The sequence below is a fragment of the Pangasianodon hypophthalmus genome, chromosome 13 (assembly GCF_027358585.1).
Source record: "Pangasianodon hypophthalmus isolate fPanHyp1 chromosome 13, fPanHyp1.pri, whole genome shotgun sequence".
Classification (NCBI taxonomy): Eukaryota; Metazoa; Chordata; class Actinopteri; order Siluriformes; family Pangasiidae; genus Pangasianodon; species Pangasianodon hypophthalmus.
Window position 1 is genome coordinate 12,839,640 of NC_069722.1, and position 253,624 is coordinate 13,093,263.

General features: G+C 39.2%; 9 protein-coding genes, 2 long non-coding RNA genes and 1 other non-coding gene across 28 annotated transcripts in view; 8 read left to right on the forward strand and 4 right to left on the reverse strand.

Moving 5' to 3' along the window:
- Positions 1-9,450: 9,450 nt before the first annotated feature.
- On the reverse strand, positions 9,451-9,532 carry trnas-aga (transfer RNA serine (anticodon AGA)). The gene has a single exon. It is a non-coding gene; the product is annotated as a tRNA-Ser (tRNA).
- A 3,654-nt stretch (positions 9,533-13,186) lies between these two features.
- Positions 13,187-44,965, forward strand: bptf (bromodomain PHD finger transcription factor). Of its 5 annotated transcripts, none has more exons than XM_026916506.3 (32): positions 13,187-13,895; positions 15,457-16,282; positions 18,034-18,263; positions 22,980-23,180; positions 23,340-23,480; positions 24,563-24,748; positions 25,664-25,812; positions 26,039-26,376; positions 27,312-27,443; positions 27,828-27,957; positions 28,268-28,403; positions 29,510-29,755; positions 29,937-31,782; positions 32,094-32,218; positions 32,304-32,432; positions 32,607-32,757; positions 32,871-32,991; positions 33,723-33,963; positions 34,480-34,650; positions 35,109-35,245; positions 35,494-35,605; positions 35,744-35,958; positions 37,123-37,405; positions 37,614-39,178; positions 39,398-39,480; positions 39,575-39,800; positions 40,047-40,333; positions 40,567-40,740; positions 41,027-41,219; positions 41,344-41,428; positions 42,192-42,378; positions 43,185-44,965. In XM_026916506.3, exons 1-32 carry the CDS (start codon positions 13,433-13,435, stop codon positions 43,195-43,197), a joined length of 9,522 nt encoding a protein of 3,173 aa, XP_026772307.3. In that variant the 5' UTR covers positions 13,187-13,432; the 3' UTR covers positions 43,198-44,965. The 5 variants fall into 5 exon arrangements, with proteins under 5 accessions (XP_026772307.3, XP_026772305.3, XP_026772306.3 ...); XM_026916504.3 differs by having other exon boundaries at positions 44,233-44,965; XM_026916505.3 differs by having other exon boundaries at positions 29,513-29,755; positions 44,233-44,965.
- Positions 44,966-50,496: 5,531 nt separating this feature from the next.
- On the forward strand, positions 50,497-55,812 carry kpna2 (karyopherin alpha 2 (RAG cohort 1, importin alpha 1)). Of its 2 annotated transcripts, none has more exons than XM_053239120.1 (11): positions 50,497-50,521; positions 50,777-50,885; positions 51,014-51,154; positions 52,124-52,209; positions 52,296-52,564; positions 52,670-52,764; positions 52,991-53,254; positions 53,823-54,056; positions 54,206-54,388; positions 54,521-54,670; positions 55,583-55,812. In XM_053239120.1, the coding sequence occupies exons 2-11, from the start codon at positions 50,820-50,822 to the stop codon at positions 55,670-55,672; spliced, it is 1,578 nt and encodes a 525-aa protein (XP_053095095.1). In that variant the 5' UTR covers positions 50,497-50,521; positions 50,777-50,819; the 3' UTR covers positions 55,673-55,812. The 2 variants fall into 2 exon arrangements, with proteins under 2 accessions (XP_053095095.1, XP_026772310.1); XM_026916509.3 differs by having other exon boundaries at positions 50,500-50,567.
- A 676-nt stretch (positions 55,813-56,488) lies between these two features.
- Positions 56,489-103,966, forward strand: smurf2 (SMAD specific E3 ubiquitin protein ligase 2). Its single transcript, XM_026916421.3, has 20 exons — positions 56,489-56,986; positions 76,996-77,034; positions 78,300-78,408; positions 81,872-82,005; positions 83,846-83,911; positions 85,228-85,312; positions 85,459-85,542; positions 86,820-87,022; positions 88,654-88,738; positions 89,510-89,668; positions 90,187-90,231; positions 93,588-93,786; positions 95,080-95,183; positions 95,592-95,706; positions 96,514-96,692; positions 97,345-97,482; positions 98,543-98,663; positions 98,813-99,014; positions 100,934-101,009; positions 101,128-103,966. Exons 1-20 carry the CDS (start codon positions 56,935-56,937, stop codon positions 101,225-101,227), a joined length of 2,295 nt encoding a protein of 764 aa, XP_026772222.1. The 5' UTR covers positions 56,489-56,934; the 3' UTR covers positions 101,228-103,966.
- A 1,401-nt stretch (positions 103,967-105,367) lies between these two features.
- Positions 105,368-111,862, forward strand: ddx5 (DEAD (Asp-Glu-Ala-Asp) box helicase 5). 2 transcript variants are annotated; one of them, XM_026916466.3, is made up of 13 exons: positions 105,368-105,558; positions 106,240-106,426; positions 107,810-107,906; positions 108,001-108,134; positions 108,213-108,278; positions 108,361-108,502; positions 108,582-108,742; positions 109,010-109,182; positions 109,380-109,490; positions 109,573-109,634; positions 109,736-109,795; positions 110,740-110,974; positions 111,156-111,417. In XM_026916466.3, exons 1-13 carry the CDS (start codon positions 105,518-105,520, stop codon positions 111,187-111,189), a joined length of 1,503 nt encoding a protein of 500 aa, XP_026772267.1. In that variant the 5' UTR covers positions 105,368-105,517; the 3' UTR covers positions 111,190-111,417. The 2 variants fall into 2 exon arrangements, with proteins under 2 accessions (XP_026772267.1, XP_026772266.1); XM_026916465.3 differs by having other exon boundaries at positions 105,369-105,558; positions 110,740-110,961; positions 111,156-111,862.
- A 137-nt stretch (positions 111,863-111,999) lies between these two features.
- pglyrp6 (peptidoglycan recognition protein 6) lies at positions 112,000-118,150 on the forward strand. Its single transcript, XM_026916467.3, has 5 exons — positions 112,000-113,458; positions 115,203-116,027; positions 116,649-116,859; positions 117,684-117,978; positions 118,076-118,150. Exons 1-5 carry the CDS (start codon positions 113,395-113,397, stop codon positions 118,088-118,090), a joined length of 1,410 nt encoding a protein of 469 aa, XP_026772268.3. The 5' UTR covers positions 112,000-113,394; the 3' UTR covers positions 118,091-118,150.
- A 4,732-nt stretch (positions 118,151-122,882) lies between these two features.
- Positions 122,883-147,150, forward strand: wizb (WIZ zinc finger b). Of its 6 annotated transcripts, none has more exons than XM_034309990.2 (17): positions 122,883-123,425; positions 123,993-124,147; positions 124,690-124,849; positions 126,725-126,809; positions 126,932-127,071; positions 127,173-128,690; positions 131,848-132,342; positions 133,797-134,162; positions 136,056-136,157; positions 136,435-137,031; positions 137,649-138,128; positions 138,495-138,986; positions 139,189-139,725; positions 139,919-140,130; positions 140,513-140,741; positions 143,087-143,252; positions 144,356-147,150. In XM_034309990.2, the coding sequence occupies exons 2-17, from the start codon at positions 124,046-124,048 to the stop codon at positions 144,729-144,731; spliced, it is 6,057 nt and encodes a 2,018-aa protein (XP_034165881.2). In that variant the 5' UTR covers positions 122,883-123,425; positions 123,993-124,045; the 3' UTR covers positions 144,732-147,150. The 6 variants fall into 6 exon arrangements, with proteins under 6 accessions (XP_034165881.2, XP_034165882.2, XP_053095265.1 ...); XM_034309991.2 differs by having other exon boundaries at positions 122,884-123,425; positions 133,815-134,162; positions 140,510-140,741; XM_053239290.1 differs by having other exon boundaries at positions 122,884-123,425; positions 127,176-128,690; positions 140,510-140,741.
- Positions 147,151-163,679: 16,529 nt separating this feature from the next.
- LOC113527982 (uncharacterized) lies at positions 163,680-174,400 on the reverse strand. The gene is made up of 2 exons (XR_003402901.3): positions 173,762-174,400; positions 163,680-163,984 (listed from the first exon to the last, which is right to left on the reverse strand). It is a non-coding gene; the product is annotated as an uncharacterized LOC113527982 (long non-coding RNA).
- Positions 174,401-214,258: 39,858 nt separating this feature from the next.
- On the forward strand, positions 214,259-228,456 carry ptger1b (prostaglandin E receptor 1b (subtype EP1)). 4 transcript variants are annotated; one of them, XM_026917212.3, is made up of 4 exons: positions 219,407-219,643; positions 220,055-220,148; positions 222,024-222,916; positions 226,314-228,449. In XM_026917212.3, exons 3-4 carry the CDS (start codon positions 222,068-222,070, stop codon positions 226,578-226,580), a joined length of 1,116 nt encoding a protein of 371 aa, XP_026773013.1. In that variant the 5' UTR covers positions 219,407-219,643; positions 220,055-220,148; positions 222,024-222,067; the 3' UTR covers positions 226,581-228,449. The 4 variants fall into 4 exon arrangements, with proteins under 4 accessions (XP_034166172.1, XP_026773014.1, XP_026773013.1 ...); XM_034310281.2 differs by lacking the exons at positions 219,407-219,643; positions 220,055-220,148 and adding an exon at positions 214,259-214,556 and having other exon boundaries at positions 226,314-228,456; XM_026917213.3 differs by lacking the exon at positions 220,055-220,148 and having other exon boundaries at positions 219,405-219,643; positions 226,314-228,451.
- Positions 217,874-218,987, reverse strand: LOC128319974 (uncharacterized). The gene is made up of 3 exons (XR_008303428.1): positions 218,637-218,987; positions 218,230-218,308; positions 217,874-218,042 (listed from the first exon to the last, which is right to left on the reverse strand). It is a non-coding gene; the product is annotated as an uncharacterized LOC128319974 (long non-coding RNA).
- A 4,237-nt stretch (positions 228,457-232,693) lies between the features above and the next one.
- Positions 232,694-249,311, reverse strand: ilf3b (interleukin enhancer binding factor 3b). Of its 3 annotated transcripts, none has more exons than XM_034309972.2 (19): positions 249,200-249,311; positions 244,553-244,633; positions 244,111-244,340; positions 243,493-243,673; positions 243,245-243,392; positions 241,736-241,827; positions 240,616-240,711; positions 240,065-240,176; positions 239,881-239,978; positions 239,677-239,788; positions 239,456-239,569; positions 239,139-239,344; positions 237,913-238,086; positions 237,535-237,672; positions 237,086-237,223; positions 236,343-236,469; positions 235,969-236,016; positions 233,862-234,275; positions 232,694-233,537 (listed from the first exon to the last, which is right to left on the reverse strand). In XM_034309972.2, exons 2-19 carry the CDS (start codon positions 244,553-244,555, stop codon positions 233,407-233,409), a joined length of 2,562 nt encoding a protein of 853 aa, XP_034165863.2. In that variant the 5' UTR covers positions 244,556-244,633; positions 249,200-249,311; the 3' UTR covers positions 232,694-233,406. The 3 variants fall into 3 exon arrangements, with proteins under 3 accessions (XP_034165863.2, XP_026772275.3, XP_026772276.1); XM_026916474.3 differs by lacking the exon at positions 249,200-249,311 and adding an exon at positions 247,943-248,090; XM_026916475.3 differs by lacking the exons at positions 232,694-233,537; positions 233,862-234,275; positions 249,200-249,311 and adding exons at positions 234,941-235,764; positions 247,943-248,090.
- A 1,775-nt stretch (positions 249,312-251,086) lies between these two features.
- farsa (phenylalanyl-tRNA synthetase subunit alpha) overlaps positions 251,087-253,624 on the forward strand; it is a 12,846-nt gene continuing 10,308 nt past the window's right edge. Inside the window, exons 1-4 of the mRNA XM_026916004.3 lie at positions 251,087-251,296; positions 251,781-251,918; positions 253,273-253,371; positions 253,498-253,616. Of these exons, the coding sequence (XP_026771805.3) occupies positions 251,150-251,296; positions 251,781-251,918; positions 253,273-253,371; positions 253,498-253,616 (503 nt within the window). The 5' untranslated portion in view covers positions 251,087-251,149. The remainder of the gene's footprint in view (positions 251,297-251,780; positions 251,919-253,272; positions 253,372-253,497; positions 253,617-253,624) is intronic.

The following is a 253,624-nucleotide window of genomic DNA, read 5'->3' on the forward strand; positions in this document are numbered from 1 at the left end:
AGCCGTTTTATCCTGCAGGAGTTTGTCTAATGTGAAATTGTCGCAAGGCCAGCCACCATTCGAAGCCAAGGTATTTACTGCAGCCACTTTTTTTTTTTTTTTTTTTTTTTTCCTCCCTCGGGCCGTGAATGTAGCTGACTTTAGACCTTAGAAATGAGCATGAGGGAAGTAAGGTCACTGTCCTGAACCACACACCCGCTCGAGATTTCAGAGGCGCATCTATTTACAGTGTCAAACCCATATATGACCATGTATGCATACACATGAAACAATATGCACAGGAGTGTATACACATTTTAAGCAGATGATTGAAAGTCGTGCAAGTTTGATCTTTCATTATGATGTATTTCGCCAGTTCCCAGACTGGCACCAATAATACCAGTATGCGAAACCATAAAGAGTCTTTGTATGTGAATAGTAGAGATATCAGCTTTACTGATGTAACTGTTATTTTTTTTTCCCCTTCTCTCCATTCATATTGTGTGTTTTGAGCACTTTCTATGTCAGCCATTTTGATTCCTTTTGTTTTATATGTTTTTTTTTTTCCCCCAACTTTTTTTTTTGTTGTTGTTGTTGTAGTTGTTTTGTTGTTCTCTCTGGATTAGTGCCTTTTTCTCTGGTGTGTCAGTGTTTCCGGCCTGCAGCTTTGGCCCGTGTCTTGGGTTCCATCAGTCCCACTACGTTTCCCTGTACACACTTCCCCATTCGACACTTTGCACGAGTGTCTACATGGAACCAATCCTTCCTATTGAAATCTGTCACCTTCTCTTACTTAAAGAACATGTTTTGACAGTTCCTTTTTTTGTTATTGTTTTTTGGGGCTCTTTTTTAATTTGCTTTTTTTTTTTTTTTTTTCAATTAATAAAAATGAAATTCTAAAAATCTTGTGATGTATTGTTATCTGTTTTTGCCTTTTAAGGGGTCTACAGTACTTGGCCTTTAAGTCTTTAACTTGTCTAGTGTGTCAGAGGGATGTACAGCAATTTAAGGATATCTATGTTGATAAAACTGGGCACACAAAATGCAGAAAGCTGTTTGTATTTCAGCAAAGTTAACAACCACTTCACTCTAGACCAGTTCCATTTTTTTAATTCCTGCCTTTGTTTTTTTTCCTGAGACATGAGGCTAATGACTGTCTGTCTGTCTGTCTACATGATTTTGTGCACCATAAACACATATGCACAATCACTGCTTTACTTCCTTCTGTCTGTCTGTCTGTCTGTCTGTCTGTGGCTTTACATCACTGGCCTTTAGCATGGCAGCTTGTCCCCTTTTGAAGCCATTAAAACATCCATATTTTTATTCAGTGTCAGAGTTTCAGTCTTTGGATCATAAAATAAAAGGCACTTCCACTTCTCTATTCAACCTTAATGTCAAGTAAGGCAGATAAATACTGTAAAGAATATTTATTCTGTTATCATCAGTAACTGGTCAGGGTCATAATTGATCTGGAGATTATCCCAGGAACACACCCAGGATAGGAAACACCAAACGGACAGTAACCAGAGCTCAAGATCAGACCTCAGTCACCAGCACTACCTGCAGCGCCACCAGTTTGCGAAAGAAATTCTAACTAAAGAAGGCAGTTATTTACTTTGAGCTAAGGATTATTAAAAGTATTGCTACATCACAGCTCCAGGGTCCCGGGTTTGATCCTGAGTTCTGGTTACTGTCTGTGTGGAGTTTTGCATGTTTTCCCCATCGGGGTGGGCTTAGGGTGGTGAAGGCGCCTGGACTTAAATCATTGTTGGGGTCCTACATACACCATCACATGAATCTACAGCTGCTCTTAACATGGAAAAAAAAAATCAAGGCTGCTATAGCACAAAACAGTATATTATAATATCATAATAAATTGGTATAAGGAGACAAGTTGTGGTAGTTGTTCTCTCACTGTCATACATTAATTATACAATGATATAATTTTTCTATTTCTCTATCATTATCAATTATTATTTATAATTATTTAAAAATCCATTGCATGTTCATTATAAAGATAAGGTTAAATATGCTCAACTAGTGGGTGTTGCATGCTGCTTGCTGTTGTACAGCTACTGTTCTAATGAAATGGTCTAATTCTTCCCAGCTAGAACATTTACACAGGCGTTGTCATGCCGGAACATGTTTGAGTCTCTTAGTTCCAGTGAAAGGAAATTGTAATGCTGCAGCATCCAGAGAAATTCCATAAAATTGTGTACAACAGTTTGGGGAAGGGACACGTGAGTGTGATGGTCAGGTGTCCACAGACATTTGGCCATTAATTCTATTTGTAGCAAAGTCCTTCAAAAATCCACCTCAGTAAAATCCATTCTCTGAAGTTATTTTTTCCTTTTTGTCCTACAATATATTTTCTTTATGCAACATTATGACAGTTAGTTAGCTAATATCCAAAGGCCACACGACTGCAGCAGCCAAATATGACTGGCGTGCAAATTAATAAATTAAAGCTCCTAATTCAACGAACTTGAACGAGTCAGCGGCAATATTTCTTTGATAATCTTCCAATCGCTGAACTGAAAACCTAAATATTTATTTATAGCTTTTGATTAATTTGGGGGCCACCTTTTGCCAGAGCCCTGGGTTACAGCTCAGGTTAGACCGTGCATGTCCAGCCCTGCTTCCGGTGTTCATATAAGTTTACTCCAGGTTCTCCAGTTTCTTATCACTGTCCAAAAAAAAAAAACATGCAGAAAGGTGGATTGGCTATGTCAAATTGCCTCTACGTGTGAATGAGTGCATGAATGGGGTCCTACAATGGAGTGACATCCCATCCAGGGTAAATTTTCCTGCCTTGCGCCTAGTGTTAGCGGGATCAGCTCTAGAGCCACCGTGACCCTGATATACAGATGGAAATTTGTTGGCGTTTTTCTGATTTGAGGAAGTTTTCACATCCTCATTTCCTTCCTTTTCAGATGCTCATTAAATTATATCTAAAAATTGTGTGAGTAATTTGTTTGTGTTTAGAAAAGCAATAAAACCTTTATATATTTCAAGTCTCATTTTGTAACATATATAAATACAACTACTGACATCTTGTCACGCAGGAGTTTTCCTGATTTTGCAAATGAGATTATGGTTACTGCTATGTTTCTACTTTAAACTCAAATGCAAAATGAGAAGTATAAATAGAATAGGTGGCTTTCTACTTCCCCTGATTTCACTACTGTGACCGAAAGAGAAGACATTTCTACTGTGTGTATCCTGTAATTTAGAATTAACACTTAAACTCAATTTGAGATGACATTTTTTTTCTACTCTGGCTGCTTTATCCTGACCTTCATGGCTGTAATTAAATCAAATAAGTCTAATTATGTGAAGTATTTTATGTTACATCATAACTCAGAGCAGTGCTCCATGTTTTTCTATTCAATTACATTAAATGTGGTGAAATATCAGATGAGTGCTGTGTCTTAAAATAGTTGAGTTTTACCAGTGCGGCCTGCTCTGCTGGCTGATGTGGTGGTTATAAAATATGCAAAAGCAGTAAGAACTCCAGTTCTCTTGTCACGTGCGCTGCTGCTGCTGCTGCTGCTGATGATGATAAGAGCTCAGGCTGTTGAAACCACACCACCTGCAAGCTTCTAGCGGTTTTATGGTCGAACGTAGCTTATATTTTATGTTATTTCCAGTTTCCTTGTAAAACTGAGTTTAGCTTTAACTAGTCACAGTACTGCAGTGATATAGAGGACACATGCTGCCTATACCCACGCTTGATATTCCTTGCTCTTTAAGAGTAGTTGTGTATTAATAGTAAATAAGCATTAGAGCTATTGTTCTCTCGCTACATGGATCATTGCTTATATATGGTGCTTTTTTTTGTTTCTCAGCAATTAAAAAAAAATATATCTGTTGTTCATTTATGATGCAAACTCTTAACCTGAAGAAAATATATATAAAATGTTATAAAAATAATATAATTATTATATTATATTAAGAGTTTATCTGAGTCATATTAAGAGTTTTGCTGAATAGTAAACAGTAAAACAGGCAGTTACACTATAAAATGAAATTCTTACTCTGCATTCCTTCTGATTAACCATCAATTCTGGACAGGAAGTGTTGTAAAATGGTTGTTATAAATTGCACTGTGGAGTGAAGTGTACAGGTGGAGTGTGATGTACAGTATATTACAAGTATGATGTGAAATATACTACAACTCCAAATGTGGTAGTGTGAATACTAAACCTAATAGGGACACAATGCATAAAATTTTGCAGATACAGGTCAAGAGTATAACTCTGAGGTAGACGGGCTACAACAACAGAAGAGCAGATGAGGATCCACTCCTGTCAGCCAAGAGGCTACAGTGAGCTACAGGTTTACCAAAACTGTACTGAAGAATAGAAAAACATTACCTGCTATTTTGTCAATATTCAACTGTCCACTTTCAGTGAACTGTAGCTTCAGATTCCTGTTCTCAGGTGACAGGAGTGGATCCCGTTGTGGTATTCTGCTGTTGTAACACATCCACCTCAAATTTCAGTGTGTTGTGCGATCTGAGATGCTTTTCTGTTCAATATGGTTGTAAAGAGTGGTTATTTGAGTTGTCATAGCCTTCCTGTCAGCTAGAATCAGTCTGGTCATTGTCTTCTGAGCTTTCTCATCAACAAGTCGTTTCCACCTGCAGAACGGCTTTTCACCGGATGTGTTTTGTTTTTTCGCACCATTCTGTGTGAACGTGTGAGATTGTTGTGTGTGAAAATCCCAGGAGATCAGCAGTTTCTAAAATAGTCAAACCTGCCCGTCTGGTACCAAGAACCATTCCACAGTCAAAGTCACTGAGTTCACATTTTTCTCCGATTCTGATGTTTGATATCTCTTTGATATCTCTTTGATATGAACATTAACTGAAGCTCCTGACCTGCATCAGCATGATTTTATACACTGTACTGCGGCCACATTATTGGCTGATTTCATAATTGCATGAATAAGCAGGGGCACGGGTGTTCCTAATAAAGTGGCCAGTGAATGTATATTTTCTATACTTTAAAATAAATGAATAATATGAAAAGAGCATGTTCTGTACATGTTAGGTTAATATTGCACCCTGTTAAAAAGCACAAGTTCTAACAGGGTGGAACTTAACAGAGTGGAAATACAGAAGCAGGATTAGATCCAGTTTGCATAAATTTACTCAGTGGTAGATTAATATTTGACCTTGGTCATGCTTTGTAAATAGACATGTATTTACATACTCTGAAGTTTTGAAATGTAATTCTTTTCCAGTGTGATTTTATCTAACAGAGTGGAATGTGTACGAGTAGAGCACGCACACTGTCATAATAACATGAAGAGAACTGTTAGGAGTTAACCCGCTTGGCAAATTAAAACACCCAACAAAATGTGATGTCCATTCATAAAAATAATAACATAGAAGTCTGGGTTGATTTTTTATAGTCATAGTACTGCGTAATAACAGTGTGAAAAGTCATACTGGGGACAGACAAAAATGAAATTAAAGATTCATGGGAGAAAAAAGTCTTAAGCAGGTGATTGGGCTGTATGTATTTAAATAAATGAAATAAATGTTTTGTTTTGTTTTTAATTGTATAGTGTCATGACAGAGTCTCGATCAAGAAAATGTCAAGTATCAACTGGGCATAGGAGAAAACATATATACAGTTTTATATTAATATATTTGTTTTAATACATAAACAAATAACTAAACTGAGATAGAATATTTAAAAGCCGTCTAAAACTATGCTTTATATTTAATATCGGGGGAAAGAAAACTGTCTGAAGTTCATTACAGAGTCCTGGCTGGTCACCCTGTAATTCACGGTCCAATAGGTCATTTGGCGATGCAGTTAATACGGCAAACTCACGTCTGGAATCCTGACCATCAACACCAGTGCAGAACTACTTCCTTCTGTTAAACTCCTGACGTTTGCAGGTGACACATGATGAGTCATCAGTCTGATCCGAGATGGTGACGTGTCTGCGCAGCTCGTTTTCTGGTGCAGTCACAACAATCTGAAGCTGAACACGTGCAACCGGTAGACTTTAGGAGTTGCCCCCTCGCCACTGCTTTCTCTTACCCTTGCACCCAGGCCTCCATGTTATACCACTGTGCTGTTGAATTCTCTATTCTGATTGGTTAAAATATGTTGATTAATTTTCTATATTAAGAGCAGCTCTGACAGTAGTGCTGGCTACAAGGTAAATCACAGGTTTACACTCCTGGGGAGGAAAAAAAACAGCCCATGCCCAAAATTGCAAAATATTAAGCTTTTAGTGGTCTTAACAACAAATCCTTGACCAGGAAATTAGCAAGAATTAAACAAATAGATGAAGGAACTCAGTTTGGGATAGCTTTTCCCTTTAAATGTTAAGCTTTGTGGCCCTGGATGGGCTGCATCAGGTGTGGCAGATAACCAAATAATGACTAATCTTTAAAAATAAAAAAATAAAAAATCCCAGAAGATATTTTGGAAAATTTTGTACACCCAGACATGTGTTAGTTTGAATTTTACATCAAACATTTGAATCATTATCATGATTTTGCCTTTGTGTACAAGAAGACTATATAAGTGAATTTCCCTGTTTCTAGCTTTTCCCCAAACAAACTGTTCACTGCAGCTAAAGTAAATGAGCAAATGGTGGAACAGGAGGTCTGAGGAGTAAATTTGTTTAATTCTTGCTCATTTTCTGACCAATGATTTGTTGTTAAGACCACTAAAAGGTTAATATTTGCCATTGTGGGCTTAGCCCTTTTTTTGCCAAGGAGTTTATATTAATGTGCTCATTTGAATACATTATTATAATTTCTACAGTAACAATTTACACAGACTTTTATGGTGGAAGCCACATATAAACTGATACAAACAAAAAACGTGTAATCATTGATATGGGGAAGATTGTGTTTCTATGAGGAGATTTATTTAGCATTTTTGGAAGGAGTCTCCACTGTCAGTGCTTTGTAACAGTCAGAGATAAAGCTGTATCTTTTCTGACATGGGAAAGTTTTCAGGACAGAGGACTTTGGCAGACAGTCTCCACATGTGTGTTATGTTAACAGTGTTATCTTCTTATCATTATTATTATTATAATGTAAAGTCTGCAAGCAGAGTGAGCACTCAACACCCAAATTCCTAGTACACACTAGCATACCACGCCAGTAAAACACAATTCTGAGAGAAAAACACCCAAATACAAAGAATAACCCACATGTGTGCCATTTTTTGAAGTATTCAATAGATTTCCTTCTTGGTAGGACTATATTTAATGTTCATTTCCTACAACAACTCTGCCAGTGTGTGCACATAACACATCCGGGGTCACACCAGGTCATTACAAATGGTACTAGAAATTTCCATGCAAACCTGTGTGCTGCCATTGGATTAAAAAAAACGATAAACCTGGCAGATGTAACAGTTCAGCCGCACCCCATGTAAATGTGTCCCAAAATGCAAAAACGCAGAGCTCTTTGTATTCCAGCTTCATTTATCTTTATCTTCACACAGACACACTGATCAGTGTTGGCCTTTTCATCTTCTCCTGCTTGTTTACTACCCTGGCAAAAATAGAGTTTTAATCTTGGTTGCACTTATACATAAATAAACACACAACTCTGGGGGTTTTTGGTGTTTTTTTTTTTGTGAGCTACATACTCTCCCTCCTTCTTAGGAGCAAATAAACGTGTGAATCTGAGCAGATGAATATGGAGTATAAAGCTTGAAACTTTTTTTAAATGTTATCTATGCTAGAATAGGATAAAGACAATTATTTCAGAGTCAATGATACAGATATATTGTCACATCCCTACTTAAAATATTACACTAATTACTTTCTGTACTTACTTTTTCATACAGAGTCCATTTATAGTCACTAAACTTAAAACTCTCTTTCAGATCACACAAAAAATGCACACAGAATTTGTGGCCTACCAGTGTGTGTAGACTTTTCTTAACATGCTGGAAAGTAGTATAATGGTGTAACACTGTCACCTGCTGGATACTTTTATTTATTATTTTCTCATCAGTGATTTTATGAATTCCCCATTATGCACTTAATTAATTAATGTATGTATTCATTCTAAATGTGCAACATTTTACTTGAATCCTGTGTTAAAAGACTGATATGTTACGGCTATCAGGTGTCATAAGCTGAAATAATGTTTCAAACCACAGCACTGTTGAATTCTCCATTCTGACTGGTCGGAAAATGTTGATTGATTTTCTATAACAGCAGCTGTACAGCTGAAAGGAGTGCCGGCTGTCATTCAAATCACAGCTTTATATTAATGCACTCACTCTAATATATTATTGTTTCTATAGTAACAGCTCATTCGCAGGGACTTGTGTAGCAGACACTCGACGTAATATAAGGGCTAATAATAATATGGATTAAATGTGGTGTTATTAACAAAGAACAATGTGCAATACTTTTTTATTTGACATTTATGGAAGGAGTCTCTAGTGTCAGTGCTTTGTAACAGTAAGTTTTCTGACACGGTCTGAAGCTCTGCTTTCAGGACAGAGGACTTTGCACTTTCCTATCTCTCGGTATCATGACAAGCTGCAGGTTTTTATTCATGTTTATTAATGTATTTTTAAAATTGATTGATTTATTTATTTTCTTATTAACTTCTGGAGAAAGAGAGACTAAAAGAGAAGCTGGTGAGGGAATGACTGTTTATAACTGCTGTAATGTAAGTACTAACAGGAACTAACTTATCTCATGGATGTTCTGAAACATTAAATGTAACTATAAATGGTTAAAAGCACCACTTGTCACTTGTGAATTCATTCAAAATTGTAATCTGTAAACTGGCAAGTTGCTGTGGTATAAGAGAAATAAAACACTTTGGGATGTGCTGTTATAAGAAAAGGATCAACGCTACAATTTTTTATTGAGTAAAGTGCAACATATGCTTTTTTATTTAATTATAGTTCCATTTAATCCATGAAACAAGCTAGTTCCTCTTATCACTCGCATCATAGCAGCTGTAAACAGACGTTCCCTCACCAGCCTCTCTTTTATTCTCTCTCTTGTATTAATAAGACAAACAAAAAAAAAGTTTCCAGACCAACTTTCCAGTCAGTTAGTAATGAAAACATTATAATAAACAATTCCCTGTTACTCCTTATTGTACTTATAATGCTTTTAATATTTTTGTTTATAGTCAAAGGCTACTGTGTGTGTGTGTGTGTGTGTGTGTGGTCTGAGGCCACTTGTGAAAATGCTTCTATTTTGCATTCTTTTCTAATTTAATACAACGATTTTCATCACAGATTATGTTACTGAAATAGTGCAGAATCTTCAATATTCATATTACTCTACATATTCATGATATTGAACATTTACTTTTTTTTTAAATATTTAAAAATTCTAAAATCCTTCTGTTTATTTCCAATTTTAAATGACAAAAGCCTTGTGATCTCCTATTTCTGGACCCCACGGATGTCATTCTAGGTTAGCAACATTAGGGGTCATGTGGAAAAGTGTTTTCGTAGTCGGCAGGATTCGAACCTGCGCGGGGAGACCCCAATGGATTTCTAGTCCATCGCCTTAACCACTCGGCCACGACTACTCACAGACTCCCCGCCTTCTCACAGCACATTGAAAATGGATAACTTACTCACTGTACGCTGTTTGTACACGTAAACTGTAGTAGCGGGTAGCGTTATGAAATGCGGTTTATTGTACTGAACATGACTGAACTAACAGGCAGTGTTGTACAACAGAGTGGCGCTTGTAGTTTAGTAGTTTACAACAACAACAAACTAGCTAGTTAGCTCTAGCGTGGCTTTAGCAACTAGCTACAGGAGGTGATTAAAGACGGAGGTGTCTGTCTACTACTGACTGTCGCTGAGAACGAGTCGCATTTTGAATTTTCCAAATTTCGAAAGTAAAACCACGTGTTTGTCGAATAGTACATTTCGAGGCCTGTTTTTTTTTTCTTCTTTGGCTTACAGCCAACTCAAGCTGCCGTGGCCATGTGGTCCAAACAAAAGATTATGGAGCAAACAACAAAAGCCAACTGTAAGAACAGGGAATCGACCATAATTTTAAAATAATCCACTTTGTTAAACAGAGAAATCGATGTTCACAAATATCTCACATTCATTTGTGAAAAAATTTACTTATCACTGAACCCAAAACTTGAGCATCTTAAAAAGCTCTGATTCACAAAATCCCAAACTCAAATCAACAACTCTGATCATACTAGTCTAACTATGTATTTTTCATTGTGAAGTCATTTTGACTAAGAAGTTCATTATGTTAATGACCATGTATAACATTTTAGTAGTTTTTATTTGAAACTACTAAAGTTTGGGAACTTTAGGGCTTCTGGGTGACACTCCGTCATGAAGCTGGTTGAGAAGAGTGTGTAAAGCTTCATCAGGAATACTGTCAGGAATTTAATAGTAGAAGATGAATAAAAATGAATATATATATATATTGTGGCCAGACATGTAAAGACACCCTGTATCGCAAAGATACCTATAAATTCCCTCTTTTGACTGCTCCTGTTCACTACAGCAGATCACCCATCTGCATATTTTGATTCTGGCACAGGTTTTACACCAGATGCCCATCCTGATGCAGCCCTCTCCATGTTCCAGGCTTGGGACCAGCACTGAGAGCACACTGGCTCATGCAACCCTCCAGTGGCTGGGGTTGGTGCCCTAACTGGGAATTGAACCCAGGCCTGGGGGTGAGAACACCACGTCCCAGCCACTAGTGCACCAGGGAACCAAAGATGCCTTCATAAACAGTGAAATGAAACATTTCTACATATAAAAATTCTCATCTCGGTCTTGCACCCGTCATACTTGGTCTTGACTCGCACTCCATTGGCTATGGTCTTGGTCTTGAACCCAACACTAGCAACATTAGAAGGTGGTCTTGAATCCAACACTAGCAACATTAGAAGGTGATCTTGAACCCAACACTAGTACCACCCTGCTTTTTAAAATGTCCTAGTTCTCTTGGATACACTGCTGTGCAGTTTTATAATGAAATGGTTTTTTCTTGCATATTGAAGAACCTGCCATAGATCTTCTGAAGATTATTGCTGTCTCAGACAGCCACCATTATGTTTTTTATCTGTTTTATGTTGCTTTTTATGCCAGGAAACATTTTGCACCAGTCCATTGCACTATGGGCACTACGATCACACATTCTCATCTAGGCATGTTTTTGGGAGGTGGCAGGAAGCTGGGGGAAACTCACTCAGACACAGGGAGAACATGTGAAATTCCATAGATACAGTAACCTAAACTGAGGATCGAACTGCGATCAAACTGTGAACTTTAAGGGGGAACAAGTGCCAAGAGATTTAAAGGAATAAAAACTGTATACGTTAACATTGCTATTGGATGACACTTATGCTGTCATTCTCCTCTCTCTCTCTCTGGCATTTTAAGTTGATGATTGATCAAACAGTAACTCTGTGAAGCCTACAAAATGTCCATACAACAACACTTCATTAAAGTGTTAAACATGATTTGCCTGATGTTTGTAGTAATTTAAAGACACTACTTCAAATCTCTTTCCACAAATACACTCTAATAAACATACCAAATATACTTGTTTGTTGTTGCTGGGGTGGTACTATCAAGGGTACATTTTTTTGTACCTTATATTTTGTCTGAGAAAGTGTATGTGGTGTAACTTTTTTTTTTTTTTTTAGCAATTTTGCATATATTAGTACACATAGCATATTTCATGTGTGTGTGTATATATATATATATATATATATATATATATATATATATATATATATATACACAAGGGCCAAATTGTGACGGCTAGATAACTGGGTCACTGCTGCTGCAAAGCACGTCTTGTGGGGTGTTCCTGGTATGCAGTGGTTAGTACCTACCAAAAGTGGTCCAAGGAAGGACAACCGATGAACTGGTGACAGGGTCATGGGCACCCAAGGCTCACTGATCCACACGGGGAGTGAAGGCTAGCCTGTCTGGTCCGATCCCACAGAAGAGCTACTGTAGCACAAATTGCTGAAAAAGTTAATGCTGTTATGATAGAAAGGTGTCAGAACACACAGTGCATCGCAGCTTGCTGCATATAGGGCTGCGTAGCCACAGACCTGTCAGAGTGCCCGTGCTGACTCCTGTCCATCACTGAAAGCACCTACAATGGGCAAGTAAGCATCAGAAATTGACCACAGAACAATGGAAGAAGGCGGCCTGGTCTGATGAATCACATTTTCTTTTACATCATGTGGAAGGCCGGGTACATGTGCATCACTTACCTGGGGAAGAGATGGCACCAGGATGCATTATGGGAAGAAGGCAAGCTGGCGGAGACAGTGTGATGCTCTGGGCAATGTTCTGCAGGGAACTTTGGGTCCTGGCATTCATGTGGATGCTATTTTGACACATACCACCTACCTAAACATTGTTGCAGACCAGGTACACCCCTTCATGGCAACAGTATTCCCTAATGGAAGTGACCTCTTTCAGCAGGATAACGTGGGAATGGTTCGAGGAACATGACAAAGAGTTCAAGGTGTTGACTTGGCCTCCAAATTCCCCAGATCTCAATCTGATCGAGTGTCTGTGGGATGTGCTGGACAAACAAGTCCAACCTCCAACTTAAAGGATCTGCTGCTAACGTCCTGGTGCCAGATGCCACACAGCACACCTTCAGAGGTCTTGTGAAGTCCATGCCCCAATGGAACAGAGCTGTTTTGGTGGCAGAAGGGGACAAGGCTGCCCACTGCTCCGTGTGTGTGTTCACTACTGTGTGTGTGCACTTGGATGGGTTAAATGCTGCACAAATTCGGGGTATGGGTCACCATACTTGGCTACATGTCACTTCACCTACACAATATTAGGAAGGTGATTTTAATGTTACGGATGATCAGTGTATATATATATATATATATGTATATATATGGAAATGCAAGTTTTACAGCATGTCTGTCAAAAAGTAGAACATTACACTGAATACACTGAGTTTATACAGGAGTTTATACAGGAAGAACAGTAAAATATATCTAGATAACAATACGTGTAACTAAAGATTAAGTAACTTGAGACTGAAATTGCACATTGCATTGCACAAACAGCACTGCACCAAAACACCACAAAAGGTATGAATTGATCAGTAGAGTGATGTTATCTATCACTGTAAAGTTGCAGGGAAAGACAGAGCAGTGACTGTAGTGAGCGTTCAGGCAGTTGTGTAGCGCGGGGAGGTCACGTGACCCGGGCTCGCGGCCCGCTGTGTTTGGAGTACACGGAGAGAGAGGAAGCAACATGGCGACTGCGAGCGACCCGAAGCGGGACGCCGGCCATTCGCTTTGAGCTTTCTCGCGGTAACCGAGTCCGTGGCTTCACTGGACTACTGCATCCGTATCTCTGCGAGTTTAGCTTTCCGTCGGTGCCTGAAAATTGGAGTTTTCTGCACTTCCGGTGCGCGCTAGGACTGAAAAAGAAAAGAATAGGTTTTTCTATGTGTAATGAGGGGGAGAAGAGGCAGGCCGCCCAAAACCCTGCTGATGCAGGAGCCTTCTCCAGGGCCGGTGCGCGGTCTCAGACCCCGGAAAGGATTAAAGGGGAAGGGGAGAGGAGGCAGCGACGACGATTTTGTGACACCCAAGCGGGGAAACCCTCATTCATCGCGGGGGAAGAGGAAAGCTGGATCCGCGACATCGCGGGGTAGAGGCAGGGGCAGAGGAGCTGGAAGAGGCAGGGGGAGACGGAGCGCTGCTAGCGCCGTGGTGTACGATGACCACGAGAGCGAGGAAGAGGAGGATGCGGTGAGTTTAGCCTCGGAGGAGGATGACTATATGGAAGAAGAGCCTCTCACGGAGGAAGAAGATGAGGTCATCGACAACGAGTCGGACTACCTCGAAGAGCTGCCCGAGGATGATGATGATGATGCCAGCTACTGCACGGAGAGCAGCCACGGCAGCACTCCAGGTATCACTGTAGCTAATGAGCTAACTAGCTAACTAACTAACTAAGTTCACCACTCTCTCATGTTCTGCACCTGCTCCTGCAAAACTCCCATGGCCTCTCTTATTAACGTCTTTGATTTCTGTTAAATCTTACCCAAGTGCTGGCTGGATCTCTCAAAATGGAGTAGCTAGGTGCTAAGTAAAGGCAGGCCTAACTTTCAGCACACAGTGTAGGCTAGCTGTCTGAGTTGAATAGGTGTTTATTGTGTTGAATAGTGGCTAAGAGAACAATCAGGTGGTCGGTTACTACAGTCTTATTGATTCACTGTTCATTCACAACATCGTCTTTGATCGCTAAATACACAGAAAGGCGAAGAGTGCTAGCTGGCTGGTTAGCTGAGTAAACTTAGCATGTTTCATTCAGCCATGAGCTTCACTTTAGCAGGCTTGCTAACAAGCAACTTAAGCTCAAATAAAGTAGAACTGATTTTCTTAACTAGATTAATTAGTATATTATTAAAGCTTTGTACCTTAAACCTACCGGTTCTGTCATCTTTTTGAGCTCTGAATTAGTAGAATTGTGTTCATTAGTGTTTGAGCTGAAGTTAGACACGGTATTATGTGAATATTAAAAATCGGCTTGCTGTTAGCAGACCGGTGTGCTAGCTATCACTGTGTTCCAGTAGAGTTTAAAACACCTAATGGACTCTGTTTGACCCTTTGTTTACACGAGCTTGACTTTTTCAAAGAAGGAAACATTGTCATATTGTTTGTGAGTCTTGTAGCGAGCAGGCACCCGTGTAGCTAACCCTGGCTCTTCTTCATTAGCTAAGCAGCTAACAAGCTAGTCAGGCTAATGACAGGATCCCATGCGTTGGATTGTTTTGAAAACGAGCGCCAGTAGCGCTTCACCTCACACACGGAGGGAGTTTCATACTGAACGACTGCCAATATCCTACTGACATTGCCAAAATTATTGATGAAACTCAATAAAAGTGGAGATATTTGTCTTTTAAAATGTTTACATATATATTTCCATTTTTTCTTACGTCACTCATATGATGTGTTTTTCTAACTCCCCGTAGTTTTCTAACTATCCTGAGCACTTCCTGAGTCTTGAGGATCAGTATTCTATCTGAATAAGGATGATTCTCATGTAAATGCACAGGAGATTCACAGGTTTAACTTATTCACAGGTTTAACTTTGTTTCTCAAGCACTTCAGGAGATCTGAAACATCAGAAATAAGCAAGTATAAATGCATCAGTCTCTCCAAGCCATGTGTGACAGCTTGCTAATACACTGTTATGACACACATGAATCACGACTGCAGAAGAAAGTTTAAAAAAGACACACAAAACTGTCATTTTTTTTTCTTTTCATTGAATATCTTTCGCTTGTGACAGGATGTTAGTGATCAGCTAGGGACACATTTGGCTATGAGTGTAAACGCATAATGTTATTAGGATCTAATCCAGACACATCTTATATGACTAGGTTTACTGTAACATGGTTACATTGGTTACATGCTGCATAATCTGGAGGACTGTCTCTTACTATGTGTGTATGCTTGCTCTTTTCTAGGCCGGAGGAGACGGCGAGCCCGTCGACCGCCCTCTCCCGTACTGGAGCAGAAAGAGATCCCTCCCCTGGAGCTGCCAAAGTCCTCAGAGGACCTGCTCATCCCCCCCGAGCAGCTCCTGAACGCTTCAGCCGTGTACGAGGTGCTGCGCACTTTCAGCACAGTGTTACGTCTCTCGCCCTTCCGCTTTGAGGACTTCTGTGCAGCGCTGGCGGGCCAGGAGCAGTGCGCACTGCTGGCCGAGACACACATAGCGTTACTCAAGGCCATTCTGCGTGAGGAGGACTCCTCCAATACCACATTTGGGCCAGCTGACCTTAAGGACAGCGTCAACTCTACTCTGTACTTTGTGGACGGCATGACGTGGCCCGAGGTGGTGCGAGCGTACTGCGAGAGTGAACCCGAGTACAGCGGCGCTGCACTCGAGCACCTGGAGGCTGACGAGTACCCGTACGGGCCGCTGGAGAGCAAGGTGAAGGTGCTGCAGTTCCTTGTCGACCGCTTTCTCACCACTAACATGGCTCGTGAAGAGCTGATGAGCGAAGGAGCCGTGCAGTACGACGATCACTGCCGCTCGTGCCACCGCCTCGGTGACCTGCTCTGCTGCGAAACATGCTCGGCTGTCTACCATCTAGAGTGCGTGCGGCCGCCTCTGGAGGCCGTGCCCGAGGATGAGTGGCAGTGTGAGATATGTGTAGCACATCGTGTGCCCGGTGTCAGCGACTGCGTCACAGAGGCCCAGAGGAGCCGCCCGTACCTGCGGCAGGAGCCCATCGGCTACGACCGGCACCAGCGGAAGTACTGGTTCCTCAATCGCAGGGTTATTGTGTGAGTTTTACACCTCTTATAATTTGAATAAGTTGTTGCAGGACGTTAATCGTAATATGAGAACACAACACAATTTGCAGTATTCCACAACCACACAGAACATGAATAAAAATCTCTAGCAATTCACATGCACCTCCAGTCATGTTGGATTATGTTAAAGCTGCAGTCAGTGATTTTAGTCAGTGAAGCTAGCTGTTTTGAAATGCAACATTTAAACATATGCAGCCAATCCCTTCACACAGATCTACGCTAGAACCCCAGGAAGTTTTCTGAACTGACAGGCTGCCTCCTGGTTCTGATTGGTTGGAAGTCCTTTTTATATATATAAATGTGTGTGTGTGTGTGTGTGTGTGTGTATTGTTATAAATTATTTTCACACTTAAAATTCTAGTTTTAACTACCTCAGTTTATAACATTTATAACAGTTTCAGTCTGCAACCTCCTGTTGTCAATCTACAAACTCAAATAAGACTTTGAGGTTTAATTGGGTTTGAGAAATCAATCTCTCAGTTAGAAAGATTGTTCTGTTTGCCAACTTTTCCAAACTTGGATCCAAGTTGAATTAACACAAAACTCTCGTCTAGTGATTTAGTGAGTTCTGGGATTTCCTTCAAAAAGAACACATGCAATGCTACCTTTAGGCTTTGCAAAGATAACAGGGGAACCTTAGACAGCTGTTCTTAGACTGCCTTCTCAATGGAATAGTGTTCATCAGCACATGCCTAGGGGTCTCTTAGGTAAGAAACTTTAGGTCCTGAGGGAGCACAGCATGTTTTTTTTTTAGTTTTAACACACCTGATTCAGCTCATGATTCAGTGCTGTATCCAGATTAATCTATTATTTAATGTATTTTTGTTTAGTTTAGCCAGGGAGAGGTCTAGTATGAAAGGAGAAGCATCAGATGCTGTAGTATTTGCCATCAGTGAGCCAACTGCTAGTGCATCTCACATGTGGGTGGATTTTTTTTTTTTTTTTTTTTTTTTTTTGAGCAAGCAGTCTCTTGTAGTACCGCTTTACATCAAATGATATTTAAACTGAGATCACCGGTCTCCTGTTGAGTCTAAATGAAGAATAATTCTCACGTACCCGTATCATTTTGAACAGGCAAAACATTGTTATTGCTAAATAGCTTGATGGTTTTAATCTAGAATGGCAGCAGGATAACAGTGTATTGTTTAGGTCATGTTTTTCCCAAAAGCACTGACTTGTTCATTTAAAATGCATTGTTTGGTTTCGAATAGTGTACCAGCATCTGTTCATCTGCTTTTTGGGTTAACAGTGAAATTATCCCTGACACTTTGGCTGTTTATATTTTTTTACAGTGACATGATAAACTCTGTTCACTGTCTGTTATGAAAATGCATAACAAATTTCCTCTCAAGTTGTGCAAGATATGTGCAGACATTTTAATTACAGTGCTGCTTTAATGGCAGTGTATCTTTGTTACAAAATTCAAAAGCCTTCTAATGGAAGTAGGCATGAAAAAGAAGCTTCTTGTGATTTTTTTTTTTTTTCTTTTTTCCTTCAAAAGTCTGCATTTATCTGTGCAAAACACTTTTGCTCATCTTTGTGTTCGATACAAAAACATGCAAAAATATAGAGTCATTATATTTAAGGACTTCTATCTTCTGTTGGATCCGAATGGCATGTCGAAAGCATTTTTAGAACCACAATTTCTGTTCATGTATAATGTCCTGATGTAATCTAAATTGTATGGATTAACTGAAGCTCCGTCTGTCTTTCTGTACCAGGGAGGAAGATGGTGATGAGGAGGAGGAGAAAGGGAAGAAGATCTGGTACTACAGCACTAAAGTGCAGCTGGGGGAGCTGATCGAGGTCCTGGATAAGGAATTCTGGGAGAATGACCTCTGTGCTATGCTGGAGGAGCTGAGGGAGGAGATCCATGCGCACATGGACATCACGGAGGACCTCACCAACAAGGCTCGCGGCAGCAACAAGGCCTACCTCACTGTCGCCAACGGTAAGCAGCAAGAAAATCAGCAATGCACAGAATAAAGTGCTCTTTAGTTATTCCTGCTTTCAAGAACATCTGCAAGATGTTTAATCCTGCTTACCTTTTATTTTATAGTATTATTGGATGTTAACCAATTTTCTCTATGGCCATTGAGCGATTTCATTCTGTTCATTTAGTGAGTCATTTAAGTAAGGAATAAAACACGACTGGACATGCTGTTATAGGAAAATAATCAATGCATCAGCATGTCCTGAAGTGTTTTATTTCTGTTATACTATGACAATTTGCCAAGGATTATACATTTTTATTCATTTAAAAAAAAAAGAACATGCTGTACTTTCTATCCATTTGTAGTTGCATTTGATGTGGAGTATTTATGAAATAATTTTATTCCTGTTGTCACTTACACTACAGCAGCTGTAAACAGTCATTATAAGAAGGGTTGTATCTCTATTTCCTATGCTTTCATCTTTCTATTTTGTGGAAACAAAACTTTTTTGATTTGCGCTCTGATATTTTTGAAAACAATTTCTGAAATTACCCTCAGAGAAATTTTAAAACACTGTTGTTACATTCCACATGTGGAAAAATGTGTTTATGAGAACTGTGACATCACAGCACCAACCTACGCATGTCTTCTGCAGTATTGAGTGTGTTATGAATGTGCTAGGACTGATGACAGGTTGTTACTTTGTGGTCTGTAATTTCTTATTTGATAATGTTAATTTTGGCTTGTTTTATTATTACACCCTCAAGTGGCAGAATATGAAATGTGCTGCACTGCACCTGAATCCAACATTCCACCAATATAGAGTGTTGGATATATACTGCGAACAGAGCTTTTGGATAAGACCCAAATGTAACATTAAGCAGTAGTTTCACCTCATCGTCAGACCACGCATAGAAATCCTCGTGTTGGTTGTTTTTTATTTTAGAACCTTTGGCCAACCCTTACCAGGATAATGCAGTTACCAAAGATGAATGAATGAATGAATGCTTTTGACTATGCTGGTGTTTTTTCCGCATTTCTCCTTCTCTCCCATTCAGTACTCATGCTCTTAACGTTATCCTTGAGTCTTTTGACATATATTTATGAGTCAGGTCAAGTCACTTTATTGTCATGTCGAATTTCTTACTTGCATGTTGTTCCTCAAAACTACACAACACAGACATATTCACAGTTACAGCTAGAACAGAATAATTTGGATGGTGTGCTCGCGTGAGCGGTTTCAAAAATGTTTTTGCGTTTTCATGTGGAACGAGAGATTTTCAAAAATGCAGTTTGTATTGACAGGAATTTTTCAAAACAAAGAGGAAAAACTATCCGTACAGGTGTGAACGGCACCTCAGTAAGGCACTGGTGCACCTCGTTGGGAGCTGCGCTAAAGTTTCCACCCGTTAGATGAAGTATGTAAACCTAAATTTACTCATGCTCAGGGGATTTGTTTTGTTGTGCATTTGATGTCATAAACAAGTGTTTCATTACAAACCCTCAGAAGCACTGTCTCACTCCAGAGGCACCGAAGAGGCAGGCAGAGAGGTGGAAGTGTTTGAGGTTAGAAATACACCGGAGATGTCTTTGACAACATACATGCATTTGTGAGCGAGTGTGTGTCTGTGATAAGCCGACACTGAAGTGCTTTTTTAAGGACGTGTCAGCAGCTAACAGCTCTGCATTTTCTTTTAGTCGCTGCTGGGAGTGAGTGATTTAAAGTGACAAGAGCACACCAGTGCATGTGAGCTCTGTCTTATTTCACTATCTTTTATCTGTTGAGGCCCAACTGGTAACGCAAACCCAAAATCTTTCACCCTGTTTGCAGACAGTGAGAGAAATTCTCAGAGAACTCGTTTGACAATAGCTTGTGTGGTGTCTTTGCTCTTGGCATGAACAGAAACTGCTAGCGAAAATAAGAAACGACTTTTGAAAGGCTACTTAGGAAGCTAGAGCATATGCAGGCAGGCATTACTGATTTTATCTTTCTCATAATGTCTTAAAGTTGACAAGTTGACATGAGTAAAATCATTTAGCCATTATTTCAGAAAAATAAATGTTAAAAAAAAAAAAAAAACTCTTTTGAAAACAAACCTGAACTCCTCAGCATAGAGTTAATAATGGAAAAAAAAATTAAGCTCAACTCCAAGATTGGGTAAAAAGATCTCTAGATTAAACCACAGACACCATTTAGATGACGTGAGAATCATGTTGTCTTAGCAAAGGCGTTCATTAAATATTTTTAATTGCATGCAAGACAGCTATATCTAGAAATAATAAAAAAAGGTCTTCTGTGTCAGTTATTAGGCCAAACAATGAGTCTTTTTAGTGTTCCACAATACTGTGAAGCAGCTTGGATTTCTGTATTAGGTTAATGCTTTAGATGGAACATTATGTTCTCTATGTTGCTCTAGTTTGCTCTTGAGTGATCCAATCCTTTGGTGTCTTGTGTCAGGCAGTCGCATAAGAAACCCAAAGTTTCAGTTCCCTGCATACCTGCTAGTTTTGTCTTTATATTCTGTATGAGTTGACTTTCCTCCTGACAGTGTTTTGAATAATAAGAGTCCGGCAGTGCAGAGGTTTTGATACTTTCAGTGCTCAGATAATGTGTCAAGGCAGGGCTTGCACTTTCTGTCTTCCGCTGCTTTTTAAAGGGTGTTGAGACATTTAGACATTTTGCCAGTTCAGTATGTTGGCATACCGTGTGTAGGCATGCATGAAACACCAGGAGAAATCTGTAGAGAAATACAGTTTCTGTTGTAGTGGAGCGAATTTAAAATAGGCAACTGTTGCAAAGTGCCGAACCATGGAGCCATGGGGTTGCAGAGATCAGGAGAACTGTTTATGCTTTTGGCTCTGAATGTCGTGTAATGACAACAGGGCTGTGTGGCTGATCAGAAAGTAACCATAAAATGTAGTTTTGCAGTGGCAGAGCACTATGGGAAATTTGGCTATGCTCACATTCAGCTACTATGCAGAATAGAAAGGCTGTGGGTCTCTCAAATTCACAAGGAGAACAAAATAAGAAGACTAATAATTTGCTTGAGGTCATTTATGTACTTTTTAATAAGATATTAAGAACAGCAACTTTTGGGCCACATCACTGTCAAGTTTATTTTGTACATTTTTGTTCTCTGGTTTGTTTTATAAGTTTATATGACTGTGAAACCTTTATAAATCCACCAGATATAATGAAAATTGCAAATTGATGATACCATGTGTACCAGTGTACCATTGGGGAATATTTTCCCACAGCTATTTATAGCCATGGAGGCTTGAAAGCAGCCTTGTTGTGTGTAGGAGGGAAAAATCATCCTGTAGAGGTCGGCTGAGAGATACTACATCAAAAGACGGATAGTATCGGTCATAATTTTGTACGCATCTCCAGCTTACGTGGTATCTGGGACCAAAATAATAGAGTACTCCTTTTTGCTTACTATAGCAGTGCAGTAGGTTTTACTAACACAGATGGATAGGTTATGCAGTGCAGTTATTTTAGTTTTGTCAAGGATTGGTGTTCAGTATGGAAGAAAGGAGAAGCATCTGGTACTGTAGTAAAGGATTGTTGATTGATCAGAGATTGATCTCTAATAGTGCTTCAAAATCCAGTAGTGCTTAAAAATCCATTTATCAGCTGGTGTCTAAGGCTAAATTGAGTCCGCCATCCATTACACACAGCTTGATTTACTTCCTGCAGCTGGGTCGATTCAGTGTTGAATCGCGTTCTCACTGCAATCAGACCGTTTATGCTGAATGCCCACTACATGATTTTAGCCCTGGTTTCCCTGTTGCAGACTAATTTTGGGCTCAGATGCTCCAGTATTTTCACGGAAATGATTGTAAGCACAGTAATAATGCTTCTGTAAGAAATTATTTGGCAAGTCAAATCCAAAAGGTTGTTAGAAATAGCAAAAATAAAAACAAACACAGCATGATTCCTGGCAGTACACAGTATAAAGTAGCTGTGCATCTTCGCTCTATAACTCCAGTTCTCTTTGCAGGACAGACAGTCCTTGCTACTTGTGTCTCTCCAACGAGTCCTTCCTCCATATATTTTTATTTTTGTTTCCATACAAAATAGTGCAGAAACAACCACCACAGCCAGTAGCTTAGACTCCAGCTTGACAAAGTCACTTGATTTTGGCGATCAGGTGTGTTTTGTCTGGGATCTCCATTTGAAAGATTGTGTAGTCTGTAGATCTCCAGGTGAATGATTACTTGTATAGCGCGCACACTGCTATGTCCACAGAACAGATCATAAAGTTGTGTCGTGTGATCACTGTAGCAGTTCTAAGACTTTGTAGTGTCCATTAGGCATTAAGGATCACCTGGATTTAGTTGTTTTGTTCTGCACCCGAGTGCAGTTGCTGTGTTCGTGCCTGCCTAAATGAACTGCACCAATGGGTAAAGCATCATTTTGCAGAGCATTTCAATCTCCCTTTAGATCAGGGGTAGAAAGTGTGATAAAAAGAAACAAAGCCTGTAGTCTCTTATTTGTGCACGGCACAAAAATCTGTTGACACGTACATTCAGAAAGTCAGTACTGTGGCCTGTTTAGACAGGCACCTGTCTCATCCATGCACAAGTGAAACAAAGATCTTTTTAGCCTTGTTCATTGAGTAGAGGTGCAACAAAAAACTTAGGTTATTTTTAGCAAAGCTGCAATATAGCATGCTTTGTCCAGAGCAATGGGCATCTCAACTAAAACTTTGTGGGTTTTTTCCCTCCAGATGAGATCCTCGAAAGGCAGAAGTCTCGTCAGGAGGAGCTCGATGAGGTGAAGCAGAAAGCTGCAGAGAAGGACGGCCTTGGGTCAAAGGTCAATGAGGGATCTGAGGGTGATAACCCAGCCTCATCTATTGCTGACCTGTCTTCTCCACGACCGGACTCCGAAGACGGGACTTCGGCCAGTGACAAGCTTGCGGCTGACGGTAAGGCCAAGCGTTGTGTTTGTCAGTGCTTTTCAGTGTGATACGCATGGTCCAGAACCTCACTTGTTGCTTAACGGTGAGATAAAAAAATGGAACCTGGCTGATTTGGTCTGTGAGGTGCGCTGGAATGGATGTTTGTGTGTTGTGCCTGTTCTATAGCCCCAGCTCCTCCTGCTGGTGAAGAGAGTAAGAGTGTGTGTGGGCGCCCTCAGGCCGACTCATCTGGCCCATCTAAAGCCGACCCTCCATCCTCATCTGCGGCAGAGAACCCTGGGGAAGGGGCGCAGAGGGAATGGGCAGGTAGAGAGGCGTGATCCTGGAAGTCATTTTGATTCATCGTTTTGCCACGTAGCAAATTAATTGTGCTTTTTTTGAGCTTGGATCACCCTTTGCTTCCTTCTCTGAGACAGTGCTACGTGGTGTTTCCAGCTTCTCATCTGGCTTAAGCATTTGGGCTGCTGTTGTGTTTATTCTGCCTTTATTTAATCCATCCTCATACTTGCTGATACTCTCTGAAGGACATCCATATTGCTTGGTTTCATTTTCTCATAGCCTTGCTCCTCATGTTTTTATGAAGCGCTTTGTGGGCACTCCTGTCTTATTAAGTCCACGAGACAGTAAGAAGCTTCGGTTTGGCCTGCTTCTTGATCTGCTTCTTGCTTGCATAATTCTCCAAATCTCTTCTCCATTTATTTGGTACAGTGCAGTCTGGCTGCATGCATTGCTTAAGCCTCATGGCATGGGACTTGGCACTCATAGAGCACTTTTAGGCCAAGGCTAGCATCACTGTTGCACTAACCCTATTCCAGCCAGGCTGAGAGCTGAGCTCCACTGGTCCTGTGGGGGGGAAAAAGCCCTTTCTGGTGCAGTAGTCAGCTTCTCCCGGGCTACCTCTGCTCGACAATAGTGCCATAGAGAAGCACTGGCCTGGTGCCATCTTTGCTGTGAGCTTTAACAGAGATTTGCTGGCATGCTTTTCTCCCTGCAAGTGCATAGCTTGGTCTGTGCTCATCTATTTGGTGTAGATTGTGTTCCTTTTGTTTAATGCGTCACTTGAAACAGACTGCTATGTGTGCTTACATTCTCTTTCATGCATGGCTAAGTCTTAAAATAGCACATATACTCGTCCTATGAAAATAATGATTCAAGAAAACTTATTTAAAAAGCTTGTAATGATCATATATATGTATAAAAGCGTATTTTCCCATCTCTATACTACTAACCTGTATTGATTTTGAGTATTGTCAGCAATGCAAATTGTTTTTTTTTTTTTTTTAATTTTTTAAAATATTCCTTTAACGGAAATGTTTGATGTGATCTTCCAAAGCAAAGATCCAGTAATACATGAGAAACAGCAGTGTGTTCTGTTTTGTGTGCTCTAGAAAAAAGCTCAGAGTCGGGTTGTGGAGGCAGTGGAGAGCCCGTCCTGGAGAGCGAGCCACCGCAGATTGCTGATGAGAACAGCTGCAGCAGTCACTTCTCAATTTCTGACTGCTTGAGGGCTCCTGAGGAGCCTGACCTCGCAGACCGCTCTTCTCAGTCCTCCCTTAACAGCCAGGACGATGCCGGTACATGCAGTGAGACACACACAGACATCCAAATAAGCACTGAGATTTCCTAACCACTAGTCACACTAAATTATGGACCAGAAATCCTGAGTTTATTAAGCTGTTTATTTTGATAAATTTATCAGTTATCAAAAACTAAGCAAAATGTTTTATTCAATTATTTTAAGAATACATTAGTTACATTAATCTCATTTTGTCATATATCTTTTTTGACAATTTATTATTATTTTATTTTTGTTGCAGTTTAAGAATTTTTCAAAATTATCTAAATATCCAGTAATTTGCCAGTATTAACTAAACTGTAATGGCCCAGTTCCCCAAACCAAATAATTTAATCCTTGAAATGTTGCGACATTTAAAAAAAAAAAAAAAAAAAAAAAGGCTTAGCAGACCAATTGGATTACTTTGATTACTAATGTCTACTTTCATTTAAAAAGCAATGAAGGATTTCCACTCAGTCCAATGGTCTTCATCCTCTTCATTTACTTGAGAAGAGTTTTCATGTCACCAATAGGGCAAGGATCATTCTGAATTGTTGACACTGGGAGAAGATGAATTAGCCAATAAAGCATTCTCACACTGGATGTAGTTGAGGTGACCAAAAAAAAAATGCCAGCTTATATTTGCTTTTGCATTATAATCAGTGGGTTCTTGCTCTGGTCCAGTGTTTTGTATTCAGTGGAGGGCAGCTACATTATGAGCAGTCTAGGTGTCCTGTGTTTGACCCACATTTCCTCCAGTGATTTTCTTCCTTAGTAATCAAGTGACGTGTATGTTTTTTTAACATTTGAATTAGTATTCCTCCACCTCTGCTTTTTAAACTTGTGATAACTGGAAGTATGGTTTGTCAAATCTGACATCATTTAAAATAAAATTAGTTGTTTCCACAATACTTGACTAGTGTGTATGTGGCAGGTGAGGGTAAAGGAAATGGCGATGGTGGAAAGACAGGGTCGGCAACACGCATGGTGACACGTCTCCGAAACCCGGAAAGCAAATTAAGCCAGCGCAAGGTCATGCAGGACAAGGACGCCAGCTCACAGGACAGCAAAGCACTTAAAGAGGTAAAATCTTCAAATTTTTCTTCTGGGACAGAAAGTGCACATTACATACAGCAGGCAGTAGAACTAACAAGATTTAGAGACAACTATGTCTAAAATTTTGAAACAGTGTTTCAATACTTTATTATTTACTCACAGCATTTCCTATACAGTAAAGTATATTTCAGGAAATTTCACCTCATTAATCTGTCTACATATAAATGATCGGATACTGTGATTCTTTCCTTAGACTCCTCTGCTGTCCAGCTTGGTCAGGAAAGACCTAGGCCTGAAGACCAGCTCCAGCAGCGGCTTCTTCAAGCTTGGCCAAGAAGGCAAATTCCGCGTCTACCACAACCAGTACAGCACAAACCCTCTGGCACTTAACAAACACCAGCACCGCGAGGACCACGACAAGCGACGGCACCTCTCACACAAGTTCTGCATGACGCCTGCCGGAGAGTTCAAGTGGAACGGCTCAGTGCACGGCTCGAAAATGCTGACCGTGTCCACGCTGAGGCTTACCATCATCCAGCTGGAGAACAATATCCCTGCACCTTTCCTGCATCCCAACTGGGCCTCACACAGGTAGCACAGCTAAACGTGTCCTCTCAGAAATAAGTGGTGAGAAAAAAAGAGTCATGGTATTGGTATTGACCAGAGCATGTGAGCGAAGTGACACTCAATATTCTGCTCTATGTGTGGTGCCACTCAATCACTTAAGACCCAAGCAAACTCTCCAATCATGTTCCGCTCACGCTCACCGGTAAAACAAAGTTCGCTCAAATCCTGCTCCGACACGAAATTTCTCTGTAGTATACTTGTTTCTGTTTGTAATATATTGCTGGAATAAATGCTTCAAGTTACAATAGTAGAGATAATAATTATGATATTTGTGCGCGCCATTCTGTTGCAGGCTATGCCTTTTATTAATTTTCTTAATTTATTTACATTTAATTTATGTTTGCATAGCATATCCTTGTGCTTTCTGGCAATGTGCCGCTTAAAATTCCAAAAGGAATCTTTGCTAACTCTCACAGTCTCTCCACACTCTCTTTCAATTTCTTCTCCTTCCTCGTTTTAACTTTGTTTTTTTTTTGGCTCTGTATTTATGTATAAGGTTTGCAACTTCATTAAGACAATGTTTGAACTCCATAACCTTAGACTTACTGCTTATTTTGTAGTTTCTCAAACCCACATATCACAAAGTGCAGTTCTGAGCGGTCTGAGCGAGCAGAGCGGAATCTTAAGAAAGTCACAAAAAAAATCTGGCCACATATATTTCATTCTGTCTAAATGCAGCCTATGTAGTATATAGACACTGGGTTTGATGTTCAATTTATAAAGGTTGATGTTTTTCATTATTGTTGTTACTGTAATCATAATTATTATTAATTTAATACAGTCACACACAGGTGACTCTGACAATCACATGTAATGCATGTAATAGGAGCATGGTTCTAGACAGAATCTCTGCAGCTTAGGACTCAGAGCTTCTCTTATTCTGCAATGCACTTTTGCAGGTCCAACTGGATAAAAGCTGTCCAGATGTGCAGCAAAGCGAGAGAATTTGCCTTGGCGTTGGCCATTCTGGAGTGTGCAATTAAACCAGTGGTCATGCTCCCAGTGTGGAAGGATTCTCTCGGTCACACAAGGTCAGCAGACAGATGCATGTTACTTCTGAAACACAAATTAATTCAAAATTAGCTTATGAACTTATTTTTGCACCCTGCCTAAATCTTCAATCCAACATGCTTTTTTTTTTTTAATTTAAACTTGGTTACATTTAAAGTTGTACTGAAATAATTTTGTAGTGAATGTTCATAATTTCCTGAAACATTTCTTTAATGAGGAACTCATTAGGCTTTGTAGTCCTATGCTAATAATTTTTTTTTCAGCATTTGTCTTTGCCCCAAGCTACGTACTGATGTAACATTTAAGGTCAGACAATGCTGATTAAGCAAGTTGCAGAGACACCTTTCTCTTTTTTTTAAATTCCCAATTCATTTTGGTCTTTTCTCTTTTTCATCCTCTCTTAGGCTCCATCGAATGACCGCTATGGAGCGGGAGGAGAAGGAAAAGGTGAAAAAGAGAGAGAAAAAGCTGGAGGATGAAGAGACGATGCAGCAGGCAACATGGGTGAAATACACGTTCCCCATTAAGCATCAGGTAATTTTCTCTGTGGTATTATGGTTGTCAAATATTGTGCATGTCCTGTAGGAAAGAAATGAAATTGGGAGCACCAGTTGAATCTAATGTAATAAAACATATTGGCATGCTCCAATAAAGAACCCCATGCTCTCCACTTGTGTATTAAGTCTGTGCAAGCAATTTAGTTATTCATTTATTAATTCACTTAGATTCATTTATTTGTTTGTTGGTTTATTTGAAATATACCATTGAATTCAAGCCTCCTCCTGTTACTGTAAGATGAAAAACCTTGCCAGTTTTCTAAAAGTTCTGTTTTATTTTGCACTAGGTGTGGAAACAGAAGGGCGAGGAGTACAGAGTGACTGGTTATGGTGGCTGGAGCTGGGTCAGTAAGACCCATGTCCCACGCTTTGTCCCTAGATTACCTGGAAACACAAATGTAAACTATCGAAAAGCACTTGAAGGTATGCATTTTTGTGTCCATGTCCATTGCACATCTATTTACACTTTACTGTCACATATTCACTTTAGGACAGTGCTGTTTATCTTTTTCACTAGGGCCATATTACTACAAATCCTCACACACTTTACATTTTACTGCACACCCCCTACCCCCTACATTTTACTGCACACCCCCCCTACCCCTACCCTCACTATCCACTTTATTAGGAACATCTGTACACCTGCTCATTCATGCATTATCTAATCAGCAGCAGGCCAATGCATAAAATCATGTGGCTACAGGTCAAGAGCTTCAGTGAATGTTCATATCAAACAACAGAATGTGTGAAATCATTTAGCTTGACAGTAGCTTGGTTGTTGGTGCCAGACAATCTGCTTTGAGTATTTCCTGATTCCTGTTCTTGGCTGACAGGAGTTGAACCTGATTTGGTCTTCTACTGCTGTACCACTTCTGCCTCAGCGTTTGATATTTTGTGTGCTGTGAGATGCTTTTCCGCTTGCCATGTTTGTACAGTGTGGTTATTTGAGTTACAGTGTGGTTACCTTCCTGTCAGCTTAAACCAGTCTGGCCATTCTCCTCTAAGCTCTCAGATCAACAAGGTGTTTCTGCCCACAAAACTGCTTCTCACTGGATGTTTTTTTCCCCCCACCATTTTGTTTAAACACTAGAGACTGTTGTGCATGAAAATTCCAGGAGATCAGCAGTTTATGAAATACTCAGATCAGCCCGTCTGGCACCAACAACCATGCCATCGGTTAAAGTTACTAAGATCACATTTTTTCCCCAATTCTGATGTTTGATGTGAACATTAACTGAAGCAATAACTTTATGCATTTTGCTGCTGTCACATGATTGGCCGACTGGATAATTGCATGAATGCTCTAATTAAGTGGACAGTCAGTGTATTTGTGATTTTTTTTGTCTGCAAATGATAAATAAAAGACTTTGACTATACAGTTTTAACTCACATACATTTACTATAAAATCTGTGAAAGTTGGAGAGACATTTTCGTAAAGGCCCAAATTGCTTAGGCTAAGGTTAATGTGTATTATACTGTGTTATAGGAAAGTCTTTCCCCTCTGTTTTCATTTCTTTCTTTTTTTTAGCAGCTAATACTGGCAAGGAAAGTCAGACATCCTGCCCAGAGAAATGCCAAAACCCAATCCCTGAAACCCCAAAGGAACACTCATCTAGAGAGGAGCAAACACTCAAAGAGGAGGATGAAAAAAAGGGAGAAAAGATGGAGGTGGACGAGAAGGCTGTGGCTAAGAGTGATGAGCTTAACAAAAATGAAGCCTCTGAAAAGATGGACATGAGCACCCCTGACTTCTCTAGCCCCAGTGAAGAAAAAGGTATTGATATGGAAACAAGTGGGCTCTTGTGGCTTCTTGTTTGGTTTCCAAAGTGTCAGTGAAAATGGAGAATTTCAGTCTTTTGTATTGTGGGTATGCTATAGAAGAATATAGAGAAGTACTATATTTTGAACCATATAACTCTAGCTAATATTTCCCTTCATTTGTTTCACATTTGCAGTTAACAATAAAAGCACACCCTCACCTTTGAAGAATGATCAGTGTGTGAAAGGGGAAAGTATTGATTGTGAAGAGTCCAAAGTCAGTGCAGCAGGTCAGCCTCAGGCGTCAATTGAAGATGATGTTGTTAATGTCAGTCAGGGCTTTCAGCTACGCACAGCTTACAAGAAGAAGGGCAAAGGATCAAAGCTGGATGGTCTTCTGGAGCGGCGGGTCAAGCAGTTTGCATTGGAGGAGAGACAGAGGCTGGAGAAGCTCAAGCAAGTTGCTGCCTCAAAACCCAACACTGAAAATGGGACAAAGGATCAGGAGAAGACTTGTCCATCTCTGAACCAAGAGCTTAAAACTGAAGGACCTTCTTTTGAAGCTACAAAAACTGTTCTGCCTGATAAGGCAGCAATCCCAATGGTGAAGGAAAAAGATCCTGTAGTACAAAAGCTTGAGTTTGACCAAGATGAGCAGGTGACACATGGTTCTTCAGAACGGACTGAAAATCTTGATGTCAGACAGGGATCCAATGTAAAGACTGAAGCAGCTGCATCTCTTGCAGAAAAAGAGCAGAAAGTAGCACCAGAACCAGAGCACAAAACAGGGAATGGCACATTAATAACAGACGCTGAGCTTAATGGAGGTTCTCAGAAAGATCTGGAAGGCAGCCTTAACTTAAACAGCAAAATGGCATGTCCGAAATTTGAGGGTACAGAGACGAAGGATACAACTGAAAACAGTTCTTCCATGGGAGAGAATGGCTTAAGTATAGAAACAAACTTGCCAGTTCATGTCAATGGCAGAGATGGTTCAATGGATTCTCTGCCCACAAATATGACCAATAATATCAACTCGAAAGAAATGAAGCAGGGTGAAGAGGAGGAGACAGAAATGCTTCCTTCCAAGGATCCCATAAAATCACTAATGAATGGTGACCTGACTCAAGACAGCCAGAACGAGAAAGCTCAGCCTAATGAGGAGACCCGGATGGACAAGTCAAACTTGGAGTATCTGCCCTCTCAGAAGGTTGCCAGACTGGACGGCAACTCTGAGGGCATAGCTGATTCTGCTATTAGTTCTTCTCCCTCCCAGCTTTCCCCAGCAGAAACTGTAAAGTCAGATGGGCTTAGTAACAGTACCAAGGTATCACCAATGGAGACTGAAGAGTCCAGGTTGAAAACTTTCAGCCCCTCGCCCATTCTGGACTCAACGGAGGAGTCCAGCCTAAGCAGTGATGTTGCTGAGAATAGCACTAACAGTGGTAGCGGAGTCCAGACCATAATTACGCAAGTCACCACTACTACCACTACAACCACTACAGTGTCTGAGTCACACACTGTTGAAGCATCCAGCTTGCTCGATGGTACCACTAACAGTAAAGCTTGTTCAGCATTGACATCAGCTGAATCAAAAGTGGAATCCACCATGTCAGTCTCTACTCTTTCCACTACAACTACCACCACAGTTACCAAGGTTACAAACCCATCCCATGGAGCCAAAATTACAGAACAGTGCAAGACTGTTGTCACAGCAACATTTACTGATGCTAAATCAGCACCCTCAAGTACCTCTGTGACCTCCATCACCCTGAGTAAGGAGTACTCCACCAGAGACAGAGTGCGGTTATTGAAGTTCTCCCGTTGCAAGAAGACCCGGTCTGGTACGGCTCTGCCTTCATATCGCAAGTTTGTAACAAAGAGCAGCAAGAAGAGCATTTTCGTTCTCCCGAACGATGACCTAAAGAAGCTTGCAAGGCGAGCAGGTATCCGTGAGGTGCCTGTCTTTAATTACAATGCCAAGCCAGCTTTAGACATCTGGCCCTATCCATCCCCAAGGCCCACATTTGGAATCACATGGAGGTCTGTAACTATTAGTATGAGATATTTTGAAATTCAGATAAGATTTACTGAACAATTTTTGTACTATTAGATCCTCGCCCTTCTGTTTCCACACCTAGTGCAAAAGTTCCAAACCCTGCTCTTGGAGAACCCCCTGTCCTGTGAAATGGGTAAGTTGGGAGCAGAGAAAACACTAAAATGTGCAGGACATGGGGTACTCCTGGAGCAGGATTGGGAACGTGTGTACTAGCCTATTAATCTAGTTGTTCCTGTTCTTTCTTTTAACTGCCATGAATCCTTTTCTTAAAATAGTCCCATTTCTCTTTTCATAGGTACCGGCTTCAGACAGTAAAGTCTTTGGCTGGAGTGAGTCTGATGTTACGCCTGCTTTGGGCATGCCTCAGGTGGGATGATATGTCAGTGAAGCCCTCTCCTGCTGTTGGAACCACGCGCACAGGTTAGTAAACATTATCTATTATCAGTATTTATTATAACTGCAGTAGAACTAAAAAGTGCTTAATTATTTTTATCTTCATCAACAGAAACATCTGACACTGAGATAACGACAACAGAGATTATTAAGCGAAGAGATGTGGGACCTTATGGTATTCGCTCAGAGTATTGCATCAGGAAAATTATTTGCCCCCTGGGTGTGCCTGAGACTCCCAAAGGTAATGCAGACTCAAAGTAAGATATAAGAAGCAGCTTGCTGTCAAGTTTTTGTTCCTTTCTCAACCTGTCACCACTGAAATGCCCTTTTAACTATAAGTTGTTAATGATGATTTTATCCATTTAAGTTGTAGTGAACACTTCATATACATAGCTTCTTATCTGCCTCTATTCAGAGACCCCCACACCCCAAAGAAAGGGTCTGCGCTCAAGTGCTCTGCGGCCAAAGAAACCAGAGCCCTCTAAGCAGACGGGGCCCGTTGTGATGGAGAACTGGGTGCCAGAGGAGGAGCTGGAACTGTGGGAGATACGAGCCTTTACTGAAAGGTGATGCTGTCGATTTTTCAAAAAATTTATTTATTTATTTTTAAATAACAGTCTGACCACTCTGATGTCTTTCATTTTAATGATGGTTACTTATTCCTCTGATTTTTCTACAGGGTTGAGAGGGAAAAGGCACAAGCAGCAGACCCAACTAAGGTTAGTGTGCAGAAGACAGCAGAGGAGGTCAAGGCCCAGTTGGAAGCTCAACTAAAGCAACAGAGATTGGCAGCCCAACAGGTGGGAAATTAGACATGTGCCCACCTCAGGGTGATCTGTTAAGAATTTTTTTTTTAAAAAAGATTTTCATGAATTTTTTAAATTAAATTTTTTTTAGGGCCCTCAGTTAAAATAAACTTTGGTGTCACATGCTTTGATATTGTACTATTTTACTGTAATTAAGGGTCCAAGAATAATTCTTCTACCACTACTACTTCTTCCTCCACAAAACACAATTGGTAGCAAAAATCGTAATGTATAAATACACTCCCTTACTAATCAGTCAAGAGAAATACCCCCATTAGCCATTATAAAATTTTTACATATGTGTCTTAAACAATGTAAATATCATGTGCAAACCATGATGGTGAAAATATATTAAAAGAATTTTGACTGGCCATACTGTATGGATACAAAAGACCAGTGAAGTTTTAAGGTGTTGACCATGTGGAATAAGATGAGTTATAGCTTTTATTTACAATTAGTGATTATCAGCATTTTGAGTATTCTTGAAGTTCAGTGCATGCTTTGGTTTCACTTTTCTCTAAGGTTCTGTTCATAGGTCATTTATCTGAAACTCGTAAAGACTGGTATTCAAAATTCAGTCCAATCAAAACCATGACAGACCAGATTTGGTATGTTATGTATATTACTGATGAGAAGTTGTTCAAATTGAGTGGCCAAATGACAGTAACCTGGTTGTGATGTTTTGTTGGGGTTTCTCACCAAGCTTCTCTATAATTACGTTGTAGAAACGTTTGGAGCAGCAGAAAACTGGAGTAACCACAGTCCAATCCAGCTTGAGCAGTACACCTACCAGCACTGCATCTTCCACCCAGAAGGTGGTGGTAGGTTCTCTGACCAGTCCTGTCACCCCTGGGACAAAAGTGGTACTTGCCACCAAGTTAGGTACTCCGGTGCAATTTCAGCAGGGCAAGAACTTCCAGCAGTCCTTTGCCTCCTGGGTCAAGCAGGGCCAAACAAGCAATACAGGTCAGTGATTTTGGTATTAAAAGGGAAATGTGGTGATGTGTCCATTATTAAGCTTCTCCACTGATAGTCTACCTCAGACACTGATGTTGTCTTGTTTGCCAGGTCACACATTGATTGAACATTTTCGTTTTGTTGCACTTTGATTTTTGGTGTTTTTTGTTCAGCATTCAGCGAGTTTATATGTGCTTTGGCTTTATATTTTGCCTCTCCAGTTTGTTTTGTAGTCAAATGCATGGATGCTATCAAAGCAGTTTGAAATGGTAGAATGCACATGTTCTAAATCAGTGGTGCCCACTTATCCAGTATCCATACACATGGTGAATAAGCTAAATTAATTACATAATTAAATAGCAAAAAATATCCTTGTACCTGGCTGAAATAAACATCAAACTTTCTAACCAGTTATGTTAGATGTTGTGTTAAATTTAATGAGTGGATGGTTGTGGGCACCACTGCCCCACACCAATTTTGCTGTGGCTGTTTTATGGAGGTGACCATTGGTCATGTGTCTTGCAGCCTCCACTACTTCCGTTACCACAGTGGCAGCGAGTAGCGTCAGCACGTCTGGGCAAACGTTCCAGATTGCCGCTGCCTCAGGCTTGATGACTGGCAATGTCATCACCGCCAAACTGCCTCTGCCGGCCAACAGCAAGATAGTCACAGTGAACGTGCCAACCACGCAAGGAGGTAGGGCAGGCCTCTGCCCATACTGGCATGCTTTCTTTAATTAGGCCTGCCCGCACACAAGCACAGCCACATTAGCAGCTCCTGTCAACCAAGTTATGATGCGGCAGGGGGTTTGGCCATTGTTTTTAGGCATCAGTTTATCCAAGAATCTGTTTTGCAAAAGTACTGCACGGTATTATGATAAATTGAAAAAATTAGTAAGACTTTCTGTAGTAGATTTGAATTCGGTAGCACCTTGCAGAACCTGTTCATGTTTCTTTGAATCTGCCTGTAGGAATGTAATTAAACTCAAGATTGTAGCTGTTTGCGTACTATTATGAAGATAGAAACTATTGGCTAAAAATTGTTGATTGCCAAGTTCTTATTGTCATTTTTGAAGAGGGGAAGATGATGTCAAAGTGCCAGCCAATTATGTCCACTGAGTTTTGTTTGACCTGTGGGCACATTCTTTTTTGCAGGTGTTGTCCAGGTGCAGCAGAAGGTTGTGGGCATCATTCCATCAAGTACAGCACCCACGGCTCAGTCATTCTCCTCATTCCAGCCCCGTTCGGGCAGTGTCAACATCCGACCCAACACCAGCACCTCTACACAGCAAGTATGCTTTACTTTATGTATTCCTTTTGATATGTTGCTAAAACCTCACTGTATTTTCCACAATGATCATTTATTAAGTATGTAATTAACAAAATAATCACTGTTGTGGTTTGTAAAAGGGCTTCATCTATGAAACACAATGTTGCCCTATTTTACTTCTGATAACAGTATATTACTGCAGATGAAATACTGATTACTAAGTACAATTACTGAGTACTAAGTACTGTGAATTTGTTTTTCTTTGTGTAGGCCACTACTGGAACCCCTGTCCGGCCTGGGATGACAGTAGTTCGTTCACCCCTCCAACAGGCCACAACATTGGGCAAGACCATCATACGCACACCTCTAATGGTTCAACAAGGTATTCTTCTTTGTCCACTTTCCCTGCCTAATTGTTGCATTCTACACCCAAAAAGTTGCATGTCATATTGGCATTGTAAGTCCAGTTTATTACTGTTGTCCTGTTTTTTTTGCTAGTTTTTGTTTAATTGTCTCTCAGGTCAGGGTCAGCAGGTGGTAACTCAGATCATCCGAGGAACACCTGTATCAAAGGCTGTAAGCAGCAGTACCCCAACGCAGGTGGTTGGTTCTCCCCCTCGACCCTCCACCCCCGGGCAGCCCCAGACTCCACAGACACCCAGCAGCACCCGACCACAGCAAGGCCAAGTTAAACTCACCCTTGCTCAGCTAACGCAGCTCACTCAAGGAGCTCAGGTTTGTACATATTTGTGTGCTTGTACTTGTTTTTCTTCATTTATTTCACTTGGTGGCATATCTTAGCTTTTAGCCATGTCACTTTCCAGTTCTTCCAGTGAGAATTTTACAGTTAAACTAAGACAAGTACCTACTAGGGACATATTCCATCACTGTGGTTTTTTTTTTTTGTCTGTCTACTTAAAGAGAGGGAAATTCATGAAATGTAACAAAAATATGATTGTTTCCTATGATGGTTTCCTATTTCGATCACTTCTGGCTCAAGCTCCATTATTTTACAAAAATCAGAGTGATGTCAAAGGTTGACCTTAGACATGTGTCAGGGACCACTGCATACTGGGAGCAGGGCTGTTGAAACACATATCTGAATGCTTCTGTGTAAAACAAATGCACTCGTCAGTCCCACACTAGAGAGACAACACTGAGAATCAGACCTTACAAGATGGGCAGTTTACCAGTAGGCTATAAATGAGAAACCAAAGAAATCCTGTTTTTACTTCAGTAGTGAAAAACGATGTAGCTTAAAAAAAAAAAAAAGGCAACTGATATATTTGTGTTAATACGTAACTTAATACAAAACTGTGGTTTTGTTGCTTTTTTTTTTATTATTCATATTCACATTTCTATAATTGTTTTGCTTTTGTAGATGTCCCTAGTAATGCACTTGAAATAGCATGCCTCGGCATTGAATGTCAAGTAAAACTCCTTCAAACATATTAAACATCAACCAATGTTCATCACTGAATCACAAAAATTAAGAAACATATGCTGTTAACTTTATTGTTCAGGTCAAGCTGTCCATTTGACACTAAAGGTGGCTCCTTTATTTCACATTTCCCATGACTCATCCATTCAGTTCGAAAGATGTTTGAACACAGGGGAATGACAACAGGAAAAATATATATATATAACTGGAGTTTTTGCTGTGCTTTATATATTTGCCATGAGGATTCATTTTTTTCTGTTCAAATTTTCCATTTAAAACTACACCCATTGTATCAGAAGTATTCAGTTTATGCTATGGATAAAGTACCATCCTGGGTAAGACCTGCTAAATAGCCATTAGAGTGCCCAATGTCCCGTTTTTGTTTCTTTGTGAACTAACAGAGCAAACATATTTAATGATCACTTCGTTGAACCACCTTTTTCTACTTCTTTATGAAGGGTGGAAATCCAGGTTTGACTGTGGTGATCCAGGGTCAGGGGCAGACCACAGGGCAGCTGCAGGTCATCCCACAGGGTGTGACTGTGATCCCAGGTCCTGGTCAGCAGCTCATGCAGGCAGCTATGCCAAATGGCCAGGTCCAGCGCTTCCTCTTCACTCCTATGCCACCAGCACCAGCTACTCCAGCTCCCACTGTATCCACACCCAGCACCTCAGCCACTCCCGCTAGCAGCAGCACAGCTACAACCACCACTGCCGGACCTACAACGCCAACGCGGCCAGGTAAGATATATGATATGTCTATGATGGTGGTTATTCTTTATATTGAAGGATTTGGAGTGAGATAGAGTACTTTATTGATCCCTGAGGGAAATTGTTTTAAGTCCAGGTCAAGAAGAAGCTAGACCTAGCTTCAAGATAATTAAAGAATAACAGCTTTGGTTGTATAAAAGACCAATAGTGTGTGTGTTTGGGTCTGATTCTTCTCCAGCAATACAACCTGCAGCCCAGGTCTCACCCATCATCCAACCCTCCAGCCTTCCTTCATCTCCACCTTCTCTTTCTAAATCTCAACCTACGTTACAGCCAACCACCACATCCCAAACACCAACATCATCTGCTCCAGTTCCTGCTCTGCAAACTCAGTTTTCTTCACCGCAGGCCCCGCTGCAAACACAATCCCAAATCCAACCCCAAACTCAGTCACAACCACAAAGCCAGTCCCAAGCCCAACTACATCAAATCCAGCCACAAGCCAAAACCCAACCACAAATTCAAAGCCAGCTACAGCAACAACCCCAAATCCAGCCCCAACCCCAACCTCAATCCCAGTTGCAGCACCAAGTTCCATCACAACCCCAATCACAGCTCCAAATCCAGTCTCAACAGCAACCCAAACTCCAACCTCAGCAGCAGACTCAAGCCCAGCCACAACTTCCTCCCCAACAGCAACTCCAACCCCAACTCCAACTTCAGCCTCAACAGCAGCCCCAACACCAGGCACAACTTCCTCCCCAACAGCAACTCCAACTCCAGCCGCTACTTCAGCCTCAACAGCAAATCCAACCCCAGCCGCTACTTCAGCCTCAACAGCAAATCCAACCCCAGCCACAACTTCAGCCTCAACAGCAGTCCCAGCTCCACCCACAGCCTCAACAGCAGTCCCAGCTCCACCCACAGCCTCAACAGCAGTCCCAGCTCCAACCACAGCCTCAACAGCAATCCCAGCTCCAACCACAGTCACAACAGCAATCCCAACTCCAACCACAGCTTCAACAGCAATCCCAACTCCAGCCACAGCCTCAACAGCAACTCCAATCACAGCCACAGCTTCAGTCCCATCAGAAACTCCAACCACAGCCACAGCTTCAGTCCCAACAGAAACCCCATCCCCAGCCACAGCTTCAAACCCAGCAGCAACCTCAACTCCATCCTCAGCTGCAACTTCAGCCTCAGCAGCAACCCCAACTCCATCCCCAGCTGCAACATCAGACTCAACAGCCACAACTCCTGCCTCAACAGCCTTCCCATGTCCAACCGCAGCCACAACTACAGCCCCAACCTCAGTCTCATTTGCCTGCTCAAACCCCAGTCCAGCCCACTTCCCCCTTACCTGTTTCTCATGTAGCCCAAGTGACTTCGCCCCCAACACAGGTAGCCTCCATTGCTGTAGCACCACAGGTAACCCAGACCACGGTAACTCAGGTTCGGCCTCAGATCCAGCTCCCTGCCCAGCTTCTTAGTGTTCCAGGGATCCAGCAACAAGTCCTGTCCCACATCCAGAACCAAGTGGCAGCACAGCTCCAGGCCCAGCATGGTACCCTTCCCCAGCAGATCAAACTACAGCTGCCTATCCAGATCCAGCAGCAGGGTGGAGGTCAGGTGCAGACACATCAGATCCAGAATGTGGTGACAATTCAGACAACCAGCGTCCAGGAGCAACTCCAGCGCATCCAGCAGCTGCGAGATCAGCAGCAGCAGAAGAAGAAGCAGCAAGAGGCTAAGAGGGAGCAGGCTCAACAAGCTGCCAGCCAGAGCGAGCTGCTGCAGAAGCAGGTACAGAATGGGTAGATGCTCTTAACCATAGTGACTAAAAAGTCTGCACCTGGAAAACTGGAAGATTTAAAAACCTATTAGATAATCAAGTGCAAGTAAATGTAGGGCAAAGAAACATTTTATGGTGCCTTAAAATGTAAGGTATTTTGCAAGGAAATTTTATGCTAATTTAGAAGACTATTGGTGATGATTTCACTCTGGTTTCTGGTGCTGTTTCAGGTGGTCATGAAGCAGAATGCAGTCATAGAGCACTTAAAGCAGAAAAAAGCCATGACTCCTGCAGAGAGGGAGGAAAATCAGAGGTAAAGACGGTATTACACTCTTTGCATCCATATTCTGACCCAACCTTTTTGATCTGTTACTTACCTTCATGTCGGGTGTACACTCTTCGTGCAGGATGATTGTTTGTAACCAGGTGATGAAGTTCATACTGGATAAGATTGACAAAGATGAAAAGCAGGCAGCCAAAAAGCGAAAGCGGGAGGAGTCAGTGGAGCAGAAGCGCAGCAAACAGAATGCCAGCAAACTCTCGGCTCTGCTCTTTAAACACAAAGAGCAGCTGAAAGCTGAGATCCTGAAGAAGAGAGCACTGCTGGATAAGGAGCTACAGGTGGAGGTGCAGGTGAGAACATTGCAGTTTTCCTAACATTAGTAAACCCTCCATATGCACTATTCATGTAAAGGGTTATAATGTTATTGTGAAATGTAAGAGAAATGTAGTACAAAAATGAAAAATGAAGTAATTATCCTTAGTTAACTGATGGAGTAGAAAGTGAACACTTGGAAGCCATTTTAATCAGTCATTGCCCCAGTATTTAGGACTTTTTTCTTTTCCACTCTTACATTCCTGTTTCCCCATTGCTCTCAGGAGGAGCTGAGGAAAGATCTGAGCAAGCTGAGGAGGGAGAAGGAGAAAGCCCAGGCTGCAGCATCTCAAGCAGCTGCCACAGCCATTAGTGCCCAGACGGCCTCACTCTCGACACACCCCTCCACGGTTACTTCACCCCCCTCCAGCCATAAACGCAAACGAGATGAGGAGCGCGATGCAGCCCTGTCTAAGAGCAAGAAGAAGAAGATGATCTCCACCTCGTCGAAGGACAGCAAGAGAGACACAAAACTGTACTGTGTATGCAAAACACCCTACGACGAATCCAAGTAAGGACTTATCAAAGTTGTTCTAAAATTGACAAATTTTGCGTGTGCGTGAGGTGATGTTTTCTTGAAAATTGAAATTGTTGCTCATAATCAAATAAAGTAGATAGAACCTGGTTAGAAATAAGGCAATTATGCTAAATGGTCCTAAAAAATTAGTATCAGTATTTTCCAGATTATGTCAGTTATCATAAGTATATGGTAAAAATGTTATGGTTTTGTTACTTGGTTTACAGGTTTTATATTGGCTGTGATCTCTGTTCAAACTGGTACCATGGTGAGTGTGTGGGCATCACAGAGAAGGAGGCCAAGAAGATGGACGATTACATCTGTATGGAATGTAAAAGAGCACAGGAAGGCAGCACAGAGGAGCTCTATTGCATCTGCAGAACACCATACGATGAGTCGCAGTATGTGATAAATCTATTTTTTTTGGTCTATTCTCTATTTCTTATACAATTAACATGGCTAATGATGAAGTAAATTGTGAAACAAATCAGCTTTCTTTGTTCAAATTGTACATTTTGAATATTGTTTATATATATATATATAACACACACACACACACACACACACACACACGCACACACACCCATACAGACATATATAGATATATACAGGCCAAGCTGAAGATTGGACCTGGACTAGTTTTGGATTAGTTTTAGAGGCTGATAGAAGCATCTGATTTTGTTTTAGGTTCTACATTGGCTGTGACCGCTGTCAGAACTGGTACCATGGACGCTGCGTAGGCATTCTGCAGAGTGAGGCGACTCACATTGATGAATATGTGTGCCCTCAATGCCAGTCTACAGAAGAGGCCATGACCGTCCTGTCCCCGCTCACAGATAAGGATTATGAGGGTTTGAAGCGAATCCTCCGCTCCTTACAGGTGATTATGGCCAGTCGGAATAAATTACGCCTCTTTTTTTTTTTTTTTGACACTGTAACTACTGTGGTGGTTTTGTGATTTTGAAATGTTAAGTCAGTGTGTAATTGTCCTATCTGACAATCAGGCCCACAAAATGGCATGGCCATTTCTGGAACCAGTGGACCCTAATGATGCTCCAGATTACTATGGAGTCATAAAGGAACCAATGGGTAAGAGCATTTCTGATTATTATTTTAATAATTTGTCTTGAACTTGAAACTTACCAGGGGTTTGTATCTTGTGGCAAACCCTGTGAGGTTACGCTGCTGTATTTCTCTCTTTAAAGCCGCTTGCAACATGGTTTCAAATGTTTAAAAGAAGTAAACTAAAACTTAAAAAAAAAACCTGTGAACTGTGCTGGAAAAGCATGTATGCATACTGGAGCATCACTTACAGCAACATGGCACTGCAACATGCAGAAGCAGTGTGCATATTGCCTCAGTGTTAATAAATGTGCTTAAAATGAGCTTTGCTGTCTTCACATTTAACTGCCAGTGAAGCTTGGCGAGATCAGATTACAGTCATTAACAGCAGTATTTTCCCCAGTTATAATGCTGTGAAATAATATTATACAAACAAGAACAGCATTGGACAAAACCATATTTTTGGCTTTTCAGTGTCTCCATAAGTATGATAAAAATGTATTAATTAGAGAAAATACAGTCTTTTTTTTTTTTTTTTTTTTTTTAAAAACATAGATACACACTAAAACAGTGTATGTAAAATTTTAAGTAGCTGCTCTCATTTGCAGAGTAGGAAAGAAATCATTTCAGTTACTGTGGTTGGGGTAAAAGAGGAGCTGACATAAGCAGATAGCTCATCCTAATTTTCTAATTGTACATGGACTAATGATGCAAGTTATGTACCAACTGCGCTGTATGCACTGCACTTATTAAAGATGTAAAATCCTTCATTTCCTGTTCTCGCCTGTAGATCTATCCACAATGGAACAGAGGATACAGAAACGGTTTTACAGCAAGCTAACGGAATTTGTAGCGGACATGACCAAAATTTTCGACAACTGCCGCTATTACAACCCCAGTGACTCACCTTTTTACCAGTGTGCCGAGTTCTTGGAATCCTTCTTTGTACAGAAGCTCAAAGCTTTCAAAGCAAGCAGGTAAGAATGGCTTTTGGGGAAACACAAATTTTTATTTATGCTTTTATTTTCACTTAAAAGTTTTTCTTCCTCTATGTTAGATCTCATATATATATATGTGTGTGTGTGTGTGTGTGTGTGTGTGTGTGTGTGTGTGTGTGTGTGTGTGTGTGTGTGTGTGACTTTTGAGTGGTGGTATGGTTTTAAAATCCCCATGAAATCAAAATTGGTGTTTTAGAGCATGGCGTGCAAGTCTCTTGGCACTATAGACACAAATAAGCCAATACATATTTTTAATGAGTGACAAAAATGTGTTCTGTAGATGTTAATAGATTTTAATTTTACATATTATTTCTGTGAAGACAACGAAACGTTTTTATTCATCCTGTACTTGTCTAATTTGCTTCCAATCAAATGCTCCCTAAAACATATTTGTCCTGCCCCTGTAAACAAACTGGGCGGGACATGTTGCTCTACATGTTGCTCATGTTGCTCTAATGGTTTGTTGATGTAGTTGTATTTGTGTAGCCAAAATTGTATTGTACACATTTAAATAATGAGCCTTATATTTGAATCTTCCTGTTTCAAAAGGAAATGAGTCAACATATGAAGTCAAATCACAGCTCTCATATCAGTTTAATGGGCACTTTAAAACCAAGCTTATTTCTCATAAATGGTCTGACGTTAACATGTGATTGTGGCTAACATGTGAATCCATCTGCTTACTTCATGTGTTAGTTGAGTGTCTTTAGTAGAATTGTCCCATTCGCTTTTCCTCCATCTCAGTGTTGTGCATGTCATTCACACCACTCATTCTTCTCTTGCAGATTGATGTCTTGAGTCTGACGTATAGCTGGAATCTATGCTGAAGGGGTGGAGTTTCTCTTTTATAGATACATGGAACTTGCTGTTTTACGAGCAGCTGAAACTCCACATGATTTTTATATTTAAGTTAATTCAGTAATTTTTTTCTTCCGAAGGGGGGGAAAAAAAAAACCTCATTCAAAGCCAAAAGTGTCTCAAGCATGGCTTCATTGACAATCACAGAATGGCAGCCATGTTGTTAAATGATGAATACAAGAGAGATGTCTTAAGTGCATACAAGGTTATGTGGATTTTTTTAAAACCCTCTTGTTAATAATGTTCACGTATTAGTAATTATGATATTTTATTTGTATATGCCTAACAATAATGCCTTTTTTTCCCTCAAATGTGTTTACTTTGGCACTGGTAAAATATTTTGTATATTTTATTGTAAGATGGATTGGATTAGTCTCTTATGCAGCCTTTTTCGGTTCATCCGCTTGTCCTGGACTAATGCGTTGGTTTATCATGTGTTCTCATAGGTGAATAAATCTTTGCTCATCATTCATCTGCAATATTTTGTCAGTCGAACAATAATAAAAAGCTTGTATTTAAAATGTGTCTTTTGGCAGATTCTGCTTTTAAATCCTTTTGTGAAGGATTTTATGTTATAAAAATGGTGATACAGAATTGGAGAATTGAATATTTTGTGTAGAGTTGTTATACAGACCTTACCGTGACATTTCGCTTTGAATTCTTTTGTTAACAAAATGCCAGTGACCCATATCATAATTAGCTACAAAATTACTTACAGAAATGCAGAAAAGATTAAATTCTAGAAATGCAGCAAAATGGCAGGAGGCCTTTCCTTGCAGATTTATGCCAACATGGCTGCCATGTCCACTCCCGTCCCATATCATCACCCTCCGGGCATTGCATACGTGTCCTTTTGCTATCTGTCTCATTTCCTTTCATTTGTCTCGTGTTTTTTTTTTTCCTCGTGTCATATCCGCTGTTCAATAAAAACCTCAAACAGCTTCACTTCAGTTTGCTCTCTTTTGTATTCTGTAGGTCTCATAACAACAAACTACAGTCTTCAGCTTCATAGAATACAACCACACGTGGTGCTAACGCACATCTCTAAAGGATATGTTTGGGGGGAGGGGGGAACTCTGAACAGTCGATCCAAGGGAACCAGGCATCTTCTATGTCAAGGATGCCCTACACATTCTCCATTGTCTTTCTCTCTCGACCCAAACTGACGGTTCTTCCCAGTCGACCAGCAACGCACATGACTGCAGTGTTTAAAGCAGCGTCTCTTTGACATGCCCTGCTCTCTGACTGGAGTGAACAGGCAGCCGAGGGATTACATGAAGCATTTTGTAACATTTGTTACCTCAAAGCAATGACTTTTGGATGGAACTCCGTGTTTTTTTAAAAATCATGTTTGCATAATCCAGGGTCCAGGTCTACATATACCTTTCATGACAATAGACAATGACATGTTTTCATGTGATGTGCAAGAATTAGGTGGATCCTGGACACAACTGACTGTGTTTCAAAAGCAGTTGGTTTTGTGGTGGATTAGAGTTCAGGATGCCTGAAAGAGTAAACTTTATTCAGATGCAGGTTTTTAGCTGTTTCATGTCGAGTGACTGAAGCAGCTGAAAACCAAGATCAGTCGGGAGGCATTCTGTTTGTATGTCTATTCTTCCTTTTTCTTTCTTTTTTTGTAATACAGCTGAAGAAATATTGATGTATATGAATCGTAAATAAATGGAAAGAGTTCTCTTTCCCACACTGATGAACATGTCTTCATTTTTTTTTTTTTTTTTTAATCTGAATTGTGTATTTCTGTTATGACTCGCCTGAGTAGGACGTATGGTTGGTTCGATTGTGTTGTTTAAATGGTGTGAATATTCAACTTGTAATTTACCAACTGTGCCAAAAGCCTCTTAATAAGTTGCCATATATTCTCATTGCCTTACAAATTATATGTAAATTACGTCCATACACTGTTAATTGAACAGACATAACTAGGTTATAACCCATTAAAATTAGTTAAGAAAGAGATAAGATAATATACATAAAGTATTTTGGTAATTATATACAAATCAGCAAACATTCCATAATAGAATTTTGCAGCGCTCATACCATTTTTGGGCATTGTAATAAAATGTTATACATTTAAAACTGACAGGAGAATGTTGGCTAATTAGCTAGTATTGTTTGCCATCCATACTTAGGACATTTTTATGCTGAAAGTTGGAATCGAATCGGACAACGCGTCACAGTGTTGATTAACATCACAGCTCTGACTGGAGCACTGGCTGTAACACAAGTCTCAGGTTTTTATTAATGCGCTTGTTCTAATATCTCATCGTTTCTACAGTAACAACTCGTTCACAGGGAATTATATATAATCTAGCCCTAACCTGCTGTTATTTAACAATTAAAATAGTGATGCTTTCCGTAAGGAGATGTTTATTCAACATTTGTGAGAGGAGGCCCCAGTGTCAGTTTTCCTGCACGGTAGAGTTTAACCAGTTTAACCAGTTTATTGTGGCTATTACGTAAGTCATAACAGGAACTATATTGTTTTGCTGACGTCAGCAACGTTAACTATAAATGAGTAAAAGTATGATGTGTCATTCATTAATAAATTGTTAATATTTTATATTGTCATATTGATCATTGGCAGTTACTATAAGAGAGGAAAAATGTCGGGACATGCTGTTATAGGAAAATAATCAACTTTGCTTCACATCTTACCACCCCATCGTTAATTATTTTCCTCTACCAGCACACAGGGATCTATTCTTTACTTAGGGCCTTCTAGAAAAGTACAGTCCTGAGCAAAAAAAAAAAAAAAAAAGGGCCAAGCCCAAAATGGCAAAATATTAAGCTTTTAATGGTTTTAACAAATCATTGGTCAGGAAATTAGCAAGAGCTAAACACATAGATAAAGTAACTTAGTGTAGCATAGCCTTGTGGGTAAATTTGCAGACAGCTTTATACAGAAAGAAGAGTCAAGTGTTGTTCCATTCAGTGCTGACGGCTTCAAACAGTTGAGTAGTTGTTTGAAAATGTTTCCCGGTTAGTTTGTGTTTAATGTAAGACCAAATATTCTCTATAAGGTTCAAATCTGGACTCTGACCAGACCAAAACATGAGCCTGATGGACTTGTCCTCAAGCCACTTTTTGGTGGTCTTTGCAGCGTGGGCAGAAGCGTTGTCTTATTGAAAAATAACGTCAGATCTTTCCTCTTTAGAAAAAATAACTTTTCAGTTGTGGGAAGCAAGCCTTTCTGCGATATTCTCCTGTACTCCAAAGCATTAACTGACTTTTCACAGTGAAGCAGCTCACCAGTACCAGCAGCTGAAGAGGGTCCTCACATCATGACACCTCTTCCCCATGCTTAACTGTGGTAGAGATGCATTCACTATTGTATTTCTCACCAGAGAAATCATGATTCATCACTCTACACAACTCTGATGAACCAAACTTTCCATATTCTGCTGAAAACTTCATTCTGTCTTTAATGTTTTTCTGAGACAGCAATGGCTTTTTAGCACATCTTCTAAACACAAAACTTGCATTAGATAACCATCAGATAGCCAATTTGGCCCTTTTTTTTTTTTTGCCCAGGAGTGTAATTATCACCTTTTTCTCCAACTCTTATATCCAAGGGAAAGTCATATTCACATATACTAGAAAAGATTTTATTACTTACTTTGAAAGTGCTGCAAAATGTCTTTATTTTCATTTTACAAAAAACTTTTTTTTCTAATTTTTAAATTCAAACCCCCACACCTATGGTAGTGCCAAAGCAATTTTAAAGAGTAAAAAGTAAATATAGTATGTAACTGATCTAAATTAAGATAGTGATAATATCAAGTAGCATTGCTTCCTCACAGCTCCAGGGTCCTGGGTTCAATCCTGAGCTCAGGTTACTGTCTGTGGTTTAGTTTGGTATGGTGTCCCTGTGTTTGTGTGGGTCTCCTCTGGGTGTCCAGTTTCCCATCACTGTCCAAAACATGCAGGTAGGCGGATTGGCTTTGCTAAAATTGCCCCTAGATGTGAATGAGTGTATGAATGAGTGTATGTGTGCATGGTGTCTTGTGATGGACTGGTGTCTGATCTGGGGTGAATTCTCCCACCTTGCACCCAGGGTTACTGGGATAGGCTCCGGATTCAGCACAATGAGGACGAAGCGGTTGATGAAATCAAAACATGAGGACTGAAGATGAATGATGTAACATCCCTTCAAACTTTCCCCATTCTCATATGATGAAATGGACATGAAACCAATTAATAATACTCTAAAATTGCAGTTTGAGGACTCTGGGTTCTCTGTACTACCTGCTGATCTAGGGTATGTTCTAGCACTGTGATAAAAAAAAATAGTAATAATAATTTCATAAACATAGGATTCGCCAAATCATCAGCATCTTCTTCCACTCTTGCTTTTGGTACAAGAATACCAGCCATTATTAACTTGTACAGTGGATACAAAAAAGTCTACACACTACTTTTAAAACTGCAGATTTTTGTGACATAAAAAAATGATACCAAGACGAATCACATCAGATCTTTTTCACCTTTACTGTGATATAGCAACCAACAAAATTTTTAAAAAAGTGAAATACAAATAGAAATGTTTTAGGGAGAAAAAGAATAAACTTATAATAATGGGGCATGTGACTGTTCTTAGTGTGGACAAATCATATTCAAACTCATGTTCAAAGTAATTATCGTACAGCTGTCTTTAATGAAGTGATTCTGATTAACTCCAAATAAAGTTCAGCTGTTTCTCTAGGACTTTCTTGACAACATGGTTTCATCCGACTGCTGAAGCCATGGTCCAAAAAGAGCTTACAAAGCCTGTACAGGGTCTCACTGTCAAAAAGTATCAATCAGGAGAGGGGTACAAACGAATTTCTAAAACATTAGACACATCATGAAAACACCATGAAAGCCATCATCAAGAAGTGGAAAAAATGGGGCACCACAGTGACATTAACAAGAACAGGATGTTCCTCTAAAACTGTTGAAAGGACAAGAAGAAATCTTATAAGGGAGGCTGCCAAGAGATCTACTGCAACATTAAAAGAGCTGCAGGAACATCTGGCAAGTACCGGTGACTCCCTGCATGTGACAACAATCTCCTGTGTTCTTCACATATCCGGGCTATAGGATAGGGTGGATAGATGGAAGCCCTTTCTCATGAAAAAAAAATCCAAGCCTGTCTTAATCACTCCAAACCATGGTAAAATGTGTAATGGTCTGATGAGACCAAGGTAGAACATTTTGGGCATAATTCTTAAAGATATGTTTGGTGCAAAAACAAAACAGCTTAATAACCTGAAGAGCACCATACCCATGGTGAAGCATGGTGTTGGCAGCATCATGCTATGGGGCACTTCTCTTCAACTGAGACTGGGGCTCTAGTCAAGATAGAGGGAATCATGGATAGTTCCAAATACCAATCTATTTTGGCACAAAACCTGCAGGCTTCTGTTAGACAGCTGGGAAGGATTTTACTTTCCAGTATGACAACGACCCAAAGCACAAATCCAAGTCAACCAAGGAGAGGCTTCAGAAGAAGAAGATCATTGTTTTGGAATGCTCCAGTCAGAGTCCAGATTTAAATCCTATTGAAAACCTGTGGAATGACTTCTAGAGAGCTATGTACAGGAAATCTTCTCGTAATTCGATACCTCTAGAGCATTTTTGCAAGAAAAAAAAAAACCTGAGTGCTGTATTACAAGCAAAATGTGCTTTAACAAAGTATTAGTTAAAGAGTGTACACACTTATGAAACCAGGTTATTAAGTTTTTTCTTTGTCTTTTTTTCCCCTAAAATGTTTCTATTTGATCTTCACTTGAGATTTGTTGGTTGCTGTTTTACATTACAGGTGGAAAAAAATAATATCTGATATGATTTATCTTGGTTTCATTTTTCATACATCACAAAAACCTGCAGTTTGAACAGGGATGTGTAGACTTTTTATATCCACTGTATATTTGGGTTAGGCAAATATTTTGTATATTTGTGTAGCTGTGTCACGTGATAAAAAATAACAACTTATTTTACAAAAGGCCAGTGTTACTCATATATTATAATCCAGTTAAATATTAATACTAATAAACAGCTTTTTATTTATTTATTTTTCATGGCGTGCACTAAAACAGTAAATGTGTTACTTTTTCACAAAATTGTTTTACAGAATAAAATATAGATTTTAATTGTTCATATTTGTTTCACCACACAAAGTCTAGAAAACAAATACTGAGTGTGAACACAGTCGACCTGGAAGTACAGTAAGTACTGAGAGTACTCTGGGTTAGATGCGATGTGTACTCTGGAGTATATATATATATATATAATATACACAGTACTGAGCAAAAGTCTTAGGCACGTGCGAAGAAATGCTGTAGAGCAAAGATGCCTTCAAAAATAATGAAACTAAATGTTTCTACATTAAAAAAATACTAGAAAGAGCAGTAAACAGTAAAAGTCAATATTTAGTGTGACGATCCTTCACTTTAAAAAAAAAAAATAGTAGTCTCAGGTATAATTTGTGCAGTTTTATAAGGAAATGTAAGTTTTACTGAGCATCTTGCAGAAGCAGCCACAGTTCTTCTGGAGACTTTGACTGTCACACTTCTTATTTCTGCAGCAAAATCCAGCAGCTTTCATTATGATTTTGAAATTGGTCTCTTATGAAATATGCTGCTTTCTTTACTGACATACAAACATTTTTCTGTAACATTTAATTTTGTGCTGGAAAACTGTTTGGAAATCTAAAATATTTTTGTACTGAATCAGTAATGTAGAAGTCATAAAATAAAAATCTATAACAAAGTTAGGGTGCCTAAGACTTTTGCACAATACTATATATATATATATATATATATATATATATATATATATATATATATGTGTGTGTGTGTGTGTGTGTGTGTGTGTGTGTGTGTATGGGATCATATGTGCAGAAATCAAACTGGAGTGATTAAACAGTTCTTAAATAAAAGCACCTGGAAAATCCTGCTTATTTTTCTCTATCTATTTACAATAAAACACGCAGTCACCCAAATTAGCCCCAAAATAAATGTGACATGATGAAAATAAGCAAAAGGAGAAATACAATGTGCGTGTACAGAAGTTTAACTGTAACGTGAATCTCCTTTAATAACATTAGTCTTTTCAAAGTCAAACTCGGGAAATCTCGCGATAATAAGCGTGATTTGCTCTAACGCCCCGCCCCTGTGCGGCCTGTGATTTTTCAAACCAGTCCAATCGCGCGCTGCTTTTGCTCAAACAGACCAATAGGAGCGTCCTGCCCGGCAATTTAAAGGTCTGTACTGCTTTTCTCTACTGCACATTTCCTCTGGAGGGAGACGGTAAGGAGCGTACATGTTTTAAATATCGGTTACATATTTTAAAAAAAGTAATAATGTTTTAGCTTTGAATATAAAACTGAATAATTTTTCTCTGTAAATGACGAGCCGGAAGTTTTATAACTGAAGCGTGGTTTTCTTTGACAATAGCTAGCGAGAGCATGTTGTCTGTTTTTTTGCTAATGTTGCTCAATTTCATTCTTTCTTTTCAGGTTTATATCTTTGCTCGGTTATCTCACGAGATTAAAGCTGAAAATGTCTGCTGCTAACGAGAACAGCGCCCGTCTGAATCAGTTTAAACATAAAGGAAAAGATGTAGCAGTGAGTAGAAGCTGAATGTCCGCATACACAGCTCTCAGTGTCAAGCTTTAAAATGGCGCAGTGTCGCTCGTGTGCTACTTAATGGTGGTTATTATTTATTAATATTATTGTTATTATTGTAAATGTAGGAGTTGAGACGAAGGAGGATTGAAGTAAACGTCGAGCTCCGTAAAGCTAAGAAGGATGAGCAGATTTTGAAAAGGAGGAATGTGAGCACTCTGCCGGATGAAGCCACCTCACCTCTACAGGAGAAAAGTCAGAACTGCCAGGTGAGAAAACCAACAAAACTCCACTACTGCTTATTTACAGGTTTTATTACCACATTAAAGCTGTTTTAAATAAAAGCACACGCTTCATTTAGTATGAATTTGATAAAAATCTCCCATGATGCATTGCGCTAGTAAGAATTTGTATAATCAGGGTTTTAAAACTTTCTTTTGAATTATTTATTTTGGGTTTTCAATTTTTTTTAGCATTATTAATTATATTTCCCCATTTCCCCTATCTATCTGTATGTAGTGTGAGTGATTTTTTTATATTGTACACACACACAAAAAATGTATAAATTTAAACTAAAAATGTATAAATTTAAACTAAAAATGTATTTTTCATATTTTATATATAAATGCTTTTTAAGTTTCCATGGGGGGAAAAAATGAATATAAAATATGCATAAACCAGGTATTCATGTGGGACATGGTTATTTGTATTTGCAATTTATATATATATAGTGACTTTTTTTTATATATATATATATATATATATATATATATATATATATATATATATATATATATATATATATATATATATATATATATATATATATATATATATATATATATATATATATATTGCAAATACAAATAACCATGTCCCACATGAATACCTGGTTTATGCATATTTTATATTCATTTTTTCCCCCCACGGAAACTAAAAAAACATTTATAATAGTGAATTATTGTATTTTTTTTTTTTAATAAACATCTTTCATTAACTGTTTAAAATTCATGCTACTGACCCAAGCACTATAATAAATCAGTAAGTATAGTAACTTTGATAATTGTAGATTGAAATTTCCATCAGTGTAATTAAATGCTTCACAGACCCCCATGCTTTTTAATCAGTGTTTGTCAGTAAGGTAACCATTTCATTGTACACCATGACTAACCGTGACACTGTAAAAACTCCAGTTAACAGCTGGAGTTATCTATAATCTCATGTGTATCTCATGACAGACTCAGCACTGGACAGTGGAGGAGATTGTCAATGGGGTTAACAGCAACAACCTCGAAACTCAAGTGCAGGCAACCCAAGCTGCAAGGTGAGCTAGCTCATAATTGGTGGAAAATGCACCCCCCACCGTTCTGTCTTTTTGGCTTTTATAATTGTGTCCTTTTGTACATTTAGGAAGCTGCTGTCTAGGGAGAGGCATCCACCCATTGATCGAATCATCAGTGCAGGCCTGATTCCCAAGTTTGTAGGCTTCCTGGGCATGTCTCAGTCTCCGCCTATTCAGTTTGAAGCAGCCTGGGCTCTGACTAACATTGCGTCTGGGACGTCTGATCAGACTACAGCTGTGGTGGAAGGAGGGGCCATTCCAGCTTTCATCGGTCTGATCACATCACCTCATTCTCATATTAGTGAACAGGCTGTCTGGGCCCTGGGGAATATTGCTGGTGAGTGAGGAATCGCAGATGTGTAAAACATCTCCAGACTGTACCATTTATTTATTTATTTATTTTTTGACTTGTTGTAAATCTTTTTTTGTCTTCTCCTTTAAGGTGACGGCTCTGTGTATAGAGATAAGGTCATCAAGCATGGTGCTATCGCCCCACTTTTGAGTCTACTTGCTGTGCCTGATCTTTCTGTGTTTGCTGTAAGTGAAATAATAAATGACAATCTTGCAGGCCTTTTCTTTTTTTTTTTTTTTTTTTTTTTTTTTTGTAAGAATATTACTTCAGTAATTTTCCGCTTCTGGTATTGGTGTTGTGCAACCTCTGGCATGGTATCCATTGCAACTGTAGTGATGGCTTCCAACCACTAGGTGGTGTGAAAACTCCAGTAATGCCTAAATTTTTCCTTTCTCTTTTCTCATTTACCAGTCTGGCTACCTGAGGAACGTCACCTGGACTTTGTCGAACCTGTGTCGCAACAAGAATCCTGCACCGCCCCTCGAGGCTGTGAAGCAGATCCTGCCCACCCTCATCCGCCTGCTGCACCATAACGATAAGGAGGTGCTGGCAGACACTTGCTGGGCCGTTTCATACCTGACCGACGGTCCTAATGACAGGATTGAAGTGGTGGTCCAGACTGGTGTGGTTCCCCGACTGGTACAGCTGCTTGGCTCTGGAGAGCTTTCTATTGTGGTAGGGGAACTGTTGGTTGGTTGTTGCATCACATTAGCTGCACTGTACACCAGCGAGAAATGTTCTGATATTGATTATACAATATACAGTTAAAATACATTATCTCTACACCTGTAGTTTAGAGGTTTTAGACTGTGGAAATTTAATTTTTGAAATCTGCTTATACTACAGCACTGTTGAATTGAAGTCTAACTGGTCACAAAGTGGTGTTTAATTTTCTATAACAGGATAGTTCAGATAATGGTGCTGGCTATAATTAAATTCATGATAGAATGAATGTGTTAATATTAAATGAATGTTTCTGTAGTAACAATCTATAGTAAAGTTTATAAGGACTTCATGCTCCATTTAATATAAGGCTAATAATAGACTTTAAAATCAGTTTATCTGCTTCATGTCTGCCCACATCACACCATTCTGTTGTTTTTCTGTATAATGACATCCTCCTGATATATTGCACATCAAATAAATGAGTTATAGTATAATTGATTATGCAGACTATTGTAGTGTATCCTTCACATCCCAATCCCAATTTCAAAAAGTTAATCCCAGACTTCTCTATCCTCAGACTCCAGCCTTGCGCTCCATTGGTAACATTGTCACTGGCACAGACGAGCAGACCCAGGCGGTGCTGGATGCCGGGGCCCTCCCCATGTTTGGAGACCTTCTGCGGCACCCCAAGAGCAATATTCAGAAGGAAACTGCCTGGACCCTGTCCAACATCACCGCCGGCAAGGACACGCAGATCCAGGAGGTCATCAACGCTGGCCTGGTCCCGTACCTGGTGGACGTGCTCAGAAGGGTATGTGGAAGGACGTGATCAAACTTTGAACAACTGTGTGCAAAAGTTTACATATATATATATTTTTCCCCACTTTCAAAGATGATTTAAAGTGGTGTGTGCGTATTATTTAATGGAAGTGAAATGTACTTTTTTGTTAATGTTCATAGGGAGACTACAAGACTCAGAAGGAGGCAGTTTGGGCTGTGACCAACTTCACCAGTGGAGGCACCATAGAGCAAGTTGTCTATCTTGTTCAGGCCAATATCCTGGAGCCACTGCTCAATTTACTGTCTGCCAAGGACAGCAAGACTATTCTGGTCATTTTGGATGCACTCAGTAACATCTTCCTGGTATGTCGCTTGTGTGCAATAGTTTTTGAGTGTAGCCTATGTTGAGGCTTTTTCATACTGTGGCTTAGGGTTTTTTTTTTGTTTGTTTGTTTTTTGTGTGCATGCACTAACTCCTTACTCTTTAACCACTAGGCTGGGGAGAAGATTGGCGAGACTGATAAGCTGTGTCTGATGATTGAAGAATGTGGTGGTTTGGATAAAATTGAAGCTCTGCAGACACATGAGAATGAAATGGTGTACAAGGCCTCACTAAATATTATTGAGAAATACTTCTCTGGTGAGGTGAGTCCATTAAAGTGGGTCGAGCCTTGGAGTGCCTTTTTGACCCTTATCCTTCCAATTTTCATAAAAAGGAAAAGTCCACCCTGAAACCCATTGAATGTTTATATAGAAATGTTTGTGTTTTGTGATTCTGGTGCAGTATTTTTGTAATTCCTGAGGAAGTGGGTGGGTTGTGTCCTGCGCTGTCATCGGTGGCAGTTACAGTGGCATTTAACAGGAGAAAATATTTCAATAATCTCAAACATAAGGGATAATGGTCAGCATTCACCGTTATCTCCTAAAAAAAAAAAAGTGGGTTATTTTATTATTTTTTTCCCCTTTCTCACCATTTCCCTGCAATGTTCAAAGTAATTAATTAAAAATGCAATGTAGAAGTAGTGAACATGGCAAACGTTGGCCTTAAAGTACCAGAATACGATGCAGCTGTACAATGCAGATACAGCGGAGACCCTCAATCTGTGAGATGAGTAGCATGTTGATGTTGGCGGTGGTAATAGCATGGAAGTTGAAGCTTTGGAACCTGGTCTATTTGAGCAGAGTGTAGAGATGAGGTGAGGGAGCTGGACAGACTTCAGCACTGCTGCACTGCTCTCTTCAGGTACAGATGAAGTGCGAGAGATTTTGTTAACTGGCGCCATGATCGGGAGGTAGTTGAACAGCACTGTGTGTTGTATTTTTGTAGGAAACAGTTAGCCAAAGTGAAAATAGACCAGCATTTCGACTAAGTTTCAACTAAGAAAATAAATCTTGGACACTATGGAGGATCCCATGTTAATTATAAAGACTAATATACAAGTCATTCAGGATGGATTTTTCCTTTAATGGGGGCACAAAAATATTGCAGCATGTCTAATTTTATAAATTAGACTTCATACCATTGTAGTAATGTTCTGATCTTTTTTTTTCACCTAGGAGGAAGAAGATGAATGTGTGGCCCCTGAAGCCACCGCTGATGGCTATGCATTCCAGATAAATGAAAACCAAGGCACTTTCAACTTCTAGATTTTTTTTTTCTTTCTTTCTTCCTGCACTACTGTTCTGTATGTTCTGTCCTTTTCCAGTCCATTCTGATTTGTTCTATGAAACTGTACATATGGAACTGTCTGAATTTTATTACTTTGTAAATAAAGAAAGTGAAACCATTGGAGTTTGATGAATTCTTGGGGAGTTTGTGTTGAATTCTTGAGGTTTGTGGGAGTGTGTGTTGGGGGGTGTTGTGCTGAATTCTTGGGGATTAGGAGTGTGTGTTGGGGGGGGGGGGTGCTGAATTCTTGGGGATTAGGAGTGTGTGTTGGGGGGGGGGGTGCTGAATTCTTGGGGATTAGGAGTGTGTGTTGGGGGGGGGGGGGGTGCTGAATTCTTGGGGATTAGGAGAGTGTGTTGGGGGGGGGGGGGTGCTGAATTCTTGGGGATTAGGAGTGTGTGTTGGGGGGGGGGGTGCTGAATTCTTGGGGATTAGGAGTGTGTGTTGGGGGGGGGGGTGCTGAATTCTTGGGGATTAGGAGTGTGTGTTGGGGGGGGGGGGGGTGCTGAATTCTTGGGGATTAGGAGTGTGTGTTGGGGGGGGGGGGTGCTGAATTCTTGGGGATTAGGAGAGTGTGTGTTTGGGGGGGGGGGGGGGGGTGCTGAATTCTTGGATTAAGGCAGTGGGGGGTTTGTGCTAGATTATTGAGGAGTTTATGCTGAATTCTTTGGGATTTAAGGGAGTATGGAGTTTTTGCTGAATTCTTGAGATTTGGGGGAGTGAGTGCTGAATTCCTGAGATAGAGGGGATTTGGGAGTGTGAAGAAGTTGGGGAAAGACTACACACAGCAGAAAGGAGGGGCCTGGTGACGTCACGGCGGAGCTGAACATCTGCCAGCTAAGAGGACGAGCTCCATCAGAGCAGCGCAACTTTCCACACGCTCACTCTCCTGCACTGCGGAAAAGAAAGAGCGCGGCGGAAACCCGAATTTACAGACTTTACAGCACAAGCGCGTTCTTTTTCCTTCCTGTATACGCTGCAGCTTGGTTTCAAGAAAACAAAATGCACGCTGGAGACGAAAGGCGTTGAGGGATTATCGTTAGGGGAGCTCGCAACTGTGGACATGGCAGATCTGCGCACATCCGGGCCACTGCGTCGGGACTCCATTATTCTCAATTAACTGTGAAAGTAACTGGCTAGCTGACTAGCATAGCATAGCATAGATAGCAAGAGGGACGGGGAAAAACTGACATTGCTTTTTACACGAAAATTCTGCGCTCAAGCTGGAAAGTTAGAGGAGATGTCTAATCAAGGGGGAAGGAGAAATGGACCCGTGAAGTTGCGTTTAACAGGTAAGAGTGTACTTCAGCCAGTACAAACAGCGCAGCTAAACAGGTTAGCTTGCTACCAAACACTAACAAGTGTTAACTACTCCTGTGGCGTTTTTTGACCATACGACTCATTATACAGTGAAATTTGTTTCTGTATTAAGTTTTACAATTTCTTGTTGAAGTGTTTTGGTTTAGTTCAGCTGATAAAGTGCGGGTTGTGTGCAGTAATGAGCTAGCTCGCTCATGTTAGCTAGCCTACAATAGCTAGGGGTTGAAGGAGAAACCAGTTGTAGTAAACATTAGCTTTTCTTCACGAATTCGAGCGCAATATTTAGTTTCTCTTATTTGCGTCTTTTTAAATTAATTAGAAATTTCACTCCAATATGCTTTTAGTAGTGTGCTAGCGTTGTTTGGTTTAACTGTGCGCGTTTGGTTAGCCTGCTAGCTAACATGAAGTAGGGCTTTTTTTAAAATACAGTCGACTGCTTGGTTAATTTGTTAACTTGGTTACAGCGTGAAAACGGTTTATAACTCGATAATGTGAACGTGTTTCCGCTGTATCTTTAGCTGTAATGGTTCACAGCTTGAGTGTAGATGTGAGATGGCTTGCTCTTGCTGTATAAAAAGCTTGTAATGTTAGTAGCTCCTACATTTTCTCTCTCTCAACCCTTTCCAGTAACAGTCCAAGCGTTTGGCTGATTATGTGTTTAAAATGGATCTGATATCTATAATAATAATTAAAAAGATCTGGTAATATATTTATGGGAAACTAGTTGCAACTGTTTTCAGGGGTCAGTATCGTATTGAGTGTTTCACATTGTTTGTATGTTTTTTTTAATTTCTTCTGTATCTTGGATCAGATCAGATCTTGGTCTCTCTGCTCTCATCTCTCTCTCCCAGTCAAAACAGCACTCTCTCAGAGGACACAACCTGAGGCTTGGGTTGGTTTGGTTTCCTTGTGTCCTCTGAGAACTTGGTGTTTTGACTAGGAAAGGGAGACCAGAGCCGGCTGTGTTTGATATATCTCCAGCATCAAGTTTTTCCCAACTCAACCCCAAGCAGCCAAATGAAATATTTAAGCTTGTAATGTTAGTGATGGAATAAAGTAGAGGACAGGGGTGGCCTGTTCTGAAGATCCGTATCCCCGAGCCTGAATTAGGATAAATTCATTCACAGGGCTGGGCGATATATCGATATAATATCAATATCGTGATGAATGATAATGATAAACTTTTCTGTGATATCGTTGGTATAGTGATGTATTTTTTTAACTTGTAATGGTACTGAATGGTCGCTGTTGATTTGATGTAGTTTTTTTCTTTTTTTTCATAAAAAGAACTTATTCTTCTTTGTCTTTGTAGGCATTGGGGAAAAGTATCGTCAAACTCAGTTTAATGGTTATTTGGTTATTTTACCACAGTTTTACAGACAGCTTGTTAGCTAACTTGTATATCTTGATATACATCGTGTATTGTAGAAAGGTTCTCAGGTATCGTGATATGATATTTTAGTCATAATTGCCCAGCCCTATTCATTCATTCTTCTTAAGTAAGCTCTTAAACCTGGTTGGGGTCGTGGTGGAATCGGAGCCTATCCCGGGAACACTGGGTGTGAGGCAGGGATACACCCCGGATGGGACAACACTCTGTTACAGCACAACAGGCACACACACACACACACACACACACATTCATGCACTCATGAACAATATAGCCAATCCACCTACATGCCTGCTTTTGGAAGAAACCTACACGGACACAGGGAGAAAATATGAAACTCTGTGCAGACAGTAACCCGAGCTCAGGATCAAACCGGAATCCTGGAGCCATAAGGCGGCAAAGTCATCGCTGCCCTGAATTAACATAAATAATCAACCAAACTATATTAGTGCATGCTTTTTTAAAATTATTTATTTTTGTAAAATGGACATAAGACATTTTGGTGTGCTGATCAGAAGCAGTATGTACAAACCTGCAAGTAGTGAAGATGTCATGATTACATTGGTACTTTCGGATCTTGTTCATGGTTCACAGTGCTGCTCGAAGTCATGAGATTTAGACTCTATTCAGCATAGACATTACCTCAAAAGTAATAAATGTTTTCTCCTTAAGTATGTACATTTTCCTCCTTTATTTCCCCTCCTTTACATTGTACGTGTATATATTTGTATCACAGTTGATGTGCACAGACATCAGTGATATGCACGAAGCATACGCGTTAAAAAAATACTGCCTACTAAATATATCACACGCACGTTCATTCATCCAAGTTGTGTTGCAAATCTCAGCTCTTGCACAGTGTGACTCATTTCTAACCATGTTTTGAATGGGGACATGACCTTTTTTTCCTTTTTCCCATGCAAAAATTAGAGATACGTAGAATAATGATGTTGAAACAAGTTTTTTTTTTTTTTTGGCTAGTCGCTTATTCTTGATTTTTTTTCTTTCTCCCTGATTGGAAGGTTGGCTGACATGCCAGGTTTCGTCATTTACTCCTGTGAGCAGTTATCCTCTGTATGTTCAAACCAGTTCATAGATTATTGATCTCATATTTAATGCACATATAGACATAATTCTAACAAGTTATCACTGAGGTGTTTAGCCTGCCTAGTTTCTCATATGGCGCGTCAGTGAAGTTTGAGTTGGCCTTTTTTTAAAAGGAATATCGGATCACGGTTTTGCTAATGGCGTTCAAGTATGGAAGTGATTTTGGCCATGTCTGTGTTGACACAGTATGTGTAGTAAAAACACCCATTAGCAGTGTTGAGCTGACTCGGCTGCCAAATTTCACAAGTGCATTTGACCAAACAGTTCCACGTTCTGTTTAAACAGCAGCGAAAGCAAAACCCAAAGCATGCAGAGGGAGGAAAAAGCGCCATAATTGCACATCATTTGTAAACGTTTTTCTTTTCCAGCCGAGGGCTCTTAAATGATTGAAATGGTTCCACAAATTAATGTAGTGAGACTGGATTTCCTGTTGGTTCAGCTGCTCTGTGGGGAGGACAAAGGGCGAGACGGTTGCTTTCGCGCCGCCGCAGTGCTGCGAGGGCCAGATGTAGAGAGGGGAAACGGTGACAGAAGTCTTCACACGCAGGCTTTCTGGACAAGAATCTTGAGCAAAGGTCAGCACTGGCAGGTGAACAGCAGGTTGAGCTGGACTGGAGGCCTGGTAGTGGCTTTGATGCACAGATTTGCACCGTTTTGGATGAATAGCGGGTTATATCTAAATCCAATAGCAATCGCATTGATAACCGAACGTGTGTGAGGGTAAAGACTTGCTCACCATTAAGAATAAGCCATTTAATACTTGACTGTAAGATAACTTTGTTTTTCCTTACTGTGTTAGTGGCTGAGTGGGATAAGGAATACTCAGCAGTTTGATCATGTAAAGCTGCAGCTGGTCAAATAGCAGTCTAAATTGTTTTTTTTGTACGTATTTCTCACGTGACGGACATATGCTCTGTATATTTGAAAGCGTAATGTAATTGCTATGTTTAGACCACATTTGATGAAAGGATTTTATTGGTCACAGATCTTCCTAGTTTATCATAGAGATGGCACCAGTCACTACCGGGCTAGGATTAGAGGGAACACGTCGGATTCTGTACCTGGCTGGAATTACAGTCCAGCTCCACACATGTCTACACTGTGATAGTGACTTTTTTTTTTTTTTTTTTAAATTCAGTTGTTTTCAAAATTTACTTGAGTCGTGTTGATGGCCATGTATTTCTTACTGTAAGGTAGCAGAGTGTTACAGAACATTTGGCATGTGATATGTTTAACTGGCCATCTTAGATGATGTGTTTATTTGCATTCGGTCATTTTAAAGCTGAGTGTTTAAAAATTATCAAAGCAGTATCATGATGAGCCAATATTCATGGTTAATTTATCTTCGTCATTATACTTATTAGATGCCGGGTAACTGCCTATTAAAGGCTCAACACACACGCACATACAACCAAAATAGCTGACTCTTAATGAAAACACACGAACTAGAACAGTGTTCTACCTTTTGATAAATATTCCATAAGTGTTAAATATGGAACGTGTTTTTCACATGATTCGGGCTGTAGCTCTTCGCCTGAGCACAGCTGTAAATAGTTATTGCATGAAAAATATTTGTTTAGGCGGAATATGGAGGCTTTTGTTTCCCTAACCTTTTCCATGCTCATTACTAATGTTGCTCCCTGATGTCCCTGATTCGCTGGCTAAGTGAATCCTTTCCCTCCTCTTCTCCTCCTGTGCTGTATGGAAATGTGCGTCACTTTGCATGCCCTTATTTTGCAAAGCTCTGTGAATAAGAGGCGCTGTGCATTTTTGCTGTTGCAGTGGTACCATCACAAAGAGCCCTTTTCTCATTCATCTCTTCGTGGTCCAGTATAAAGCAGCCTTGTTCCTGAAGCCGTGTTGCATTGAAGCAGACAGCATGTCCTGGAATACGACGGGGGAATGCAGTCCCACATCAGCACTTTGGAGCCCCTTCATGAATGCAGCCTCATAACTGCACCGCAGTCCAGTACCAGCTGTGTCAAGTCTGTCTGCCTTTTCCACCACAAGTCTAGCCGAAAGCTATAACGTTTGTAGACGTTTGCCGAGCACAGACTAATTCTCTCATTTCAGGAGCGAGGCCTTGAAGGCCTCGTTCTGTTTGAGTCCCGTCTCTGTAATGTTCTGCAGATGCTGAGGTGGAGTTCCTGCCGCCAGCATCTGTGCTCATAAACCCAAGGTGTTCAAAGTGCTGGAAATGCACAAGAAAATCACTGGCCTGATATTCCCTTTGTCCTGGTCTTTCGGTCGTTCTTTCTTTCTTTCTTAGGTTACTTTTAGAACCTAATGTATTCAAATGTGCAGGCTTATTGCCAGCCACTTGTCAGCTTATCACCAGTTCTTTGCTTGATGTTCCTTAGTTTATTTCCTCTCCCGGCTTAGAAAGAGACTGTTTACTGTTTAGACTATTTAAATCGTTATATTTCAGTGGACTATACCACTAGTGCTTGTAAACTATCCTCTGTTTTTATACCTAATAAGGAGCACATATTCATTTAATGAATATAATGAATACACCACATTTACGAGGAGTGTAAACCTCAGACATTCACGTGATACAATATGATTTAGTGATTCATAAGGTTAATTTGAGAATGATGATGATGTAGAGAAGTAGACTTTTAAAAGTATCTTAAGAGTTATGGATAAATCACCTTGCTAGGCTTTTAAATTATTTACAGACCAGTTAAAAATATGTGTTGTTTTTGCACAGTAGTTGTTTATCCTATATCAATAATTATATACAATATATAATATACTAATTGTTTGTTACTTCGATTAATTTCAATCGTTGCCTTTTAAATTGAAATCCAAATCATCAGATAGTTACACCATTAACATGTACAATGACATTTCTGAAAACGGTGCAGAATATTTCCATTTTTATTGTTTTACTTTTTTTTATTTTAGTTACTATGTATCTATAGACCAAACAGAGACTTTACATGTGCTGGAACTGAAGCACACACACTCGTGTGTTTCCTGCAGCAGGTACAGAAGTACCCAGGTAGTCATCCCTGCTTCCTCAGGCCTGTATTGTTTAGTCTAATGCTAGCCGAGCAGAGCTCTTTCACTCAGAGTCAAGCAGCTGATACTACAGACCTCCACTGTTCTTCTCTCACAGTGTGAAAGGCTCTGTCTCAGCCTAGACTCATCTCACACAGACTTATTCTGACACACATTCAACATTGCTTGTAAGGCTTTTTTACTTTTTGTGATTAATGCAAAACACTATTAAGCTGAAGAAACATAATAAGACAAAGTAAGACAACCACAGATTGTTTACTGAGAAACCGCAAATGCAAAGCCTTCCATTGTGAAGACTTTCATGTGTCAGAGAACTTAGTTACAGCTTTACCTGACTGTTACAAAACGCTGACACTGGAGACTCCTTCCAAAAATGCTAAATAACCTCTCCTTGCAGAAAACTTGACCGTATCAATAATTACGTAATTTTAATCTGTTTTTTTTTTTAGCATCTGGCATAAGAGTCCTTGTGTAAGTTGTCACTATAGAAACTGTAACATAGTCAAACAAACTCATTAATATAAACATGTGATTTGAATTACGGACGGTGCTATTTTCAGAGCTGCTGCTATAGAAAATCAATCAACACCTGACCAATCAGGTTTGAGAATTCAACCATGAAGTGGTATAAAATATAAAAGAAAAATAAATGTGTTCCTGTAGACATTATATAAAGTATCAAATGGGATTTTTTTTTTGCAAACGTATATATTGTGATACATGTCATGTATTATAGAAGTAAGTGCCTTTGAGAATCACAAGTGGATTTTTTGTCATATTGCCAACCCCTATAAGGAAGCATGTAAGCCAGCACAATATGCACACAAACGTAAAAGCGTATAAATGATATCTAATCTTAGCCAATTAGCTGCCATTCAAAAATCGTCAGTATCACAGTTTTTGGAGGAAGCCAAAAGTCAGGATTGTGTTAGGTTAGCTCTTGCACCATGCACCCAGATGAGGGTTTGCATTCGTTCTCCTGTGACCTCCCGTGGGATGAGAATTTGGTAGAGACATATTATGAAATCATGTCAGTCATCCAGCAATGAAACAACACATCTCGTCCTTCACCTGATGCAATACACATAATCCCCTAATCTCCAAAAACAAGTGATTGCATAGGTGCAGCTCTGTGGTAAATGATGCAGACTGTTTCCATTGCCATGTGGTTTGTGTAGCTGCCATCTGTGCAATCACAGAGATGTTAGATGACTTAGGAAGTATTAAATGTTTCAAAAGAGGAGGGAAAGAAGCTCGGGCTGAGGCGATTATATGAAATATGTGTTTGAAATGAAGCTCCCTTTACCTGGTCACTTCAGTGCAGTACAGTAATGACGCTGTGTGCACACTGTCGCCTCGATCAGTCGTTTATTAAGTTGCTGTGATCGTTTAACTTGTTCATTACGTTGTAACAGTGCAGTCTATATAATACTGATGATTGACAGCAGTATACATCAGTACATTTCTAACTCAGAGCCACCTCTATGTCAGCGGTTAGTAGCTAGTAACCAGCTGCCAGGATGTTTCGCTGTAATGATGCAACGTGTACACTACATATACTCTCACTGATTCCTATTAATTCTGTTTTTACTTAACCCTTAACGAATTTCTTTTTGAATTAGAACATGGCCTCCTCGCCTCTCCTCTCCTCTCCTCTGATCTCATTTGCTCTCCTCTGCTCTCCTCTCATCTGCTCTTTTCTGCTGTCCTTTCATCTCCTCTGCTGTCCTCTCATCTCATCTCCTCTCCTCTGCTCTCCTTTCCTCTGCTGTCCTCTCCTCTTCTCTCCTTTCCTCACCTCTCCTCTTCCTGTTCTCTGCTGTTCTCCTGTCCTCTTGTCTGGTGTCCTCTGCTTTCCTCTCACCTCCATTCCTTTGCCCTCCTCTCCTTGTCTCTATTCTCCTCTCCTCCGCTCTCCACTACTCTCTTCTGAGAGGGAAAATCTGTGAATGATGGTATGAAATGTAAACTGTAAAAATCGTTCGCTTTCAGGGGAGGAATGTCTCTTGCCATTAACATAACTAGCCTCCCCAAAGACTGGGACTCTGGTAAAGACATTAGTGACCTCGTGTTTCTCTGCAGCTCTACTCCATTACGTCATATTAGACTGACGAGCCAGACTGGGCTTAGAACCACCCCGCCTTCAGTAGCATGTTGTAAAGTTCTGCTCAGAGACCAGCAGCTTATTAAAAAAAAAGTAAAAAAAAAAAAAAAGTATGATTGTACAGATAATAGAAGAGGACAGAAAGTAAAAGTGGTCTCAGATGAAATCCTCAATGTTGTAGAGCTAATAATTAATCAAAATGTTCATAGATCCAGACATTAAATTTGATTTACTAATACTGTTTTTAAAAATTCAGTCTTGTTGCCAGTTTCACTGATGGTCTATCTCTTTCTGTTCTGATTGATTGGCAGTGGAAATAATGAAACATACTGCACCTACAGTTAAATCATTAGCCAGAGGCGGCGTTCAAAATGGCATACTGTGCCATATACCCATGCCAACTGTCTTCTCAGAAAAATGTGGTGAAGTAGGAAACAGAGATAGCCTGCATACTCAAAAGACTGTGTACAATCATATCCTTGTTTGTATTAACATGTACAGCAGACAAATGTCAGGAGGCAATAACCTGCATTCAACTATAAATTAATAAATTAAAACTACTGTATTGTCATAGCACCTAATAAATAGTAAAACAATATTACTAACAAAAATAATGTGAATTTTCTGGTAAATATCTGGCATAGAGAGCACATTTAGTTGGCTATTAGTGAGTGGACGGTTTTGTTTTACATTTCCTGTTTACTGAAACTTCGATCCTAGGTTACCGTCTGTGCAGGTTTTCTCGTGTTCTGCCTGTGTGCACGTGGGTTTCCTCCGGGTTCTCCGGTTTCCTCCTACCTCCCAAAAACATGCTAGCAACTGGATCGGTTACTGTAAATTGCCTCAGCGTGTGAATCTGTGTGCATTCTGTTCTGTGATGGACTGGTGTCCCATCCAGGGTGTGTTCCTGCCTCACACTCGCCGTGTCCTGTAGGTGCTTGTATCGAGCGGCTAAAGTCTAGTCCTCTCTGACCAACATCCAGATAGTGCTCAGCTCCAGTAATGTGTGCAAATGTATGCAATGCTGCTTTTTTGAGCTGACAGTTCAGTGAAGCTGGCAGTTAGTAAAGCTTCTGTTGTGGGTTTAATATTTCCATTCAGTATTTCTGTATATTATATGTTAGATACATGAACACGTGTAGCCACTGACAGGAGGAAAGTGTAATTACAGTAGGAAAATGATGCTTGAATACACCTTTACATTAAAGATATTTTTCCCTCTCCTAGTGGTTAACCAAATATCCATTCAGATATTGCAGTATTAAAATTAGGCAGAAGGCAAACCCCTGTTTCTGGAAATTATTGAGTAATACATTTAAATATAGAAGTATTTTGTTCAAATTTTTTCTTTAAAACCTCTTTGATGCTTAACTGGCTTAATACTGCATGTACAAAGAACCACAGTACTTCAGCGTTTAGCATTCTCTCCTTCAACTCATCAGCTGAATAATTAAGGCCTTTCATGGGGTTTGTGAGGTCTGAAAGGAGAGGGCGGAATCATTTAACTTTGTGCTGGCTTTTGGCTAACTAACCAAAATTACATAGTGCTGCTTTAACTGAGCAGCATTCTCTGTAACTTATGTATTTACTTTCTTCCTGAGACTTGAAAACACCTGCCAGAAACACAAATCAACAGAGGAGTGGAAGATGTCATGCACTGACATCCAAGTCGTCTGCACACACTTCCCCTTGTGTAACCGATACAGCTGTGAGATTAATAACGGCGATTAAGAAAGTAGTATAGCGCTGAGGCTGTGTTTTCACCTTGCAAGAAAACACACAGTCTGAGACATGCCTAATTGAAACCCCACACCTCTGACAGAGTGGCACTTTCATTTTCAACAAAACTAATTTAAGTAAAATAAAATAAAAGGAATTTAAGCCAAGCATGCACATTCTTTACTAGGTTTCAGTCTGGCATATCTTTTTCTCTACCTCTGGATTAGATAAAATGGTTTTGGCAGTTTCCCTGAAACTCTTCTTTGAAACCATGACCTCATGTTGGTTTTGACCGTCCTCACAGACTTTGTGAACCACTTCCTCTAGTTAATCTTTTTCTCTGTGGAGGTGTATCGTGGGAATCTTGTTCAGCTGTGTGTTGTAGCTGGCCATCTCTTCGACTACTTGTGCTTTCTGTCCATTGGCCAGTGTCGAGGGGCTTCCCTTCAGGGATGCTGGGAAGGGAAGAGCAGGGGGAAGAGAAGATTCCTTCAGTCCATATTTTCCTCAAGCTGTAGCTGAAAGGAAATGCTTCATAACGCCAAAGTTTTTTTTTTTTAACGGAGCTTTAGCCGGTGTTTCCTCATAAGCTTATAGCCCACACAATGCCGACGGTGACTCACACTCTTTCACCATGAGTTTTAAAAAAAAAATAAAAATTTTCTTACTTATTTAAAGCCTACCAGCATTCATTATAATAATCCCTCAGCAGGTAACAGATAAGCTTGCCCACATTGTGAAGTGAAAAAAGTTTCCTGTGAGTCATGATTGTGGAGGTAGGCCATATTTGAAAGTTGAAAAGAAATTTATGAATGTTGATCAGGTGTATGAACCTCAAACACCCCTTCCACTCGTGATCTGTGCTTTGCTTTCATATATATGCGTATAAGAGATACGGAGTAAACATGGCAGCCACATGCCAGAGATTGTCCTCACGTTAATCTTTGGCTTTCTGGGCAGCATTTAGGTACTTCCCTGAGAATGTACTTCCACTTAGCCCTCGTGCCTTTCTGACGCAGCGGCAATCCGGTGCAGATAAGCGTCTGTCCTGAGTCACACGTGACCGCAAACATTCCGGATATTCACCCCAAGCTAATGAATGACAGAGGGTGGGACCGAAGCGCTTTTAACAAGCAGGGTGATCAGAAAGAACTGGAAGGGGAAGCAGATTTGAGATTAGGTACAGTGTTCCAATAACATTCGAACACTTTCTTTCTCTCGCTCAGGGGCGTTTTGTTTATAGAAGAACAATGCTGCCAGTGAGTGTAACATATAAGAATTGGAGTTAAAACACGGCTAGAAGCACAAGCTATGCCAAACTGCGGATGGGGGGAGTAGGAAAGAGAGAGAGGGAAGGAGGCACGCATTCCAGTGAGATACCTCAGTCTGTTTGAAGTTCCTGGAATGGACAATACGAGAGCAGTGGCTAATCAAAATGTAAACAGTCCATTTCAGCAAGGTCACATATCCTTTTGCCTTAGACAGATTGGAATAGTATTGGGGCAAATTTTAAATCCTACTTTAATGGTGGTACATTTGCCAGAGAGACATTTTCTGGGTAAAGGAAAAATATCTGTGCTCGTTAGACATGCTGTGGCTTGAATAGGCTACCAGAAGTCACCCGCAGAGGACAGACCTCTCACGGAGGGAAAAGCACAGACCTAGTTTCCTTTAGAAGCTCGGTTATGATCGAATCAACAGTTTTAATGAGCTGGGAAAGTTTTGGCTTTCCTGGCCCTACTCTCTCACACCCCCACATTCTTGCTTTATGTTGCACAGCCTGAAGTGGACAGCAAAACCACTAACCCCACAGCCTGTACCCCACAAAACCGTGAGAACCCTTTTCCTTGCCATTGTACGTGTGAGAGAGATAGAGAAAGACAACGAGCACACAGAGGCACTTTTTCTTCTTACGACTATATATTTATTCTTTCATAGTCCTCTGTGATTTTGGGTCCCAGTGAACAGATATATAGGATGAGGGATAAATAGTAATGCACAATCACTGCAAATAATGTCTGTAAATAGCAGTAATAAGGTACAAGAAATTAAACAGGTAAATTAGTAGCCTCTTTAGAGAAGGCTATAGAAAAAGATATAGCATCAACCAGTGTCAGTGTAAACTAATTTATTTTTCCTCTCTGGCAGTATATTATTTTTGCCTCCTGTAATACCAGGTGTCATCTCTGTTGTGTCCTCTATACTTCACTAGTAAAATACTGCCTCTCTCTTCCTCTCAGCATCAGCCCTTGACTGAAAGTGTCTGGATGTATGTCACTGCTTCAGTGGCAGTGCAGAGCGTTACATGATTCAGTTGGCATGGATAAATTACTTTGCAGTGCTAAATCCATCACTCCAGATCAGTATTCATGGCAGCAAGTTGCTAAGGAACTCTATTCACACATCCTGGCCAGAGTCAGTCTATATCGCATAGTGGTTAAATGAGCGGGTGTGTTAATGAGCTGATTATTTATTTAAGAGTTAACAAAAAGTTAACACAAATCCTTATATTATGAAATCATACCACTGTCACTTCATTTCCCCTCTGCTGAAGTGGAAAAAACACAAATATGGCGTGTTTGGGTATTGGCCTAATGGTTTTCAGTAAACATTTACCCCATCTAAATGTGATGGTTTTAATGGTTATAATAAAGAATGATTGACTTGTATGTGTAATTGTACATAAAATCACCTCACCATCACCCTCAGAGACCACTTTAGTCCTGTAGGACCTTATACACTGTGATATGAACTAGTATAGAAAACACAAAGTATTATATAAACCATTACAAAATGACCAGTAGAAACTTGTACTTTTTCCTTTCAGCAGTGACATCCTTATTTCATATGGCACTCCTTTCTTATGAGAAATACAGATGCCTGAGAAGTAAAGGGGGAAAAAAAAACGACAGAAAGTGTCTTAGTCAGGAGTTGGGCTACCACAAGCTGCCAGAAGAGCTTCAGTGTGCCCTAGCATTGATATTTCACATTTTTGGAACAGCACTGGAGGGATGAAGACCATTCTTCCAAAGGACATTCCTACAGTTGCTGTTGATGATGATGATGATGGTGGTGGTGGTGAGAATGAAGGACATAACATATTTATATCATTTCATTTATATCATTTTCATCCTCATCAAACTGCTTTTGCTCTGTAGATGGGACATTGTCATCCTGGAAGAGACCACTATCTTCAGGATAGAAATGTTTCATCATAGGATAAAGTCAGAATAACTGTTCCATATAAGACACAGATGTCAAACTCTGCCTCGTTACATCTGGCCCATGTGAACTTACAAAAAAATAATACTGACTGTAGTACCTACTGCTCAACAGTTTCCCACCATCCAGAATTCACAGCAGACCTGTAGCATAGTGACTGCCCGTGTTTCACACACGCCACTGCACCTCATGAGTGGGCTAACAACTCTGAAACATGGGTTGAAATATCTGGAAGCCTATCTGCTGCTTTAAGAAGTCAGACCCACATCTACAAATAATTCAGAAACATGTCAGGTGTCAGACTGCTGTGTGATTCAGTTATTCGACTATCGCCCAGTGTTGACATCTACGAATATGTTGAAAAAAAGAAAAGCTGATGGAGCGTAAAGACAAGTTCTTCTTAAATCTCTTTCAAACCGTTAAATTACCTCAATATTTGGAAAAAAGATATAAGACCTATGTAAGGGGTTGCACAACTATTAGTTTTTGTTAGTTTAGCCGTAGGCCAGTGGATTAGTCAGCTAGTCTTTTCTATAGTTAAGGTAAAAACTCACACATGCACTACACTTCATACAAAGTGATATCAAAGTGAAAACATTCCATTAAAGCAAAAGAAAATAACTATAATTTTCCAGCCTAGCCTTACACAGTATGCAGCTGACTGTACAATATGTTTTCATCTAGTTTGAAATATTACATAGATGCCTGTTTTTCCACCTCCCTGACAGTAGACAGCGTCCCCACAGCAGCCACTAGTAAATGTATTTGTCTAATCAACTAGTCTGTGCTACCATTAATATGTTTAAAAAACTATAATCAGTATGATAAACATTATCACCTTATAATGCGTACAGCTGTGTAGTTTCTGTTAGCCCTGTTCTTTTTCGTGCAGTCATCGTACTTTCAGAGCTGAAGTTACCGGTGTTGATCAGTGTAGATTATATGTTTTAAAAAATAGCTTTAGTATATTGGTCACAAAAATCCTGTTGAGGCTTGGGCAGAGTTTGAGTTTGATTCCTGCTCAAAGGAGACAAATGGACCCAAAAAACACCATCAACGTTTTCCTGTAATTTGTCCCATCAAGAGTACTAAAATGATGAAGGCCAAATGGCTAAAATGTGAAGCGATGTAAAATACAATGTGTATACAATTTAAAGCTCAAAATGTCTCAAATAACGTTTTTGTAACTTCATTCATACATACAGGTGTGAATAAAAGAAGTTGATACAAATGCGTGCTTGGCATCCCCTTGATTTGTGCAAATGCTATATTTTTCACCTTCCCATTCTATTCAGTATAAGATTAAATAACTCAGTATCCTTTCATCACACAAACAAAAGTCGTTAGACTATCAGAAATATTAAACATAGTTTCTTGACTTACTTTGCCTCACTTTTGTTGATCAGCCTTTCTTCTTTTCTAATCCCTCAATCCTAATGACTTTGCTGTTATATTCACTTTCTCTGTGCTCACTTGGAGAAAGTCTCCTGTTTGTCAATTCATGCAGTTTTGGCATGGCACACGGATCATGCTCTCAGTGAGGAACACGGAAACACACACAGAGGCTTCTGTCTTCTCCCCCAGACACCACTCAAGTCTGCCGTTGCTATGACAACAATGCACTTGGGACTGGCTGAGGTCCAATAACAACAAACATTTTTTTGAAAATATGAAATTGTCATGTTGTTATTGTAGTTGGGTGGAAGACATTGGTCAGGGCGTTTTAAATCAGGCCGTCCATGTCTCTGACCCTTGAGCTAACCCACACCTCAGTACATGCTAGAATCAGATTTATGATGCTTTCTCCACTCCGCTCCATCCTGATTTACCAAATGAGTGTTACCACGGTCCTCCCAGCACTGATCCAGTAAGAGTGCGTGGTTGTGTGCCTGCTGTGTGTGGGCAAGCATGTGCTTGTAGCAAGTATGTAGGCCGTTGTGCTCTGCAGAGCAACGTGAGAATGCACTCCCCTCATGGCCAATAAAATCAGATTTACGGCACAGCCCAGCAGGTTCAAGCCATCGTATTTCCTTTTCTCTGGGAAGGGTTTTGTCCTCGCCAGCCCCTTCTTATAAGCCCACGGTCATTCATAATCCATTGTATCCAGCAATAGAGAACCGTGATTGAAGAGCTTTGATGCCATCTTTTCAATATTATTTGCACGGAAAAAGACTTGCAAATACACAGAGATTTATTCGGCACAGCTTACAACCAATGCCGTATGCAGTCCAAGCAAAGTAGCTGAGTTAAGAGTCACTGGGTTTTGCTTAAAGGTCCAACGGTGGCTTGTGATTCTCAGATTTGGTCAAACAGCCTTCCTAATAATATAGTATACTGACAGCTCAAGGATCCCCAGTTGGATCCTGAGCTCGGGGTCTTTGTTCTCCTCATGTTCGTGTGGGTTTCCTCTGGGTCCTCTGGTTTCCTACCCACTTCGCAAAAACATGCCAGTAAGTGTGATTGGGTGTTTCTGTGGTACCCTGTAACGGACTGCCGTACTTACGGATTAGGCTCGAGGTCCACCCTGACTAGGATAAAGCAGAAGATGAATGCATGAATCAATAATAAGTATGATGGACATTTATAGGATGAGTTTTAATTTGATCTTTACAAGGCGATTCATATTCATACTATTGCACCAACAGCTTTTGTTAAGGTTTTTGATTTCCAAACAAGGTGTAACTGACTGGGTGTTAAACGCTTGAGCTGTTAAGCTCAGCTGTGTTATACACTTTAGTTTTGGACTGGAGAGCCATTTACCAAATGCACCTAAATTCCTGTGATTGTTGAGTGTGTATTTTAGTTATGCTTTATGTGATTATAATTTACTAGAAGAATTTGAAGGTGATTGTACATAGCAGTGCTTCTGTGGTATAGGTAACTAATTGAAGGCTGGCCTCTGATAAATAGGTTCTCCCTTTTCTCTGTCTTGACAGAAGGGTTTAAAGGACATTAAACTATCAGTGGAAATATTTTTGTGTGTGTGTGAATATATTCATGTGTTGGGAAGGTTAGTTGCGCATTTAAGAAGAGGAAAGAGTAATGGCTAATTTATCATTCTGCAAGGATGCACTTGCAGAGAAGGGGTTTGTGGGTAAGTGGAGCTTGCAAAGGAGCCATTATGCATAGTGCGAATCTGCAGTTCCTTGCGTTAAACCGACGCGGACTGGCCAAGATGGCTCAGTGATGACCAGCATTGTGAAAATGTATTTGGATGTATGTACTATTGCAAGCAGATTGCTCATCTGGAGTGGAGGTGTAGCACAGAATGAAATCACTCAGTCTGATCCACTGGGGCTATATGATACGAAGTTTTCACCAGTTTCTTTCTGGACGTCGTGCTTTCGTTCTGTCTCCTGCTGGTCTCGCCACACTTCCACATCAACACTTCCTCTTCCCCTCCGCCTGACAGTCTCCCTCCCTGTGACTTCACTCCTCCTTTATTCATCACATACGTCTTTCGTCTCTCTGTGATGAGACAGTGTGAGGAAGCTCATGGGGGAGCGGCACAGTGTGAGACAGGCAGGGACTCCCTAATCCTAGAGTCAACCACAATTTCTGTGTGAAATCAGGCAGGGTGGACTCTCGCTTGGTACCAACACCACAATAACGACGCTGTTCTCTCGTCAGATTTTAAGGTGTGCCTGTGTGCGTGTGTGTGCGTGTGTGTGTGATTCATTGGAAGGAAGTAACAAACTTCCTTTTGAAATTAGCTTTTTCCTCTCTTAATGCAATCTCTTGTGCCAGTTTGGTGGGCTTGGTACTTCCCATAAAAGTGTCTGGGATTTAACAGCTCATGCAGATAAATAAAATGTCCTAGTAGTGTTTGGATCATAGGCGGTTTTTACTCTCTTAAATGCACACACATGCGCGCACGTACATACCAAACTTTGTCCAGCTCAAGGTCCCCGTCATGACTGTGGCTTGTGGTTGTCTGCGACTGGCGTTCGCCTCTGTCCGCTTCCCTTCACAGCGTTAAATTGCTCACTTACACCCGCATACATTCATACAGTCTGTCTGAGTCGCCTGCTTTCAGACTCCATGTCTTAATTTAGCCCTTAGAGGTAAAGAAAAAAAATCCAATTTTTGGACTAAACAGGGTATAGACATACCCACAAAAACCAAAGTATGCATTTCTGAACTGCTTTTTTTGGTATTCTTTGAAACTAAAGTACTAGCCTTGGGGCCACCTTAGACAGAACTAGTTATGCTGGCACTGAATCAGGCATTGGATGGGCTTTTCCCTGTTTTGACCAATCAAAAGACACATCCCAAGGAAACCAGCCAATGAGTGAGCCCACCCACAATCTCAGTACATATGGAATCATCAGATGGTGCGAGTGCATTGCCAGACTGGCTAGTGAGAGTATAGTGCCCAGTCTCACACCGAGAGGAGTGACAGACTGCGAGCCGAGTGTTTTGGGATTTGAGCATGTGAGAAATGGCACAACAGACGGCGCTCATTCAGAACTGACTTGAATGCTTAGAAATCACACTTAATCTAGTTACAGTGCTTAGTCTGCCATTTTTTGCTAAGCAGAGGAAAAGTGACTATGCTTGTGTCTGATTTATGCATCATTGTATTGAGTGTTCTGTTGATTGGTTCAGTCGAAAATGCTAATGAATGAAGGGAAGAAGTACATCCTGTTTGATTCAGACAGGTAACTTGTATTCACTTGTTAATTTCTCTCTGTTTTTGATACTGTGCTGGTAAAGTTTCCCCTGCAAAGTAAAAATGAAGTTTAATGTTGCTTTTTTTCTGATGTCATCTTGCTTCAATATTACAAAATCCTTCCCCCTTTCCAGATCCTGTCCCCAACCGTTAAACCATGAAAATGATCTTGGCTAAGTGTTGAAGTTTCAAAAAGCACTCATCCTGTATGCCAGCACTCTGATTTACTACCGACCCCCAGGGTTCTTTTCCATTCTGCCTTTGGGTGGAGAGGTGTTTTCTTTTAGGAAAGAGGGTAAAAATGGCATTGCATCTTTCTTACCTGTTCCTGCTCTCCCCCAACACACACACACACACGCAGCCTGTGAATAATTAATGGAAGAAACAAACTAAAGAGCAGTGCTGTTAAAGCCCCTCTCAGGGGCCATGTGTGTGGTTAAACTGGCATTTGCAGAGAGAGAGAAAGAGAGAGAGATGCCTTCCAGATGTTTAAGCGATGAGGTGGCTTTCACTGGAACATTACACATTCCCAGGGATGTTTGTGGAGAAAAATTCTTCATAATCTGTGAGGCAAGTATGTACGTCCCTACATACAGCCTCCCCTTCTTCTTTTACTTCTCCTCCAGAGGATCCTAATATTCTTTCCTGCCAAATGTCTTAAAATGTATATCATTGGCGTTGTGCTGCAGCTACTGGAAAGCCACAGAGGGATGTGTAGGTGGGTAGTTGGATAGTTCGTGTGCTGATAGCATGATTGCATTTACAGCTTCTGTTCTGAATCTGAGTTCAGGCTAAGCTTTATCTTTCCCATTCGTTTCCTCAGCTCGTTCAGTGTGTTGTTACCTGGCATGGTGAAGGATAACAGTCAACCGACAGAATCAATGAGGGAGGACGCGGTTTCTTTGAATGGGTGTGGCTCAAATGCACATTTTAGTTTCAATTTGCCACTAAGCAACTGATTTTGGGGCTTGGTGACTACGCCCCACAGCTCGGTAACTACTGAGATGAGTGTTTTTTTTCCAGAGTTGAATCATGTAGTATGAAACCCTCTGCACTAGTAGCAAGAACAGTGCTGAGAAACAGCCAGAGAATGGAAGTTGGAGAGGAAATCATATACATCTGCTGTCATGTGCAGCAGATCCCTGAACCCAGTTTATCATCCATTTATTTGTGTGAGAGTGTAAGGGCAAAATGTAAGCACTATAATAATGCTTCTATAAGAAATTATTTGACATGTCAGCAAAAAAAGATTCTTGGTGGAGCACAGTATAAAAATATCTGCTTTTTTGACACTATACCTCCAGTTCTCTATGCAGAACAGACAGTTCTCAGAGCTCACATCTCCCCAACCTCCATGTTCTTCTTTTATTTCTCTTTGTTTCTGCAAGAAATACTCACAAAATAAACTCACAAAACACACTGGACAGCTCTTGCATTTATTTTTGTGAGATTCTGGGTTCCTAACTACCTCTCTACATTGAAGTCCTTCTCAAATGCTCCTGGGTGAATAGTAGGAAAAGTGGTGGGGACTCATTAAGGGTACTTCACTGAAGGGCTCTTAACCTCATATCACATTTAGCACATAGCCTAGTCCCAGACAAAGTAAATCTACGAACCCTTTAAAGTTTCTTACACAAGTGCATTAAAGGAGCTCTGAAGTGTTTCTCAGCACACTAATACTCAACAAGCAGGGTCCTCTCAAGCAGCTGATGCACTACTTTGTACCAGCCTTCTGGTCCTATTGGTGCTGGGCGATAAAACAGTCCCATTTGTATAACAATTAAACTTTCCTGGATGGGATATTCAAATAAGCATGGATGGCAGATGAACGGATGAAGCAGGAACAATTAAGGATATGGGGGGAAAAAAAGTGATCGAAATGAGTAACTCCTCACTGTCAAACATGTTGAGAAATAAAAAATATTTAAAACGCCCTGCTTCAACATCGAGTTTGTTCATCAGTAATCTTTTGCAGCTGGTATGTGTAATAACTGAATGGCAGTTACAACATTGATCTGAGCACTTGTTCCATGATGCACTTCACAACAGTGTCAGTGAAACAGATGATGGAGTCACTTTTTACTGTTCTAATGCTGACTGTTCCTGTTATTCCTGTTAGATTAAGTTTGTATGAAATAAAGCTTTGTTGAATCCTCTGGACCAGTCCCCCTTTTCAGCCTTTATACACTCTGTATTGTTTTTTTGTTTTTTTTCCCCGTGATATTATGTTTGCTTCTACCAGGCCTAAAATAACTGCCTAAAAGACTGAACAAAATGGTGGTACATTTTAGCTTGATTCTGTATGATGGTCAGTTTTTCACTCCTTAGTGCTTCTTCTTTCATTGAGCTTCTTAGTTGTCAAAAGGATTGTATCAGGACTGAAAGCTTTTCTAAGACAGTGGCGTGCGGTAGATGTGCTTTAGGAGTTTGGCTGAATGGAGACCAGCTGCAGCCCTCTACATCTGCTGACTCCCAGGATGCGTTTTTAAAACTTTTCTTCTTGATCTGAGTGCTTTTGAGCTCAGTGTGAGTCTAGGCATAAATCTGAGTGTCTCCTGACCCATTTCAGCACACACTGATCCTGTAACTACACCCCACTGACAGCCAGACTAAAGAATACTTATTGATCCTCTGTGTTGAGTTTTATTGTGATTGTTAATAATGTTGTGATGGTCTGCTGTCTTAAAAATGTACAAAATAAAGTTTAAATGAAGCACTCTTTTTCTGTTTTGTTTTGCAGTGCTCTGTGCAAAGAATCTAGCGAAGAAAGACTTCTTTCGTAAGTAACCCATCAAAGAGTATGTGCTCTATTTCTGTAGCTTTATATAAATCTACTCAGTGCTTGAGTCATTCTGTCTGTTTGAAGTGCGGTGAGCGAGATAAGTATTCTTCCCTCACGAGACGACAGAAATGTGGGTCGGTTTATAGATAAAGCACCCCTGACTGCAGGGCACCACATACAAAAACATAATGTGTCTGTCTTTCTTGTGTCTCTGTCGTGCTCCAACAAACAACATGGTGCACTACGGACGATAACAAAAAGAATGATTCGATAATTCCAGAGAGACAAAGGGGAAAAGCCAGGAAGAATGAGGGGAAAAAGATGAAAAACAGTAGTGTGAGGGCTGTGAGTCTACAGATTGCATGTATGTGCAATGTTAAAATAACACACAGATGAACAAAGTAGAGGTGTGCCCCAATCCTGCTACCTGGCACAGCCGTACACTGGACAGGAGGGAAATTAAAGAGTGTGTGTGTGTCTGTGGGTGTGTGTTTGGAGTTGTTTGGGTTCTGGGTGTCACAGTAACAGGTTGTCAGGGTCAGCCACCCAGGTGCCAGTAACTGCATACTGTCTCATATAGCGCTGTCTACAGCTCTGTGTCTGTGTTTTAGGGTCGTCATATTTCAATTACTTAAAATATCTTGTATTCAGATATTTATATATATATATATATATATATATTATTCCACCGCAGACATTAAACAGTAAAACTACATTTTCATTTTGAATCCTGTTGTGTTGCTTTAAGCGAAGAAAAATAAAGAGCCAATATCATTCATTTTTCGTAAGCTTTATTCTTTCAGATTTGTTTTTTATACTTTGAGGCACATTTTATCTCAGATCTGATATTTCGATTTTGTATTCCTTAGAGATCCACTTAAAACCCCAAACAAATAGCCAAAATTTGGATTTTCTACCTTTTAACCTGTGGGGAAAAAACTCGAGATGGTCTCCATGTTCTCGTGGTTGAGGAGACCATCTTGAGTTATACATATAAAGTGTGTTGTACATGGCATGCATTATTTAGACACATTTTAAAGTGACAGTGCCAAAATGTTTTGAAAACAAAACATTCATATTTCAAACATTTTGTGATTTGGATTAAGTTGGATGAATAAAAGTGGAACATGTGATATTAAGCATTGAAATTATGGATATTCTGGCATCTGAATAAAAAGTAGACTGGAAATTTCAAGAGCATTCCAGTAATGAAATTCTGTGTAAATGAATGTATTTATTTGTATGTGTAATCTCCATGGCAGGCCTGCCTGACCCCTTTGCCAAGGTGGTGGTGGACGGTTCAGGGCAGTGTCACTCCACAGACACTGTGAGAAACACTCTGGACCCCAAATGGAACCAACACTATGACCTGTAAGTAACACACACAGGCTTACTTCTATCCGTCTCACGCACTGTCTCACTTGCGCGCACACACACACACACACACACACACACACACACACACTTTTACCATCTGGCTGAGCACACACCATCCCTGTCACATTACTTCACACTCTCTCACTCATGGATACTATATCACGCACGATATCTTGTTGTCTCACACACACACTGATCCAGTTGCTGTTGCTTACACATGTTTGCTGGAAATCTGTGAGGGGTGCAGTAGTGGCAGTGTGTAAGATTAAAGTAACCCTGAATATTCAGCCCTTAAAAATAATCTCTGTGTAATAATGATCATGGCCACACCACAAAATCAGATACAGTGTTAATAGAATTAATACTAATATTAAGTATTAACAAACTTTCTGTAATCAATGGAAAAAATGTGCATTTATTGCTGTGTTAAAAATTTGACAAAAAAAATTTTTGGGGTTCTTTTTTTTATTTACTCATCTTAGATATGTTCTACTGTCATATTATTCCCACGTTGTGGTGTGCATTTCATTTATTCCAGATTTTAGTTTGATTATTTCTTGCATTGTTTGGGTTATTGCTCCACAGCCTTGTCTGTCTGTCTCCAAGTATGAGTGGATGACTCAGCTGTAATTACCTGGTGACATTTATTGCCACACTACATATACACGCCGTGAGCACTTTATTAGGAACACTATAATACTGGGTAGGGCCTCCTTCAACATGTGTTCCACAAGATATTGGAAACATTCCTTTGAGATTCTGATCCACGTTGGCATAATTGCATCATGCATGCTGGAAGTAGCCATTAGAAGATGGGTAAACTGTGGCCATGAAGGGATGCACATGGTCAGCAACAATATTCTAATAGGCTGTGGCATTCGAGCAATGATTGATTGGTATTAACGGTCTCAAAGTGTGCCAAGAAAACTTTCCCCACACCATTACACCGCCTCCACCAGCCTGGACTGTTGACACAAGACAGGTTGGGTACATGGATTCATGCTGTTAGCACCAAATTCTGACTCTACCATCCGTGAGCCTGTGCCCACTGCACTCAGCTTTCTGTTCTTGGCTGACATAAGCGGATCCTGACATGGTCTGCTGTTGTAGCCCATCTGCCTCAAAGTTCAATGTATTGTGCATTTTGAGATGTACTAACAATTGTACAGAGTGGTTGTCTGAGTTACTGTAGTCTTTCTGTCAGCCTGAACTGGCCGTTCTCCGTTGACCTCGCTCATCAACAAGGCTTTTCCATCTGGAAAACTGGATGTTTTTTCTTTATTGCACCGTTCTGAGGAAACTCTAGAGACTGTTGTGCGTGAAAATCCCAGGAGATCAGCAGTTATAGAAATACTCAAACCAGCCTATCTGGCACCAACAATCATGCCACAGTCAAAATCACTGAGATCATATTTTTACCCCCATTCTGATGGTTGGTGTAAACATTCCCCAAAGCTGCTGGCCCTTATCTGCATGATTTTATGCACTGCACTGCTGCCACGTGATTGGCTGATTAGATAATTGCTTGAATGAATATGTGTACAGGTGTTCCTAATAAAGTGCTCTTTGAGTATAGGTAGGTTATATGGTAGTTTAGGTTACCTCTGACTCGTGTAGACCAAGTTAACAGCAGTGGGCAGAAGTCATGCTACTTTAAATATTTCCTAGGCTTTTAAAAGTTACTAACTGTGTCACCATAAGCACATTTAGCACACACACACACACCTCTCTCTGTCTGCTGATGGTAAGCTGAGGTTTCAAATAAAAATAGTAACTTTCCGCCACTCAGTGTCACTTTTCCCAGAGTCCTAATTGAGAGTGTATATGCAAGGGAAAGAACGAAGGAAAAAGTTTCCAGCGATTCTTCAAAGTGGGCCAACAGCAGGAGGAAGCTCATGTCTCCGTTTGTTTGGTTGCCGGGGTAACCGGACGCTTCCCCCCCTTAGCTGGGTTACAGAGGAACGTGTCACTGCCGAGAGCGTAAAATATGGCTGACACTAACGGCTCAAGGAATCTAGTGTGAGTAAGTGTGTCTGCTCAAGCTTAACCTCAAGCATTTGAAACATTCAGTTAAGTACAAACCAGATGAAAGTGAGGTGGAGAAATGTGGATTTCGTATAGATACAGGAGTACAATTTGCAATGAGTGTGCATTCTAATGAGTCATATCGGTGTGGTTCGTGTGCACGAGTAGGTACTGGAAGGAAAGGAATGCCAGCTCAATTCTGCTGGTCAACTCTTCTACATTTTCTCTCCAGTGTGAGATACTGTTGAAAAGAATATAACATCTGATCCGAGGTGAAGCTGGACATAGGTAGAAGGGTGTTCATATGCTCTTCTGGGACTAGCTGAGTTTCTTCATTAATGTCAGTGTTCTTTCTTCCTCAGTGTCTTTTTGCTCTGTAACTGGGGGAAGCAGGTGGACTCTGTGTTCCCGGGGTGCAGCTGGCCCTCTCATTGAGGATCTTTGGCTCAGTGAAAGTCATGCCGTTCATGCCAAACACTCGTGGGCTTCTCTCTAGCCTCAGTACACCAACCGATGCTCAGCTCGGCTCTCACTGCCCAACACCTGCTCACTGCAGCTGAACTCAGATCAGCATGTAAAGAACTGCACTCATGCTGGCTGTCTGCTTACTGTAAACACCTGCTTGTGATCACCTATTCGTTTCAGGGCCTTTCTTTAGCTTGCCGATTCATTTCGTAAACAGTAAGACCATTAAAAATTTGTGTTGGTGGAGGAAAAACACTACTTAGGATTTATCTGGAAAAATGGCTTTGCAAACTGGTAATAATTCTCCAGGTTTCTCATGACTCATGCGCAGTAAAATGACCATTCAGGCAGGTTATCAGTTCTTTTTACATGTCGGTCAGGTTTTGGCATGGATTCTGTTCATGGTTCTTTTACAAGCTGTTGTAATGTCTGGAAATAAGCATAGTTTGGCATGCACAAGCATTCCACATAATTTGGATCACTCCTGAGCTCAGACCTTTATTAAATCCTCTGGTGCTGGAAAAGTGATAAATGTTTGTTTCTAGAGAAGCAGCGTTTTGTTTGGGCTTCCTTGGCCCCTTGTATGGCCTGCCTGACTTCGTCTAAATGTCTAGCCGTGCTATCTATCTCCCCTTAGTTTAGTCTCATTTCATCCTCCTGTTGTTCTCCCTCCTCTTTCTTTCTCTCTCCCTTGCCTAACAGAGGATTCTTTCACTTTGGCAGCCTCTTACAAACCTATGACATTTCAGACATGCTTGGAAGACTTGCAGACAAGGGCTTGTGAGCTTCGAGTGTCTGGTTAAACAGAATATCTAGGGTTTATTAACTGAGCGAGTGTAATACAAAAAGAGATCTATTCTTATGGTTCATAAATCCTGCAGGGTAAATCAAACATTTAATACTCCAGTACTAAGAATGTAAATTGCTTAGCAAGTTTAATTTAGTGCCATGTTGTGTCTCTGTACAGATACATCGGGAAGTTGGACTCCATCACTATTAGCGTGTGGAACCATAAGAAAATCCACAAAAAGCAGGGCGCTGGCTTTCTGGGCTGTGTACGACTCCTCTCCAACTCCATCAACCGCCTCAAAGACACAGGCTGTAAGTATGTGTGCGTGCGTGTGTATGTGTTCCTATGTGAAATTTTTTTTAGAGGACTAGAACTAGTTGCTGTGTGTGTATGAGTGCGTGTCTAGATGACCTCAGCTCTCAGAAAGTGTTTACTGAGAATAATATGCATGTTGGAGCCCAGAAGACTATTATCAATGTCTGGATGTAAATGGCACTGTCTGTGCCTGGGTCCGCTTCTGTTCCTCCTGATTTTGAAATTGGAGGTCACATTCCTGTTGCGTCGCAATCCAGACTGCAACAAAAACAGGGCTGTTTTCTGTCGTCTAGCCTAATGCCCAGCATCACGGCCGTGGTCGCGGTGACTCCATGGATTGCTGTGTGCAGGAGCAGGCTGTTTAGGGTGCCAGAGTCACACAGTTCAGTCTGGAGAGAATTTTAAAACAACCCGTTTCCTAGAAAACCCTCAGGCTCATTTCCTGAAGAACTACAGGAAACCACAGGCCTCTCCCGCAGCTGGGAGGGATTCCTCTCTCTGCCCTGCATTTCCTGCTGTCTGTCTGCTTTTCTTTCTTTTGTCTGTTTCTCTTTGTTTCTCTCAGTGCTTCTTCTGTCTTTTTTTTCTTCTTTACACCTCTCTTTGTTGTTCATCTATTTATTTCTCTCTGAGCTTTCTTATAGCTTCGTTATTTCTTAGTTTATGATATATTATTATGTAAGGGATAAAACGCAGTAGGACATGCAGTTATAATCTGCATAAATAATCAATGACAAAGCTGTGTGATATGATCTGCTGTGAAGTAGAGTTGATTTTCCTATAACAGCACTCCCAGTCATGTTTTATTCCTTGCATTCTATCTTAAGAAATAATGAAGCTAAAGCAGTGATTGGAATTTCTTATATATTAAAGAAGGTGGGGCACGTTTTATCCACTTACGGTTACATTTAATGTCCCCGAAGAAAGTTAGATCCTGTTATCACTTACATTATAACAGCTATAAACAGTCGGTCTTTCACCAGACTCTTTTTCTCTATGTCTTAAGGTTACTAAGACAAAAAAAATTGCACCTTGTCACGATAGCGATAAAGCACAAAGTGCAAAAGGTCCTCTGTCCTGAAGACTTTCCCACGACAGACAACTTCAAGGAGCAGTTTCACCTAACTGATACGGATTTTTTCCCATTAATGTTAAACAAACCGTCTCCTAACAGAACTCGACATTTCTATTTTTCTTTTTTTATTTGGTTATTGTTAGACTTGTATAATGTACTGTATATTGCAATGTTTTATATGTCTCGTCCTGTCTTTCAATTAGTATTAATTAGGATGTTCTTTGTTGTGGTTTTGTTGATTGTTCTTCTATTTGCAGCCATACGCCTAATTTGAACCACCCGTTTAGTCTAGTCATACATCTTGACTGTGTGTGTGTGTGTGTGTGTGTGTCCTACTTGTTATTCCTGTCCTTCTCTTCCCGTCCTGCAGCACAGAAACAGAGAGATCTAGCATCTCTCCTTCTAGAGACTACAAAGAATAAAGCAGGCTTTGTGTACAAGCGTGCACACACACACACACACACACATGCGCGCACACACGCACACACAGCTCTCCAGGCTGTCAGACTGGATGAGAGTCAAGGGAAATACCACACAGGTAGAAGTGAGGCACACACTCTAGTTGATTCATGTTTTACTGTGATAAAGCTTCAGTCTTATTATTTTACTTGATTCATTTTAGTTTTCTAGCATCTGCTAAAAGCTGGGCCACAACTGAATGTTTAATAGGTGAGCTGCGTTTATGTTGTTGCTGCTTCAGTCAAAATAAATCACCATGATTTTTGTTTCTCTCTCTCTCTCTCTCCCTCCTTGACTCTCAGATCAGAGATTGGATCTAAACAAGCTGGGACCCAATGACAGTGACACAGTGAGGGGTCAGATAGTAGGTATGTATCTTTTATGTTTCTTTAATCTCTTTCTTACTATGACTGGTCCACTTCTTAGATTTTTATTATTTAAAGTGTAGCAAATATAACTGCTGGCACACGCTACATATGATGCATGATTAGCTTTGAGAAAATGGGTGAATAGTTTTATCCTCGCATCTTTTTGCTCCTTTTTGGAAGAAACCAATTTTGCACAGCATTCCTGTCTTCCCACTCAAATATGTCTTCCTGTGACTCAGCTCAAAGCCTCAGAGCCTCTCTGTAATGACAGTTCACCCAGCACATTCACTTGAATCATGATGAGGCACACACCTGACTAGCAGGCTAGTGCAGTCATATATATGATAGTCGTGTATATATATATATATATATATATATATGAATTATAGAGCTATAGATGGATTTTATTTAACAATAGTTTCCAGATTTTGGACGATAACACATTTACATGGAAACCTGATTTAGATACAAGTACTCTATTTATTTTTTTTAACAAATATTTCAGTTAAACATGTTCAGTGGACCTAAACAGCTAATGTTCTTATGTATTTAGCTATCACTATGTCATGCGCATCTAAATATTTGTAACTATATCATCATTAATGCAACACTCAATGCTGAAGGCATACACCAAAAGCCTAGTAGTATGTATGTATTTTTTTTTTTTTTTTTTTTTGAGACTTAAACATGAGTATGGATAAACAGACCCAAGGCTGCAATGTTTTTTGAAGATGTCTAATATTCAATATTCTGTCTCATTTATACCTGTTAACCCCCAAAGGTATGAATAATTTTTTTTGGAAATGTGTCAATATTGAAATAAATTTTGAACTGTAAGAGACACAGCAACAAGTTCTGTTTCTTTAGTTTAAGTGAGAAATCGGTCTCTGTCTAATAAACTGTTTACATGACCCAGAGTGCAGTCATGAGTTTGACACCCAGCTTTATGAGCAAGCCTTTCGTCAGCGCACACACTCTTTTCTGTAGCATGTGGCGCTGCAAATCCTCCCCATTATGTCAACTTTGCTAGTGCTCTTTAATTAGAGGAGTAAAGCCTATCTGTAAAGTAGACTTTAAGTGTTAGCCTCACGTTCTTGATATGTCGGCCTCATCCGTGTCCCTCAGCTGACAGTCCCAGTTCATATAAAAAAAGCCCTCATAAAAGACCTCTCCCAAGGCAGAATGGGCCACCCAGGCTTTCATGTGGTGTGTCTTATATACCCTTAACCTAAAATGTAAAGCCCTTATTCATGTAAAATGCCAAAATGAGTATTTTGGATTCTGTATGTGACATTTTCCTGTCTGTATGCGTGCAGTGAGTCTTCAATCCAGAGACAGGATTGGCACCGGTGGGCCTGTGGTGGACTGTAGCCGTCTATTTGACAATGATCTACCTGATGGGTAAGTTACTGTATCTGAGTGCATTTATGCCTAGCCTTAGCCCATTGCTGTGTTTTCACTGCACATAGATATTCTGTTTGTAATACCAGGCTCCTAATAACTTGTGTGTTTGTGTGTGTGTGTGTGTTTGCGTGTGTATGGTGCAGCTGGGAGGAGAGGAGAACCGCGTCTGGTCGGATTCAGTACCTGAACCACATCACACGCAGCACGCAGTGGGAGAGACCAACCAGGTGAGTGACTGGACATGGGCCTGTGAGGTGAAGTGGTTTAATGAGACCCCACCTCCTTCTTTAATAACTCAATTAATAACTTAATAATAATGCTTAGTTAATTAATAACATTACTTTTAATTTGCAGGGTTAGAAAAGACATAAGAATTCTGTCCAACTATCATATAATTTACAATCTTAAAACTAGGTTTAATATAGTATTTGCCAGTGCTAGGTTATATTCTGTAGCAGCATCCTGGATCTCTCACCCGCAGATATCTGGACGTCGCTGTGCAACAGTAAATATTAAACGCATCTGACAGTCAGCTCTGTCACTGTAGTAGTTCTTTCTGCCACACTAATCATATCACAGGTTATCACTTTTCTAAATTTATATCTTTTAATCAGATATTCTGCTGTTGCTTTCCATCCAATTAATTTCTAGCTAGTGTATTAGCTAGCTAGCTATTAAAAATATTAAGCAGCCTGCCTACTCACTCACACAAACTATACCTTGTTACACGCATAGTGTGTGAGTCAGGTGTCATTGAAGCATCAGACACAATATTGTCAAGGAAATTGGGCAAAACTGCAACAGCATGTTTTCAATTTCAAAAAACAAGTGCAGCCTTTTTGACTTTTCCCTGTAGTGCTTTTCAGGACACAGATCAGGCCTAGTCTTTAAGTGAAATCCTATGCCTTTACTTGAAAAGTTAAACCAGTCCTAGGAGAAAGAATTTGCTTTATGAAAGCCTGAAAGCTAAAATGAGATGTTATTTAGCAATAGTGGAGACTCTAGATTAAAGCAGAGGAAGGCAGATTTGATTCAGATTGCCTGTTTTTAAAATGCACTCCTACCCAGCTGGATCACTTCTAAGACCACTGCAGCATTTTGAATATGGCAGTGATGAAAGACTCTTCAGTGATCCTTTGTATACACCAAATATGTCTGGTCTACAGTACAGTCTGAGCATTTAAACCTTTGAATATAGGGCCAAGTTGAAGGTGTTTTTAAGTGGGGCGATGCATTTTGTGGTATTTTATGTGATGTGTGATTTTATGCTTGTTTCTTCCAGCATTATTTAATATAATTTCCTTGCCCTTTTCATATTTTTTTTCTTCTTCTTCTTCTTTTTTTTTTTTTTTTTTTTTTACTGACCACAATTCTGAAAGTATTTCGGACCACTGAACACTTTGACTTACCAGTTTGTCTGTGTCTTTCTCTTTCTCTATCTGTGTCTCTCATTGTCTGTCTGTCTGTCTGTCTGTCTCTCTCTCTCTCTCTCTCTCTCTCTCAGGCCGGCGTCGGAGTACTCTAGTCCTGGTCGTCCCCTTAGTTGTTTGGTCGATGAGAACACACCCATCATGACGCCCAATGGGGCAGCGGGTGCTCAGGCAGGCGAGCTGCGAGTGCAGGAGCGGCGTGTGCGCTCACAGAGACACAGAAATTACATGAGCCGAACTCACCTGCACACACCGCCGGACCTCCCTGAGGGCTATGGTCAGCTCACAAGACATGCACATGCACTCAGACAAATGTGATGTATCAGAGGGTTAGTGAGGATAGTTTGTTGTTCACGTAGACTTAGGAGAATGTTGGTTATAGCTTCTGCTTGCCAGAGGAATGAAATGGCAGATGTAGTGTACATACAGGTGCCATATGGTGCAGTATGCTTTGAGCTGCTCGGGAAGTCAGCATTACTGAGGGAGTTAGAGATGTAGAGAGAACCATGTGACAAAAAGAGGACATTCTGTGCGCGCTTGAGTTTGTGCGTGCGCGCTTAAATCCTGTGGATATGTCCACAGAGACAGAACAGGGTGTGGATTAAGTACATGCAGTTGTGTGTGTGTGTGTGTGTGTGTGTGTGTAAGAGAGTAATAAGGGTGCTGCGTCACAAAAGGAGGATCTCCGACCCACGAAAATCTGTCACTAATTATGAACGTATTCACTAATGTCGAACACATACAAGGAAAAAAGAGGGCTTTTTTTTATCTCCATTCACATACACGCAAACTCTACTCTTTTATCAAAGCAATCAAAAGCAAATGGTTTGCTATCCCATATACTTGTGTGCTCCAGCCTAACCATAATGCAAGCATGCTTAACATAACTGATGTATTTATATTTTCCCATTTATATTTTATTTTTTGAAGTCCAAAACACCAGATTATTTAGGGACTCTTAAATGTCTATCCATTAAGTAGAAGGAAGTCTTTTCTTTCTTCTAACCAAAAACAAAAGTGCCTGGAGTCCACTAGATACTATTGGAACTTTAACTGGACCTTTTTGCAAAGAAGGTTGGTTATACAGAAAAGAACTGCTGTTAAGTATGAAGTGGGTTACATGGCATTATGGACTCCATAAAGTATCAGGAGATTTTAAATGACAGTCTGGATGCCTCTGCCAAGAAATTACAACTGGGTTGTATGGTTGGATTTACTAGCAGCACAGTGATCCAAAACATACCTCTGAATCTACACACAAATGGTTCAATGACCACATAATCAAGCGTTTGATATGGCCATGCTAGTACCCTGACTGAAACCCCACTGAAAACCTGTGGGGTGAGATCAAAACGGGAGCTAGGATCCTGGAAGACCTGGAGAAATTGTGAGGAGTGGTCTCTGTATTCTCCAATCTCATCAAGCATTAGAAGAGAAGACTTTTTATGTAGGAAAAAGGAGGTTGCACACTGCAGAGGTGCCAATAATTGTGTTAAACATGGTTTTTGATAAGGATTTTTATTTCCTAAGAATGAATATCATTAATTAAAGGTTAGATTTTTATCATATTTTCAGTGTGAGATAATTAACCACAGTGGCATGTTTTCATAATCTTTTTTAGCCATCTTTATCAAGGGTGGCAATAATTTTAGAGCTGACGTCATGATCCTTAAAAACAGATTCTGCATGTATTAATAATGTTATGGAAATAAAAGTAGAACATGAAAATAAAAAGTTATGAACATTTGAATATTTTTCAGGTAGTGAGATATATCCTGTCAGACAGTGATGTCTATCAGGATACATCTAGCTAGTGATACAAGCTTATACTTTTTTTAAATCTCATTCATACTCATGACTAATCACCCATAACTAATCCTGCATGCTTTCTCCCCGTTTGGTCCACAGAACAGCGGACCACGCAGCAGGGTCAGGTGTACTTCCTGCACACTCAGACAGGTGTCAGCACGTGGCATGACCCCAGAGTGCCGAGGTAATCCCTCACCTCATACACACTCTTACTGTTAACATGGACTCTTGTCTTATATACATCCTGATGCCACTTCTTTCAAACACTTCACATGGATTTAATGTAGCAGTGACTTCCAGTGCATTCTCAGTAAAAATAAATAATTATTGAGCCACTTCCATCATTCAGAGCTATATTAGACATGTACATAAATATACAGCGTATAAGCTATTGTGTTGCCACTGGTGGTTCAATAAAATTATCACAGAATGTTGTCCTTTTCTGTTTGTTAGCACTATAGCACTACCATGTTCAGTGTCATTGCTGACTTGTGTGTGTTTGGGCAAGGAGGAGACTGGAAAGATGTACAGTCTTCCAGTAATGCCTTGAAAATTGCAAACTGTAATTTAGCCTTAAAAGCTCACTCACAGGATGAGGCCATCAGCACAGGATTTGGAGAGCCAGCACAGACGCATGGTTTTCACCCTGTGCACTTAATACGTTATTACCATCTGCTGTGAGGACATTCAACATTAGTCAGAGAGAGGGCGGGAGGGGGACGACGACATTGTAATAGATTACATGGAGGGGGGAGGAAAAAGACAGCTTGCATAATCTGTCCCAAAACATATGGAATTTGGCATTGAGATGTCTTCATCCTTTTGTCTGACTGGCATGTCTTCAGAAGTGTCAGTCCTGATGTATATTCACCGTCTCTATTTTACTTGCAGTGATTCTTTATTTTGCATTCATTTTTGCTTTGCTTGTTCTCTTTGTCTTCTCATGTCTCTGTAGGGATCTTAGTAATGTGAATTGTGAGGAGCTGGGGCCTCTGCCTCCAGGATGGGAGATTCGGAACACAGCCACGGGCCGCGTCTACTTTGTTGACCACAACAACAGAACGACGCAGTTCACAGACCCGCGGCTCTCTGCCAACCTGCACCTTGTCCTCAAGTGAGTACTGTTCATGTCTTGAAAACTGTCAGTATTCTAACAGAGCTTATACGTATGGTGGCTGTTCCACATTATGTAAGTGTAATAATAAACACACGTGCAAACATGTTGTTGATTAACAAAGAAAGCGTATAATTGCAGATAAGGCAAAGCTTTCTTCCACAACATTTGGCGTAACTATAAGTGGATAAAAAGTATGCCGTGTCATTCTTTAATAATTAAAAAATTGTAATCGTTGGCAAATTGCTGTGGTAAAAGAGGAATTAAACATTTTGGGAAGCGCCGTCATTGGAAAATGATCAATTTCAGGGTGGCAACTCCCTGTCGTTGATTATTTTCCTATAACAGCACGCTCTGTTGTGTTTTTCTTCTAAATTAGTGCACAGTAATGACATTCCACTTGATTCCAGATAAATAATAAAAAGTAGAATTTGCAGAGTATCTGTCTATAGTTAAATCAGACTCATGGCACATCTGGATTAGATATTAATGCTGCATTTATCGTTCTACACTTTCAGTCCCAGTCCTAATGGTTCACGAGGCACTGGTGAGGCTCTGAACAGGTAAGACAACCTTCCACAATAATTTGTTTTTTAAAAATACCTTTTGGAATGGTTAATTGATTAAGGTGTGTGTCAGTATCAGGCACATAAAAATAAAATGAAAAAGGCGGGAAAACAGCTGTGATGCACAGATGTGGAATGGATTGGTCATTAAGTTTCCACAATATTTTCCCTCTCTCTGAAAGCTCCTTTCCTGAAATCTGTGTGTGTGTGTGTGTGTGTGTGTGTGTGTGTGTGTGCGCGCTTATGTTACGTGTGTGCACATGCGTGTCCGAAGAATGCAGTGATGAAGAGATCAGGTTTCCTTTTTCCTGTTCTGACAAATCAAAGAACCCCCTTTCCTCCAAGTTAAGAGAGAGTATTGTCTTAATACCATACTACATACTGACAAGAACTCTGTAGTTCTTGCACTTTTGAAATCAACAGAATAACATACATGACAAGTAACATGCCTGATTAATTGGCATGTTAACTTTCAGCTTTTATAAATATCATTAGCAGCTTTTTGAAATAATGAGTTGAGATTTACTACATTAAAAGCAGCTATAGTAAAGCACTGTACTCTGAACGTGTTGTAATGGTGGCGGCCCCCAACCGTTTAAGTGTCTTCTAATCATCTAGAAAGTTTTGTACTGCACGATTGCGTAACTGTCTACACAAACTCCATTTTGTGATCTGAGGTAGGAGAAGGAAAGACATGAGATGTTGCCATTTGAGTCCCTGACCATGCTGGCTATCTAAAAGCTCTCCAGCTGGACATTCCAAGTGGTGGACATGCTCTGCTAAAAACATTAGAGGAATCTCACTCAGTGGGTGCACACTTCCCTCACAAAAGCGCTTGTATAAAAGTGTTTTTCCAGAGGACAGTGCTGTACCGTGCAGTATGACAAAACAAATCCGTAATCCTACATTTTGTTGTTATTTGAGTGACAAATACCATATCTAAGAATGCATCCTGAATTTGGTTAGCGCTCTTATCAGGGTGCAGAGAGTACCATGTAGGGATATATGGGTGGAACTGGAAATAGTGTAGACTATTGATTGGTCCAGTGCAGTCTGAACAGAGTCATGACTCAGGTTTCTACCAGACCATATGGCACAGCAGTCTTCAGTAATAGTATCTGATAACATTTTCATTGATTACAATGGAAAAAATAGAACAATAATTTTGGCCAATTGTATCTGCATAAATTTCAGACCTTGAAGCTGCTCCATTGTTCCTGCTGTTGTTAGGGTTTATAATAAAGTTTCATAGGAAATTGTCTCAAAAATACTTTCAGGGGTGATGTTCTGTGAGGAATAGTCTCAGGTGTTCCACAAGAATAAAAATTTGTATTTGTAACCTTGCCGTACTGTACAGCACTGTCCGGGGCTTAGCTATGCTCCTTTCAGTCTGATTCAGTACGCACATTTAATGAAATGCATCAATAACCCTATCTGGACAAGATTGAATTTACATGGGGTCCGGGGGTAATTTCCTGTTGTACAGGTGCCACTCTGTGATTTTCGTCTGGATTGGCCATTTCTGTGCTTTTCTACGATCTCCTCTGAGAAAATGACAGGCCGAATTACCTACTGTTTTTTTTTTTTTTTTTTTTTTTTTTTTACACCAATTCAGCGGTCATCTCATAATTGTAGTCCCCTCCAGAAACACGTCTGTGATTTTCCATGGAAGAAAAAACTTTTGACTGCTGCTACTTGCTCTAGTGTCGCAGTGCACACATCATTGACCCTCCCCCAGATATTTAACACTTCCCAAATCGTGAAATGAAAACTGGATGCTTTAGAAGAGACACTCAACCATATACTTGGTCTGGGCAGTAAAACCTGGACATTAGATATTTAAGGAACTCGCCAAGCAACGCAGACGTCCAGGTTGATAGAAAATACAACCCACTAGACACTCGCTCCTCCTGTGGTAATTTTGTTGCTGTCCAGATGCAAGAGTTTTATCATTGAGGAGACATGTAAAGAATTTATCACAGATGCCCCCCTTGATAAATTAATCCAATCCAAATAGAGCTAATGTGACCCATGTCTCTTAACTTGCGTATGACTTTTTTGGAGACACGGTCCTAATGTGTAGCATAGTTGTGAGTTGTTTAAGATGTCTGGTACAAGAATGCACTAATCATGCAATATATAGAATGAGCTATGAGCTGGTTAGTAACTGCTAAGTGGATTTGATCTTCTGCCCCTAACGAAATTTAGGCGTCTCTCTGCAGGAGAGCCCCGTGTTCCTCCAGTTTCACCCTTCCTTTCATTGGGGCACCATCCACCTCTTTCTCTCAGTCTTCCACTAACCCTGATTCCCTCATGTGTCCTTTCACACTAGCATTTCCTGTTTCACTCTGTCCTTCTGTCTAAGCTCATCCTTCCATGTGCTGCTCCTTCTTTTGCTATTTCTCCTTTCCTTTCACTCCATTTTCCTCTGCTTTCTTCCTTTTACATCGCCTGTCCTGCCCCCTCCTCTCCCTAATGTGGTGTGTAGTCTGTATCTAAAGGGTGTGTGCATGGCAGCTCAGCTCTCTGCTCAGCTGGGCGATGCTCTGCAGACACCACAGAGCAGCAGGCAGCCAGAGAGACAGAGACCACACTGCATTCCACCACACACACGCACACACGCTTACCCATATCCTACAGAGGCAAATGCAGACACACGACTGCTGAATGACTTTTTTTTCCTTTGTTTTACAGTAATAAGGTACAAAAAAACAGAACCAGTTCACTGAAGGGCTGTAAGCTTAATCATATTTTTCAGCTGACAGGAAACATTGTCAGAATACTCAGAACTGGTTTTAGGTAGGTTAGACCAATGATGCATTGAAATGGAACTTTTGACCTGTAAGGCAAATAGAAGCTACACCCACAATTCAATTTTTGAGAATACTGTTGCTAGGAAACTAGTAAATATGGATGGAGAGCATAATCTAGCTAATGACTGATGCTAATGATTTAGCCATATATCACTTAGCTGGTAAGTCTCTTGTCTGAGCAATAAAAAGTATGCTTTAATTGTCAGACCAGTTGAGGATCATTTTTTAGTCTCAGCTTAGAAACTAATGTGGTGATGTCACAGTAAAAAGAATAGCTGCTGTTCACACTGTGTATATGGCGGTACCTTTATTAGTGGGGGAAGTGATCTCCAGTTGTGCAATTTCAGTGTGAATCCCTGACTCACTCACTTACTCTGTGTGTAATCTATTTTCAATCACTGCCTTGAAAGATTCAGATTTAATATTATTAATTATATATATGTTTGTGTGTATGTTGTATTAAGTAATACCTTTACCTAAAAATCGGTATTAACCAGGAACTTGTGCCTCTGTGTGGTGTGTGTGTGTTTGTGTGTGCAGTCGTGTGGGTCAGCTGAAAGAGCAGGCCCAGTCGGTGCTGTCTCCCGGAAATCTGCCCGATGATGCCGAGTGTCTCACCGTGCCCAAATACAAGAGAGACCTGGTGCAGAAGCTGAAGATCCTCCGGCAAGAGCTCTCTCAGCAGCAGCCCCAGGCAGGGCACTGCCGCATCGAGGTGTCCCGCGAGGAGATCTTTGAGGTAGGACACCTCAAAACCACACAAACAAATAAAAACCAAATTTCCATCTGCATTTAATGACAGCAACCCAAGCAAGGCTAAGATATGCAACAGTAATTTGTTCAGGCTAAGAGCCTATCACTGCATGATCTTTGCAAATATTTGGGAAGAGAATAATTAGAACTCAATAATACACGGTGGAACGCAGCTGGAGAAATTAGGGGAGAGCGACGAGGAGGAAGCCTGTGTGCTCTGCCACTCACTGATAGAGCCTAGCTGTGAGCCAAGAGCTGTCACAAGAGTGTGATATCTGCAGTGCTGCGACATGCTGTCAGCTTTTTCCTTCTATCCACATGTTTTGACAGCAAAGAGGGAGCAAGGTTATGTCTGTTATTTTGTTTTGTTTAGCCCCTTATAAAACTATTTGCTTACATTTTCCTGCCTGTCTCTGCTGGCTCACACTCCCCACCTGCAAAACTCCAGATTAAGACAGCAAATAGAACTCCACCAGCTATTTTAATCACAGATAAACAAGCCTGGACACTTGCCTTGTTATTAATCCTTTCATCCGCTAATGAAAATGTCCTCAGTGCACCAGCTGCACTTATTTATGTGGCTGAACTCATGGGAAGGACGCACTAGACTGGTGGCCATTAACTCTACCATTGTGATGGACAGCCATGGACATCTTGTCCCTAACTATGAAGCCGCTCCGGTTTGTTTTTGAGCTTTGTGAGCGTGCACTCTTGCCTCCACAGCTTGAAGTGATTTTGTCTGAGTTTGTGCTCATCCGTCTTTATGGGCGTGTGCGGCTGTTTCTGTTGCAGCATTCCTGCATTCCTTTGCGTTCCCTCCAGAGCTAGAAAGGTATGCAGGGCTGCAGGAGACAGCATGGACCCCTAGAGGAAAGTCTGTCTGTCTGTCTCTGTGTCCGCATTTGCATGTGCATATGTCAGCGTGCGCTTGTTTGCTCATGTAAAAATGGACGAGTTTGTTTTTCCTGGGGTTTTAAATCAGAGGTAATTATTTACTGCCCTCTAACGGCATGTGTCCATTTGCTAATTTTGCCACACCAGCTCTTTCTGGTCACCATCTGTGGACATTTCTGCAACTTGTCTGTGGTTTGGTTGTGGTAAATTAAAATCTTAGCCTTTGTGATGAACACCATTGTCTGATTGGCTGAACACAATGTAGCACACATTTGCATAAATTCGAGGTTCAGTGAACTTCTGTAGCCACACAGATTTCCCAAGTGGATACTGTAAGAGTGAAATACTCTGAGATGTTTGCAATTCTCCCCTGTGCCCCATACAGGAGTCATACAGGCAGGTGATGAAGATGAGGCCAAAAGACCTGTGGAAGAGACTGATGGTGAAGTTCAGAGGAGAAGAAGGGCTGGATTATGGCGGCGTAGCAAGGTATCATAACCTTAACCTGAAACATGTTTATTCTACTAATCAGCTAAGGCAATGGCTGTTTTTTTCTTGAGGCATAAAATTTTCATAAAAGCCAAATTTTCTGAGTAAAAGTGTTCTTTTAGTATTATCAGATCGTCAAAGACAAGAGGTTAATCCTTAATGTGTGCACTTATACTGAGTCATTTAATCCATTTGGTTCACCTGTTTGTGTAGAATTCATTTGAGCACAGTCCCTCTGCTGGTTACACACTGATATTACACAATGAGGTTGCAATGCTAGCAGAATTTATATTGCAAACTGAACTACGTAACATTTCGTTCCTCTGTATTGTGGGAAGTGAAAAACTGGTGCCTTCGTTCGGAGTGGTGCAAGGTTACAATGTCTGCTTTGTGTTTGTGTGTTCCTAGAGAGTGGTTATACCTTCTGTCTCATGAGATGTTGAACCCATACTATGGACTCTTCCAGTATTCACGTGATGACATTTACACGCTACAGATCAACCCTGACTCTGCTGTCAACCCGGTACATAACACTTTCCACTGTAAAGCTTCATATGAGGTTAAAACATCAAAATGATGATAACTGCGGAATGTCAGACTGAGTGCCAAGCTAAAATGGTAACAGAATTTAGGCATGGTTTTCTATGATGAATGTATATCACAAATGCAAAATGATAATTTAACTAATAATAAAATAATTGCTTGATAGCTTTTTTGATGTATGTTCTGTTGTATGACTTTTTTTTAATTAATCATTACTTGCTTCTCCTTTCCATAATTTTTCACGTCTATCCTCAGCATTATTACAGTTCAACATACTAAAGAAACATCAAACACTAAGCTGGCGCAAAAGTGTCGGTTGATTGTAGTCTCCATCATTGATCAAAACGAAGATGTCAGACATGCAAGAATATAAACGTTTACAAATAGTGTCAGAACAGTAACTGTAATTGTGCATAATCATGATATACTGTAATTCAGTTATAAAGAAAAAAGAGAACTAAAATAATAAGAACTTGTTCTTCACAATAAATCTCATAAATTCTGAAGGTGGCAGTGTAGGTTTTGATTAAAACTGGCCTGAAATGGAATATTGTTGAAAGTTATTGACTGTATGATGACAGTGTTCAGAGCAAAACTTGTTAACATTCTTTACTGGATACTATTATTTATATACATCACAAGGATGATGGACACTGTTTTGGCTTATCCATCATTGCTTTTAAAATTTGGTAAATGATAGAAAAAACTCAGTTAATACAGTTCTAGTGTGTACTTTATTTTCCACTGTAAATACCACTTATTGACTGTAGAACTGTTTTCGTTTTAGGAACACTTGTCCTATTTTCACTTTGTGGGCCGCATAATGGGTATGGCCGTGTTCCACGGTCACTACATTGACGGCGGCTTCACTCTACCCTTCTACAAGCAGCTGCTGGGCAAACCCATCACTCTGGATGACATGGAGTCTGTGGATCCTGATCTCCACAATAGTCTTGTCTGGATCCTGTGAGTGCACTTTGATTCCTGCACAAGCTGGACACCAGTTCAGTTAAATAAATAGCTTGTGATATAAAAATAAATATGACATTTCTAAGCATTTAGAATTGTTTTAAGCTATTACTTTAATATGAGAATTATTGGAGCTCTTGGTAAATATACCAGGGTATAAAAGGATCTGAATAAATCTCTTTGGGATTAATTAGCTTAATCTCTTAATCTGTTTTTTATTTTCTTAAAGGAAATTTGTTTTAATTTAAAGAATAAATGAGTAAATTAAAGATTTTACTCAATTTCAGTGTGAGATTAAGCTAATTTAACACAGACCTTTTTTCACAACCTTTTTAACCATCTTTTCTAAAGGTGCAAGTAATTCTGGAGCTGGCTATATTTAAATGGAATTCATTTGTGGGAAGCTTGGCAGACCATAGAGGCTGAAATTATTTATTCAAAATATGGAGCAAGCAAGAATTTTTCCTGGTTTGATGAGCTTTAAATAAAAAAATTGACCTAGGGTGACAATGACACATTGCACTTTGGCTGTTATTCATCCTTCAACATAAAAAAAAAATAAATAAATAAAAAATAAATCACAGCCAAGTACTTAACATATTTCTTAAACATTTTCTAGTGAATGCCTTTTTTTTTTCTTTGTTCTTAGTGACAACGACATCACAGGGGTGTTAGACCACACATTCTGTGTAGAACACAATGCATATGGAGAGATCATTCAGCATGAGCTCAAACCCAACGGCAAGAGCATTCCAGTCACTCAGGACACCAAGAAGGAATACGTCAGGTATGTTTTATAATTTCGCATCTCCTATACACAAATTGAACTTCCGAAACACTGCAGACAAGGTAAACGTCCATTAGGACTGTCACTATCGATTATATTGGTAAGCGAATAATCTGAAGATTATTTTGACGATTAATCCTGTAGTTGGATTTTTTAAAAAAAATTCATAATAAAAATAGACTTAAGTGAACTTATTGTTTAATAATTATTTGATTTCACCAAACTGTATATAATGTGAAATGTTCTATCACTCAATATTTGATATTTGACCACTGTTTTACAATAGAAATGCTCCAGTGATTATAATTCCTTGCTTTGTGTGATGAGTAACCATGGAAATATGCAAATGCAGAGCAGGAGTTATGACCTTATTATGAAACATACGATGAACAGTAATGTGCACATTTGGAAAAATATTGATGTATTCACCATTTTCTTCACATTAGGTCAGAGATAGTTATCATTTCTATCTACTTTCTATTAAACTGTGTGCTCAGATGGGTGTTTAAGGAGTGAAAAACTCTTTAATAATGAGATGAGCAAATATATCATACACATCACACACATCGTACATATCATACACGTCATTTTTGGGCTTGTGCTTAAAACGGGTGTGCAGGTTAAGATTCATTCAGAATTATTCAAATCTATCTAGCAGTGAATTTACCGTGCTGTGTCTGGCAGCAGCTCTGTGAAACCTGGATGTCACCTCTTCAGGTGCTGCAGCGCTGAAGATGTGCTGTTATGGTATTTGAGTTCATTTTTGCAGTGACAGCAGACAACAACTTTGTTTTTCACATCGAAAGTAAAGTTCTCCCACATAGCTGACATTCTTTGTCATCTGTTGCATGGACCCTCGTCCGTGCAGTGCCGTGCCTCTGCCATTTTGCCGAATACATGAAATGGTAAATTGTAATGGAGGACTTTTTTTTTTTTAAATCGGGTACTCGAATTTAATGGAGTAATCATGATGGTGGTAACGTCCATTATTCTCACACCTCATACACACTCACTCACACCACAGTGTGATGCTGATGTCATGTCTATGGTCATCATTCAGGCTTTATGTGAACTGGCGCTTCCTGAGAGGCATCGAGGCTCAGTTTCTAGCCCTGCAGAAAGGCTTTAACGAGGTCATACCACAACATCTGCTCAAAGCCTTTGACGAGAAAGAGCTGGAGGTACTGGAATGATAAATTCATTTATTCCTTTATTCCAGTGAAATTGTAAGCAATGTGATATGTTTATATGATTTAACTACAAGTTTTCTCTGCATGTCAGCCTCACTCGGCTCTTATATAACCATGACTTCCTCCTTGCCCTCTTCCAGCTCATTGTGTGCGGCCTGGGAAAGATCGATGTTAACGACTGGAAGTCCAACACACGGTTGAAGCACTGCACCCCTGACAGCAACATTGTGAAGTGGTTCTGGCGTGCTGTTGAGTCATTTGATGAAGAGCGCAGAGCTCGACTGTTGCAGTTTGTCACCGGCTCGTCCAGAGTGCCGCTGCAGGGTTTCAAAGCCCTACAAGGTACATTAGCTCCATCTATTTTGTCCCTAGTGGTATCAGCAGAACATAGCTGCATAAGCTAACAGAGTAACACTACTGCCTATTCTGAAGACAAATAGACAGATGCTAGTGGCAACTACAGGGTGCTCTAATATTTGGTAAATCTAAGGACAGATGGAGAGCAGGACTGTGCACAGATGGGCTGTGAACATGCTTGTGTTACCATGTGTATATACCATGTTGTGGTATTATGCTTTCTTGATTGTGGCGTGATTGTTTATTTTTATATTCACCATATAAAATATTTACACTGACCATCTACATGTTTCATGTGTAAGGAATAAACCATGACAGGGTGTGCTGTTAGGAAAATAATAAAACATAGGGTGGTTTGATGCCATCGCATGTGCCCATATATTTTATTCTTCTTATACCACAGCAATTTGCCAACAATTACAATTATTATTAATTAGAAGATGACACATTATACGTTTTAACTGTTTATGGTCGTTCACAACCTTTTTTGGGCCCTGTCTTTTGGTGCCCCCTTTTTTAAGGGCCTAAAATCCACATGGACCAACCGAATCCATGCAAGAAATCATAAGGTTCAGTAAGTCAGCTTTTTGAGTAAATTGGACTACAGCTTGATAACATTGATTGCCATGCGGTGGCCATGTCATCTACAAATCTTAACGTTTTTCATAATTAGTGAGATTCACTCTCTACTGAGTAGTTTGTCACCAGTTTCTGAGGGTTTTTGATTTGAGATGCTGATCATGACAACAGTCACATTGACGGCGAAAATTTTTTAAAGAGAAATGGAGCTTGTCAGTCTGTTTAGTGATTTCATGTATAATAACGTTAAACATTACAGTTCGATTTGGAAACAAGATGGACAGGGATGTTTTTGGCTCTGAGATGCCATCTAGTGGACACTGCTTTTAATCCTCCAGATGTACATAAGATACACAAGCAAGTATGTGAACAATGCTACTTGTAGCAGCTGTGTGCAAGCATGTATGCATGGTGAAAGAAGTTTTTTTTTTATGTGCAAAAACATGAATAGTGTCCTTGTGGCCAATTTGAGTGAGCCATTTTAGTGAAATCTATCAGCCAGCACTGTCACAGCTGCTGTTATAGAAAATTAATCAACACTTTCTGACCAATCAGAATCCAGAATTGAACAGTGCTGTGGTATAAAAGAGGTTTAGATTAATTACAGAGAGCAAGTTAACAATCAGTGGTATCAGAACATCAGAACTGCTGTACAGTAGCAAGTAGCTCATTGGATGTCGGCTTGTTACGTGTGTTTTTTCCTCGAAATCCTAGTTAAATGATTTTTCTGTTAACAGTGAAATAAAAAATTATAGCAACAATTTTATTTCGTTTATATTATATTGTATCATGTGTCCTGAAAATGTCTTTAAGTACACTATATGGCCGAAAGTTTTCTGGACACCTGATTATGACATTCATATGTACTTGATTATCCCATTCCAGATTTAGTCCCCCTTTACTTTTAGAATAACCTCCACTCTTCTGGGAAGGCTTTCCACTAGATTTTGGCGCATTGCTGTGGGGGTTTGTGCTTATTCAGCTACACGAACATTAGTGAGGTCAAGCACTGATGTTGGATGAGAAGGCCGGGCATGCAGTCGGCATGCCAGTTCATCCCAAAGGTGTTCAGTGGGGTTGAGGTTGGGGCTCTGTGCAGGGAAATTGTAATGTTAAAGCATACAGTGATATTCTAGACAATTGTATGCTTTCAGCTCTGTGGCAACAGTTTGGGAAAAGCCCACATATGGGTGTGATGTACAGGTGTCCACAAACTTTTGGCCATATAGTGTATCATGCTGTTTCTATTTTTTTGCTATTTTTTCAGGCGTTTTAATAATATTTCTCTGTGTGTTTTCTCTTGCTCATGTGTTTGGGGGGTCCAGGAGCTGCAGGCCCACGTCTGTTCACCATCCATCAGATTGATGCCAGTACTGATAACCTGCCCAAGGCTCACACATGGTGAGTGAATATTTAAAATCTTGACTTTTAGGTGGCAAATTATGTATGATTATACATCCAGTCCCTTTATTTCCCACAGTCAGTTATTTAATTTGTCGCATTTCTCTGTTCTGTACAGCTTCAACCGCATTGACATTCCTCCATACGAGCACTACGACAAGCTCTATGACAAACTCCTGACGGCCATAGAAGAGACCTGTGGCTTTGCTGTCGAGTGATTCCTGCCACTAGAGGGCATGTGAAGGGAGGAAAGCTGTTTTTGTGGAAGGAGTATACCGGTCACTCTGCACCCTTTGGGTGTGGCGTATGGGCCAGTAGCACTGCCCCTGTTATCAGGAGAAGGGACAGAACTAGGAATAGGTTGTTGAGGATGGAACATTTTGGTTTCGCTTCTTCCCTGCATATTTTTTTTTTATTGAAGAATGGACTTCATTTTTCAGCTGCTAGTAACTCTCTGACTTTATACCTTTTTTTGAAACATGCGAAAATGTTGACTCTTCCTCTTTTTTCTTTTTCTTTTTTTTTTAAGCATTAAGGGAAAAAAAAGACACAGACAGTATTTCATGTAGCGTCTGTCCCAACTGACTGAGGAAAAGAGAGACGCCGGTGGAGTACCAGCAGAACATTGCTGCGTAAGCATACAGAGTAGCACTACTGCCCATTCTGGCAAAAAGAAATATGCCAGTGGCAGCTACATCTGTAGTTCAATGTGTTGTGCTCAAATATCTTGTTGCACAGCGGACATTTGGGGCCCTGTGATGAAGGCAGTCAGAATATATGTCCTGCTGGCCACTTTTAAGCCCCCAAACTATTTAAAATACATGTGCTCCATTCCCTAAAACCAGTCTCAGCAGCAGTCTTACGTACAAGCTTCTTTAATAGAACAAATGAATGATTTGATTAGGTTGGTAGTCCGGTGTTATTTTTATGTGATGCAGGCTGGAAAAATGGAGCAGTTAAAAAAAAAAAAAAAAAACAGGTAAAAAGATATGCAGACTGATGACAAATGATTAAACTACAGTGTCTTTACCTACATGTTTCTGGAACAGTACTTGGGGATGAACATTTTTCCAAAAACTATTCACTCCATTAATGTATTGATGATGGAGATGGAGAGTGCTGTCTAACACTCTGCTATAGGTTAAAATGTGTGGTTACGAATGCCACAGCATATTATTTTTATCTTCTTCAAGCCATTCAGTGTCCTCTCATGAACTGCGGAGTGGGGCGGGATCATCCTGGAAGAGACAATTCCCATCAGGTTAGAAATGTTTCATCAGAGGATAAAGGGAATCAGAATCACTTTATTGATTTGCAGTAATGCTTCCCTCACAAACCATGCCAGGAAAACATCCCTCAGCATAACAGAGCCAATGTTTTTTTTTCTTTGTCATCTGCCTGTAGATGTATCATTTATTACCCATACTCCAGAAACCGCTGTCGTTGCAAAAATGAAGTAGAATATGTGCATTGCATTGTCATCGACGACTACCAGGTGACTTTTATTGTGGCTATTTAAAAAAGCTGAATGTTTTTAAAGAACTTATTTTTAGCGGCATTAAGTTTTTGAATTAATGATTTTACTCCATCAAAGGTGGATCTCCTAAGGCCTAACCAAATGTGTATGTATGCAGATGCATATGTAGGAGCATGCTGATGAGGTGGTAGATGTATTTCTTTTTGTGTCCTTCAGTCATGGAATCTTAGTTATGTACAGACCTGTGTTTTGACAAAGCCCACCTAAAAATAAAACTCAAGTGTTTGGATTAGACAGATTGGGTCAGCTGAATACTAACACTAACTTTGCCTACTTTGACCCATGATCTTAAATGGGGTAGTTTTAATTCATAATTCAAAATTCCATCCTCATGTCCTTCTGAATAGCTTTATCAGTTTGAGCTGCAAGTGGACAATTAATGATGCTTAAAGATGATGAGTAATGAAGTATTTTTAGAATCATGTAATTAAAAAGTTAGGGTTGATATCAGTCATGTAATTTTTGAAAAAAAAAAAAAAAAAGTGTCAGTGATTAAATATAAAAGATAAATATTAACAGTATACCGGAATGCCTCAGAAGCATGTCCCTTGTACCATTTGTATTCTTTTAAACGTGTAGCTTCAAATATAGTGCAACGCTTTTATTCCAGAGTCATTATAGGATTCCCAAGCAACATTTTTGATTCTTATATAATGGGTTAAATTTTGTATCTTCTTTAACAAAACATCATCATATTTATTTTATTTTATAAGCTCGTATAGATGGTTGAATGAAATGCTCCTTGTCTATAGCAATCCTCTATGACCATGGACTGTTGTTAAAAATTTGCATATGCTGAAAATGAATTACACTTCTTCTTGTATCACTTTTTTATAGACTGAGTGTGTGTGTGGGGGGAGTGAAAAAGAAAATAAGCCTCTGGGTAAATCAATTGAAATATCCTGAGAAGGTGCTTTGTACAGTAATAGAATATTGTCCTTATACAGCTATGTGGATCACAAAATGTCATATATCTTTAACTTAAATAGAAAGATGTAAAAGAAAAAAAATACATTGGGGAAAAGTACATTTTGCACACACGCAGACTGTAATTGCTGTAAATAATAGGCAAAATCTATTTACCAAACTCTTTATGAATGGACTGATTTTTTTTTTTAAATAATTCGTTTACTCTCAAGTCCAGTGCACACATACAGATTCTCTCCTTTGGTCTTTTCTCTCTCCTTCTCTTTCTCTCACTGTTTTGTTGTACAGCTGCCTCTAGGAAGTTGGACTGGACATTGTATTGCTCTGTTAAAATGTGAGAGGCATCTCTAGCTTATTTCAGCATGACTCACTAGCAGGTCTATATCTCATAGTTGACAGGTGCAATTTGTTTAATGTAACATCTTTTTTGTAAGAGTATTTTATTTTTGTGTGTAATTAGTTCTGATTAAAAACTGGCCTTTGGCACCAATAATTGTCTGTATCTTCCTCTGTGTGTATGTGTGTATGGAGATTCAGTAATGTTCCAAAAACGGCACAATCTCAAGGGTCTTTTTTTAAGTATCAGCCATAAGAGTACATGAGCATTGGATGATCTCTGATCACGACGGCCTATTGTAATTTAGATCAGGGTGTTTAAATGTGCCATATTTCAGTAGGCTGGGACAAAGAAAGCAATTGCCTTTGTTTGAATAATAAAGGATGTTTCCTTTGTTTTGAGAGAGAGGAAGAGGAGTGTGAATAGCCCCTAGTGAATTGTTACAGAGACAGGTGGCAGCCAGTTTTGAGAATGGGTTATCTAAAGACCATTTAAGACAAAGGACGAAGTACAGAAACACATTAAGTGTGTAGACTACAAAAAGATTTTACGCTGTATCCAAAGACTGTAATGTAACTTTAATATTGGACATAATGCACTCTAAAGGTAAAGACTATGGTGTTCATAATAAATATCCTTTTAGCACACACAGTACTTTTTGACTTTAATAGTATACAGTTGTAAAAGAGTAATGATTTATAATCTCACTATCTGGTGTCACTCAGAAGAGGATGGGTTCCCGTTTGAGTCTGGTTTCTCTCAAGGTTTCTTCATCATGTCCTCTGAGAGATTTTCTTTGCCACACTCACATCTGGCTTGCTCACATCTAAATCTGGATTTCTGTAAAGCTGCTTTGTGACAATGTCTGTTGTGCTGTTCAATGCCAGTTGCATAGAATGAAATGTCCATCTGACATGTCCATCTGTTCAATTCATAGTCGTGAAACAAAATGTGCGAACTGTCCAAAGCTAGATCAAGCAGTCAGCTGCATTATGGAATTTCAAGTTAAGTGATATGGTCTGACACTTGCTCACTTCAAGTTCATTTCTTTAGTTATGATTATTCATATTACTGCTAACAGATTACAGCTAAAGTGTGTTTGTTTGTTTGTTTGGTTTTTTGGGGGGAGGGGTGGGGCTGGTGGTTATTCTCTTCCTAAAGGGGTTTTACTAGAAACACTATCTGAAAGGGAAGCACTGCTTTAAGAACATTTGAGAGTTCTCTCAGAAGAATAAATCAGAGAAGGCTTCTGGGATTAATTCATTAGAACAGAGGGGCCTATATTTCTGGAGATATTTTAAAAATCACTGGCTGTAAAGAGATTGGGGAAGGGCTGTATTTTGTGTTCAAATTATTTAAAAATATGTCTATATGTTTTGAATAATAACACATGAGTCATTAATATTGCTCAGTGAAATGAAAGGACTTTCATATAGTCATTCGTTAATCAGATCAGTTCATATGACGGATAGGGCAGGGTTTACTGAAACCGGAAGTAGTCCACAGCATGTGAATACCAGTGACGTATTTTCCAAGATGTCATTTCCTGTTGGTATATAACTCCAACGAGGGTTCTTTATTACCGGCATTGAGGACGCCATCACTGCCGGTACAGGAAGGAGTGGGGCCAAATTAATCTTATAATAGTCTTTTAAATTTTTTTTATTTATTAGAGTATTCATTTGTAAAAACCTCGTTAATTACAAAATGCCCGGGTATTCCGACAGAGACCGCAGCCGCGACAGAAGGTAAGGTTTTCTCCCTCGTCCTGCTTCACCAGCTTAGTAACCTGAAATTTTAATTTGAAATGTATTATTTTTTTTTAAGTCTACAAGCTTGATTTTAAACAACAACGAAATCGAAAATGAGGAGATATGTGTTTAATTCCGCTTCATATTAGCTAACGTTAGCTTCATAGCCATTCTAGCTAGCTAACATTATGGCCCCTCTTCTTTAAATTAATTAATTAAATTTTTTTGCTATGCGGTAAGTTTATAGATGACGGAACATTAATGTGATTATTTTGCTCGTATTAAGTGTTTGACTCGAATGTACTGCTCGGTATGCTTGTATTTTTACTGTAAACGCTCTCTAGGCCTCGCCATGTGGCTGAAGCTGCTACTGGTACAAAATGCCGGCCGGCTTTTTCTTTGTTTCCCTGCCGGTAAGAATTAAAATGGCAGCGGCTTAGACCGTGACTCAGACCCTGACCCCATCGTCACCAAGAGCTTGTAACCTCTAGTAATCCTTTGCTCGGTTTATTTTCATGATAAGTCATTGGTGAGAGTTTATAATAAAGCCTAATAAAGGTTAGTGCATGTCGCGTGCGAGTCGCGCCATTGATGAGCTGAGCGCGCGGCGTGTTTATGAAGTGCACGTTATTAAACTAGAGGAAGTAAAGCGCGCGCGTGTGTGTTTGTGTGTTGCAGCAATTATGGCAACAGTTACAGCAACGGGCCTCCGCGCTTTGGTGGGAGTCGAAGTGGTCCATCGGCCGGGAAGAAGTTCGGCAGTCCGGGAGACAGACTGCGCAAGAAACACTGGAACCTGGACGAGCTGCCCAAATTCGAGAAGAACTTTTACCAGGAGCACCCGGATGTAGCGCGCAGGTCACCGGTACTGAACACCAGTCTGTTATTCTGTTAGGATTCATTAATGCTCATAAACATCACAAAATATAAAGAGGGGACTGATTTGGGGGACCCTAATAATTCCCTCTGGTGATCCTTTTTTTATATATATATATATATATATATATATATATATATATATATATATATATATATATATATATATATATATATATATATATATAGTGATCTATCTATCATGTGCAAATGATTATATACATATATACAGTACTGTGCAAAAGTCTTAGGCACATGCAAAGAAATTCTGTAGAGCAAAGATGCCTTCAAAAATACTATAAAAAGCAGCAAACAGTAATAAATGAAACAAAGTCAATATTTGGTGGGTTGATCCTTTGCTTAAACTGTACAATTTGTGCAGTTTTATAAGGAAATGAGCTGTACGTTTTACTGAGCATCTTGCAGAAACAGCCACAGTTCTTCTGGAGACTTAGACTTTGTCACACATGCTTCTAATTTTTTGCAGCAAAATCCAGCAGCCTTCATTATGTTTTTTTGTCTGAAAAGTGTCTCTTATGAAATATGCTGCTTTCTTTACTGACATACAAAAATTTTTCTGTAACGTTTAATTTTGTGCTGGGAAACTAATGTTTGAAAATCTAAAATGTTTTTGTACTGAATCAATAATGTAGAAGTCATAAAATAAAAAGTTTGTGCTAAAAAATAGGGCACCTAAGACTTTTGCACAGTACTGTATATCATTTGCACATGGGTTTGTTGTCAACTCGGGGATCGACAGATCACAAGCCCAGGTGGTGTTAGTCATGTACACTTTCTTCCAAGCTTTTTTTTCTTCATGAAGTCTCTATACATGCACAATGAGAAGCCAGGTTAAGATCAAACATTCAGATAAAACAATTACATTCATTTTTGGAATTATCAGGCAGGAATTAAAGTTGTGATTGCTTGGACTAATCCTATTGCAGATATGCACCAATCATTTGAGCCAGTTGACTTGTTGGTTCAACACACCATACCTAATTTGCGTAAACTAGAGGGAACCTCGATTCATATGTCACTTGTTGCATTGTTGCTAGCTAGTGTGAATGCAGGGGAAGTCTGTATTACTGTACTTACCTAGTGCTCCTTATGTTGTTGCATTACATTGGTTTTCTAGCCTATCCACTTGGGTTTCTAGACAACCTAAACATAGAACTGGGCAACACACTGGAGCTTTCACTTGGCCATTGGGCTAACTAATAAATTTGCGATTTATCCACCCCTGATGGTCAATTTGAACACACTGAAATTCGTCTCCTTGTACTCACCTGGACAGTTATAATCGACTTTAATAGAATTTTTGCTGTTGTATTATGGTCACCCAGAACTCATCATTCTGCTTTACTTGCAGCAAGAAGTTGAGCAGTACAGGAGGAGCAAAGAGATCACAGTCAAAGGGAGAGACTGTCCCAAACCTACAATTAGGTTTCATGAGGCCAACTTTCCCTGTAAGTTGAACACCATATCATTTTAAAAAAAAAAGGCATTGACCTAAAGCTTAAGGTTCTTGGTGGTTTATTTGGTTTTGTTCCTTTTTTGCAGCTTATGTAATGGACGTGATCAATAAAATGAACTGGACTGAACCAACTCCGATTCAATCTCAGGGGTGGCCACTGGCACTCAGTGGCAAAGATATGGTTGGCATTGCCCAGACCGGATCTGGGAAAACGCTTTCGGTAAGAACCTTCTAAACCTGTGCTTATGTTTGCCAGGGCTAAATTGTGTGTGTGAATAACAATATTCTTTCTTTTTAGTATTTGCTTCCTGCTATTGTGCACATAAACCACCAACCATTCCTGGAGCGTGGAGATGGACCCATTGTAAGTGATGGTTTGATCATTCTTTAAATGCTTCTGTCTTTGTCTTTCGGGCTGAGATGCTAAATTGTGGTCTGTTCCTCAGTGCCTGGTGTTGGCTCCCACTCGTGAGTTAGCCCAACAAGTCCAGCAGGTAGCAGTAGACTACGGCAAAGCTTCTCGTCTCAAGTCCACCTGCATCTATGGAGGAGCTCCTAAAGGACCACAGATTCGTGACCTAGAGAGGGGTATGTTTGCTGCTTCCTTTTGTATCTATAAAACTATTGCATCTCTTTCTGTGCTCACCTTCTGTAATGCTTTCTTTAGGGGTTGAGATCTGCATTGCTACTCCAGGGAGGCTTATTGACTTCCTGGAAGCTGGAAAGACAAATCTGCGCAGGTGCACATATCTGGTGCTGGACGAGGCTGACAGAATGCTGGATATGGGCTTTGAACCTCAAATCCGTAAAATTGTTGACCAAATCAGGGTATGATTACAGTTTCAAACTTTATCCTAGGATCTGGGGTGGGAGCGTCATGGAGCATTGAGCCAGATAACGATAACTAGCATTTTGTTCAAAGTGTAGTTGTAGTTTAAGTTATTGTTTTGAGGTAATTTTTTGCACTTTCTGTATGATGTATGCTTCAGCTTTGGTACTAAAGTAATAACCCCATGCCTTTAATTCAGATTGACTGGCTAAAAGGAAAATGCTTATTCTGCCTTGTTAAATCATATTCTCTCATGCACCTTGCAGCCGGACAGACAGACTCTGATGTGGAGCGCTACCTGGCCCAAAGAGGTCCGTCAGCTGGCTGAGGACTTCTTGAAAGATTATGTCCAGATCAATGTGGGAGCTCTGCAGCTCAGTGCCAACCACAACATCCTGCAGATAGTGGATGTATGCAATGATGGAGAGAAGGAGGACAAGTGAGTGGGCCTTTTATTTGGCAGAACAATTTAGTGATCTATAAGTAGATCTGTGTGGTATAACTTACATAACATGGATACTATGTAGTAAGGTGTAGGACCTGTTTACTAATGGCCATGGTGTGTTAAGCTTGAATGTTAAACATTAAATGAGAGATGTTGAACAGTTGCTTTATAAGCTGCTTTTGCTCTTCAAGGTTGCTGCGCCTGCTAGAGGAGATCATGAGCGAGAAGGAGAACAAGACCATCATCTTTGTGGAAACTAAGAGGAGATGCGATGACCTCACGAGGAGGATGCGCAGGGACGGGTAAGTACCTCTTGAGCAGCCTATTAAACTGCAGTGTGTGGATGCCATATAGCACTGAACATCTGTGAATCTTATGTTGCAGGTGGCCTGCAATGGGTATACATGGAGACAAAAGCCAGCAGGAGAGAGACTGGGTGCTCAATGGTACTGCTTTATAACAATGACTTGTCACTGATTGAGTATGTAACAGGCATAACAGGGGCTAGTTGCTGAGGTATTCTTATTTATTTATCCCCCCCCCACAGAATTCAAGTTTGGCAAAGCACCCATTCTAATTGCTACTGACGTGGCATCAAGAGGTCTAGGTATGTATATTTTTGTGCTATTACAGACTCATGAGTGCTGTATTGTTAAATTTTAGTAGTTTTCATGTAGAATTTTAAACTGCTGTCCCTCTCTCTGAGTTATCCCTCACCTAAAGGTGCAGTCTTGGAGGCAGGACCTTGGCATGACGTGACCAGAGTCTCCGGAGGGGTCTGGCACTCCTTTGCTGGAGTTCTGCCTTTTCTGCCAGCCAATCAAATCGTGTACAGAGGTGTTGGGAGTTCTCGGGCCCCTGGTGCACTCGCCAGCCAATGAGGAGCGTGGCATTGTGGGATGGCTGCGGTGGCTCCTATTCTCTTGCTCTTGCATAGCTACAGCTGCAACTGTGGAAAGTTTTTGAGGTCTCACTCGATGGGGCTGCTTCCACACTATTTGGCCTTTGAAATGAGAGCAGCTGTTGGTTATGTGCACGCCTCTGTACTGAATGCGATTCCCAGGCTAGCTGAGGAGTTCCCTCCTGTTCTGGCTTCGATCATGTCGAGTCCTGCCAAAGAGAGACCCTGTCAAGTGACCACTGCTTGACTGGGAAAAACTATGCCTTGTCTAATATTGTAAAATCTGAGCCAGTCTTTCATGGTTAATTTCAAGCAAGATGCAACAATTGGACTTCAGTTGTCCTGAAGTCTGTAGGTAGTGTTTGCATCTGTGTTATGAAGCAAAATGTGCTTTAAGGCCTATTGATGGGAAGCACCTGACTGTCAGTTAAACCTGTGGGGAGATCAGTGTAGTTGCTTCAAGACTCAGCTGGAGAGATTCATGGGACATAACCTTGCTTGACTGTTAAAATTGATGTTAAAATGATCTTTCCAATTTGGTAAGTACATACCTTTCTGTTAATTATTATGTATTAATGTCTCTTTGCTGCTGTGGTGGTGTGCATACTTTGCTCCCTTTCCACCGCACTGCATCACAATCATTCCCACAGATGTCGAGGATGTCAAGTTTGTAATTAATTTCGATTATCCCAACAACTCTGAGGACTACATCCACCGCATTGGCCGCACGGCACGTAGCCAGAAAACTGGAACAGCCTACACCTTCTTCACACCTAACAACTTTAAGCAAGCGCAAGACCTTGTCTCTGTCCTCCGTGAAGCCAACCAGGCCATCAATCCCAAACTCATCCAGATGGCAGAAGACAGAGGAGGTAAATCCAATTGGTGAGATACAGGAACTGTGGCTTGTTTGCAGCCACTTTTCTCCCCTTTTTCAAAGTTTTCCAATTTAGTGGGTTAAGAAGACTTTCCCAGGGTTCTAAAGTGTTTTGTACAAACTATTTTCTACATTTAGTGTCACAATTTGTATTCTTAGATTTAACTTTTCTATTTCATGGTCCTGTAGGTCGTTCAAGGGGCGGTCGAGGTGGCGGGTATAGAGATGATCGCCGGGATCGGTACTCCGGAGGCAGACGGGACTATAACTACAGCCAAGACAGTCGTGGAAGTGATCGCAGTTACGACAATGGACCAAAGAAAGCCTTCAGTAACAAGACACAGAATGGTGCAACATACAGTAATGGGGCCAGCAATTACAATGGAAACAGCAATAATGGCTTTAATGGGGCTTACAATGGACAGTCCAACTTTAATGGCAATCAGGCTGGTAGCTTTGGAAACCAGAGTTTCCAGAACAAGCAGTTTGGTGCCAACCAGGGTACCGCTCAGAATGGTGCAAATCACAACGCACAGTTTCCCTTCAACCCTCAGCAGCAGCCAATGCAGCCCATGATGCCCTTTTCCATGCCCCCTCCTAACTTTCCCTAGATAAACTCACGCACACATCTGTATACGCACAGTATAATTTATTGCCTTGTGTAACTTCCATATTTCATAACTGTTCCATCATGAACAGGATTTGTTTTCCATCTTCGTGTCCTAAAGTCTGCAGTGCAGCAGTAGTGATGGTGCACTTTTGTGGATTATTTTTTTTTTTTTTTTATATTCCATATTACACTTTTTGTACTGGTTTCATCCATTTATTATAAATTTAAACTTTCAGATATTATTCCGGGCCATTACATGGCCCTTAAATAAAACAAAATGCCCACATTGTCTTTGTGATCTTTACTTCTCTGAATGGATCATGTATTAATACTTCTAATCATAGCAGGCAAAGCCAGATTACAGTTTGGGATTTTCCAGATTTTTTGTTGAAAAATTGCTGAAGTTCTTACTGTAACATCTTAAAACCTTTATTTCAGTTAAGTGACCAGCTTGGTACACATTGCCAAGTGTATTATTTAGAACTGACTGCTGTAAAGGGAAGTCAAGTGGAAAACGTTGTTTTTCATTACACAAGTTAGTGGTTGATCTCGCTAGCAAGCATGTTTTTACAGTTGTGCTATTCATATTTTTAAATGCTCAGTCTTTCTTAATTCTATCACTGGAATGTCCAAGCCTCTTTTAACCAGCTAGCAGAACTGCAACTAATGCTGAATTTATGACCACTGTATAGTCCTTCTTGGAACTTCCTACTTCCCACTTCAGGCACATTCACATAGCTTCAGCAGTTTGAGGTTTCGGGGGGTGGAGGGGGAGTGGATGTGCAGAAAAGGTTAGTGCTTGTTATACTACTTTGTGAATATAAAAATCTTTTAAAGTGCTTTTACCCTTTACATATAAAAGCACACAAAAAAAGAAGAGTAGAATATACAGAAATAACACACAAAATATTCTGTATTTTTCACCACTATCCCCCCCTCCCCCAAATCAATCCAGATGACACCATTGTAGTTTCTGTAATTGCACATCAGACTAAAAAATGACAATTTAAAAAATAATGTATTCATCATTTTCACTCTGCCACCATGGACAGAGACATCACTACAACTCAGAAGTGAATGCTTTTGAAAAAGTAGGAATCATGAATTGGAGGACAGTTCAAATGGGTTCGGTAGTTGAAAACCTCCCAGCCATGAATGCTGCATGATTCCACTTGCTTAAGCAATTGGGTTTGGGCTTGGCTCCTGCTTGGTGGAAAAAATCTGTAACCACACTGCTCCTTTGCAGACTCTTGAACACTCCTGGCCTATACAGTGTACAGTGGTGTTCACTCAAGTAATTGATGCAATCAGTATTCTTCCTTGTGTACTTCACGTCCTTGTAATCCTGAACTGGTGTGATTTCCTGTATGTACAAGCCGCTGTTCACGCTGTTCTCAAACATGGTGCAATGCCGTGGCATGAGAACGGCTTAGTGGTACTACACAATGAAAAACAACCGTAGAAATATATCCTGACAGACTGGTTAATGATTACCCACTGCAGCGTATGTATCAGAATTAAATGTTACTCAACAACAGCCCAATTCGTGTTGGGCTTAGCAGAAGACTGTTTGCAGGCTTTTTATATTAAGTGGAAAATAGATATGTAGGGCCTTGAATGTTTAAGCTGGAAGGGCCCATATTGCACATGTCATTTTCCCATGATTTAATTGACAGGAATAGGTTTCACAGGGACTGTTTATCAGTATATTCTCTTATGTAACAGGATATCAAGAGGATGTGCATATAAAAGGCAGCATAGTTAGCGCAGGCAGTTCCTTATTTTCAAGACGGATTGTGTTCTGTGAAGTTCGTACTCATGGATTTACAATACAGATGGATGTTTTACTTGTGTGTGCTGGTAGTCCAGTGCTTCACAGATGGTAAGTAACATTTTTGTGGGGGTTTCAATAGCTTCAACTTTTTTTTTTTTTTTTTTTTTTTTTTCTTAACAAACCTAAAGGAATGGTAGGCAGTAATCCTGAGATATCACATAAATTAAATGCAAAACGTGTCTTGTCAAATTAGTTTAGATTTTTCATGATTGCATTTTAAAACTTTTATAACTTTAAAAAGGTTTATAATTTTCTTAAAATTATGTATATATAAAATCATGGATAAACACATTTCTAAGTAAATTTTTTAATTTTTTTGTTTGTTTGTCACATTTAGAAACTAGGCTTAAGGTCTTGTGCACAGTGTAGGGCTAGTGAGCAAAACAAGCCACTAGGTCAACTAAGATCAGTTTTCGAATATACTTTGATTTCATTCTTCAACACAATTAATCATTTATACAGTCTACCAATCAAGATCAAATCAAGAAGATATGCACATCCACATCTTAAATTCAAATCAGTTCAGTATACTTTGGGTGGAGAATCCTCCTTTAAAACCATTTTTCTAGGATTTTCTTACCTGTGCCTAGCAATACTCTAATTGTATTTATCCCCTTGATATTTAAACTAGGAAATTTACTTAATCTAAATGAGGTTAATCACAGAGAACATTCTGTAGAATATACCTATACAGAATCAGTAATACTAAAATACACATTTATCCCAGAGGTCAGTGAGGTTTTTAGTTCTGTGGAGTGGAATCATGTTCCCTTTTTATGATTCTTATGGCCACAAGCATTCTCTGGTCTAGCCTGTGCTGGTGCCATTTTGTTAATCCTTAGATTTAATTCATAGATTTTAGATTATAATTAGTTTCCTGCTTTTTTCACATCTGAGTTATAATTGATTAAGTAAGGAAAGTGCTGTTATAGGGAAATGTGGAGTTCCAATAACACCACATGTCTGAACTGTTTTATTTGTCTTATACCACAGCTATTTACCAATGATTCTACTTTTTTTTAGTTTATTAATGAACAGCACATAGTTTTTTATCAATTTATAGCTCCATTTAATGTTGTGGAATGTCCATGAAATAAGTTCCTATTATCATTTGCATTATAACAGCTCACCAGCCTCCTGTTTTTTCTGTCTTGAAGTTACTGACTCAAAAATGCAGCTTGTTATGTTACTGAGAAACTGGAAACCTGCAAAGTGTTCTGTCTTGAAGACTTCCCCATGGCAGAAAACATACAGACTGTTACAAAGCACTGACACTCACTCCTTCCTTAAATGTTTTTATACAAATCTGTTTAGAGAAAACATCAGCATATAAGTCAGCACTACTCTCGACTGCAGTTATAGAAAATTAATTAACACCTGACCAATCAGGTTTGAGAATTCAGCAGTGCTGTGGTATAATTAGAATTATTTATATGTCATTTCTTCAATCTTGGGTCCAATAATCATGACAAAAATGTTGATTTTTACTGCATTCAGTACTCTGTTTTCTTACCTGAACTGTACTTGTTTGCCTTGGTCTGAATTAGAAGTAGATAAGAAAATGCATGGACTCAAAGAGCAAATGTTTAAAAAACAGGTGGAGACCGAAATATTGCAAGGTCATTTAGGGTTCCTTATTTTTAGAATCTTTGTCAATTAATTATATCATTCATTTGACTGTCAGTCAATATGTAAGTTATATAATAACTAGTGGATTGTCTATTACGTCAGCTTTATTATACCTGCTTTAAATGCTAATACTGATTTATTCCCTGCTGTTCTTCCTGGTTAGACATCTACACCAAGCACATGGATAACTTCATTAAGGTGGTGGAGATTATTGAGTCAGAGAACCCTGGAATCGGGCCTCTAGCTGTGCTGAGGGGTTTGCGTAAAGCTGCGGGCATTGACACGCCATTTATCCAGCATTATCTTGGTCCCCTCAATGACACACAGAGTCTTGTACTAAAGTCAACACTCACTGAGTACATCCACAGCGTTCTTAACCACCAGGTGGTGCAGAATGTGGAGGAAGGTGTAGTACTCACAGCAGATGGAACCACTGTGGCTCTAACTCCTCTACTGCTGGGCCTTGAGGCTGGTCTGAAGTCCACTTCCTGGCCACGTGTGCCTGGTCTCTACCCTCTTACCCTCAGCAAGAATCTAGTTCTTTCATTCCTTCATCATTCCCAGGCTGAATATTCCACCTCATCACGTCTAGGTCCTGGCGGATGTTGGGACAAGGTGACAGATCCTCAGGTCTTCACTCTTTCTGGTGTGGCCTCCTTGGCTACAGATGCTCTAATAAATGGAGGTATGGATGGAATGATTTTAGGGAAGCATGTTGCTAAACCTAAAAAACACCTGCTAACATTGAGTAGCCTTCTGAGACAGTACTACACCTATCAGCTGGACAGTGCAGGGCTCGATGCCGCACCTGCTCTGATCAGCCAGCTTCGCAGAAGCACCTTCAGGAGGGTGATCAGCCTTGCCTCACTGAAAAAGCAACTAGCTAGGTCTCTGAGTATATATCGAAGGTTGGATGAATATCGGAAGAAAAACAAACAAAATGTGGAGATGGATGAAGGTCTGAAGGAATTTGTCCACAGTTACATAGGTATGTTGTTTTTCGGTTCAATTCTATTTGTATGGCCCTTTTAGCTTTACAGAAATATTTGTTGCAGATTTAGATCCCTACTGAGTAAGCCAGAGGCGACAGTGACAAAGAAAAACTGCCTGAAATGACATAAAGAAGAAACCTTGAGATAAAACAGACATAAAAGGAAACTCATCCTTGTCTGGGTGACACTGGATCGTTTAAAGGGATTATAAACTATTTGTAGAACAGTAAAGTCAAACAGTACTAAGTGCACTGAAAGAATGTTCAGTATGAGCATATTGTGAATAAAAGTCCTGGGATGAGCACAGAACAGTCTTTATGGTTTGAGCAGCGATTCTTAGAAGATACAAATATCCAGGTGAGATTATCCACTGAAGTAAGAGAGAGGCTTGGGCATAAGCTAGCATGTTATAGGATAGGGTAATAGTGGGCATACTGTTCTTAACTATACTGTGGTTTATTTTGTATTTCCTCTTACTTGTCTCATGATGTCACTTTGACTAAGCTACAGTAAGATTAACCATTGTGATAAACTGTGATAAGTGAATTTCCCCACTGTGGGATCAATAAAGTTTATCTTATCTTTATCTTATCATTATGTCTCTGCCTCATCTTCAGACTGTCCAGCCATCATTCCACGTTGCATGTGGGAAGCTCAGCCTTACCGCGGTACTCCCACTCTGCTGTCCCTTCCTTTATCCTTCCTATATATCCATCACACTTATGAGCCATCCAAGCCATGTCTGTCCTTCCAGCAGTGCTCTCAAGACATGAGGGCTATGCAGCGCTTCCATCAGGACGACCGTGGCTGGGACGATATTGGATATAGGTGTGGGCACGAAACACTGATGTTTAGGATTTGGCATAAGACCAGATGTTTCGTACAATATAAAATGTGTAGCTTAGACATGGCATGATTCTACTATATGGCCAAAAGTATGTGGACACCTGACCATCACACCCATATGTGGTTCTTCCTCAAACTGTAGCCACAAAGCTAGAAGCACACAATTGTACAGAATGTCTTTGTATGCTGAGCATTACAATTTCCCTTCACTGGAACCAAGAGGCCCAAATATGTTCTAGTATGACAATGCCCTTTTCACAAAGCAACGTCCATGAAGACATGGTTTGCCAAGGCTGATGTGAAAGAACTCGAGTGGCCTGCACAGAGCCCTGACCACAACCCCACTAAACACCTTTGCGATAAACTGTGCGCCAGGCCTCTTCATGCAATATCAGTGCCTGACCTCACTAATGCTCTTGTAGCTGAATCAGCAAAAATTCCCACAGCCATGCTCCAAAATCTAGTGGAAAGCCTTCTCAGAGGAGTGGACATATGAGTGTTATGGTCAGGTATCCACAAACCTTTGTCCATATAATGTACTTTACATCATTTAGTAAAATAACAGTGGTGTTTTGAATGAAAATGCACTTCATTTTCATCTACAATTTTATATATTTTGTGAAATTGTAAAATATTTGGTAGCTGCCTTTGAACACCAATTAATACTTACCATAAACCATAAACTTACTATAAAATAGCACTCAGGTCCCAAGGTTCTTTCAAATTTGTAGTTTATCTGAATCTCAAACTCAGCAGTCATATTCTCATTTTTCATTTTCTCATCTACTCTGTTTGCTCCTCTCCAGCTTCGTGGCTGGTTCTGACGGCTACATATATGAAGGGCGTGGCTGGCTCTGGCAAGGTGCCCACACCAAAGGCTATAACTCTAAAGGCTACGGCGTCTCCTTCATAGGAGACTACATGTCCAGCATCCCTTCCCAACGCACCATGGATCTAGTGAGGAACCAGCTGGCAAAGTGTGCCACAGAGGGAGGGAGGCTGGTCTCAAACTTCATTATACATGGGCACAGACAGCTGGTGAGCACCTCCTGTCCTGGAGATGCCCTTTACAGAGAAATCAACGGATGGGAGCACTTTGGGGTAAAAGATGAAGTCACAGAACTCAAGTTATAAAATGCATCTATGTTTACTTTTAATATTCTCTAGATTGATCTGTGTGTGTCTTTGTGTTTCACAGGAGGTTAAGCACTAAAGAAGATATGAAACATCTTAAGTCCATGGCATTTTGCAGAATAAATATGCCTCAAATACACCACCCTGGTCCAATGTGTCATCACTATTTCTGAGAATCTATACTTTTTGAATCTAGCGAGATTTACAGTCAGGTCCATAAATATTGGGACAGTGACACAGTTTTGGTAATTTTGCCTCTGTACACCACCACAGTGGATTTGAAATGAAGCAGTCAAGATGTGACTGAAGCATAGACTTTCAGCTTTAATTCAAGGGGTTTAACAAAAATATTGCATTAACCGTTTAGGAATTACAGCCATTTTTTACAGAGTTCCTCCATTTTCACAGGCTCAAAAGTAATGGGACAAACTAATATAATCATAAATATTAGGATTATTTTTATTACTTGGAGGTAAATCCTTTGCAGTCAATGACTACCTGAAGTCTGGACCCCATGGACATCACCAAATGCTGAGTTTCCTCCCTTGAGATGATTTGCCAGGTCTTTACTGCAGCCATCTTCATTTGCTGCTTGTTTGTGGGTCATTCTGCCTTCAGATTTGTCTTCAGTAAGTGAAAAGCAGCTCAGTTGGGTTGAGGTCAGGTGACTGACTCGGCCATTTAAGAACATTTAATTTCCAAGCTCTTGGGCTGCTTTCACAGTATGTTTTGGGTTGTTATCCATCTCTACCGTGAAGCGTCGTCCTATCAGTTTTGCAGCATATGACTGAATCTGAGCAGAAAGTATAGCTCTGTACACTTCAGAATTCATCCTGCTACTTCTATCAACAGTCACATTATCAATAAACCCCAGTGACCCAGTTCCATTGGCAGCCAAACATGCCCATGCCATAACACTGCCTCCACATGTTTGACGGATGATGTGGTATGCTTTGGATCATGAGCCCTTCCTTTCCTTCTCCATACTTTTCTCTTCCCATCATTCTGGTACAAGTTAATCTTGCATCGGAACTGGTCAGGCTTTTTTTAGAGGTTTTTTAGCAAAGTCTAATCTGGCCTTTGTGTTCTTGAGTGTTACCAGCGGTTTGCATCTTGAGGTAAACCGTCTGTATTTACATTCATGAAGATGGCTCTTGATTGTAGACTTTGACAATGATAGGCCTACCTCCTCCAGAGTGTTCCTGACTTGGCTAGATGTTGTGAAGGGGTTGTTCTTCAATAAGAAAAGAATTCTGCAATCATCCACTGTAGTTGTTTTCTGTGGTCTCCCAGGCCTTTTGGTGTTGCTGAGCTCGCAAGTGCATTCCTTCTTTTTAAGAATGTACCAAATTGTTGATTTGGCCCTCCTAAAGTTTCTGCTATCTCTCTGATAGGTCTGTTTTGGTTTTTCAGCCTAATGATGGCCTCCTTCACTTGCATCAACACCTCTTTGGACGGCATATTGAGAGTTCCCATGAACAGCTACCAAATGCAAATTCAACACTTGGAATCAGCTCCAGACCTTTTATCTCCTTAATTTATCATGATATAAGGAGGAAACAGGCCACAGCTGGCCATGAAACTGCTTATCAGTCAATTGTCCCATTACATTTGAGCCTGTGAAAATGGAGGAACTCTGTAAAAAATGGCTGTAATTCCTAAACGGTTAATGCAATATTTTTGTTAAACCCCTTGAATTAAAGCTGAAAGTCTACGCTTCAGTCACATCTTGACTGCTTCATTTCAAATCCACTGTGGTGGTGTACAGAGGCAAAATTACCAAAACTGTGTCACTGTCCCAATATTTATGGACCTAACTGTAAATCTCACTGTAATTATCATTTTAACAGCATGGAGGGTGAATATTATTTTGCTTACAAATGCACCTCTTCACATTAGTTAATTAAACAGCATTGGAAAAGGTCTGAATGAACAAGGCCTTTAATTTAAATATTTTTATTCAGTTCAGGTCATTTTGTGCACCTTTTTTGGTTGCGCTTGTTATCCTACACAATCAGGCCAGAATTTCATGTTAGTAAAATAAAGTACCTGTTCTATGAACTGTGATGCCTGTAGTGCATGACAGTCATTGCTACTGCTATACCATTACATTGTTGTTAAGGGTTTCTGAATATGTAAAAATTATATTATTTTATATATTATAAAAATATTAACACTTGTACATGCATTTGAATGTTGGCCTTAAATCCACTATTGAACAGGGATTAGCCAAGAGTTCAGCTGCTGAGAAAACAACAAATGACACACCTCAAAGAGAAGGTGAAATATGTGGTGAAGAACATGTTCAGTAATGGGGTAAAATAAAATAGGGGTAACAGTTAATTTTGTGGTTTTTAGGCTGAGAAGCCTTCTCACCACATAGTTTTATCAGCTTAAGATGCTAGCTCTTTCAAGCAAGGCGGCGGTGGCGGTGTGAAGCTTGCCTAGGGCCCCAACTGTTCAAGAACCAGCTCTGCTCTATTTTGAAACTCAGAATACACATATTCTGAATATTGTGGATCAACCTTTATTCTTAGATCTAGTACAAATTAGAATTTTGGCTGTTATGAAACACTACAAAAAGCATAAATGATGCTAGTGAATCCTTCCTGTCTTTTAGGATACACCTTTGTTGATTTTTACTGAATATATTTCCAAAATGCAAAGCGTTCTGGCACAGGTTTGGAAAATTTTAAACCTTTAAAAGACACACAATGCAATACTTGTTCAAAAAAAAAAAAAAAAAAAAGCTAATTTTTACTAACTGGATCACTTTCAATAGCATTTCATTGATTTTTTTTTTTCAGATTCACACTTTAGAAATTATAATAATTTCGCTTTTGCAGCAAGATAATTAATGAATTTTGATTGAAAACATTTCCAAGTGCTTAGATATGTGCTTAGAGATTACAACCAAATATTTTGGGTAATCAGTCTCCCACACGCAACAGACAGGATGGAACCGTGGCTATCACCTTCTATCAAACATCAGAATCAAAAGTGAATATGACAAAATAAAATATACTGCACATCCTACAAACATAGCTGGAAACTTCATTCTAGATATTTCAGTAAAAAGCTCACAAATGTTTAACCTATAGCTGGTCAGTTTGTGAGCTTGCCTAGTTTGTCAGTCTTTCTTTTTGTTAAATATGGGAAATAAACCCTGAGGACTGTGGTTCATAAGTATGGGTTTCTTTTTTATATAGATATATTCTTGATAAAACTTCATGTTTGAGAAATTGCTGAAAAATCTAGCTCACAGTTGACTGACAGCTGGCAGTGAACTCCTGCTAATCAGCATGTTTTAACACAACTCATGTATACATATAAGGGGCATGACTGTAATATTATACCTTCGTAAAGTTGTTATAACTTTTTTTTACTTATTTTAGCTCAGTAAGTTGATGAAAGAGGAGTAGCGCTGGTGATGTCAGTCCAGGTTTCATACAGGTTTCAAAGCCATTATTTTTAAAACTGAAAGTGCCCCCTTGTGGATATATTAATGTTCAAAACACTCATTTGTTATCTCTTGAGAAAAAGGGAAAAGTTGGATGATGTGATAAATGTGTGTAACCCTGTGGTTGAGCTGCCTGTTAAAGGGTTAAAGGTGCTTATCTGGAAAAGTACAAAAATTACCAAAAAAAAAAAAAGTTTGGAAAAACCTATGTATATTCTGTTGTCAGTGTAATATAGAGTCTAGACCAGTGATCAGAAAATTTTAGCAAAAATCAACAAAGGTGTATCCTAAAACACAGAAAGGATTTACTAGCATCATTTATGCTTTTTTTTTTTTTTTTAAATCTCCCTGCTCCATTTCGAAACTCAAAATACACATATTCTCAATATTTTGGATTAATCTTTTTTTCTGGCCCCAATCTGGCAACGTATCTCAGGGGATACGCACACTTCAAAATTTGCTAAACAACATTGTGAACTATTTTCCTTCATCAGCATGTAAACACAATCCTCATCATCAATATTATTGATTATATTATTGTATATTATTGTTTTACTGAAAATAAATATGATTCATGTATAATTACTTATCACATGCTCAGCATCTCCTGTGCCTTGTGTAGCCATGATGGTTTCTGGTCAGTGACTAAACAATCACTTGAACCAAGTCATGTGACCCAGATACTCCAAATAGACCAAACTTTGATAAATTGGTAAATGTAAAAACTTTTACTCATGCCCCTGCAGGGTGCCAAAGAGAATGGATCTTGTGGTGCATGTTGCCTGTTTAAGGGTTAAAATGCAATTTCATCCTAAAATAATGGCATTTGGAACATTATCAAAATGCGAGCACATTGACAATGATTTTTTTCAATATAAAAATAAAGCCTGTTTCCTGATATTCCTGATAAAATATTTAAAATATGAGGAACTCTCCCTGCATAAATCTTTTGGACATAATTTTGTATTTAATTCACCAATTCTGAATATGACCCTATATCCATCCGTTTTCTGTATCACTTATCCTACACAGGGTCACAGGGGAGCCTAGAGCCTATCCCAGGGTACGATGTGGGGGACACCCTGGACGGGCTGCCAACCCATCACAGGGCACACACACACACACACACACACACACACACACACACTATGGAGGAAACCAGAGTACCCGGAGGAAACCTAAGGAGCCCGGGGAGAACATAACACACTTGAACCCCCAACCCAGGAGGTGCGAGGCAAATGTACTAACCACTCAGCCACCATGCCCCTATATGCAGCTGCAGGAAAGCAAAAGTTTGGCATTGCTGGAGGGACTGTTTTTATCAGGCGCTTGATGTTCTAGATGGACAAATGGTAATACTCATGGCACTGTAGAAGTTCAGATGCACAATTCGCTATACACACTACACATCAGTTTGCTGCAGACAGCCTGAACAGAAGCGATGAAGCATCACAGAATTCAAAAGTAGCAGCTTCCTTTGTTTAACAGATATTACAGTATTATAACAGATGTAGATTAATATATTTATTATTTGGACCTTTAATATAGCCAGACCACACTGAACATTTTGTTGTTGATTATAGATACTAGAACTGTCACAGAGACTTTTTCTTCCATTAGTGCATCTATTTTAGTGATAGCTATCAGGATGTTTAACTGAAGAGTTTAAAAAAAAAAAAAAAAAAATCGCTTAGAGCAGCTTTAACAGCAGATACTCTTCTCCTCCCCGCTAACGTCACCCGCGCAGCCGTGGCGTCCCTCTGGAGCCAACAACATGGAGTCTGATCGACTGCACCGCTGAAGCTCAGCGCCGGAGCTTTCCCTGATCTTGCAAAACCAAACGCGGCGTCTTCATGCAGTAAAGCGGCCGCGTGTACACACTTCAACCGCGACACGACATGGAGAGCGCGGCGTGCGGCTCTCCGTAGAGCAGCGGGGCGGGCAGGCCGTTACGGTGAGCGGGACACGATTTTCTCTGCTTCCCCAAAGCGGTATTTAACATTCCCAGGATGTTCTCATTTTCCTGCGCTGCCACAGTGACCCTGCCACAACTAAGCAGTAAGGCTAATCGTGCTGTGGCTGGGCGTCAGTGTTCAGTAGCTCTTCATCACTACTGTTAGCGAGAAAAACGGTGTCTTCTCGATGTTCGTCATGACAAGGACGGGGCTAAATTTACCCAAACCAGACATGTTGAAATAGGTCAGACGGTACAGGATTGCAGCGGGCAGGTGGGGCGAATGAGCAGAGGAATTCAGCACTTTGCTTTTTTATCAACTTCTCTTCATGTGACTAAAGTGCTGGTTATAAAATGAAGCGGGGTTACACTTCTATTAAGTTGCTTTAACCGTGCTGTTGAAGTGCACTTCTGTTTATACAGGTTTACTGTAGTGCAGCTCATGGAGTCCAATCAGTTGCCTTTTATCAGTTCTGTCTGACAAATGTTGATGACATTAAATGAGAATTGCATGTGCATGTTGTTGCATCTACATCTATACATGTCTGTGTCCATCTGTGTGACCAGAAGAGGACACCATGTAGGTGAGTTGAGCAGATTACACGGTGCAACACCGGATCATGGAACCTGACGTAGGTCCTCTTCCCAGTATGGACCCCCATGATCCAACATCCATCCGGGAGCACTCGGAATCCCCCTCTCTACTCAGCAACAGCTTGATGGTGAGAGGTTAAAACACACACTAGTCCAGGGGTTCTCAAGCTTCTTCCCATCAGTACTTTCTAGTGGGAATTAGTAGAACTACTTGTTATACATCAAAGAGGGAAAGACGGCATGTGGGTTCTTTATATTTATATATTTAACGTTGCTTTATGAAACATTGTGTGTAAGAGCCCACAACTGCAACCACTCAGCACTTACCACGTCTAATGAGAGGACTGGGCTTGTGTCTCGCGCTGCAAGTCGGGAGATGTAGTCAAAAGTGCACTTCTCATCTCGCCTGTTACAACCAAACCTAGATTGCTACTTGATTTTATGCATACAAGGGCACTGAATCTGGGATATTCCTTATATCAATTGATATGCATATAAGCACATTATAAAGCCGCATCTCAGATGACCCCAGGTGGGGTTGAGAAGCTATGTTCTAGTCCTTTGCTTTTATATTTGATCTGGTGTTAATTCACTTATTACCAGTTTGATCTTTTTTCTACAGCATAAGCAACTCCTTTCAATTCTTATTAACCCACACACGTACACACAGGCAGGATTGTCCCAAGGTGGTGATCTGGAGAGGGATGATGAAGATGTAAACCTCCTCCACAAAAGTGCATTTTATGGAAACAGCGAGAGAAAACACAGATCCTCAGCCTTCTCCTCATCTCTAACATGGGACTCAGACTCTGAGAAAGAAACATTTGATGGTATTTTTTTTTTGCATTTTTTTCTGTCATTGTACATAATTAAGCTAAGGATGAAGCTAGAGATTTGTGCTTTGCATGTACATAGACAGTGCTTGCCAGATTATTGGCACCATTCATGAAAATGAGCAAAAATTAATATATAAATATAGACGTAAGTGGTGATATGTAAGTCTCAAGGACTCTTCGCAAATATCGCCTCCAGTGGCCAGTTCTTACCAAGTTACATAGATGATCACCAAGTTACATGTCATGATTAACATACTTATCAAGTTTTGTGATGAAAGCTCAAAGACAATCATATGAAATGCCTGCTGATATCTGATTGGCTGTCAATGGCCATTTTATTGATGACTGGGTTTTTAAAGTAACTCAGTCATCATTAAAAATCTACTTTCAGATTAGCACAATGATGCAATACACCAAATTTCAGCTCAATCAAACATATCATTCTTGAGAAACAGCTATTTGAGCTTAAGTCTGCCCCCTATCGATGACCATGCCCTAAACAGACCTACCCAGAGCCTTGTACTGAACATGCCTTTCAAGTTGCAGGTGAATCCATGCAACCAGTCCTGAGTGGCAGCTGTTTGAAAAAAATAGTCCAAAAGGCAAATTTCACTATGGTTTCACTGTACGCTTTAGTGAGTTTGGATCAGTTACTGTTAACCCTGTAGTGTTCACCCTGTCAAATGCCTGGTAAAAACTGATTATCTGATGGCCGCCATATTTTTAAAGTAATGCGTTCATTTTCAAAAATCTTCTTCCAGATTATCACAAAGATGCAGTGTACCAAATTTCAGCTTGATCAGACTTATGGTTCTTGAGAAACTCTTATCTAAAAATAGCTCCCCCTCTGTATGACCACACCCCAAATTTTGCAAGTATGAATTACAGCTGTTTGAGTAAATTAGGCCCCACCTTGGTAGAATTGATTGGCATGTGGTGGCCACATTATTTACAAATCTCTATACTGTCTACAAATGTTTTTGATAATTATTGAGTTTCACACTCCGCTGAGTAGTTTGACACAAATTTTCTGAAGATATGGCAAGAATCCTTGGAATAGTTTGCAAAAGTAGGTTTTTGCATATTATGCAAATGTGGGCAGAGTGGGCAGAGATTAATGGTCCAAATTGGTGTGCAATTTGCCATGAAATTAGATGAAAAAAGGCGGTCTCTAGGCCTCAGGGTTCTCAAGATATGTGCCTCAACATACAGTGTTGTGCTGTAGCACCACCAATAGGCCAGTTGGGCCTATCCCACCTGCCTGAGTAGCAGGAGGGAGTATTAACTATTGATCAAATTTCATGTCAGTTTCAGATTTCAGTTTGGTCTGCACAATTCCTTTTAGGGGACAAAAATATGAATAAGAAAATGCAAGCAAAAACAATAGGGTTCTCGCATCTTTGGTGCTTGGACCCCTAAAAAGAATAACAAGCAATAAGAGATATTTTCAGCTTAACAGGGACATTGTATAGTTTTATTTAACTTATCTTTCATTCCCAAAAGGTATTTATTTTTTTTTCCTACAAAACACTGGTCTCCGAACTGTCAACAACTGATATTTTGAGACATCTGCCTATGTCTAACAAGGTTGGAGATACATGTAGAGAGATCTTGGACTTCCAAATCCAGGGATTTTACATTTGTGCAACCTCATATTTATACCCCAGGTAAACAGGACATGGTGAAAGGCGACAACAGAGTTTGAATAGAGAGTGAATAAAATACTAAAAGATAAATAGTTTCTTATTTGTTGAATGGAAAATTCAGTGTGTGGGTGCCAATAATTCTGGAGAACGTTCATATATATTTATAAATCTTCAGTGCTAAGTCATTTGTAATGTTGTCTGTGTTCCCATTGGTGCATGTTAGAAGAGGAACTTCAGCACTTTTCTAATCCTCATGGCCTTGCTGCTCACAGTCCAGGAAGTCCCACCTGTGAACAAGAGCAAGACAAGTGAGTGAGATATTTAGTTTGACAGACAGAAGTTGGAGAGGTATACTGACAGATATGTATAGTGGACATATAGTCTGAGTTTATCCTGGTTTGTATGCCCTTTTCAATGCCGTTGCGTGCAGACCTGGAGTTTACCGAACACCTGAAAAGCCCAAGAAAATAGTGTTAGACAAAAACTTGTCTAGTTCTTTGGAGGCACAAGGTCAAGACAGAGACGCATGCAGAGATCCAGGGATGGTACAGTCCAACACTCAACAATGTGGTTTGTGAAAATGCATTATTTTGCAGAGAGAAATATATATTAAAAAGAATATAATTTCAGGATGTGGTACTGAATTATGTAGTCTTCCCATTTATTTGCAGTAGAAAATGATAAAGTTGGACGTGTATCCGATCAAGTTGGGCCACATTTCTCAGACACAAAACCGAAAGAGGGATACCAACAAGAGGAAGAGGAGGAGAAAGAGTTTGATCAGAAGAAGAAGGAGATAAAGAGGCTTCCCGAACGAGATGTATATACCTTCCCAGGTGATTCAGATCCAGAAAGTCCACCACCAGGTCCCTGGGCACACTGCACCTTCATCCAGCGTAGGAGAAAGAAGAGAGCCTTACTGAGACCTTTTTCTGGACTAAATCCCTGGCAGTGCACACCTAGTGCAGGCAGGAAGACCAGAGTAAACCCCTCCAGGACAAAAGAGTGCAGTAAGTTTGTGAACGATAAGGAAGGTGTGTTTGAGTTTAAGGAGGAAGAGGAAGAGAAGGTTCAAGACAAGAAGCAGCCACAAGAAGGAGGAGTCAGAGGAGAACTTTGCCAAGAGATTTTCACCTGTGTCGAATGTAGCATATACTTTAAAAAAGCAGCACATCTGAGGGAACACATGCGAGAACATGGCCAAGACAGTGGGAGAAAGGGACAGCGTGGAGAAGATAATACAAGGAGGAGGCGAGCCAAGAAGAGTGGCTTTGAGTGTATGGAATGTGGACAGAATTTCACTGATAGGCTGGTGCTGTTGGACCATCACAGACGCCATCAGGAGTCACGGCACAAGATCTTGGCAGAGATGGGAAAGCTGAAGGAGGGAGGGACGAGAGCAAGTCGCAGAAATTCCAGGAAGCCAGCCACTAAAGAGTCCTTGGCCATTTGTGGCCAGTTTGTTTGTCTCAAGTGCAACTATAGCTCTGATGTACCTCAAGAGCTTGCAGATCACGCCAAGACACATACAACTCGGACCAGGGCTGGTGGGCCCCGTGTCTCACCCCGCTTCCAGCAAAAATCCTGCAGAAGAGGATGGACACGGCTTTCTGGTAATGCCGCATCGACCACAGTGGTTAGCGATAGGTACCCCACCAGAGCTTCTGTGCAAATGGCAGGAAATAAGCCTGAAGCTGACCATTTGCAGGCCAAAGACTGTGATCCACAGAGTGAGAATAAGACTGATCTCTGTCCAGGACCTAGCCAGAATCACACAGTATCTTCAAATCCAGCAGAACCCACAGACAAGCCAGAACTAGAAAGTGCTCAGAGTGAAGCTGCTCCCCTTGCAAGTCCAAGCCTACAGGAGGAGTCTGGGTCTGCTGAGGTTGGGCTTGGAGAAGAGAATGTCTCAAAGCTCCAATCTCCTGAGCCTTTACTTACAAACACAAAGGCTGAAACACAGCAAAAGGATGTTGTATTCAAGGGCACAGGAAATCGACGCTCAAAACGAGTTGTGAGGCGTGTAATAGGACGAACACGAGCAAGTAGCAGACTGGATCCCCAGTCTACTGATACTAGTGATACAAAAATCCATATGCAAAACACTGAGGAGACCACAGAGCTGAGCCAAAAAGCATCTGTCCCACCAGATCCAGAGGATGATCTAATGCTGACCAACAAAACAGGTAAGACAACAGAATAACCATGACAGGAGTATCATTTCAAACGTATATAGATATTATTTGTTTCCAAATGATTTTGTTATAGTGCTTGGTAAGCATTGTATTTCAAAACTGTTTGTGAATTTAAAAAAGTGTAATATAGTTTGTACCATAAAGAGCTGTACACTGAACACTGAAAAACCAAATCAAATTAACATTTGGTGTGAAAGCCTTTTGTGTTTAAAACTGCAGGTTGTGCAGTTCTATAAGGAAATTAGCTGGCAGGCTTTTCCAGGCATCTTGGAAAATTTGGCTGTCTACCATAATTCTATCTTTGCAATGTCCCAGACAGCTCAGATGTTGAGATCAAGGATCTGCTGTATTGCCTAATGTTACTTTCTTTACCAACATACGAATATTTCTTTGCAACATTTCATTTTTTTGGAAGTGTTTGCAAATCTAAAATTTGCTCTATTCTACTGATAGACTAATGCAAAAGACATAAAAAGACTAAGAGAAAGTTTTTATAAAAAGGTATGGTGCCTAAAACTTGGTCTCCTGCAGAGACATGGTCTTTGCTTCTGCTGCAGACTCTTGGGAAGCATCTGGCTTGGTGTTGCAGCTGCAGCATAGTTTCTGTGCTCAATTTTGAGGGGCAAAAGAGAGGATAGCTTTGGCTGAAAGACAACAGGCTCAGCTTAGACACAAGTTATGCCTTGTCCACAAAAATGCCCTGAGCGCTGACGTCCAACCCCCCTCCCTCCATATACAGGCCTCTAAAATAGTCAAGAATAGTCTAATTTTAACTCTATTTGTCATTATTCCTGTATGTAGATAAATTGCTGCATAATGTTCCTGTGTGAGGGGCTGCTTAAGGCAGACTAAACATATTCAAAAACATTTTCAAAGATAATATCAGTGTTATTGTTTTTATTGCAATCTTCTATTTTGTCCACATTCATTTTTTTAATTCCAATAATATACAACAATCCTGGGCACATGATGCTTGTGAGTTCTGGAAGGAAAAAAAATAAAGCCAGGGAAAGATCATACAGTGGCCTCCTGAATTATTGAATCCAAATGAGCAAAATGATTGTAGAAATTCCATACAATAATTCAAAATTTCCTCTCAAGTAATATGGACAAATATTAATCTTTGTTCTAACAACAAAAATCTTCTTAGAACTGTTGTATGTATGTATATATATGTACATGTGTGTGTGTGTGTGCCAAAATAATTGACACTGCTAATGAATATTTTAAACTTTGTTGAATTTTACACACACACACACACACACATATATATATATATATATATATATATATATATATATATATATATATATATATATATATATATATTGCTCTCAGTCCCTAGGAACTCTTTAAACATGTAAACATGTAAAGAGGTAATATAAATATAAGAATAAAAATCCCTTTATCAACCATTACCATGGGAAAAACCAAAGAACTATGACAACATAAAACAGGTTGTTGATATACACAAATCAAGTAATGGATATGAAAATACAGTAAAAAAAATGCAATTGCACACAATTAGGGCCCAAGCAAAACATTTTGCATATCTAAAGCAGTTGGAAATTTGCCAGGAGTTGGGCAAATAAGCAGACTGTGCCCACACACAGAAGGAGGATGGTGATAGAGGGGGAAAATAGCCCAAAAATCAAAGTTTTATACTGCACAATTGTGGGCATTATGTTTCAAATGAACTGCTGAATACCACTTTCATAACAACAAACTGTCTGGCAGAGAAATCATCACATAAAATGCAGCTCCTTAACTTAACTATAATCGGTATCATCTGTTGTAGACAGATGACGCCAAAATCAAACACTGATGACAAAAGGGGACTGCACTGAACGAAAGGCACCCATTTCCACTGCAAAATATGGACATGGATATTGATGCTTTGGGGTTGTTTTGTGGCTGGTGCTGGAGACTGACAGCAAGTACCAGAATACTTCACTCCAACACCTGATTGCCCCTGCCAGGAGGTTCAGACTTGCCTTGACATGAGATGAGCCAAACATACTTCTATATCAACACAGAAATGGTTAAAGAAAAACTAATCACTGTTTTGTAATGGCCATCTCAGTCAGGATTTGAATTCTACTGAAAACCTGTGGTCTGAGTTGAAGAGAGGAGTCCATGTGGACAAACCTAGCAATATAAAGGAACTCAAATCAGATCAGTTCTGCATGAAGGAGTGGACCAAGTCTCAAAATGTCTTCAAAAGTGTCTCCAACCTTGTTAGATCCAAAGTGGACGAAGTGTCTCCAACCTTGTTAGACATTAAAAGAAGAGATTCAGTGCATAAAATATTAATTGCAAATGTGTCAAAAAATTTTGTGGAATTTTTGTAGAAATTTTTTTTAATAATTTAAAAAATTGTTTGGAAAAATAAACATTTAGATTTCAGAAACAATGAAAATGTAAAGTAAAATAATTAATTAAAACAATAGAATGTCCCTGTGTATTTAAGCTCAAAATATTATATACACACACCCACACACACATACATGTACATGTGTGTGTGTGTGTGTGTGTGTGAGTAAAGATTTGCATTTTCTCTCAATATGAGGCTGCTTATGGGTAACATATAAGCATATAAACATATATATAATACAAAAGAATTTTACCCTGAACATACGTTGTGAGATTATGCATTGCTTTACTTTTTTTTTTTTTTTTTTTTTTAATTGGTGCACTTATTTGTAACCTTAAATCAATGCTGGACCTGGAAAATTGAATGTATATATATATATATATATATATATATATATATATATATATATATATATATATATTATAGCATATATTTTACTTATTAATGAGTCTACAAATGGCAAAAAAATATTCTTATATTTAATAATTACCATTACTATGCCTTAATATGTATTTATGGATGATTATGGATGACACACTGTTTTGTTGAACATTATGAGAACTATAGTCACATATGAAAACAGGACAATTAATAAATTAAGTAATCAACTAAGAAGACCACGCATCCTGTTGTTGCATGTTGTTGATATCACTGCTTTTATTGCACCCAGCATTTTTTGGATAACCAGACATTTATGATATGTATTCCATTACTGAGCAAGAAGAACAGTGCTTTTGTAGTTTTTCAGATAACTGACCACTTTCTCTCTTGCAGGAGTGGAAACATCTGCTCTAGCTTTAGATGTCCAAACCATTCCTCCACCAAAGGCCTCCGAGGACTCCAAAGAAGAGACGAATGAAGAGACCCCACCTGACAGTGAAAAGGATGAATGTAGCAAAAACACCACTGATAATAATTCAAAATTTGACAATAATGATCTTGATGATGACGATGATGATGATGATGGGGGTGATGATCAGAAGGATAATGCCAGTGACAAAGAAGAGGACGAGGATGATGTCAACCATCTTCTTGATGTCTTAACTGAAGAGGAGGATGAGGAAGATGAAGAGGGCATTTTGTTGAAGACTGTAGAAAAGAAATGTCCCTACTGCCAAGACTGTTTTGATAATGGAATTGGACTGGCCAATCATATAAGGGGTCACCTGAACAGAGTTGGAGTCAGTTACAAGGTTAGACACTTCATATCCCCAGAAGAGGTTAATGCCATTGAGAAGAAGTTCTCCTACCAAAAAAAGAAGAAAAAAGGTAAGGTTAACCATATTCAGTAATTTCAGTTTTTATTAGTCAAATACCTTATGACTCCCCGGTAGGTGTGAGGGGGGAATGAGGACATGGGAGGCAGGCTTCTGAGAGACACAGGTTATTCTATTTAAATTCACACCATGATTTTAAGCACTTCTCTTGAAACTGTAAAAATCACTATTTATTTAACTAAATGCACAAACACAGCATTTCCACTGTTGACATTCCATTCATGGTCAAGGTCACTTTAGCTGTTTGTGTCGTCTCTCTCTGTCTAGTGTTTTTGTCTCCCTCTTCCCACTGCAACACAGAATATAAATAGTTTTTATTAATTGCACACAGGTGTAAACACTCACTTGTTACCCGCTTGTTCTCCATGACTCCTCCCCCTCCTTACACCCGGCACACACTCATGCCTTCACTGCCACTTAGCGACATTCATCTATTATTATATATAATTATATTTATTATTATTTATTGAAATATGATGCATATAAATCCCTGCATTTGTATTATTTGCTGCCAAAAATTCACACTCTCAAAAAGCCCTAATGGTGAAGTAGATGGACTTCGTTATCTTCTGCCACTACATACAGGGTGTCTGAAAATTATCTTTACAACTTTTATTCAATATAAAAAGACAACCAGGAACCCACTGGCAAGACACTGACACTGCCACATTCAGCCTTGATCATCTCTGAATACAACATTCCCGAACAGGTGGATTGGCCATAGAGGTGCCATTATTTTGGCTGCCTAGATTGCTCTGATATCACAGTCTGCAATTTCAATTGGGGGGATTTGTCAAAGATTGTGTGTACAACACTTGGGTGACAGACATTGATGATCTGAAGGCAAGAATCACAGCTGTTTTTGAAAGCATGTGGATAAGTTAATGTGTACATGGCAGCAATTGGATTATCACCTGGATGTTTTGCGCATCACTTCTTCTTCTTCTTCTTCTTCTTCTTCTTCTTCTTCTTTTGGTTGCACTTGTTAGGGGTTGCCACAGCAGATCACCCATCTCCATTATGGAAATTCAGCTTATGATCTGCATAGTTGATTTGGCACAGGTTTTACGCTGGATGCCCTTCCTGACACAACTCTCCCATTTTATTCAGGCTTGGGACTGGCGCTGAGAGTGCACTAGCTTGTGCCACCCCAGTGGCTGGGTGTTTTGTGCATCACTAATGTGCTCATATTGAATGTTTGTAACTTTGTTACTCTAAGAAAAAAAGTTTGTGTGTTTAAATTTCCTTGATTGGTAATTCTATGTGTGTTAATAATTTTTTCAATGAGTATCAAAGTTATAAAGGTATATTTTCAGACACCCTGTATTTAGATGAGCTTTGGTTTTTTTTTTTTTTTTTCGTTTTTTTTTTTTGAGGTTTGGTTTTAGTTTTTGCTTCTGTATCCTTCTGTTTCTGGCTCTGTTCTTCTGGATGCCCCATGACCAGTTGCTAACTTTGACCCAGCAACCTTCAGTGTGATGCGCTGTGAGTTCTGCAGCGCTGGCTTTGACACCAGGGCCGGACTTTCCAGTCATGCTCGTGCACACCTACGAGACTTTGGCATCACCAACTGGGAGGTCACTGCTTCGCCCATTAACGTCCTCCGTGAGCTCTTCTCTAAGCGGCCTGACCTCGCTTTATCCATTACCCCTGCTTTTAACTCTGAGTTGCAAGACAAGAAACCATGTAAAGAAGAAGAAGAGTCCATGTTAGTAAATGATGAAGAAAGTGGAACTTCAGAACCAGTGCTGCAGATACCTGCGTCTCCAACTCAGCCTTGGAGAGAGAGCCAGAATGATGGTGAAGCTGATGGTGAGTGGACTGGTTCTTTACACATAGTGAAACCACATGTGGTTCTGTACTTTGTCTAAGCTAAGGTTTCTGGTTTTATTTCGTACTGAGTTTCATGTCCTTTCTCCACAATAAGGCCCAGTTCATATAATTGATGTCTGATGTTTAATTGTACATTCTGCCTTTACTCAAATGGTCATGCTGTGACATGGACACACAAAAAGTAGTGGAAAAACTGACTGACTGACTGTAGTTCTCCTTGCTGCTTTTATACACTTACAGGGTATTCTAATGGATAACCTTGATTTTAAAGCCATCAAAAGTATATAATCATATGAGACTGCTCATTGCTGTCTGGCATGACTAAGAGTACAGCCAGACCACATTCCTTTTTTAAGGTTACTTGGGGCAATTTCAGCCGGTGGTCTGGTGTTGCAGCTGGTAGTGTTGCTGCCTTATAGCTCAAGGGGCCCTGGTTTGATCCTGAGCTCAGGTTGCTGTCTGTGTGGAGTTTTACAGGAGTTCTCCCCGTGACCACATGGGTTTTCTTGGGGTTCTTCAGTGTCCTCCCACCTCCTAAAGTGGATTGACTACACTAAATTGCCATTAGGTGTGAATGTGTGTGTGTGCTTGGTGTCCTGCAGTCCCGTCCAGGGTGTACTGCTGCCTCATGCACAGTGTTCCTGGGACAGTCTTGGGATCCACTGCGACCTGACCAGGATAAAGTGGTTGCAGAAGATGAAAGAATGAATTAAACTAGTTAATGAATTAGTCCAGGGATTAAGTTTTTTTTACATGTGAACTGGATAGAATAGCAGTACTGAGCTGTTTCCTGTAATATCTAACAATGTTGGAGACACTTATTGAGGGATCTTGGTTCACTCCTCCATACAGAACTTGTTAAACTCCTTTGTATTCCTAGGTTTGTGCATGTGGATGTCGCTCTTCAATTCAGACCACAGGTGTTCATTAGGGTTCAAATCTGGACACTGAAATGGCCATTAGAAAACAACAATTTTCTTTAGCAACCGTTTCTGTGTTGGCCTGGATCTGTGTTTGGGGTCATTATGTTGAAAATGGGGTCACTTGTTGAAAGCTGCATTGTGTGGGATGCTCTCAGGAAGGGCTTCTTTAGTGCAAACCTTCCAAACAGCTTGTTGTCATGGAGGTAGTGTGTAATGGCTGATTTTAAATAGGCAACACCAAGCAAAAACAACACACTGTCTTCCCTCACCATCCTCAATATGTGTAGGGGCAGTTTGCTTGTGCATCTTAATTCATTAACAGTTCAGAGATTTTGAGTTCAAATCCTAGGACCAGCAGAGCTACTTGAGCAAACCCTTAAACCCTTTAAAGTCCTGGTTTGTTATTAATAAGCTTTTTAAAAAGCTATTTTAAAGCATATTACTCAGTTACTAATATAAAATCACTGAATACTTTCCTTTTATTGTTTTGAAACCTACATATAAGTTGATAATTTCTATTAAGACAGATGGTTCAGGAGAGTTATAAAATTAACCTTGCAAACTCCCAGGACTTACATTTCTACCTATTACTTTCAATGTAGTTATCAAATAACTGATTGTAGTGGCTGAGTAATATTGTTTGAGATGAATCATGTAATATTAAGAGTTTTTGAAGGTTAGTTGTATATGATGTCATTACTTAATCCATCGGTAGTAGTGCAGCTGTACTTATTTTGATGCTGTCGACTACTTAAGCCTCAGTAATTGTACTTATCGTAGTAAACGTAGGCAGCCCTTAGTAAATGTGCAGCCCTTCTACTGGTTTGCTGAATGAAATTTCTTATTGACTTTTTGCTTCAGCATTATTATTGAGCCTTTACCCATGATGCATTCAACCTGTTTAATTGGACTCTACTTTATTAAAAAGTTTGTGTACCTTAATTTGTAGGTGGGAACAACAAGAGGGAGGGAGATGAAAAAATGCAACTGCAGGATGACTCCAGCCCGCGATCAAACAGCTCAGCTGCCGCAGAAGAGACCGAGCCGAAAGGTGTGATTATCTCCGCTTAGTTCTTCAGTGTGATTGGTTTATATTAAGAGAACAGTTAAACATGAATAATGAAAAAATTCTGTGTAACTGATGGCTGAGATGTAGTGTATATTTGCCTTTACTTACTGACCCATTTTGCATGTCCTAAACAAGGAAGATATTAAAATATTAACACAAAGTCTGATATTTAGCCTTCAGGATCTAATTTTAAACAGTTGGTCATTTATTTGACTGTAATAATTGTAAGTGTTACTGTCCACAATGTAATTTTCTCCAGGCTCCAGTTTGCTGAAGTGTGAGGTCTGCTGTGCCCTGTTTGAGACACGGCGAGGTCTATCCAGCCACGCTCGCTCTCATCTGCGCCAGCTAGGTGTGGGCGTGTCTGAAAGCAGTGGTGCACCCATAGATCTCCTCTACCAGTTAACCAAGGAGCGGGCCACTGACTCCCACTTACCTGCCTCACCCCCATCACACTCACCAACACCATCACCCAAAAACACTCACCATCATGCTTTCTGCGTTCCTATGCCAAGCCCCAGCAAGAGCACAGAGTTTGAAGATGAACCACAAGACATTAAGCCCCTCTCACTTCTGCATAGTGTAGCAAAATCTCCCCCTTCTCCAAGCAGCCCCTCACCATCTGGCTTGCAGCCATCCTCTCCATTTGGGAGGTCTCCATCCCCCTCTCATTCTCTGTCTGCTTCCCCATCCCCAGTGCTGAGGAAGGCCCCAATCTCCTCATTGCTGCCTGTGTCTTCCCTACTGCGCTCCCATGAGCATAGGACTATGTCAAGGTCCCACAATTCAGCCTTGTCCACTGCCTCATCCAGACCACTCTGGCCACCACAAGAAACAGAGGCTCCCCTCAATCTCAGTGAGAATGCATTAATGTTCAACTTTTGACTTAGTTCATTGTCAGTGGTTTACACAACTATGGGAATATAACATATAAAGTCAGTATTTAAATATTATCTAATAAAGGGTTAGCTAATAAAGAAAGCAGGGGATAAAAACATCAGATGAAAACGAGGTTTCTATTATAAACTGAATAAAATTCAGTTGGCTGTTATGTTGCAGGTCATGTGTAAGAAAAAGACGGTTCCCTGATATTTAGGATAGGCTTGTCATTTTGAAAGAAGCAATACAGATGTTAACAACATAACTTAGAACAAGGCAAAGTAAAGTAGTCTGATGAGTCAGCATTTGTTCCTTGTTTTCATTTTTTAACGTCTGGTTTGGTTTTACTGGTTTGGTTTTACTACTTGGTTTTGAGAAAGCCAAAGAAAGTTTTTAAGCTGCTTGGTCATCACCCAAATGCACACAAATGCCCAAATGCACAAGATGAATAAAGTCTTAGATTACCTGTTATCCATATATAGATTAGTGTTTCATAAACCTTTAATGTATCTAATAGCATCTATTGATTTTCTATGTTCCTCTTGACTTTCTGTGGCTACTCTCCCCTTCCCCTTTCTTTCCCTCTTCTCATAGCAATGGATATGGATTCTAACACAGACATCATATGCAAGCTATGCGGTGCCTGGTTTGAAACCCGCAAAGGCCTCTCGAGTCACGCACGAGCCCATCTGCGTCACTTTGGTGTGGAATACTCGGAGTCCAAGGGGTCTCCCATCGACCTGCTCAACACACTCATCCTCACTGATGACTTCAAGCGCAGAGCTACCTCCTTCCGCTCTGACAGCCCGGAGGACCTGAGGGTCCATGGACACAGTGTGGCTCCTCCCTCTCCCTCCACATCCACACCTACTTCTGCTTCCAAGAGGCCATTTCTCTCCAACTCTGTCCTATTAAAGAACACAACATTAAAAAGTGCTGTTGGCTCAAAAGCTACCTCCTCATCTTCTTCTTCTTCCACCCACACCTTGCTTAGTCCACCCACCAAGAAGCTGAAACCTTCTTCACAGCAGGTCTTCCGTTTGAGTGGCAGGGAGCTCATGTCCATTCCTCTAGGTGACTTCATACTTTATATTATGTTTTTCTGTATGCAAATTTACCCTAAAGCGTAAGTGCTGTGGAACAATTTCTGTATGGAAATAAAGTCAGAGTTTTGGAGAGGTGAAATACTGAAATGGTTTTCAGCTTGTCATAAAGTGGGTTCCTTGAATCAGTTTTGTAGCTTTCATGAAATTGTATGAGATTAGAACAGAGTAAATTGGTAAGTGGAATTGAGTGTCCTTTGGGACTGGAACTGAGAAACTTTATAACAGACTATTTAAAGTGTCTTCATATATACCTTTGTAATTGTTAATTTATGTAGACAAACTGGTCTTGCTTTTATTAAATGTCAGCTTCTTTCTTTTCCCTTTATAATTGTAGCTGAACCAATGAAAGATGTGTGTTGTGAGTTTTGCGGTGAGCTTTTTGAGAACCGCAAAGGCCTCTCCAGTCATGCCCGTTCCCACTTGCGTCAACTGGGCATCACTGAATGGTCCGTGAATGGCTCGCCCATCGACACACTACGAGACCTCATAACTCGCCGAGGTTTGCCATGCGTCATGCCCCTGAAACCCTTGAAATCATCCTCATCCTCTCCAAGCCCAGGACCCCCTCGGACCTTACACCAGCATTCTTCCCCACCAGGAGGTGTCCTTGGCCGTCAGGCTTTCTCTTTCAGTCAGCACCAGCCTGCCAAGATAGCAGTATCAGCACCTGTCACCAGCACCTCCCCAACAGTTCTAATGGTTAAGCCCAAACCTGAACCTGAGCAGGTGGAAGTTACAGTGACTGGAGGGGGGCGTGAAGGTTATAGCTCTGAATCACTGCATCCGAGCTGGATGAGCTCAGATAATGCACGTCCCATCAACCTGTGTAAGTAATAAATTTGTGATGTATTTCCCATCTGAATAATAGAAATAAATAGGTAACAAGATATAAGTCTGGTGCATCAACATCCATAATTAGAAAGTGCTGCTGGCTTGCAATTTCTGTTTCTAACATATTGCTTTTCTCATTTATTATTGTCTTAAACACAAGTCTTTAATTTCCTTCACTTCACTTTATACTTTTCCAGTAATGACCCAAGAGAGGGAACCGTCCCGTGATATCCGTTGCGAGTTCTGTGGCGAGTTTTTTGAGAACCGCAAAGGCCTCTCCAGCCATGCGCGCTCACACTTACGCCACATGGGTATCACTGAATGGTCCGTCAATGGCTCACCCATCGACACACTGTGGGAGATTATGCGGACTCAGGGCACCACACCAGCATCTGTTGTGCTAGGTGTAAAAGAGGAACCAGGGCAGGAAGACATCTCACCCTGGGACAGTCAAGGGTATCAGTCATCCAGAGTCTCCCCAAAGGCACCCGTTAACCTACTCCACTCCAGCTCACGCCTCCATAAGCATGGATTTGGGCCCACAGGCCTGTCATCTACTCCTCCAGCAGGGAAGTTTCTTGGTATGAAACCCACTGGGAAGAGGGTGCTGGGAACCGAAGGACACCTTGGCCAAAGGTCACTACCAACCCAGTCGAAAACCTTCTCAGCTCCACCACAGGACTTCTCTTTTAAAGGAAGAATGTCCACAGACAAGTATGGGGTAGGCCGCATGGGTAAGAGTGCATTTTGTTTTTTCAGATTGCTCAGTAGTTTCTTCAGATGACATTTCCACAGTATTTTCATTTTAGATTAAGGATAGTTTGCATGGAAAGAGTGACTTCCAGCATATTGTTATTTAGCTTAACAATCTTCAGTTTCAAGTCCTCACATGCTGTCAGGTTTATAATTTTCTGTGGCCTTCCTTAGATGCTAGCTGTGAGTTGTGCGGTTTTGCCTTTGAGAATCGGAAGGCTTTGGCCAGCCATGCTCGGGCTCATTTGCGACAGTTTGGTGTGACAGAGTGGTCTGTGAACGGGTCACCCATTGAGACACTGAGTGCCTGGATGCGCAGCCGGCCACAAACAGTGGCTGAGCTGCACCGTAGCTACCTGTCAGATGGGCATGTTGCCCAAAAGAAGGTACAAATTCTCCTGCTATGTTGCATGAACAATAATAGCATTGATAAATGTGCAAGCTCATGTATTATCACCTTGTTTCTTTGTTGCAAAGATCAATAATTGTACACTAATGCTCTGTTAATCTTGTCAGGGTCCTGTGAAGATTCTGAATGAGTGGATTAGTGAAATGTAGTGGAGCATGATGCATGAGTTTCATAATTTAAAAACTTTCAGCTGACTCAATATAGCATCACAGAGGGCAATTAAAGTAAATCTGCATTGTGGCTTTTGCCATAGCCCTTCCACTTACTTTACTTGCTCTGCTACATTTGTCTTGCAGAAGAGTAGTACTTCTTTCCCTTCATTATCTGATTCAAACTCCATATACATTATATCTCAGAAGCAGTCAGCAGCCCAGTGGGCGTCTCTAACACTGTCCCAGGGGAGGACTGTTGAACGGCAGATCATGAGCAGTTCGTGGAGTTCATTATCACGGGCAGTAGAGGTAAAAAATCGAAATGGCACCGCTTTTCACCATGGCATCAGTACCCAGGATAGGGAACAACACTCTAGCAGTGCACTTCCACATGCGCAAGTGGCTCGGAGTGAACTTAATGTCCGGGTGACACGAGGTAAGAACACCTCAGTGATATATTCTTACAAATGTGCTCTTCTGTTCAATGGAAAAGCAAATTGCATTTTGACAATCCATTTTTAGTGTCTTAGTTTATATATTTCTGCCATATTGGAAAAAAGTAACAGCAATGACTCTTTTTGGCATTGCACTTCACTGCCTCAAGATTTCAATTCAATTTTATCTGTATAGCGCTTTTAACAATGTACATTGTCATAAAGCAGCTTTACAGAAATATATAAATTCCGGATATAAATTTTTAATTTATCCCTAATGAGCAAGCCAGAGGTGATGGTAGCAAGGAAAAACTCCCTGAGACGATATGAGGAAGAAACCTTGAGAGGAACCAGACTCAAAAGGGAACCCATCCTCATCTGGGTGACATTGGATAGTGCAATTGTAAATAATTTCCCTTCTATAACTGTATACTATATAGTCAAAAAGTGCAATTATGTAAACAGGAACTTATGAGCTTATGAGCAACTTATGAATATGAGCATCAGAGTTATTTCTGTATTCAAGCTTTAACTTGAAGGCAATTTTGTTGAAGTTGTCAGTTGTTCAGTGGTAGAGACTTGAGTGCGAAACTGTTCGTAGCAATTGCAGTCCTAAGCCATTTCATCCCTGTGTCTTGAACAAATGCATCACCAGAACTGATGGAGGGTCTGTGGCCTGCACCAAAAAGTCCCACTTAAAATCCCATCCACAGCGATTGATTCAATTCAATTTGTATAGCGCTTTTAACAATGGACATTGTCACAAAGGAGCTTTACAGAAATAAATGGATTCACAAAAATATATATATTGTAAATATGTGAATTTATCCCTAATGAGCAAGCCAAATTGATTGACTGATCAACCTTGTTATAAACAAAAATGTAATTCTAAACAGGATTAAAGAGCAGTCCAATCTGAAATGTGAAACTGAGGAGATACAATTGTAAATGGAGGCATTGCTGTTGCCATTTTTCAATATGGCAGAATTAGTTATGACATTGGAGATGAAATATCAACTGTGAACAATGAACTTTTCTATTTTAAATTCAGCAGCCATTGTACATTCTTGTATATACACTCACTACACTACAGCCACTTTACTTCTGTAGCCACCTGTACCTCTGATCATTCATGCAATTATCTAATCAGCCAATCATGTGGCAGCAGCACAGTGCATAAAATCATGCAGATACTGGTCAAGAGCTTCAGATAATGTTCACATCATCATCAGAATGGGGAAAAAATTGCGATCTCTGTGACTTTAACCACGGTCTGGTTGTTGGTGCCAGACTGGGCTGCTTTGAGTATTTCAGAAACTGCTGATCTCCTGGGATTTTCACAAACAACAGTCTCTAGAGTTTACACAGAATGGTGCAAAAAAAGACAGAGGGCAGAAATACCTTGTTAATGAGAGCAGTCAGATGAGAATTACAGGTCGTCTTCAGCCTCAAGTAACACAAATAACCACAGTTGGAAAAACATCTGGTCTTCTGCTCTTGTAGCCAATCCACCTCAGTGTTCAGCATTTTATGTTTTCTGAGAAGATTTTCTGATTTGTTGTGAACATTAACTGAAGCTCTTTATGCATTGTGCTGCTCCCACATGATTGGCTGACTAGATAACTGTATGAATGAGTGGGGGTACAAGTGTTCCTATTAAAGTAGCTGGTGAATGTATAAATTCAAATGCTAATTTTGCCAAGTTTTGTCAGAGTTTTGTCTTTAATTCTTACATTTGAAATGCATTTGCAAATACAGGGTATTCCAAAAGTCTCCATAGAGAGGGGACTATGTATGCCAGCACCACGTCGTTTGTGCCTTCATCAGTGGATGTTTGTGGATGTCCACTTCTCTGTTGGTCCGCAACACTTCCAGTCTTTTTGAACTTGTTAATAAGTTTGGCAACAGTGTTGTGTGAGATGTTTGCCATGTCTCCTCTTAAAGACCATCGCAGCCTTGTGACAGCTTCCTGATCCAGCCATGAGAATGAATTCAATACATTCTTCTTTTGTCAAAGGCATTCTTAAAGGTTATCTGAAAAAAATAGATAATATAAATTTTGGAAGACATTTTGCTAAAAAGTGTTGATTTCCCCTATGTATGGAGACTTTTGGGAAACCCTGTATATTAGCGAATTTGTATTTTCTAATTAGCATTTCTATTTGAATACATTTGCATTGTAGTTGGATTTGAATTACATGCATGGGTACATATCGAGTTGATAATATTAGGGGAAAAATATACTTAGAAACAATTTAAATAACTTCTGATTTACATAGTCATGGTCAAATTGGAAATATGATATTGTGCTTTGTTAATATTACTCATTGTTTATTTTTTGAACTAGGCATTGAGCGGCGACCCCTAAAACATCCATCTCATGCTGATGGAGGGGAGAGAGAAAGCTGTCCTCCCAAACCACCTCGCACTAGTACTGTTCCTGCCCTTGTGCCAAAGCCCCCTTCCACTCCTCTGGTCAAACTTGTGGGTAAAATCTACTCTCTCAAGTGTCGGTGAGTTCTATCGACAATATTTTTAGGTATCTTCCACTAGGTGGTGGAGGCATTATGTTTTCGGTTTGTCCATGTGCATATCCATCCAACCGAGATTCTCTTTAGTGCTATATCTCAAGAACAAGTGGTTGAATGTTTGTAGGATTTATGTAACCAACAGATGAACTGATTAGATTTTGGAATTGATCCGAACAGTGTCAAGGCCACAGTTTTTCTTCCTTAGCTTCCTTACTTTCTCTGGTGGGATCTCTGGTGATGCCAGTGGTGTTGAGTTCTGCTTGTTTGTCTCTATAATAAACACATTTATTGCTGTTATTATTTTTATGATACATTTTAATACAAGCCATTGTTCATCAGTATGTGTTGTCTGTTAATGTGTTTTATGCTGAAATAACAGGGGTAGGGATGTAGGGATGCATCAGTTTTTTTCATACCGAGTACGAGTACATGTTTTTGGTACTCATGTAAAGCTTGTTCTTTACAAAATTAGCGAGTTGATTTTAACTGTGCATTAGCTATCTCCATTAGTTACCTTAAATTGATAAGGGTTGCAGTAGAGAAGGGTGGGTGTTGTTTCACTTTAGAAATGTGCTTCTGTACAGCTGTAACTAAAGTACATTTCATTTCATTCATTGTGTTGGAATCCCTCATCGTTAATGACTGGTAGTAGTTGATCATCAAGAACAACATGCTGGGGAAGTGCTGTTATTTCCACTGATCCAGGCTTGTCTGGAGACATTTTTTCCTCACCTAGGTAATCGTGAAATCTGGCCAAACCGCTGTAATTTCATTGTTCTTTAGTGTGACACCGTACATTAGACTTAGGTCACATAGTATCACATGGTATTGGATGTTGGCTTTTTTTGCGTATGTGTATATGAGTAAATGAGCAGAGTACTAAGCGGATATCTGGTACAAGTATTGATATTAATGCATCCCTACTTATAAGGAACCTTGTGGCACTCTGTATGGCAAAAGAGTGTTTCTTTCCTTCATGCTGAACAAGTTATTGATATTTTTGTTTAAAAATTTCAAATCCATAATTGCCCAAGTAATCATAATCATGACTAAACAAATAATGCTGAGATTCATCCCTTTCTCAGGTTTTGCGATGTGGAGTTTCATGGCCCTCTGTCAGTGCAGGAGGACTGGATCAGGCACCTGCAGCAGCACATTCTGAAACTTGACTACAACAAGCCAGCTCCCACCGCAACTAACACTCCAGCCAAATCTGACATGGCTGTTCCTGAAGCGCAAGCTTCAGCTACTACCTCCACTTCTATTACTACTACAGCTACTACAGCTCCTAATCCCACCTCAGCCACGAGTCTTAACCCTACATCTGTGTCTACACCATGCCTACCAGTCTCTACTCCTACTCCTACACCCACTTCAACCCCGACCTTGACAGCTGCCACACTGGCCAGCCCTGGAATTCCAGCCAAGGCTGAGCAGGAAGTTGATACTCCTGCCACATAATGCTATTGTCTTATGTATTTCTCTTCATTTTCCTTCATTCTGTTTGTACTTCCTTTTGTTATAAAAAAAACAAGGGTTTGGCAGAGCATTGCTTACTACCCATTCATTTTGTCCCAGGAAGTCACACAGCAGACAAAGGAGAGTTGAGCTTCAGATAGGACTGTTGTTATTCCAGTTTGGGCTTTGCTGGCCAACAAAAGATGTTTAAATCCTTACACTTTTGATGATATTTGTTTGTATAATGAGGTATTAACAGGTCAGTGGTGCTTATGGAGGTATCTGAATATGTAGTGTAACTAACTTGCTGACTATGTCCTTCTTTTAGCTTAGTTGGATTTTAAGAGCATATGGAACTTTTTTTATTTGTACTAGACATGGAACATCTACCTAGTAGTTGCTAATGAAGGCACAAACAAAATATAAGCAAATTTTTGTGTCCATCCAAAATTGTTGTAGCACTTTCTTTTAATGCCTTTTTTCCAAAGCACGTATACACTAAGCCTTTAACCCTCTCAATATAAGCTTGTCATGGCAGACACCTGTTTGATGGTTAACACAGTTGTGCCATAATGAAGTATGAGCTGTTAGTGCTGATATGCCCTTGCTCAATTTTTTACAATGCACCTTACATGATCTCATTTGTAATGAGACCTAAAGTAGGTCACTTTTTTCCTCATAATTCTACTAGTTTCCACAGTAAATACGACTGATTTTTTTCCTGTTTTTTAGTAAATTGCAAAAAGAATCATTTTTCTTTTTGTTCATAAAGGTTTAAATAAGCTAATAAATACTGTACATTCATTTGTGTTTAATGTAATCCTGAATATAAAAAAGAAATACAAATTAGCATCCTACCATGTCTTTTTAAATGTTCTGACTACTATTTGTTGTCTGGGTTCTTAAAGGCCAGAACATTACTGTTGGTACTGCAAGAAGATGTCAAGGTACCTGCACAAGCAAGACCTTAATGATTAGAAAATTTCAGTGTGCTTAAATATTAAGTGAAGCCTAGTTTGCTATTTGCACATTAGCTTACTGCACCCACTCTTGATCTGTCTCTCCCATTTGCTTAGAACACTTTTTTTTTTTTTTTTAAAGAAACTGCCCTGGATTCACAGACTGGAAAGTTGGCCTAAATTTGGGTTAATTAATGTACTTGTTGCCTGCCTTGACTAAAACCCAAATCCCTGTGCTAATATATTGCACCTTTGAATGTGCCCTGTTGTGATATAGAAGACAAGAATTTGAATGTTTGGCATATGAGCAATGAATTGATGCACTTTTACTCGAGGCTGGATAGGGAATTTTATGTAATTGTGCGTGTACGTGCATGCACTTAAAAGTTCACGCGTATGTCTTTGCCATATAGCCGTAAATCTAGTTTTAAAATTGTTTTCTATAGCACATTTGTGTCCTTGCCAAGAACTTCATTACACTGCGTCCATCAGTCTGTGGCGGAATGTGCCAAAGAATCAGTGTGACAAGGGACAGTCTCCTAGACTACAGCCGTCATGTGCAAGTTCCTGACTGAATGGAGGGAACAGTCCTCTCAACTGGCAGAAATTGTGAACAGTGGTGACTGAGAAAATCTGAGTTGTCCTTCTTCAGATTGTATTTTACACCTAGATAAACTACATCTGAGAAACACCACAAATCTTTGGTATGCTGGATCTTAATCTCGGGACATTTATGGTTATTGCTCGATCAAAGAAGGGACTACTTGGATACATCATGCTTCTGTTAAGGACTGACAGAACTATGTAGCTTCACATGACTCTAGATGGTAATCCATTTCTACACAGTGAAGCAATAACAGTATGGTCACATGACACAAACTATGGCGGTTTGTTTCACTACTTGCATTTCTGTGACTGTTAGACTTGCAGCATTCCTGTGGAGTATATAACTATATATATATATATAAATATATATATTACAACTAGTACCCGTCATAAAATATGATCTTGATCAATTTATCATGAGTTTATTTCAACAATAATTCTGTGTATTTTTATTGCCATTTGTCTTTCTGTACTTGCAGTCCAAGATAAGTGAAATAGAATTTGTTATTTTTTATTATTGGTGCTCATGAGTTAAAGTGGATATGAATGGATTTTTAATGTTCAATGCTTAGATCATGAAAATGTCCTTACATCTTGATGGGGACTGAAATGCAGACCTCGAGATGAGCTGCTGTTGGAAAGTGCCAGGCAGTTGTCCCATGTAAGACTTTCCTCAGCTAGTTTGGACTGGTTACGGGAGGTGTGTGTGTGTGTGTGTGTGTGTGTCTGTTAGAGGGAGAGAGCAGTGTCAGAGTGAGAAAAATGAGAATGCTAAGCTGCCATGGAAGAATCATACTGTGCACAAGCATTAGAACGATTCATGTGAATCAACAAATCATTAAATGTGATCTGAAACATACAGTAGTAGAGTCATATTATTTCTGCTTCTTAAATGTACAGACATACACTCTTTAGGTACTGGGATAGCAAAACCACAGGCTTTGGAATATACACAGGCTTTAAATTATAAAATTGAATAAAAATGTTGCAAGTTGATTCTGGGTATTTTTGACGTGTCTTATTATTCTTTATAATATACTATAACACTTTATATTATAATATACAAATATATTATAATACTATAATTAGATACTTCTGAATTCACATTTTGCTTTTGTTCATTTGGTTAAACAGGACATGCACAGCATCAGCATTTGCATATCTTTCTTAGCCATATTGCTTTATAAGCATACACCAGATGAGGGTGCCATTGAATCACTGATGGAAACACAAACTCAAGTCATGGTGTTTTTCTCCTTAGCTTGTTTATTATGTACAGTTTCATGCCAGACCTTAATGATGTTGATCCTGATAGTCACAAAACACTCATGAATGTATAAAATTATACGTTGGTTAGGATCAGAGTGGAAAGTAATGAACTACATGAACTCTTATTTCAGTACATGACTACATGGTTCACCTTAATGCTACTTTTTTAGTATAATTAAATCATAGTACTTTTACTTGAGTTTTTTTTTTTTTTTTGCATAAAATATGCAACTTCACTTGCGGTACTTGGCCCCTAATAAAGCAGTTTCCTCTGAAAAGTCTACACTTCAGGTGCCAAATGCTTAGTCAAGGCACCAGCAATGTCTGAGACAGCGGCGCATCCCTGGCCTAATTTATCAGGTATCTTCAGATTTAAATGCTTCAAAGGAAACAGCATGATAATAATCTGTAAATTATGCTAGCCCATGGAGATATTTCATAGTGTAACATCCAACTTGTGAGTGAGCTAGACTAGCAAGCCATACTTTTACTGTATGGAAGCTCTGTATTAAACTTACGAGGTCACTTCATTGTTCGTAGCAATTGCCTGTTGTGTTAAATATATCTTAGTATTGCTAAAGCCTATAGCCTATATAACTAGATAGCTAGATAAATAGTTAGCTAGATAAACAATGAACCTAACAAGTGACTGAAACCCCCAACAGCACTTGGCTAAGTTAGCTAGCCAGCTAATATTACCTTTATACTGTATGTCTTTATATATTGTACTGTTGATAATCGAGGTGGTGTTCACTTGTTCAAAAATGCATTCCTCAGATACAGAACATTTTCAGGTTAGTTGTGTCAATTGTAGGCACATAAAAAGTAATTTGTAAAGTAATTACTCAAGTAATTTTTCATCAGACAATTTATTTATTTTTTCGTGAGTAAATTTATTGATCACTACTTTTACATTACTCAACTGAATTATTGGTACATTAGAATTACTTTTACTTTTAAGTCAGTGTGTTTTGTACTTTTTCAACTACTATGTAGGATACACAGGAAAGGGAAGTTGTGTGTAATTATGACTCCATAGAGAAACATTGCCCAGAAGCTTTACTTTAGAAAAACAAACATTGTGTGCTCCTTGGGGCACAGGGGAAAGTGAAAGAGTAGTATAAACATCAATACCAGTAACCTAGTAACTAAAGTAGCAAATGATCAATAAATGTTAATCAGAGCATAATATAGCAGAAAGGCCTGTAAGGCTTGTTTGATTTTGTTGATTTTCAATTTGCATCATGATGACATAGCTAACATTGGAAGAACAGCAATCAAACAGATTAATGCATCTGGTTATGTGAGCTATCTTGGGGGTACAAGGGGATTTTAGCTGAGAAAAGTCAGAGTCTGGTAGAATTAAAGAAACATAATTGTGTAGACTGCTTCTTTGTAAACGCAAATGAATTTAGGGGTTACATATAATGCTTTGAACTCTGGAAGTTTGTCCAGGTGGAAGTTGGTTAGCAAGGTAGCTAGCTACACTTGCCAAGTGTTACAAAGTCAATTGCTAAAAAAGTAACTAGTTATCTAGTTAGCCAACCTATGGGCAATAACCATTCATTCATTCATTCATCTTTTTTTTTTATCATGTTCAGCATTGCTGTGTGCCATAACACAACTATATAATAAGCATACTTCTATAATCTACTTTAACTTTCCAACTCCCTTTTCCTTATTTCCAGAGAAATATAAAATCTCTTAATATTGCATCTGTTAAGCTTCCCTGATTTCTTTCTTTCTTCAAAAGAGTTCATCTTATTTCAAAAAGCTCTGAACAAATGAGAAAAACATATTGTCGTATTTTACCCAGACAGACTGTTGAAATGTCTCTGAGATGTTTTTCTAATGGCCCGTGTGAGACTTGGAAGAGAGTTCATATTCAGAAATACAGGTACCAGTATATCAGTCTAGTTTGGACACACCTACTCATAGAAAGAATTTATAAATTTTCCCAATTTTCCACATTTTAGAACAGCATTATAAGTTACATGCTGCATATGGAGGTGGGCACGGTAGCTTAGGGGTTAGCACTGTTGCCTCGCGCCTCCAGGATTGGGGGTTCGGATTCCGCCTCTACAATGTGTGCACAAAGTTTGCATGTTCTCCCTGTGCTTTGGGGATTTCCTCTGGGTACACCTGAGTCCAATGACGTTCATTGTAGGCTAATTGGCATTTCCAAATTGTCTGGAATGTGTGTACAATTGTGCCCTGAAATAGGTTGTCGCCCACCCTTGTGCACCAAGTCCCCTGTGTACAATAAACAGTACAGAGAGTGGATGGATGGATGTTGCATATGGAATTCCACCTCAGCAGGGAAATTCTTGGAAAAGTACTGATTAGTTGTTACTGAAACCAAATTACAGGCTATTCTCTCTCTCTCACTTAACCCTGAATGCAGTGCAAATGTTTGGGTTCACTGTTATCCTGCAGTTTTCTGCTATTACTAGCTTATTTGATGCCAGATGTTTTGTCACCTTAATGGATTTTCAGAATAATTGTGTAATACTAGTGTAAACCCAGACGCTTTACTATAAAAGGACATTTTCAAAGTTTTGGTAAATAATCTTTGTTTCTTTAATAAACATGAGATCCTCTTTCTAATGCATGCTAGATAAATGATTACATCGATGTCCAAACTGTAACAGAGTGTTTATCTAAAAAACAACACACAAGACAAAAGTCTTTTGAGGTTTAATAGAGGCTAGTAGTGGAAATTGTGGAAGTTTTTCCAGATATAGGGAGTCTTACCCCTGCTGAATTCTTATTTCAGCCATAAACCAAGAACAGCTGATTTCAGATCAACTTAAGAAATGAAAGAATGACTACTTCAGTAGAAAATACAGTATCAAAAAAATCTATCAAAAATGTATTAAGGTGGAAAAAAAATAATTATTTGAACATGCACAATTACAATATAATTCATTTACAAGAAATTACTCATGCTTCTTTGCATTCTGACTGTCTGGATGGATTCCAGCTTATCATAAAACAACTTTTTCACATAAAATGTGTTGGAATATGAGGTAATTGCAAAAACAGATAAAGGCTTTACCTTGGAAATTAACTATTAATGATAATAGAGATATTGCTCCTATAAAGTGTCCTTAAATCTGTCTGATGTCTGATATTTGTTTTATAAAGCACGTAAGCTTATAGATACATTAACTGGATGGTGCTCTACTTTATCTTTGATTAACACATGGCAAAAAGGTTATGAAAGTTTAAGATTATGGTAAAGTGCAGGATTTTTGATAACAGTTTTTCTTTTGAATGTATTACTACCAAATCCTATACAATTGCCATTACCCAAATAACATTTTTTTTTTTTTTTACAACAATAGGAATAGCAGGAATTCAGGAATAGCAGTAAACTGAAGGAGATGTATGCAGAGTTCTCAGGTGACCTTCTTATGAAACTTAAACAAATAAAAAATGTATCTCATGATCAATTAAAATGCCCTTATTTTAAAAACAGCTACATGAGAAGGTCTAGAGCCTTAAATTTAACTTCCCTTTATCTAATCAATATACTGTACCTGATCAATATTCTGGTTTGAACATTGACAATAATGCCTTCCACTGCTACAGCTGGGCCAAATACACGACTGCCAAGTAGCTCTTGAATGTTCCAGAAAGATGAGAAGCTACCTATTGTTTAATATAAATGATTGGTGAGAATAGTGCACAATTTTAATGTTGAGTGACACTTTAGTCATGAGATCCTGTCATGAAGTAATAAGCTATGTTGTGTTTCACTTTTGCTCGGGCACAGTAAGTAGATTTTCACTAATTTATCAGTTTCAGAAAGACATTATTTATCAACATGAAATGTGAGACACTTTGTTGGATTAGACTGAGCTTCAAAATAATGTTTTAATCTATTCTTCCTTTAGCTAGAAGACTTGGCATATGGTTCTGTAGATGATCTCATACAATTACACAAGGAAAACAGACTTTCCAGAGGCCATTTGGTCAAAAGGTGTTGGGGCCATTTGTACAGTGATTGCTCCTTATTAGGCAGCTGTGTTCGGTTGTATCTGTGTATAATCACGGCGCTGAGAGATGAACTGATGAGTTCAGGGATAGCTTAGTAGACAAAGATAGCTTAGTAGACAACTTAGTAGACAAAGAAAAACTATTCGGATTGTATAGAGTATGAACAGCTTTCAAATAAAACAGGAACTTTCAAACAAACCAGGACCAGTTTCTGTGTGCGTGTGTATTAGTTTATGCTAGTGTCTGTCTGGTAATGTTCATCTTTCCTCGTCATCTGTTTGTTTTCTTCGACACTCTGCCATTCCGACTGTTTACTCAGATGCTCAGCATTAACCTTTTTCAAATGTGATTCAAGCCTCATGTGTCTTCCCTCAGCCTCTTTGGAAGCAAAATGATGTTCTTAAATCCAGCTGTGATCCGTCCAAGTTTTTTTACAGGCATGCAATGTCCAAAACACTTAAAGCAACATGATAACAAAACATTGTATTTCATGTAGCAGCGTCAGTGCAGTTAAATAAAAAACTCACATCTGGATTTCAGGAATTTCAGTAAATATGGAAAGAATGCAGGATGGTGCTAATAAATCAGGATTAAAATTTATTTGAGTTTAATTTCTTTCCATTTAGATAACACACGGTGACAGTCCTAAAATTGTCCTAGAATGTTACCCATATGAAATCCCATACAGGTCAGTAAGACTTGTACAAATGGTATACATTAGATGTCATTCATTTTTAGATACTACAGCATTTTCTGTGGGAATCAAAATGACTGGCTATGAAAGGTTGAGAGTATAACAAATTTTGGCATTAAATGATGAGAAATCAGGTCAGCACTAGGCTGAAAAAAATGATCTTGCTTTAAATCCACTAGAGGTGATTCTAGATCACGTCTCTACTGTTTAGAAACATAGTGACCATAAACAAGCCAAACTATATTTGACTTGATCCTTATATCAAGGCTTCAGAACAGAGGGCTTTGTGCTTTGCATTTCTCTTTAACATGTCAACCTGCTTGAGAAGCTGGTGATGAAACAAGCTGTTATAACTTATTTCACAGGTATTCTGCAAAATTAAGCATAACAGTAACTGCATAAATAGTATGTCATTCTTTAATAAATATGAACATTTAATTGTTTGGGACATGCTGTTTTTAGATAATAATCAGCTCCACTTCACGTCATGCTCCCTGACGCTTCCCAAAACAGCACACCCCATTGTATTTTAGTCCTTACTTAACAGAATGGGAACTATTATAATTCATTCCACATTTTCTCACATAAACTTTCGATGACCTTACATTGCTCTTCACTACCATTCAATTATGAACAGCAGCCTGGACATATGGTTGAGCACAAATTGAACATATGGATGGATTGCAGCCATCAAACACAACATTCTCTCCTCCTCATATTTTCATAGATTAAGATAGAGCTGTTGCTTTGCACAGATAGCTGACAAGATTATTTTTACACTGTATTTTGTAAGAGAATCAACTGAAGCTCTCAGAAAAGCTTGTGACGTTTTTTTAAGGTCAAGTAAAGGTCTTTTTGATTACATGAAAAATATTATGGAATACCTAGTTTGCTTTCCAACACATACTGTTTTTATGTACAATATTTACACTCACCCACCACTGTATTAGGACACCTGCTCATCCATGCAATTATCCAATCAGCCAGTCATGTGGCGACAGTGCAATGCATAAACTCATGCAGATAGAGGTCAAGAGTTTCCCTTAATGTTCACATAAAGATCACATGGTGAAAATGTAATCTGAGTGACTTTGACAGTGCCATGGTTGTTGGTGCCAGATGGGCTGGTTTGAGTATTTCAGAAACTGCTGATCTCCTGGGATTTTCACACACAACAGTCTCTAGAGTTTCCACAGAATGGTGCAAAAAATAAAAAACAGCAAGTGAGCAGCAATTCTGCAGGGGAAACACCTTGTTGACAAGACAGGTCAGAGGAGAATGTGCAGACTGATTCAAGCTTACAGGAAGGCTATGGTAACTAAAATAATCACTCTTTACATCCATGGTGAGCAGAAAAGCATGTCAGAATGTGCAACAGCTCGAACCTTGAGGTGGATGGACTACAACATCAGAAGACCACAGCACGTTTCACTCCTGTCAGACAAGAACAGGAATCTGAGGTACAGTGGGCACAGACTCACCAAAACTTGACAGCTGAGAATTGGAAAAAGGTCAGGCAATGTTTTTCCACTCTTCAACTTTCCAGTTTCATTGATCCCAAATCCCAGGAGATCAGCAGTTTCTGAAATACTCATCCCCCATTTTGATGTTCAATGTGAACGTTAACTAGATGCTTGACCTGCATCTGCGCGATTTTACGCACCATGCTGCTGCCACATCATTGGCTGAATGGATAATTGCATGAATGAGTAGGTATACAGGTGTTCCTAATAAAGTGTTCAGTGAATGTAGTTTTACAACATCCTTGATTATGACCATGCAGAAAATTGTAGTACATTTCTAAAAGTTTGGACACGCATATCTGTTAGCTGTGAATGATTGTGTTTTGATAATCAACATGTATCTGAGGATTCACATACTAACTGTGGCTCTACTCATCACTGTGTTTACAGGCTGTACTTAAAAACTATCTGATCTGGAACTCATATGACCTCTGCTCAGCCCTAAACTTCATGACACCTTACTCAGTGTCTTTTATTTATTTCATGTTTTGTTCTTTTTACTTCCATCTGTGTGTGGATGCACTGTCTACTCCTTCTTCATAAACTACTACTGTGTTATGCAACCATTTTTACTGCAAGAAAACATTCATTAAACAGAAGTCGTGGTGCTGATTAAGTGAGCTGAGCTTACAACGGTCATGTCACTAACTTAGCAAACTGCTGTGCATGCCAAATCTGAGGCCTGTGGTGTTGATTTAGTGAACATAGATAAAGCTATCTTACGGTAACTGTTTTAACCTTATTTCCATTAGTCACTTGCAACTAGTGAACCCATGAGACTTCACTGTTGTGCAGTTGCTTGGTTGCTGTGCATGCTTTGATATGTCTGCAAAGACACAGAATCAGTACAGCAGAATATCTGTTAGAACAGTTATTGGCTTGAATATTTGGAAATGTAGATGATATTGTGAAAGTTGTATCGAGGCAGTAAAAATAACGGTAATACAGTATGTTTGAACAACATTATTACTTTGATCAATTCAAGGCATTAGTCATGGTTTAAATTAGTCAAAGCAGCTGGACCATAAGAACCGCTGGGCTCCTAACTACAATATTTGACAGTGTGCTTATTATTTACGTTCATTTAACCTCTGAAGTATGTCAGTGAGATGAGATATGAAAAACTCAGTCTAACAAGAGAGTCCTGTCAGAGTATTTCTGAAGTGCTGACTTACCAGACAAGAATTCCAGATCTGTGCTCAGTTATTTTCCAAACTCGTATACAAGATTAGAGGGATTGTGTGTCTTCAAAAATGGTCTACCATCTACCACCAATAAATTCTATTTTTGGTCATCTTATCCTAAGCAAAAAACCTTCTGTAGTCTTTTAATTACAAGGCTAGCTAGCATATCATAAGTGGTAAAAAGAGTACAAAACAATGATTTGAGTAAATGCTACTGTAGGAATGAGTCACTTTGGTAAATTTGTCATCAATATAATTACTCAAGTAAGAGTACATAAGTCATGTGGTTAAAAAAAAACAACAAAAAAAAACTACTTGAGTAATTTCTTTAGTTTGCTTTTTTGTTTACAACTGACAACTAGGATAAAAATGTTCTGTTCTGTACAATTATGTTAACTAACTCAAGTGAACACCACCTCAGTTATCAACAGTATATAAGGAAATATAATTTCACTGGCCAGCCAACTTAGACAAATGCTTTTCAGTAGCATGTTAGGTTTGTTAGCTAGCTGGCTCATGTCAATTCTTGGTTCATGTCATGTTCCTAGCTAAATGGTTAGCTATTTAGCAAAGATGCCCCTTACACATCATCCTTACCTATAGACTGTAGCAACATTTAGATATATTTAACACAACAGGCAATTGCTACTGAAAATCTTATGTTTGCTACAAAGCTTTTCTTACTGTAAAGATCTAACTAGCTAGTTTAGCTCAGTCAGCTAGCTAATGGTTTACCTGTACACATTTCCGCAGGTTGGCTGTTGAGTTGTGAAATGTCGATAACTTCATGAGTTTAGGCTTGCAGAATCTGCAGGTCATTCTCATGCCGTTTCCTCTGTAGCATTAAACTGAAGATACCTGATAAATTGGGCCAGTAATACTCATCTGTCTCCACTGTCTCAGACATTGCTGCTGAATAAGCATTTGGTGCCTGAAGTATAGACTTTCGATTGAAACTGCTTTATATTGATTGGGTCTTGAAATTGAATTTTTAAAGATTTGGACAATTTTAATTGGCTTACAGTCCTACAGGGTCAACTGCATTAGTATTTTTTTTCACTCTGTAAAGCTGATCAAAAATAGATGCAACACTAAAAAAAACCTCAAGTAAAAGTAAAAATACTATGATTTAATTATACTCAAAAAAGTACCATTACAGCAAACCATGATCTCAAGTACACTAACGAGTGTCGGGGAGCAGAGTTGGAGACAGATGCAAGTGCAGATAATTTATTAAACAAGGTACAAACAAAACCAACAAAAGGGTGAGCATAAGAACCATGAACATGTACTATAGATAGAAGACAAGAATCATGCGATTAGAAGCACCAGCATGGCACACACAGAACAACAGCACAAGCTTGACAAAAGGTACTACATGAGATCACACAGGATTTATATACAAGTGCTCACTATCCCACAACGTGATTCAGGTGAGCTTGATCTCTTGTGGTGCATGATGTGGTCATGTGCTGTGCAGTGGCTGATGGGTATTGTAGTTCTACACCTTTGGCTTGACCCAGACAACGAGAGTCCATTTTGTTCATTATTTTCCTCACCCTGCATATCATAGATTAGGAATAACTGAGAAACAATGAATTTTCATGGTGTTTAATCAGATAGTATAGATATTACACGAACTTATGAAATAAACACTGCAGCATTTGTACTGGAATTTTTAGTCAATATTTGTTTAGTCAATGGACCTCAGTGCTTAATTACCTTCAGTTTCCTGACCTAACTGCAATTTTCAAAAGAACAGACATAAATAAGAGGAAAACATTATTAATTTTAAGCTTTTTAAAAAAATATCTTAATCAGTTTTCCTATTATTGCATTGACTATTAATATTTTATTTCAAATCTACTTTTTCTTTCATACCTAGGGGTAAAAATTGCTTAATGTTTGAGCCAGATTTTTTTTGTTCTTTTTAAAAATTAATGTGATTTTAAACAAATTATTTCTTACTAAATGTTGATTAATTTGGACAGCATAATAACTGTGAGAAGCACGGCAGGGCTTTGTGTATGTAAGAATCAAAACATTCAGTCACTATTACAGTTCTGTAGTTGATATGACCTAGGCAGGGGAACAGCTTCGAACTGTGAAAACTGGTTATTAATATGCCTGAAAATGGTGAAGCCAAGTGTCTTCCTCTGGAGATGATGTCAAGTTATGTGGACCTGTCACTTTCATTTTACTTTAGTTTCCTGGAGTCAGTTCGAGTCAGTTCGCATAGGAGCTGTAATGAAGGTCCAGCACCATTGAGAGAATCACACTAAGCATAAAAATATTTGGGTCTAAGATTTTATAGAGCACTGTGAGAAATGAGAAATTAGCATGTTCTAGTAGCATTGCTGGAATATTTTAAGTTTCAGAACTTTCAAAGGAAAGAACAAATACAGCAGTCTTTCTGATCCTTAGCTACTCTTAGACCTGAGCCTCAAAGATACTTTAGATAAAATATCAGTTTCCCCAGTTGCTCTTCAGTTTCTCCCATAAGGGTGTAGAATCAACACCAGCTCTCTGCGGTATTCACCAGGGTTTAGTGTAGTTCAGTGTTTTAAGGGAGGTTGTAGTACTGAACACTGAATGCTAGTAAACCTGGCTCGAAACATGCAGTAATTGCTGATTGCAACTTTTTCCTGGAAGTTAGGTTCCAGTATTGTGTATTAACATTGTGACTAATAATAGTATACCCCCAATAGAATTCTGAAGTCCCCATGGCTCTCATCAAAAACTTACCGGATTGTTATACTCGCATCATCAAAACATTTGAATATTTTGGGACTGTACACTTTTTTAGTAATAGTAGTACATCCTGCTTAAGATTTACCATGACGTAAATTAAATGTGTTGTGAAGCAGGATGTACTCTGCTTTTTATCCATTGCTATTTCCAGTGCTACAGCCTATTTTTGCTAACTTTGGACACTTCTTCCTCGACTTCCTGTAAACTCCTCCGTACATTCCCTGTACTTTTTTTCCCTTTCCTTCCCCTCCTTTTATCAACCATCGGGGTCCAGCATGCAGCCTCAGCATGCAGGCCATATGTTTATCTTCACAGCAGAGTGAATCCGTTTGTAGTTGCCTCCTGACCAAACAGTTTGATTGTTTTGATGAAAATTTTGGCTTGTTAAGAAAATCTCATTTATAGTGTAAAAAGGTGAGGCTTGTTGATGCCCAAGTGCTTAGAACAATGTGTGTTTTGCTCTCTTTAACTCTGCTTACAATTTAAAGCTTCAGGGCCAGTGCTACACTCTTAGAAAAAAAGTTTTCCAAGAGTTCTTTCAGTAGTTAAAGTTTCTCAATTTCCTAAAGGGGTTTTACTTGGAACTATGGGTTGCATGACTACTCATATTTACTAGTCGACCAGTCATTCAAAAAGTTGTTGATTAGTAATCTTTTCCATAGATAAAACAAAAACTGTTTCAGGACATCACTATTTTAGGCGAATTTATAAGTGCAGCACTTTAACGCTATGCCACGCTATGCCACAGTGTAAGCTTTTTTTTTTTTTTTTTTTTTTTTTTTTAGCTTTTTTAAATTTACTTTTTCATTTAGCTAAAGGACCACAAAAATAACTGCGAGAGGAATTCCTTCGGGAGTGGGATTAAAATTAGCCTTGCATACACCGCTGCACTTCATACAAAGTGATATCAAATTGTTAACGGTCCATTAAAACAAAAGAAAATAAAAATGGACTTCCCAGCCTAGTCTTGTTAAGCTGTGGCTGTATTATGAATGCCTACACTGGTTGTTGTCTCCTTTCCAGCAGAATTTCATTTATTAGTCATTTATTAGCAGCCTGTGTGTATGGTTTTATACATATGTTGCAAGTACTGAACAACTGGGTTTAGTTTGAAGAAAATGGCTTGAAGAAACTGATTTTATGTTTCCCATCAGAAGAAAAGACTCTGTTCTTCAGAAAATTCCACAAACGCTGCCATTAATTTTGCCTAGAAGTGCAAAGCAACACAGCTGTGCAATAAAGACTGAGTGCTGATGGGAAAATTTGTGACCAGCTCTTGTTCCAATAGGTCTCCCCTCTCCATTCCTCTGTAAGGTTCAATGCACTGACTCTGTGCAGAGGGATTTTTCCAACAGTATGTCACGGAGGAGATTTTTTTTTGCATGGAGGTGATGACTGTTGTTCATTCAGCTGTGTCAGTCAGTGAAATGCTAACACTGCACAAATAACTTACGATAAGCATTGATTTCTCATAATTGTACAAATACAGAGTCAGAATAATACAGAGGTGGTGTGTATAATGATTTTCTTTGATGTCTTCTATGACTAGCGCACTCGCGCACACACACACATATATCCTGTTTCGTGTCATATATACCTACCCCTGTGCAGTCTTCATAGTATAAACTCTGTGTTAAATAAAACTGATGTTTTGCAAAACCCAGCAAGATATATAAGATACATAATTTGGCTATAATTTGGAAATCTTTTTGGATTTCTTTTCAAGTCTTTGGGAGTACTGTTAGTCTTTGTGGGTTAACGTTTTTTTCATTGTGTGCTATCTGCTGAATATTGTGTTGGCTGGAAGTATTGCAGTTAGAATTCTTCTAACTGCATCTGCATTGTTATTGACTGATATAACTGACTTATATTTACACAACCTTATATTTACTTCTATTTACAGCCTTATACCCCGAAACATTTACACAGCACTGCACTATTTAGATTCACATTCACATAGTCTTTGTGTTCAAAATGTTCAAAACCTCTATAACATTAACTGTAGTGGTCATGAACAGAATCAGCATGTTTAATGAAAAAAGGGACCACATAAAAGAAAAAGTATCTGATAACACCATTATATTTTACAGTGGCTATCATTGATACTTTGTGGCTGTTTTGCAGTTTTTGCTAAGAACCAGGAATATTTCAGCCCAAAACACTGTGGCCTGCATCAGTAGATTAGGACTTGTCTGTAGATGTAACTTTGGAAAGGACAATGACGCAAATCATTCATCCAAATCAATACAAAAATAGTAGCAGGACACAAAATCACTGCTATAACCATCTCAGTTGCTGTATTTGAACCCAAAGCCTGTGGTCTGGAGAGAAGAGGGAACAATACCTGTACAAGCCAAAAATAAAGGGGCTTGAAATGTTCTGCATGGTGGATGGTCCAAGATCCCTCTATAAGTTTCTCCAAGCTTGTTAAATATTACAGTAGAAGGTTTCACCAAGTATTAATTGTGAAAATGTTAATAATATCAGAAAAAAATGCATCACTCAAGAAAACCTGTTATTAAAAATATTTAAAAACGCAAAATGAGTTTAAAACGAGTAATTGCACATTATTCTTTTTTATGTATCATTTTTTGCTCATCAACAGTGTCAATAATATCAGATATGACTGCGAATTAGCTGCCTAATGGAAGCATGGTCACTGACTATGTTTGCATGCACATCAAATTCCGTTTAAGGTCCATATTCCGAATACAATGTTTATAAGCGTACAGGCATCAGAATATTCCTGTATACATGGTTGCTGTAAGTATGCCGATCTACACATGCACTTTTCCTTTCCTGCTGTTATTTTCCTGGGAGATTCAAGATGCTGCCGTTGGTTAGAGAGTATGCTCAGCTTTAGTTTTATTACTACTTTTTCACACTAATTTAATTAGGACCATCATAATTTATTTTAATTTAATTTAATTCTCACCATCAAAAATGCCCAACAACACGACCTTGAAATGGAATGGGTCGGGTAAGCATCTGTTAAGCTAAGCGATAGCACCCACAATTCCTTGCGGAATGAGTATTCACATATATCTCCTTTCAGTGGATTTTCTGAATAAGGTGTTTACATGCAACAAATTTCTGACTAAAACAGGTATATTCCAGGGGTGGGATTCGGAATTCGGGGAATCAGAATATTGTCTTAATCTGAATCGGGCAATCGGATTGCAGCATTTACATTCAATACTAATTAGAATACTGCCAAATTCCGATTGAGATCGGAATATTGATGTGCATGTAAACGGAGTCAGTGTTACTGTTCATTCGAGTTCTCCTGGGAAGTTCATATTTACGAGTTGAGAAGTCGTAATTACGACGTCAGGTGCGTTCAAGTCACTTTGGTTGGAGTAATATGGCGGTGTACCTTCTTTTAATTAACTACAAAAATACAATGAAGAACAAAGAATGCGATAAAGCCACTGTAAACTTTATTGTTACATATTGTATCGTGATTGTACAATGCTGTTGTATTTTGTGCAGGCGATTTACTGTAAATATAAAAGCCTAACAAAGACTTATCACTGCTAAATACCCATTCAATCAGTGTGTGAATTATACATTGACTTTCAGCTTGTCAGCTTTTTTCAGTTTGCTCAGATTAACTAGTTTGTGTAATGCAGATGCATGCTTCAGTGAACCACTGTGCTGTATCCTTAAAACAGCACATGAACACAACAGTTTAAATGCTATAATTCATACAGTGCTGTTCCAGCTTTATGTGAAGATTAGTGCCATGAATGCCTTAAAAAATAGTGTTTACTTTCTGAACTACTCCTCAAATTTCTTGTCTTTTCTTGCCAGTAAAAAACTGCCTTATGTCTCTTCCCTTTCTCTTACTCATGACATCAGCAGTGTTAAATGACATCTGAGTGCAAAAAACTCCTCTGTTATTTATGTGAAAAGGTCACTGCATTAAGTTTCAATTTATTACCAAACTAAAGTAAAACAGAAATTCTTGAGTCGTGACTAAAGGGTTGCGTCTTACACAGTGATATGGTACTGGTATCGAACAATTTAGAAAAGAAGAATGAAAAGAATATGTTTAAAAATGTCATAATTTTTGTATTGAAGTGATTCTTGAAACATTTCACCGGTGAATGGACAACCACGAGAGCACGCGCACACATAACTTACTCTTACTCTAGCAAAGGCCGTAACTTCCACCCACAAGCAAAAGCGCCAGTTCAAACACACGCTGTGATCACCGTATCTGGTCTAATTTAATTAACAGTATTTTATCAAATTGTTTCATTCACACTCAAGACTTAAAGTGACCTCAAGACAATAGGTAAACTTCATCTTAATTATTTCACCATAAACATTTCATTTCGATGAAGTGTGTGGGAAATTTATGCTTGAGATACAACTATATTTAGATGACGACAAGAAAAAGTGTCTTTCAAACACTTACGGTATCTCACGTGCTATCTCCATTGCACGATTGTGTGGTATTTGCCGCATTTAGCATACTGGGCGTGCGCATGCGTTGACAGTAGTATGACCCATTTAGGAGTGGTCAACTTTATACTGACATTTTCTTATCAGATAGACTGACCAATGGAAACTATTTTTGGGGGGATCAAGCCTTATTTAGGGGGTCAGACCACCCCCCCAATTTGCACCCTGCCATTCAATTTCAACAAATTTACTGTCAACCACAGACATTGCATCCATTGATTCCACCATGTTTTCTTACTGACACGCCCTCACCTTGAAAACTTGGAGTTTCCCGCTCGTAATTACAACATTGTAGTGGCGTTCATGTTGTAAATATGATCTTTCCGACATGACTTGAATGCACCATTTGTTCCTAGGCACGCCAGGACAGGATTCTGTAAAGTAGGTAAGCCAACATGTGCTAAGTTCAAACATATTAGAAAAAAGCAAAAGAGAGCAGAAGAGGTCCTTTGACTCCTACCTCACCTTCTTCCTTAAGTCTTCTGGTCTCTCTCTCTCTCTCTCTCTCTCACACACACACACACACACACACAGACACACACACACACACACACTCCTGAGCTCATTATATGTGTCCTCTCCTGTTTTTCGAGTCTGGCTTATTTGGGAAATGTTTATGTTGGCCACATGCTGAGGTTCTGACTTCTTCTCAAAATGCCACAGTTTGTTTGGAGAAAAACACAACAAGGAATATGTTAAGCTTTTCCCTCTCACAAAAACCACCTCTGTTTAAAGGAGATTTGCCAGTATCTAAACAAATATGACAGGAAGACAGCATGCTTCTCAGCTTCACTGTTTTTCAGCTTCCTTGGTTGTTCGGCCCCAAGAGGACCGTATGCCTCTCTATTTATCAATCTTCTGCTTGTGAATTTGTTTTTTTTTTCCAGTCTCTTTCTCTTTCCTTCTATTCTTCTAAGCCTTCAAAAAAAAATTGACTATTGTGATCACTGCTTATCCATGACATTCAAATATTTGTGTTAGCTATTGAACCTAAAACTGCATGGCACACTCAGAAAGTTTCAGGAAAATGCATGAACTCTCATCACAAATCTTATGCGGCAGTTAAGATTGCAGTCAAACTCTAAACATTTCATAATCTATGAATATGATGCTGCTTTGGTCACTGTTGAGTTATGTCTAGAACTCAGTTGCTTATATAAAAGCCCCTGCTACATGGAAGCCACTACATGATAAGGGATGAATGAATGGAAGGAAATGGAGTGTCCTTGGTGACACTCCAGAGCAGGGGTCTTCAAACTTATCAGCAAAGCGCTGGTGTGGCTGCAGGCTTTCATTCCAGCCAAATAGGAGGTACAGTTGATAGTTGATTGGAGCCCAAGATGAACTCGTTTAACAAGTGGAAACAGGTGTGACTCCTGCCTGGTTGGAATTAAAGCCTGCAGCCACACCAGGCGTTTGTGGACTTTGAAGATTGAAGACCTCTGCTCTAGAGCCATACACATACAGTAAATATACCATAATATTCTGTTGGCTTTAATCATCCATTTTATTCTTTCATCTTAATTATCTGTTACATCCTGGTCAGGGTCACAATAGATCCGGAGTCTATCCCAGGAACAAAGGGCAGGAGGTGGGAATACCAGGACACCAGTCCATGACAGGACACCGTGCACACAAACACACACATATGCTTTTGGACAATGGGAGGAAACTGGGGAACCCAGATGAAACCCAAGTAAACTCCACACAGGCGATTGGTAGGGCCATCACACTCTTGTGTTGTCATCTCAAAGTCCTTTCTGAGAGATGGACTTAAATCCAGACAGCCATCATACTTCTGCCAAAAAAAAAAAAAAAAAAAAAATTTAAGCTGCAAGCAGTATTTTCAGGGGTCAAGCACCCAGACTCGCAGATTCACAGACACGCTATAGTTGTTGCCTAGGCAATCACAGGAAAGCAGAGCTATAACTTTAGGCAAAGGGATTCAAGAGCGATTTGTAGTTTCACTCATGATGTGTATGTTTTGACCACGGACAGTGGTGGAATTCTCTGACTGTAGTAGGAAAGGTCTAGATGAACATATGGGCAGCAGGGTGGCATTGCTGCTACAGCTGCTGCTACTGCTGTGTCTGTTGTCTGTTGCTACTTTGACCTGTGGTCATGATTGCTACTGCTCTGACCTGACAATTCTTTACTTTTTGCAATTTAGAAACATCTAAAGTATTTATGTTTTTTCTCATCAGTCTGGGCCTTTTTTCTACACTTTGTGCAAGTATCTGCACCAAACATATATCTGTCTTATGTTTTTTTAAATTAAAAATTGGTCAATAAAAATGCTATTTGATATTAAACCATGTTAGTCATGTGTTGTCTGGATAATAATACATTCAACAGCTAAAATGGCAGTAGACAATTGTTTAGACAGGTCTCAAGAGCCAAATTTGGTGAAGATTGGACAATATTTGGAGGAGGAGGGTTAGCAAAAATGGCACTTAGATGGAAGCATTATGGCATGTTATTGTAACTTTTGACCAGTAAGTGGTACTGTTATGAAATTTGTTGCATAGCCTCAGATCATGGTCCCGAAGATGCCTACCAAGTTTTGTGGCAGTTCGCAGCCTCAAATCCTGTTTCGCTGTCAGATTCCTTGGCACAGTACAGGCAAACTTTTTGGAGTATCAGAATTCTTTTGATAATTTTTGGTTGGTCTGAAAATGATGTTTGCCAAATTTGGTGATGATTGGACAAAATTTGTAGGAGGAGTAGCGAAAAAATAGTTTTTGACAAAATCCAAGATGGCGGAAAATCTAATAGGCGGAAATTGATATCATATTTTGTGTTGAACTTGCCTCAGTCCAGGGAATCCAGGGATGCCTTTTAAATATTGGATACACAGTTCAAAAGTTATGACCATAAATGTACTTCCAAGAAGAAGAAGAAGAAGAAGAAGAAGAAGAAGAAGAAGGTAGAATAACAATAGGGTGCCTACACACATCACCTTCAGTGATTGGACCCCTGACAATACAAAACAATACAAAACAAAACAAAACAAACAAACAAACAAATACACAAAAACAGTGTAATACAGTCTTTTGGTATTGTTAGACCACAACCAAACTTAGCTCCTAATACCATGTGTAAGCAGTGTCTGGTGAACAGATGCAGTTCGCTGTGTGTGTATGTGCCAAGATTGTAATTCACTGGAATGGAACATTAGCAGAATGCATTAATCTCTAAATTTGTGCTTTTATTGGGCTATTATTATCACTTCCACAGATGGTCCCTGGGGTGAACCAATGAGAGCTTTAACATTCAGTCTAGGAAGCAGTGATTCTTTCTTTCTAATAACCATTCCCATGTCTTTCCTTACACCTACTCAGGGCCTATTATAACATTGAACTTTAATCTATAACTTTCTTTTTCATTGGGTTATTTTTAGGCTATTTCAGAAACTCTGAGAAAATGCAAAAAGCACAGCTTATGTTGGTAATGTATTACATTATAACTGGTATTAATAGGTCATCCATCCATTCATTTTCTGTACTGCTTATCCTACACAGGGATGTGGGAAGATTATTACAAGGACACGATAAAAAATATATATATATATATATATTTGGTTTGTTGTTCTGCATATTCAAATGCAGGTTGAGTGTGCAGCTGCTTTGTTGCATTTTATTTGCTATGGTTATGTTAGAAAAGCTGTTAAATGTGTTGCACAAGGGCCAAAGCAGCAGAACAGAACAAGGCAGTGTAAAGTAAAGTAAAGCAAAACTATAGATAATACAATAACACACCATGCAATGATTTGTGACTTGTGTTAAAAGCATTATGGAAGCTTCACTCCTTCATTCTCACGCACCTTTCTAGCATTAGCACTGCTTACAGCTTAGTTATGTTGCTGGTTGATGCCAATGTCAATCACTATTTTAGGATTTTTCTAGCTTTTAATTATAATTAATTTGTAGTTAAGGATAAATATTTCTTGAGTCTACCATTGGAAAATGCTTACTTAATGACAGTTTTTGGATCCCAAAGAGTATTTTCTGTTTGTGTATAATTATATTTTAGATATTTTTATTTCAATTTTATTTTAAACAGAAAATATTTTCATAGTCATTTACCCCTATGATGCCTGGAATTGTGGGCCCTTGCAATAAATGTAAAATAGGTGGACACCCTATTGGCTGGATGGCAAACTTTGTGCTGATTCACAAGTGTTTTTTTTTTTTATTTTGATGCATTGTGATAATGTTCTTATTTATATGGTGATAACAAAAGTTGAACGTTAGTTCATTCTCTATTACAGCATTAAAATAAAAAACTGCTCAGAATCAGCAGAGTATATAAACTATTAACTCCACTGATCACTAACTTTAACTTGTTAGCTAGTTAGGTAACATGATGGATAGTTAGTGTTGGTAGGAAACTTTCTTGATAGCACAAACACTAGCAACTGAATGCGTTATATGTATTATATACCTTATGGTGTGAACCCATATAACTCATTCAGTGGTTACAGTTTGCGTTTGTTAGCTAGCTGGGTAGCTGGCAAGTTAATGTTAGTTTACTGGTAGTATAAACAGTTTTCTGGACATATGCAAAGGTACAATTATGTCAGGTACTAAATAGCAAAATGGTGCTGTTAACCAATCAATCTCATTCTCTCCTGAAGGCAGGGTTGCCTTTAGTACGGATGATTTTGCACATGAGCCTTATGTCGTTGTCTCAATAAAAGAAAGTGGACTAAACACAAACAGTGATAACAGGAGACTTCAACTGTGTGGAGAAAGCTTTACCAGTAGTTTATGATTAGGCTCTATGATCATCGTTTCATTTTCCTATTATATGAATTAAGTGTGTGTTGTACAAAACCCACATGTAAATTAACATTGCAGATTTAATACGCGGGACACATGTTGAAGATGGCTGTGCAGAGTGATGTGTTTTCAGTGTCATTTCAGGATATTTTGTACTCTATTATAAATTGTTATTTAAATATATTAATCTCATATTGCCAATATTATTATTGTGCACTGTAATATTATCTAGGCAGCCAGAGCACCATTTTAAATGATTCACCCTGGACTGAGACTGCTGTAGGTTTAATGTTTTTACAGATGTGGGCTGATTTCCTATGTATGTGTCCTTTGGGATGTATCTCATCACACTGGACATCTGCATTACACTACACTGAAGAAGATTTACTGATGCTAATGGTGCATTTTAAACCCGCAGAGTTCACTAGCATACAGAGAATTTCTATGCTGAGAGAAAATGTTTGTCCTATTCCACTGAAAATAGGTTGCACTGACCAATCACACCATAAATTTGTCTAATTATTCTTTTTCATTTATTTTGTAAGTATACTGACGATGATATAATTATTTACTCTATATATAAAGAATTTTAAATTATCAAAATTAAATTAAATTAATATCCATTATGTAGTACATAAAAAAGACTTCTATTACAAGCCAGTCTTTCTTCATATTTTTCTGTTTCCACATAATGAAAATGGTTCGGGACTCTTTAACAGGAAAGGTTGCCTCTTCCACCCTTCCTGAGGTGAAAATTTGACTTTCTTTTGATGAAAAATAGGTTTATTTTGGGGTTATGTACATATCAAGGAGCATGAAACAAGAAATGTCAGAGCTTATTTGCTTACCATTTTCTTTTATTGTATGTGATATGTACACATGATGATATATACACATGATGCATTCCCTAAAGAAATTATTTATAGTCATATGTACTTTTGATTCAGCATTTTAGGAATGTAAAAATAAATGGTCAAATTTGGGCAAAAATATGTAAACTCTGTAATTTTCACTTTAATAATAATAATAATAATAAGGTGTATATATATATATATATATATATATATATATATATATATATATATATATATATATATATATATATATATACACCGATCAGCCATAATATTAAAACCACTGACAGGTGAAGAGAATAACATTGATTATCTTGTTACATTGGGATCTGTCAAGGGGTCGGCTATATTAGGCAGCAAGTGAACAGTCGAAGTTGATGTGTTGGAAGCAGGAAAAATGGGCAAGCGTAAGGATCTGAGCAACTTTGACAAGGGCCAAATTGTTATGGTTAGACGACTGGGTCAGAGCATCTCCAAAGCGTCAGGCCTTATGGGGTGTTCTGGTATGCAGTGGTTAGTACCTACCAAAAGTGGTCCAAGGAAGGACAACCGATGAACTGTCGACAGTCTCATGGGCACCCAAGGCACGCTGATGCAAGTGGGGAGCGAAGGCTAGCCCGTCTAGTCCGATCCCACAGAAGAGCTACTGTAGCACAGATTACTGAAAAAGTTAATGCTCACTCTGATAGAAAGGTGTCAGAACACACAGTGCATCGCAGCTTGTTGCGTATGGGGCTGTGTAGCTATAGACCTGTCAGAGTGCCCGTGCTGACTCCTGTTCATCACCAAAAGCACCTACAATGGGCATGTGAGCATTAGAACTGGTCATGGAAGAAGGCGGCCTGGTCTGATGAATCATGATTTCTTTTACATCGTGTGGACGGCCGAGTGCATGTACATCACTTATCTGGGGAAGAGATGGCACCAGGATGCACTATGGGGAGAAGGCAAGCTGGCGGAGGCAGTGTGATGCTCTGAGCAATGTTCTGCAGGGAAACCTTGGCATTCAGGTGGATGTTACTTAGACACGTACCACCTACCTAAGCATTGTTGCAGACCAGGTACACCCCTTCATGGCAACGGTATTCCCTAATGACAGTGGCCTCTTTCAGCAGGATAATGCGCCCTGCCACACTGTAAAAATTGTTCAGGAATGGTTAGAGGAACACGACAAAGAGTTCAAGGTGTTGACTCAGCCTCCAAATTCCAAATTCCAAATCCGATCAAGTGTCTGTGGGATGTAGTGGGCAGAAGCCCCACCTCACAACTTATAGGACTTAAAGGATCTGCTGCCAATCTTTTGGTGCCAGATACCACAGCACACCTTCAGAGGTTTTGTGGAGTCCATCCCTCAACAGGTCAGAGCTGTTTTGTTGGCACAAGGGGGACCAACACAATATTAGGCAGGTTGTTTTAATATTATGGCTGATCAGTGTGTGTGTTTGTGTGTGTGTATACATTTTTACATTTGTATGCTATATCACAGTTATGATTAATAACAGTACATTCATCTAGCAAATGCATTATTTTAGGTTTTACTTGCCATTTAAATGCCATTTTCTAAAATGCCAACCTTTCCTGTGAAAGTGCCCTTCACACTAATGTTGACATGAGATTTAATTGTAAAACCACTAACAGTAAAATTTTATGTCCTAAAAGATTGATTGTGCCTCAGTTATTTCACCTAGCTCCCTATGAACATAGCAAAGCAGTAGTATCGCTTGTGAAGATGTTAAGTCACCAGTTTATGTACATTTCCCAGTTGTGAAGTGTTATTGTCATTACTTTTTATATCAAGTAGTTATTGTATATCAAGTATATCAAGTTATTTTATTGCTTGGAGAACACAGTAGACCCAGAGAATGTTTTGAGCATGTAGCACTGTAACTCAAACAAAAAGAAACAAACAGGAAAGCAAACTGTCATGTGTCTTCTTTTGATTATATAATATTCATAATTAGCTTAAACTTGGATGCTGTTTCAGTGTAGTTATGCTAATTTTTTTTTTTTAACCTTGGAGTGTAGTTCTAGCTAACTGCTCTATATAAAACCTTCTCACTAACTGGAAATATTCCTTCTTTATCTTTATTTTTTCCCTATTTTTATTTTCTCCTTTTAAACTCACATGATCACAGAGTACATTATAAGAGTGCCAGAGTTATGGTGAGTAGTTCTACCTCACCTTCAATTTTGCTTCAGAAAAGGCTCTGGGTTAGGCTGTAGCCACCGTTGTGCTTATTTTAAATCTGAAGCACAGACATTGTGGCATCTGCACCGTTGTAATATACTAACAGATGTTGCATTTAAACTAGCTGGCAATGCAGCAGTGCACACAAACCACAGATTTAACTTTTACTCCTTTCTGTGAGTGCTAGACCCCTAGAAACCACACAGTGCAAAGATTTTGACTTGTGACTTTAGCTTTTTGAAGCACTATGGAAATGTCTCTCATTCCTACCCTTATGTCTAGCAGTAACACTGTTGTTAGGGTATTTAATTTGCTGGGGATCTGAAAAACCACTACCGGTGAAAAATACTTGAGTAATTTACATCACTATTATACTTAAATAATATTTTGCTGTATTTACTTAAGTGTTATTGAGATCGAATAGTTGTTCTCTTACGTACTTTCTACTCCTGATATTTTTATTTAGACTTTCAGTACTCGTTACAAATCACAAAGATGTCTTATTCTCTCATCCAGCCAATGACTATAAGCAATATATAAAGATGTATACATATCCAGTCAACTTCATTATTGTAGAGAATGCATGACCTTCTCATACTACACAATGTTGTTAATGCTATAGCTACACTATATGGCCAAAAGTTTGTGGACACCTGACCATCACACCCATATGTGGTTCTTCCCCAAACTGGTGCTACAAATTTGGAAGCACACAATTGTACAGAATGTCTTTGTATGCTGTAGCATTACAGTTTCCCTTCACTGGAACTAAGGGGCACAAACCTGTTCCAGCAAGAGAATGCCCCTGTGCACATTGTCATTATCACATGTAGACATGGCGTGCCAAGGTTGGAGTGGAAGAACTCGTGTGGCCTGTACAGAGACCTGACCTCAACCCCACTGAACATCTTTGGGATGAACTGGAATACCAAATGCGCTTCAGGCCTCCCTGCCTGACATCAGTGCCTGACCTCACCAAAGCTCTTGTTTCCGAATGAGCACAAATTTCCACAGCCACGCTCCAAAATCTAGTGGAAAGCCTTCCCAGAGGAGTGGAGGATGACACCAAATTGGGACCAAATCTGGAACGGGATGTTCAACAAGCACATGCTGTATGAATGTTATGGTCAGGTGTCCGCAAATGTTTGGCCATATAGTGTACGCATCTGAATATGGAAAAGCCACTGGACTGCAGTGTCGAACATGAAGATGAGCACCCCTGGCCCTAACTTAGTAAAATGTTTCAATATACTGGAGTAATCAAAGACTCGTATAAAATTGGCTGTCATATGCCTCTCTAGAAGGCATGAACTCTATCTAAAAGCATGTTGAGATAAATTTTGCTGACTTGCTAATGTTAACAGACTATATTTAACCAAGTTAAATATGTTTTCTTTGTTAATGCCAGGTTAGACTAGCAACAATTCCAGCAGCTAATGTAATTGCCTAGCCAGCAAGTCAAATTCAAGCTAATGGTAAATACTGGTTATTTACAGAGTATTTTACTTCTGATTAATTCATTTGTAGCATTAGTCATGCATATGATCATCAAATTTACAGAGACTGAATGATGTTTTCAGGCAAAATCATATAGCAATCTTCTAACAGTTTTAGATAGGTAATAGAAGTTACTTTTCACATGAGAACATGACAGTGACTAAATTTCAGCAGTTTAAAACATTTACTTTTTAATATGTGAATACATTTAAAAGTAGCATTTTTTTTTACTTTCACTTGAGTATATTTTTGTCTGGATACTTCCACTGTTAACTGAGTAAGACTTTGACACATTATCTTTACTTTCTCTTAAGTACAATTTCTCAGTACTTTTTCCATTCCTACACACCATGCAGTTCTGATGAGATGGGAAAAAATATTTTGTAGCATTTAACTCTAAATAAAATGCAGTTAAAAATGAACATCACATGTGATGTTACCAGTTGGCTTAACCTAATTGCTTGGAAAATTTTGAAAAACCAATGAAAATGAAATGAATTTCACATGAATGAGGCCAAAAGAAATCAAACTTGCCCCTTGGCCTAACCTTAACTGTTTGCACCTTTTTATGTGAAATCAGTGGTACAAATTCTTGCAAAATTGCAGAAGTGAGACCATGCTGGTTTGCTTAGTGTCTGTTATATAACTGAACATAAAAAAATAGTTAATATGGCATTGAAAATTCTATTGTTATTCTCTCCCTGTTTATTTTATTTTATTTTATTTAGATTAATTTCATAAGCCTACTATTACAACAACTAAAACAACAAGGCTTGCCTAGCTATTATATGTAACTTATAAATATTATAAGTAGAATTTTCTTAAATTTTTAGACGTGTTACACTCCAGTGATTACAACACTCTACAATCTCCACCCAGCTCAATTTTCTGGGAAATCCCTAGCACTAATTTTCTACTTTGTGCCATCAGATCTTTCTCCACCCTTGTCTGCTCATTTATATTGTGTCTTAATTGCCATCTGAGACAACTGTAAATGGATGGTCATCTTTTATTTAAAGGCTTCCTCTCTTCCTGGCTGTGACAGATAATCGATGTGGTGAAGATTGTCAGTGCAATACGACTCCCAGTGATTCATACAGCATCATATCACGATCAGACTGATCACAGCTCATTACCCATTTTATTCACAATTGCTTACAGCTTTTAGAACATAGATAGTAATTTCTTGACTGTGATCTTTACAGGTAAAGGTTGCACTAAGTTGGTATGGCTGTTATTGCTCACAGTAATTACACTCACAGAGAAAGGTGTGTTGTATTCATATAGAATGAATCGAAAGCAAATGAGAAGGCTTTTCCAGAATTTAGTAAATGTCTTCTCATTTGCTTTTGATTCATTCTATATGAATACAACACACCTTTCTCTGAGTGTAATTATCCTGCTTTATCCTGGTCAGAGTTGTGGAGGTTATAATTTTATAACTAAGAATTAGAGTAAATTAGAGTAAACAGTAAAAATGTACATTTTACAGGGTCAGCCTGTACTATTATTTTGGTGATATAAGTGATTTTATTTAGGGCTTTTTTCAAACCTTTAGTTAGTTGTTATTAATCTTGCTTTGTTCCAGGCAATTAAATAAGCAGTAGTACCAACTGACACAACTTGGATATCTTGTCCTAGTGGACACAGTTTTACACTACATGCTGACATAATGTTAATTCGCAGTAATCACCGTATAGATCTGTGTTTCTCAATCCTGGATCTGGAGTCCTACCACCCTGCACAACACGTCAAACTGTGCAGGGTGGTGATATTCCAGTACGAAGACTGAGAAACATTGTTATAGACCAAATATTATAGACTAGTTCATACAGAAAACTTCTGCAATCATGAAATTGTATATATATAATACGAAAACTATATATGCAAAATCATCAAGAAGTAGCATGAAAACGAATTTGTACTTTTTTGAAAAATTTTGTATGAATTCAAACACACAAGTGTGATGTAGTTGGATTTTGTTCAGTTTCATATAAATGAAGTCATAAGAAAACATAGAAACACTAAACCTGACCCTAAGCCTAAACTTAACCTTTGTATCTTTTCTTACAACTTGAGGTGTGTAAATTGGTACGGATTCGCAAGTGACACCATGTTGGACTGAGACAAAGGCTTTTGTACTTGATCTTTGAATTGTAAAAGAGAACAGTACCTTTCCTACGAATAGATACCAAATGTTGCTGTAGTCTCACTGTTTTAATTCGCACATTATTTTGTGTTCAAACTGTGCTCACCTCATCTTCAGAGAAATATCATCTTCTCAACTCCCACAATGTCCTTACGAGCCTCTTCAGCCTAGACGTGCGCACACACAGCTGGCTAATATCAGCCCTAATGACTCCACTGTGACTGCCTGAAATTTCTCTCTCTCTCTCTCTCTCTCTCTCTCTCTCTCTCACACACACACACATACACACACATACACACAACAGATAACATGCAAACAGAGAAAGGGGCGGGAGTAACTAAGACATTACAGGTCAAGATTAAATACTTTCTGTAATGCCTAATACGGTTGTAATTAATCTGTATACTCAAACATCGCCTGCGCTCTCTTTTAAAAGAGGAAAATGAGAATTCTCACCAGAACTAGATTTCACAACCCCACAGCTCTGAGACCTGTTGTCCCAGAGCTTTTGTACAATCAATAAGCCAATCAAGCATGGCTAAGTGAGTGCTCTAAAGGCCATATAAATGTCTGTAGAGGAAATCAGCCATTAGACTCAATACCACATTCTGGCATAAATCTAGCAATCAAAATTTTATTTGTCATATTATGCCCTATCCTTTATGAGAGTACTTCTCTCGGGCACATCTTTTTTGTCAGAATTCATGAATTTGTATTATCACCACATTTGTGCTCATTAATTTTCTGTAACATTTCACAAATAAATGATAGAATCATCTTAAATCTCTAATATATATATATATATATATATATATATATATATATATATATATATATATATATATATAGTTAATGTTTTTCATTATTTCCTAAATAAAGATTACAGAAGTATATGTAAGGATGGCCAGAGAAAAACTCTTCATACTTTTGAGTATATAGTGCTTAGTGTTCATATTTTTTGAGTAATTAGTGTTCATTTAAATGCTTAGTGAACAGCACTCTTCTGTCCTTTTTTTTTTTTTTTTTTTTAATTCTCCGTTCCAACAGTGGATATAACAAGTCTACATACCCCTGTTAAAATTGCAGGTTTTTTGTGATGCAAAAAAAAAAAAAAAAAAAAAAAAAAAAAGAAAAAAAAAGAAAGAAAAAAAAAGAAACCAAAATATCCACCTTTAATTGATATAGCAACCAACAAAATTCAAGGGAAAAACAAAGAGAAACATTTTAGGAAAAATATAAAACTTACAATAACCTAGTTTACAATAACCTAACTTACAATAACCTAGTTTTAAGGCAAACTCCTTAATACAGCATTCAGTCTTTTTGGGTAAGAGTCTGCCAACTTAGCACATCTTGATTTGGCAATTTTATTCCACTCTTCCTTACAAAAATGCTCCAGATCTATCAAATTGTAAGGGAGGGTCTCCTTTGCACAGCTCATTTCAAGTCATTCTGCAGGTTGTCGATAGGATTTAGACCTGGGCTCTGACTGGGCCATTCCAATGCGTTGATCTTCTTCTTCTGAAGCCATTCCTTTGTTGACTTTGTGCTTTGGGTTGTTATAATGCTGGAAGGTAAATGTTTCTTCATCTTCAGCTATCTAACAGAAGCCTGCAGGTTTTTTGCCAAAACAGACTGGTAATTGGAGCTATCCATGATTCCCTCTGTCTTGACTACAGCCCCAGTCCCAGCTGAAAAGAAGCACCCCCATAGCACGATGCTGCCAACACCATGCTTTACGCTCTTTGGGTGGTAAGATGTCTTGTTTTTGTTCCAAACGGATCTTTTAGAATTATGCTCCAAAAGTTCTACCTTGGTCTCATCAGACCATAACATATTTTGTCACATGGTTTGGGCAGGCTTGGATTTTTTTTTTCTATGAGAAAGGGCTTCTGTCTAGAAGAAGAAGCCTTTATTTGTCACATATACATTACAGCACAGTGAAATTCTTTTCTTTGCATATCCCAGCTTGTTAGGAAGCTGGGGTCAGAGTGCAGGGTCAACCATGATATGGCACCCCTGGAGCAGGGAGGCTTAGGGACCTTGCTCAAGGGTCCAACAGTGGGAACTTGGCAGTGCTGGGGCTTGAACTTGTGATCAGTAACCCAGAGTCTTAACCATTAAGCCACCACTGAATTTTTTTTTTCCGCATATCCCAGCTTGTTAGGAAGCAGGGGTCAGCCATGATATGGCCCTTAATGGCCCAACAGTTGCAACTTAGCGGTTGAACCCCCGACCTTCTAATCAGTAACCCAGAGCCTTAACCCTTGAGCCACCACTGCCCTAAACACCTAGACACCCTACCCCATAGTCCAGAAATGTGAAGAATATGGGAGATTGTTGTCACAAGCAGGGAGTGACCAGTACTTGCCAGATATTCCTGCAGCTCCTTTAAGTTCCCTTGGCAGCCTCCCTGATAAGTTTTTTCTTGTTCTTTCCTCAATTTTAGAGAAACTTCCTGTTCTTGTTAATGTCACTGTGGTGCTCCGTTTTCTCTTCTTGTTGATGAGTGCTTTCATGGTGTTTTCACGGCGCATCTAATGTTTTGGAAATTCGTTTGTACTCCTCTTTTGTACATCTTGACAATGAGATCCTGTACATGCTTTGTAAGGTCTTTGCAGACCATGGCTTCAGCTGTTGGATGAAACCAAGAAGATGTCAAGAAAATCTTACAGAAACAGCTGGTCTCTATTTGGGGTTAATCAGAATCACTGCGTTCATGACAGGTGTATGATAATTACTTTTGAACATGAGTTTGAATGGGATTGCTTCATTCTGAGCACAGTCACGTGTACCATTATAAAAGTTTGTGCACACTTATGCAACCAGGTTATTATAAGTTTTTCTTTTTTTTCCCTAAAATGTTTCTATTTGTTTTTCACTTGAATTTTGTTGGTTGCTATATCACATTAAAGGTGGAAAAAAATCTGACATGATTCATCTTGGCTTCACCACAAAAACCTGCAATTTTAACAGGGGTGTGTAGACTTTTAATATCCACTGTAACATTCATGCTTTGTTTAAGGTCATGGAGCAGATATCCACGCTGACGTGTACGACATTAGAGTCTGATTATGTTCATGCAGTGCATTGTGATGTGTCATTTTTTCCGTTCTCATCAATTATTCCAGTATGTCGAAGACTCTTTTTCTCTTTGGACACACTGTCAAACGTGAGCACACACTCACGTTTAACAACAGTGTCAGAGACAAAAAAACAGATCAATTGTAGACAGAAAAACTGACAAGAAATAGGTACTAATTCCTGTCTATGGGGGGCAGCTGGTAGAAATAAACAAGTATTTCAAGCACTTTTCAGTCTGGGGCCAGGTCAAAGTTGGTCTTCATTTGACTCAGCTGTTCAGAGTCAAAATCTCACAACTACATCCAAAAACTCTGTGTACAGGTTTGTCTATGTGATTGAATTCTCACTTAATTTCACTGTCCTAGCAAATTCTTTTGTTCTGTTTTGTATCTTTACCCCATTTTCTCCCTATTTGGGCACTGGCAATTCCCACCCACTTGCTAGCTCTTCCCTATCACATGACAGCTACCAGGCAGGAAGTGTAAGGGCTAGTACAATACATTATGTAATGTTACAGAACAGACAACACATGCTTGTAGAAGAGACTAACTATCTTTATTTATTATAGATGAGCTCATAGATACCTGTGATTTGGTAGTATTGCACTACTTTGTAGTTGAGACAGGACACACAGATTTAGGTAGTGTAATTTCTAGATTAATGCAGCTGGAGGTAGACACAAGTCTTACTCCGAAAGAAGGGAATTTGAGTAAACACCCAAAAAGTGTTTGGAAGAGGCGTTTTAGGGAACATAATAAACTTCCTACTCTTCTATTATTTATAAATTCTCTGTTTGTAATATTCAGGCCCTGTTTAAGGTCATGGAGCAGATATTTACACTGACGTAGGCCATGTCTGATTACGTTCATGCAATGCATTGCGTTGTATAACCAATGATTCCAGTAGGAGAAAGACTATTTTCCCCTTTGGACACTTAGCAACAATTGACGTTATATCTGAGCACACACATTTAATGACAATTTAAGAGATGAAAACCAGAGCAATTGCAGACAAAAGAAACTGACAAGAAATAGTCTTGCTGATAGTCACTGTCTACAAATTCGTTTTTAAAATTGGGGCCAGATGTAACTGGGGAATACAATAGTATGAGTCAGTGAAATTATACTGGATTACATCCATCTTATTTTCACTTTGACCACACTGTGATTGCTGTCTGAGCTTGCTTGTAAAGTGGACAGCAGAAATACATGCGGATCATATATTTGTCAAGAAGAGTGCTTTAAGCAAAATTTTCTGCCCACAGCAGCTGCAGAGTAGGATCTGTTTTTAAATGGAGGAATAAGCTGAGGAATGTTTTCCTGGAACGTGAGGAAAGTGAAAAGAAACAGAGTGAGTGATATAGAGTTCTAAAGATCATTGAAAGTCAGACGAGTAGTGTGAACTTCATCCATCTTATCTAAAGCTTCTTTTCAAACAAATATGAGAAGAAATAAACTTCCCACAATCCACATGTTTATGTACAGTGTGATCTTCTTTCAGAGCTGAGAATCAACACAAAGGCCAAAAAAAGATGCTCTGTGCTTATGGATGTCTATGAGCTGTCTTGGCAGTCACCTAGAAAACTTTCCATCCAAGGCAGAACAACAATGACTCATTTTTTTTGGTTTGATCCGGATCTACTCGCATACATCAGCCCATTCTGAAACTTTCTCTCCTCTCTGGGAGGTCTAAGCCCTGAAAAAAATCTAAATATAACCATCATTTGCCACAGCAAATGAGAAATCCTTAATTAAGATGGTATGAAGATGATGAACAAACCAATTACTCAATCCTCTTATAGTTTACCCCAAAACATTAAACAACTCAGTAATGTATTGGGGTCATAAAATGTCTAACTTTTCTTTTTAAGCCTATCAAAGCAACCACCATTTGAAATAAAACCAATAGAAAATATTAAAACAGGGAATTTCCTCCAGTTTCCTCCTACCTCCGAGAAACCTGCCAGTAGGTGCAATGCCTATGCTAAATTTCCCCTAGGTGGTTTTGAGTGTGTGAATGAGTGTGTGTAAATATAATTATACAAATAGCTTCACTTGGTCATCGCCATTCTTAAGGCATCTGTTTTCTTGAAAGGTTCAAATTTATGCCTACTATACCTACCACTTGCAATGAATTTACTTTGCTTAATAACACAAAACATCTTGTTGCTTAAGACCTGCCTTTTTAAATACCTTATAAACATAATTGCTTGTTAAATCTAAAATATTGACTATACAGTTCACTGTTAGCTGGCTAGATTGTTGCTAACAAAAGATGAACATGGAGGCATCCATGTTTTTTTCTACTTCGGCATTGTGATGATGTCAAAAATGATGTCATTCCGACCTGTGAATTACCACTTACTTATGAGGCAAGTGAATGTAGCATTACAGAAGTGCTTTGTAGTCTCTATCATATCCTCATGCTAGTTCACTAGGTCAGGGACTAAGAATACCATCAAGAAAATTTTATGAAAATCAGTTATATTATTGGCATTAATTAAAGAATATGAAAATAAAGAACACAAAGCCATAAATTAAGACAAATTAAAGTGGCCATTCAGTTATGACAAAAAATACCACCATATAAGTGGAGGATATGCTGGTCTGTGCATATCCATAAGCCATAACCAAATGCCTCAGTTGATGGAATATTTAGTGCCCATCAGGACTTTTAAATAAGTTCTGTTTACCAGACCACCTTTTTTAGTGCTGTGAAATACTTTCCACATGTCGGCTTCATAAAACCTTAACGACTGACTTTGCTTTCACCATAGTTTTCACATAACCTGAATCTTTTTAATCAGAATAATAAACTATTAATACTCTGATTCCCTTTGAATAAAACAAAACCTTTTATGTCTGCCATGCTTAAAGAGAGAACGTGCTCCAGAAGGGCATATCAGACCTTTCAGAACAAATGACAAGAGTGCTATTTTTATTTGAAGAAGTTTGCAAGGCTGTATTATATTTAATGGGTACATGGAGAGACTTTAAGGGAGGAGATTCTCAGAAACTACAGCCATTTTCTTAACTGATCTCCCATAAAACATCATTCCATCTCTAAAGCCTGATCCAACTCCTACAGGTGATCCATTCAGAGGATGTCAGTGCTGGATCTCCAAGATAAGAATATCAAACAAAAAAGAAAGCTTTTACCACATCAGAAACACTCTCTGTTCTTTTGTAGGTTTGCCTCCAAGAACAATAAGTACACTATGACATAATTTGAAAGCACACAATTCTCTACAATGTCTTTGTATATTGTAGCTTCAAGATTTCCCTAGCCTGTTTCACCATGACAATGCCCCTGTGCACAAAGCGAGGTCCATGAAGACATGGTTTGCCAATGTTGGAGTAGAAGAACTCGAGTGACCTGCACTGATCCCTGACCTCAACCCCACTGAACACCTTCGGGATGAACTAGAATGCAGTCTGTGTGTCACTAATGCTCTTGTGGCTGAATAAATCCCCACAGCTACATTCCAAATTCTAGTAGAAACTCTTCACAGAAGAGTGGATGTTATTACCAAACCAAAGAGAGGGCTAACTTTGGAATGGGGTATTTAACAAGCACATATGGATATGATGGTCATGTGTCCACATACTTTTGGCCAAACAGTGTATTTTGTGAACTCACTCCAGTTGTCTTGTCTGAGGAAATTTTATTTTTAGAAAAGCATTATATATAAATGAATGTATTGTGTCTTACATGTAATTTTGTTAACAACTTAAAAAAAATCTACATAATATTAGCTAGCAACTGTAATATTAACTGTCGTATCGCTAGACAGTTGAAGCTCAGTGCTTAAGGTCCTGTGTATTAAATCAATGACTGTTAAAACATAGAAATGTACAAACAAAAGAAATAAACAATCCATTAATTCTTCTGCTCATGTTACAAGGTTCAGGTTACACACTCACTTTTTCTGCCACGTCATTTTATTTCACAGTTTACCAGATTTTGACACAATATATTGTACAATGTGTTCTTCATTTTGTGATTTTGCCCCACAAAATTTACAGGGAACTGCACTGCAAGTTTTATGAGTCACCATATGAGTAACATATGACTTATTTATAGTTAGAATGAATGTGTCACAAGAAACTGTTAAAGTTCAGGCCTGAGGGATTTTTCTTCCCTCTTCATTTTCTGCAAGAATGTCTGTTGATTTATCTTTCTGATATACCACTTAAGTATCACATCTCTAAAGAATTAGCTATTGTGAAACTATTTGTTTGTCTTTGTTGGCCAGTGCTAAATTTCTTTTCTCAATTTATGTGTTATAATTCCTTTGCTTATCTTACAACCTAGATTATTTAAGGCTCAACAACCCAAATTTGGATCTTCTGATATTGGGATAAGAGGAGGGCTAGCTGAGAAGTGCTCTTGAAGTGACACGAGATGATAATTTGGGATTTGGCTCCTCTGAGGTACAACAGGAAAAGAATACGTAGCAAAAACATAGAGAAAGTCCTCGCCCACACAATGCTGTACAACAGGAAACAGCACATTTAACACACTTATCTAGATTGAAACACTGGGTTGTCTCCAACCACTGGACTTTTGGCTCACCCAGGTAGGAGGAGCTGGGTCAGGTCTGACTACTACTGCTACTACTACTACTACTACTGCTACACCTATATGTGTGCTTGTTGAATGCCCCATTCCAAAACCACGGGCATTAATATGTATTTGGTGCCAGCTATAACAGGGAAAGCTTTCCACTGAATTTCTCCAAAACGACATGAGAGACAGATAAACTCTTTACTTCAAGTTATTGTTGCTAATGGTGGTTCTATATCTTACGAAATTATAGGGTGTACTTATTTTTTTCCTACCAGGTTTCTGAATATACGGTTACTTTTTGGAAAAAAAATGACTACATATTGAAATCTGTTGTGTTTTTTTGTTGTCACCTGAGGTTATTTGTTCTTTTAAAGAAGTTGGTAAGGACCACAAAAATGTTATTTAGGCCCTGATGAATAAAAACCTAGAATTGAAGGAAGGTGTACTTTCTTTTTGTACTCTCTCCCATGAAGGTATGTAACAAAAGAATAATGCTTTACCATTCACAGGATAGGATTAGGTTTTGTATATGTTCCAATATGTAATCTAACACCCCTGGGTATTGGTAAATGAATGTAGCTTAGTGTTCTTTGATTCATACATAGCTTCAACTTCCTCCTGCCATGGAACAGTCAGCTCAGTGAGGAGCACTGTTTGGCTGAAGTAGACCAAACCACTGTGTCAGGTCAGAATGATACTGGGGTGATATCTTGCTGGGACTGGCAAAATCGACCTTCATATTTAACTCTTTTCCAAGGGCAAGGAGTCACATCAGTTCTATTGGTTTGGTTCATTCAGCTCTTCTTCCTCTTCCTCCTTCCCTGACAAATTTAGCTTACTGATGCTGGTGAAGCCCATCTGTTCACCTCCTGCAAGGAAGTGTTGTCCACTGGTGGAGCTTACAGAGACTAGGTAGGATATTGTAAATGGATCTAATCTGGAAACTGAGCCAGGGTTGTGAGATTCTCCATAAGCCAGACCAACCATTTGGCCTGTTAACGATGTTCTCCCAACTTGTCCATGGAACACTAGAGATACAGCCTTATATCATTCTTCCTCCATCCTTACCACCTCTCCCACGACCAGTGCCTTGCTCTGTTTTCTGTTGGTTTAGACCAGAGCCATGGAGCTGGTCTACTCTGCATCTTTTCTGGACTCCTGGTGTTGGAGACTGCTGATCCACCCAAAGCTCTAGGTATTGCACTTTGTGTCAAAATAATGAAAAACATACAGTATTTACAGTTTGCTGCAGAAAGAGAGCTGTTGTCCAAACTGTGTGAAAGTTTTGCACTGAAAATGCTTGTTAGTGATTGAGAGTCAATCATTGGATTGGCTATAGTACATATATATATATATATATATATATATATATATGTGTGTGTGTGTGTGTGTGTGTAAATTTGTGTGTGCATGGTGCCATGCAATGGATTGGCATTCCATCCATTGTGTATACTCACGCAAGGGATAGGCTCTGGAACCACCAAGAACCTGACCAGGATAAAACAGTTACTGAAGATAATGAATGAATGAATGAATGAATGTACGAATGAACGAACGAATGAATGAAGAAAGGAACGAATGAATGAAGCTGCTAGTTAGCAATTTAAATAAAACAAATCCACTTTATGTAGCTACAGAAAACAAACAGCATAGTTAATATTACTGGTTGACAAAATGGAGCTGTCTACACTGCAGATTTTACACTAAAGTGGATGTCACAAAACATACAAGTCATGATTGCTGAACTGTTGTGTAAGAGAATACTCTTTTCCCTAACTTTTTGGTGTGTGTGTGTGTGTGTGTATACAACAATGCTTGTAAAGGTTAAACATAGTAAATATAGTTGCAGCTACACAAGTTCATATTGTGTCAAAGTTGTTCCCAAGGAGAAGTAAACAAAATGAATCAATTGAGTAAAGACAGGGGCAACCGGGGCAACTCCATCCAGTGTGGGTTTGTCTCATAAGAATATGAACTCTTTCATATTCATAAATCCTACTCTTCTATTGTAAGTATCAGGAGCAGATTTTTTCTCTTTATCACAGGATTGGTGCTGCAGGGTGTTGTTCTTTTCATAAATTGATGACACTTCCCCACATACGTGTGTCCATTACTTCATTTCAACCTTTGAACTTTCAAAACGGTTGTCAACACGATATAAATTATCCCTAGAAATAAATAAAACATACAGACATTTGTACAAATACACACATGAAACTTAGTTCAGACTGTGATCAATGGCTCCTCGAAGACCTCCATCAAAGGAACAGAAGAAATAGGACCAGTTTGTTTGGAGTTTATATCTTCTCCTTTTCAGTGACATGTTGCTTAAGCTTGCTTAAGTCTGTTTTTTCCTATTGCACAAGATAAATCCCAGAATAAATAAAGAATTAATACAATCACAAATACATAGGCCCAGCAGTTTAAAAAAGATGTCAGGGAGCACTCATTTCCCTGGTGACCTCGGTTTGTAAAGGAAGGAAAAGTCAAGGGTGCTTTGTAAGTTTGCTCATTAAACTTGCTTGTCTGATGGAGTAGACACACAGCAGATCTCTTTTGCCTGTCACATGCACAGTGTCTCTCTTTCCTTCTGCATTATTTTTAAAGTGTGGTCCTGTGAAATTCTGTGTATATTCTACAGCTCACAGCACAGCACCATGTGAAATGTTTATGTATAAAAATATACATACTTAGTTTATCATGCCAGACTTAAGCCAAATGTAAAGTCACTTTTTGATATCTGGATATTATAATGTCAAGTGAAAAAGTGAAAAAGATATCCAGGCCCTGTTTATACAAAATGATACTATGTACTAAGTATTAATATGAAATGATAGCAGAAAAATCAGTTTCCCAAAATGATTATTACTGCAGCAAAGTTGGTATATTGGATTAAAAAAACGAAAGTTTTCGTTTGACTCACCCTCATATGTATTTGGATGTTTTCAATTATTGTTTTGAATACACCCATTTTAGCAATTCCATTTATTTTGTACTTACTGTAAATGTTCAAAAATCATAAGCAGTGCAAATGTTTGCCATCAATTACAATACATTCAATAGTGCAAAAGCATATTTATGAGATAAAAACATCCATGAAAATCAGTCTATGAAAGCACAACGGTGATTTTGCACAGTACAGGTTTTTGATGATATGATGTTAAAAATATTTCACCAGATGACAAATATAGTACTTGAAAGAAAACCAGAGTGTTATGTCTGAATGATTATTATCTTGTAGAACTTACCTCATACATCAATCAGCAGTATCATTTCTGGCCTTTTGGACCCAGTACAGTTTGCATACCAGACAATCATATTAGTGGATGAAGTCAATTCCAGTGGCTCTGCATATGGCTCTTGAACATCTGGAAAAGTGACACTTATTTCAGGCTACAGATTTTTGACTATACTTCGCATTTGACACAATCATACCCTCAAATATAGTCACCAAACTCAGTGTGTGCAACTAGGTGTATGCAAATGCAGCTCTGAATGAATTATAGATCTGACAGTAAAACCAGAAGAAGATATAGAAGTACCAAAATAAGAATCACTATATTCAGACATAGTCTTTATTCTCAGGCCTTAATGCACTACATACTAGCTTCTAGATAAAGGTGCAGATCTGGGCGTTCATGGACATTAAAATTAAAGGTATGGAATGTTGGTGCTGTTCTGAAGCCTTTACTGTGAAATGATGGATTATTAATGCTGAAGTGGCTGGATGCTGATATCCCAGAGTAGCCTCATGTCAACACAGGGACTTCCTTTTAGATCTTCTGAATCTTATGAATACATACATTCAATAGCCAATTTAATAGGAACACCTGTATACCTGCTCATTTAATCATATAATCATGTGGCAGCAGAACAATGCATGTTGATACAGGTCAAGAACTTCAATTACGGTTCACATCAAACATCACAATGGGGAAAAAATATGATCTCAGTGACTTTGACTGTGGCATGGTTGTTGGTCCCAGAAAGGCTGGTTTGAGTATTTCAGAAAATACTAATCTCCTGGGTTTTTCACGCACAACAGTCTCTGTCCTCTCATTATAACCGTGGTGAACAGAAAAGCATGTCAGAATGCACAACACATCAAACCTTGAGGCCAATGTGCTACAGCATACGACCACATCTGGTTCCACTTCTATCAGCCAAGAACAGGAATCTGAGGTTACAGTGGACACAGGCTCCCTGAAACTGGACAAGATTGGAAAAACTTCACCTAGTCTGTTGTTTTTTTTTTTAATGTCAGTTTTTTTGCTGTGACATGCAGATGGTAGGGTCAGAACGTGTCATCAACCAGTGTGAATCCACAGACCCAACCTGCTGCCTATGGTGCTGCTGGTGGTGGGATAATGGTATAGGGAATTATGTGATGCAATCAGGATGTCAACATGGACCAGAATCTCAAAGGAATGTTTCCAACACCTTGTGGAATCCATGTCACGAAGAATTAAGGTTGTTCAAGTATTAGTATGTTGTTCCTATAATAAAGTGGCTAGTAAGTGTATATACCCTGCTCTGTACACTCCCTTCATACTAAGCACATGGTGGATTCAGAGTACATACACAAGGTGGAGTACAGCTACTGCGGGTCAGACCTCAAAGACATGGAGTGGCCTGCGCTCTGTAACGGACTACAAAGGGAGGAAAAACAATGACATGGATATATCCAGCTGACTAGCAGATGAGCTGAACACATATTATGCTTTGTTTTGAGCATAAAATTATCTGTGGACCAGAATTGCTCCACACTGGTCCTGTCTGCGCTAGATGTGATCAAATCCTTCTGCCACTATAAACCTTCTCCAGTTCGCACAACACTCCACCAGATCTACAGGTGATGCAATTGCACACTGCTCTCACACATCTAACCAAAAAACACTTACAGTGAGGGGAAATAAGTATTTGAACACTTTTGTTTTTATTATTTAATACTGTATACTTTCAGTATATATATATCCACTTCAAATTTACACACATAATATATTCATGAATATGAACAAAAATGTATGTATTCATATGCATAAACAAAGATACACTTCCTTGCAAAAGTATTCAACCTCTTTAAAAGTTATCAGGTTCAACTGGATTACAAATAACACTTTTTTTATTGTAAACCAATATGCTGTTAAAGTCAATTTTCAAAGTCAAAATTCATTAATTCATTTTTCATACAACCTGAAAAATGCTGCTTGCATAAGTATTCAGCCCCGTCAGACTAGTAGTTGGTAGAACCACCTTTTGTTGCAACAACAGCTCTAAGTCTGTTGGGGTAAGTTCCGATCAGTTTTACATTCTATCTGGGAGTAATTTTTACTGACCTTTCCTGGCAGATTTGCTCCAGGTTCTTCAGGTTGGTTGGATGTTGTTTGTTGACTGCAATTTTCAAACAGTTCCACAGATTCTCAGTAGGATTCAGGTCTGGACTTTGAATTTGGCACTGTATAACATTCATCTTTTTGTTTTTAACCACTCAGGAGGGTGTACTTTCAATAGGAATGACTGGGCCACTCTAAAACATGAACCCATTCCTAATCATCCTGATCCATTCCACTGAAGCAATTCCTTTTTGACTTGGATTTGTATTTTGGTTCATTATCATACTGGAAGGTGAAATATTTCTTCATCTTCATCTGCCTGACAGAGATCTGCAGGGTTTGGGCCAAAATAGATTATATTTGGATTGTATTTGGAGCTATCCATGATTCCCTGTATCTTGACTAGAGCCTCAGTGCCAACTGAAGAGAAGTGCCCCATAGCAGGATGCCACCAACACCATGCTTCACTATGGGTATGGTGTTCTTTGGGAGGTAAGCTGTCTTTTTTGTGCCAAACATATCTCCAAAAAGTTCTACATTGGTCTCACCAGACCATGACTCATCTTGCCACATGCTCTGGCAAAATTCAGGCAGGCTTGGAGGTTTTCAGGAGAAAAGGCTTCCATCTAGCCACCCTATCCCACAGCCCACATATGTGAAGAATACAAGTGATTGTTGTAACATGTGGGGAGTGACCAGTACTTGCCAGATGTTCCTGCAGCTCCTTTAATGCTGCAGTAGTTCCCTTGGCAGCCTCCCTGATAAGTTTTCTTCTTGTTCGTTCTTCAATTTTAAAGAAACCTCCTGTTCTTGTTAATGTCACTGTGGTGCCCCGTTTTCTCTACTCGTTGATGAAGGCTTTCATGGTGTCTTCATGGTGTCTCTAATGTTTTGGAAATTCTTTTGTATTCCTCTCCCAGTTGATACCTTTTGGCAATGAGATCCTGTACATGCTTTGTACTGAGCTCTTTGCGGACCATGACTTCAGCAGTCATATGAAACCAAGAAGATGTCAAAAAAGTCCTACAGAAACAGCTGATTTTTATTAAGGGTTATCAGAATCACTTCATTGATGACAGGTGTATGGTAATTTTGAGCGAGTGCTCACTTGTGCAACCAAGTTATTGCTAAGGTTTTTTTCTTTTTCTTATTTTCCCTAAAACATTTCTATTTTTTTTTTTCACTTGATTTGTGTTGGTTGCTATATCACATTGAAAAGGGAAAAGTATCCGATTTTCTGAAAATCATCTGATTATCTTGGCTTCATTTTTTAACATCTAATTTCTTTCTAAGATTGTAAAAACTGTTCCTGAGACTACTAATTTTTTTTAAGCAAAGGTTTTTTTAGACCAAATATTGAATTTGTTTAGCTTATTACTGTTTTTTTAAATGTAGAAACATTTATTTTCACTATTTTAAGGCATCTTTGCTTTATAGCATTTTTTTGCCTGTGCATGTGACTTTTGTATTTAGATCCAAGAACTTTACTGCGATGGGCACAAGTTACTTGTGCAATGAAATTCTTACAAGTGCTGTGTATAAAATAGTAAAGAAAAAAATTAATAAAGAATGATAAAGTCAATTTAAAACAATGTCTAAAAATATAAAGATATAAAGAATTATAAATTAGTAAATAAAATACAAGATGCAGTAAGGAATGTTGAGATGTAGTACAGACTGGAACGAAAAGGGTTAAAGGCTCTGGGTTACTCAACAGAAAGTCAGGGGTTCAAGCCCCAGCACTGTCATACTGCCACTGTTGGGCCCTTGCGCAAGGCCTTAACCCTCTCTGCTCTAGAGGTGCCGTATCATGGCTGACCCTGCGCTCTGACCCCTGCTTTCTAACAAGCTGGCATAGGTGAAGAAAAGAATTGTACTGTACTGTAATATATATGTGACAAATAATGGCTTCTTCTGCTTCATCTCTATTAGTGTACTTCTCTCATATGTTATCAGTGTACAAGAATTCTGTATAGTAAGAATAAAAATAATAGCAAAAATTTATATATAAGAAAGTGGCGATCACCTGGGGAGTGAACAAAGACCTCTGCCACCGCGACTGCCATCTTGTAAAATGTAACACCACTGATTACAGCATCACCAATCTTCTTGCCCGGTCCCTCCATACTGAGACTATCATTAGGTCAGAGATTTAGTTTCTAGCGGAAACTCAGGAGACCTGGACTGGCCCCTAATATCCTCATTAATTTTTACTGCTGTGTTATACTGCTGAGAGCATCCTGACTCATTGCATCACTCTATGATATGGCAGTTTCTCCGAACCACAACCACAAGGCTCTCCAGAGAGTAGTGAGAACAGCAGAACTCATCACAGACTCCCAGCTTTACAAGATATCTACCAGTCACTGTGCCTGAGGAAATCTCACAAACTCAGTCCTCAGTTACCAAGTAAACAATCTGTTCTCCAGTCATCTGGTTGACATTATCAGAGCATCCAGTCATGCACAAAAAGGATAAAGAACGGTTTTTGTCTGCAGGCTATCAGATTCCTAAATAGCCTCTAGACTAGTTCATTCCCCTATTTCCACTGTCACTTCATCACTTTACACCCTACTTTAGCAATTGTTTTTTTGTATATTGCATTCTTATTATACTGATTTTATTCTACTGTAATCATATTTGTTCAACTACTTTGACAGTTGCTGTTCTTGTGTGTTATGTATGTGTTTTGTATATTTTGTGCCTCACCAGAAGCATTTCAATATACATATGTCAATGGCATACCATGCAAATCTCTGTCTATATGTGTACTCCTGCTAACAGTACAACATGCTCATACCAATGTAGTAGATTTATAAAATGCTGCAGTAACTTGACTCTGGACTTGTAAGATTAAAATGATCAGGAATGTGGGTCAGAGAGGCCACATGGAATAAATCTGTTTACTTACAGTGTGTTTAACCAAAATATTTTTCAGGGCATGTTTGGTATCAATTTAATCCATATTCCATGGTGAGCAATGTGGTGACATCAGGTACCGTACAAATTTACGAAATAACATTGACGGTATATGGCTTAATATTTTGCAATATTTTACCATTGTTTCACAGCCACCTTGGAGGCCCATCCCATGGTCCATGCCATAAAATACATCATGTCTCTTCCATTTGGTACTCTGGTCATTATATGCTTCAAAGAAGTGGAGGGGGTACAAGTAGGGTATAAGAGGAAGATCCTGGGAGGAAGAGATCATCCATCTGGTCTCATCTTTTCTCTCTCAGATGCAATTCCATCCACATCCTATGCTAGGCACACAGGTCTGTCCATTCATTCTGTTGTAAGATTCCACTTTTACTTATTACATGTTATTCTTGTACTCTCTACTGTATAATAACTTTTGTTATTAAACTACCTCAAAAATACTCAGTATTTCTTTTGGAAAAAGTGGTGCATTAGTAGTGCATGATTTGTTTGAGTATTAGAAATAGTTTTCTAGCTGAAGTTTTAGTATTTTTGACATGTTTGAAAGCGACCTCTGACAAGCTAATATATAAGGCTAATACTTGCAAGTTTAAATGAAAACCTCTGAAAAGTAAATAGGACACTCCTAGGCTTGCACATTGATAGAAACCCTCTGAGCTAATCAAATAATTGTTTAATTCATAGGCTATCTAAAAACCTCTGGTGTAGGCACTCCACTTTCTAGTGAAAGCTTAGTATGAAGCTGTTTTAAATTAAATATAACTTGAACACTGAGATTTTATCCTTCTAATACCTTACCTAAAGTTTTGTAAAGCTAGGTAATTATTGGAATTAAATACTTAAGTTATCAATTATTCTAAATTGCAGTCACATATTTAAGTCAAAGTTAAAACACACCATTAACCTTTGACTGCACATATTTCTGTTATATATACAGTCAGGTCCATAAATATTGGGACAGTGACACAGTTTTGGTAATTTTGCCTCTGTACACCACCACAGTGGATTTGAAATGAAGCAGTCAAAATGTGACTGAAGTGTAGACTTTCAGCTTTAATTCAAGGGGTTTAACAAAAATATTGCATTAAGTGTTTAGGAATTACAGCCATTTTTTACAGAGTTCCTCCATTTTCACAGGCTCAAAAGTAATGGGACAATTGACTGATAAGCAGTTTCATGGCCAGCTGTGGCCTGTTTCCTCCTTATATCATGATAAATTAAGGAGATAAAAGGTCTGGAGCTGATTCCAAGTGTTGAATTTGCATTTGGTAGCTGTTCATGGGAACTCTCAATATGCCGTCCAAAGAGGTGTTGATGCAAGTGAAGGAGGCCATCATTAGGCTGAAAAACCAAAACAGACCTATCAGAGAGATAGCAGAAACTTTAGGATTGGCCAAATCAACAATTTGGTACATTCTTAAAAAGAAGGAATGCACTGGCGAGCTCAGCAACACCAAAAGGCCTGGGAGACCACAGAAAACAACTACAGTGGATGATTGCAGAATTCTTTTCTTATTGAAGAACAACCCCTTCACAACATCTAGCCAAGTCAGGAACACTCTGGAGGAGGTAGGCCTATCATTGTCAAAGTCTACAATCAAGAGCCACCTTCATGAATGTAAATACAGACGGTTTACCTCAAGATGCAAACCGCTGGTAACACTCAAGAACACAAAGGCCAGATTAGACTTTGCTAAAAAACCTCTAAAAAAAGCCTGACCAGTTCTGATGCAAGATTAACTTGTACCAGAATGATGGGAAGAGAAAAGTATGGAGAAGGAAAGGAAGGGCTCATGATCCAAAGCATACCACATCATCCGTCAAACATGTGGAGGCAGTGTTATGGTATGGGCATGTTTGGCTGCCAATGGAACTGGGTCACTGGGGTTTATTGATAATGTGACTGTTGATAGAAGTAGCAGGATGAATTCTGAAGTGTACAGAGCTATACTTTCTGCTCAGATTCAGTCAAATGCTGCAAAACTGATAGGACAGTTCTTCACAGTACAGATGGATAACAACCCAAAACATACTGTGAAAGCAGCCCAAGAGCTTGGAAATTAAATGTTCTTAAATGGCCGAGTCAGTCACCTGACCTCAACCCAACTGAGCTGCTTTTCACTTACTGAAGACAAATCTGAAGGCAGAATGACCCACAAACAAGCAGCAACTGAAGATGGCTGCAGTAAAGACCTGGCAAATCATCTCAAGGGAGGAAACTCAGCATTTGGTGATGTCCATGGGGTCCAGACTTCAGGTAGTCATTGACTGCAAAGGATTTACCTCCAAGTAATAAAAATAATCCTAATATTTATGATTATATTAGTTTGTCCCATTACTTTTGAGCCTGTGAAAATGGAGGAACTCTGTAAAAAATGGCTGTAATTCCTAAACGGTTAATGCAATATTTTTGTTAAACCCCTTGAATTAAAGCTGAAAGTCTACACTTCAGTCACATCTTGACTGCTTCATTTCAAATCCACTGTGGTGGTGTACAGAGGCAAAATTACCAAAACTGTGTCACTGTCCCAATATTTATGGACCTGACTGTGTATATATATATATATATATATATATATATATATATATATATATATATATATATATATATAAATATCATTTTATACTTAGTCCTACACTAACATCCTGTAACTTTGAAAACTTTTAGTACTGTTTGCTTCTGATTCCCAGAACACCTGGCAGCCTACAAACATGGCCCTCTCCGGATTACAACACCCAGAACACAAGGTTACTGTCACATTCCCACTCACCTCATTACTGATTGCACTCACCTTGTTCCCATCATTCACTACCACAGACCATGGATATTCAGTTAGTTGCCAAGTAACACTTAGTGTATTCTTGCCTGACTTACCAAGCCTTATTTTCTGTGTTTAGATATTCTGGTTTTTGATCACATTTCGGGTTCTTGGTTTTTTCCTGCCCGTTTTTGACCCTGAACTTGTCTAACGTTTTATGGCTGACAGTTTCCTAATAAACAACTTTACCTGCAATTGTAACCATCTCCACAGCCTGACAATATTTTTTATCAGTCGATAAACATTCGATAAAACAGAGCAGCAAATGAAGATACTGATCCATATACAAATACTCACAATACAGAATAAAAAAATGCATTTAAAGAGAAAATACAAATTTTAAACCAATTCAATTTTGAGGCCCAGTCAAAATAAAGCAGAAAAGTCTACACTTTAGCTGCCAAATGCTTAGTCAGAAGCAGCAGTGTCTGAGACAGTGGAAACAGCTGAACATCTTCCGTTTTAATGCTTAAAAGGAAACAGTGTGATAAAAGTTCTATCTTGAATTTATTATCTACTGGTAAGGTAAGTCTCTGACTTTGTGTACTATCTACTTGACTCAGTTGGATCTAGATTCTTGCCACTAGAATTGTTGTATTATTGAATTGTTGTATTGTTGAATTGTTATATTGTTGTATTGTTGATTCTGTTGTGGTGTTTGGAAGTGTCTGTTAGTCTATGCTAATTAGTTCTCTCAGGTGACTAATAAAGAGTAGTTTCAGTCTTCCTTAAGGTGTGAATTGTGGGCAGGGCCTATTTGCAACAGTTAGACACACACTAAATTTATCAACTTTAATGGTGTATGTTTTGTTTAGTTAAATACTACACATTCCCTCCCAATCTTTACTTTTATTTTCACTAAGCCACAGACATGTGCCTCAAACCAATCTCTGTTGTTGCCTCTCACAGACCCAGAAGCTTTCATGCACAAGCCAGAGGCCGCAATACCAGTAACCTCATCTACCCTCCTCTGTTGTCTCAATCTCAAACAGTGGTGGTTGGTGGGCTCTGGAACTGCCAGTCTGCTGTAAAGAAAGCTGATTTCATCTCAGCTTTCGCCTCCCATTACTCTTTTGACTTTTTGGCACTAACTGAGACCTGGATCTCTCCACAGAACTCAGCTACACCGGCTGCCTTATCCTCTGCTTATGCTTTCTCGCACACTCCACGAGAAGCTGGCAGGGGTGGTGGTACAGGTTTGCTGTTGTCTCGGAGATGGTGCTTCACACCGCTCTCCCTTTCTCATCTCAACATCTCTTCCTTTGAATTCCATGTAGTTACAGTTACGTCTCCAGTCAACCTTCTCATCGTTGTCATCTACCGACCTCCTGGTCCCCTCGGGTCCTTTCTTGAAGAAATGGATATGCTTCTCAGTCTTTTCTCTACTCACACCCCTCTTACTGTCCTTGGAGACTTCAACCTCCCTGCTGACAAGCTCCAGTCCTCTTGCCTTCTCCCTCTTCTCCATTCCTTTTCCTTAACTTTCAACAGCTGTCCTCCTACACATAAAAGAGGTAACACCCTGGACCTTGTCTTCAGTTGCCCCTTTCCTACTTCAGACATCTATGCTACCCCTCTCCACATCTCTGACCATCTCTTGGTATCCTTCACCATCACCCTCCCTATCCTGCCTAAAACCACCAGCCATCTATATTTCTCTCCCACTCGTAAAAACCTTCACTCTATCTCCCCTTCCTCCTTAGCTTCTATCATCTCTTCCTGTCCCTGACTCCTTTTCCTCCCTACCATTGGAGCTAGCCACTGACACTTTCCTCTCCTCACTTTCCTCATCCTTGGACCTCCTCTGTCCTCTAACCTCTAAACCCAGGAAGATTTCCAGCTCTGCTCCTTGGCTATCGGATGTGCTGCGCAGTAATCGGAGAGAATTAAGAACAGCAGAGAGGAAGTGGAAGAAATCGCAACTCGACACAGATCTGGTCTCCTATCGTGCTCTCCTGTCCAAATTTTCATTTGAAGTGACTTCTGCTAAGACTACCTTCTACAAAGAAAAGCTGGAATCCTCTGCACAAGATCCTCGCAAGCTCCACAACATCTTTTCTTCACTGCTCAACCCTCCGGCTCCTCCTGCTCCATCCTCTCTGACTGCTGAAGACTTTGCCACTTTTTATGATGAGAAGATTGGAAAAATCTGTCAGACATTCACTTCTACTCCTGCTCCTACACTACACACTGAGGATTCTCCTTCTCATTCGCTGACACAGTTTTCTAAACTAACAACAGAAGAGATCCTGCAAATCATCTTATCCTGCAATACCTACCACCTGCCCATTGGATCCAATCCCTTCCACAATGCTCCAGACCATCTCTCAAGACCTCCTCCCCTTCATCACCACTATCGTCAATGGCTCCATAACATCTGGTCATGTACCAACTTCATTCAAAAGAGCAAGAGTTATTCCCATCCTGAAGAAAGCCTCTCTAGATCCCTCTGTCATCAGCAACTACCGACCGGTATCACTTCTCTCTTTTCTTTCTAAAACCCTTGAACCGACTGTCTATAATCAGCTGTCTTGCTATCTCTCACAGAACAACCTCCAAGATCCCAATCAGTCTGGCTTCAAACCGGCACACTCCACAGAGACTGTCCTTTTGGCCGTCACTGAGAAGCTACATGCCGCTAGATCAGCCAAACTGTCTTCAGTTCTCATCCTCCTTGACCTTTCAGCAGCGTTTGACACGGTGAACCACAAGACTCTCCTATCCACCCTCATGAGCCTAGGAATTCGTGGTACAGCATGGCAATGGTTTGCTTCCTACCTGGAAGATCGGTCATATCAGGTGACATGGAGGGGATCCACATCTGCTCCTCGCAGACTCTCCACTGGTGTTCCACAAGGCTCAGTACTTGGTCCTCTCCTGTTCTCCCTCTATACTCGATCTCTTGGTGCGGTCATATCCTCACATGGGTTTTCATACCACTGCTATGCAGATGACACTCAAATCATCCTCTCCTTCCCTCCCTCAGACTCTCATGTTTCTGCTCGGATATCAGCTTGTCTGGCTGACATCTCATCATGGATGACAACTCACCAGCTGAAACTTAATCCCACCAAAACTGAACTGCTGTTCATCCCAGGTGATTCATCCCCATCTCAGGATCTTGCAATTTCCCTAGACAATTCTCTGATCTCGCCTTCGGTTACCGCACGCAACCTTGGGGTAACCATGGACAATCAACTGTCCTGCTCCTCTCACAGTGCTAATCTAACACGCTCATGTCAATTTCTCCTTTATAACATCAGAAGAATTCGTCCATTTCTTTCCTCACAGGCCACACAGGTGCTTGTTCAGTCCCTTGTCATTTCAAGACTGGACTACTGCAACTCACTCCTGGCAGGTCTGCCTCTGAGCGCCATTCGTCCTCTGCAACTGATCCAGAATGCAGCTGCACGATTGGTTTTCAACCTTCCTAAATTTTCCCACACCACCCCATTGCTGCGCTCCCTCCACTGGCTTCCTGTAGCTGCCCGCATCAGATTTAAAACACTGATGCTCGCCTACAAAGCCAAAAACGGACCAGCACCGACTTATCTCAAAGCACTTATCACACCTCGAGCGCCACCACGCTCCCTCCGATCCTCTAGCACTGCTCGACTGGTCCCACCATCTCTCAGAGTACAAGGAAGGCATGCATCGAGACTCTTCTCTGTTCTGGCACCAAGGTGGTGGAATGAACTTCCCCTAGATGTCCGAACAGCTGAGTCACTGGCAGTCTTCAAACGACGTCTAAAGACTTACCTCTTCATAAAATACTTAAATTAGCACTTTCACAAAAAAAAAAAAAAAAAAAATCACCTCCCCAACAGAGTTTTTGGACTGATGGTATTCCTAGTTCGTGACCTAGCGAGCCAATATCAGAATGTATTTTTGATAGACTTCAAAGCACTATTGTAAGTCGCTCTGGATAAGGGCGTCTGCCAAATGCCATAAATGTAAATGTAAATAATGATCTGCAAATCATGCGAGTGAAAACCTGTGGAGATATCGGCATTTCACAAGTCATCCAACCTGCAAAAAACATGTACTAGTAAGCCATCAGCTAGCTGAGTGAGCTAGACTAACTAGCCAGATCTTTTGAAGTTTTGCAGTTTGAAAGCTCTGTGTTGAACTAAAGATAGTCTTTGGACCACAGTAGTGATTGCCTGTTATGTTAAATATATCCAGGTGCTGCTACAGCCTGTAAGTAATGCTCAGGATAATGTGTATATGCTAATGTAACTATGTAGGTAGAAACATGTACTGTATGAATTAACATGACCAAAGAAAAGCATTTGGCTAAGTTAGCTAGACAGCTAATGTTACATTTCTTTATATACTGTTGATAATTCGAGGTGGTGTTCACTTGAGTATAGTTCACTTGGTTAGTTAACATACGTAGTTGTTCAAAAATACATTCCTTAGATATGAAACATTTTCAGATTGCTTTTTGCAATTGTAGACATGAAAAAGTAATGTCCAAAGTAATTCCTCACCAGATGACTTATTTACTCTGACTTGAGTCATTGTCTTGACTTTACTTTTACTTTTACCCAAGTGAATTGTTACTACAGCTGCAGTACGTTTACTCAAATCACAGTGAAGTTTTGTACTCTTTCCACTGCTTATACATAACATGTGGTGTACAGTGTCTTTGTCTGAGTGGAATACGTTGTAGGATTGTGACTGTACATAGTACACTGGAAAATAATCTCTCTCTCTCTCTCTCTCTCTATCTATCTATCTATCGATCTCTCTCTCTATTCCCTTGATACACCTTAAAAGCAGAGCTGATGTCAGACACTTACATGCTTCACCATGCCATAGTTCTGACATCCAACAGATAAATAAACATCACTGTGTAATATCTCATGCAACCCTGAATTTGTTCCACCATTAATGCTGAACATTATGCTTCTCCACCTTGTTTTGTCAGCATGAAGTGCTTCAGGGAATAAATATTTCAGGCAGTAAGGGAGGGAAAAAGCACTGACACCACTCTAAACAAGGATGCGTTTAATGGATTAGCACTGGGTAGCATTGTGGTGAACCCATCTGGTGTGAGTTTGCCCTGTATAATTAGACTGTACAGCAGAGGAATAGTTTGGCATTTGCTGAACAGAAGTATTATTGGAAAGCTGGACCATGTGCAGCAAAAAAAATTACCAAACAGAGGACATGAACAGATGCACATACACACTAACTCCTGTGGTGTTCATGCTCCAGCATTCATAAATAAATAAATAAATAAATAAATAAATAAATAAATAGCAGTAGTGGTAATGAACCTGAAGCATTGGTTTCATCTAAACATCCTCTAATAGATCATTTATACAAATCAAATAAGCTTAAAATGATAATTTCTTAATGGAGGTAATGTGTTTGCATTATAAGCTATGTCTGGTGGGGTGTGTGTGTGTGTGTGTGTGAGAGAGAGAGAGAGAGAGAGATACTATATGTATCACCTTTTTTTCCTCTTTATCTTTTTTTATATTTTTACTCATGGTGTATTTTATTCATAGGCAAAGCAAAAGCTTTCTTCAGTAGCTCACTAACATCAGGGGTGATTACGGTACAACTTCCATAATGTTGACCATAGACTTTGGATATGTTGTTCATTAATATGTTATTTTTATATCGACATTTCACTCCATGTTCAAGTAAGGACCAAGTGATCATTTTGGAGAAAGGTACAGTCAAAGTAAAAGCTTATATTTGTATAAAAGTTAAAAGTTTGCCCTTGTTGTGAAATTACAGTTCATTTAGAACTATCTGAGAACTGTTCATCATTTATGTTGCTTGTTTTTCAGTAAAAGGGACAGGAGATGTACAATCTAAAATTTCTATCTTTGAATACCTAAAAGAACCTGATTCAGTGGAAGTTAGGGTGATGTGGTGATTTTATTAGCTTTTTTTGTTCAATTTCATATAAATAAAGTTGTAAGTAAAGGTATGAACTTAACCCCAAACCTTGTATCTTTTCATACAACTTGAGTTGTGTGAATAATACGAATAGGCTATGCAAATTTGCCTTGAAAAAAAAAAGTCTTGAAAAAACTTCTAATTTCAGTTAAAACTGTTTAATATTTACTCTTAAATAATGTACATTAATTTTGACTCGAGTATATTTTTGACTATCGACTTTTAATTGAGTAAGATTTTTATACAGAATCCATACCAAATTTTTCCTTTTCTTTTTCCACACCTGACTCCTCTGTATAAGCACGTAATGGGGTAGGGATGTATTTGGAGAATTAAGTATTCTCTAGTCATTAGATATGAAAATCAGTATATGGAAATAATGCAGAAAGCAAAGTAACAAATTTAGAAACCAAGATTACAGTTTTCAACAGTGAAGTCACTGAGACAGGTTCATTCCTATGTCCTTATTTGTTCTTTACTGAGCAGTAAATGGTTTTCTTTCTTGGGTCAGATATGCAATTGCCTTGGGAACCAATTCACTTTCAGTCATTTCTTTAGTAAAGACAAAATATGGCTATTTAAAGTGCTGCTGTTTATGCAGGGGTTAAAAAAAACTCGACAAAAACACTGATAATATCTGCAGACACTGAGTTTGTCCAACATAATTGCTTGGAAAAAAAAAAAAAATACCAAGAGCAGGAAAAAAAAACAAAAACAAAAAAAAAAAACATAGTGTATATACACACAAAACCCCAGTCTATTTCCTAGTGAAACGTTATGGAACCAGTCACTCTTCATGGGTACTACATACTACATATCTGTATGAACTTGCTCTGTGTTGTTGCTCAGTAGTGGCTCAGTACTTTTGAATAACTTTTGTGCTGTTTTTGAAGGCAATACATTTTTCAGGCCTAAATTACATCATAACACCATTGTATATGCTATAATCAAAGTAAGACACACTGGTGCAGCGGTGAAATGTGACTGAAATGTAGTGGTGAAATGTATCTTTTCATATTACTTCATAATGCATGACGGCACTTGTTCACACAAAGCCAGATTCTATTTAATCAGAACAATACCCCATTCCTAATGCCTTTAGCCTGCCCTTTAAAAATGTAACGTATTGTTTCCTGATTTGGCTTTCAATACCGGAGACACTTTGAAGTAATTATATCATGACTCATAATAGTTGCACTCTAAGTAATTACATTCTTTTCCCCTTGATACCCTGAAAGAGTGTGTGGTATATCTGCTGTAGCTTGTGTGTGTGTGGCTTTCAGACTATTCTCAGGAGGATTGGGAGCCAGAAGAAAACAGCTTCTAGCACCGTTGCATAACACTGAGTTTGCACTCACAGTCTCCGACTGACCCAGGTTTCTCTATAGCTCTCTGTGCACACTTGAACCCCACCCACTTTAACTGAAGGACATTTTCTGTCTGAAAGACAACCTGTTTGTGTTTTCTGCTGCTAAAGTTCGCTGCTCAAACTGCACACTGTGAAAGTCTATCAGTGTACGATAAAGATTTAAATAGATATGTATCTCTGGACAACATTATGGTTTTATAAGATATAAAACGTTCTGTAAAACTCCAACTTTCATATATATTTATAGATTTATCTACAGTTAATAGAGTTAAGCTTGTGCCTGTGAAAATGATTAGCATTAACATCTGAATAACAGGCTTGTATGTGTCAGAGCCAGCCAGTGGGGAAAAAACAAATGTACTGCACTTTAATCTGGTCAGCACACACTAGTGAAGAGAAAGACACACACTCACGTACAAATGTTCACATAATCTGGTTCTTTGTCTAACCCATCTCTATTAATTTTAAGCATATTACAAGTCATGTCAGAATGCCGCTCTTCGAGAAAAAAAAAGAAAGAAGTGAAGTGAAGTGAAGTGACTTGGGGCCAAGTATGGTGACCATAGGAATTTATGCTCTGCATTTAACCCATCCAAGTGCACACACACAGTAGTGAACACACACACACACCGTGAACACACCTGGAGCAGTGGGCAGCCTTTTTTGCTGCGCCACAAAGAAAGAAAGAAAGAAAGAAAGAAAGAAAGAAAGAAAGAAAGAAAAAATAAATTCAAAAACTGTCCAGGAATATTTTGCTGATTAACAAACTGAAATTAGATGAAAATAAGTGCTATTTGTTTGCTAAATCTTCTCCAGGTGGTGTATTTTATAGAAGAACTAAAAATAAGTAAAGTAAAAGGCCTTAGCCTTCAGTGGTTTAGTGCCATTTATTTGAAGCAACTATAAATAACCCCTGACAGAGTTTTTTAAAAGGTGTTAATTTATTAATTATTTACGGTATAAAAGTAAAGCAGAGGACTAGGCAGAATAGGAGTGCTAAGTGTCTAGGCTTTTGCTGAAAGTGCTTCATTTATTGGAGCAGAATTGCAATCTGCACTAGGAAGTGGTAAAAAGGGTGTATCTGTTCTCCAAATCCGGACGTGGACAGGAAAGTACTTTCATTACCATGCAGACTGGATTTGTTCATGTGTATGGCCTTTCCCTTCCTCTAAGATTCTGCAGAAATTTGTAGTGTACTCCTGCTGTAGCACTAATTTCACTAAGTTCACTTTTTGCTGAATGAAAACCCATTGATTTCCTAGTTAAACAGCACTCAGCAGGACCCTTGATAAAAATCAATGTTTACTATTAGCCCATGGCGCCTTAGCCCTGTGCTTGAGGGTCTGCTTCCCTGCAGAGTTTCACTCCAGCCCTAATCTAACAAACCAGATTCAGGATCTTCTGTACCATCTGAATATTAGAGCCAGGTGTGATGAAGCTAAACTCAGCAGGACAGAAACTCTCCCGGAATAATGTTAGACATCCAAGTGTCTCTGTCTGGAATGGCTTACTCTATGCAAGACACAAATCTTCAATCACAGAAGGCAATTATTCCAGCTTCTTTAAAGAGAACCATAAAGTTACTCCATACTGAGAGTTATCCAAATAGATAACTGTCAATCAATCTTATACTTTGTCTTGATTTATGATTGTAAGATTGCCATGTGTTGTATCTTATTTAATTTTTATATAACAGCGTTGTTGAATTCTCTCATTTGGACGTGTAGATTAATTTTCTATAACAGCAGCTCTGACAGATATGGTTCAGATGTAATTCAAATAACGGGTTTATTTTAATGCACTTGTTCTAATAGATTATTGTTTCTATAGTAACTCATTGACAGGTTGACACTGTATGGTAGATGCTCTGCTTAATCTAAGCCTAATATTAAACAGATTTAAAAACGTGTTGTTTTTTAACCAACATAAAAGAATAATCATTGATATATTGAAGCTTTCTGTAAGAATGATTTTTTAAGCTTTGTGGAAGGAGTCACAGTCTTGGTTCTTTGTAATAGTCAGAATTTTTCTACCATGGGAGAGTCTTCTTTGTCTTATTAACTTCAATAGAGAGAAAAAGACACAGGCTGGAGAGGGAACTAATTTGTCTCGCAGATGTTCCACAACATTAAATGTAACTATAAACGGTTAAATACAATAATGTGTCATTCACTAATTAAAAAACAATTGTTGGCAAATTGCTGTGGTATAAGAGGAATAAAACACTTCGGGATGCACTTTATAGGAAAATAATCCACTTCACAGTGGTAACAGTAACTCTAGTTTGCATCGGGCTGTATCACACCACCTGTTGTGGATTCATTTTCTATAACAGCATCCATTACATTTTATTCCTTACTTACAGTACAATTGCAGTAAAATAGATACATATCTTTCATCATGCCAGACACCTACTGTAACTCAGCTTTCCCTCATAAGGCAATTACTGTCTTTAAGCCATTCTCAGGTGCTTGCAAGCTGTATTTTTTATATGAAGCTCACTATCACTAAGTGCTTTATGCTATATGTTTGTGCTGTATATATTCCATATGTTCATTGCTTTTTAGGTGCATTAGCTTTCTGGTACATGCTGAAATAAATTATATCACAGAGTTTTCAGTTGATGATATGAATGTGTGAAGGCATAACTTGAATACATTTGAAAATCACATTTTGTATTCACACCAGTGAACTAGGAATTGATCTCCTGATTTTACCAAATTTATAAAAAACACAGTACATAACTACATTAATTAATATAAATATTAATTGGAAGTGTAATACAAGAAAGATCAAAGTTGCAGCTCTGTTTCTACCAGCTTACATGTTTAGGGTAGTGGTGGCTGAACGGTTAAGGCTCTGGGTAACTGATCAGATATGTGAAAAACTGCATTTCATTGGCTCTGTACTTGTACTCTGCACAATGATAATAAAAGTTGAATCCTAATCTTAGGTCACATAATTGGTCCTTCAAAATTTCTATCTCTGGAACATCTCAAACAAGAATCCTCAGCTTCCTGTGTGGGAAAAAACCGGCCACAGATTCCATCTCTGAAAAAGCATTTTCATAGCAGTGTATAAAAGTGTTTTAATGCACTAAATCCTTTACAGAATTGACACTGTATGTATGAGTCTGACTAATTTAATTGTTTTGAGTGTGGTAACATCAAATACTACTTCATTTTACCTTATTCTCTTAACACATAAACATCTGTAGTAGTAGAAAATAATTTCTGCATTGTGTTGTTGCCTGTTCACAGTAACAGCTCACACAAGATTTCAGTCAATGCCTATTTTATTAAATGTATTAATCATCACTGGACACAAAATGTTTACTATTTCAAATGCTTATGTGCTTTGAATTTTAAAAATAAGATGTGTGTCTATTTGAGTTCCCCCTTGGCATTTAAATAATTAAATATATATATATATATTTTTTTGATAGGTAAAGCGATTCTCCACCAGAGTTTCTACTACAAATCTTCTATATATTCTGGTTATAAATTTATTTTCCAGTTGTTGTAGTAATATTTCAGCTGATTTGCTGATACCACTTTTATTATAACCAGACTCCTACTGTACTAAGTGAATAATACACATTCTTGAGACCACATGTTTGGGTTCTAGTAAATTTAAATAATGATATCACCTGCCAACCAAATGGTGCCATTATACCGCATCTAACCATAGTTTAAGCTTAAGTTAGCTTTCAGCCAGCTACTTCCCAGATGTGACATAATTAATAGAGTTATACTGGGCCCTGAGTAATATTCTGCAGCTGGAATCAGTTTTACCGTGCTTATAGAGTAATTTAACATGTCATGTTTCTCCTCTCTATTGCGTTCCCCCAAAAAAGAATTGTTTGACAAGGAGCTTCTAAAGTTTCTAAACAGTGCCCAGCACTTTCTCTGAGTTGCTACCTTACATGTCAAATGTGCCTGTTTCACCTAATTACCCACAAAGCCCTGCTGCTGAGACTTAGGTGTTACCTACTTTCAAAGCTGTGTCTTGTGCCACCAGGTGTTTGTAATGGGCATTTAGCAAAGATCTTATTTAAATTATGAACCATTAAGCTATGAGCGATGGTTCATCAATTAGAGCTGTCTCAGGCCATCTCTGACATAATTTAAAGAAAAAGGAAGTTTATTTTTGTTACATTGTGCATAGAGGAAGCTAAAAAAAAATTTCTAGGCCTAGACAACACAGTGTGCTATTGTCAGGAAGGATGAAGAAGAATGCTTTTAGACCTTGACAAAATCCAAGGTCCATTTCCCAGAAAAGACTGGGAAATCCATTAAGACTGTAGTTAGGCTGAGAATATTCCCCCTGAGTCCCCTGCTAATCGTATTCGTAATGGTGAAATTCTCCGTGTAATTGTGTCACTCTAGGTGATGTTTTTTATTTTGTGGAAAAAAAAATATTGTATAAGGAAAGAAAATATACACAGAGAACACAGAGAGGCATTTTCTTCATGGGAATTCTTCATCGTGTAACTGATTAAGTGGTTTACTAAAAGATTTCTACAGACCTAGAGCGGTCCAAGCACCATCATACAGTTTAGTCTAGATGTTTTTAATGAGGCTGTATGAAATGCAGTCAACCACAAAAGGAATGTTTCTCCTATTAAGTCTGTTCAACTCCCAAAGCAGGGAATGAAATCCAAAAATTACAGTTCATATCCATAATGATTTCTCATAAACAAATAAAACTCCACTGCAGCACCATTGATATGAGAGGCCAGGAACAGTCCTGAACTGGCTCCTGCCTTGTGCAATTTGGCCGTCAGGAATGACTGTTGATGTCATTTCATTAAGATCACCCATTGTTTCTCATTACTGTCAACAGAGACACTTAAGCTGAGTGGTGGCATGACTGCAGTGCGAGGATAAGCTGTTTATCAAGGACCTACCGCATGGTATGATTTATCTGCCTTTCACACACCAGGACCTTGTGGTAAGAAAAGGGATTTGGAGATGAGTGTTTCCAGCAGTGTCTTTACCCCTTACTCACTCCTTTGTTGTGCTTTGCATGAAGAAACAGGGAAAGTGATGCTTGAACTGTGGGACATTCGTGTTATTGTTGGGGTGGCACTTTGGCACAGCAGGTAATTTTGCTGCTTTTCTGCTCTCCATGGTAATAAAGACTGCTCATTTGAGTTACTATAGACTTCCTGTCAGCTCAAACCAGTCTGGACATCCTCCTCTGACCTCTCTCATCAACAAGTGTTTCAGCCTGCAGACCCTCTGCTCACAGGAGGTTTTTTTTTGTTTGTTTGTTCGTTTGCTTGTTTTTCGCACCCTTCTGTGTAAACTCTAGAGACCGTTGTGTATGAATATCACAGGAGATCAGCAGTTTCTGAAATACTCAAACCAGCCCATCTGGCAACCATACCACAGTCACAGAGATCACACTTTTTCCCCATTCTGATGTGTGATGTGAACATTAACTGAAGCTCTGGACCTGTATCTGCGTGACTTTATGCATTGTACTGCTAGCACACGATTGACTCATTGGATAACTGATAAATGTGCAGGTGTACAGGTGTTCCTATTAAAGTGGATGGTGAGTGTATATTCAAAGGACAAGACGTCTAATAATGACAATGGTTGTCTAAAACAATGGCTACTTTTCAGTGTGTGTAATTTTGTTAGATATTTGTTAGATGTATACAGTCTATGGTAACCCTAGTGAAAAAAAATATGCTAAGTATACTTGCAGCCAGACTAATTGTCAGTATACTTTAAGTGTGTTAATGATTAGTTAACTTGAAGTGTGCTATTTTGGACCAACTAATTTTGTGCTAAGTATATTTTAGTTGTAATTAAATTGTAGTAAAGCAGTAACTTTAAGTGTATTTAGTGTACTTTTATGTGCTAAATTGGAACAACTTCAAGTATACTTAGTACACTTTAAGTATATGCCTGTGTAAGATAATTGCATGCTTGATTAGTGATATTAAAGTGTACCTTTTTGTATTACAAGTACATTACAAATTAATTAAGAGTGTCTTCAAAACACACAAGCAATATACCATAAATATATTATTTCTGAGTAAAAATATGCTAATTTTTTCCCCCAATGCTGAATGCACTTCTTGTCAGGGTCATTACAATAAATAACATGTAACTTCAATAACAGACATCTGCATTTCAACCCAGTGGCATGACAACACCGGGAATCCTCCCGCTGCTCCCGATTAGCCAATCTGGGCCTGCTACCACCCGTCACTTACCCTGCTCCTCATCACTGACCAACAACTGTTACTGTTGCCGTTGGAAGTAAAACTTTTTGTCGGGTTGTTCACCGAGTTTCTGAGTCTTCTTTTCCCTGAAATCTCCGTCGTACACTTTTCCAACACCGCGGGCATCTCGAGGCACAGCACCGAACTTTAGCAACGTCTCTCTCTCTCACTCACATGACTAGCTAGCTAGCTAACAGGCTAAACTAACTGGAGACTGAGATGATGGCTAATTCGCGGCCTCGCTGTCAAAACAAGAAGTGTGAATAGCAACTTTAAAAAATGCACAAATCCCCTCAGACAAGAGCACAAACAGTTAAACATCAACTACCAAGTCTGTAAACTGCAACGCTGTCTTTATAAATAGCTAGCTCTATGAAGTTAGCAATACCAAGCCAAATAAGTTCCCCGAACAATATTAAGTCTATCGGATTAGCTAGTAGGCTAACTGTTAGCACTCTAAGCTTCAGCCACAGCACTGATAGCGAGCTAAGCAAAATAGCATCGGCTAATGCTAATTTAATTGCTCATTTCGCCCAAAATTCATCTGAAACATTTCAAAAACACATTCGATAAAAGGTTACTTTCCTGTAGAACACATTTTCTTGTGTTCGTATGGTGTGCTGTTGGTATAAAATTAGTCATGGATTGATGTTTATACATTGGACCTCTCTGTGACATTGTATAAATTTATTAAAATACTTAAATCACAATTACAAGAGTAGCCTTTTGTGCAGTGCATACACTTTATTTAAAAATGTTTTAAATGGGCTTTCAACGCATTTATCATATGTTTTTTTACTTCCTGAAAGCAGTAATGAAGTGAATTGCAAGCATGAAGAAGTTCACTTAAAAATTACTCCAAAATGTAACTTAAAGTATACTACAACTTCAGGTTATTTAATAATGTACTGTGAAAGTATACTTTCAGTGCATTGTTACAATGGTCACTTTCAGCACACAGTTAAAAATAATACTAAAATATATTTACATAAAGTGCAAATAAATACACTTTTAAAAAAATAAACAAAACTTTCAATTCAAGTATATTTTTGTAAAATATATTTTTAGAAAATATACTAAATTACAATTATTTTAAAGTGTGTTAAAAGTTGTATGGTAAAAATAGGTAAAAGCATGGTGGTAATACACTTTATATATTTAACGTTAGTACAATTTTTTGTTAGTATATTTGCAGTGTACTTTTGAAACAGGAAATATATTACAAATACAATAAAGTATACTTTTTTTCACTAGGGTTAACTGAAGCTCTGGACCTGTATCTGTGTGACTTTATGCATTGTACTGCTAGCACACGATTGACTCATTGGATAACTGCATAAATGTGCAGGTTATTAAAGTGGACAGTGAGTGTATATTCAAAGGACAAGACGTCTATATACGTAGATATTTGTTAGATGTATTTTGTCATACAATCTATGATAACATATGAGTCCCAACAATAATGCTACTTGCTGCTAATGATTTCATGTTTAACAAAAATGTTATGTACTACAGCTTTAAGCCAGGTCAGCTGAAGTGGGGCAGTGAGTGTCTGTTAGGCCAGCAAGAAAAAACACATTTAAATGGTTTGTCACACAGCCAGAACTTCTTGTTTTCCAGTTTATTGTTCCAGTAACTTGAACTGCACCAACAAACAATGAATAGTGATCCAGAAGGCTATAGAGTAGCAGCTCACATGACAATGTTTGGTACAGAGTTTTATCCAAAATGTCTTAGAAGTTAAGCAGAATGCAATCCATGTGTAGAGTTATTTACAAGGACACACACACACACACACAAATAGGCTAAATCGAATAACACCTGTAATTGCATTCTTTATGCAAAACACTGGTTTCAAACATATGGAGGCACTGCCTTGTTAATATTTGGACAATTAATATTCTGGAGAGAATAACAGACTCTTCCACAAATGACTAACAGGGTTGGAGACATTTGTAGATAGGTCTTGGACCCTTCCCCATTTCAAGCACCTTCATTTTCTTAGGTTTGCACAAGTGGATGGCCCTCTTCACTACACACCACAGGTTTTAATATGGTTCAAATCTGGAGACTGAGATGGTGCAAAAAATATTTTGTTTTCCCTTAACCATATTTGTGTTGATGTGGGTGAATGTTTGGGGTCATTATCTTATTGAAAGAGCCTTCTATGGCCAAGTCTTAATGTCCTGGAAAAGTCAACCAGATTTGACCTCATTTTTCCTGATCATTATGATACAATCATGGTACTTCTTTGCGTCCCTCACTCTCCTGTTATGGCCCTGTTTGTGATTAGTAGTATTTTGTAACTGCACAACATTTTGCTCAGTTGCACTAATGCTTTTATAAGAGTGCAACCTCTCTCCTTCTAAGTCCTGTCATCTGAAACTTGTACTAAATGTGCAACGTACAACTCAAGCATAGATCAAAACAATTATTTGGAAGTGAGTCATGGATTGGAAAATCTGAATTCACTTTAGTAAATATTGCATTATTTTAACTCAGAGTGTCATGCTGTCTTTTGTATTTTATACAGTGCACATGAATTTATTTATGTACATTATTGGAATATTTTGGGCCCTGAGGCTCATCATCTCCTTTCACCTGCATAGCAACTGGCTTATAAAAACATCTACTAGATAAATTATTAATACTTTAGTAAAATGATAACTATGTATATAGTTGACTAGCACTGCTTCTTAGGTGCTAATATAATAGTTTGGTTAGAGTGTGTGTTTTGTAATGATTTGTACCTGGAAGGCTGCTCCAATTTGCATGATGCTGTTAATGTGCCAATACAAAAGTGTGGATTTGTGTCCCCCATCAGGAAAAAAAACAGAAGAAAACAGAGAAAACTCTATATAAATGTTGAGAAAATAATAAAACTTTCCATATTATTCTGCTACATTATTGTTGAGATAAGACTTGCTTTGTGATCACAATGTTTTTACAATATAATGCTTTGACCTGTTTAGGTGTCCAAATTGTCTGTCTGTGCATTAAACATACAACAAGAGAATGAACGAATTCAGAGCATCTGTGTCAACTGTAAGTGAAAATAATACTAGTACTCCATGGGATACCTTTTAGACACTCTTAGGAAAAGAATTAAGATTTACGGGATGCATATAATGATTAAATGGTCTCAGGGTAGTAGGATGTTCCTCCTGATAGACTTCTGTCTGTATTTGGTCTTGTATCCTTGTCCTGAATAATGTCCCTTTTGAAGAGTATGCAGTGATCAAAGTTTTCAGCAAGTAGTTTTTGTTCCAGCTCTGATTAATAGTTGCTGCTTCATTCCAGGCAACTGGGCGAAGGCGTCAAGTAGGATTTCAAATATTTGAACTAGTGCCATTATCTGAAGTCTTGGAGAAGATTTTCTTATCTCTGTATGTGTGTGCTGAATTTCTTTAGAATCTCTGTGACAATAACAGTAGTTATTATTCATTCTATGTATTATTCATCTATGTATTCTATAGAATACAACCAAAAGGGCCTGCCTGTAAAAGCTTTGCTTTGCTTTAAATATTAAGGTCGTTTTTTCTTCACATTTATATTTACTCATTTGGCAGATGTGACTTACAGCTGAGCTGTGCAGATGAAAGTTAAGGGACTTGCCCAAGGACTCAACAGTGGCAGCTTAGCGGTCCCAGGGATTTAAAGTCACACCTTTTCTCATATATTCAACCTAGGTGCCTTCTAAAAATGATATTATTGAGTACAAGGTGGGACTATACTCTGAACGGAACACCACTCTATCACAGGCAACATGCACACACTCATTCACACCTTGGTGCAATTTAGCGTAGCCAAATCTACCTACTAGCATGTTTTTGGTAGGTGCGAGGAACCTTAGATCAGGCTCAAACTGGGAACCCTAGAGCTATGAGGGACCCCTTCTAAAAATAGAAGAAAAACTAAATTTGCTATATTGGCCATGAGGTCAATTTCATGTAAAGTTTAACCTCAATTAAGCATTTAGATGTGCATGCAGGGCTAGCAGGCTAGGGAAGGAACAGGCTCAAAAATTTACAACCATCTTGATCTATTGGGGAAAAGAGCTGGCAAACAGGCACCTTTCTATATTTTTTTATTATGCAAGCACTCTTCCTGTGTTATACAGTACTGTGGAAAAATGAGAAGCCACCCTTTCGTTTTTAATCACATGGCCACTCAGAACTTATTGTTAATTGTTTGGTGGCAAATAATAGTGATGGGAAAATCTATAGTACATTAATTCCTTTAAGACCGTTGTGTGATTTTCTGTTAAATACACTGTCTCATCTTTATTGTTAATTATTTTTAATGTTTATAAATGACACAAAGGTCTTTAACAGTAAAAGCAGTATGAAATACTGTAATTTTACTGTATTCTTTAAATTGTAATATTGAACTTTAAAATTGTCCTTCATAAATAAGTACTGCATGGCTGAAATTAGACTAAAAATAGAATTACTGTACTGTGCATTTTCCCATCATTATTGTTTGCCACCACATAATTAACAATAAGTACTGAATGGCCATTTGATTAAAAACAAAAGGGTGGTCTCTAACTTGCACAGTACTGCTTATTTGTGGAATACAGCTCATTTAGGATCTTTCTAATCCATCTCACTGTTTTTTTTTGTGTGTCTTTCGTTTCTGTCTATTCTTTTATTGACTTTGACTTTGATGGTGTAGAAGGCTACTGAACTACTGTATATTCCTAAACAGTATCATTTTGAAATTCTAGCATTATGTTAATCCACTATGGTTATCTATCTCCATGAATGTCATTCTAACAGAGACAGTAAAGTCTTCTGAACTTCTGACTTCTAAAACTGAGTGTGCATATAGAGACAGCCAGTTTCCTTCCCAACAATTTATCTGGAAACATTGATCCAGACCTCCATTTCCGGACTCTTTCCTTTTTGCTCCAGACCTCAGGAAGACAATGCACAGAATAGGGAATAGGCAGATATTTTCACTTGTGTGTGGTAGACCACATGTGGCTTAGAATGCTCCTGTGCAGCTGCTTAGAATCATGTGTTTGGGATAAAACTAAAAGCATCCGAAGACTGACTCATCCATTATGCATCACTGATCAGTCTTATCTATTATTTAATGGAGTATATGAAGAATCTCTTTTTTGTTTAATTTATTAAAGGGCGCAGAAAATCAGCTTATGATAAGAAAAATATACCTCATTTTATAGTTGAAACATTTGTCCTCGCCTAAACCACCATCCTTAACAGAGAGAGAGGGGAAAGCAGGGGTGGATAATATCTTAAATTATTGCTGCTCAACCTGAGGTTCAAGAGAGGGCATAAAATCTATTAGGGATATCAACGGTTGCCATCTCTTACAGAAATGGGCTGTAAAACCTCTGAGTGTGTACTTAATTTTTTCTAAATGTAAAAATAACAGACCAATTCCTGTAAAAAAGGTGTGAGTTGAGGGAAGTTGGAGAGACTTCCAGTGTAATAGTAGCTTGTGATGTGGTATTAAGGAGTAAAGGTTAAAATATCTGACTTGAATTAAGTTTAATTATTTCTGAAAAGATCCCACAGATAGTGACTAAGATTGGACGGGTATACCAAGGACATCTGACATAATGTCAAAAAAGGATGAACAATATTGTGTGAGTTTAGGGCAAACAAAACATTAGTCCAAGCTCTTCCTAGGAATACTTAAGCTTAAGCTCCATGGTCTGCAACTCAGATGACAGTATTACGTTATACAGGATGAAGACAAGACATTTTGTGTGTATGATAATTTTGTCCATATGTGAGCACTGGGGGAAATTAGGAAAAGTATCAAAGTCGGCATGAACAACGATACGTATTGGGAAATATCAAAATAAGTAAGATGCAGGCAAGGAAAACCTGGCAGAGAGGTCACTGAATGAGATGAGCCCCTGTTAAATATAACTGTTAAATATAAATGTTAAAATAAACATAAATATTAAATATACAGGAAAATGTTATAAATAAATGTAAATGTTAAATATACATGTAAATGTGTAGAAGTTAAATGTTTTGTGTATGTAATGAAAAACAAGTGTCCTGAACCCAAACCAAAATCACTGCATTTACATTTAATATTTATATTTAAAATTTACTTTGTAACTTAAAAATTATTTGACATGAGTCATTATCAAAAAGTATACAGTATAGTTTGGAATAAAAAGAGGTGAAAAACTGTTCATTTGGTGGGACCTGAAAGAAGAGAGTGAGATGAATTAGATATCTATGTAATAACTCTTTTATAAGGTATTTTGATGTCCGAGTCGATGAGCCAGAAGCCAGCCAGACTCATCCCTGCACTCAGAGTAAAAACCCTTGGCTCTATATAAAAGATGTTCAGCCATGGGCATAGAAAGGAGATAAATTTTTTGCAACTGAAGCTATTTGGTATAAAGCTCAGGGCTGGGAAAACGAGAATATTTATTATCTATATCAAGGGATTGTTTGAAGGAGTGCTGTTTGTTTCAGTTTCCTCTGCTTTGCAGCATAAGGGTTATAAGAAATTATTGCTCCTCTAATTACAGCTTTTAAAGTTGCTCCTAAAAGGGAGGATGATGTAGCATTAGATCTATTGGTTTTTAAATGATCAGGCTAATATTTGTGGAAATAGTAGTAAGTAACAAAAAGTCTTGTCAACTAATAAACCTGTATTAAATTTCCACTGTGAGTGCCATCTTAAACCAGATGACAAGTTCAGATCAAGGCTAAGTGGAGGATGATTGGAATTAACTAGCAGAATAGTCAAGCTGTTTGACAATGGGAATCAGGACCGTATCTTTGATGTCATGACTGACTTCCAAGTTAACATTTAAAAATGGGGTAAGGAACATGCTGTTCATATTAGCAATGTTATTAGAACATCCTTCTTCCAGATAATAAAAACACTGTCCATATATGGTGCAAGGAAATTCATTTATTTATACCTTCTACATTATGACATTATACTCTCCTGTTGGATGTCCAGCCAGGTCCATTAAGCTTCTGTTTAAAAATGCAGTAGTCAGTAGTCAGGGCTCTTAGGTAACAGGAAAGTTAGGTTCTATACTGTGCACTAAATCTTGCTGTTATAGTCCAAATCACATCCACAGTATGGTCTGTAATTTCAGATCTCCAACCAATACTAGAAATAGCACAACAGTTTAAGTAAGTGGAAGATACTATATGGTTCCTAAACTTTAGAGTAGCGTTCCTGCCATAGTTTCAGATTCAGATACTTTTTCATTTAAGTCATATAGTTGACCTCCCATAGCCACATAAGCAGAAGTGGTGAACCTTGGTGGACTGAGATGTTAGTGCTGTCCCGATTCTATGTATATTCACTCTATCCTGTTAATAATAGTGACTTGCAGGTGTCCCTGAGACCCGTGACAACTGTGTGGTTCACTGGCTGTCCTCTTTTCATTTTATGTTGCATTTTTTTGGCCTGTTGAAACATTCAGATTGTTTTAAAGATGTTATGCATCTTTATGACACTCTAGTAAGCATCTTTGTCTCTTTTTCACTGGGTGCCCATTCTAAACCCTACTCCTGACATCTGGAGGCACACAAACTCCTGCCCCATCCAGATTCTGCCTCAGTTGCCTCAGTTGTTTCCTCCCAGTGCTTCCAATGTTGCCTTGGCATGCAGGACAGTGGCTTCTCTCTGTAGCTGCTTTGTTTTGTATTATAAAGAGCAGCTTAAAACACAAGACATGTGCATTTTTCCCTTCCCAATAATTCAGATGGACAATTTCTCCAAACTGCGATTATTTCTGTGTTTACTGATTTGTTTTGGGTATTAGGGCTTAATATATCCAAACTACATCTACATTAACTACAATTTTGAAAATGTGGCAAATCAAACCCATAGTTGCAGCAGATGATCCATCCTACAGGCTCACCTCAGAGCCAATGTTAGTATGTACTAATAATATGTCCTGTTTTTCTTCTACACAAACTGTTTTTTACACAAGCCTTTGTTAGGAGCCTCACTGCCCTGCTATTGCGCCAAAGCAGATAGTTGCAGGAAGTTGGGTAGTCCTGACAAAACACCTCAAAGAGGAACATTGCAGCAATGTCAACGCTATTTTTTCATTTCTTTAAGATACACACAACTGATATGTTTCTTTTATCCACTGTGATTTGGCAACTCACCAGTACATTTCATCACAGTGTGAAATGCAAGATCTTCAGAAATGAAATGCAACATCTTCAGTTGGTTGGTAATACTTTAAAGAATATCAACTGCGAAATACTAAAATTGTGAAAACTCAATCACTCAATCACTCAATTCCTTTGGACCTGACTCTCAGAGAAACTTCACATTGTGATATACAGTATGAAAGAAACCTACAGTGACGGTTGAAGCTGTATCAGGATTTCTTCTCTGTTGCCTGATTTGCCACTTTTTGGTAACAAGCCTCCAGCTCTCATGCTCCAACACTGGGTCCTGTATGAAAGAGAATGCTGTGCTAGGAAGTGGTCATGTTTGGAGGCCATGTTGTCAACCTCTTAGCCTGTTCACTAAGCAAGCATTGTGGCAAGCATTTGTGGCAAGCATCGTGAAGGCACTGATTTGTGAGTTCTTTGAGCTTACATCAGCCCTTGACCCACTTTGTGACCTTGTGGACCTCCCAGAGGCAGGTATGCTTGTTTTGTTTTGATTTCCTCTCAGTGTACTTCAGACTTTGTACCTAAGTCCTGTTAGAGTTCTGAGGCTTCCTACCAATTTACCTCTCAGGTTCCCCATCTGTCTACCCAGTCCACCCAGATTCCTACTCTACTCTGATTCTCCTCTGCTTCCCTGTCAGTCCCTGCTTGCCCTACACTTTCCTTATATGTCCACAGCTTCCTATCCTTCTTAACTCATGCTGCCTGTTGATTGGTTCTGTTCCCGATTATTTCCACCTGTTGATCTCCTACTTTAATATGTGTATTTTTACCTTATTTGCAAAGTCTTGGTTGATTTGCATTACTAATCTGCAGTTTTTTAAGCTGTTTTTTTGTTGTAGATACGCTTCTCCATTTTGCCACCTTGTCTTTTTATCCATGTCTGGTGTACCAATGACAATTACTGGAATACTCTTAAATAAATATGCATCAGGTATGCATATGCAGCCCATACCTCACTCCTGCACCTATATTTAACAAAAGATGCTAAGCAAGAGCTTTAAAAATCTATAAAAGGATGTTGAAGTGTAAATGTATTAATTGTAGTTTTGCTTTGGATTTCCTGCTGAGAGGGAAAGATAGTTTTTCATGTTCTCACAGTGTGCTCAAGGCATTTTGCCAATAAACATGACTATCCATATATATTGATAGTTATTAGGTTGGAGTAATATGAGATTATGCTGTCATTTTGAATGTAATTAACAAATATGAGTCCTGACACTGCAGGTCCTTTCATTTATTTCATTTATTTACAAAAGAGAATTTTTGAAAATAGTAAATAATTAAATAATTAAATAATCCATTGAATAATATATATATATGTGTGTGTGTGTGTGTGTGTATAAAGTAAATGGTTCTTTAGTATACAAATTGTTTGCAAATACATCCCCTAAGCAGTATATGGTTCTCCACATCCTTTTTAAATCTCAAAAATCCCAACACAATACAGTCACATGTATAAAAAATCCTTAAAAGAATATGTTTTAGATTTTTTTTAAACAAGCCGATTTCAGCTGTTCAAACAGAATAAACTATAGAGACCAGCTTCATGAATAACATGCTTGTGTTCCTTTCATGCTTGTGTTCCTTGCATTGTCAAGACAGAACTTTTTTAAGACTCAGGGAGCTACTCATGGGTGTGAACAGCAAAATGGGTCTCAGGGAAGCAAATACACAGCAGAAGAATCTGGTTCAGAAAAGAAGGTTGAGGACAGAGTTCTAAACAAAGACGTGAGGTTGGAGTAACTATGGGTGTAGGGTGCCAGATAGCTGAGGTTATTTAGCAATAGGAAAATTATATTATATGAGATATGGATTGATGTCCAATGTCCTCTGAAGTACTAGAATTAAATATTTTAGGAGGAAGGCTGCCATTTTCATTCTCTGTGTTCTTGTTGGATACAGTATCTAGACACAGAGGCTGCAGAAGTTATTATCTGAATAAAGCAGAAGTTTAAAAAGCTGACTTTCTACACATGTATAAACAATACACTGTACTGTTTGTATGTAAATTATGGTTTGTTGGTGGGCATGCTGTCTGAGACAAAACAGAGACATCTGGTAGCAGTGGTTTCTTCCATGAAAAGCTGAAAGCATTCATGTGTTTTCATCAGAGATCCAGGGGTTTTGGGTGTGATTCAAGAAGTTATAAGACTGGTGAATTTATTTAGGTTTGAGCATTTAAAGCTAAGAAGATATATATGTACATGGTTTCTGAGTTGGAATATACAGATCTGTCTGAAAATGTTTCTCTAGCTGTGCAAACAGAAATCTACATGCTTGCTGAGCACATATGATGTCGGGACAAACATTTTTTTTTTGTGCAAAACTGTTTCAGGAGTCAGGACTACATCCCACATAAGCCCCCATTCTCTCTTGTTCCTCATGTTACCGCTTCTTGTTACCACAACTCACTTGGAACATGTTGATCTTAGCTCACCTCCAGGTTTCACTCAAACCCTAGTCTTCTGGTAAGGTCCAGGACCTGATTGGCCTGTACAAGTACATGGAGACTTCTTTCCACTGCTTCCCATCAAATTTCCTGCTTGTCTGCTCACATGAAGTTGCCTGCATTCTTTCTTTGCCCTGTGGGGCCATCATTGAAGTGGAAATTATGCCTTATCAGCTTTATTATTTTTGGTTCTTGTACTGTAAAGTTACTGCTATCGGGGAGTCATTTTCCTGTGCTGACACACCTACAAATCTGTTGAATTGAATTAGAACAGGGAAATCGCCATTAGGTACTAGGCTGTAGCCCTCAAGACCCTTGCTAGATGCAGTAAACGAGAGGAAGAAAAGGTATGCATTTCTTGATTCATCTTCAGTAACTGCATAGATGGATCCAGAGCCTAGCCTAGGAGCACTGTCTGAGAAAGGAATATACCCTGGTTGGGATGCCAGTCCATTGCAAGGCTCCATGCATACACACATTCCCGCACTCATTTGAACCTAGTCGGTCCACCTACTGGCATATTTTATCATAGTAGGAGGAAATTAGAGGAAAACCTAGAGGAAATCCATGAGAACACAGAAACAACATGCAAAAGTTCACTCAGACAATAACCTGAGCTCAGGATTGAACTGTGGTCCCAGGAGCTGTGAGTCTACCTGCTACCTGCTGCACCAGTTATGCCACCCAAGATATTGTATTTGGAAAAGTCAGCATGAAAGATGTTGGGTATAAAATAGGAGGTATACAGTTGCATAACTAGCTGTCAAAGCTACAGACATGGTTGTATACATAATCTCATAGTGCACTTCAATTTCAGAAAATATTTAGATGGATCATGATTTGGTCAGAGTATTTTCGAGCTACTGTTTGTGGTATGCTATTAATATGCTATTAACAACCGTGGCGAGCAGAAAAGCATCTCACAACGCACAACACATCAAACCTTGAGGCAGATGGGCTGCAACAGGCTCACCAAAACTGAACAATTGAAAATTGGAAAATGTCACTTGGTCTTTTTTCAGATTTCAACTGCCCACTTTGGCCTTTGATTAAAACAATATAAACAAACATCTCTCTTTGGTGCAGTTAAGGTGACATACAAGGGTTGATTATGCTTTATGATGCATTTTCAGCAGGTTTGGAAAAAATGTTTCTGATGTGATGTAGTAGTAAAAATTCAGTCTAGTGGAAAGTCTAGTTGTGTAAATTCAGGTAAAGAAAATTCTGTGACATTGCACGGAAACAGTTGTATAATCTATAATGGTGTTTTACAATCTATAAAGTTAATTAACTTGCTGTTAACTAAAATAGGTAGATAAAGAGTGGGTGGGATAGCAAACATTAATACAGGGTGAGAATAAACATAGCATTTCAGAAAAGGTTACATTCCAACTTTTATTCATTAACTAGCTTTGTAGTTAATTCTGCAGTACATTGAGTGGGTGTGATTAATGATCAGTGTACTTGTGGCTCCAAATTCCAGTTGACCAATAGACGCCTAAATACATCTGTTCCAAAGCAAAGCAAATGAAGAAAAGATAGTGATTTCTGATTCCAATTTAAGGCAGATCTGGTTTTCATTAATCTCTATGTGACTGATCCATCGTTTTGAAACGGGGGAATAATTACATGGATAGAATTATCCTTCCCTTTCACAACACATTTGTTTCCAGTTTAGTGATATAGATGATTTACCTTGGGCCTAGTGGAAAAAAATCTCCCAGCTGCTAGTACCCATCTGCACTGCTACCACACTTACTTACAGGCTTCTGTGCTGGAAGAGAACAAGAACTTGTTTTTTCTGTTTCTTTTTTACAAGAAGTAATTCAAGTGCAAAATTGTTAAATTCACTTCTACCACAGTACTGAATAGTTTCCCAAAACACTACATGTCACAGCAGTTATGGAGGCGCACTACTACTGGCATGTAGTAAAACAGGGGTTCTGTTTTACTATTTTTTTTATTGGCAGGTTAATTGTTTAAATGTGTACATACATTCACTGGCCACTTTAAAAGGAACCCCAGTAATCCTGCTCATTCATGCAATTATCCAATCAGCCAGTCATGTCACACCAGTGCAATGAATAAAATCATGCAGACACCTGTCAAGAAACTGAACAGTTGAAGATGGAAAAACATCATCTGGTCTTTTTTCAGTCTTCATCTGTCCAATTTTGGTGAGTCTGTGCCCACTGTAGCCTCAGATTTCTGTTCTTGGCTGACTGGAACCTTATGCACCATGGAACCTGATGTTGTCTTCTGGCATGATGTGTGTTCTGAGATGCTTTTCTGCTCACCATGGTTGTAAAGAATAGTTTAGTTTTCCCCATTCTTATGTTTGATGTGAACATTAACTGAAGCTCTTGATCTGTATCTGCATGATTTTATGCACTGGGCTGCTGCCACATGATTAGCTGATTGGATAACTGCATGAATGTTCAGATGTGCATGTGTTCTTAATAAAGGGGTCTGTGAGTGTATTTTGGCTGTTTATTGAATCAGTGGAGCTTTTTCTTTCAACTTTCAACCAACAGAACACATTAGGTCTAAGACATTGAGGTGTTTAAACCCATTAAACCCATTAAACCCATTCATTTCAAGTGACCAGTTAAACTGGATAATAACTATAAAAACTATAACTCTGGAACTATAACTAATAACTCTGAAAATAGTGAGTTGTAATTTTTCTCAGCAAAATAAAAAAATATCATGAACTCCACTCCACTCCATATGACTAATCTGGATAGATAGATAGATAGATAGATAGATGTTAATACTGTCGTCATAGGATCCTCGTAGTGTTTACTACCAAAACTGTTTCCGGTTTGAAAACGTTGATCAGTTTCCAAAGTTATCGGGTTCTAATAAGCAGAAACATGGAGGAGAAATGACAAGGCGCCTATCAGTGTTTGGCTACAGAAGTACTCTTTTACTCAGTATTTTGACGGTTAGATAAGTGCTGTTAGTGGATGTGAAACGCCACTGTTCAGTAGTGTGCTTCTGCTCCGCTCAGTATAAAAGCGCTGGAGCTCTTGCAGCTGCAGCTCGTTGGAGAGCGCGCGCGGCTGGAGCACGAGCGCTGCGGAGAACCCACTCTGTTCTACTACAGGTTCGTTTGGCTCGCGCTGTTTGTCTGAGTAGAGGCTCGCGCTGTTTAAGCAGCGGCTCGCGCTGTTTGTCTGAGTAGAAGCTCGCGCTGTTTAAGTTGCGGCTCGCGCTGTTTGAGTAGAAGCTCGCGCTGTTTAAGCACAGGTTCGCCCTGTTTGTCTGACTAGAAGCTCGCGCTGTTTAAGCACAGGTTCGCGCTGTTTGTCTGAGTAGAAGCTCGCGCTGTTTGAGCAGCGGCTCGCGCTGTCTGAGTAGAAGCTCGCGCTGTTTGAGCAAAGGATCTTCCCCTACAATGAGGATCATTTTACAGAGGAGATCACTTCGTTTGTTCCTGAATGCCATTTTCTCTAGAAGCTGGACTTTATATAATGGACTAAAGAAAATTGGACATTGATTTTTTTTTTCTTCCCAGAAGGAAGACGTTGATGTTGTTTTGGGGATTGTTGATTTTCCAAGTGTTTTCAGGTGGGATGAAGCCATATATGACCTGATAAATACCTCAAATGGTAGGTTCAATAAGATTAACTTATTCCATTACTTAATGCATCTATCTGATCATAGGAGAAAAGTTTTCTTCCACTTATTTAAATGAGAAAAGGCTTAACCTTTTAAAAGCCAACACTTCACACATATGGGGTATGTCTTTTAGACCCCCCAAAAACTTGGAGAAAAGTAATTACATGATTTAGTAATTCTCAAACAATGTCTAGACAAAGAAAAAAGCATGATTGCTCTAATTTAAATAGTTTATTAGACTATTTATCATAACAGCCCACATGCACTCATGGTGTGAGATGTTCATGTTGGTCAACTCCCTAAATGTGCTCTTACAGCTGCTGGTAATAACAGTTTTAACAGTGCAGACATCTGTTTGCAAAGACACAGCGGGTATTCAGATCTGTTATTGTAAATGAAAATTTCAGAGTCCAGGATGTACGCCACTGCAAAACACTGAGGTGTTGAAACATGTTCAGCATTTTTGACTGATGGCCGAATAGTATGCATGGGAAGTCACAAGAGAGTCTGGATTTATATGCAACAAAGTGGAAAATTCATATTTTCAAAAAAGTGGCATTAAAATAAATAAAGTGGTGTTACAAACAAAAGTCCACTTTCTTACAGCATTGTAAGTTAAAAGAGACAAAAATGTAACTTGAAATGTTTTCAGGGCCATTGATGTTAATCCAAAAAACAAAAGTCTACATTTATGGAATGAATATGGAATTTTCCTAAATAGATCACAAGCTTTAATATTCCCCCAAGCACATTATATAAGCTATATGTGTCTGACCCCTTACTGCCCACTCACCCGCTATAAGGGTAGGTGCATAAAACTTATGAAACTTTCTTTTAATCCTGGAAATTAATCCAGGGAGCCCTAAAGTCGCCTTAAATGGCTATGCTTTTAGTGAATTACAATGCACTCTTCTGACGAGTATGTTTTGGGCAGAAGCTCATTAACCCATCTGCACTGTAAAAAATGATATCTTAGCAAGTGGAAATATCTTGAATATATTCAAATTTATTTAGTATTTCCTATTATAAGATTACAATAAATCAAATATAAGATTATTGAACCCTTTTCAAGCCGTTTGTACACTTTTCAAGATTGAAATGAAGTCTTGTTCTATTGGCAGATAATTTTACTCATTTTAAGCATTTAATTCTAAAAAGAAGCAAAATTATCTGCCAATAGAACAAGAAAATTACAACCTTGAAATAGGTAATAATGTCTAGAAATAGGTTTGGTAATATTATATTTGCTTTATTATAAGAAATACTATACAATTTGACTATATTCAGGATAATTTCACTTGCTAAAATGACTTTTTTTTTGCAGTGTGAATACACTCAATTGGACTTAAAACTGTAGGCCTTTATATAAGTGATGTGTGAAAATAACAGCAAAACACTTCCAAGGATAACATTTAAGTTTAATGCTTTATTAATCATTTTAAGTACGTTTTATTCAGCTCCTTTAATGTACTTGGGTAAGGAGAAATATAATCCTTAAGGAAAATAACTTGGCTTTTAAACATAGGTGATGATTTATGAACCTGAATGCAATGCAGTATTCAAATGATTCAGTGTTTTTGGCAGTTTTTTCCTACTTAGGGGTACTCTGTTCAGATGGAATATATAAATTGCTAACTAAACTACAGTATATTGGTTGGCTAATTTTATATAATCATGCACATATATTTTTAAAGCAGGTTCAGCAGACCCATAACTATAATTTTCACCAAAGAACGAATGTATGACTATATATGGTGTATTAAAAAGCTATATTATATAATTACCTAATCTTACTGAATCGCCCATTATCAAACACTGCTGCTGGGATTGTGTGTTGATCATCTGCCTTTCCTTTTGCTCCCTAGCTGTGTTTTTCCTTGAGATTCATCAGTACTCTCTCATTGTGGAGATGTTATGCCTGCATCATTGCAACTTCTCAGGGCCCAGTGCCATATCACCCCTCCCCAATCAGACCCAGGCTGTGGTGGAAGTGGCAGCCGTGGGTCATAGGGACAACCTGACAAACAGAGCACATAACAACCCTGCGGCCGCTGGCCTTTCCATGACCCTGGGTGTCCTGTCCAACATCGTAGCACTTTTCATCTTGGCCAAGGCATATGCCCGACTGCGCAGACGCTCAAAGGCCACCTTTCTTCTCTTCGCCAGCTCGCTGGTGGCCACGGACTTGGCTGGTCATATCATCCCTGGTGCTGTGGTGCTACGCTTCTACTCGAACGGCGTAGGGACGAGTCCTCCCACCCATGCTGATGCCACCTGCCAGTTCCTAGGTGGCAGCATGGTCTTCTTCGGCCTGTGTCCACTTTTTCTGGGCAGCGCCATGGCAGCTGAGCGGTGCCTGGGTGTCACACAGCCACTTCTCCATGCTCGTCTTGTCTCTGGGACTCGCACCAAGATGGCCTTGGTGCTAATCTGGCTGGCAGCACTTGCTGTGGCCTTGCTGCCTGCTGTAAGGCTGGGAGAATACACCTATCAGCACCCATGGACCTGGTGTTTTATAAGGGTATTAGGGGAAGTTACGGACTCAGATTTTGCCTTCATGCTGTTATTCTCGGCACTTGGATTGGGCTCATTGGCCATGTCCTTGGTGTGCAACACGGTTAGCGGCATCACCCTGGTGCGTGCACGCCTGCGCAGAAGGAAATGCCACCGTAGGACAGCAAAATCGCATGACATAGAGATGGTGGCGCAGCTCCTGGGAATCATGATCACTTCCTGTATTTGCTGGAGCCCCCTGCTGGTAAGTCTGAGTAGATCGAGGTGTATATAATTTATATTCACACCAGCCTACAGTGCATTTGCATGATTGTGCTTGTACTTAAAACCAGAAAATAAATTTAATTCAAAGTGAACCTAAGAAGATTGTGTTTACATTGGACAACTAATCTAAAATTGTACCACACAAAATACAGGTGAGCACATAGACTGCATTGACATTTGCGCAATTCTGATATTTTGTTGTTTGCACTGCAATTATTATCTCTAGCCTCTTCGTATTTTGACTTAATTTTATGCTGGCACTGAAGCCAGGACAAACTGTATTCTTGCTCTGCTATGGCCAGAGAAATGTCCTGATAGACAGCCTGATTTCTGTACATACCTGACGGGCTTTTTTGAATGGCTGTATCTCCCTGAAAGATGAATAAGACAGTTTATTTCATCTGACTTTCATCTCCACTGACTGCCCTCCAAGATTCAAGTGTGCCGTCTGAGCACCAAATGATATAACAATGACGATAACTTCAGAATTAACAGGAAATTTGGGTGTAAGCACTTAGGTGGGAGTCAAATGACCAGATATGTTCCAGTTTTAGAACCTCATTGGAATGTGGCCCATATCAGATGTGAAAAATCCAATCTAAGCTGTTTACACATATACAACAATATCTGATATTTGTCAGAAGTCACTGGAGGAAAATTGGAATTGGTTTGCAATGTAAATGCAGTCTTAGACGCTTAAAATGAGACCTATATCAGAGTGTAATGTCTTGACTATCGCTCAGTGCTCCACACCATAAAAATACATTCTAGGAAACAGATGGTGTGAAATAACAGGAGTTTTACTTGGCGTTCTGAAACCAAGTAACCTGAAACTTGTGTTAAATATAAACAGCCTTCTTGATTTATATGAACGTTTAGCTGGAAATGTGGTCATCCAATTTAAAAGGGGTTTGGAGTGTAAATAAAACAGTTAAAAACAAGTACACACATAAGACTGATATCATTGTAATAATAAATAACTAGTTCCAGGCAGCACTGTGGAACAGTGCAGATAGATGGATTGGCTATGCTAAATTTCCCCTAGGTAGTGTTGATGAGTGTGTGTATGTGTGCACGGTGCCCTGCGAGGGACTGGCATCCCACCCAGGGTAAGTTTTCCAGCCTTGTGCCCAGTGTTAACGGGATAGACTCCTGATCTTCCACAATCGTGACTAGGATAAAGCAATTACTGAAGATGAATGATTGAATTTCTCCTTCCAGTTAATGATTACGACACACTCTGGTGGAATGCATTTTTTGTAATCTTCTACAAATCCGTGGTATGACTAATAGAAAATTTTTGTTGTCACAAAGTCTATTTAGATTGGAAAGTGGCAAGTTCCCTTGGGAGAGTGTTTACTTATCCTGTTGCTCTGGTACCACTACACTGCATTTTGGTGTTTTTTCTGCTTCCAACACACCTCCCTGATCTCGGCTAACTAACAAGACTTTCATTCATTTAAAATGTCTGTGCTAGAGCAGAGAAAACACTAGAGCGTGCACTGAAGAGGTATTTCAGGACCAGGTTCAGGAAATAATGACTCATAAGGTTTTTTTTTTCCAAATGTGTTTGTCTTTAAGACCTTGGTAGCCCTTTTGTATAATTAATGGTGTAGTCAGTTCTTTGAACAAAACTGGTTAGTTTAGTATTAGTTTATAGTAAATGCATAATAAATCACATTGTATATATATATTTTTTTACTGGTTTAGGCTGAAATTAATCCTTATGTTTTATTAAGGGCCAAAATGGCCCACCTACACTATATGGCCAAAAGTTTGTGGATACCTGACCATCACACCCATATGTGAGCCTTCCCCAAAGTGTTGCCACAAAGCTGGAAGCACACAATTGTATAAGATGTCTTTGTATGCTGTAGCATTACAATTTCACTTCAGTGGAACTCCAAACATGTTCTACCATGACAATGCTACTGTGCTCCGAACAAGTTCCTTTAAGACTTGGTTTGCCAAGGTTGGAGTGAAAGAACTCGTGTGGCCTGCACAAAGCCCTGACTTCAATCCGAACATCTTTGCAGACTGCACCCCAGGTCTTCTCACCCAACCTCACTACTGCTTTTGTGACTGAATCACAGATCACACCCCCACAGCCATGCGCCAAAATCTAGTGGAAAGATTTCTCAGAAGAGTGGAGGTTATTATAACACCATAGATGGAGCTAAATCTGGAATGGGATGTTCAGCAAGCACATATGGGTGTGATTGCAAGGTGTCTAAAAACTTTTGGACATATAGTGTACTTACTTCTTTTGTTTTTGTTTCTTTTTTTTTTTGTTTTTTAAATCACAATTGGAACAAAATTATTTTTTTCCAACTTAATGCTATATACACTAACCACCCACTCTATTAGGAACACCTGTACACTCATGCAATTATCCAATCAGCCGGTCATGAAGGGGAAACACTGAAGTGCACAGAAAAGCATCTCAGAATGCACAACACTAACCTTGACCTTGAGGCAAATGGGCTACAACAACAGAAGACCACATTAGATTCCACTCCTGTCAGCCAGGAACAGGAATCTAGGGCTACAGTGGAGATAGGCTTACCAAAACTGGACCACTGAAGTTTGCGAAACACACCAAAGTGTCATTTTCCAGTCTTCAAATATTTAGTTTCTGTCAACCTGTGCCCACTGTAGCTTCAGATTCCGTGTTCACCATGGCTGTAAAAAGTGGTTATCTGAGTTACCGCAAACTTCCTGTCAGCTAGCCATTATGACCATTATCTTCTGTCCTTTTTCATCAACAAGGTATTTCCGCCCCCAGAACTGATTGTTTTTGGTATTCACACCATTCTGTGTAGTTTCAAACTCTAGAGACTGCTATGTGTGAACATCCCAGGAGATCGGCAGTTTCAGAAATATTCAAAACAGCCTGTCTGGCACCAACAACCATACCACAGTCACTGAGCTTACTTTTTTTTTCATTCTGCTTGATGTGAACATTAACTGAAGTGCTTGACTACAAAGTTTATGTTTAGTTTTGAACTTGAACAGTCTCTGTAAATATGGAACAAAAAGGTTTTTGTAGCTGCTACCTCCTTTTCTTGATTCATTATCAAACCTGTACCTAACTAGATATCTCCCATCAGGATCCCTAAGTTTCTATACTAAACCTGTTATAATTGCTAATAATTTAGCAGTATTGGTTATAGTTCAATAATGTCTACAACTGTGTTAAAAAGAGATTGGGTCAATAGTACATCCTTTGCTATTCTACTGTCAGATAAGAAACCGAATATGGGCTTTATCATTAAACTTTCTCTGGGCCAAACAAACTACACATGAGTACCATGGCTTTTGTTTTTGTGGCTTTCCACCACACCCTAATGAGCACTACTCTTTTCCGTGTGTTCCAGATCTTTGGCTTGATGTCAGTCACAAATCGCCACAATGGCTCCCGGGAGGAAGACATGTACTATAAGAAACTGATGGTGATGGGGGTACGTCTGGCCTCGTGTAACCAGATCCTGGACCCGTGGGTTTACATCTTGCTGCGGCGAGCGGTCCTCAGAAAGATCTATCAGCTCACCACTGGCCGCACTGATATGAGAGGCAGCACTTTCCGCCGCTGGGAGATCAGCTCCTTACAGAGCTCTGAGAAAAACACCATCAAACGGATCTAACAGAGATGATGAAAAGAAGAGGGTGGAGACAGTGGAGAGAATCTGGATACTTTTTCTGTGCTCTATAGTGCCTTGCAGTGTATGTGCCGTGTGCTAGTACCCAAGGCAGATGAAGGAAGAACATACAGAAGCTAAGGGCGGTGGTTGCTGTGTAGTTTTGTTCTAAGGACTGCACGATTTTGAGTTCAAATCACAGGACTGCCACTGAGAGAGACAGTTAATTTGCAACTGCTCTGCTAAATCACTTTGGATAAATGGAAATGGTGATCCAGGTTGTGCCAACAATTTAGTCTTATTGGTTCCTCACCTTAATGACTTTTCAATCCTTTTACCATAGAGACCATTGCTGGTCTCAACAAATGTGAATAATTTTGATTTTATGGACCTGGATTCATATGCTCTACATGTCCCTTCATTATTGGCTAATGTATAAAAGAGGACATGATAAGGGACACTGATTGGCTACTAACAGCATAACAGTGGAGGTTTGCAGAATACCTGCCTTAGAGATACTTAATATAAAGTTAATATCATATATGCTTTATAAAATTCATTATAGAATAAATGAAACTTGACTGGATCTGGGGCATATAAAGGATAAAACCATCCAAACACCTTCTTTTCTTAAAAATCCACAGATATCTGCATTTTTACCGCATACTCCACATGGATTCACATGGATATCGGGAAGCTTAACAGAATGTTCACGCTATGTTGGAAGTTGTTTGTGTCTTTCAAGGTCTAAATATTGTAAATATTCCATTAGGGACTCAAAGTAATGGCAGAGCTTTTACTTGAATTGTATTCATAGTGAGATGTTCTTATGTCTGTATTTATTGTCTGTTTGGTTTCCCTAATTATGTGACCTGAAAGTAATCTAAATTGTATAAAATCTATTGAATGTAATAAATTGTGTCATGTTGCTTTTTTGTTTCATGCATCAGCGTGAAATGTACTAATCACATGTGCGCAAACATCAAGTAATCCTTCCAGGCAGTAAAATTAATGGAAAATACTTTGATGAGAGTGACATAGTTCTGCAGTTACCTAATGTGGTCTGTTCTGATTTTTTAACTGCTTGTACAATCGCATGGATAATTATGTAATACATTTCAAATCTGAAACATTGCGTAAATTTGACCATTTACTTACATTTCATGAATTCCTTGCCTACAGAATATAAAAAAAATGCCCATTAGAAGAATTCCAGGTATGGTGTTTTGAAAGTAGATATAACTGATAGTCTGGTTTTGGCTCATCTTAGATCTCATGAAACATGCTTTCATCTCTACCATCTCAGGTTACTGTCTGAATACAGTTCCACATCGTCTGTGGTTTTTCCAGTTTCTCCAAAAAAACTGCAGGTAGTTGGATTAGGTAAATTTCTAAATTGGCCATAGGTGTGAATGTGTCTGCACAGTGCCCTGTGATGAATTGGCATTCCATCTGGGGTAAATTCTTCCACCTTGTGCCCAGTGTTACTGGGATTGGCTCTGAATCCACTCAACCCTAACCAGAATAAAACAATTACGGAAGATGATGATGCTCGGCCAATCAGAGCTACCTCTGACCAAACAACGTGAAACATATTAAATTTAATCAAGCTATCCATGAATACAATCCTTGACACTGGCCTAAGCATTTTAAGTACAGTTTTAACACTATACCAACTGTATTTGATCCAGATCCAGATGTGTGTAAAAATGCTTTAGAAAATGTTCGTCTTTTTGGTTGTGAAGAGTTCATGGAGATGCTTCATTATGCTGCACTTCCCCCTACTGTCTGTTAGTAGAATAAGGATAGCTCTTGGACCCATGTCTTAAGAAATAACACACAATCGGACAAACAAAAATACTAAAGTTACAGAAACACAAACTGTCATACAAGCTTATAAAAATAAAAAATCACTCTAGAGATCCTAAGAGTTCTTTTTTTTAATTAACAAGATTTCAGTAATATGAATTACTATATGAATCATTAATATAATTAATAAGAAATCAGTCATAACAAGACTGCATAAAATGTATAAAATGTCTCTGGTGGATGTCTAGCTGATGCGTGTGTCATGATGTTCATGAATTATGAAAGATGTAAAGCTGATCTTTTTGAAATGTTTATAAGATGTTCATACATCATGGATGGATCTGATCTACATACGCCTGACGCCAACATTTTATTTTAATTATTCTCCTCTCCTACCTTCCCTAAACATGGCTATTGCTGGAAATATAACTACACCAACAAATAAATATGAATATGTTTCTAGACAAATCACATCTAAGGTCATTATATCGGTGCTACAGTGTAGTGCTACCCCTTTCCCACTATATGCATTAAACTTAATTAGACAAAATATTTTCAGCCTAATTAAACAAAACTTGAAAACAACCACAGCCACATCTACTATACACAACCACAGTATAGTAAAATCCATCTTGTATTACTGTTGCAATAAATAAATTACAATAAGAACATATTTTATTTTCCTAGAACTGATTACAAAGATGTCTTTGCTGGGTATACCATATAATAATGTTTTTATACCAAACAAAAAGTATGTAAAAATACTGTATTATTAAAATGGTTTAGGAGAATACCCTATTTGGAGCCAAAACACACATTTATGCAATCCTTAATGCTTCTCTCTTCCATCCAACTCAGTAGGATCCAGATGGATAGGCTTCTTACTGTTGCAGCTGTGTTTTGAACACATAAACGTCCTGTTTATCAGAAAAAAGACAGATACAACTGCATGCATTTATGGCTTCAACATTAGTCTTAAAGCAGTATCTTAAGGTCAGCAAAAAAAACAAAAAAAAACAGTACAAAGCAGGCCCATACATGGCCCTATCCACTAACAACAGCACATTTTATATGGTGAAGAAACATTTTAATGTAGTTGGGCTTTGGCTAATTATGAGCCACTATGTTATAATCTACGGCCCGCTGCAATTTCCCACCCAAGAATGTTAACAACATTAATCTTACACGCCTACAATATACTGGTGTCAGCAAAGACAAAAAATTTCAGACATGTTTCAAAAGAAGTGTTATTTCACAGAGATTAGAGGGGAGTGTGTTTAGTTTATCAGGAATCAGTTGCTGTAATGAAGGGATCTAATGTTAAGAGACATTATAAAACAAAACATCACTCTTTCATGTCATATAATGGTGCTGAATGAGAACAGATGAAAGATGAAAGAGCTGGCAGCTAGCCTTTGTGCTCAACAAAACCTTTTTTTTTTATGCTAAGCAAGTGGAAGTAAATGCTACAAGGACTAGCTGATAGCCCAACTTATAGCCCAGGGGGAAAACCTTTTGCAGTGGGTGACTGTATAAAGGAGTGCCTTTCTAAAAGTAGAGAAAGTCAATCACTGAAAGTCAATCTCTCTTGTACCGCCATTTCCATCAAATGTGTTTTTAGTCTAAATGAAGTGACCTAGCACCACAGCATGCGTCATAACACAGGTCAACTGTATCCAATTCGTTGCCAACTATTTTTCTTGTTTTTGTTTTCCTTAATTTTGTTGATTAGTTGTTGCAGCCCTAAAACACATTTTCTCAGTGGGCGGCAACAAGCTTCAATATAGTTTTTATACAAAGGATGGGATATGAAATTACAACTGCATGAAAATGTATGTCATGAATTTGTAAGCTGTCATGAGCACCCCAGTAAATGTATTCACTATTACCCCTTTTATACATTGGTGTCCACAATTGTGGACAGTTGATATTATTCCATTATAATTTCATAATAGATGTGATATGTCCTCCAAACCAATAGACGGCAGTATTTAGAATGAGATCTATACCAGTGTTGCCATGATACAACATGCATGCCCAAGTTAAGAATAATTGAATAACTATTTCACTGTTTACATTTCCAATTCTCCAAGTAGCCGGGACTAATTTGGACAAAATTAAACTAATCAGCAATGTCTAAGTAGTGAACTTAGCAGGCATACTCTACTGTGATCATTCTATAACTCTGTAAAGAAACAGCACTTTACTGCGTCTATGGCATTGGGCCACCGTTTACAGAGCTAATAAATGTAATTTTACATCATATGCAGAAATGGACGACTGAGGAAAATTGCTGACAACAAATACAGGTTACACGCACACCTCTCTGTACATGTGCACTGGCTCAGAAGCAGGTTTAAGCATCACAGAAGCTAACAGCAGTTAATTCAGCATTGGATTAATCATATACCCAAACCAATATTTCCTCTGTACACCACCACAATGGATTTGAAATGAAGCAATAAATATTTTTAATACTTGGATGCAAATACTTTGCAGGCAATGACTGCCAGAAATCTGGAACCCATGGACATCAACAAATGCTGAGTTTCCTCCCTTGAGATGCTTTGCCAGGCCTTTACTGCAGCTGCCTTCAGTTGCTGCTTGTTTGTGGGTCTTTCTGCCTTCAGTTTTGTCTTCAGTAAGTGAAAAGCTTGCTCAATTGAGTTGAGGTCATCAGACATTTAAGAACATTTAATTTGTCTTAAGAAGCTCTTGGGTTGATTTCGCAATACATGTTGGGTCATGATCCATCTGTACTGTGAAGTGCTCTCCTATCAGTTTTGCAGCATTTGACTGAATCTGAGCAGGAAGTATATATATGCTTCAAAATTCATCCTGCTACTTCTATCAGCAGTCACATCATCAATAAACACCAATGACCCAGTACCATTGGCATCCATACATGGCCAGGCCATAACACTACCTCCACCATATTTGACAGATGATGTGTTATGCTTTGGAACACGAGCCGTTCCTTTCCTTCTCCACACTCTTCTCTTCCCATCATTCTGGTACAAGTTAATCTTGTTCCAGAAGTGGGAAGACTTTTTTTTTTTAAAGAGTTTTAGCAAAGTCTAATCTGGCCTTTCTGTTCTTGAGTGTTAACAGTGGTTTGCATCTTCAGGTGAACCGTCTGTATTTACATTCATGAAGGTGTCTCTTGATTGTAGACTTTGACAATGATATTCCTACCTCCTCCAGAGTGTTCTTGACTTGGCTAGATGCTGTGAAGTAGTTTTTCTTCACCAAGGAAAGAATTCTGCTATCATCCACTTTAGTTGTCGCCTGTGGTCTTCCAGGCCTTTTGGTGTTGCTGGGCTCACCAGTGCATTTGTTCTTTTTAAGGATGTACCAAATCGTTGATTTGATATACAATTAATACTGATAAAATATAACAATCAAATCTAACAGCAGATTCTAGCACAATACTGATGCCAAGACATCGACCATATAAAACCTAAGGCATATTAAACATTAACTTACTCCCAGTGTTGGTGATCCATGATGCTCCGTCCAAAGTGAATTTAAAGTCTCTTTTTACTCTGTTATACAAGCAAGGACATAACAATCCGCATCAACTTTACTTTGTAAAACAAAAGTAACACAAAACTACAAACTACAAAACTTTATTTTGTTAACCTTTGTTACAAACAGGGTTTATATTAAGGGGTCCTCAGCTAAGCCACCCAGGAAGAAATCTATAGGCTCACTGCACAAAGACTTAACTCATGTTAAGTACTGCTCCTGCGTTTCTGGTTCTCACACTACACTCACAATGGCGATATTTTACAGTCAGAGCCTGCAGGAGCTCCTGAAGCAGGATGACAATGACTTTCAACAAATAAATGAGAATACTTGCAAAGCCCCTTCTAGCAAGCTGAAGAAAGGCTTCAAATTGTATGCTTCGTCATACCTGCACAACTACAAAGTGTAGAAAATACACTATGTGGACAAAAGTATGAGGACACCTGACCATAACACCCATCTGTGGGCCTTAGCCAAAGCATTTGTGTGCTGCAGGAACAGGCTGTATTGGCCCAAACTTTCTGCAGGAGCAGGACTGGACAGAAGTCCTTCAGAAGCAGAGGGGAGCAGGATTTAAATAAATAAATCTGCATACACCTCTGCTTACTACTAGCTGATGTATGGTTTCTCTTTTTGAATCTGTTTCTTTTGGTTTCTTGCTAACATTTCTAAAGTTTTTTTCCATACCAGAGTCATGTTCACCTTTCCCAATAAGGTAATGGTTAATAGCTGTAGTTAAAAGCACTACAAAGAAAATAAACCCATAATAGTTAGGACAGATAAAGAGTTAAAGAGTATTATATTAAGGACACAAAAGTCAGACAGTCCAGTGACATCACAATTTCTTTCCTTCCAAAATGAAGATTACTTACATCATACAGTGACACACGTTCTTCCTAAAAATAGAATTTCCCCAAAACAAACTAACAGCTATTGCAACCTGAATTTACACTTCACATCTTTCACAACTTTATCCAAAGCAACTGTAATAAAAAGACATTGTAATAAATGTCTACAATGACAGGGAAATAAACACTGATATTCAAAGACATTTTAAGGAGGGGGCTAAAAATGAAAACTTTTAAATAAAACTTTATTTTTAAAAAAAGAAAAAAAAAAGAAAAAAAAGAAAAAACAGAACCACACAGTGGGTGTGCTAGCTTTCAACGATCTGAGAAATGTAATGGAAAAATGGAAATGCTCATTCAAATTCAAAATCATGTCTCAAACATGCATGTGGTTGTGGTGGCTCTTTCTCCTCAGGAAGTAGTCTGAGAATGAAGAAAAGAAAGAACAAAAAAAACAAGCACATACTGAACAGAACATAGAACACACCACCACGAAACTTGAAAAAACACAAGTACTTCTTTTCCTACGCTTGTACAACTACTAAGGTGACAGTTGAGCAAGTACAAATTTGTTGCTGCTACTTCAGAAAAGACGTACAAGCAAAAACTGCGAAGGTGACGAGGAGCATGTGAGTATCAGGTTCAGTCTATCTGTACTGGTAGTTCATGTTGCCATCGCCACGGCCATAGCCCACTCCGGGATTATGGTATTGTCCAGGGTTGGGGCCATAATTCTGATTGGCTCCTTGTGCACTGTAGTTTGATGGGTTGCTATAACCTGAAGAAAACAGACATACTAATTAGCTCTGAAGAAAGTGACATTTTAATTTTTTAAAAATTAAATCATCCCAATTATTAGCATATTTATAGAAAAATTATGGAACTAGCCACAAATATGTGCTTGGGAATCCTGAAGGTAGATATGAATGCAAGGGTGTATGTGAGAGGGACTAAAGTAACTTTCTTTCCCTTCCTTTTCTTTCATAAGAAAAGACTGCTGTTGGTGAATAACACTCATTTTACCATAAAGAAATAAAATGCAGACAACCTCAGTAATATGCCTCCATTAGCAATTTGACATGAACGAGTAAAAAGAACATACCCTCATAGCCGTAGTCCTGAGACCCTGGACCTCCTGTCACCTGGGATGGGTAAGCTGTGCTGTAGTTGCCGTAACCTCCACCTGTGGCTCCACCTTGAGTTTGGCCAAAGTTCTTCTTGCCCTGGCCGTAGCCCTGCCCATACTGGCCATAGGAACTTTGCCCTGGGCCTGAGGGATTCTGGTAGGCTCCAGGAGCTGCTCCTGTGCCTGGAGGTTTAGTTCCCTGGTGCATTGGCACCTTCTTTCCTGGGGTCTTGCCCGCTGCACATGGGGTGGAATAACCTCCGTCATTCTGGTAATACGAGGCAAAGCCACCTGTTCCTGGAGGACCTCCTGCTGAGGCGCTGGCTGATGGACCAGCTCCAGGGACCATTCCTGTAGATCCTCCATTAGCGCCACCATTATTGTAGTAATCTGAACAGGAATGAGCAGTGGAAGTTAAAACAGTGGCATCATGCTAGAGTGATTCAACTACTTCAAATACTTACTTCTAGTACTACTGCCTGTACGTAATCTGCAATTCTCCTTTTATGAAAGTATGTACATAGACTCAAATTAAAAACAAAAACCCGCCCTCTAAAACATGCCAACAGAATGCTAAACTTCTTGGTGGAACAAAAAGTTGCAGTCTGACCACAGTATAGGCTTCTAAGTTAAAGAAATGGACCACAATACAGATAATCATATATTCAGCAATGCAGGTTGCCTTGTGACCATTCATATTTACTTTCAAAAAGGAGCAGGTAGGAGGTAGTTCCAGAAAATCTCCAAAAGATTTTTATCCAATTAAACAAGCAGATGTTATGTTATGATCACTCTGTTCTGTTTTAAACAGACCAACAATAATAATAATAATTGACACAATAGCCCTGACTTTGTGAATAAATACCAATTAAGCGAACTAAAATAAAACCATGGAGGTTAGCAATGCTCACTGTTAGATAACAAAAAAAATTGTTTAATTAAAATTTAAACATAAAAATCTTATACAGGTCTTTCCAGAAATTCAGATTATTGCAGTACAACCAAATTATCCAAAAATGTTACATCATCTCAATTATTAAATATATAAGCATAGCTTAAAGTGTATTTTTTATTTAAAAATGATTAGTAAAAACATACAACACAGTTAACAGGTCACCTTAGTATCATTTCACAGCATGGCACATTGAACATCTTCATAATACATCACAACACTGAAATAAAAATACACATTTGGAAGTGACAGTTATTGTGACACTGTTACAAAATTAGTGATTTCAGCGCTGCACCAATCTTAACCAAGAGAAAAGCCTGTCCATATCATCCAGTTGCTGGCTGATGACTCAAAATTGTAATATCCAAGTGCAACCTTTCTCCTGCTCAGTCCCAGTGGAATCCAGTGGTGGTTACAGATTTTTAGGGTGTATAAGCACCAAGTTCATGCCATGAAGTGACATTTAAGTTGCCTTGCACCAAGTTTTCTTCACACCCCCTCTCCCCCCAGCTCCCATCCCTCTTTTTGGGGTTTCTCTTTATGATAAAAGTGACATGGTAGACATAGCAGTCTTAGGTGTGAGACAGAGCAGAGAGGCACAGAAGCTGCTTGTGCTGGCATATAAAATGGCAACGTCAACGTTTTAATCCATCATCATATTTCAGATTTCGCTGCTTGTCACCCCAGTTCTTTTGTTAAAAAACTGCCACGTTCCACAGAGGAAGAAAATATTAAAAAAAAAAAAAAAAAAATTAAGAAAAGAATTTGCAGTCATTGGCTTAACAAAGCAGAGAAATGCAATAACATTCAACCTTAAAGTGAATACATACTTTACATTCACTCTTTTAGTCCAGATTCACATTTGACAATCTGAATATGGAGTAACCTAAACTATAGAACACTGTTACAAACATACTGCTGGATTCGCTGAAATACCATAAATGTAACAAAAAAAAAAAAAAAAAAAACACAGTTAACATCAATAAACATAATATATAGAAGACAGAAATGACAAATCCAAGTCTGCAATGTGGGTCATGTGGTTCCCAAAAACATTAATTAAAGTTAACAAAGGGGAGGGAAAAAAAAAGGAAGATCAATAAATCCAGGGTGAAACGGAGAAGTACTCACTGTAGCCAGAGTTAGCATTGTTCCCATATCCATAACTTCCATAGCCACCTGAAAAAGGCACATTAAAAACACATCATTCAAATGATCTCACTCAAATGACCTCTTGCACAATTTTATGTAACTTGTGAAAGAACCACGTTTTATACAATTACATAATCAGGACATTGACCATTATCCAAACATGGTCTAATACAGATCTAATACCAAGCTCATGGGCATTACCACTGAAAGCTGAACATTTCTTCAGTTGGAAATCAACTTCCAAGTTATGCAGAGGCTGTTCATCCATATTCATAACACTTTAAACCCCAGAAATGATAACCAAATCCTGTTCAAACCATAAGTAACATATCTAATAATGGCAAGTTTTGTACCTTGATTATATCCTCCGCCATTATTAAACCCTCTCCCCCGGCCTCTACCCCGCCCTCGTCCTCTACCCCTGGGATTGGCTGCTGGATCAGCAGGTGGGCCGCTCATCATTCCAAACCCAGGAGTGTGCTAAAAGAAGCAAGGAAAAAAAAAAAGAACAAGAAAATCATGAGGATTAGAGCAAAAGGAGCACCACCACTACAAGATAAGCTGCTCAGAAATCTTTAAGAGGATAAAGACAACTGGCTAAAACTTGCTTGCTTGGAAATGAAGCACTTCTGCATCTGACACAATCAGTGAAGCCCACTGCACATTTTTATAAAGCCCACATTCTTTCTAAACTGCACCCAATTAGTGCCATTAATGGTTTCTTAGACCAGCTATGATGAAACTGAGTAGACTTCCCTTTATTATGATATAAATGTTGACCTTATCAAGCTCTGAGCAGGATATCTTTAGACAGAATAAAACAAGCTTTACCCAATCGTCTTTGGCTAAAATAACCAGAAAAATGTCTAGGCAGATATTACAGCTAGTATTGGGTGACCTAACCGAAGCATTTTATTTGCAGTCTAACTCGAAACTGTTAAAACCCCAAGACAAATCAATACAACCGAGTTTCATTTTCACTACCAGACTCCAGCCAAAGCAGGTGTGGAGATGCCCCTCTCTTCCCCCATTACATCCTTGTGAGAGTTCAGTAGTAACAATAGGAAGCGAGAGGAAAAAGATAAGGTTACATTACCATTGCTTTCTTCTTCTTGGTTGCCTCAGAGTTGGAGCCATCTGGGAATAGTTTCTCCAGAGCAGACAGAGCTGCATATGCCTTTGCCACCTTCTTATTGGAGCCTGTACCCTGGAACTTCTGTCCATCGATCTCTACCTGCAGAATAAACAAGAGGAATTTAAACACATACCAAACTATGCCAAAGTAGTTAAATCAGATATAATCTTAGAACTTAAATCCCTTTGCAACCTTCCAAAAAACAACCATTCTCTACAATAAATCATACATATCTGAAGAAAGAACAGTACATGAGCATTAACAGTAGTAAGGACAGAAAGTCAGGTGGAACTAGACCCAGTAAACAGTGCTCACCCACATTACCCATAGGTGTCCTGTCTTACACAAAAAAAAAAGAAGGCTAATAGGGAAAATGAATTTGCTCATGTTCAAATGGAATAAAACCTTACCTCCATGACAAAGCGTTTGTCATGGCTGCCACCCGTCTCAGAGATGAGCTCATATTTGAGGCCTCTACGTTTCTCATTGAGCTCCATCACTGGGTTCTTGCCATGTTTTGTCAAAATGGGGCCCTGCTGCCGTGCATTCTGAAAGAGGAAGAAATAAATGTAGGCTTCCTATTAATAATAAACCACAGATTTGAAGAAAAAAAAAAAAAAGCAGTGTGTGTGGATGGGACAGACAGCTGCATCACAAATGCACACCAGCATAAATAATTAAATAATTTTATTATAACTCTTAAGCTTCAAAAACTATTATGCATTTTTATTTAGCTCAATATTTTAAGTTTTAGAGCCTAACCATTGTACTTTCTCAATGATCATTACCTCAGTGCTCTCAGCAGCCTCAGAGTTTGTGGTCACATTGACTGAAGTCTCTATTTCAGGTGGCGGGACTGAAGGCTTCACCTCTGTCTCTGCAGTGGGCATCACCACTTCTACTTTTACTGGTTCAGCAACCTTTTGCTCCACCCCTGTGGGAAGGCCCATGTCTTGCAAAACCTACCACAAAAATATCTGTGGGTTAATAACATTTGTGTGGAGCCACAGCCCATAAACTTTACAATATGTCAGTTTGAAACAAGTTGATTTCACAGTATTCCACTGCATATCCTGTACTGCCAAATTCATCTTAAGGCTGATTTATACTTGCTGTTAACTACATGTACGTGTATGCAAGATGGCTATTTATGCCGTCATTTGGCAGGTCAATTGTGTATTTGCACATCCTCAGAAATTACCTTTACCTGTCCGCATGGTGCACTACTAACAAATAGTGGAGGCAGTATATAGACTGTATAAACAAACTTTGTGTCTCGAGTCGCATACTTACGTACTCTTCTAAACAATTATTGAATACTAATGGTTTTCCTATTACAGTGAGTGTTTGAATTTTAAATACCTCTTTAAACCTACCGAAAGGTCTGATTTGAGTACTCGTCTTCTGGATTTTCTAGGTTGGAAAATATTTTTTAAATGTATGGTGAAGGTTTTCAATTTGAGATGCAGATCGTGACAATCATACCGACTGCAGAGAGTTTTAAAGAGAAACAGAGCGTGTCAAGCTGGTTAACTTTTGCTGTGCATGAAATTGTTAATCATTACAGTTTGACTTGGAAACCAGACGGACAGGGGATGTTTTAGCTCTGATGTGCCATCTGGTGGACACCGCTTTTAATCCTCCAGATGTACCTAAGATACACAAGTGAGTATGTGAACAATGCTACTTTTTGTTAGTGTGCTGTGTATATGGTAAAATTTAAATATATTTAAATTTTACCATATACACAGGGGGCGAACAAGAGAGACTCCTTTTTTGAATGTTCCACAACACCAAATGTAACTATAAAAAGGTATGATGTGTTCTTTAACAAGTAAGAATAAAGTTTTGCATTGGCAAAATTGCTGTGGCATAAGAGGAATAAACACTTCAGGACATGCTTCTGGAAAATTTTGGAGTTGTGTCAAGCTTACATAAAGAATTACTAATCTGATTTTTAATGTATCCGATTCTCTATAACATGCTCAGGCACAATGAGAGGTGGAACACTCACCTTAACTGCTACATGGAGTTTGGCAGTGCGTTTAGAGGGACCAGATGCTTCGAAGGTCTTCCCGTCAACCTCGACAGCCATGGTGAAGACCGGCACATGAACAGGCCCGGTCTGAGAAATGAGCTTATACTGGAGCCCAGGCTTTAGCTGGTTTAGCCGCATCAGAGCATTCATGGCCTGAGGAGGCTCTGATTTTTCATCTGGAGCTGCAAAATGGTGGCAAACATCAGTTTCAAATCAAAGTAAGGCAAATCAACAGCTGCAACTTTATTTTAAACAGAAGAGTTACTACCGTAGCACAATTACAACAAAATTACATTTCTTTTGAAGTTTCTTCTTCTTCTTGTTAGGGCTCTTGTCATCACCACCCTCGTCCTCCTCAATAGGCCGTTTCATAGGGGGAGCATAGGTTGTGCTTGGAGGAATCTGAACTATAAGTACAAGAAAATGTCATGTAAATCTGTTCTACTGAAACTGAAATAATAGACTGGCAGCATTTCATATTGAATTATTGATTTCTGAGGACCACTAAGCAAACCTGTGTAGTCGATGGGGGTTTCACTCTTAGGTTTCCTGGGCATTTTTGAAGGAAGAGGGTCCATTCCAAGTACTTTGTGAAGTTGCCCAAAAGCAGAAAGCCTCAGAGCATGCTAAATCCAAAACACAGGGAATACAAAATCGCTTAACTCATACAAAATGCACAAACACACTGTTAAATATATAACATATATTGGTAAATTACCTGAGCACTCTGGGTGATGTCCTCTCGTTGTTGGATGTCCATGTGACCAATGGCATCAGTCGGCTCTTTCTCGCAGGGATCAGAGATGCCGGAACCATCTATTAAGTTAATCAACATACAGTTAAAAATGTACAAGATTTGTGATCCATTATTTTGTAGGAGAAGGAAATGGCCAGCTAGTTACCTGCCATCAGGATTCCTGAAGCCAAACACTCCAGAACTCTTCGAAGAGCTTCTCCAGCTCCCATTGGCCGATTCCCTGTGCCAATTGATTTCTCACACAAAAGCTCAAGAGGCTTTAAGAGAAGAAAATGTTGAAAGTCAGGATTTAGTGTGGCATTTCAAAATTTTCCACAAATGCTTATAACCAGAGCTATTTTGAAATTCAGAACATGCTACATCAACTTTGCTCATAGGATTAAAATAAATCGAGGTTCTCATCCCTTTTAAAGAAACTGCTATCCAGGGAATTTTACACAACAGCATTGCTCACACTTTGCCTTATTAGAATGGCTCACATCTGCCACCAACCTCAGCACTAAATTGAATGACAGCTATACAATGTAGATAGTGACCCATATTAATTAAGTCTCTCATATCCCAAAAATATCCCAATTTCACGCTTAAAAAAATAATAATTTCAAGAATTATTTCATGGAAATTTTTATCCATTATCCAACCATTAGTTGTTTCTAGTTCATACATGTAGAGCATGCTGGCTTGAAAAAAACTCACCCATCCTTTAAGAGGGGCCCAAGTGGGAACACGGGTGCAGAGATCCCTCAGTATCCGGATGACAATCACACACGAGCGCAACCCATTGGCCCTGGCCTAGACACACAAGCAGGGGAATGGACATTACACATACTCATTATCCAAAACACAACATAACAGAACACAAGACCTTAAAGAGACATGGTATAGCTGGCATTATTGTGTGGTGAAGTAACATTTGTTAAGTACAAAATTATTAGGTGACTAAACAAACAAGCCACATTTATGGAAAATTATATCAAAATAGCATATTATGCCACTGAAACAGCCTCAAACAGCAGGAGACAAATACGCCTGCCGTTTTGAAAATTAGTGTGGGAATTAGAATTCATTTTCAACAAGTACAACAGGAAGAAAATTCCCCTTATTTCAGTATTCCGACACAAATGTTTTAAGAGCGTTAGCTACACCAAATTTAGGCTAAGGTGCAATATTTCCTTTTTGGGTACAGGAAGAGATACAGCAGGCTAGATAAGCTAGGGTTGGGGACATGAGTGTTACTGTACAAATTGAAAAACAAAGAGGTTACAAAACTGCAGCATTAAAGAACTAAAGACACCAAATTGTACCAAACATCTAAGAAAGCCATTTATGCTAGCATTAAAATGATCAGAATTGGTACTCTACAAGTAACTTGTCCTACAGATAATTTGTATTAAAAGAAATAGAAGCTGGGTGAGAAATTTAGGTTAACAGAAATATTGCACCTGATAAACTGCAAATCTAACACTGGCAACAAAAATGAGACTTCTGTAAAAGAAAAATACAAACCATTTGATGTAAAACTAAATAAGCTGCAATTCTGAGAATGCTCAAACACGAGACAGTTAGGATGTGGCATCGTACACCAATTATCTGGACACTGACACACCAATATCAGTTAAATTGATTAGGAGTTGACATGAAAGCATCAAAGATTTTTTTAAAAATCCATCGAGCAAAATGTATTATATAGCAACAAATGTGAGAAAAAAAAAAGCCTGATAAATATCCACACCAAAACAATGTGCTGACAGCATGAAAGAACAAACAAAAACAACTCGACTAATAGATAGAATACAAATAAAGACAAGATGCAAACCTGGAACCACTTGGCGTGGCGAAGAGACGCCAAGGCAGCCAGGCATTTCTGCCTGTCCAGTACATCCGGGGGATCGTTGACTGATAGCGTTTCTATTGGCGGGTGGGATAAGAAGACAAGGTACAGTTTGACCAAGGGGTTTTTTTTCTGTCTCACGGCCAGGGGGAGGAGGCAGCGAGGGGAGAAGGGGAGGGGAACCTCCCCCACTGGAAACAACTAAAACAAAAGCCCTCCCTATGCTGGTGAACAAAATAAAAGAAAACACTACATGAAGAGATTATGGGCTTGTTGTATTTCCCCAATCTAGGTGGCTACTTCCACCCCATGACTCCCAGTGAGTAACAGAGAAATGCAGGGGTGTACATGGGAGTAAGTATGTGGTTAGAGGGTTTTGTGGTGTTTGTTTGAAAGCATAACGTAATGCCTCAGAGGAGTTAGAGATGGCTGAGTGCATTTATGTACCATGGGGGGCAGAACCCCTCCCCCTTCATCCCCTTCTATTATTTTTTTTTCTTTTTTCTGAGGTTGCTGCCTTGCCCCTTCCGAGACAGAGAGCGTCCAGTTGGTCAAAGGTCCAGCGTCCCTAAAATTGACAGACTAGAAGGCTTGACAGAGAGAATCAGATTTTGAACCACAGTGAGAAGTAGTGAGATGCACAAAAAACAAGTCCACACTGCAGCAAAACTGATGGCTTCTCAGGCCTTAAAGCAGGCTTGGCTAAAAGTGGGATCATAGATAGGGCTAGGCTTTAAGTTTACGTTAGACTACCGCAGTAAGTTTCTTACTACCGCAGGGATTTTAATCCCAGTTCTCACATCTCAACATGTGAACTACCTTTGCAATTCTTCGCAACTCGATATCCTCTCTACCTTACCACCAACAGGTCAGATCCAGCAAGTTACTTTTATTATTTTACGTCCAGGGAAATTTCTCGGATAAACTAACATCTACGGTGTGAAGTCAGATGGCCCTAGCGTTATCTATAACCCCTTTCCCTTCTTTATTGAAAGAATGGCACCGTCAACAGATCACTACTGGTTCTAGCAACCAGAGTTTTCGGTAATCCTCGCTGCTCATTTTTGCTGCAATGCAAACTGTTCCATTTCTTTCTCAGTATATATACACATGCAAACAACTAGGTTTGTGATTTCTTTCTTAATTCTCAGTAAGCCTTCATTGAACCCTTGTTTCACTTGAAAGGGAGTGGAGCATGTTTTCTTTTTTTCCTTCTATCCTTTCTGTTCGTTCTCCTTTAATTAATTTACTGTGTATTGGGCCATCAAAAATGTATGTTACATGGAACTACGAGGCTCTAAGTAGATATAAACAAGCCTTCATAACATGTCTGTGCCACACAACATCCCCTAGCTCCATTGAAGGCCCAATAAACAATATCTAATTAGCCTCTCTCGCTCTCTCTCTCAGTCCAGTCTATTTGTATTTCCTGGCTTGGAGGGGACTGTATCTCTTTGCGATTTCTTTTCTTGTCTCTGAACAGGGTAAACGTACCTCCGGCAGCCTGCTTCTCAGCTTCCTCTCGGACAACAGGTGAAGTCAGGTGAATGGTGAGATTAAGAGCGGGCTGCTTGGTGTTTTTGATCATGATGCAGGCGTCACGGATAAACTGCATTACCTCATACTTATCCTCAGTGATGAGCTGGAAGGAGATAAGTGGAAAATTTGCACCATAGAGAACACAATGCACATAGTGTTATTTTAGTTAAGATTATTTAAGATGTATTTATGATGTGACCTACCTTGAGCTGCACACTGAGATTCTCAGCCACTTTCTTTAGCAGTGTGGCTGTGGGTTTGTCCTTACAGAGCAGCACTAGCTCCAGATCCAGATCCCCCTTTAGCAGCAGGCCTTTTGCTACCAGGCCCACCCTCATCACGCCACGCAGGGAGCGTGTGGTCTGCTCTGCTGATTTGGGCTCGCTGCAAACCAAAGCAGTAGAACTTTAAGTCATATTTAAGGGTAATTTAATAAATTATATGTGAGATTTTATATTATACCACAATAAAGCTAATGAGGCATGAGTATATAATATGGAGATAGTGGTACCCAAATGCATGTGTTATAAACAGATACAAATACAGAGGGCACACTGCAGAAATGCTATAGAAAGCTTATTCAAAGCACTAAACAGATACAGACAGTAGCACTGCATTACACCCCTAATATATAAAGAAATCTATGAACATAAACAAAAACTGACAAGCATGCTAGACACAGCTGATATGCAAAAGCCACATTTACATGTTAAGAAGAAGAAGAAAAAGATGAAGTCTGTTTGTTTGCAGCTGAATTAGATTAAAAAAAAAAAAAATCAGGATAAGCAATGTGATCTTCCAGAAATACCTCCCTTACTCACCTGTCTTTATCTCCAGCTCCTTCAGACTCAATGGGATTCGGTTTCGTGGATCTCCTCTCCTCCTCGTCCAGCCAATCAGACACAGCCTTGAGGGCACGCTCAGTGTGGGAGACCATATTCTGCACAGCCTCCAGCTCCTCTTGCGTGGGGTAGATAGCGGAATGCTTGGCCATAACATGGCGGTCATCGTTCACAAAGATACGCATGGAGCGATGACGAAGAGGAGGAGGCTGGAAAGGGGGAGAAATATGGACACGACTTACACCTGGTGCCAGGAACTTAACAAAAGAAGGGGGAAGAAATCAGATTCCAACACGAGGACTTCTTGCAGCAATGCAAAAGCGATGCTGGTAATACTGTATAAGGGTGGACAATTCCAATTCATCAGCCAGGTTTAAAAAAAATAATAATAACAATAAATCACAGCAGAATTGACTTTTACCATAGCTGAAACTATGATGTCCTTCAGTTTGGAAATGACAGTGTCGAACTCAGTGCAGGCAGCTGGAAGAGTTGCTCTCGTCTGCAAATAAAAGGCAAAAGATTAATGCATTACAATTCTTTGTAACCAAACTAACATTATATCCAATAATAAGAGCTAAAACAAGCACTGAGAAGCTGAAACCCTAAACAAAGAGAAAGCAAAACAAAGAGAAACACAAAAAAATTGAATGAAAATAATTTGTCTTTCATCTTTCCTCCTCTCTCACAGTCTACAGCCGTCCGTTAGAGAGTAATCGCCCCACATATATTTAAGTGTCTCCTCACAGACGCAAGCAGCTTCAGTGCAGTTTTAGGAAAGCAGGATGAGAGCGGGCTCAGGAGAGCTACTGGATCACTGAGTGACTCAGACTGCATGGCACTCTGCAGCACATCTCTCTAGCAACGCCACTGCTTTCGTCACCTCTTACACAGAGCACAGAGACAGCCTAGCAATCCAGGGTAAAAATAGCCTGTTAATGGCCTGGTGAGGAATGAGGCTTTGATTATGCAAATGGCAAAAAAAATCACAGAGAAAAAAATTTTACAAATTGGGTTTTGTTTGGCCGTAAATTCGGAATACATACTGCAAACTCATTTGCCTGGGGGAAAATAGAAACGAATCGTGAAATTTGCGCAGCACAACACAGACACGCATATGACTCACTTCAAACACAGCTGGAGTGGACTGAAACACTTGTTAAAAAATAGAAGTGTGGTGCGCATACATACAGTATGCCTGGTGTACAATACTGGCCTCACTGGTGCCAAAATAGAGAACAGCATAACGCATCAAATCTGAAAAGGTGAGCTTTGATCATGCTTATGTTTAAGCAGTCTGTGTTTATGCAGCATGTGTTTCAGCAACAAACAATACAAAATCAAAAGGTCCTATCACTTCAGTTAATCTCTAATTCTAAAAGAGAATTATATTGTGCACTGACTGTGCTATTCTCACACTCTCAGTACTGACCCTTAAAAAGTTATGTGGTTAAGCATTACATACTAGTTTCACTCACATGAAGAACACAGCACACCTGGCATTCTCATGTGAAATCTTCTGAACATGCAGTAAACCTCCTGCATCCTTATGATGGCTCGACTGTTAAGAGTCCTGGACTACTGACTGGAAGGTTTTTTAGCTCGAATCCTGTTACCTCTAAACTGTTGGGCCCTTGAGCAAGACCCTTAATCCTCATTTGCTCCACTTTCCAGCAAATGTGTCTGCCAAATGAATAAATGGAAATAAAAATACTATTTCAGTTAGGAATTTACCAAATCAGCATCAACGCAATACTGCTCTGAGATGTTTGATCTGGATCTGTGTTGGCTCAGATTAGATATTCTCAGAACCAATCCACTAGCATTGTTTATGCCATGAAGGTGCGATATACAAATAAGCACATGTTTTCAGTTACAATAAATAAATTGTATTAATATACAGTCTGGTGGGTCCCTGGAGGACTAGTGGCTAGGCCTCGACGCTCTTAACTTCGTGGCCCAGGTTCGATTCCCGACCAGGGATCCAACCCCAGCCACTGCCCAAGACAGTGTCGGTCCCAAGCCTGGATAAAACCGGGGAGGCTTGTGTCAGGAAAGGCATTCAGCGTAAAAACTGGACAAAATCAAATACGCGGACCAATAATCCGCTGCGGCGACCCGTAACGGGAGCAGCTGAAAGAAGAACAACAACAACCTACAGTCTGGTCTAGAAAGAAATCAGCCTGAGCCTCACCTCTTTACACCATTCTGTGTATTTTCTTAACCATTGGTGGTGCTTTTGAGCTCGGTCCCACAAAATTAATCTGCCTTAAAACATCAGTTAACAGCAAATCGGATGTGGATGGCAAAAATGAAAACTTATATTGAAGACTTTATTTTTGAAAGACAGGGAAGGCTTATCCCTGCCAGACCATTCGTACCAGTCACCCCTGCTATATTGAAGAACCAGAACACTGTTGCTGAAAATCTGCTGTAGGGGAAAAAAGGAACCTTCTGTCCGTTTCCTTCTTGTCTATTTATTCTTCCCTTTGAGTCACATTGGTGCACTTCTGATATTCTGACAGATCTTTTTTGTCCTATCTGTTGACATACACCAAACCTGCCCCATATCGGACTCCCTTGCACACATCATTCTCCTACCAGGACACACTACGCTGAAAACAGCACCTTTTTCCAGAAGCAGCAACGTAGCAGTAATTCTGTTGTTTCCACTGAGATTATCATCATTAGTCTCTTTGCATTTTGTCTTTAATTTTGAACTGGTATTTTAGTCAGGACTGATTGTATCCTTTCTCCGCCACGGCACAAGAAAAGTCCACATAGACAGACCACAGTTTTGTTTTTTAATTGTTGTATCAAACCATTAAACTAATAATTTATTTAATCAGGACTCCACTGATTGCCCTCCATGATGCACTTGTGGTGTCTGAGCAATTTGGGCCCAGCAAAAAATAAATAAATAATAATAAAAATAAATAACACCACGACATTAATGCTAACTTCAGGAAAATTGGATGTGAGGATTCAGACTGAAGTTAAATGACCTTTTGCATTTATAACCTTCAGTGTGGTCCATATTAATTGGGAAGAAAATCAGACCCGAGCTGAAAAACATGGGAATTTGTTTGCAGTGTAAATGCAGTCATGAGCTCAGGCCACAACTCCGAAATGAATCGGTTTTGGAGGCGTGTACAACCAAACATCGCCTGGAACCTGAATTCGGTACATGTGCATTGCTTGAGCAAGACTAAAGCCTAGCCATGTTCATTCATAACACGAGCGGCCATTTTCACACAGCGGGTAAAGCTGAAGCACACCTTACCACCACACTGCTCCTAATAAATCACTCTTCCTGTACAGCCCCGAGTGCTGAGGAGGAATCTGCTTACACTCCAATTCATTTATTCAGCTGAAGAGTGTTGCTAAGTGAACGTTTCCGGCTGAGCTGCTAAATCGCCGGAAACAGAAATCCCAAACACAACAGTGAGAAACAAACCGCTTTCGAGTGAAATTATAATTATTTTTAAAAAACTGCATCAACGACAAGAAACGTCAAAGAGGTTATAATGTTTTTTAACCATGAATAAACAGAAGATGCTAAACGACGCAGGTAGCTAGGCTACACGGCTAACCACACACGAGCTGAACAAAGACAGGCCAGGAGCTAGCTGTGCAGCGCCTGCTAATTCACTAGCGTTAGCATGCAACGGTTTCGTTAGCATTAACACTTTGTGTGTGTGGGGGGGGGGGGGGAACAGTGAAAGAGGAATGCAGTTATAAAACTAACTTTTTTAATTGAGTTGTTTATATCAATTAATAAAAGAGGAGCAGAAAACCATGCCCAACTCACCAGTACAGCGGGGTGTGTATCTATCTGCTCAGCTAAACGCACTCACTGTACTGCAGCGCACCTACCCCAGGAACGAGGCGCTCCAAACCTGAACACGCGATTGGCTGAGACAGTGTCACGTGATCACGGCTTAGCCAATTATTAGCGCTCCTCTATCCAGCCGCAGAGGAAGCTCTAAAGAGCAGTCTGGTGCTCTGATGCCCTTGTAACGAAAATAGTTGCCGCTGTGAAAAGTTGACGAAGTATGCTTAAACACGCATGCGCTAAACCTTGTAATTTCGTGTAATCTCGCAAAAAAATGTCCCTCTCGCGATGTTCTCTGTGGCGAGATGCACCCTAAATTGATTTATTGGGTTTGACAAATTAAAGCGGGGATCTTTACATACAGCTTTAATTAAAATTAATTAAATCTTAATTAAAATCGTCTTGTTGGACTGTAATAGAATTAAAAGTAAAAAAAAGAGCTAGTCTCTCTTATTCCACTAGGGGGCAAAATAGAGCAATAACCTCAGGCCCATAAACTCAGCTACTGACAACTCATGTAAACCTGTCTCTCTTATTTAGGGGTTTCACAGCAACTTTTATGCTTTTATTTTTACTTAACACACTTGAATATTATTTACTATTTTGTACATAAATCTAATTAAGTCCAATTGAATTCCATATTGTTTTTTTGGTAATGAATTGCAGACTTTTCACTAGTTTTGTATGCGATATACTGTGCGTACAATCCATGAGCATTCAGAATGTACTTTTCAGAGAAAAGTCAATATGTTTAAGATTTATGTTATTTTTCTACTAAACTGGCTTTTTGGTCTGTCCCCTTGCTGGACTAAGTACAATGTGGCTTGTCACTAAAAGGTTTGACAACCCAGTGTCTGGGTGTGGAGAGGACTCTGTGCCATAAACAAATACACAAAAGGTATTGCTTTTCATTAGTGATCTGCCGAAAACGTACCACACTGAAAAGCAAAAACCTTCACTGCATTGCTCTTACATCACTATCTCTTTAATGAAAAAACATCAGCAGGGAATTGCTTATTATGAATTAAACTGAATTTGTCTCAGACATAAGCAATATTTAAATCCACACTGCTGTAATGCATTTGACTGTGTAATTCATTTTAAAATAATAAAAAAAGCAATCACATCGCTTTAAAAAAGGGAAATTAATTACCAAACCATATTGCTCTTCATTAGTGACATACAGAAAATATTACACACTGAAAAACAAAACCTTCATTGCACTGATCTTACCTCACTTTATCTCATCAGTGAAAAACAATCAGCAGGGAAATTCTTTTCTAAGAATTAAATACTCATCTTCAGAAATGAAGGTAATGTGTTGTTGCATTGCATTTCACTTTCATCACTGCACTGCAGTCGTGCCACACTGAAATGCAATCACTGTCCAATCACGGCACTAAACCACACTCAAGGGTGTGGTTGTAATTAGAGAAGAGGAAAAGGTCCTGAAAGTGTAATTTTATAGATGTTGCCATCCATTGCCCAATTTAACCAAAACTAAAATGCATAGACATAACTGATTCAAAACACCCTGTGAGCCAATAGCTGACTAACTAAAACAGCTTGAAGGTGCATTAGGGAAGATTTCTCAAAATTTGTCAAGATTAGGTATCTATTGGTTAAGTAGGTGGAGCTGAATAAGATTTCATCTCCTTTCCCCACCCAGGAACACAAAGCAGTAGTTCAGCTAGAGTTAGCATGATACTTAGAGTTAGCATTAGCAAGGATTGTCGTGACATCACTTTCGAGTGCACTATATAACACAATAAACATGCAAAATCCAACTCATAATGATTTATGAGGATGGTCACAGATGCAGTCGTTGTCATTTTTTCTTCGTACTAGCATGTTAGCAGGATGTGGAGTGAAGAGGTGTGAGGGATTGTCTATAAAATTGACTGACAGGATGATGTAAACACAGATATGCATTCTGGACCGTAAGCAGTTTTTCAGAAGGGTTTTCTCAGCCATATAATACTTTTCCCCTGAGATCACAGCTAAAACTATTGTTTTTATCACATACTACATATTTTCCAGCTTATTCATATTAGTATTAGTAAAAAAAAAAATAGACTTTTGCACCTTTAAAACTGGCTAACAATACAAATGACCCCGTGAGAATAAATTGTCTGACTGTCATTCATTAGTTTCCCACCTGTTCAGCATGAAAAAAGCAAAAATTATATCACATCTGAATCCATTTTACTCTCATACTATGATATTAGACTGTGTTATCCGACACCCCTGACACAGCACTAACTGGAAATTCCTTTTACTGGATCGTCAGGGCAACTCACAGCAGCTCAGGAACATCATATTATAAAGTATTTGTATTCCATCCATCCATCTATCCATCCATCCATCCATACCCTGGGGATTTGGGGCACAAGGCAGGGGACACCCTGGACAGGGTGCCAGGGCACAATCGCACACACACACTCACACACTATGGACAATTTGGAAATGCCAATCGACCTACAACGCATGTCTTTGGACTGGGGAAGGAAACCGTAGTACCCAGAGGAAACCCCCAAAGCACAAGGAGAACATGCAAGCTCCACACACAGGGCGGAGGCAGGATTTAAACCCCTGACCCTGGACGTATGAGGCAGAAGTGATAACCACTAAGCCCTTGTCCCCCATATCTGTATTTCTTGACTCAATATTCATGCTTTTTCCATTTTAAACAAAGAATACACACACTGTAGCTTTAATACAGTTTAGCTACACTACAAGCTACATGGTAAAAACAGCATAGCTACATTAAAACTGCAAAACTGAAACTGGAATAGATAGATGTCACATCTTCTGCTAACAACAGAGAAAAGAAGACAAGAATACAGTTTGTTTTGGACAGGAACTTCTTGGAGGCATTTTGCTTCCAACCAACAGACACATAGCTTCATAACTGATTGATTAAATATATAGTTTGTCTATGCTTGTGTACAAACTAGTTCGAACTAGTCAAAACTATAACTTTTATTCCATTTGACTTTAATAATCAGAAGTTGTACCAAAACTGGAGTTAGAAGAGGGAAACATAGATGTTTTATTGCCACACAACCATGAACTCAAAATGTAGCTACTTCAGAGCAGAGGAGGAAATGAAGACTGGGAAGTGTGCGCCGTTGACGTCACATCCGGTCTCTCCCTCTCAGACAAGTAGCAGAGGTTTTAAGCATGGCGGACGCCGGTGTGTTAGAATCGCTCTTGCAGCTGGTGGAAAAGGTTGACGGTGGTACTGACAGCCAGGATGTGGCGAGTAGTCTCTCAGTGGACCACCAGGTCGTTGTTGGGGCTGTAAAGAGTCTCCAGTCTCTCGGAGAGGTGAGTTTTTAAAGCAGTTCTCAGGGGAAGCTAAGCTAACATAGCATGCTCTCATTCACTCTGCTTAGACTGATGCAATAGCGACGCAAATGTCTTGATTCATTGATTGCGTTTTCTGGAAAGAATTGCTCTCATTTTCGGGAAAACATGAACAATGTCCATAACTGTGAACCTAATACGTGGAGTAATAACACTGTAAGTGTCTAACACAAGCAGCTCATCCTGTCTAATCTCAGTGTACTGTATATGCACTGCATCTGGTGTGATGTTATCCAATATGGAGCTGCTCAGTCAGTGATGGGTTTGTGTTCTGGTCAGGTTTACACTGTGTCTCAGGCAGTGATGTATTTCCCTTCTGATTATTAATTCACTGCCACATCATTTGATATTCATCTATGATGCCAAGTAGCCTGCTGTAGTGTATAATGTGGTACTGCTGTCATCCTTCACAGGCCTGTTATGTTTTGTGTGAATGGATTTACAGGTGATTGATGCAGAGCAGCGCTCATCCAAGCACTGGGAACTGACCGGAGAGGGATGTGAGATAGCCGAGCAGGGAAGCCATGAAGCCAGGGTGTTTAACGCCATCCCCGAAGAGGGAATACCTCAGAGCCAGCTCATGGTGAGCAAAGTGGGCAGAGACTGAATGCACCACCACTACTAGATAGATATTTACATGCATGCATACATACATACATGATCATGTAGCAGCCAAATACATTGATCATACACTAAATACAAGAAGAAACATCGCACAACTCAGACTCTGTGATGTAATATATGCTATGTGGTCAAAAGGTTGTGGACACTTGACTCCAGATTTAGTCCCTCTTTGCTCTTATAATAACCTTCGCTCTTCTGGGAAGGCTTTCCACTAGATTTTGGAGCGTGGCTGTGCGGATTTGCCCATTCAGCCACAAGAGCATTAGTCAGGTCAGGCTCCGATTTTGGACGAGGAGGTCTGGGGTTCAGTTCTTCCACTCCATCCTTAGCAAACCATGTCTTCATGCACAGGGGCATTATCATGCTGGAACAGGTTTGGGTCTCTTAGTTCCAGTGAAGGTAAATTGTAATGCTACAACATACAAAGACCTCCTATACAATTGTGTGCATCCAGCTTTGTGGCAACAGTTTAGGGAAGGACCACATATTTGTGTGATGGTCAGGTGTCCACATACTTTTGACCATATAGTGTATTTAAATAAGTGGTGTAAAGAACAGAAAACCTCTATTCAGCAAAGTAAGCATGCCATGTCAAAACATAAAGTGGAATAAATATATTTATACCACAGTGCTGATTGATACAAAGGTGTTGGTTAATTTTCTATAACTGCATTTCTGACACTAATGACCACTGTAATTCAAATCACAGGTTTATATTAATGCACTCAGTCTACTATATTATTGTATCTATAGTAACAACTCCTTCGCAGGGACTTGAATGATGGACATTTCATACAGCGAAAGTCTAATAACAATTAAAACAAATAAAAAAAAAAAACATGTTATTTAACACAGACAAAGGTATAATCATTCATTAAATATTTTGCAAGGAGATGTTTAGAGAAGAGGTCCTGGGCACTTTGTAACTATTAGTAAGTTTTCCACCGCAGGAAAGTCTTCGGGACGGAGAACTTTGTGCTTTCCGGTTTTTCGTTAGCTGCATTTTTGTCTTATTGTTTTCAAGAGAGAGAAAAAGAGAGCCTGGTGTGGGAATGACTGTTTATAGCTGCAATAACAGTGATAACTTCTCATGGTTTCACAACATCAGATTTAACTATAAATGGTTAAAAGTATGTATCATGCGTTAATAAAGTACAAGTTGTAATAATTTTCAAATTGCTGTGGTATAAGAGGAATAAAACACTTTGCAATGTGAAGTTATAGGAAAATAATCCACTGGGCCACATTACATTACCCCACTATGGTTTATACCTTACATGTTCCATTACTCAAGTGTATTCCCTTTGCTGCAGAAACTGGCCAGTGGGAAAGTAGGCTTCAGCAAGGCCATGTCCAACAAATGGATCCGTGTGGATAAAGGTCACGAGGGAGGCCCCAGAGTGTTCAGAATGGTGGGTTTGTTTTAGAACTAATACAAACATCTCTTTACCTGACAGCAATTACTTAAAATTCAGGCTCAGTAGAGTGTGGGAGGAGACTATAGACCGTGTTGTGATGGTGCTTTGTACCTGTTACAGGTGGAGAGCATCGAGGACACGGTGAGAGAGAAACTGCGGCTAGTGCAGAAAGGCCAGTCATCTCAACTGGAGGAGAAAGAGAAGAACGAACTGAAGAAACGGAAACTGCTCACAGAGGTGTAAGTGC

What these genes read in the sequence shown, in the direction of transcription:
- bptf (XM_026916504.3), top strand. Translation starts at nt 13,433, where the DNA reads ATGAGGGGGAGAAGAGGCAGGCCGCCCAAAACCCTGCTGATGCAGGAG. An exon ending in AGAGATTGGCAGCCCAACAG is followed by an intron (nt 32,992 to 33,722) that starts GTGGGAAATTAG and finishes ATTACGTTGTAG; the next exon opens with AAACGTTTGGAGCAGCAGAA. An exon ending in ACACCATACGATGAGTCGCA is followed by an intron (nt 40,741 to 41,026) that starts GTATGTGATAAA and finishes ATTTTGTTTTAG; the next exon opens with GTTCTACATTGGCTGTGACC.
- kpna2 (XM_053239120.1), top strand. Translation starts at nt 50,820, where the DNA reads ATGTCTGCTGCTAACGAGAACAGCGCCCGTCTGAATCAGTTTAAACAT. An exon ending in GGCCCTGGGGAATATTGCTG is followed by an intron (nt 52,565 to 52,669) that starts GTGAGTGAGGAA and finishes TTCTCCTTTAAG; the next exon opens with GTGACGGCTCTGTGTATAGA. An exon ending in TGGTGGACGTGCTCAGAAGG is followed by an intron (nt 54,057 to 54,205) that starts GTATGTGGAAGG and finishes TAATGTTCATAG; the next exon opens with GGAGACTACAAGACTCAGAA.
- smurf2 (XM_026916421.3), top strand. Translation starts at nt 56,935, where the DNA reads ATGTCTAATCAAGGGGGAAGGAGAAATGGACCCGTGAAGTTGCGTTTA. An exon ending in AACCTGCACCTTGTCCTCAA is followed by an intron (nt 89,669 to 90,186) that starts GTGAGTACTGTT and finishes CTACACTTTCAG; the next exon opens with TCCCAGTCCTAATGGTTCAC. An exon ending in GGGTTTCAAAGCCCTACAAG is followed by an intron (nt 99,015 to 100,933) that starts GTACATTAGCTC and finishes TGGGGGGTCCAG; the next exon opens with GAGCTGCAGGCCCACGTCTG.
- ddx5 (XM_026916465.3), top strand. Translation starts at nt 105,518, where the DNA reads ATGCCCGGGTATTCCGACAGAGACCGCAGCCGCGACAGAAG. An exon ending in AGCGTGGAGATGGACCCATT is followed by an intron (nt 108,279 to 108,360) that starts GTAAGTGATGGT and finishes TCTGTTCCTCAG; the next exon opens with TGCCTGGTGTTGGCTCCCAC. An exon ending in GATGGAGAGAAGGAGGACAA is followed by an intron (nt 109,183 to 109,379) that starts GTGAGTGGGCCT and finishes TTGCTCTTCAAG; the next exon opens with GTTGCTGCGCCTGCTAGAGG.
- pglyrp6 (XM_026916467.3), top strand. Translation starts at nt 113,395, where the DNA reads ATGGATTTACAATACAGATGGATGTTTTACTTGTGTGTGCTGGTAGTC. An exon ending in AGTCCAGTGCTTCACAGATG is followed by an intron (nt 113,459 to 115,202) that starts GTAAGTAACATT and finishes CTTCCTGGTTAG; the next exon opens with ACATCTACACCAAGCACATG. An exon ending in ATTTGTCCACAGTTACATAG is followed by an intron (nt 116,028 to 116,648) that starts GTATGTTGTTTT and finishes CCTCATCTTCAG; the next exon opens with ACTGTCCAGCCATCATTCCA.
- wizb (XM_026916390.3), top strand. Translation starts at nt 124,046, where the DNA reads ATGGAACCTGACGTAGGTCCTCTTCCCAGTATGGACCCCCATGATCCA. An exon ending in AGAGGCTCCCCTCAATCTCA is followed by an intron (nt 137,032 to 137,648) that starts GTGAGAATGCAT and finishes CTCTTCTCATAG; the next exon opens with CAATGGATATGGATTCTAAC. An exon ending in GCTCATGTCCATTCCTCTAG is followed by an intron (nt 138,129 to 138,494) that starts GTGACTTCATAC and finishes TTATAATTGTAG; the next exon opens with CTGAACCAATGAAAGATGTG.
- ptger1b (XM_034310281.2), top strand. Translation starts at nt 214,367, where the DNA reads ATGAAAGAGAATGCTGTGCTAGGAAGTGGTCATGTTTGGAGGCCATGT. An exon ending in TGTGGACCTCCCAGAGGCAG is followed by an intron (nt 214,557 to 222,023) that starts GTATGCTTGTTT and finishes TTTGCTCCCTAG; the next exon opens with CTGTGTTTTTCCTTGAGATT. An exon ending in TTTGCTGGAGCCCCCTGCTG is followed by an intron (nt 222,917 to 226,313) that starts GTAAGTCTGAGT and finishes CGTGTGTTCCAG; the next exon opens with ATCTTTGGCTTGATGTCAGT.
- ilf3b (XM_034309972.2), bottom strand. An exon ending in ATCTCAGTGTGCAGCTCAAG is followed by an intron (nt 243,393 to 243,492) that starts GTAGGTCACATC and finishes ATCTCCTTCCAG; the next exon opens with CTCATCACTGAGGATAAGTA. An exon ending in CAATGCTAACTCTGGCTACA is followed by an intron (nt 234,276 to 235,968) that starts GTGAGTACTTCT and finishes ATTCCTGTTCAG; the next exon opens with ATTACTACAATAATGGTGGC.